Source organism: Neolamprologus multifasciatus, chromosome 5 (genome assembly GCF_963576455.1).
Source record: "Neolamprologus multifasciatus chromosome 5, fNeoMul1.2, whole genome shotgun sequence".
NCBI lineage: Eukaryota > Metazoa > Chordata > Actinopteri > Cichliformes > Cichlidae > Neolamprologus > Neolamprologus multifasciatus.
In genome coordinates, this window is record NC_140443.1 from 14790923 (window position 1) to 15073776 (window position 282854).

The window sequence follows — 282854 nt, forward strand, 5'->3', positions numbered from 1 at the left end:
GCAGAATAATAAATCTTCTTTTAGCTGCTCTTTTTAGGGGTTGCCACTGTGGATCATCTGCCTCCATCTGATCCTATCCTGGACATCTTCAACCTTCTGCAGGTCCTCCATAACTACATCCATGAATCTTCTCTGTGCTCCTTCTCCTTTCCTCCAGCCTGGCAGCTCTGTATTCAACATCCTTTGTCCAATATATCCACTGTCCCTCCGCTGCACATATCAAAACTCTCTCAGCCTTGCATCTCTAACTTTGTTTCCAAAACACTCTGAGTTGTCCCTCTCATACAATACTCATTCCTAAGCATGTTCATCCTGTTCACCCCCAATGAAAATCTTGACACCTGCAGGTCCTCCTCCTGTTTTTTTGTCAGTGCCACCATCTCCAAACCGTACATCATCGCAGGTCTTATTACCTTCAAACCATTCACTCTTGCTGCTATCCTTCTGCCACAAATCACCCCAGACACTTGTCTCCACCTACTCCATGCTTATCTTCTTCACCTCTCTTGTGCAGTCTCTGTACTTTGGACAGTTGACCCCAGATATTTAGACTTATCCAACTTCTGGTCCTTGTAGCCTCACTGTTAAACCTTTCTCCCTGTCATTCATACTCGTGTAGTCTGTCTTGTTTCTGCTGACTTTAATTTTTACAGCTCCACTGCCCCAGGCTCTCTTCCAACCTCTCCATACTCTCAGAATGACATCTGCAAACCTCATAGTCCAGGGAGACTCCTACCTACATCTTCTGTTGACCACTGTGATCACCATTGCAAACATCAGTGGCCTCAGAGCTAGACATCACGCTACCTCAGCAGTCATCTGGACCAATCTTTCCACTCTTCATTCTCTTCATAGCTCCTCACCTCCTCACTAATCCTCTGCACTTCCCGATCCACTAACTTTCATCCAACGCGTCCTCTCCTCCCTCTCGTTTTCTTCATTTGTCAGGTCCTCAGAGTACGCCTTCCATCTTCTCAACACACTCTCTTCACGTTAGTACATTTCCATTCTATTCTTGATTAATCCTTTCCAGCTTGATTTCACTGCCTAGCCAATCAATACAAGTTATTTCTCCTTCCTCAGTGTCCAGCCTCAGATTCCACTTACTATATACCTTTAGAGCAGGGGTGTCACCACTTGCGGCCCACGTCACCCCTATTTGCGGCCCATATATTGATGTGAAGAAATATACTGCAGTTTGGCCCTTGAAGTAACTCTTTTGTTAGGGAGGATTTGTTTTAGTGTTGAGTGGCATGTTAAAATAAGTTATTTAGAAAGCAAATAATTATTTAATATAAAGGCAATATGAGCAGAGAGTACAAACATGTTAAGGGATTGGCTGTGTTAGTTCAGTGAGAGAGTTAAACAATTTTAACTAGCAGCCAAAAACTAATTCGTACACTCATGTCTGGATTTTTATTTTGTTATATACAAACAAAATTATAGCAAAGAGGAAAGATAGTAGCAATTTGTTTATTTGGTAGTTCAATGAAAGGCTTCAGTTAGTTAAGAGCGAGGAAAAAAACATTTTGCTCATGTTTGTATTTTTGTCTTGTTATACAATATTTGAAATATAAAACAAACAAACAAAACACTACATTTTTGGAAATATTTGTGGGTATTTTCTTGTTTGTTTCTTTTGTACTAAAGTTGCCCTCCAATGAGATGACGGGGCCAGCATTGGCCCACAGCTTATTTAAGTTTGAGACCCCTGCTTGAGAGGTAGAGGTGTATTTGCTATGTCTCTTTTTGCTGTATAACCAGCCTCCCAGTAGTCCTGCCTAATTTCTTCAGCTCCCTCACTATCCCACTTTCTCTTTATATATACTGTATGTATGTATGTATACTTATCCATGATATATAAATCTGACCAAAATCGTACTATAATACAATACACATAAAACATAAAAATATAGAGATAAAGTAATAATAATGCAAAATATTTTTATTATTAATTAATTAAAATGCTACTATGATAACAGGCAAGCTGAAGTCAGAAGGTTCCACCTTCGTCATCCACATTGGGCAGCATTAGGGGACCACGAGGGAACAAATTCTCCGCCAAGCTGTAGAATCCATGTAGCACGCAGCAGCTCAGGCCACTGCGGGACTCCGCAAGGTCCGAGGTCCTGTACCACCAACCAGCCTCCCCATCGTAGCGCTCCACAGAACACGTAGGGTGAAAGCCATCATATCCTCCGACCACAAAGAGCTGGTCATTCACAACCTCAATTCCAAAGTGGCTGCGAGGGTGACGCATAAATGGCAGGACGCGCCATCTGTTGGTGATAGTGTTGTAGGCCTCAACAATACGCAGTGGAGTGTACCCATTAATGGTGCCACCAACCTGGGAGTGGGAGAGTGGCATGAGTTCATAGTTTCAGAAGAAAGAAGTACCACTGAATTAAAAAAACAACAACTATGAAATACAACTCTTTCGGACATTTTTTTTCCTCACTGCAATGCTGCTAGTGGCCACTAGGAAAGATTTGTTAGTAAGTCTGAATAACTTCTCTGTATTCACGTTCTAACCTTCAGCACTTTAAATGACATAACCCCAGTGACCAGAGTCTAAATGAAGCTCCTGAGAAAGGAACATGAAGTAAAGGAAGAAGAAGACATGCAACAGACAACAAAGCACCAGGATAGTTTTTAGATTTGACAACTACCGTGGGGGGACTGTGGATGATTTATGTCATGCAATCTATGCTCTATAATGCTAAAGTCGGATTCATGGTGGTAAGTTTCTTTCAGCTTGTGTAGGTGTTTGGCTATGCACAGTTCATGATTTTATGTATGCAATCTACATTAACTAAGCAATGAACTGGGAGCTGCGCCGAGGCTCAGTTTAACAGAAATAACAATTATTTTAAACTGTGAATCTTGCAAAGTTACTCTAGAGTACAATAAAATTACTGTGGTACACTTACTGCATATATCTGGTTTTTGTAAGCAATAACTCCTAGGCCTCTTCGGCTGCACATCATGGGAGCAATTGTGGTCCACAGGTTGGTGTCTGGATTGTAGCATTCAGCTGTAGAGAGGCTATAAGTTTGATAGAAACCCCCACAGATATAAACCTGTAGAAAGAATTAAGAGAAATTAACCTGCGGTAAAAGGAAGCAGCTGAAAGGGAAAGTAGCTAATTATCCATGAAGAGTTAGTCAGAGTTTGGTAGGCAGGTTCAGGAATAAAGATATATTATCTAATAGCGGAAAATGAAATGGAATATCAACAATTACTGCATTTTTACAGGACATACAGAGAGAGGTTACAAATTCAAGGAAAAATAATTGGAAAACAGTTTTAGGGCATATGTTATCTCTTTAATAGTGGCTTTGTTTGGGTCCACCTTGGAGAGAAGTGTCAAATCAATAGAATGGTGCTCTAAATGAAAGAAAAATCTCTATTCTGATGGGAGTGGTTGCTTCTAGGATGATATTACACCATTCACTGAGCCTGAAAAGTCATTAAATTGTTCCTATAGTCTAGCTTAAAGAAATATGTTGTCAGACTGAACAATGAAGTGAAAACAACATAGTTTGGTCACTGCTTTCAGTCATGTCTCCTTGCACCTACCTTTCCATGCAGAACTGCGGCACTGGCTGCAGCTCGCTGTGCATTCATTCTTGCCACGAAGGTCCACTGGTCAGTCTCAGGCTTGTAGCACTCAACACAACTCAGGGTAATTTCTCCGTTGAAGCCTCCCATGGCGTAAATGCATCCATTCAGCACAACAACGCTGACATAGCACCGGGCATTGTACATGGGTGTCACAAGTTGCCATGTAGAGCTGCTGAGATCAAGTCTTTGCACAGTTTTCAAGTTAGTTTCACGGTTGCAGCCACCAATTAAGTAGACAAAGCCGTCCAGGGTAACGGCTCCGTGGTGAGCACGATGAATGTCACAGGCCACAGTGGCCCAGCTGTTGGTTTGGTAATCATATGCCTCATAGCTGCATCGTGCAGTGGAGCGATTTTTGCCTCCAGTGACCAATAAGATGGAAGAAGGCAGACGTGGCCGGCTCAGCAAGCTACTGTAAATGAATTGTGGACGTCTGTTGAGACCACAAGCTTGAAACACCTCCAGTACTTCATTGATGATGGACATGCATTCAGCATTGTTCTTTATCATGGCATTGTTCATGATGCTGTTTTGGAAGTATTCAGAGGTCATCAAGGTGAGACGTACCTGGACAAACAAAGAATGAGGGTTTAAGGCAAAGGTGTCAGGCTAATTTATAACTAAGTCACATGCAGCTTAATGTGATCTCATAATGACCTCAATGAAAAAATGTCACTCCTCTTAATTTATTTTTTTTGCTTTAAGTGTAAAAAAAAACCAAGTGCGTTGCGGAATCACACTGATTTTCACACAAAATGATCCAATTACTGACTAAACAGATTGTAATTCAAATTAAACCACTAGTGGGGAGCAATTTAACATATGTGTTGATATGTTTTCAGATATAATATTCTGCTGTTATAACATTTGACATTTCTTTTTAACCGTAACCCCATTTTATGCTGACTTACTTTACGATCATGTGGTACAATCTGGTATTACATCAAGTCACCAGGGCAGTTATGGTGCCTGGACTACATGTTTTATTAAGCTGACTACAGCTACAGTTGATTTGTGGTTAAGTTACCTTGGGCAGCAGCACAGAGATACTTCCTTGTCTTTGGTCAGGCATATGGTCAATCCACAAGAGGATGACTTCAAATGCTCTGTTTTCACATTTCACGTTGAGGTGATCGCTCTCAAGTACAGCGGCTAGCTGCTGCTCAGAGAAATCAAGCAGCTCCTCTGTGATACCGATGATTTCTTCAAAGTGATGCAGGATGTAGAAGAAGACCTTTTTCCTCAGTTCAGGGCAGTAGTAGAAGTTCACCAACTTCCAGATGCCAATGCAGTTCTCTGGAGACAGCTGGTCCTCCAGAAAGAAGCAGCAGGCCTGAATTATCCCCGGGACCAAGAACTGGTCTGCAGCTGCTAAAATGGGCACCACGTTATCCTCTGTCAGAGGAACAGATTTGGTGTAGGCGTAATTGATGATGACGTCCATCATCTCAGATGACACGCCAGGAATGGTGTACATCCACTTCTCCGGAGTAGCCCAGGCTCCAGTGAAGAGAGTGCTGTGGGATTTAGAGGACATCAGGTTTTCAGGAAGTATATTTTATAATATTAGTTTAGTGCTAGATTATGCTTTAGTATTAAAAATAAAGCTTACATTTAAGTAAATAACATTTTCTCCAGCTGAAATATTAATGTACACATTAATGAATTAGTAACTACAATCTAATATAATGTCTTGATGCATGCATCATCCAAGTAAGGAAATCCCAAAAAAGTTGATTGTGTTCATCTGGACGTAGCGTTTTCAGTGGGAGAAATATTTCATCACTTCCAAGGGACTTTTTCAGTGTAATAATAAAATGTTTATGTTTGTGCAATATGAGAACCTTCACATTAGGTACCTTAAGTGTATCTGAACACAAAAACTTTTGTTTCTTTTCTTTACTCAGTGGAATTATCACTTACTTAAATATGTGAGGCTATCCTGTAGTCAGACTAACAGCAGATTTAGAAATGTGATGGAATTCAAGTGCCCACAGATATATTAATGGTCACTTATCGTTCTGACCAAACTCCATTTCTAGCTGGTTCTTCAATGATACACAGATTTGCAACCGTACCAACAGGAGAAGGTGCGAAAGGTCACGACAGGTCCTGACAGTTAAAAATGTACCAATCCTGGGAACTATTAAAGTATTGAACTCTGATGGATCTGCACACAATTAACCTCCAGTGAGTGTGTCGCCACTTCCAGGGTGGTTCTTCTTGTAGGTGTGGTTACATCAAAGTGCTGCACAAATAAAAAAGGTGGCTGCACAAAAGACTTTTTACACATACATGTGACTGTGGGTTTTTTTTTTTGTTTGTTTGTTTGTTTTTTTTATCTCAAAGGACCTCTAGATATTCACAAATGAAAACCCGAGTTTGTTTGGTTTTAGTTTGTTTTGGGGGTTAAAAGCAAATAAACAGGAAAAAGTGCTCTTTGGCTTTGCATGAGTAAAATTTCAGGTGCCCCTTGATACATATTCAAAAATATATAATTATATATATATGCTTTGGATAAATACTTTTTTCTTGATAAAATGAAAATTTAATTTGGTTAAAAATATCTTACAAGGACATTTAACACTTCTAGGACCATGCAAATTTTTGTAGAAGTTTTGCTGCAAGACAAAAGTTGTCTCCATCATGGTTTTAAGGTAGACTTTTTGCAGTGCTGACTTCAAGTTTCAACATCCCATACTGTATAATCTGTTGGACCAGGATTCTTTCCCATACCACACGTTGTAATACCACAACAAACACTCCCATTAATCGTAAGCCTTGAGGAACTTATGTTGTCACACATACCACAGTCGGTATAGTGAAGGCCAAACAACCAAGAAAGGCTGACCAAAGCTAAATCAGGGGTCTCAAACTCGTGGCCTGCGGACCACTTGCGGCCTACGTCACCCCTACTTGTGGGTCGTATATTGATGTGAAGAAATATAGTGCAGTTTGGCCCTTGAAGTTACTTTTTTTGTTAGGGAGGATTTGTTTGTTGTTGAGTGCAATGTTAAAATAACTTCTTTAAAAAGCAAATCATTATTTAATATGAAGGCAATATGAGCAAAGGTTAGATACATGTTGAGGCATTGGCTGTGTTAGTTCAGTGAGAGAGTTTTTGTAAAGAAAACAATCTTCACTAGCAGTTAAAAGCTAATGTGAATGCTTATGTCTGCATTTTTATTTTGTTAAACACAAACAAAACTATTGCAGAAGTCCTGCCACATGTCTGGCCAGAAAGAGAGTACCAATTTGTTTATTTGGTAGTTTAATGAAAGTTTAATTTAGTTAGTTAAGAGTGAGAGAAAAACATTTCAGTTCACGTTTTTAGGTGGGTTTTTTTTTTTTTGTTACACAATATTTCAAATGTAAAAAAACAAACAAAACACTACATTTTTGGAAATATTTGTTGGTTTTTTTCTTGTTTGTTTTTTTTGCACTACTTTTTGCACTACGAAAGCAGCCATCCAGTGAGGTGACCGTGCCCACAGCTCATTTAAGTTTGAGACCCCTCTTCTAAATAGAAAGAAGGACTTGAAAATTATGACTTAAACTGTATTTTGTATTAGTTTTCACAATCAGAGACATTATGTACCTTTGAATTTGGTTACTCACGGAGTTTCTTACTGATACTAACCTACTCACCAAAAGTATGAGCTGCAGCTACTGAGGATGATCTTGTGGGCGTCAAACATAACATTGTCCACTACGAGCACCACATCACACAGTTTTCCATCATGATGGAATTTGTTCAGGGCTCTGCATACCGAGTCACTCATCTTTTTCTCCATTTCTCTTCTGTGAAAATTTAAGTCTGTGCAAGTTTTTCCCTGTTCTGTCTTCTTCGACATGTCTATTGGTAACCAGGTCAGCTTAGTAAAGTAAATCTATGAGGAGGTTTTTTTTTCAGTTGGAAGTGTGAGTCTGTGAGTTTTAGAATGTTACAATATGAGATCACAGAAAATCATCAAAATGTGTTGCATCACTAACTAAGTTACATCCATTTAAAAAATAACAATTAAAAAAACCTAGAAGAATGATGAAGACTAACTGAAACAAAACAGTATACTTTTCAAACTAAACTACATTCCATTTAAAGTAAAGTTACTTCCCTTACTTTTAAGGGAAGTAAGGGGAAAAAAAACTTCAGAAAAAACATTTTGGTTTAGTACATTTTTACTGAGACTGAGGTGTCTGTGTTGCTAGTTTAATCCTGTCTGCAGTCTCCTACATTTGACACTTTTTGCCTGTCACATAGCCAATCTTTAAAAGTAATACCTATTCTGAACTTTGAAAATCTTTTCACTCACAAATACTGACCTTTTGTGATAATAAAACTAACAGAAACGTAAAAGAAAAATTATCTATTTTAAGTGTTAGACTAGTGCTGTTACTTCGTCTGGCCACAAGATGAAGCTGTGTCATACAATACAAGATACATATTGAGAGTCCAAGTAAGAACATACACAGCAGGGTACCACTTTTCTCTTTTTTATTTATTTGTTTTTCTTTTCTGGACTTCCTTGTCTTCTCTGCCGTCCATCCTCTTGCCTGTGGTGTCTCAGCTAGGACATAACAGGAGTGTACAGATATACACAGGCAGAAAGCCATTGTTCCCTGGATTTGGAATATTTGACTGTGAAGTGCGGACCCGTCTACATACCTTGCGAGTTTACTGTTGTCATGGTAACGGCCGTGTATGTACCACCCGACTCGGCCATGGAGGAGCTGCACAAGACAATAAGCAATCAGCAGAATTCCCATCCAAACGCAGTGCACATTATAGCTGGGGACTTCAACCATGCTGATTTAAGGTCAGTATTCCCCAGATTTGAACAGCATATTAAATGTACAACGAGGGGGGAAAACACACTGGATAAAGCATACAGCAACATCCAAAAAGGTTACAGAGCAACCCCTCTACTGGCCAGAAGGTGCATCACATCAGCTGCAGGACTGTTTTGAAAACACAGACTGGAGCGTGTTAGAACATCAGGACCTTGAAGAGCACACAACATCAGTGCTCTCATATATTAACTTCTGTGTCAACAGTGTCACTGTGGACAAACGTCTCCAGGTGTATTCCAACCAGAAACCCTGGATGACTAAAGAGGTCCAGGTCCTGCTGAAGCAACGTGACGCCGCTTTTAGATCCGGTGATGGTATGCATTACAGTGCAGCCAGATCTGAGTTGAAAAGAGGCATCAGAGAAGCCAAGGCAGCGTACATGAGAAGGATCGAAGACCACTTCAGCAACAACAACTCACGACAGGTATGGCAGGGAGTTCAGCACTTAACCAACTACAAACCTTGCAATACCACGTTGACTGAGGGTAACGCAGCGCTTGCGGAGGAGCTGAACCACTTCTTCGCACGCTTTGAGGTGAAGGGACCAGAGGCAGCAGCAGCAAAAACATCGCACATCAGCAGCAGCCCAAGCCTCATAGTGCAGGAATATGAAGTGAGGCGCACACTGAGGGCAGTGAACCCCAGGAAGGCCGCCGGACCAGATGGGGTAACCGCAAGGGTCCTTAAAGAGTGTGCAGACCAGCTGGCTGGGGTCTTCACTAAGATCTTCAACACTTCACTGTCCCAGTCCTGCATCCCGCCGTGCCTAAAGTCAGCCACAATTGTCCCACTGCCAAAGCGTACTAACATTAGCAGCCTCAACAACTACTGACCATTTGCTCTAACACCTGTTATAATGAAGTGCTTCGAGAAACTGGTCCGATGTCACATCATGTCCTGCCTGCCACCCAACCTCGACCCGCTCCAGTTTGCATACAGAGCTAACAGATCAACTGAAGATGCCATTGCTACAACGCTCCACACCACCATCTCTCACCTGGAAGTGCAGGGCCGTTACGCCAGGCTGCTCTTTGTTGACTTTAGCTCTGCTTTCAATACGATACTCCCGGACAGACTAATAGTTAAACTGCTGGATATTGGACTTCCTTCTACCACCTGCCACTGGATCAGAGACTTCCTCTCAGACCATGTACAGAGAGCTAGAGTGGGGCCTCATCTTTCCTCAGCCCTCAGCCTTAACACCGGCTCTCCACAAGGCTGTGTACTGAGTCCCCTACTGTACACTCTGTACACACATGACTGTGTTAGTTCCCACCCAGACAGTCATCAAGTTTGCAGATGATACCACCGTGGTGGGGCTCATCTCTGGGGGAGATGAGACAGCGTACAGAGCTGAAGTTCAGAGCAGTGTTGGGGAGTAACGGTATACATGTACCGCCGTTACGTATTTAAAATACAAAATATGAGTAACTGTATTCCGTTACAGTTACCGTTTAAAAAGGTGGTATTTAGAATACAGTTACTTTGTTGAAATAAATGGATTACACGGCGGTACTTCCCTGTTTCATATTGTGGCGGGTCAGGACTGTTTGGGTTTTGTTTGACAGCTACGTTCTGTTGTTCCAGGCGGCAGGTTACGGTTGCCATGGTTACAGGGTAACGCTCTCTCTCTGCGTGTTTCCTGGGTGAGAGAGGCCTTTTTGTTGTTGTTGTGCTAAGCTAACAGGCAGAATGCTACCGGTATAGCTCTAAAGAATGTAGCATCATGGGCAGTGTAGTCCGTGCTGCAGGGAGAATGGACTGCCATACACGTTATGTGTCTGTGAGCGGGGGAGGGAGAAAAAGGAAAAGTACGAGCTGTCATCGAGCAGAAACGGGAGCTGGAAGCATGTAAATATAATAATAACCACTGCAGCCAAGAAGAGCGCCTGACGAGCCCAGTTGTAAGTAAGCTATTAAGACTCGACTGTACACCGTGTTCGTGTTTTCCTCTGAAACAATAAGTTCTGTTGCAGCAGCCTTTCAACACCTCTCTCTGTCTCTGCTAGCAAAGTTGACCCAGACAACAAAGTAAAGCTAGTTTTCAGCTACGAGCCGACACAGAACCCACCATATTAGCCAGAGGTCCCTTTACTACGGTTCGGAGCCGCGGACCTTCAGTAACAGTAATAAATCACAGCAATAGTACATTCATGTAGTTGTAAACAGCATGATAATATATTAAGTAATCCAAAGTATTCAGAATACGTTACTCTCATTGAGTAACGTAACAGAATACGTTACAGAATACATTTTAGGGCATGTAATCTGTATTCTGTAATGAAATACATTTTAAAAGTAACCTTCCCAACACTGGTTCAGAGACTGTCAGATTGGTGTGTAGATAACAACCTGGACCTCAATACCACCAAGACAAAAGAACTGGTAGTTGATTTCAGAAGGAGGAAGTATGAGCTGCAGCCTGTCAGCATCGACGGAGAGTGTGTGGAAAGGGTCTCCAGTTTCAAGTTTCTGGGTGTGCACATAGACACAGACCTCCAATCGAGCTCTAACACCTCTGCGGTTTTAAAGAAGGCCCAACAGCGTCTCCACTTTCTGAGAATCCTCAGAAAAATGGACCTGAAGAAGGAGCTGCTGACCGTCTTCTACTGCTGCTCCATTGAAAGTGTGCTGACATATTGCATCGGTGTGTGGTTCTCCAGCTGCACCACAGGACAGAGAAAGGCACTCCAGAGGGTCATCAATATGGCCCAAAAAATCATTGGACATCCTCTTCCCTCCCTGAAGGACCTGTACAGCACTCGGTGTCTCAAGAGGGCACGCAGCATCCTACAGCACAGTATCTGGCAGGAGGTTCAGGCTGCTGAGGTCCCGAACAAATAGACTCAAGGACAGCTTTTACAACAGGGCAATAGCCCTAATCAATGCAAATAGCTGACCTGACTGGCTACCTACCTGGACTTTTTTTGGGGGGTTTAACAATGGTAAAAATAGTAATAATAATAATATTTATATTTATAACAAGGTGCAATAATAATTAATGTGCAATAATAACAGTGTGCAATACAAATACACTTATTCTTCTTTTTTATGTGTTGTGTTGTTTGTGTTGCGTTGTGATGTGTCGTGTTGTGTTACATGTAGTGCCGACGTAGGACAGTTTTCCAATTTCATTGTACTATTGTACTATGTATGACTGTGCAATGACAACAAAGAGTTATCTTATCTTATCTTATACTTTACAGAATCTTTAAGGTTCACTTGTTTTATTTACCCAGACTGTATGAAAGAGGTGTGGCACACACAGTTTTGAAGAAAGATGTGTACATATTTAAGTTGTCACACTGTCATAATAATCACACATCGCTGAACTAATGAAATGGACAGAAAGCAGTGTCAGTTAAATATGATTAGCGCCACTCTTCATATTTAATTCACACTGCTTTTAATTCGCTCCAAACCAAAGATCTCTCCTTCACCCTGTATTATTTCTGTTTGTACATCCTCGAATCCTCTTTTTACCTCCATTCCTCACATTCACCAGAGATTGAGGCAGAGGAGGCAAGACACACAAACACAGAGGAGCTGAGACAGCAGGCATTTAATGACACATCTTTGCTTTAATCCATCTTCTTACGCTTATCTTTATCAGGGTCACTGGAGCCTATCCCAACTACCACACGATGAGAGACAAGGTCACCAGTCTGACGCAGGGCTAACACAGAGCATTGTTCTATTAGAGCTCAACTACAGCTGTATTTTATAATCTCAGCCAGACAACCATTCACATCTATCGGCAATTTAGAAGTACCAGTTAACCATGTCTTTGTCAGCAATGTCTGCATGTCCAAAGACAATGTCAGAATGTCTTTGGACTATAGGAGGAAGCTGGAGTACCCGGGGAGAACCCACTCAAACACAGGTTAGAGTTAAGCATGTTCTCTCCATGTTAGGGGGGGAAAGCTCACACAGAAAGGCCCCAGCCACATGGTGGAATCGATCTCAAGATGTTTGCAATATCAGTTAAATATGATTTGGTACACTCGCGAACAAGACCCCGAGATACTTGAACTCCTCCACTTGGGGCAGGAACTCATCCCTGACCCGGAGTGGGCACTCCACCCTTTTCCGGCTGAGAACCATGGCCTCAGATTTGGAGGTACTGATCCTCATTCCCGCTGCTTCACACTCGGCTGCGAACCGCTCCAGTGCGAGCTGGAGGCCCTCACCCGATGAAGCCAACAGAACCACATCATCCGCAAAAATCAGAGATGAGATTCTGAGGCCACCAAAGCGAAAGCCCTCCGCCACTTGGCTGCACCTAGAAATCCTGTCCATAAAAATTATGAACAGAACCGGTGACAAAGGGCAGCCCTGGCGGAGCCCATCACCCACCGGGAACGAGTCCGACTTATTGCCGGCAATGCGAACCAAGCTCTTGCAACGGTTGTATAGGGATCGAATGGCCCGTAGCAATGGGCCAGACACCCCATACTCCCGCAACACCTCCCACAGGACACCCCGAGGGACACGGTCGAATGCCTTCTCCAAGTCCACAAAACACATGTAGACTGGTTGGGCAAACTCCCATGCACCCTCAAGTATCCTCGAGAGGATGAAGAGCTGGTCCAGTGTTCCGCGACCAGGACGAAAACCGCATTGTTCCTCCTGTATCCGAGGTTCGACTAGCGGACGAACTCTCCTTTCCAGCACCCTGGCATAGACTTTCCCGGGGAGGCTGAGGAGTGTGATCCCCCTGTAGTTGGAACACACCCTCCGGTCCCCCTTCTTAAAGATGGGGACCACCACCCCAGTCTGCCAGTCCACGGGTTCTGCCCCTGATCTCCACACAACATTGCAGAGGCGTGTCAACCAGGACAGCCCTACAACGTCCAGAGCCTTCAGGAACTCGGGGCGGACCTCATCAACACCAGGGGCTCTGCCACCAAGGAGTTGTTTAACTGCCTCAGTGACCTCGCCCCCGGAAATTGGCGGGTCATTCCCCTCATCCCCAGACTCTGCTTCCTCCTCGGAAGACGCGTCAGTGGGATTAAGGAGGTCCTCGAAGTATTCCTTCCACCGCCTGACAATTTTCTCAGTCGACGTCAGCAGCGCTCCGCCAGCACTATACACAGTGCAGGTAGAGCACCGCTTTCCCCTCCTGAGTAGCCTGACGGTTTGCCAGAACCTCTTCGAGGCAGTCCGAAAGTCTTTTTCCATGGCCTCTCCGAACTCCTCCCACACCCGAGTTTTTGCTTCAGCCACTGCCCGAGCCGCATTCCGCTTGGCCTGTCGATACCTGTCGGCTGCCTCCGGAGTCCCACAGGCTAACCAAGCCCGATAGGACTCCTTCTTCAGCCTGGTGGCTCCCTTCACCTCTGGTGTCCACCATTTGGTTCGGGGATTACCACCACGGCAGGCACCAACCACCTTGCGGCCGCAGCTCAATGCAGCAGCTTCGGCAATGGAGACGCTGAACATGGTCCATTCGGACTCAATGTCCCCCGCCTCCCTCGGAATGCTGTTGAAGCTCTGCCGGAGGTGTGCGTTGAAGATCTCACGGACTGGGGCCTCTGCTAGTCGTTCCCAGCACACCCTCACTATGCGTTTAGGTGCACCAGGTCTGTCCAGCGTCCTCCCCCGCCACCTGATCCAACTCACCACCAGGTGGTGATCAGTTGACAGCTCAGCCCCTCTCTTTACCCGAGTGTCCAGAACATATGGTCGCAGGTCTGGTGATACGATTACGAAATCGATCATCGACCTACGGCCTAGAGCGTCCTGGTGCCACGTGCACTTATGGACACTCTTATGTTCGAACAAGGTGTTCGTTATGGCCAAACTGTGATTAGCACAGAAGTCCAATAACAAAGCACCGCTCGGGTTCAGATCAGGGAGGCCGTTCCTCCCAATCACACCCCTCCAGGTCTCGCTGTCGTTACCCACGTGAGCATTGAAGTCCCCCAGCAGGACAACAGAGTCTCCAGGTGGAGCACCTTCCAGCACCCCCCCCCCCCCCCCCCCCCCAGGGACTCTAAGAAGGCTGGGATCTCCGGCTCCTGGGAAGGGAGCCGGAGATCGACAGACGGATTGGGGCTGCAGCTGCAGTAATGCAGACGCTGCACCGGTCCGTCGCGGTGAAGAGGGAGCTGAGTGTAAAAGCGAAGCTCTCAATTTATCGGTCGATCTACGTCCCTACCCTCACCTATGGCCACGAGCTGTGGGTAGTGACCGAAAGAACGAGATCGCGGATACAAGCGGCGGAAATGAGCTTCCTCCGAAGGGTGGCTGGCCTCTCCCTTAGAGATAGGGTGAGAAGTTCGGCCATCCGGGAGGGGCTCAGAGTAGAGCCGCTGCTGCTCCACATTGAAAGGAGCCAGCTGAGGTGGTTTGGGCATCTGACAAGGATGCCCCCTGGGCGCCTGCTGGGTGAGGTGTTCCAGGCATGTCCCACCGGGAGGAGGCCCCCGGATAAGCTGGAGGAGGTGGCTGGGGAGAGGGAGGTCTGGGCCTCTTTGTTTAGGCTGCTGCCCCCGCGACCCGGCCTCGGATAAAGCGGATGAAGATGGATGGATGGATGGATGATTTGGTACAGTTTCAGACTGCATTGTTCTGTTAAAGCTCAACTACTGTTGTATTTTATAATCTCCAGTGTAAAACTAACTCTAAACCATGACATTTCTTTTTCATACAAGGCAACTTTGAATGAAATTTACAACTAGCACAAAGTGACAAGATGATGCACCTTTCTCTGTCACATACATAAACCGTTTTGGATTGCACGGTTTATCATTTGCAATGAGTGAAGCAGCTTATGAATACATAGGAATAATTGTTTGTAGAGTCCTCCACCCTCCTTGGGTTGTATTTTCCAGCTGCATGCCACACCTCTTTTCTACACTGAAGTCAATTACACTTCCACAAAGGATACACCTGTGCATCCTCAGATATACCTTCTTCTGCAGCCACCTCACCCGTCTGTCTTCGACACGCATTTCAGAATTCGAGATATCCTTCAATATGTTGTAACAAGATTGATGTCTGGGTTGCAGGCAGAAACATGGAGGACACAGAACACAAAGATGGACAAATGAGGTAAATGAGAACTGCATATATGGTGGGAGGGTCTAAGGCACAAGCAGAAAAGAAAAGGGAAAGGAATTGAGGATGTAAAATCTGATGAAGGGGGAAGTGGGGAAAGTGCAGTGGCATGGTTGGTATTGCTTTCATTATGTGTGCATCATGGCAAGTGTGGTTCTGGAGACCCTTTGCTAAAGCAGGAACAACCACACTGGTGGTTCTGAGGTTTTTGACAGGGGTTTATGTGCCACAACTATGCAAGATTCAGTCACGAAGCTTAACAGGTGTGCAAATAAAGGCTCATTTTGAAGATGGGTGTGGTTCAACCAGCTGTTAAATGAAGCAAACAGCTGTTAAAGGAAGCATATGTAGTGTGCAGGTGGGATTTATATGAGAGTCTCCTCCTATAAATCATGTCTTTATCCAGTGTGTAAACAGATAATGTTCTTACCTGCAGAGGGCATTGTTTGAGTCTATGTGTCTGCGTGTGTGAGTGTCAGGATGCCAAAATGACTTCATGCAGACACCAACTGAAGCAAGAACTACCACAAAGGTTGCTTTGAGTGCTTTGGCAGGTGTTTTTCTGTGGTCATACAGTCAAAAACGGTGCAGGTGAGATCAAACTGAACTTTGAGTATAGGTGTGGTCTGAAAACTCATCTGTGATATGGCTGGTGTCATCTCATCCCAATCCCATCTCATGGATGGGTTTTCGTTTACTTTGTGTTTTGATTGATAGCCACCCCAGACACACATGTGAATTTCTGAAAGAACCAAGAAAAAGTAAGCAAATACCGCAACCTTCCACCCTATTCAAGTCATGCATCGCTCCAAGGTGTAGTTACATTCCTCAGGGCATGCATGCCAGGTTACATAGAAGGTTATGACACAGAGTTAAACTGGTGTAAGCTATGACCTAGCTCTGACGCAGAAATACAATTCACATGGTAGACCCCACCGCCCCAAAGGACAGAGTGGTTTGTTTGTAATTTGTCAAAAACTGTTTACAGCCTCTTCTTTTAAATCTGATTCCTAATATCAGATTTCACACTGCTGTGTGAAGGGGTGAGGACATCTTGAGCACCAGCCAAGATGTCCTCACCCCACAAATTATAATTCACACAATGCAAATTTGTCTTTTTAATTATTAATGGATTTCCCAGCCTTTTACCCGATCTAAATCTGATTGTAATCTGGACCCAAAATCCCATTCTGAACCCCTCAACAACCATCTAAAAATTGTCCTGAAAGTGAAAACTGGCCAAACAGCTTAACCCCCAAAAGTACAAAGCTCACAACGACATAAGACTAATTGTAACTCATGAATACCTGTTTATTTTCCAGTCTTTTAACTTAAATCTGAATCCTAAAACCAAGTTTGCAGTCTCGCACTGGCCTGTGAATGTATGTCTTAAAATGAGCACTGGCTAAGATGTCCTCAATCCCCAAAGTACTAATCACACAAACACGGATCAGTACTATTTCCCAGCCTTTTCGTCCTAATCCAAGGGTGGAACCTAAAAAACACAGGGGGGTGGGGGTGGGGGGATCCCTTTGAATATCACTTCAAGAAGGTGAGTACTGGCCAAACTGTCCCTGTAGGTCCCCCACAAAGATATGCGTGCGCAGTACACGCATGCACGCGCGCTCACCTCCTCCGTCCTCTCCTCCTCGCTCTCAGAGTTGTTCAGACTTGAGGGAGGAATGGCGGCCCCTCGGAGTTTCTTCATCTCTCTCTGCGGTTTATACCTGCTTTTATATTTCCCATATGGATCTACGACATTGGGCACCAGAAGAGCGAATCAGGATCGATGCGGGTTTAAGGTAAAGCACAGAATTAAACTTTGTCCCTGGTGTTCAGCGACTTTTCGTTAAAGCTGTCGCTGCGACGTCTCAAGTGTCCAAAAAGTTCCGTTTTCGGATACGGTCGTGTTTTTATGTCACTTCTGCAGTATATGCAGTCAGGTTCTTGATTAATAAACCGCCAGTTTAACACATTCACGTGTGAAGTTAGAGTTATGCTCGCTTTTTATTTAATTTGCTGTTTTTAATCTCAGGGTGCGTTACCTTTACCTGTCTGTCTGCGGGGTTCTAGCTGCAGGTCTTTTGCGTAAGGCTGCGAACCAAACTCCGTTGTAACAAGAATTAATATATCTTTTTCTCCTTTTATTGGAAATTTGCAGCCCCTCATAAGCAACTTCAGACATTTTCTGAATGAGTCTGATATCATGTTTAATTCGGCATATAATAAAATAAAAAATGATTTTAGTTGCTTGACACTATTATCCTTTACCTAATCTCTAGTCTGGTTGGTAGCGTAATTCAAAGAGATAGCAAGGGGGGGTGTTTAAAAGTTTATTTAAAAAAACAACTTATTGATGATATTTATGTGTCGTGTTTGCCGAGTTGAACGCGTCTTTTTCTGCTTTTAACCAAAACGCTTTAAACATATTGTCGATATAAGTTTTGTCGCTTTGGGGCAAGTCTTAATATCCTTAATTATTATTTATAAGTGTTTGGTGTTCCCTTGTCCTGTTCGGCATTTATGTAATGCTACAAAGTGCACATCACTCGGTTAAAACTCTAACCCCAACAGCCAAAGTCGAAGCGATATTTGCAGGCCCTGTAAATTATCGTAGGTCGTAAAGCTGATTTCCTGCCTTTTGTGTAATCTTTTGAAAGCAATTGATGTGGAAAACAGGAATATGTGAGCTGACCCACCGCCTCCAAACGCTTGTCCTGCTTTTGTACTTCACGGCAGCCTTGCTTTTGGCCATGAATGAACCAGTGTTTGGTCTGTGCCAGTTCAGAATAAGTCTCTAGATTCCGTAAAGGCCAGTGTGCATGAATTTCACTGCAATGTGAAAAGAACAAGTCTCAGAGATTTTTCATTTGTGGGAATTTCTATAGTTTCTATCCTCAGGCTTGTTTTCTCCTCCTCTCTGTAATGAATTTAAGCATCATAAATGTTAGTTTCTTTCAAAGGTCCCAATGACCTCATGTTTGTGTTAGGTTTTTCTTTATTACTGAAAAAGGTCGATTTTGTGGCCATTAGACTTAAGCTCCTGCAGTTGATAATTCAACATTGAACGTTTGTTGCCAAGTAAAATTGTATCATATGCTTATGCTGCACAATTAAATAATTAAACAACTAAATATAGAAAAATTGATAAAGGCAGGGAAGAGTTGTCAATAGTTATTTCTTTCAAATATATATATTTTTTTCTTTCTCTGAATCACACCAACAGGTCAGGGAGCACAGACTAAGCTAAGATTAACTGATAAGTTTCAATCATTGCCATCTGTAAACCCATCTCAATTATTCAGTCATTTATTTTAAATTTGGCTCATTAAAGTTGCCAAGAGTGCCAAATGTGACGTCTTCAGGTTTTTTAGTGTTGACTGTTATTTACACTGATCATATACTCTAGTTACTGTCATATATGACAAAAAAGATAAGCAACCTCTCACAATGGAGAAATTGAAGTTAGAATATTGTCATTTTATCTTCCATAAAATAATAACTCTATTATGAAGTGTTAAGAAACTGTTTTTTGTTTCCATGTTTTTTTTTTTTAAGTGAAATAAAAGTTTCTCTGGTTGCATGTGTGTCCACTCTGCAGGTTTTAATTTTCCTATGTTGATAGATGAGTCCTACATGCCTTTGATACGCTCACTCTGTGTGTGTGTGTGTGTTATCCTGGTTTCCTCTTCGGCTTTGAAGTGTTTTCTACAGGAAGCTTCACACTGTTTACTCTGCTGAAACATTCCTTCCTGCAATATCCCCCCACCCCACCCCTCCCCAGACACACACACACACACACACACACACACACACACACACACACACACACACACACACACACACAGTCTGCCACCTCCCCCTCTCTTCTTCTGCTTCCTCTCCTTTCACACACACTTCAAAGACTGCTGGATGGGGGTGTGAGGGCCTGCTATTCTACAGGTGTGAGGTTATTAGAGCTGCCAGTGTGTGTGTTTGACTGTGTGCTAGTTTTACGTGTCAGCATCATGCAGGAAAAGGCTCCTGATTCAGGATAGATATTAAGTGTCATTTTGAGTTTTAAACTCCATCTTCTTCCCACAGTCCAGTGACATGGATGATGTAAGGATGCGCTTATCCAACATTTTCCACTTCCAGTAGAATATTGACACCTTTGTGCTGTGCTAAGTTATTAAGCTATATGAGGAAGGGACTGGGAATCATTTCTTTGTTAGGGACGTGGCTGCTTTGACTGTCATGTGTCCAGGTACAGGCTGTGAATGCCAGACCTCACCTAGTGTCACTGAGCTGTATATCTATCCTTTGTTCAAGCTGTTGGTGCCTTGTAGAGTATTTTCATCAGACTAATATTCTGGCTTACTTAATGGTACAGAGCATGCAATAAGTCTGAGATTCAGTTTTTGTGAGTAAAACCTTAGTATTTCATTAATCTCTTAATTAACAGGTATCTTTGTGTCTGTTAATGGGTGCAGCTAGCTAACCCAACTTGCTAGTGCTAGCTGATGCATTAGGACTGAGGCTTTTTGATCAAATCTGGTAACTTCTGAAAGCAGAAAAGCACCAGAAAAACCCAAACTTTGAGGCGTCAAAACACAGTCTTAAGCCAATGGGTGATGTCACTATAGCTACCTAAATCTTTTATACCCAGTCTCTGGTCCTGAAACATTTGCAGATGGTACTCTTTTTTTTTTTAGGGTTATCAGACTCAGAGTCAGCATACTTTATTAATCCCTAAGGAAATTATGTGGGTTACAGTTGCACCATTATAAATACCAGTAACAGAAACAGACTATTTAACAATACAATATGTTAGAGATTTAAGAAATTTAGGAAATATGAACAATATATATACAAATTGCTCAATAATAAATATCACAGATTGACAGAGGTGATTATAAATCACTCGATACAGATATCCTGGAAAATACTCAATACCATTTTCAGTGGTATCAGTTGCTGCTTAAATAGTTGGGGTTTTTTTGTTTTGTTTTTTTTTTAAAAAAACAAAACAAAAAAATCATCATCCAGAAACCCGGTTACAGCAGAGAAAGCTAGAATGATAGATGATTTAAGTCAACGTAAAATCTCTTTTTGTAGTGAAACACATCTGCTGAAGCCATCACATCTGTCTCAGCGGAGGAAGGAACTCATTCGGCTTCCTCCTCTCTGTATTCCTCTCTGGATTCTTCATCCTCCCGTCTCTCTCACCCTGCCATCATTTTTCAAATAAGGTTTCCCCTGTGAAACCATGTCACATATCTAGGGCGTCGGTGTGGTTTTGGCATCAGGGAGCCTCAGAGGACATCATGGCTGGGTAGGCGTTGGATGGGAAACGTGTGTTTTCTGATTTCTGGCGGCTGAAACAGGCAGAAGGTGAAGCGTGAGTGCTGGAGCTCCACCTCTATCATAAAACAGCTTAGGGAAATATTTTTCATCGCTGTCCTCTGAGGCTTTCTGAGGAAAAACTGAGTTTTACAACTTGAACTTTACTTACGTATGCGCTGGAAATGTCCTAAACAGCCCTGAGCAGAAGTACGAGGTAATAAAAGGAAAGCGAGGATGCTTTAAAAACTTATCCAACGAACAGTTTTGATTTATTGAGTTAATATTTTGTTCTTAAACCTTTGGAAAACTTGCCACAGTTCTTCTGTGGATTCAGGCTGCCTCAGTGTGATTCCATCTCTTCATGTCTTCATGAGTGAATGATGTTAAGCTCTGAGTACATCATTCTCTTCCCATTCTGCTCCGGTCTGCATGCCAAAGTCTCCCTGGTACCTCCAGTTGATCTATGTTGCGTTTTTCAGAATGTGAAAGCACTTAGGTAAAGAAAAAAGTGCATGTGTGGATGGTGAGTGCTCCAGTACAGAAGAAAAGTGCTATATAACAACTAGTCCATTTAGGATTCTAAGTATCTGGTATTCTTCTGGGTGAAGATGGGTTTTTCTTTTAATAACCATTTCAACACATGTACTGCAAATCTTAATTTTTCTAGACACCTTAACAGAAATATAAATGATCTTTGGTGGATCTTCCAACTTCCATCGTCTAAAGTCTGTCGTGGTTTGACTAATCCTGTGAGAATGGAGCAGGTAATTGGTCAAATCACTGCAAGCTAATGGAGTCTCTACTTGGGAAGTAGTGTACTTTGAGAAGTGAGAACGTGTTTGGCGTGCACTTTCTCCTGCTGTGTGGCTACACGTGTGAAAGGGAAACATCAGACAATGTCCCGACCTGATTCCTCTGACATTGTCAGGAGCTCATGTGTAAAAATGGGCCACAGCTCTTCCTTCAGAGTCAGTTTTCTTGCAAAGAGATGACCCCCTGACGGTGTTGGTGGTGGAGAATTTAATTGTGTATTTTTATGTCCTTCAAACAAAGAAGAACTTTTTAGTGAAAGGAAGATGTTGGATGTTAAAATCCTAAATGAAATTAAAATGGAGTTTTCCCAGGTAACAAATGAGCGTCACATGACCTCGTTCTATAGATTTGGGCCGTCACTCACTACACATGTATAGTGTTGTCTAGGTCGTGTATTTTCAAAGGAAGTCAGGATTTGGCCTGCTCAGAGTCTCTTAAAGGACAAACCGTCACAGCGGGAGTGAAGGAGCTCCTCCTGGGTGAGGAGGAGGAGTCCTGATGAAGAGGGGTGGGAGGGGTTGGGGGACATTGAGGAGCAGTCATGCAGGAGGAGGAAGCCGCAGGTTTTGTTCTTGCGGTGGGAAATCTCTGGTTGGCTGCTCCTGAGCTCACACTCATACAGAGTTTGTATTGTTGGACCTCACTTTTGTTTCCAGCTTTTTCTTTCTGGATTTGGTGCTGAACCGAGATCATACATGATTTCATGTTCCTGTTCAGCAGTTTGTCATGTGCCAACAGATGCGTGCGTTCCTGCTCTCCGTGTTTAGCCATTAATAAAACATTTTGACTGGACTGCGCTCACTGATTGGCAATTCTAGAACCGTTGATGATGCACGGTTTAGGTAATTTCTAAAGATGATTCACCAAAGTCAGCCTGTTTATGAAATATTTTGTGTCTCCAATTTTCATCTAGCATGCCTGACCATCTTTATCAATAAGTACATGCTCCTCACTTTAGATGCGTCCTCTCCTCTATGTTCTTTCTCCGGATGGATGCACACTTCCTCACTTAATCTATGATCCCACTGGGTTTCCTATCAAACTGCGAGCCTGTTAACTTGAAAAAGGAGCAGGTCTGCTGTTAGTAAATTTTACTAAATTAAAAACTATAATAGAATGAGAAAATCAGGTGTGAATTAATGTGGCAACAACCCCATCTCTAGGACACGGGAACGACTGAGTGCATTTGTAATTAAGTGTTCTATTGGGTAAGCATTGGGGAGCAACTTGGGGTTAACTGTCTTGTCCAAGGATAGTTTGACATGCAGACAAGAGAAGCTGGGGATCAAACCACCAACCTTCTGATTAGTAGATGAGCAACTCTACCCCTGAGCTATAGCCGTCTTTCCTCAGTCTTAGGATTTTACTGTCTTGTATATTTAATAAGAAGCTGAATATTTTGCCGCTTTTTCATCTTTACTGGTTAACTTATACACTAAATGTGTGAAATGATTCAATTCAGTGCCATGTGGAGGCAACAATCAAGCTGCACTTTTAAGGTTTCATCCATCCTACTCACGCTGACTGAACAGAATCTATGAACAGATCTCAACATAACAGTTTTAACCGTGTTTTTACTGGCTGCCTTGTATTAAATATGCTTTAGTGGGGATTGAAATGTAACTATACTATGCAAGAATCAGTTTGAGTTATTAAAAAAAACACTCATAGTGTGTTGGGTTGGTGTGTTTTATGCATTGCATGTTGAATATCTGTTCCGTGTCTCAACAGTATCTGGTTCTTTCATCAGTATCACTCTCCCATGATTTATGAGGATGAAGTTAAACTATTTCTCAGTCCATGCTGAAACTCCCAAAGCCCTAAAAATAAATCCTTTAACTTTTCCTCTGATAGAAGAATAAAATCCAACATGACTCCATTACATGAGAAAGATTTGATCTCTACAGCATGATGCTCTGCTCTGCTTTGTCACTTCTTGCCACACAGTTCATGTGTCCTGACATGATTTTAAAAAACAAAGTTCACCAGGTGATCATAATAATTATAAAGTGCAGAATTTTCTCTTGTGTAAAATACCAGTTTACAGGGAAGGATAGAAGGAAAGTACATTATCAGTGTTGATTAAAGGTCTCTGTCCGCCTCAAAAACAGCCCTTTTCCCCTGTGATGATGATCACGATGATGATGCAGCGATTCGTCAGAACTGACAGTCTGCATCTGCTCCAAAACGGTATTTGACACAAAGTGAACAAGATCCTACAAGACCAGCACAGACTGAATCCAACTCCGACTCAGGCGCTTTGTTATCAGCGGCCTTGTTGTGCCATATGGAAGTGTTTGGAGGTGTGTGTTTGTCTGTAAAAGGCAGGAAGACATTAAGAGGGCTGAGTTTTTAGCCTCGAGGCTTTTGCATGAACAAGGACCTCATCAGCTTCACACGATCTCGCTGTTCTTTGTGTGCAATGAAATCCTCAGTGAAGTTTCAATGAAGATAAAAAGGTTCAGGTGGCTTTTTTGAAGTAGTTGCCATAAAGGAGCTTTTTTTTGGTGGGGTAGTCTCTGGAAGTTTGCAGAATTGCTAAAAAGTGGTTTGTATGGTGTCTTATCTCATCTGTGTGCAGAAAACAAGTTCTCTAGAAGCAAATACTCAGAGATGGACTCAAAAGGGGAGATGAGTAAAAATACATTAATTATAGCTTAATAATATTGACATGATTAACATGATAGGAGTAATCGAACTCAACTTTTCACTTAAAGAAAAGCAATCAGATGTCCCCGACCACATGTAAGCACACTTCATTTTTATCATAGCAGTCCCAATCATTCCTTGGGATCTATCTAAACAAATATTTATTGATTAGACTGAATGAACTGAAATAACAGCTGGAGCTCTCTGAATGTTGATTGATTGTGCCTAGCAGTTATGAAAGAAATAAAACAGGAGAACCAGCTCTAACTTCATCCCTCAGGTCCTTTCAGCTGGGCATGAATGTAGGATGGCTGGTTTAAGGTACAGCCTACTGGACCATCACACAAGCAGCTGTGATTACTGTGGCATATTAACATCCAGGCCTGGCAGTGGGCTGGTAGTCTCCGGGTGCTGCTCAGAGCTTTGGAGATCCACATCTGCATGTTGTAGTTACCTGAGGGCAGTGTCAAAGACATGTAGAAGCTTTTCACATTTCCTGTAAGCTACTCCTGTTTATGTTTGTGGTTTTGCTGCTCTCTTAGCATTGACTTAGAAGTTATAATAGATAAAGAACTTTATTTTATTTTCAGTGAAGTGAAACCAAGTGTTGAAGATAAATACAGCTTTAATGTGCTGAAGAGCTTAGTCTCATGTTTTATTTGTATTTATTTATTATTTATTATTATTAATTATTTATTTTTAATTACCACGAGCCTGGAAAAACTATTCGGCGATCAATCTCGGCCTCCTCAGCTTTTTATTAGCACTGTCCATGTGTAGCATATCTAATGTGTATATTAGCCTAACCATTAGTTAGCCCATCATTACATGTGAAGTTCAAAGTTACAGTTGTGCTGTATGATTTTTAGAAATACTTCGCTTAGTACATGGTAAATCAGCTTTTTATGGAGACTTCCTGCCTGCAATTCAGCTGAAAGCTTTACATCTTCTTTTTTCATTGATGGAAGGATGTTAAACTTTATTGTAGCACCTGGAAGAACAGCAACACTGAAAGAGTTTGGACTGTTTTTAACTCTGTGGTGATTGCTTTTGCCCAGTGTTTGTTTGCTTTTGGGAATTCAAGGACCATTTTAATACGGAAATACCCGATGACGGCAGAGTTAGCAAGCAGATAAAGATAAGATAACATAAATGACTCTATGAAGACTGGTTGCTAACCAGGTTTTAACCCCCCTTTTGTTGAGCGTGTTACACCCTAGTAAAGCATATGGACAAAACTGGAGGGAAGTCTGAACATTTGGACCTAAGCTGCCTGAACTGCAGCTTGATGGACATTTATGAATTCTGGAAGAAGTGGAAAAATGTTGTCTAAACCCAAGTAGCTGCACATGAGCTTAAATGGAACTGCGTTTTGAAATCTGTGATTTAAATCTGAAAATATCTGAGAAACAAGTGAGCAGCATCATAAGTGATGGTGCCTGACAGACGCTCTGCTCTGCAGGCACTTCAGCTCATCGTGCAGCTCTAATCTTCCACTAATCTTCCTCCCCTGAACGGAACTTTTGTTTATGCTCCAGCCCAGGAGGAGTATGTTGATTAGAGGTCAGCTGGGAGTTTGTCCCCACATCTGGAACTGGTCTGGCTGGCCCAAACAAAACGAAGCAGAGGAGAAGTCTGCTAAGTGAACCTTAAAAGCTGTAATTGAAGAAGTTCCTGTTTAATCAGATCCCTCCTTCTCTTCTTTCCTCCTTCCTTCCCTTTTTCCTTCCCTGCAGGCTCGGTCATTACTTCTCCCATCATCCTTTACTCCCCCATTCCTCTCCTGTGTCCTTAGGTCCTTTCCTCCCTTGTGTGCGCTGATTAATTACTGTTTCAACTAACTGAGCCTGCAATTAGCTGTCTGATTACCACAGGAACTGATTGTGTGTGTGTGTGTGTGTGTGTGTGTGTGTGTGTGTGTGTGTGTGTGTGTGTGTGTGTGTGTGTGTGTGTGTGTGTGTGTGTGTGCGTGTGTGTGTGTGTGTGTGTGTGTGTGTGAGAGAGAGAGAGAGAGAGAGATGTTTGGGGATTCCCAAGGGAAATTCAGTGTTTCTTCAAAAGTTTTTATGTTGTTTAAAGAGTTTTGTTCTTCTTGTCTGAAAAAGTGAATTTATTTTTAGGCTGGTTTGTTTATGTGTCTGCGGACAGGATGTCAAACAGCTGCTCATCCAGTCATTTATTGTGAGTGATAATGAACTACTTGTATTTTCAGTTGTTTACTGATGTGGATTCATGTCTGCTCGGGCCTCAGGGGGTGTGCGTATTTTTGTGTGTGTGTGGATATTTGCAGGGGAGAAGCATAATGATTATTACTAGTGAGAAACACCTGGCAACGGGAAAAAATAAAGCTTTTTGTGTGTGTGTCTGCTGTAAAGTATTAAAGTTTGACTCACAGCGGTGGGCGGTTTAACTGGTGGTGAAGAGGGGTAGAAATAGTTCGTTAATTCTGAATTATCTAAATATGCAAGTTAGTAAAAAGTCCAGGTGTTTTTACACAGCTGGTTAACTTTAGGATAGCTTAGAGTTGCCATTAGTTGGAGTGTGAAATGAACAAGACACCTTTTACTAAACGCTGAGATTTAGCCCCTTAGAATCAGGGCTGGGTGGGTAAAGCACTTAATGAATGTATGGTTAAATCTACCTTGTAGTCTCAAGTAAGTTGAGTCTTCAGTAAGACTAGAAAAGTGCTACACAAATACCAGTGAATTTCCAATTCTTGTTTTATAAATTAGGTGCACCCCTTTCCTTTACATCTGTGTGCCTTTGTCTCTTGCTGTTTTGTTCACCTTGACCCAAAATGGCTTAAAAAAAAAGAGCCTTTAGTCGACAGGATCTCAGTAAATGTCACAACATTTTTTTCTGTAGGTAAACCAGTCGATGCCTTTTCCCTTCAGGTCAACAGAGGTCTGCTAGCTGTTCAGCTTTTCATGGTACACAGTCGAGGTGTTGGTTGGATGCCTGCTTTGGCCCTTTGTTGCTCTTCTTGTAGCTAAACTTGTCACATGGGCCTCACTTTTCGTTTAGTGCCACTGCAGATTTTCTGCCCTTGCACAATGGCCAATATAGTCAGTCTGGGCCTGACCCCCAATTGGATGGCTTTTACTTATTTGTTAATTAATGAAGACACAATATTTATACTATGTTAAATGATCAACCTTAAATTTGCTTACCAAAATAACATTTGCTTTGGATTGGAAACAAATAAATTCATAATGGGCTGTCAGACAGTGAAGATCAGAGCCAAGTCAAGTGTTTCTGTCCTGTCAGTTTCTCGAGTGTTTGAAGAGATACAGGAAATGTTGTAATGCAAAACCCATAACAGAGTAGGAGCGGATCAAAAGTACTGTCTTAATTATAATTTATGTATTAAGACATCACTATTAAATAGTGATGTCTTAATACTATTACTTGGAAGAAAATAAAAAAAATTAGAATGACTAAAGTCTGATATCTTGAATAGTCAAGTTAAGTAAACATTGGCGACTTTAAGAAGTGCCAGCAGCGGCGTCACGGCACATTTATTTTTCCGCATTTTAGAATATTAAGTTTGTTTATTTGATTAAAAGAAGTATTTTTTCCCTTTTCTTAGACGACGTGTGATTCTCATGAGTTATTTTATTTAATCATAATAAAACCACTGATGCTTGTCAGTTTTTCCACTGCAGCACAGCAAAATAATAACTGTTGACAAGTGAATTCAGCAAACTTCAGTTTTCCAAATTGTAAACAAACACCGTGCACCGTGCATTGTAAACAAACACTGTGCACCGTGCATTCTAAACAAACACCATAAACAGTGCTTACTGCTACGGTGTGACACGGGAAACCAAACCTGTCAATCACAGAGGCTGTGGTGACACTGCTGTTAAAACTTGACAAACTTGTAACTTCTAACTGATTCGTACTAGAGTGAACAATCTAATTTGAGGAATTTAAATGTGTGTTCGCAATGAGTACTTGACCTGTGACGTGAAGTTATTTACTTGTTATTATGTTTTATCTCGTACAGTTTTAGCAAAAATGTAGTTCCATGCAAAGCCAGGTTTTTGTGGGTCAGTGCAAGAAACCAGGAAGTCTTTTTTTTTTTTCCTCCCCCTGTGCTGTTGGTGGAAAAAACGTCCCCCTTGATTTTTAATTAGCCTTTTAGTTCATGCTGCCAGCGGGACACGTGCACACACCAGAGCATATAAACTTGTAAAGGTCAAAGTTCACACAGCAGAGGCCAACTTAAAGCACAGCGTATGATTAATGTAAACATGATTAGATGAAACGTTGTGTGTGTCTGTGTGGACTTTTTTTAAATTTTTTTTTATCATTGTTGTGTTGCCTTTAGGTGTTTTGCGATCTGGACAATGAGGGACTTCACAAGTATGTCATTAAAAATGTGTGTGTGTCTTTTTGTATGGATGGGTTGTATTTGTAAGGTACAGTGGCTGCTAATAAACAGCACACCGTCAGTAACACTCACACACACTCAGCTGGGTGTCTCTTTGATTGGTTTCAGGTGTGTGAGACCAGTCTGACACCTCTGTAATAAGCCTGAGGGGTGTGTGTGTGCGTGTGTGTGTGTGTGTGTGTGTGTGTGTGTGTGTGTGTGTGTGTGTGTGTGTGTGTGTGTGTGTGAACATAAAAAAGGGTCAAAGCTGTAAAACTGCTGAAACAGTCGAGGCTGAAACATGCGTAAAGAAAGTCCTCATCTTTGTGTGGGAACATGGAGAATGGGCTTCTGGGTAATTGTAGCTCACAAGGGAGCTGATGTCTCCTCTTATCTTGCTGCTCATCATGTGTTACTTTATCTGCTGTTCTTTGTATTAAATAGACCTCATGGGTGAGGTTGCAAGGATAGCCCAGTCCCGTCTATTAAATTGAGATTTGGTGACCTTTCTCAGGCGCCAGCTTTTATCTTACAAAAATGGAATTATTGCTAAGATTTCCACTGCTAACACCATCTTAAGACCAAGTCATTGCTTTTACGTCTGCATGGCTAGAAAGCAAGTAGACTTAATGTCTGTTCACCGTTATTGTCATTTTGTTCAAAAGAAGTGAAACAGCCATGCTTTGACATGCTAGGTGACTGGTTTGCATAATTTTCTGCTAAAAGTTTAAGCTTTTTCACGCCTGTCATCAGGACTGGTTACTTTCATATGTCTCATATATCTCTGTTTTCTCCCTCAGGTGCCTTCAGGTGCAGATGGAGGCCGCAGGCTGGCCGTTACCTTCAGAGCCGACAGTGAGTTTCTCTTAAACATCGTAAATCTGCACAAAGTGGCTGACTAAATGTAGCAAAAATTGTAGCACACGTGGTACATTTCCTCTGGTTTGCACAATGCATTGTCTGCATCAGGTGTACTCTCTTAATTCTTTACCCATTAAAAGCATACTGGGAGTAAGTAAGCATTGAAGCTCTGCTGGTGTCCGTCATATTTCAGGCCTGCTTATAGAACAAAATAATTGGGTGTTCATCGGAAGTTTGCAAGAAGATGACCTGTAAACTATTCTAATGGTCATGAAACCACCTTTATTGATACATACTTAGGTGTCAAAACTTGTCACTATGGGTACAAGAGAGGTCATCAGATGTTGTCTGAAAGGGGGGGGGGGGGGGGGTTGAGGTAGACTCCATGTGTTGCTGTTCAATTATAATCCTTGTTTATCTTACATTGGGTCGTAGCAAGTCCATGTATAAAAGAAGCTGTTTCATCTCTTCACCCCTCAAAGTCAGCTTCTTTCTGATTGGCTTCCCCTTGTAAACATGAGCTTTGAACTTAATGAGCTGTGAGCCTGAGATGGCAAAAAACAGTCCAAAGTGTTAAGACCAGCTGAAAGCTAAGCTTTCAATTCACAGACCTCATTACTGGACTCTCTGGCCATGTCTAACATCAGCCACTAGAATATATAACAAAAAATAATCTAATCTAGTTCTGATTATGTTTGCTCTACCTAACTTGAATTTCAAGGTATTTATTAGTTAATCCAAATAAAATCACATTGTAATATCAAATTTGAAGCGTTACAGACTAGAAGAGAGCTTTCATGCAGGCATTTTATGGAGATCGTTTTGTATTTGACACTTAAAATCCTCCACACGTGTGACTCGTTCCTCACACGTGTGAGGAACGAGTCACACGTTCCTCACAGGGTAAACCTAAAATCTTTCACAAAGATCAATTTGATCATAAAATAGTTTATTTTCTGTCATATTTGATATGAAAATCTGCAAGCCCTCCTTACCCTCGCCTACATCATCTTCTCTGTCCTCCTCCTCCACCTTTTCCACCACCACCCTGCGCCCCCTCTTCTTCTTTTGTTCTTTTCTCTGTAAAAGTCAAGTTCCTGAACCGTGGCCGATCCCTCCCTCCCCGCTTTGTCTGTGACCATGAGCGAGGAAACGCTTTCAGATCCCTCAGAAAGTGTGTGTGTGTTGTCTGCAGTGTTATTGCAACCCCTGCAGCTAACAACTACATGTGGTTTAACTATTTTGTGGAGTTTGCTCGTGTTGATTGAGGAGTTTGAAAAAAAATTGTTATATTTGTGCGATAGGGAAAAATATTGTCACAAATACAGATTAAATTTAAATAAGAAAACCTGTATTTGGATCAAGGGACTTGATACATGGATGGAGTGGACAACAACTTCAACCTTGGTGGAGATTATTCCGTGTTTCATCTAATAAATGTAAAAAGTCCTCCTTCCTCCTTCTGTAAGGTCCAAGATGTTTTGTATATTTTCAAAGTTAGTTTAAAATTGTGTTTGAGGGAAAAGTGCAGCAGCAGATTTAATTTATTAACTGTTTGTAACTGCAGTTCCTGTGTTCAGTGATTCTGAGTTGATTCACAGGTTCAGTTTTTAAAAAATTAGAGTGAGTCTGATTTCTGAAAGATTTCCTCCCCTGTGTTTGGACACAGTCAGGTCACCTCTTTCCTTGTGTCTCCAGCACTTATGCTACGCTAACATTATGTAGGTTTGTATTTGCTGACATTTATCTGCATATTAAACCAAATCACCCCGTATTACCCAAAATGTCAAACTGCATTATTAACAGGATGTGATTCTTTTGTCTGAGGGTCGTCTTGTGAGTTTCTTCCATTTCTCTGATTTTCATTTAATCTAGTTTTAACACATATTATGTAAGCAATGACGTGTGGGTCAGAGGTCAGAAGATTATGTGAATTCTGAAGATCAGATGAAATGAAAACACGCTTGGAGCTAAAGTGAAGCGATCAAGTGTTTTAGCATGACAATCAAAGTGTGTGTGTGTGTGTGTGTGTGTGTCACACCTCAGTAGTTTGAGGATCAAGGAGAGCCAAAGGCTTCCTCTCTCACACTCTCTCTGTTGGAAGTGATGTCATGGGGATTATAAAGCAGGGTGACCTTTGACCTCCAGTAGGTTCCCTAGAAAGGATTGTAGGATCAGCGATACGTTGAGGATAGATTATTTATTTATTTATTTATTTATTTATTTATGTATTTGGTCATGCATTTATCATCTTTGCTGCAAACACACCATCCTGCTGTGGGAAATTCTCACCAGTGATCAAAATGTTTTTTTAATCCACACATTCAAACAAATGCACATTTAAAAACTGTGATGTCCAGGATTTTTAAAAACTCCTGGATATTTTGTCAAATTAAAACTGTACATTTGTAAGCTCTGTCCAGTGTCGTGTTTGGGATATTTTCTGTAGCTCTAACTTACAGACACACCATAAACTGCTCACGTCCCAGCCGTCATTAATCGTGAAAACATTTTTGCCACAATATTAGACCTCCTCTTTCAGATGATTTCAAACCTGACATCACACTTCCTTGTGTAACCGAGGCTGAAATATGAAGCTACGTGTACAAATCCATGTCTCCTCTGGTCATGATAAGTGTGACTGCATCGAAGTCCATCTTTCAGCTCCTTCGATAACCTTAGGAAACACTTTCTTGATGAGACGAAAGATTTAAGGTCTTTGTTGCTGGTTTCAGCACTTACTTAATACACCAGTTTCAGGGGGCCAAAACTGGAGCCTAGTTTTAAAAAGCAAAGCTAGTCAAAACATTTATTTGAGTTTTATTCTCCATGGATGATCTCAACACAGCTTTTTGCTCCAGCTGGGATAGGTTCCAGCCCTCCCTAGCTGACAAAGGTGTTCAGAAAATTAACTGAATGGTAACTAATTGTTGGCTTTGGTCTTCGTTTGCTGACAGTATGTCCAGGATTTGAGCATCCAGTCGGAGTGCCTCAAACCATGTCACATGCTCCAGAGGATTTAACCAAAACTAAAGATTATGCATTTTAGAAATCTGACAGCGCCTCACTGTCATTGAATAATTCTAATTTTTTTACTCAGACTGAAATCTGCTTCAGAAGAACGTCAGCTGAAGCTGATACTTGAACTTAGGTTCAAGTTGTCATAATTCTACTTTGAAGGATGAAGTGTTGAAAGAAGATGAGGATGCACAAATACATGGAGCAACTGTGATGGTCTCCTTCAGCCTCCTCTTCTTTCTGTGCTTTGTGTGAGCGCCTCCTCCTTATGCTTCTTAAATTGGAAAGCGAACAGGAAGAAAAAAGGGGACAGCTAAAGAAAACATTTGCAGTGAACTTTAGCCTTCTTTTCGTTCTTTTGTCTTTACACTGCTTTGTTTTATAAATGCTGAAACCAAAGATTAGGGAAGGAGGAAGAAGAGTAAAAAGAACTGCAGCCTTCCTCTCCTCCATACATCCTACGGAAGATGGAGGAAGAGGAGCAACCAGCTGTGACCTTCTCCTTTAGCCCTGAACATGACCCTGCTTTGAGGAGGATGAAGAGGCGAGAAGAAGAGGAGCAGTGACTCGTGTCCGCTGCTCTTCTAACGTTCTCTCATCCGTCTCCATCTTTTATAAGCTCTTCTCTCCCAGCTTCTTCCTCACTTCTGTCAATAGATGGTTAGCAGGAGGAAAGGGGAGCAGTCAGTCGTGTCTGAGTTCACGCCTCTTTTCTTTCTACATCCTAAATCCATCTTTTTTCCTCCGATCCCTCTCGGTTCATGGCTGGCTGCTCCTCCTCCTCCGCCCCTCCAACTTCGTGTCTCTCAAGATAAAACAAGAGAAATGTTGGAGACGAGAGGAGGTGAATGACAAACAACCCAGAGCGACTGAATTAATGAAGGTGCGGTTAATAAAATATGGATGACAGATCGGACAGCTGTGGAATCTGCTAATAATGCATTTCTTAATTTAACTCAAAGTATCTCCTTAGAGGGTCTAAAGATAATGACACACAAAAGATGTCAATCGTATGACTTTTAAAAAAGTAGACCTGTTATGTTCAGTCATTCTGGACTCTCATTAAAGTAGCTTTAAACAACTCACAGTTCAAATTAAGCCTTCTTTAACTTAGTTCAAACAAGCTGTTTTAGCTCCGCCCTTTAACTTTCTCCTGATTGGCTGCAGAAACTTTAACCAGGAGGTTTATGGAGCTGTTGAAATGAAAAGACGACATATGGACCTAAGAATAGAAATAAATGTCTGAGTTTAAGCCTGACCATTAAGGAAAGGTCAGTAGAGCAGAGCATCTCCCACCAGAGCTCTGGACCACAAACTTTCTTATATTTTAATGTCTCAAATTTCAAGTTATTCTCTCAATTTTGTGTTGTTTTCTCAGATGTTTTAGCTGCAAAGTTTAAATTTCAAGATACTTAATTTTAACTTATGGATGGTAACAAGCTGGAAACTATAATAAAAGAATCGGCAGAGTTGACAAAAGTCTATAACCTTCCTGCAAGAATCTGGAATTGAGCCTGAATGGTCCTTAAATGGCTGTGAAGATGTTAACTGCAGTCTTTAATCTTTACTCTGTCCATCAGGCCCAGATTTCTGTTTCAAGAACCATTAAATCTTTTGTTAAAGTGCGGCTCTCTGTGCTGTTGTTAATCTCTTCATATCTCTCTGTTTCTCTCTGCAGACTGCTCATTAAACTACCCACTGGGGAAGCACATGATCCGTGAGGTCACCAACGTCTCCTTCAGTCATCTAGCCTGCGACGATCAGGCCGCTGTGGTTGTCCACTGGTCTGCGAGCCCACTAGGTCTGTTTACCTTTCAGCCTGCCTGTTTGCACGATCATCTGGAGAGACTATTTTAGAGAGAGAACAGGGAAAGTTGAGGGAAGAGCAAGAAAGTTCAAAGTGCTCAAATCGTAAGATTACCCAGCTCTGTGCGTGTGTGTCCCTTTGATCGGGGCCGGAAAGAGAGGGAAAGAGGATCGCATCTCACACAACAATGCCGCGATTTGACCGTGAAGGAATGTGTGTGCGCACAGTGTAAGGTGAACCTCTGCTGCCTCTCCCTCTCTGTGACAAAACGGCCTGTTGTTTTCTCACACAGAGGGGGAGAGGCAGAAATCACCCTGAAATTCTCCATGTCATACTCACGTGTTGCCAGATTTCCTCTTTGAGATCTGCACAGCTTAAGATTTCTGCTGTAAGACAGCCAAGACTTTACCGACAAACCCAGAATTGATCTGAACCAGCACACCAGATGAGTAAAATTAGGGAGTTGGACAGGAAGGCTTTTTTCTTTTTTTGGTCACCCGAAATAAGGTCTGTGACTAATTGTTGTTAACTGCAGCGAGAGCTTGTTTTGCATTGCCAGCATTAAGTTGGACTCATTCTAGGTAGAAGTTGGTTCACGGATCCCATTCAGAACTTTTATGGACAGAATTCTTAAAGGGGTGGAGGTTGTCGGATTCAGGTCTCAGGATCTTGTGTGAGTCTGTCAGCTTCCTTGAGCCATGACCTCCACAGTGTGCTGAGTCACAAGTCTGAGGCCATGGTTCCTAGCCAGCAAAGAGTGAATTGCCCACTCTGTTTTGAGAACAAGCTGCTTCCCCTGGGTAGGAGTAGTAGGAGTCTTGCGGTCTTGGTCACAAGTGATTGGTGTGGTGTCTGCAGTGATGCTGTACAGGTTTGTTGTGGTGAAGAGAGAACTAAGCATGAAAGCTGTCAACTGGCCGATCTACGTTCCCACCCTCAGCTGTGGTCACGAGCTGTAGGAAGGGTGGCTGGACTCAGCCTTAGAGACCCTTGGGGTGAGCAGCTCGGTCACTGGGGGCAGGCCATGGACAATCTGGAGAGATTATCACTCTCTGGCTTGGGGACACTTCAGTGTCCATCCAGAAGAGCTGGAGGAGGGTCTGGGTATCTCTGCTTAAGCTTCTGCCCAAACGACACAGGATAAGTGGCAAATAACAGATGAATGGATAGCTGGTTAGATATTTCCACTGTGTTTTTCCCAGAGAAGGCAAAGCTTCTACATGTTACGTACCAGGGATAAATAAGACTAGTTGTTGGAGACATTTAGCATCATCACATTGAATTGAGCCTAGTCTTACTGTTTAACTTCTTGCAGCTGCATTTAATCTTCAAAAATAATGTCAGGGAACATGAGAGAGAGATGCACTAGAGCATCTACTGCTGATCACTCAAAGCAACTCAACTACAAGCTACTTTTACTCATACTTTCACTCTTTTTTTGTATAGATTTTATTCCCTTGCTCACATGCAGAGCCCATATAGAATCACAGATTAACTTTAACTTGTATTTGGGGGGTGGGAGGAAACCGGAGTATCTGTAGGAAATCCTCCCAGAAAGGCCCCGGGTGACGCAAGAAACTCTTTCCTGTGAGGCAACATAACCATTCATGCCACAATTCAGACTACTCGATTGACTTACAAAAAATACCGTCCACCACAAACAATAAACTCTTTACATGTGTCCGATCTTATAAAAGAGGTGAAAAGGGGTCATTTTAGATTTGTATTTGTGATGAACAGATACTCGGAGTTCTTGTTTGATTGCTATTGAGTTTGAATAAAGATTGTCCAAATTTATACTGAAGAGAAGGAGAGAAAGAAAAACAGACCAAATCTGACCTCAGGCTGCTTCTGCTGTTAAAATGCAAAACATCGATGACTCACAAAGAGGGAGCGAGAGAGAGGTGTTCAGAAATATGCCTCAGGACAGAAAAACCTGCTCTGCTGCATCTCTCTCTTGTGTTCCCCGTCTTTCTCTTGGAGAGCTAATATAAAAAACATGTCCGGTCGATGTATAGGTATAATTAAAAGACAGGTGTGCTTTCAAAGAGGAGTGACGGGGGTTTAAGGAGCGGAGGATTGTAGGAGAAGTGAAGAGGACTGAAAATAAGGAGGGTGGAGACGAGAGGAGATGCATGCAAATGAAGGAACAGAGTGGAGGGGGGAGAAAAATGAGGACTGGGGGATAGGCGGAGATATAAGGAGGCACAGGAAAGAAGGAAACAAGGGTAGGTTTGAGGCCTTGTTATCACTGTGTGAATTAGCTCTACACACTATTTGGTTTTTAATTGTAGCTATCTGCCGTGACTGGTTGCTGTTTAGCTGGGATGATTTCCAGCTACACTGACTGGTTACTATATGTAATGTAAAATAAGCTGTAGAAAAGTACCAGGTATCAAAACCAGTTAGACCTTTCATGGTCTGAAAAGAAGAGTTGAGGAAAGGGCACAAAAAAGATTAGCTGAAGGAAGCATCCCTGAAAGAGTTGGCAAGACTGTAAAGAAGAAAATTAGGCCATTAGCTGCTATGTGCCCATTTATATTCACTGATTAAGGTATCATCAGTCTTTGCCCTACTGCTTATTGGTGCTACTTTCCTTTCTCTACATCAAATATAATTTTTCATAACTAAATGCAAGATTTTATAGTACTGTTTAGAGTTAATGTTGACACTGCAAATCGCAAGATATTTAATGGTCTTTAATCTCCCAGCTCCTTAGTACAAAGTGAGAATACCACAAGTAATAGTCCACTGAGTTCACAGTAAGCAACGGTTGACCTGTGGCCTCGATTCAGGCAACACTTGCACCAATAACAACATGGAGTGTTTCTGGCCGTGAGAATACGTCTGCAGATGACTCATGCTTCTGAGTCTCTTGCTGTGTGTTACGTATCAGAAAGGATCACAGAAGAAAGTCCCCAAACTGTATTATCCCCATGATGTCCGGAGTTCATGCACAAAAGTGGCACAACACATCAGAGTCCCACCTTTTCAGTCTTATACCTTTTTCTGACAGTAAGTTTGTCGAGTAGCTGTGACAAGCACGCACTGACAAGGTATTACGTTAAACCTATTTCTCCTGTGTTTATATCAAGGTATGTTCATGCAACTCTACCATGACCACCTAAAAATCCCACCTCAAATCAAAGGGCTACTAATACAGTAGAAAAATGTACTTAACTGTGCAATAGAAATGAGTGCAGCAGAGAAAAGGGGAAAGATGGATGAAGAGGAGGGAACAAGGAAAGGCAGAAAGGAGAGTAAGAAGAAGGTAGGAATATAACTAGATCTGGTTAGGAGTGTAGTGTAGAGAGTGAATAAGGATATGGATGTGTTGGTAAAAGGCAAGGAGAAAAGACTGGTGATGACAGAGGAAGAGAAAAGATGGATGAAGACGTGGTGAGACTGAACTTGCTGTTGCGTCTCTGCAGGGATTGAACACATTAAAGGCTTCAGAGTTTACCTGGAGGACAAGAATCCAGAAGGGAAACAGTGTCAACACCTCATCCTCAAAGACCCACGACAGCTCAACTTCTCCTACAAGAACACGGTAGGGCCATTTCCACAAAAACACTTTGAACTGCTGGCTTTTTCACATTTCCCGCAGTAGCACATCGCTCAAAGGATAAGATGCTTCTTCCAAATATAAGCATGTTAGAGGCGGCTATCGAGGGTGCTGGAACTGGGGGACAAGGAGCCCTGAAGAAAATGTTGTTTTGAGGGATAAGCATGTTAATCCCTGCACACTTTTTGTAAAATGAAGCAGACATGCATAAACAGGCAGAACACTCCTAATTCTTTCTATTTTTCAAAATAGGGATTTGTAATTGACACCATTCTGGGTTTGCTTGGGAGTGGACAGAGAGCCTGGGTCTCCATAAGGCATACCTCTGGATCTGCATCTGCAGTTTCTTGGGTTGTTAATGCATATTAGGCTTAACATCAGCAGTTTGAGTCATTGTGCAGACCTCTCAGAATATAGTTTTGTGTATTTGTTTTACTTTATTCTTTTGTTTTTTGTTGCTTTTTGGCCCTCGATCGATATGAAATTACTTCAGCTCCCTTGGTGGTTTCAGTCAATCCTTTCCGCTGCAGGCTGGCTGTGTAATAATCTCCTCCTAAGCCGATGGTAATGTACTGTAAGAGATCAGGAACACAATCTGCAGTCTTCATTCTTCCAAAATATCGTCATTATAGGACACTGACAATGAACTCGCACATGACTGCCTGGACAAAGATAAACACTTGAATCCTTGAAACATCTGTGGCCCTGAAGCCTTGAAATAATTACCACACAGTGCAAGCTGGCTCACTGAGTCACTCTTCTGTTGAGATGTTGTATTTAATAAGTCCACATATACATGCTCATTAGAGTCTTTTTTACTGCTTTTAATCAATGCATGCCTGCAGCTCACAGATAAAAAATGTTGGCACAATGACCTCAATTAATGTGCACTGTTCCCGATGAATGGATGAAGCAAACATGTTTGTGCTTTATTAACTCGGATATTTACCATTGCTGCTAAACTGTATTATTTCAATTTACTTCATTTCCTCTGAAGACTGTCGCTCATCATTTCCTTCTAATTTCACTGTTGAACGTTTGTGTTTGTTAATGTTTTCGTGTACAGAAGCTGAGCAGTCAGCCGTTCAGCGGTTTGAACTTTGACACCGACTACATGGTTCGTGTGGTTCCCTTTCCATCTCAGATGAACGAGAGTTTCTTCCCTCCGTCTTTCCTCAAAACTAACTGTGAGTCCTACATGCCTCACAAATGTATGGGACTGAGCTTTTAGCCAATCAACTGATTCACTGATTGTTTAGAAAAGCCTTTTCAGGCGCCTCTTACATCATCTTACTGTTCCAAATCACAAAAAGCCACCTCGAGGCACTTTACACTTTAAGGTAAAGACTTAACAAGAGTCAGGGAGGGGCAGCCATCTGCCAGAACTGGTTAGAGGTGAGCATAGTTTTACGTTTTCTTTGTTATAATATAATTGTCCCATTTAGGCTTCGAAGGGACAGAGTATGATTTAGGGTGTGGCTACCTCAGGATGCACAAGCCTCTACCATGTGAGTGTTTATATATACAGCCGGTATGTAATACCCGTGACGACATATACAAAAACAAGATGCTTTGTTTTTATGTTTTTCTTTTTCTATTTAAATCAGTTCAATTCAGTTTTATTTATAAAGTTAAAGTATAAAGACTAAATCACAACAACAGTTGGCTTAAGGCATTTTATATTGTAAGGTGAAGACCCTACAATAATACAGATAAGCAATCAGATAAGCAAGCACTTTGCAACAGTCGGAAGGAAAAACTCCTTTTTAAAAGGAAGGAACCTCCGTCAGAACTGCTGTGATTGGTTGGGGCTGAGGGGAGGGAGACAGGATAAAAAAGGCCAGGAGATTAATAATAACTCATGATTAAATGCAGAGAGGTGTAAACATGCAGTGAGTGAAAATAGATGTGAAAAGAAACACTCAGTGGCTCATGGGAAGCCCCAGCAGTCTAGACCTATTGCAGCACAACTTAAGGGAGGATTCAAGGTCATCTGATCCAGCTAAAACTGTAAGCTTTATCAAAGAGGAATCTTTTAAGCTTGGTCTTAAAAGTAGAGAGGGTGCCTGTCTCCTGAATCCAAACTGGGAGCTGGTTCCACAGAGGGGCCTGGAGAGACTGCCTCCTATTCTACTTTTGAATACTCTAGGAACCACAAGTAAGCCTGCAGTCTGAGACCAAAGTGCTCTAATGGGGTGATATGGTACTATCAGGTCATTAAGATAACATGGGGACTGATTATCAAGGCCTTGTATATGAGAAGAATTTTAAGTTTGATCCTGGATTTAACAGGGAGCCAATGAAGAGACGTGACGTCAGTGTCCTCACCTCTTGAGACACCTAAAAATTACCGTTCTGAAGAAAACAGTGTTTACTTTCATGTGGAGTCAGATGGAGACGTGTTCATTAAATACTGGAAGCAGGATTAAAAACAAAAATGCTGCTAGACTGACAGATTTACTGCACTGCTCCGAGATGCATGCACCATCTTGGAAGCGAGTTTAAATGGATCACAAGACAGAACATGCATAAAGCTTTGGAGTTGCTGTGAGGTTGTGTGTTTCACTATGTGCCAAGCCAGACTAGTTTTCCCAAAACATCCCCTTTTTTTAATAAGCTGAGACAAAACTGAGGCTATACAATGAGAACAATAAAACAAACTTTGTAACAATCTCTCTGTGTGTTTTGTTTTTTTGTTGTTTCCCTACAGCGTGCGAAATGCTCCTCGGATCAGACAACCTGGTCTGCAAACCATGTAAGTTCCTCAGTGTCGTCGTCATAACCAGAGCCACATGTAGGTCGACTTAGTCGGGAGCTGGTTACACTGCCAAAGCTGGACCCAGCCCCGCCTCGCTCTTAGATCAGTTTATTGTGAATTAGTTTTTGCACAAACGATTCAAGTTTTCCTGTGTAGGTGAAATGGTGAGAAATAGGGGAGGCCACGGTGACCTTAAGCGGAAAAAGACAACAATGTGTTCCTACATTTCTGAAATGTTGCTGTATTTTTTGAAAGGTTCTTATTGTACTTGTTTTATTGCAATATCTAAGAGGTCGTGGGAGTTTAGAGTTCTTATTTCTTGTGTTTGCAGTCTGGACACCAAAGACGCTGAACGTGTCTCAGCTCGGATTGAGCCTTCATGTGGCCTTTGATCAGGCTCCGCCCTCCTTTGGTTTCCATTTCTACTACCTGTACTACAAACTGCGACCGGACGGACCCTCCAAACTGCAGCGCTGCAAACCGGTAAGATCAGCTGTGTTTAATACATTTTGACATTGATCGTCAGTTAAGTTCAGATTTATAAAAGTTTTCTAAAAACCCGCCATGGTCGAGCAGGTGTTTCAGTGACCTTTAATGTGACAAAACGTGACAGTTTTTGTAATAAATACTCTAATAAATCTCCGTAAACAGATTCAAATCCAAAGGACTGTGTAGGCGAATGAAAATGTACTGGGTAGCAGGAGATGACAGAACCTGAGGAACTGGTATCATATTTAACCCTTTGCAATCACCATTTGCATATCTAGACCAAATAAATTATATCAATAAGTCTTTCTGCATAAATATCACGAGATCAGCTGTCCCAGAGCGCTGTTTCCTTTGGTACTCTATCAATCTGACCAGCTGTTAACAACACTTGGAATATACATCATCACGTTGTCACCGTGAACTACCACGTGGTTTTCAGCAACAGCGGAGAAATGATGTCATTTTCCGAGCAGCTGTAGTATTTTTTTTTTTCTCCAAGGCCTATCACAGATCCACTGTGGCTGCTGAAAACTGTTTAACTTTATATAAGCTGAACACGTAGAACTTTGAGTGCACTACTGGAAATAGTTAATTTTGCTGTACATGCCATGTTTCTTCAAACTGCATATGCATTTTATTTTATTTTTAATACAGTTTATAAAAATGAGTGCATCACAAAAATTTATGAACACACTCAAGCTAAATTTCCTGTTTACAGTTTTGAGGGACACACCCATGACAACTCTGTATCTAGAAAAATGTGTAAAAAAAACCCCAATTATTTCACTTTTAGTAATGTATTTGGTTACTGTGGACTTATTACATACACGTTATTAAAATTTGGGCTCTATCAATGAACAGTAAGTTTTAAATTTTTCAAAAAAAAAAGTCAGTACAGCATGTAAAAATATGAAGATAAGCTTGGGTGGACTCTTTCTATGATAGTTAAACTGGAAGAGGTTATATTGGTGCCTATTGAGTACCTGTAGACCACCAGAGATTTTGTCATGAAAGCTCTTAAGTTTTGTTTGGAAAGAGGGTTTAATTGTTTGAGGGAAAAAGCTGAATTAAACTGTATGGAAAATTACCAAAGAATGTTTTTTCTTCTTTGTTTTGGGAAGCAGATCAGCTTGTGGGTAAAAAGTGAATGCTGTTGTTTCCAGAGATGTATTTATTTAGATTACAGAAGAGGGTTTACTCTGTCCTTTTTTTTTGTTTGCCACCACAAAAAGAACTGAAATGCTTTTGTTGGTCGCTGCTGAAACCCTGTAAAGACGTGTTTTTATTGAACTCTTTCCTTTCAATAAATACATTTGTTTGGACTTGCCTGAAAAGAACATTTGAGATTGCTGGCCATTGGAGTCCTATCTGAATCTAATAGACATAGGCATCATTGGACCTTATTTTGCTTCGCTTGGTGCTTTACAGTTGAGGGGTTCGTGGTAGAGTGTGTGATGCTCTAAAACTTGGGCTCTTGTGGCAGATTCACCCTGAAATAGCAAGTTAGCAGTCTGTTACAAACATGTGATTTCTCTGATTCTCCAAACTATTCTCATAGTTTCTTCTAGTATTTTCTGTGAAAATGTGTGTTGTCCCTCCCCCTTCCCAGCTCTATATAATGGTCATATTTTCACTTCGCCTTCACGTGTGGCCACTGTGGAGCAGCTGTAAACACATTTTATTTGCGATGAATTTGATGTGGAAGCCTATAATTCGCCCCTAAATCTCATCCAACCACATCCAGAGTTTCTACCTGATCATGTCCGGACTGGAAGGTGGCGTGAAAAGCTTTTGTTCCAGCCTCGTCCTAACTGCATCCTCCTTGATCTCGCTCCAGCAGCTCTTTTCTTTTGTCTGTCTTTGCAGTATCAACACCATCAGGAGATACACACACACACACACACACACACACACACACACACACACACAGTTTCTGTCCTTTAAGGGGTTGTGAGGACTGAAAGAAGCAGTTTTGTGAAGAATGAAAAAAGGCACACCTGTCCCGTCACTATATCAGGGTTGATATCAAGGCGGCACCAACTCCCCACTGATACCGACACCACTGTTTAATACTTGTACAATAAACTGATGAATATACTGTTTCTCATGTGCTTTGAAAACATTTTTAAAACTTCTTTGGCCTTCAGTTGTACCTCCTCTCCTCCTGAGCAGGCTTTTGTTAAAGTGTATGCGTTGTCAGGAGTTTGGGATTGAATCTGGAAGCTAAAATTTAATTGCAGATGTTAGTCTTTATTGAAAACTAAAGTGTTGTGTTTTACCGTTTCCAGGATGTGAATCAGCCCAGAACGACATGTATCCTCCAGGACGTCACTCCAGGGACCTACACTATAGAGGTACATGAATGTAGCACAGAGCTGAGCTCCATTTAGAGCATTCACAGCTGGTTAAACTGGTTTCTGCTGGAGCCTAGTCCTCACCGAAGATGATTTATAGACCAAAAATGATCAGTTTTAAACAGTACAATCTTCTCTTCTCTTCTCTTCCTCAGTTGAAAGATGACAGCAACACCACCAGGATGCACACTCAGCACCACGTCAGCCAGGGTGAGATGCGCACAACCACACAGTACGCTGTATATAAAAGACAGCCACAGACACCATTTCATCTTTAGTATTGTTGGGTCTTTAGTTTGATTTAAAAATACACCATTAAGTAAATATTCCTACAATGACTGCACTAAAAATAATTGAGCTGAATCCACTGTGAACAGCCCACCTGTGCAACACTGCTGTTCCTGATTTACTGACAGTCTTAATCTATTTTTTTAAAGCCACTGAGGGGCTGTCATAGTGAGACATTAATGACATGTTTTCAGTGAATGCTCTGGTCTGTCCATGACTCTGTATATCATCTTACCACATGCTGAGCACAAGGCATTGTCCACATTGAGGCAATAGACTACAATAAAATATAATGGCATGTTGGCAGCCAGAAAGGAGTTTGTCTCTTCACTAATTTGTCAGCTCATTAAGGATCTTTGACTTTTCTGATTTCTTTAACTTATAATAAAAAAAATTAGCACCACCTAGTGGCTGGAGGTGTAACTACAAACCAAAATAGATTCTACACAACAAAGGGGTCCAAGGTGAATTTTAGTAAAATAAAGTTCAGCATCCTGCTTCTCCCGCGAGTTGAAAAAAGTCTGTTGGACATTAGGATGCCTCCTGGTAGCCTCCCTGTAGAAGTTTCCTGGCACGCTCAACTAAGACGAAACCCCAACATAGATCCAGAACCCACTGGAGAGATTATGTATCCACTGGATCTAGAAACGAGTCAGGATTACTCCAGGAATCAGTTCTCATTGTGTGCACACAATGAAACATCAACTTCAGTTCAGACCTAGTTAGCTCAGTCGTTGACTCTGCCCTGCCCACTACTATCATTTTTTTGTGGGAAAGAAATACTGAAATAACAGTCTGATCTAATTGCCTCACAAATGGGTATGTTTGTTTCCATCCTCCAGTCCACTCCCCCTGGGCGGGACCTATCCGTGCCATGGCCATCACGGTGCCGCTGGTTGTCATGTCAGCATTTGCCACCCTCTTCACAGTCATGTGTCGCAAGAAGCAGCAAGGTGAGGGGAACCATGATTTATATTTTAAGGGGCTCAGTTTCTTCCCATTTTAACGTTGTTAGTAATGATTAGTGATAGTGATCATCTGCTGTGTAAATTACTTTCTTTCCTTTAGACAGCAACTGGCCCCAGATTTACTATCTTGAGAGGTGTACACAGTATAAAGCAATTACCCTTGTAAACCTTTGCATTACAAAAGGGTGAGAATATATAAGTGTTACTTCTTTCCACTCCTTTTCGAGCACTTGTTGTACTAGAAGACAGTATTAGCTGTATTCATGCTCGGAATAAATGATCAGTCAATCAATCAATGTGACTGCACGACATCCCCGTTATCTTAATGTTTTTGTCATTTGTCATTCAAATGCAGTTGCCGAATTTCTGTCACCATACTTTTATGGCTGCATTTTAAAACAATCCTCTCTTCCCTCCTTTAGAAAACATCTACAGTCAGCTGGATGAGGAGAGCAGCGAGTCGTCCAATCACAGCGCAGCACTGACCACTGAGCGGCCGTGGCCCCGCCCCAAAGTCTTCATCTGCTACTCGAACAGAGACTGTCCCAAACACACCAGTGTCATCCAGAGCTTCGCCTTCTTCCTGCAGGACTTCTGCTGCTGTGAGGTGAGACGATCATGAAGAAGAAACTGAGGACCACTAAAAGACTTGGAGGAAAAATATATAGAAAACATGAAAAAAATCAAACTGATTATTTTCACTCATGTTCAGGTTGTGTTGGACCTGTGGGAACACCTGGAGATGTGCAAAGAGGGTCAGATGTCATGGCTCAGCAGACAGCTGGATGAAGCAAACTTCATCATCACCGTCTGTTCCAAAGGCCTGCGGTACTCACCTTACCCTCCTGTTTCTATAGAAAAATAAGCAGACAATCACCTTTATTAGAATTTAGATTTCATTAGTTTGATTTGGTTTTATTTATTTTTTATGCTTAATTTTTATGAGTGTACAGTATAATTTTAATTAGTCTTTGTTTCTGACGTCTCATTCTTCTTTTTTAAATTTAGCCAGGGAGACTTCGCCTCCCTGGCTGAGAGTGAATGTTTTCTTCCTATTTAATTGTGTTTTTTTGTGAATATTACAGTTGAGGCGCTGAAATTTCCTTCAGCTGCAGTTCCTCAAATGGCCACTAGATGCCTCTAACACTTTTTATCAAAAGTAAACATCAGAATTTGAACTAACAAATAAGTCAGGGGTTCAGTAGTTACTTTATAGTAAAATCTTTTAAAATTGTTGAATTAAAACACAAAATGTGTTAAAGATGCTGATGCATATATGATTTAATTTATGGTAGGCTCACAGGTTTCTAAACCTAATTGACGAGTGTGTCACCCCTTTGTCCCACCTCTTTTTAGAGGTGTCATGTTTTCTTCATTGTGTGTTCACTTGTTTCCATCTTTCCTTTGGTCTCTCTTGTCTTCTTGCCATACCCATGTGCCTTTTCCTCTTCAAGAACATTGCAGGTTTCTAAAATACAAAAAATGTTAAGTAAGGAGTCAACTAAAAATGTACCTTTATTCTTTTCCTTACCATATTTTTTCAACTCCTTTTGTCATAACTGTTGTTTTTTTGCAGCTATTATGTGGAAAAGAAGAGCCGTCGAGGGAAGACGCCAGTGAGCCGCCGTAGTAATGGCAGCAGCTCTTCGATTACTGCGGTTGGTGGGGACCTGTTCATTGTGGCGGTTGCCATGATTGCTGAGAAGCTGCGGCAGGCAAAGCAAAGCGAAGACAGCGGGGCACAGGAGATGAACCGATACATGGCAGTTTACTTTGACTATTCTACAGAAAGCGACATCCCCACCATGCTGAGTCTGGCTACCAGGTAAAGACAGGAACCATGAAATACAAACTTTAATGACAATGATAAATACTTGCAGCCTGATAAATAATTTAATTTCCTGTTTAGGTTCAAGCTGATGGACCAGCTGCCTCAGCTCTTCAGTCGGTTCCATTCGAGTCATTCCAGTCTGACTGATCGTGAGCAGCAGCCTCTTAACATTTCCCGGAGGAACTATTTCAGAAGCAAGTCCGGGCGCTCGCTCTACGTTTCCATCTGCAATATGCACCAGCACATCAGCCAGAACCTCGACTGGTTCGAAAAGCAGCTCGTTCCTGCAGGAGCATCCTCTACCTCTCTTGATTCCTCCTCCAAACATCCGTCTCTCGCTGCTGTCCAGGCTCCGAGCCTTCCGCCCAAACCTTCCTGCTCCTTGTCATCTCAGGCTGAGCAGAGGTTTGACTCTGGCTTGGTGCTGAATGAGGTGGTGGTGCGAATGCCATCGCTGGAGAGTGGGGAGGGCATGATGGGGAGGAACGTACTCCAGCTGGCCCATGGTTCCAGCCCTGATCCCTACCTTGGCCCGAGTCCCAGTTCCACCCCTGACCCCTGTCCCAGTCCTGGTGTCTGTCCCAGTCCAGACCTACCACACTCTTCTCTGTTCATGCTAGATCCCAATTCAAGGTAAAGGAAAGTGTGTTACACCTCATTTTTGTTTTCTTTTAATTTCACTGATATAACAGCAGGTAACATAGAACTACTATTATTATTATTATTATTATTATTATTATTATTATTGTTGTTGTTGTTATTATTCTGACTGCAGATGCTTTTTATCTGTTACAGGTCTGCTTCTGGAATATCTGGACTGTTATCCGAAGACTCTTCCTCCTCCTTGTCCTCCTCTGGTCCTTCCATCCTCCAGGATGGCATTTCCCCTGGTCAGGGACAGGCTGATGAAGGCCGCCCCACTGTTCCAGAGGTCCCCCCTCCTCGTGATTCAGGCATCTATGATTCATCTGTTCCTTCGTCAGAGATTTCTATTCCCTTAATGGACGGACTGTCACATGACCAGGCAGACTCCTCCTCCCTGGCTGAGAGTGAATCATCTTTCTATGGTTTGAGTAAGGCCTCAACCTCAACAGATGTTTTATAAAATCGAACTTTGCTGTTTGTTCTGTAGAAAAAGCAACATTTTCAATAACATGCATGTGCCAAATTCCCCTGACTTATGTCCTCATGTGACTTTTGCACAAAGGTAAATGATTCTTAAAGACTGAAGGTAATCATGGTGCTCACACTTGGCTATATGTCTTTCAGGTGATGAAGAGGCACCCGGTGCCACATCGCTCAGCTGCAGCGCCGCCACGGTGTGCAAAGCTGAGCTGCACCACCATCATCACCTCGAGCAAAATGACGCTGTTCTCACACCTGTGGCATCGTTGTAGGGGTATGCCTTCAGCCAATAAAAGAAGGCTAGCCCGGTGATGTCATCTTGTAAATCAATGTGCCAACTTGGACCAAAAAGTTGCCTTTGTGAAGAAGGCGAAGCTGGAAGAACTGAGTGGGTGAACAAAAACTGAGTTCTGGAATACTGATCTGTCATAACTATGTTAACCACTGAGTTCTAGAACACTATTCCATGGTAACTATGGTAGCCACTATGTTGTAAAACACTTGACCATAGTGACCATGGTAACCTTTGAATTCTAGAATGTTGATAAATAGCTATGATAACTATGGAACCACTGAATTCTATAACAGTATTCTTTTGTAACTGTGGTACCACTGTGTTCTAGAACAGTAATGACTGTGATTGCTATAGTAGCCACTGTGTTCTAGAGCAGTATTTCCTGGTAATTGTGCTAATCACTGATTACAAGAAAACTTTGTTAATTGCAGGGGGTTTTTTTCGTTTTTTTTTGTCCACTGGAGGATTTTTGAAGGACTGGAACTCCAGATGTTGGCAGAGGTGACCATTTCAAACCAAAGATGGCCTCAGGCCACAGTGTCCTGATTGGCAGATAGAAATGTATGACTTGATGTCAGGTTCCAAAACGTGATGCTGTAACAAACCAGCTGTTCCAGTACTGTTTTGATGTGAAAATGCAAGATAAAGCAGAACCCGATGCCCAGGACTGTCAAAGCAGTTCTTACTTAAAGCTGCTGAATGTATAAACACCTTAAAGACATCAGTCAGCACTTTTGGATCAAACACTTCTGGGAAACTCCCTCAGAGTAACTGCTCCACAGAAGTGCATACCATCAAGGACACACTTTTTTTTCTTTTTCTGTTTGCATGCACACCTTCGGTAAAAATGCTAGCATGAAGTTTGACCCACCTGGCTGCTGTCATAGCAACAGCTATCACAATTACATAATGGAGAACACGGTGGTTGGAGCCGTATGTTTGTTGTGTGACTTTTTTCATAACAGCGATGGCATTAGAAAGGGGACAGATATAGACTTTCTAGGGGGAAGCACCAATTCTGGGCTTTTCCAGTTACCACAGCTGTTATTGCTGCAGATAACCAAACAAATCTTCCCTATTCTCTGACCAAACATGTTATCAAGTAAACCAAAACACCTAAGATCTGCTTTGGTTGTGGTGATTCTTGTAACTCAGTTTCAGTCTCTTTGTTTTCTCTCTGTTTTGCTTATCAGTGTATCAAGTCGAGAGGAAAATCTAGTAAAGATTTCACATTTCTTCTGCCACATACAAGCTGGACTTAACAGATGCTTTATTTGTCTACTGTCTTTCATTTTTAGTAATCTCTGGCTTACATAGGTAATGTTTACTATTCCTATTTTATCATGGCGATTGCATTACTCAAAAGGTTCCTCTTGTGCTTTACTTAGAGTGAAAAAAGGTCCTTTGCACTTTTAGTTCTTGCATTATGCAAAAATACAAAAAAGGGGGGACTGTTTTGATGTAATATTATTTTGTATTATCATGATTTGAGACCAAATACTGAAAAACTTATACTATAAGATAAAGAATCAGATGAAGCTTGTTTAAGAGGTGCCTTTTTTATTTAAATGTGCCCACTTGTTTCTTGAAAGACATTTGCATTATAAAGAGAAACCGTCTTTAAAAGCACATCTTGCTTTATAATTCTTCCAACATACTCATGCCTTATATTTGTTGACAAAGATTTATTGTTGGTGTAACAAAGTAACATGACCACTATTATCGGATCATAAAATCAAATATTTTGTTTAAAGAAGTGACATAAATGTTAGTACACCTGGCTAACGTGATATACAATGATGGAAGACTATCATTTACGTGAACAAAGTATTTTGCTTTTTGAGTTTTTCTTTTTAAAAATTGTTTTCTAGCTCAAGAGAGTGAGTTGCTGCTGAATGCGTGAGTGAGGATTTCTGGTTCATCTGCAGGTTTGAGTTGGCTGGAAGGGACGATGTAACATTTCCTACTTGTAAATATAACTTTTATTTTTCTCTGGAAATGTCTGATATGATTTTGTATAGTTAGACTTTTATTTTAGTAAGCTACTTGTTTTTAGAAATTGTACTGTTTTATAGTACCTTTTATATAGAAAATAAAAAATCCATATTAAAAAAAGTTATTTCTATTTCCTTTCTTTTCATGACTTCCTGCTGGGGATGATTTGGATATGAGCAAGCTTTTATTGTAGCAAAGTATAATTTGGATCAAAATATCCTTTATGGCTGATCGTACTCTGTGACATGCTTCAAGCTGACTAACAGGTTTTAGTTTCTTGTGGTGAAACGAACACTCTTCCCTGATATAAAGCCCACTGGACAGCTCTATAGTTTGTGAGCTGTGAGGCATCAAGGCTTAAATAAACAGAAGCTACTAAAACTCAGATGTTCTACAAACAGCCTGATTTTATTTTCAGAATAAAAGCTTAAACCCTGGCAATTAAAAAAATATTTGACAATTCAGTAGGCTACATACTGAAAGCTTGGAGGAAACAAAAGTATCAATTCTATTGCACTAATATCAGTCTGATAACAATACCAACTTTGCTATCGATAATATAAACATTTAGATTATTCTGCCCACGTTTAGTTTGAACTTTTGGATATGTATGAGGTCATAGAGAGCAGATATAATATGGTCATCTTTGTGGATGAGTGAGTATCATCCAGTCAGGAGAAAATTGTTGTAAAGGTGGAGGAACTAATACAGCTTGTTTGAGAGGATTTGTGGTGCTGCAACCAAGGAGCAGAGCCTTTTTTGACTGAATCATGCAAAGCTATTGTAGAATAAAAATAAGCCCGATCTGGAAATGCATAATACAACCCTATGTTAAACTATTTGTTCTTGATAGTCTCTGTTTTTTAATTTTTCCTCAATGCATTCTAAAACACATTTAATATGTTAATGTACTCATTGTTGTAATATCTCATTTTATCTTCAAAGTCAACCCATGCTTTTATTGTGAAGGCGAGGTTCGAAGGAAGGCGCTGCTCAGACTCGGCTGTACAGAAAAAGGAAGGATTTATCGCTCTCAGGTTGTTTTCCGGCACAAATCTTCGCACTGAAGCTGGACTTTCATTTATTTTAAGAAGAAACTTTTGTTTTCACTCACTGGAAGAGCAAAACTCACTGAAGCAGCTGATCCGACTGCTGTTTTTGTTTGTTCTTTTGTTTGTTTTTTTAAAAAGAGGGTTTGTTTTCGGCTCGTTGGGAGGAGCTGCAGTCCGATGCAGGCAGGTGATGGATGTCAGCGGGGTTCGAGGTGAGGGGAAGCTCCTCTGAAGCTTGGGACGTTTTTTCTGAAGTTTTTTGGTAAAGAAAATGTATTAAAAGTTTCGGGGAAAGACATGCAATTCTATGATTAACCCTATAATTCTATTCTATTCTATTCTATTCTATCACTCCCGGTGTGTGTTTAATTATAATGTGTTATTATACATGTGGAAGATTTAAAGTCAAGAGACTCTGAAGAGGCAGTCAGTCTACCAAAGAGAGAAAAAACTGAAAGAAAGAGGTTTTTATTGCTGCTTCATGAGTCACAAGTTTGCATGAGAGGGTGACTTATAGCTTGTGCAAACACACACACACACACACACACACACACACAAGGCTCCAAGTCTATCTCTGTGAGGACCCCGAGCTTTACCCCTGAACTTAACCTGGACCTCATTCACCTCATTCTGAGCCATAAAAGAAAGCTTTCAAGCACCAAAAGACAGGATCTCTCTTTTTCCAAGCTGTAAAACTCAAGCTAGTGCTTGCAAAAAGGAATACACACACACACACACACTGGGTAGTTCTGTACTTGTGAGGCCCTTGCTATGATTTTAACCTGTACCACACAGTACATTTCAGATAAACAGCCTTCTGCAGACAGTTTGACTCTCTGACAGTTTGGTGTGAGCTGATGTTTGTTTGCTGTTTAAGTCACAGTTTTCTGATACTGTTGAATTAGCAACTGAAGCTCTGGAGTGATGTGATGTTATGCTAGTTCGTGTTAGTTTTGGTTACTTAAATGCAAAAAAGCATTTGTTGAAGCTGGTGTTTACCCACGCTGCTCCAGGGTGATCTCATGAAAAACTTCCTCGGTCTTCATAAATGTTCAGTGAGGTTGAGATCATGTGATTGCAGGAAAATTCATGTTTGCTGGGACGCCTACTTTGGTTTTTTAGGTAGTTCTTCAAGGCTTTGATGTGTGTTTGGGGCTCATTATCCCGCTGCTGTGCGACTCCCACTCCACAAATATCAAACCAGAAGGTGGAGCGAGTCTCTGAAGGATGGAGAGCTGCTTCTCTTCGGATACAGTGTGGCAGTGTGGATTCATAGTCCTTCTAGAAGCAAGCCTCTCTATTTGGACAGTTAGTTCAGCTGATACTTATAAAAAAATAACTTCTAATTTAGCTGTTCATTGGGAGCTCAAATCAGAAGTTGCTCTAAAACAAGTTTTTAAAAAAAATCTTCTGCTCACAAAATTATACTTCCATAACCATATTTAGTGCAGGTGTCCTACTCTGTGAGGCAGGCAGTAAATACAGCGTAGAAGTCAGCGTCTGAGTTTTAACCTCATTTGCCGTCCTGTGCCTTCATACAGTGGAAGTATTTACGTCATTTATGTAAAGTACAGACATTATATATAAATTAAAATTACTGAGTATGAGGATCGTAGCATAATCACTGATTAAAAAATGTCACTTTATTGCTGCAGTGAGAGATTATTTGAATATCCTGGATGCTACTTCATCCATATAAATACAGGATAATTTATCACCTTTCAGTAACTTCAAAATTATAACTAGCTAAAGGTTTTAGATAAAAGTTATAGAGTACAAACTAAAATATTAGTGTAGCGTAGAAATATTTAAATAAACAAAAAGTACTTCAGATATGTTCCACCACAGTCATTTCCATGCTCTCATCCATTGGGAATTTTAAAATTAAGACAGTATAGCATTGAAAAATTTTACCCACTGGTGATCTCTAGCTGGCATTCATCATAGATTGTAGTTTTTCTTCTCCTTTTGGGTGCTCCCTTTATAGGTAGTCACAGCAGATCGTCTACCTTTGTCCCACCTTATCCCTAGCATCCCCTTCTTCACTACATCCATGAGTCTTCTCTTGGTCTTCCTCTTCTTCCTCTGACTGGTAGCTCTGTCTTCAACATTGCTTGAGTAGTATATCCACTATCCCTCCTCTGCACATGTAGAAAACTCATTTGACTCACTCGGTTAACCCTGAGTGGTGCCTCTGATGTTCTCATTTCTAACCTTGTCCAATCTAGTCACTGCCAGTGAAAATCTTAACATCTTCAGCTCGGCATCCCATCTTTTGGTCATTGTCACTGTGTCCAAACCATATGTCATAGCAGGCCTCGCTCACTTGTCTTGAAAACCTTCCCTTTCTTGCTGCCATCATTCTGTCACAGCTGCTCCACACTGCCTCCACTCTCTTCTACATCTCTCTTGTGCTCTGTCCATTGCTTTGGATGGTTGATCTCAGGTGTTTATTCCTCACAGCTTCACTGTTACTTCACTGTTTCATCTGCCTCCCACTCATTTGTACACATGTATTATGCTTTATTTCTGCTGAATTTCAGTCCCTCTCTTATTTCCAGAGCAAGCCTCTGTCCAGAGGATACATCAGATACCTTTCTGGAAGTTTCTCTCAGCACTACAGCTGTACTTTCACACTCTTCTTGTAACCCTTAACTACCACTTAAAGCCTGTGTCAACTCCCCCCAAACTCTGTGCAGCCATTTTCCTTCTTCCTTCTTCAGCCTCTGTCTTCACTCACTTCCTCTTTTTGATTTCCAAAGTAATCCTACAGACTGTTATCCAGTGCTGTTTTGCTACATTCTCCCCTGACACCATCTCACAGTCTCCTGTGTCTTTAAATGGTACCTTCTGCATAAGCTGCTGTCCACCTGCCCGCACCTTCCTCCATTCTTTTATGTCACTCAGTGTTCCTCCCTCTTCTTGAAGCGGATATTTGCTACAGCCATTTCCATCCTTTTTCAAAATCCACCACCATTTGTGCTTTTCTGCCTTTCTCTATTTGACACCATACCTAACCTACCTTCTCATAACCTCCTCATCACCTCCTCATCACCTATGGTCCCTTTGCTTTTATGTCAATTGAAGTCTACTTTAATCAACAGTCTTTCTCTGCTGACATCCATGACATCATATTCACTGACAGCATTCAACATCCCCCCTTCTATTAAAAGGGAGTTTTCCCTTCCCACTGTCGCCAAAGTGCTTGCTCATAGGGGGTCATATGATTGTTGGGTTTTTCTCTGTATGTGTTATTGTAGGGTTTACCTTACAATATAAAGTGCCTTGAGGAGACTGGTGTTGTGATTTGTATAAATAAAATTGAATTGAAAGGGAACTGAATATTTCAAGCTTCACACTTGTGATCCTGTCTGGCATTCTCTTCACCCCCACAGCACCGTCATATACATTTCCTTCAAGATTGCCCCTGCTCCACCATAATAGAACAGCTTAAATCTGCCTTTAGTGCTCCTGACCTTGCTTCCCTTCCACCTAGTCTCCTGTACACACAACATATCCATATATATCAGCCTACTCTCATCTCCACACTCATTCCTTTACTTCTCTCTCACTGTCTCCTAACATGCCTTCCCCCTCTCCTGTTGCTTTGTCTTCAGCCATCAGTACCACAGTTTCCACAAGCTCCTTGTTGGCGAACAGCACCAGAGGCAGTCATTGTTAACCTGACTAATCCAATATGGAAATGCCATTTTTTTTTTATGAGCCACATGTTCAATTTGGCAAAGATTTTGGGCCGGATGCCTTTCCTGATGCAACCAATTTATCTGAGCTTGGGACCGGCAGTAGAAGTACACAGGCTTGTGGCCCCCTCGTGGCTGGGTTCATCATATACTGTATTTAAAAGATGGATGTAGCTACCATGATCATTTGTAAATAACGGCATAAACAATATTTGCCGTGTTACAAACATCACACCTGGAAGTCTCGTCCTGCTTAATAAAAAGACACTGAAAGACTTTCCATACACAAGTTTTTAGATGTAACGCCACCTCCACACACAACGTTTTAGTAACAAAGCATGCAGTAAATACAACCTGCATTTCTTCTGTGGGATAGGCAAATCTTTCTTGTATGCAGGAATTCTGCCTTTGGGGCTTCAGTAATATTATGAATCATACGCAAATGTGTTCTGTAGTTACTTGTACGTGTAGTAACTCAAGTTTCTCCACATTTCAGGGATCCATAAAAGGCTGACTGTCAAATGATTAACTGCTGCTTTGATACTTGTTTTCACCACATTGGTGATTGGCATGTGATAATAGTCACAGTTCTCCTGTGTGGTTTGAATACCACTAACTTCTACTGCTCGCGTGGAACTTTCAATGATTTCTCCGAAGCTCATACAGACCGAAAAACTTTCTGTCCGTATACAAAGACACATGCAATGCCGCTGCATTTGTATGGCGAAAGCTGAACTTTTAGACAATGACTGATTACTCCCATTAAACTGCTAATTATGCAGCTCATGGGATGTACCTCTGCTGATGTAATTTAGAAATAAATTCTGTAGATAGAATTAACATTTAATAATGATACAACGGGCACTTGGGCACCCGTGAGAGCCTTCCCATTCCAGAAGTTGGACTCGCAAATCAAAAGAGATGTTAAAGAGAATGTGTAGATGTGGCTTATGTGACTTTTCAGTTTGCATTTTTTCTTTTTAGTGCTTGATATTCTGATAATTTTTCATCTTTTCTTTAAAACATTTTTTCCTAGCTTTTCCTTGTAATGGTCTATTTGTTCATTTCTGTATTCATGGTTCCCATACAGTAAGATTGTACTTGTAGGTAGGTAAAAGCTAAATTTGGTCAACTTTTTAAAATTCATTTAATCATTTATTTATTTAAGATTGTTTGTACTTTTTCTAAGTAATGAAAAAGGGATGAATGATATGAACTCAGTACAGTCCTATTTGTGCAGTACTTTCAGCTCTGGTTCAGTCCAACAGAAAGAAATTTCTCACTCGTTATATAGAAATATAGAAAAGTTTGGCAGATTGGTGTTAGCAGGTACTTTACAATGAGTTTATCAGCTGTCTAACTAAAACAGGCTGACACTGTGTAATGTATTTTAACCACTTTTGCTATGTCTGAAATTCTTCTCAAGAGTCATAAAACAGATGATGAACTGGGTGTGGGGAGTTAATCTCTGTAGGAATGTGGTTCTGCTGCTTTCAAGGGACAATGCAAGATGCTGTTCAGGTGACATTTTTTGTCTGTCATTTAGACATAATTATTCCTACCCACTCTGCTGGTTTCATGAGACGTTTTTGTGCCTGAGCTGTGTGTTGTGATTATAGTGCTGACGGAAGTGGAAGCAGCACAAAGAATGAAAGATTTCCTTAATGGTTTGACATTTGAGATTGATACCACTTCATGGACCTCTCCTAAATAGTCCACTGATTTGCAGATAGTTTCATATCTGCTGTTGTTGTTTATTACTGTTTATTAATGATGACATCAACAGAACAGAACAATGTAAAACTCCAAAATGACTCCCACAGTTAGTCTCACCACAGCTAGCCTCTCCTTGAGCATAGTGCCCTGTTTTAGTCTGAAAACTGAATGTTTGCTGAGAAAGAGATATTAAAAACAGATGAGGGGATAAAATATTTACCAGGAGAACAGGCAGGGAAAGACTGGAGGAGCGTGTAGCCAAACACACCTCTGATCTCCTCTGCAGGAGAGTTCAACCACGTCACCTCCCTCTTGGGAAAAAAATTGAGTTTAAAACATTTTAAGGTTTAAGGTTAGAGTAAGGGTTATAGTACATGTATTCAAGTCGGCATAATGTCCTCTGAAGTGATGGAAACAGAACTCTGTGTGCAAGTGTGCGTGCGTGTGTGTGAGTTCATCCAGGGTGGGATGGTTTGCACTATTGGAAAAAGCCCTGCAACTCCCAGGAATGAATGAGTCACACACATAAAAGCAAACACACACACACACAGAGACACACACACTTTAGAGCCATGATGAGACAGAAATTGTTTTTGGTCTATTGATTAAAAAAACAAAACAAATACTGATGCCTGGTAGCATCTGTAACTTCAGAGCCATCCATGTCATTGTTAGAAAATTGTCGTAAAACACAATGAAGAAGCAACAGAAAGCTGAGAAAAACCAGCAATCCCTGAACCATCTCCCACCATGCACTGTGTATAAACACATTCGCATCTTATTGTTTTACAGCTGCTCACTGTTTTCCAATTCAGACTTGTTTCATCCTCTAAAACACCATCCAATCACCATCTAAAACGGTGAATGAGGTTTTAATTTATGATATCAATATTTTGTAGGCTTTGTTGCAGATGCCAGATGGTGGGAATTATTACAGAGTTACACATCAAAGTCCCTGTTAGAGAAGGGGATCACTTCTGAGGTGGGGGAATGATCACTTTTTTTCTGTGAATCAAATCACAATGAACCACCAGCACAAATGGTCTACCATCTAAAGAAAAAAGGGGAAAAAACTGCGCATCCCTCAGCCCGAGTGCGTCATCTGTTGGGAGAAGTTGGCACTGGGTTATGGCATAATGAGACAAAGATGTCATTCCCAGCTAGTCATTGTTCAACACAAAGGGTTACTGGTGAGTGGGATGTATTTAAACCCAAACAAGGATCTTCTCCTAACAGTTTTAGTACTTAAATCTAGACAGCGAGTGAAAATCAAAGTAGAAAAAGCAGGTCAAACCAAGTGCAAAAACATTAATGTCCAAGCAGGCTCATAAACCTGATATTTACGCCACCAGCACCCTCCAAAACTTCCTAATGTGGACATTGTGTGAGACACGGTCAGCATCTGACAAGACAGGATTATATGAGACACCCCGATGAAGTTATTTTTCAACAATAAAGTGGACCTATTATGCTTTTTAGTTTTTCTTTAGGAGTTTCACAGTGATGGATGTTCATACATAAATACATGCCCAAAGTTTCTAATAGTGAGGTCAGCATAACCGAAGTAATTTTTGCGTTTACAAAGTTAGTTTACAGCAGCTTATTTCAGATAAAAGCCTTTTAGGAATGATTATTGTACTGATCTGTGAGTCATACAAAGCTGATCTTGTTTTATCAAACCAGTCTGTATTTTTTAGAGTGAAACAAGAACTTCTGGAGCAACTTTGTTTGGATGTAACTTCATTTATTGTCATAGTTGTTTATCAGTGAGCCACACATGCCTTACATAAGCCTCATTCTTAAGGTAGAACTGACTAAAAGTGAGTTCTACCTTAAGTAAGAAACATCCAATCAGAGAACTCCTCAGCAGTTACCGTGCCACTGACAGCAGAGGGAAGGTAGATACTGAAGTCACAGACACAGTTAGGAGCTTCCTGGGGTGAGAGGCCAGGAAACAGAGCAGGACTGCTGTCACTCTCTGTGTCACACAGACAGAAGAGGGAGAGGCTCTAATGATGTAACATGTTTGTCTCTGGCTGTCTGTGTCCTCTCTGTCTGCTCGTTCTTCTGCAGCTTCACCAGCGTTCATAAGCCTTTTGTTCAGATTAGAAATTATGAATGTGCTATTAACAGTAAATAAAAGTGGATGGCTCTGGGAGATGCTGGAGTTGGCCTTTGCTACAATTTCTGTTACTTTGTTGAATCTCTATTGTGTCTAATTTTTGCACAGTCAGTTGCAGGACTTGCAGAAGCTCAGGTTGGAGGGAAGCTGTCAGGTTATAAGGACAGGAAACACACTTGCAGTTTCACACCAGTTATTTCCACATACATATGCCAATATACACCATATTTCACTTTGTCAGTTTAGCAGAGCTGCTTTTATAGTTTAGTCTACAAACTAAATGTGACACAAAGAGTTTGTGTGGGTTACAGTTGTTACTGTTGCTGAAAGTCTGACTACTTAAACAAATAATCTGCTTACCTTAAAAGTTTGATATCCATTATAAAAACAAATGAAGTACAAATATCCCGTATTTTCTTTAAAAGTAGTGGAATAAATGGAAGCCAAGCTTTGTTAACTCTGATGGAGGCTAAGCCATGCCAGAGCGCCTTCATTCCCTCATCTGTTCAAAATTCATAAGATTTAAAGGTTAGTAAAAAATTTAACCAAACTTACGCAAAATTATCACCTAAAAGATCTTCACACAAATTTTGCACTGGGTAAAAGGTCGTGGGTGTAGTGACCTTGAGAAACCACCTGGTGGAGCTCTGCCCACTTCATATTTTACACACCTCTGAAGGCTTGCCTCCTTTACTCATCGTGACAATCTGCATAGTTAAAAAGCCAAACCTTAAAAAAAATTAACTTAATTTTTCATCAAGTATGAAGATTAGTTTGCACTTAAATCTTCTGTTGCTAACTGTGCAATGAAATAACTCAGCTTTCAATACTGCTCACATTTTAATTTCTGTATTTTTTTAACTTTTTAAATCCTAGTGAAGTTATTTAAAAAATAAAATAAATAAAACAGTAATTGAAAAGCAAATTGAAAATCTTTTTTTTCTTCTTTTCGTTATTGTTTGAGGTAACAGCATGCTATCATGTTCCTTTCATCCTTTATTGCTTCTCTTCTCTCCTCTCCTCATCGGTCTCTCTTCCTTCCTCCTTTTCTTCCTTCAGGTCGAAGCGGCAGAGGAAAACATCCTCCTTCTCTCTCCTCTCTCCTGATGGCTGGACCCTCAGAGGGGTAAGAACAATTCCCACACATGAACTTAGTCATGTTATTCCCTGCGTTACAGTAACTGTGCTGTGACTCCATTATTATATAACACAGGATGTGCCAAAGTCCATAATAAAAACAAACAAACAAATGCAGCAAAAAAAAAAGAAAAAGAAAAAAAAAGCAGCAAGCTGTGTCTCACCTAAGTTATGTGATTTTACCTTTTCTTTATTTGATTTTTATGTTTTGAGGTTTGGAGATAAGGACATTATTTTAAACATCACACAAAAGTCCCGTTTTGAAGTGCCACATTTGCACATTTAGGCTATTTGGTTCAGTTCAGCTTAATTCAGTAATTTGTTATTGTCCCTACTGGGAAACCTGGTAAACAATACACAAGAACCACAATCCTCTAGTAATAATTACTAAATTAATTTAAATAAAACACAAAAACAAGCCACTTTGCCTTGGGAGACACGACCAGCTTCAGATTCATTGTGTGTGTCTGGGTTTAGCTTTGGACATTTCGTCACATTAAGGTTACTGAGGCATCTGACCCAGATGGCTCCTGGAGGCCTTCCCTGGAGGGAAAGAAGTTTCAAGCATGTCCAACTGGTAGGACACCCACGAGAAGACGCAGGACAGGCTGTACAGTTTCTGTCTCTCAGCTGGATCAGAAATGCCTCATTTTGTCTTCCTAGACGAGGTGGAGGAGGTCTGGCCCTCTCTGCCTAGACTGCCGACTCCTGCAAAGAGGCAGAAAATAGATAGGTGATTATGTTTTTAATGTTAAAGGAGACCTATTATGGTCATTTCCAGCTTTATATTTTTGCTCTCTGGCTCTACTAGAGTGGCTTTGCATGACTCACAGTTCAAGCTGGTCTGCAGAAGTGTTTGTGTGTTAGTGCCAGCAACATGAATGCCAGGACCCAGGGTTTCCCAGCAGAACACAATGCACTGTAATGCGATGATTAATTTGATTGACTTAAAGCCATCAGGGGTTTATTGGTAATATTGTAGCTGAATTCTCATTAAAAATATGTTGTAATAAACACAAGAACTGTGCAGAATGTGTAACCAGTGAAATTAGAGCTGTTTCACCTTTAATAATTAGGCAAAACATTGCTGATCGGCACAGCTGGAAGCGAATTTCTCTCTGTCAGTTCATCAGTTAATAGTTTTAGCCCCACTCTGCTTAATTTTTTTGTGATTCACACTTTTTAAGTCGTTTACTCAAAATTATATGCTTTAAGAAAAAAAAAATATCTGTCTTGCAAAATGAAGAATTTCCTTTAACATAATTTGATGAAAAGGCAAGAAAGAAAGAAAATTCATAATTACTTTTTAATTTTTTTGTGTGAAAATAATGTGTGATAGATGTAAGTGATCAGTCTTTGTAAGTGTTTGTCCTGCTGCTGTCACCGTGCTCCTTCAGCTCCTAATTATAGACGTCTTGTTTCCCCCCCAACATCCGTCATTTCCTGTTTGTCCTGTGGGAACCAAGGGGACAGACAAACACACACATATATACACACAACACACACACATACATTGTAAAGGGTTCCTGTTCCTGAGGGTCTGTAGATCCACTCAGGAAGGTGGTGAGGCTGAGGAGGCTCAGACTGTGGCTGAGGTGGTGAAGCAGGAGTACGCAGGCGGAGAGAAGCAGCGGGCAAAAGAAGGTTAGAAAAGAGAAGAGGAGGTGCAGAAGAAGAGGCTTTTGGATCAAGAACCTGGAGAACTTTAACAGAACTAAAAGAGGTGAAATAAAATGTGACTGTGAAGGAGGTGATTCACAGGAGGTGGGACGAACAAAGGAGAAATTATTTTGAGTGCTGTCCAGCATGTAAAGAGGAGGGCGAATGTGACTTTGGGGTTAAAAGAAAGGGACCTGGAGGAAGAGGAGAGGAAGAAAGAGGAGGATAAGGAGCTGCAGAGTTGATTACAAGTGTGTTTGAGGAGCTGATCCTGATGATGGGCTGCTGTTTGTTTGTTTACTATCGGGTGAGTGTGAAGAATCAGAACCACTTTGATAAAAACCTGCAGTACTGACGTCGTCCTGAAGGGGAACATGTTTCTGGATTTGTTTTTTGTGTGCATGTTTCTATATTTATTAAGTACAAGCTTGAGATATGTTTATTTCACTGGGCTTGTTCCCTTTCTACATCCAGCACTTTTGGGAAAAATAAGTGGGGGCTCGCTGTCAGAATGGGTGGAGCTGGACCTGGCCTCCACCTAGTCCAGCTGATAGGAGCCTGTAGTAGACTGTATATAGAAGATGGTATCAGGTTTTAGGCCTAAAAATTGAAGCCCGTGCAGAAGTGCCTGCATTTCTAATTACTTTACAAAGTCAAAGGCTACATTCACACTGCAGGTCTTAATGTTCAATTCAGATTTTTTGATCAAATCCGATTTTTTGTCTGCTTGTTCACACTACAAATAAAATGTGACAGCAAATGCGCTCTAGTGTGAACCCTAAAAGCGGCCTGCATGCACAAAAGAAGACGTCACACACAACACGCTCTGTTTAGACACAGACCAAACAATATTGTTTGACTGATGGCTCTTAATATAAAGACTTGTTTCGGACTTTACGTTTCCCAATTTTGCTTTAAGTTGTAAAGTTATTTTGTTATTTAGATATGGCCTAATAATTATCCTTATTGCTGTTTTAGAGAGGAGCGGTGCTTCAAAGGATAATTGCAGATTTCTGTCACAATCTGCAGATTATACAGTAGAAATAAAATGTTCACGTTTCTCCAACGTTGTCTTCCCAACAGTTTCATTAATATCTACACTGGATGGCCAGGAAGCGTTCGCAATGTCTTCTCGGGCGCTTCTCCGGCGCTAATTGGAGTCTGTCTTGTGTCAGTGACGTAAAAGATGGATTTAATGCGACATGACCATTCAAACAGCAGTTGCTTTCTAAAACATCAGATTTGTGTTGGATTCAGTACCACATACGAAAGTGACCCAGATCGGATTTGTGCTGTTCACACTGTCATACCATGATCGGATATGGGTCGTTTAGGGTCAAAAAAGTCGGATTTTATGCGCTTTTGCCTGCAGTGTGAACGTAGCCTAAGAGGTCAAAAGTGCTTATCTCGAGATGTTACTGGACCTTACAAGCCATTGGTAGACCACGTCCATCTTTGTAGGCCTCTTTCATGACACACATTAAGCCTTCCTGTCCCACTTTTTAAGGAGTCTAACTCCATCTGGAATCATTTTTCCATCACCTGGAAAATCTATGAATTTACTGGACATGCTCTCCTTTCTCCAACAGAAGCAGGAACTCCCAATCAGGATCCACAGAGATTTGAGTTAAGATTGTGTCCATTGTTTAATGGAAAAAGCATATATTCCATTTAAATCTCATTCAGACTAAACTACTCTCAAAGGAAAGGAAACAAGGGACTTCTTGTTGTATTGTTCACCTCTTAACACCACTTAAACTGCTTAGCTTTGAAATTAGAGCACAGTTCCCTCCTCTTGTCTGGTGACCCCCCCATGACTGAGCCTTAACCTGTACAAATGCAGAAAAAAAGATATAACACAATATTTTGTTAAGGGTTGAAATGTTTTTGCATGTTATTTTCATTCATTATAATCTGGGTAAATTAAACTCAGAGTTTATCTGATGGGTAACAACTTACTGAAATGTTGATATCTGAGTGGACTTGAGCAGAGAAATTTCTTATTATTATTATTCTTTCTCATTTGCTGTAAGTTTTTCCTCTCAGGATACTTACAGGTTACTGTTCGACTCTGTGTTGAGTTAGAGGTTAGCCAGAGAAGTTCTTCAGACACTATTTAATGATGAAAAATGCTAAAATCTCCTCTCCAGATTGATCGAAACAAGACAAAAACAATTTGAACAATTAAACTGAACAGATTTTTTTTGCCTGCTTGCTTTTTTGTATTAAAATATTTTAATTTATAGTAATTTATTGAAAAATAAGTCACAAATAATTGCAAGCTGAAACCAGAACAGTGAGCTAAAAAGTTGCGGTTGGGATCCATCACAAAAACTCGACTTTCACATTTCTGAAAGCAATCTGATTTAATAAAAATAAAAACAAATTTAAAGCGCACTTCTTAAAATCAACACCTGCTCTCTCTCGCTGATGTGTTTTATTCTGTTTATTGTGTTTTGCAGAAGAAGAGGAAACAGGCCAACAGAGATGCCGACTCCCTCAGTCTCTGCAGTCTGGAAATCAATGTGAGTTCAGCTCCCCTTCAAGTGTGTGTCAATCTCTACTCTCGTTTAAACATGATGATGTGTTTGTGAAAAGCTCTGCCTTCCTCACTGTGTGGGCAGCGTTTTCACACATTTAAAATATGACCTAAAAAAAAAAACCTTAAGATAACAAAATGATGATGTCCTACCACTCAGGAAGTGTTCAGCTGTATTTGTCTCCATTATCCTCTTATGCAGAACACAAAGGAGGCGGTTCATGTGACCTTCTAATCAGGAAGCTGTTGCATGGCCTGTATATGAAAGACCTAACTTTCGTCATTTGATTTAAAATGCCAACTGATTTCAGTTTCTAACTTGAGGACAGAAAACTTAACACAAGGCATTTTAATGGTTTTATCCACAGAATCAGACAAAAAATGTCCATATTTTCTACAATTGTCAGATTTTTCTCTGATGTTAAACTGATTTCTTTGCTTTTATGCCGTCATGCACTTGTGCACAATCAAAAACGGAGACATTGTTCTTCCTTCAGGGCTGAACCTTAATTAACAAAAGACTAGCTGTAGTGAAACTGTGACAAGTGTGACACAGACCAGAAACTGGGAATGTTTGCCTTCAAAGTATAAGCTGTGCCTTTTGAAATTCGTTGACTGCAGAGATTACGTTTTTTGAGTTTCACTGCCACTTGGCCTGGAGTTTGCTCGCGTTTGTAGAAAACATCAGCATCTTCCATGAAAACTATATAACAGCAGCAATCTGCTAGCGATTGAAGTATTCACAAGAAAGTTTTTGATGCAGCACCATCTTTGTAGCTGATTTTAGTGGCTGCCAGAAACCACTAGCCACCGGTTGGTGAGTAGTTTCTGGCAGTCACTGAAATCAGCCGCAGTCTCTGAGACAAAGAGTATCTCATACATTTAATCTCACATTCTACCAGAGTAGCTTGGCTTGTTTACGGTTTGAAAATAATCCTCATTTATCTTATATTGGGCTCAATTCATTAACTGTCTGCAACAGTGACAGTTTAGCTCCTCCTCTTTACACCAACTTTCTTCTTATTGGTCACCCCTTGTAAGCTGATTACTTAATTAAAATAGAACGTTTAATGCCTCTGTAAAATTATAGGAGTTCTATGACATGCATCCCTATATAAGAGAAATAAAGAATACAGCTGGAAATCTGTATCTGTTAATATTATACCACAAAACCTTCAGTACACACTGTGGGAAAGTAATTATATCTATAAAAAAGTAATATTGAATTAAGTTTCTTAAAAATATTTGACCAAATCACAACAGCAGTCACCTCAACGACCTTAAGATTGTAAGTTAGAGACCCAACAATTATATAGAGAAAACTCAAACAATCAAATGACCACCTTTGAGCACGCACTTGGCGACAGTGGGAAGGAAAAACTCCCTTTTAATAGGACAAAACCTCAGGCTCAGGCTTTCTTCCACAACCAGTCGGAGATGATATGGTGATACAGTGTTTATTCCAGAGATCACAGAAAAACAGAAATTAAAAGTATTTGCCTGCTTTCAACAGATATTTTTCTCATCAGAAATTTTATTGCACTTGTCTAAACTCTGAAAAGAGAAATGTTCCTCTTAGAGCCTCCCCTCTGTCCAATTCAGGTTTGCTGGGGGGTTGATAGGTAACCTAAAAACTAAATTCATTTAGAGAGGAGAAGACAAATTAACGGCCCCCGGCCCTTATGTTGGGCCCCTCCTCCTGTATTTTTAGCCTTCTGCCAGGAGCCTGTTCCTTCCTAGGCGTTTCCTCCTCTGCTTGGTCTAACACAGGATGTCCAGCCTGTTCAGCACACTCCAGCGGCTCCAGGGGAACAAACAGACCCAAACACACCATCAGTCTTACTTTGTTCAAGCCGGCGCTGGCAGATACTGAAGCTGGAATGAATTACACTCTATTGTTTCTGTGCTGTCGCTCAGTGAATCACACACACTTGTATTGTTTTCTTACTCAAACTCCAGGACCCAGAGACCACTTTATCTGATTTAAAAGACACGTGTAAGGACCACCGGGAAACGTGCTTTACATCAATAATTTAACCCTCCTGTGCAACTGTCTGTTTTCAGAGTGGAGATCAGTAAAGATTCATTCACTGGGAATTATTATATTTTATCGGTTCATCCGTATAGGAAACATTTACTGCAGATCAATAAGTTTATAACATCTATTTATTTTAGGACAGTTTTCAAATATTTTTACCTGAAATGATTGGCACAGCCCACATACTCACGAATGCATTTAAAACTTTTAAGATTTAATAAAATGTGACTACTTCTGACTGCATAATTACAAAATAAAATAAAAACAATATGCAGACCTTTTTTTTTAATACAAAAGGTAAGTACTGTGAAAAATTCACAAAAAGTAAAAAATATTTTTTTAAAAACCCCAAACAGGATTAAAAGCACTGAAGTGTAATCAATCAAACAGACATTAAAGTAAATATTTATTCCTTTATTAATAAATTAATGTGGCACTATATTTTGATTAACAATAATAATATTAATAATAAAAATAATAATGATAAATAACAATTTAACCATGACTAATCAGATTTTCCCTCTCAGAGACATTGAATATCTTTGTTCAAACCTAAAACATTCAACTGGAATTATTTGCTATTGCCATTAATTTTATTTTATTTGTGAAACACGCTGCTCTAGATGTAAATTAGTTGTTAAAGGGGTGATGCTGTCATTTATAATTATAATACATTTACTGTGGAAGTTTCTGTTTGGCATTGGATTTTTTTTTTTACTTGTTAATTAAAACAGGCATTCACTATTGAGCCGTTATTGATGTGGTTTAGTAACCGTGGATTAAAGATGTGAATAACATTCTCTTCCACCAGTGGGCAGTACGATTACCTGCTCTAATTAAATGGGTTGCCAACTGCCAGTAAAACAGAAGAAGACAAAGAAAACAAATACATAATAGTCATGCTGTGAGACGACGCAGTGCGTAATAGCAATAGATAAATGTTTGAAAAGAAAAAGTAGGGTCCTGGAGAACATTCTGACCTAGATGAAGGCCCTAGCATGAGTAGTGCTAGTAGTGCATGGGTAGTGGTCAGAAGAAAGCAAAAAAGGTATACTAGGGAGATGTTAATAATTGATTGATGTTTTCAAATCTGTATCATTCAAAAAGAGTGTGTGTTTCCATCTGTAAATTTACCACATCCCTGTAAGGTTTAAAGACGCAGTCGATGTGTCACAATACAGATCGAACGAGGCTGATTTGAGTTCCTCTCTAGGCGTCTACGAACGAAGCCTCCCAATAACAGACAATAGAGCTTAGTCACAGGGAGCAGCTTCTGTTAGCAGACTGTGAGGTGTCGGAGGCCAACGCTGATGCTCTGACTCTGATTTGTAACATCAAGTGAAGCAGTACAATTAAAAGAGACTTTTTCATAAAAGTGAGAGTGGATTAGAGGAGGAGATGGACCGATGTGTTGACCCCAGTGCAGTGTCTTCATCAGCAGTGATGAAGACACTGCACTGATCTGTTGTGGTGACGAAAGAGCTGATTGTGAAGGTTAAGCTGTTGATTTACTGGATGTATGGTATGGTGATGAGATGTAGGTAGAGACTAAAATAATAATGTCACAGACTCAAGCATCAGAAAGAATAAGCTTCCTCTGAACAGAGTTCAGCCTTAGAGACAGGAGGAGGTAGCTCTTTGTTTTAGGAGGGGCTCAGAGTAGAGCTGCTACTCCTCCACATTAAAAAGAGCCAGATATGGTGGTTTGAGAATCAGATGGATTCTTTCAGGATACCTCCTCAGTGAGTTGTTTTAGGCATGTCCACACAGGACACTCTGGAGAGATTATGTCTCTGCTCAGTACCCATCTGAAAGAGCTGGAGTAGATGGCTGGGGAGGAGGTGGTCTGGGTGCCTGTGCTTAGACTGGACATGGATACGTGGCAGAAGAAAAGATGGATGGATGTCCCTGAAAGTCTTCTCATTACTCATTATGTGGTTTCAATATGGCACAGCAAATTATATTATTTGTAAAACACAGTAATCTTGTGGTGAATGGATGGACGGGCCTCACCTGTCCCCTCTGTGTCCATTTAAAAAGGCCTCACCTTTTTAAATGGACACATTTAAAAAGGTTGGAAGGACAAATTGATTTGAGTTACTGATTTAAAATAAAATTCAGTAATAAATAAAAATAAATAAAAAAATGTCTGGCATAAAACATTTTGAGGGAATGACACATTTTAAATACACACAAGAAAAACAATATACATTTTCTTAAGTGCATTTACAAAATGTCTTATCTGTAGGATTCATATTATGTTTTCATATTTTTAAATCTTCTACCAGCTCTTTTAACTTTATTTCTGATTGCCTAATGTGTCAGTGGCACTGAGACAATTGGTTCAATATCCGAATATCTAGAGTTTAATTTTTAAGGAGAAAATGGGGTATTAGTTTGGGTTTTCTTTAAATAACTGTGTACAAATGTGGCTTATTAATTTGTTTTAGTTTCTGGGCCACAGTAGAGCTCTATGACACAAAGGAATCAGATATATCAGGGTGTGGATGCACACAGTACTTATGAGGATGACTTCATCATTGTTGTTGTTGGTCATTTCTTGGGATTTGTTGACAATGGAAACTGTATACACACACACATATATATATATATATATATATATATATATATATATATATATATATATATATATATATATATATATATAACAGTACAGGAAAGGGACAGGCAGAGAAATGAAAAAGTACAGAATAAAGAAAGGAAGGAAGTAAAGTTTTAAGTGACTGGGTGAGAGCGCCACTGAGTAAGTGAGCCAGTGACAGAGAGAGAAAGAGAGAGAGCATTAGCTGCAGAGAGAGTGCGAAGGCGGACGAGTGAACAGCTACCGCTGAGAGGATTACACAATTCAGAGCTCTACACGGTCTAAACTGCAGACTAAACTTTTCCTGTATGATTTTCTGGGAACAGAACTAAATCCAGCCTCTTTTTGAACTCTTTTGTTTGGGGTCTGATGGTTCGGCTCTCAACCTCAAGCCCTCCCGGTGCGGTGTGTTTAAAAGCTCTGGTCAAAGCCAACTTGTCTTTATGAACACTGCCAGCACCGAGTCTGACTGGATATGTTGCCTCTGGCAGTACTCTTGTGGCACCAGGCCTTTTTAGAGCTGTTACGTCAACTCTTTGAGGCTACTTTACAGCTATTAGGCTTTTAGTTGAACGGCTACCATTACCAGGGGTTTTAAGGGGACTATCCTCTTTCTGTACCTGTGCCAACACCAGAATTGTGCTTGGAACTCCACTGATAGCACTTTCTTTCTGGTTTCCCAGCTTGTATCAGTCATCGCTTCAGTGCTAGAACAGCGAGCTGAATTGTTCCTGGACTTTGTGTCTATACTAGAAAACAGTACCAAACTCTCTTTAGTGTCACTCTGGACCCTCTGCTGTTTTCAGTCTCTCTCTGGACATTAGACTTTCATACTCCCTTCCTCTCTGCGTTTTCTACCAGTCTGAAAATATTTATGGACGCTCTCTTGGTACTGGGAATAGTTCAGATTGTGTGCTTGGCTTTGGGGTAAGCAGTATGGTGGCGGGGCAGGGACCCCTCAGCCTGCTGGTACAGCGGTTTAACTCTGGATGCTCAGTGGCAAACAGCAGCATGGGAAAAGAGGTTGAGGTAAGATGAAACATTTACTCTTCTGTTCAGCCTAGTTGGATTCCGTTGTGTTAATTTTGTGAGATAAATTGGATTCTTTTGTTTGTGTGTTTTCATCAGTCAAATGTATTCATTTTTTGTTGATTTGGTAGCATTTAGCATTTGTAATTTTCACAAATGAAAAAAATCTGAGCAATGAAGCTGGTGACAAAACTGCAGTTCTTCTATTGGCCACTTGAGGCTGACTTCAAACTGAGTTAATCCCCATAAACTGTCATATTAGAGTCCCAACGTTACAGCAGAAATAAACATAAAGAAAATAAGCCCAGCATAAAAGACATTTTACGTCATTTCCACCTTCATGCACTGCACAGGGGGTTAATTTTTTAAACTAGACCATTTATGTTTTTCTAATGGTATTAAGTTACCATAGCTCGCTGCTAGGCCTCATCTCCTCTAACCGAAGTCAATGAACTGGGCTCTTTAACCTTGTTTGAGCTGTTGCTTATTTGAGTGCTTTGAATATCTGATGGTACAATAATGATAAAATAATAGGGCTTGATGTGGAGTTGATTGCATTAACACAGTGTTTTATTCATGTGTTACTTTGCGGTAGTTACCAGGTGTCTGTGTTTTTGAAACACCGTCACTTTCATACTAACCAGTCTAATTTATTACGAGACATGCTCACATATAGTCCCCCCCCCCCCAACCCAATAGGTGACATCAGTTTTCTTATCAACACAGTATATGTTAAATATGATGTATTTATCACTTTATTTTTATATATATATATATATATATATATATATATATATATAAAGACCTCATATTTATGTACTTATCTGTACAGTAATTAATTAGAAATATGCAGAATCTGATCCGATCTAGTAACTTGTATTCTGGTTTTATATGATATAATCTGATTGGGCCTACACTACTCTATTACACGACTGATGTGAATCAATCAAATGTGATCTAATCTGATGTTATATGGTCTAATTCAACAAACTAATATCAAAACCAGCACTAGTTACATTTAATGTCATTTACTTTAAACTAGGGCAGCACGGTGGCACAGGGGCAGCACGGTGGCACAGGGGCAGCACGGTGGCACAGTGGTTAGCACTGTTGCCGCACAGCAAGAAGGTCCTGAGTTCAATTCCAACATCAGGCCGGGGTCTTTCTGTGTGGAGTTTGCATGTTCTCTCCGTGTTTGCGTGGGTTCCCTCCGGGTACTCCGGCTTCCTCCCACCGTCCAAAGACATGCAGCTTGTGGGGATAGGTTAATTGGATAATCCAAATTGTCACTAGGTGTGAATGTGCGAATGAATGTGAGTGTGAATGGTTGTCTGTCCCTATGTGTTAGCCCTGCGACAGACTGGCGACCTGTCCAGGGTGTACCCCGCCTCTCGCCCTATGACAGCTGGGATAGGCTCCAGCGCCCCCCGCGACCCTGAAAAAAGGATAAGCGGAAGCGAATGGATGGATGGATGGATTACTTTAAACTAAAAAGACTGAACAAGAAAGGAGAAGTGAAACTATGATGACCAACACCTCAAAAATGTTCTTTATAGTAATTTTCATTTCCTGAAAGTCTGGGGTCATGCTAGGTATCACTAAAGACCTATAAAAATGCAGTTTGAATCCCTGAACTGCAACGTTTGTTCAGTTGTTTAATTTACAATGAACTTTATATCAAATGACTGAACAAACGTTGCAGTTCAATGACTCAAACTGCAGACCAGAGTCAACCTGCTGTGAACTTGCTGTAATTAAATAACCAGCCAGCTGCTGACGAGCTGTATTGAATTGATTGCTGTCAGTTCGAATCAAACAAGCACCATCATCCACAGAAAACCCATTACAGTTTGTCCAATGGAAAGTTCTTGAGCATGAAGCAAACAAGCGGATAGTTTATGATCCAAACTGAACCTGAAATCTGTAACAAAACAAAACAAAACAAAACAAAAAAAACAAAACAAAACAAAAAAAAAAAACACCAAACAGCTGCAATGCATCTAAGCTCATAACTTTCACCAGGAAATGACACTGACTTTATTTCCATGTGATTCATGAGTATTTTAGAGACTCATCACTGACTCATCATTTTTTGAGAAGTTGCTGAAAACTGTGGAAATTCTATTTCCAGATTTGGGGGGTGAACTTAAATCGAAAGGTGAAGGAAAAAAGAAATTTATCTCAGAGGTTGATTTATTTTTAGGCAGCTGGTTCCTGACTGTGAGAGCTGATGGTTCCTGTGTTCCAGTAGGTCAGCTGACAGTGAGCTGCCGGGCAGAGCTGCACACACACAGACACACAAACACGCTGATTTACTGTAAGTCTCCATTCAGTGCAGATAACCCAGAGGCAGTTTCACACTAAGAGATGTACCCTTTCCACTGCAGAAACTCCAGGTGCACACCAGGTGTCCCTATTGTTTACAAGATGCCGTCCTAATCAGGGCTTTGAGTCTGTCTGTTTACAGAATCACTACTACGACTACAAATAACCAACTGAAATAGTACCTAGTCTTTAACAAGCCTTTCTAGGCTTAAATGTGTTTTTAATTAAACAATCAGCTACCACTTGCAACATATTCAATCTTATTTTCGAGATCCAGCTTGGGTCAAGCTGCTGCTTCTGATAAAAACTGAAAATGGAGCGGTTGCATCTCAATGCATTTGCCATAGAAAAATATTTTTGGGAGATTTAACATGTTGAAATACCTTAAATCTGATATTTTCCACACTTAAAACATTAAGCATAAAGTATGAATGCTGGGGTGACATCCCTATGTAGATAACTTTACTTATTATTATTAACTGTGTGCATTGTTATTAAACGAGCTGTGATGCTGATTCTGCTTTACACTCAACCTTCGGCAGTTTGTTGTAACAAAATACAGCCACGAAGATGTCTTTTTCCAGTTAATTTGCAGTAAATATAAACATTAAGTAACCATTATGTTCATCAAAACTTAAAATTGAGCAAAAACATTTTGACCGTAAAGTTTATTCTGAGCATATAAAACACTGTTTGCGATGAATGAGACTAAAAACTCTCCAACAATTGAAGGATTCGACATGGTTGTTGTTTGTTTTGTGTCCCTGTATCACAGATATTGCATTGCTGATTTGGATTGGTGTTTTTTTTGTCAGCATCTAGCCCTCTCCAGCAGGTTTCCAATGTATTTAAGTACCTGTAGGAGTACAGCCAATAAAGAGAACAAATGCAGTTGAATTTTAAATAATTTCACTCCCCGCGGTGTCGATTTTATTTTAAACCATTCTAATTACATTTTTTACCACCTTGAAAGAGGTTGAGTTGGGTTTTGAAGAGAAAGGGAAGAGATGGATAAAGGGAAAAAGATAATGATAACATTTAAACACAAGGGGAGTCAAAAGAGGAAGGTAGAGGAGAAAAGGTCAGTGAATCATGGGAACTTCCCCAGAAATCTGAGCCAATAACCTAATAAAGGGATGGTTATAATGCGGTTTTTGGTAGTCCTGCATAGGGCTGTGCGATATGACCAAAATCTCATATCCCGATATGAGACATCTATTGTCCGATAACGATATAAATCACAAAAATTTAACATTTTCTGTAAATTCTGTGAATTTCAACTTGCATGAAGTGTTTCCAGCTGAGCGTCATGTAGCTGGAGTCGAGTGTTTTAACCGATGCATGAAACAATATATTTTTAGACATAAGTTGTAACTTAACGTTCGAGTCTAAGGTTTATTTTTTAGCACCTGACGCCTCTTTTTTGCTTCTTATCCGTAAATATTTTGCATACTCTTTCACATGATTTGGTTTATTTTGAAAAGTCTCAACAGGATCTTGAGCTTTATTGTGAAAGGTTTATGTGGAAAATAAACAAGCGGACACGCAATGGTTTTATCGTTGTTGTTGCTAAAGACAACGCATAAAAAACAGGCGCTTGTCCGTCTATAGTGTGGTTATATCAAATATAAGAGGAAGAGAGAACTTTAAGAAATTAATATAACCACTACAGTGACCATCAAAACGATGAAAAAATATTGCCGTAAACGTTTATTTTGCGACACCACGAAACAAACGATAGCATAAAATGAAACGATAGACGTTATTATATCGTCATCCGATATATATTGTTATATTGAACAGCCCTAGTCCTGCAGCGCCTTTTCACTTCGCTCACATATGAAAATACATACATGTTTGTTCATTTATCATTATGAAATGATCATTTTACTCTTATCTTCATTATGTCACTGCATATAAAAAGATGGCAAAAACGGCTGTTTATCAACACCAAATAATTGAATAATAAATACATATATTCTTCGTCTTTGCAAGCTGTATATTCGTTGATTCAGACAAAGTAATCAATAACAGGCACTATTAGTGTCATTCTTTGATGAAAATGTATTTAAAGATATGTATGAAAACTTATTCCATTGACTCCAAAGTGTCACTGCACTAAAAATTGTTTTTTTTTATTTACAAACAACAATCTACATGTAATCTCAATAATATAGAACTAACATGGATGTCCACATTTGCTTTGAGATCAGCTGCTACACGTAATACATGAATTTGTAGGGATTTCAGTGTTATAAATATAACTGGCTAAAGCAAAATCCATGTTAAATTTAAGTTTTACATGAAACCACAACAGCCTCTTGTCTCCATGATCATCCAGTCTCACACAGTGACCATAACAACCGTCCTGTTTAGTGTGTGCGTGACATAAGTTAGTGAAACATGACTGCGTGTCTGATAAAGTCTGGTACTGAGGGAAAGACTTTTGAGTCATGCTATTGTTTAATATGTCAACAAACCAGAGTCGGCTTTCCCACAATCAACTAGAACATTTGCACACACAGAAACCTCTGACTGGCTGATATAAAACAAGAAAAATGTCTACTGGTATTGATGTTTGGTTGATTAATTGATGTCCTTGTTAACCCTTTGAGTCGTTTGTATCCCAGGTGTGTTGATTTTGTGAGATAATGTAACCATGTGGCTCTGCTCACCCCTTCCAGGAGCCCAGCACCAAGCGTAGTAAGCCTGTATCCCGGGTAGCGTCTCTGGCCAGCCTGCTGCCCCCCGTCAAGACAACGCCGCTGAAGAGAATTGGCCAGACACTGCAGGTAACCCAACAATCACATGTCTTCAGTTTTTTTAGTAGTAGGTTATTTAAGATGGGAAATGAGAGTGGCTCTTATCCCGCTTCCCATTTTAAGTATTAGGTTTGATGAAATTAGATCAGAGATCTCGTGCAGGGGCAGCTATGAATACTACAGTTTAGAGTAGAAAATAGCAGTGAAGTGAGTGTGGAAGTGCCTTAAAACTGCATTCTTTCTAATGGCAAAAAGACGACTGGTTACACAGAAATCTCTGAAGATAATGCCGCCTTATGAATGTGCAGCCAGATCCTGTCCGATTTCAAAACACAAAAATGGCAACACCCAAAACACTCAGCTTGACTTCAATAGCAGGTGACATTGCAGTATACTGGCACCTATGCTGAGGGAGTGGAGGGAGGTCATAATTCAAAAAACTGTTTTATAGTCAAATAATATTATTTAATAATATAATTTATGGGGAAAATTGATGATTGATGAGTTTTTACTTCCAGAATCAGGGATGGCAACAAAAGTTTTAGGCTACAGAATAGTACAATTTAACAAACAGAAATAAGTTCTAATATATATTTAAACCATCTTCTGTTTCTGTAGCGCACCATCAGCCTTCGTAATGAGGGCCGTGCAGAGGGAGCTGCTCCTCCTCCTCCTCCCTCCTCGACAACAAAGACACGTGTTATCTCAGCGACACTCTCGAACCCTTCGTCCTCCATGACTGCCCCAAGGGTTTCAACCGCAGCTGCTCCGGCCTCCAAGCGTCGGGACAGCAAGCTGTGGAGCGAGACATTTGACGTCCGACTGGGAGCGGCACAACCTCTGAGCCCCAAAGAGATAAAACGACAAGAGGTGAAAATCAGTGAATTTTTATCAGTTTATTTCATATTTCAAATTGTTCAGGTACATTATTTCATTTCATTATTATAATTTAAATACTAGAATATAGTCTCAAGAATGATCAGTAGAATAGAATAGCTCTTTTTTGTCACTGTACATGTACAACGAAATTTTGGAAACACTGCCAAACAACAATGATGAATGAACTTTTTGGCCTGAATCATAGACTGTATGTATAAAAAAATGGAAGTAGCCAATGTTGCCACCCATTTGTTTTTGGACTCCACATTTAATCACCCCCTGACACAGAGAGCTGCTAATTAGTGATAAAACTAGAAAAAGAAAAAAGAGAACATCACCCATCAAAATGAAGCACAGCGTCGTGGACCAGCTGTACAGGCACCAACACCAGAAATGAGTCCAGTCCAGTTAAAGGGCCTCATACCTAACTTCACCATAGAGCTGTTATAAAGGGGGAAATATCCATAGATTCTAAAGCTGTTTATATACCACACTGTAAACATGTTTGTTTCTGCTGTAAAGTTGGGCATTTTAACATGGGAGTCAATGGGGCTGACTCACTTTCTAAGTCAGCCTCAAGTGGCCACTCCAGATACTGCATGTTCATTTTTCAGCCACTGAACCAAACTAACACTAAAGTCAATCTGTAGCACTGAGTTCTCAAAGTAATTGTTCTTCCTTTGCAGGCTATATTTGAGCTGGCTCAGGGCGAGCAGGATTTGGTGGAGGATCTGAAGTTGGCCAAGAAGGTGAAGTAACTTGTTTATTTATATTTCAATGAAGAACTTGCCTTCAGTGTCAGTATAGTCACCTGTGTTTCTTTATGCGTGTGCTGTAGGCCTACCACGACCCAATGCTCAAGCTATCCATCATGACCGAGCAAGAACTGAACCAGATCTTTGGTACTCTGGAATCACTTATACCTCTGCATGAAGGTAGGAAAATATTTTAATTACCACCATTTACATTATCTTTTCACAGGAATCTTTAGTCATTTGCATGATCTTTATGTAGACATACAGATGAATGACATATGTAACAACCTTAATGCTCTGTGTATAAAAACAATTTGTAATGGATGTTTGATAATTCATTGCTTTCTTAACTAAAATTAAACAGACCCTCATTAGCATTCAGGTGGAGGAGTCATGGCAGTTAAAGTAAAACAATTAGTAATTTAGGCTGGCCACTTTTTTTTTTTTTTTTAATTTTTGGTTGATACATTTTTATATACACTTACATATTATCATGCTAGGCTGTGTGCAGGCAGGCAGGAAAAAGGACCCAAAATGCAGGACTCTCAAAGACGGGACTGGAACTCAAAACACAGCTTTATTGCTTTAAAAAAAAAAACTCTTAATAAATTAAACTCACCAAAACACAAAACTCTGAACGGTGAAACTAAGGACTGACACGGACCAGGCGCTTGAGACAAAACACACAGCCTACAGGGCTTAAATACACAGTGGAGTAATCAGGAAATGAAAAACAGGAGAAAGACACAGCTGGGAGAAATTAAGGCTAACGAGACAGGGGGAAGTAAAAGTGAATACACTGACATAGGATGGGGACTATCAAAATAAAACAGGAAAAAAGAAACAATTTACAAAGACGCGGACTTGAGACAGACTGAAAGAATATAACCCTTAATACAAACCAAAACATAACTCAAAGAGCTGGGTCAAAATGAACCAGAACCGTGACACATATTTACACTTCTATTGTATAAAATATTAGAGTTTAAGTCTAAATTTCATTTTGTGGAGTTTTCCTTTCTCTGTATTACTTGATGCCCTTAGTGCATCCATTATTCTCACTCTGACGTCTCTTTTCATAAATTGTAACTTTTCTGTCTTACCTCAGATTTGCTGAGTCGCCTCCGAGATGCCAGAAAACCTGACGGGTCCACAGAACATGTAGGACATATTTTAACTGACTGGGTGAGCGTTTTTCTAATCAACAGACAGCAGAATCCAGATATTAGCTCTTCACCAAGTATTTATCAGAGTGTTTGTCTTTGTGTCGCTGTAGCTGCCCTGCCTCTCTGCCTACACGCCGTACTGCAGTAACCAGGTCAAAGCCAAGGCTTTGTTGGACCAGAAGAAGCAAGATCGGCGAGTCCAGGACTTCTTGCAGCGTTGTCTCCAGTCACCTTTTAGCAGGAAGCTGGACCTGTGGAACTTCCTGGACATCCCCCGCAGCCGGCTGGTGAAATACCCACTGCTGCTCAGAGAGATCCTCAAGCACACAGCCAACGACCACCTGGATCGACAGCACCTGGACGAAGCGGTGGGGAAAACTAAGATCGCAATACTTCATCAGTTTGGGTCACCAGATAAAGCCTTTAAAAAGACTAATACTCATGACTGTTACATAAACTTGCTTAGTGCAGACATGTCTCAAGATGCACCTTCATCCCAAAGACAGTCGAGGGACAGTAAGGCAATAGACAAAGATGCAGACAGAGAAACTCCTGGCTGCCTCTTCAGTGTTGGCAGAAGATTGAGAGCTGTAGAAGTCCATGACTGTCCAACCATCCATCAACTCAGCTGACCACAAATGTCAGATGAGATAATAGTGTGTTTGTGTGTCTGCCCCACAGATGCTGATGGTTCAAAGCGTGGTGGCGGACATCAACAGGCAGACAGGAGAGTCGGAGTGTCAATACTACAAGGATCGTCTGGTGTACACAGAGGACGGACAAAGGGACGAACTCATCGACCGCTCCAAGACCCTCAGTTGCCATGGAGAGCTGAAGAACAACAGAGGACTCGTCAGTACAATTCTACAACTTTATCGTCCTCCCTTCCCTATTTATCCATTCATTAATTTATCCAAAGGTCAAAATGGACCTCAAAGTTTTAGATATTTAAATCGTTGTATGTAAAAGTAATCCTTGTGAATGGGAAGCTCGGGCTTCAGGCTGCTCTGCTGTTTAATTGCACCTGATGAGGTGTTGATGAAGACATGCCTGAAGCCTATTGTAGTCCCACTGCAAGGTATACAGCAGGGGGGTTCAGAGGGGCGTAACATAGTTTCAGATGGGTTTTTTAGTCTTGGATCTTTATGATGTCATAGAGAGGATTGTTGCCATGGCTAAAATATTTACAACAACACTGATTAAATGCTATACAGAAATGCTTCTAATACATTACCATTTTATGACCAAAATCACTCATAAATATCATCCATATATTTTATTGGTATCTCTAGAGGAAGAAATTAAAACCTGTACTCTGTCTGATTCTCTCTTTCTAGAAGCTCCACGTGTTCCTTTTCCAGGACGTCCTGGTCATCACCAGATCCATGTCGTCAAACGACCAGCCAGTCGGCTATCAGCTCTGCCGCCAGCCAATCCCCATTCGTCAGCTGGACCTGGAAGACCTATCAGATGGCGAGATAAGAGTGGGCGGATCCATCAGAGGGGCCTTCAGCAACAATGAACGAAGTCAGTACTGGACACAGCTATTTAAATCAGTGTCAGGTGTGCTGCATGCTGAGGATGTCTTTGTGACCAAAGTTAAGGTTACAAAAGTGTTTTTGTAGTTCTGCGTGGTAGAAACTAAATGTGTCATATTCAGCACTCACCACATGAACTAGTATGCTGATTGTAAGCAAGTATTTAACGTTGGACCTCAATGATCTTGTCCTGAACGCAGTGGACGTCCATGTAGCCAAAAGATTGAATGTCTAGTGTCTGTGACTGAAACCAGAGGAGCCTGTTGTAGGATTTTTAAAACTGCCCATTCTGGGAAGGTGTGATCCAGGTTGTTTTTTGTAGCTACACTTTATGGGTGTCCCTGAATGTGCCACATGCCAACAATCGTGAAGTTACGATTTTGATAAGAGGTGCGTCATTTGCCAAATGACTCCAGAGACAGAAAAATGCATTAAATTATATTAAAACATGCTGGTAGAGCTGTCCATGTGATAATCAGTGGGTGTATAAAATCAGAGTGATTCAATTTTGTATTATGTTGGATTTTTTGACCTGCGTTATCTTTTTGCCTGCCTTTAAAGGGTTGTTTTAAGGGTTAAATCCAATTTTTAGGTTTGCAGTTATTGTTAGGGTTCTGAACTTAGTAGTGACAATAAAAATGATAGATGTATTGACGTACCATCAAACCATGATGTTCAGGTTGTGATCTAGTGAAATGGTATATCAAGGAAAACTAAGAGACTTTGTGCTGTGCTATAAAAGTTGTGCACAGCTCACTTTTGATTTAGTAAATATACACCTTTATTGGTCATTTGTTTGTTTTTGTTTTTGTTTCTGATAATAATTTAGCAACAATGTGTACATATCATTTTATTCTGTTTATTATCTATTTATTATCTGTTTATCTGTTTATTATAGGATTTTTATCAAATTCCAGCTTATGTTCACCACCTCTGTCTCCTGTTTCTTCTTCCTCATTTTCTCCTCCACACAGCAAAGAACTTCTTCCGGGTTTCATACCGTACTGGAGGCCAACTGCAGAGCCACTGCTTTCAGGCTAGTGACGCCTTCAACAAACAACAGTGGATCAACTGCATTAGACAAGCCAAAGAAGCTGCAGCACTGACTGGAGACCAGCTGCCACAGACGGGACATTGTCCAGAGACGGGGGTCAATGAACAACCAGGGCCACCTGTTGAAACAGTGGGGCTGTGGGGTGTGAAAGGACAGGGCTTGGAGGGAGAGGCAGGTCTGCATGGACAGCAAGAGCTTGGACTGAGGGATGGAGATGGGCTGGGTTTAACTCAAGAGACAATGACGGGGAAGGAGATGGAGGCAGATTTTGGTTTGCATGGTAAATCAGAGATGGACGGAGCACTACAGCTTGTGATCAGTGAAGCAAAGACAGGTGTGGAGATGGAGGGAAATCAGGGTGTTGGTGTGGAGATGGGAGCTGAACCAGGAGCCACTGCAGACTTTAAGGTGGCTGAAGCGGGGCAGACTCTCAGCAGATATGAAGATGCAGTCTCCATCATTTCCCTCCTCTCCTCTTCAATTCCCAAACAAGTGGAGGATGAGGTGATGGAGGAGGAGCAGAGCAGTGCTGCAGAAGAAAGAGAGGATGGTATGGACACTGGCGAGATGGACTCACTGCAGTGCCACAGGTGCTGATAGGATGGCACGAATCAGGACTGGAACTAAACTCAACCAACTGTGGTATTTAGTAATGATGTAACTAACAAAAAGCCAAATGAAACGTATATGAACAAACTTCTTGGGAGAAGTCACGAGACCAACCGGTGCTCACTGCTCACAGACATACTGCTCAGAATTAAGCTGAAGGTGGTAAATGCTTATACTGTGATATGTATGTAAGATGTTAAGTCCAGGAGATATGGTGAGGTAACAAAAATGTGCTCCAGGTGAAATAAAGACTCAGAAAAGGCCAAATTCAAACAACATTAGATAAAAAACATTAAATAAAGAAGACAACTGGCCACTGTATCTGATGAGAACAGAGGTAAGATGACAGCAAACATTACACATTTAGAAATAAGTATATCTCAAAGAGATGAGTCAGGAGAATACACACTTGTTCTCCACATCGGAGTAAACAGTCACTCCCTAGCAATGTAAAAACATTGTTAAGCAGGCAGTGAGACACTCCTCTCCCTTAGGTTAAATACTCCCAGGACAGTCTCACTGCTGCACCCACTCTGGTTGACCCACGTATGCAAAAATAAAATCCCCTTGGTGAATTTAGAGTTTTGACTGTTTAAGGAGAATTGAAAAAGTGAAATAGAGGAAATGATGTTAGCAGTTGCTAAATGGTGTATGCACAGGTTGGTCATAAGACTGAGGAATGGAAGTATCTATTGCTGCTATCTGCTGTGTTCTAACTGCAGTTAGCCATGGATGTTGTTAAGAGGACTGGATACCACACCCTGTGGAAGTTGCTCACCAGGCACACACTGTTGAAAGACTGCTCAAAGGCCCTCCCTCACAGGTTTCCTTTCCAGCTCCCCCCTGGCTCCATCATAGCTAACATTAACTCACATTTTGTACTGGACCCGCCTTTGAAGAAATAAATCCTGTTCCAACCACCCCTTACCAGCAGCAGAGCTCAACAGTCTTTATAGTGGTGGCCAGGCTGAGAACACTACTTTCACCGAATGATAACAAAACCTATGTCTCCATTTACTGTAGAAATCATCAGTTATTTGGTTACTCTTATGTTTGGGGTTATGAACACAGAAGTATGGGGGTTGCTCCTGGACAGGCTTCTCCTGTATAGGCTACTGCTCACCTCACTGGTCCTGTGAGGTGAGCAGTAGTGGAAAACAGAAAACTGGGAAATGTGAAAACACTCTTAATTGTGCCATCATCTCATGTATTTTTGCTCATTGGTATATTTTACATACCAATTCTGTTGTATAGATTGGTGGAGACACAGACCGTATGTAAAACGTGGACTCTTCTGGTTGGAAAAATAAGTCTGCAGAATGCCATAATTTCAGTCTCCAAAACTAAAGAAGAGATGTGTTGCACGGTTTGTACCAAACAGGAAATTACAGTATTCTTAGATAATTCCTTCAAAAGCAAAGCAACAAATCCCCTACTTTGAGCCCAAAAGCCCCCCCCCCCCCCCCCCCCCCCGTTCAGTTGTTATGGAGGGCAAGAAACTATTCAATGAAGCCAAAACATTAATTGTACCAGGCTGTAAATATGTGGCTGTTGGGCATTTTTGCATGGGGAGACTATGGGGATTGATTTCCTTTTGGAGCTAGCCCTAAGCGGCCATCAGAGGAACTGCAGTTATTGGCATTTGTACATTGGCTTCATTTTTCAGCTCTGGCGGATGTCACTTGGTTTTCATCTCCTGTTTTAGTTTTCTTGTCAGATATGGGATCGCTTCCTCCTCTGCTGCTGTGTTTCAAAAACTTTTTAAAGCATGTCTGAAAACACTGGAGAGAACTCAGCTGTACATTCACTTTTAATAAGTTAGCAGATTTTATTTATCTTCTGTGTTCTGTAGATTTACAGTTTTTATCATGTATCCCAACAATATTTTGTTAAACTGAAGTAGCCTGCAGCAGCTGAAGCTGCTGCTAAGTGAAATGCTCTGTGTTCAACTCTGCATTAAAGAAGGAGCCTGTTGTACATGTACTGTATGTATATAAAGAATGTATATGAAGTATTTGTGTAATATGAATGAAGGGGAAAAAAACAAGCGCTACTGTTTGTTATATACGTGCTTACATATTACACACAGAATGATTGCTGTCAGCTCCGTCAATGTTAGCAAGGCTGAAGATGCTAATAATGACATTTACACTTAATTAAGGCTGCCATTTTTTAAAATGAATTACAGTACTGTGTAAAAGCTTTGAACCACCCTTCATTTTTCTATATATCTTGCTAGGGCAATGGGAAATAGGTGCAGCACTTTATTCAAACATGTAGAAGCGTACATGGAAATAGTGTTTATAGGGCAAAAAAAAAACAAAAACCTGGAAAGTCAATATTTGGTATGAACACCTTTTCTTAGGCAAGTTTTCTAATAATTTCTTTATGCAGTCTTCAGGAATAGTTTTCCATTCCTATTGAATGAAATTCCAAGCTCTTCTTTGGATGTTGGCTGCTTTTTGCTCAATTCTCATATTTTTTTTAGATTAAGCCAAAAGAAATGGGACCAAATGGTGTATTTCTGCTTACTTGTTATATGTAGACAACACTGGTACATCCATTGAGTTAGATGCCTTTTTAGTGCTTGAATGTTTCATAGGTCAATGCGAAGTGGTTAAATAAACAGAGAAAAACATTCTTCTGAAAATGTTCAGGTACAAGGACTGGACTGAAAATTAGCGAAATAGCAGCAATTGTCCAAAAAGACTAATTTTTCATTTATTTGGAGCACAATGTAAAGAAATGAGAGGTGGCTCAAAACTTTTGCAAAGTCCTTATAAGAGGCGATTTGGACATCTCTGCTCAGAGAACACTAACTATTGTGCAAAACCGAACAAGGTGATTATAAGTTGAAGTATTATTGTCTGGAACAAAGCATTAATAAATTGTTTTAATAGAAAACCTTTCATTGGATGGATGGTTACTGTTAGTTTAAAAAAATTCCCTATCGCCTTGCACACACAGAAATGCAATCACTCAGATGAACAAAAGCTACAGTTACAACAAGCTATTCTGATTGCCTTCAAATCTTCCAAACCAGGGGTAAGTCAAAAAAAAAAAAAAAAAAAAGACAGATCACGACAGATGTCATTTTCATGGCATTGTTGTGCACCAACAGGAACCACTGCACACGCTGGTGCATTTCATCTTAATACCTAACGGCAGTCAAAATACAAGTGAGCTCCACCTGTACAACCATTCCTGTTTTGGAGGTTGTCTCGTTGTTGCACTTCTATTGCACCTATTGGTAATTTCATTAACACCAAAGCAGCTGAAACTGATGAACAACCCCTCTGCTACTTAAATTATCAGATCACTGCCCAAGACGTTATATTGACTTGTCACTATACTATGAATAAAAAGTGTTTCTGTCATGTTTTTGAACAGTGTACATCAAGGAACCCAAACAAGTTCCTCATCAGGTCAAGGCTCCACAGTCTATTTACACCTACAGTCCGCTAACCACCCTTTCAATGATGAGAATGTGCACATCCTGGACAGAGAGGACCGCCGGAGTAAAGAAAGCCATCGATGTAAAAAGTAAAAACCCATCTCTGAACCAGTGAGGGGGGGTTGTACATCTTCCACCACAATGCTGTAATTGCAGCCATTTCCCGGCTTTCTGTGAATGACTGCTCATGGACATTGATCGATGGTCATGTAAATTTGCATATTAACGATCATGAAAGTGAGCTCACAGCCTATTGTTAGTCAATGGCCATTATGCAAAAGTACTTTTCAGAGGTATAGGAAAGCTACAGTCAGCTGAGACTGAAAAAGTCACTCACTGGGAAATATTTCTCTCACAGATGTTAGAACATTGTGTGATTTCCTTACAGAGCACGCATTAAGACACTCCAGCTTAGTCCACTACTGCGAACTAATGTTAACCGTGCAGTGCTCATTACAACCTCAGAATAGCATGACATCATTTTCGTTCACTTGCTGTAAAAAAATATTCTCTGTATGAAATAATCAGATCATGTACAGATAAACTGACTGCTCAAATAACAATGACGCATTGGAAATATTTCAAAACGAATCTCACGTTTTTCCTCTCAGTTCTTTTTCACTATAAAATACGTTTATTATAAATATACATTTATTTCCAACTGGAAAATACAGAAACTGTATCTTTAGAAAGCAAGAGACACCGTATGCTAAACTACATTTGATGTGTCTGTTTGTATTACTTGAACCAGCCAAACCAGAAACAGTAGTCCCGTTTACGCTCGCCCCCTGCTGCAGAGCTGCCTTGATGGCTGGAGTACTTGACTGTCTGTCCATATCAAAGCATGAACAAGCAGGATGTGCAGGAATAAAGGGTAGCCTACATTGTGTGCAGGCGGGATCTCACTGCGGGACGATTGGACATTGTGAATGAAGGCGGTCAAGGCATTATCTACCTGCACATAGATAAATCCCCTTTCCCTTGACTCTCCATCAGGGTAACTGATGTACAGCTTGATGTTGAATCCAGTACAGCCCTTAGTAAAATCAGAATTCCAGGAAATTACAGCAGGCTGTCTTTTAAAGCAGGACTATGTCCCTATGTGCGGCTGATATGCAGGGACCGTTTACAAAGTGCAACACTGAACAAATATTCGACACACAAAATAATGACTTTAATGTCACGCGGAGCACTGCTCCCAAAATCACTTCATACTTTAATCACTGTACTAACATGCTGCCGTATAATTTAGTGTATTTTTTTTAAATATCCAGAACTATTCCAGTAACACAGTAAACAGTTACGTAAAATCCCCCTTTAGTCTGTCCACAATTTGCAACATCGGGGGTGGAGGTGGGGGTGGATTAATCGCAATAGATGGCTGAATCATTTTCTGTGAATTTCTTTCCAACCTAACACTGAAAAGAGAAGAAATTGTTTTAATACATTTTTAATTTTTCCTGTGAAGTTGTCATCTTTACCATAAATTGGCAACTTTTTCGTAAACATTTTCCCTTAGTATGAAACACCGTTGCTTCATACTAGGGTCTGTGTTCGAGAAGTCTGCGTCGTGGAGCTGTGAGTCCTACAGCTTCCTTTCACAGTACAAAGAAATGCAATGTTGGGCTAAATGGTGATTCTATATCGTTCATAGGTGTGAATGGCTGTCTCTATGTTTGTCTGCCCTGCGATTGACTGACTTGCATGCACTCCTTATGGCAGCCCCCCCCCCCCCCCCCCCCCCCCAGCCTGACTTAGATCCGTCAGGGTCGATTAAATTATACACGTTTTTCCTCATAAATATGCCAGTTTATTTAAGTTTTTTTTGTCTTTTCTTTCCTTTTTTGTGTAAAAGTTCCATTTTTGTATATTTGTTTCTTATAAATGTTTTTATTTATTGCAATGTATTTATTTATTGCAGATGTATGACTTTATTCACTCTCCTCTCTGCTCGGCTTCTTATTTTCCCTTTTAGTGGCCCTTTATACCACCATTTTGTGCTACACCGTGGAAAAACATCGTGGGAACTGTCGCAATTTTAGGCTCAAGGCTTTGTCCTCTCTGAACCCTGACATGCTTTATTTTGCCGTTTATTTACCCATCGCTGTTCTGCGTCCACTGAAACCCTAATGAAACTGTGGGGATGGGGTTCATTTTCCAGAAGATGGCAGCATTGAGATAACCAGGTGCAGCTAAATCTCGGTGAAGAAGATCTGCGCCCACAGGAAGCATGGTACGGGTTGAGTGTTGCTCCGACTCCCTCCGCTGCGGGATTAGGAGGTAACAGCGGTGTCATCGCGGGACTGTAGCCGAGACGAGGTGCCGGAGTGACGGTTGAGGAGAGACTATTCCGTTACGTCCAAAATACATACAATGGACGACAGCAGCCTGCCCCGGAGGGAAGCAGGTCGTCCGAGGAGGGTGTCTGCTGCTGCGGAGCTTGGAGCTAATGTTAGCCTGCAAGATGGCGAGGTGATCGACCTAACCCCTTCCAGAGAAAGTCAGCCTGGAGCGGACAGACCGGGCGCTGCTGGCGGGAGGATGGAGAGGAGGAACTCGGCACCTCACATAGTCCATAAGAGGCATATGCCCAAGGAGCCCTACAAGTTCCACATACCGAAGAAAACTGAGGAAAAGAAAGGTGGGCCATTGTGTCTGTATATTAGTAAAATTACACCATAGCATTCAGGACTTCTTTGTGCTAATTTGTTTAGATTTGTTTTTTACACCTGAAACACTGCCCTGAACCGGAGTTAGCAACAGGGAAGTTCCATTATCGGACGTGCGAGTATCAATTCGAAAACGTTTTCTCTTCTTACATCGCACAACATGACGGTTGCGTCCACAAATGTGTATTTCATATGTCCAGCCCTACTGTCACCATCAGTTTTACGTGTATCAAACTCAGTACAAGCTCCAGTGTGTTTGAGTACACGGTTAGGCTTATTGAGGGATGCTAGGAGTTAGCGTCACCAGCCAGTCAACATTAATTACATGCTTGTAAGTGCAACAGGTGTTTATTTTTGACTTTATATATGATTTTAGGCTGTTTGTGAGTGAAAGTAAATATCCACGCGTTCATGTACGAAATCTTAAGCTGCATTTCACCTTTATGTTGACATTAGCTTCTGCTAATGAGGGTTAGCTAAAGCGAGGTAACCGCCTCCTTGTTTACATTTCAGTTATAAGTGTCCAAGTGCTCACATGTACTTTGCGCTTTCTGCTCTTGTGTTTATGGCAATTGTTATCGTGTCGACCCTAAAATGGGATCTTGAGGACATTTTTGGCGCTTTTTTACAGAGTCTACTATAAGATTAAGGCTAAAAGTTAAATGAGCTTTGAGATAAGGTTTGGTGTTGTGCTTTTTAGGGATTGTGGTAGGTCAGAAAGATGTAAGCCTGAGGCCATGGTGATTTTATTTTTGCCATGATTAGCACCAAACAACACAATCATTTTGGCCCGGGAGCCAGTTTTAAAGGATGTCATTGCATATATAGGGAGTTGCATGGAGTACATGGGGGATCCATGTACTCCATGCAACTCCCTATCCTATCCTATCCTGTCGTACTCAATCTGTTGTTCCTTGGTACCTTCCAAGCAGTCGTTCCAAGCCTAATAGACCACTCCTACTGAAAAAGCCTCCTTTAGTTCAAGAGAAATCTTAGTTATTTTCTTTTTCCCCCTTTGCATGCATCATTTAACAAACATAGTTAATAACCACCATGCTGATGATTATAGGTTTTTTTTGAAGCAGTAAATTCAAAGATAGCCAGGCTATGCTGACATCTTCTTTATGTATTATAGCTGTAGAGACCACAATTTGAAACTACCACAGCATCTTTTTGGCTTGTATTTGAATATTTTGTCTCAACCCCGGTGTTGTAGCTGTGGAGCGCACAAATATGTTGTGGGTTACTGGGGTCATTAGCTCTTTTTGTTAAATCACACATTAGTGTTTGATGCTCCAGCTGAGCCCTCTCTACTCCGAGGGAGGCAGCTGCTACAGGTTTTTCCTGTTCTCCTGAGAATCTGGCTAAAAAAAGAAAAAAAAAACCCAGCACCTGTCCTGTTGTAATTAAGCCAGTCTGTCAAATATTTCTGTGGGCCTCCTTATGAGGAGCCTTGGTGCTGAAAGCAGCATAAAGGGTGGGGCATATTGGTGGCTTTATTTCAAATTTTACAATTTTGTCTGATATACGTGAACAGCAGGGTTACTGACAAGAGCAGTAATATTCTGTACAAGCTCAAGTTAAAGTCCTGTTATTTGACTTGAGTTTATGGTCCTTCTAGAGGCAAGTGTGTTAAAGTCAGTGATGACCAGGACTGACCAGGGAACCTGAAGATAAGGTTGAAAGAGCTCCCCCTCAGCTCGTTATATGCCTGTTACACATACACAAAGCAAGGCATCAAGTTCAGTTACCTGCAAACTAGGGGTGTCATGATATCAGCTTTTCATGGAATTAATATTGTGGCCCATTGCTTACTAAATCTGGCCCCTGATCTCTTCCTCTGTGGACACCCCATAAGAAGTTACATCATCAACTACTTGTCTAGTGGAAGAAAATGTTATGTTGAACAGAGAACACTGCAACCAGCCAAACACACCTGTTTCTTGCTACGAAATAATGAAGACAGTGTAAAGGTATATATGTAAAGTATAAAGGTAAAATGGATTCATCATTCTGAGGGATTATTTGTGAAAGTGGTTTTTATTGGCTCTAATCTCTCCTGTCTTTCTTGCAGCTCTGTTTCAGTATGTCTCCACTGAGTCCAGGGAGTATGAAGACATGATGACTATCCTGACCTCCAGCTACATCGACACTAACTCTGCTGGATGCTTTACGTACTCCATACCTCGGCTTGTCTACAGTGAGCTACTGGAGAAAGAGGTGAGAGATAAACAAGTCAGAGTCGTGAATTCATTAAACAACTAAATGGGAGGGAGGGGGAAATCAAGATCACCGTGTGTTACTTGCAGGGACTACTTTACTTGCAGGTTGTGACCACACGTCTTTGCTGGGATGGTCTGGTCAAGTGGTTTTGTAACAGTTTACTTTGTGGGCAACACAGATGATAATACTAAAAACATAGAAAAACATCGTCTCACTTTTCTTTCCATATAAAGAAGTTTAACTACGCATTTAATCCTTGATATATCTTAAGACAAATAACTGCAATGTAAATCTTACTTTTATAATGCAGAAAAACTGTGTTGTGATGCAGCTGTAGTATTAAAAAAAATGCCTGATGCCACAGCTCTTTGCTCTTATAATTTAAGAAATGAATGTGTTAAAAGTACTTGCGGCTCACTGCCTGGAATATAAAATAAAAACCAGAAATCTTTTTAGTCAAAGAAAATGTCTTTTTTAATGCAAACCCGCCTCTTAAAAAATCAAATTCTGTAGTAAATATTGAAAAAAAAGGAATTTGTATGTTATTTTAAGGAATGCTGACAGTAGACAGCAGCTCATTTTATGCCCTTTAATGGTTCATCATTTACTTACAGGCTGTAGTTGATGTCTTTGTCAGTAAGAACATTATAAAACGAACACAAGTTTTAACATTCTCAAAAGCTGTGCTGTGGGTTGGATTGGACGATTTGGTGTGCTGATTTTGGTTTCAGGGCCTTATGTTGAAACCGCTGGTGTACTCTGACTTTATATTTTCTAGATCAAAGTATCACAAAACCACTCTGCTGTCTTTTTTTTTTTAACACCTTGCTTGGGTAGATAACTTCCTTTTCATGAGAGAGTAAAGAGCAGTCATAAGCAAGCCTCAGCTGGTAGTTGGTGACGTAACTTCTTATGGGGCGTCCACAGGGGAAGAGAACAAGGGCCAGATTTAGTAAGCAATGCAAATTAATGTGATGCCACAAAAAATATGCCAGTATTACTTAGCTGTAGGTCCTGTTAACACATCTGTCAGTTAGGGAGGTGAATGAACAGACATTGTCACAGTACAGTAAGCAGTATAACTGATTCAATTTTAGGAAGGAAAAAAAAGTAATTTTAATCCTAAACTCTGAAATCATATATTTCAATATTAAAGGAAGTAAAAGGAGATGTTAAAGGAGATTTAACCTCGACAAGCTAAGTTAAGTTAAGTTAAGCTAAGCCAAGTTAGCTTAGTTAAAACAGAATCAGTTCTTATTTTGTGTATTCTGCTCTGTGTATTTGTCTTGCACGATCACGCAAAATAGATTGTTCATCTTTTTAAAAAAAAATTCCTGGTTAAATAAATAAAACAAATTAAATAGAAATATCTCAGGTTTATCGCTAATCGGGATTGGGGTACCATGGACATGTGCAAGTGTCAGTGCAGTGCTCAAGAAATGAACAAATCAGTATTTCATTCAATAAAAACTACTGTTTATTTACACTGAAATGAGCTGAACACATGTGAATGTATTGCCTGTGCATGGTAGAGCAGCTATTTCAGAGGCCATGTTTGTGTTGTGAGAAAATTTAGGTCTTGGAGTAAGAATTATGAATTGGATAGGTTTGTCATTAGGAAAAGCTGTTTTGAGAGATGATATTGTTTGTTTAGTGATCATTGTACTGATCGTTTTTGTGTGTGTTTGTGTTTATGATTGATCACATTATTTGTGTGTGCGTGTGTTTTTAAGTTTGTGGAAAAAAGGAAGGAGATGAAGGCAGAGGGGAGGACCGATAAAGAGCTGGAGGAGTGCTACTGTTTCCTGTTGACAGACACTCAAAAGGTAGGAGTGACACCGAGCTATTGGTTTGGTTAACAGTGGTCTTGTTTGTTTTGGCCTTTATCCAGAGACATAGTCAATTTTCATAGTTGATTTACTTTAGGGTAGTATGTATTTCTTAGAAGATTTCTTCTTAAGAAATGAGTTTACAGGGAAAAGACACTGCTTGTAGTTGTTCTTAGAAAACTGAATGACTGTGTTTTCTCTGTAAAATAACTGGTGTCACGCCAATAAACCATGTCCTTTAAGACTCAGCTTTCATTATATCTGTGATCTAACTTGTGTTTTGTTTATTGTTTTAGCTTCCCCTGCTCTGTGAGAAGGGACTGTTTGTGGGTCAAAGCTGGATCACAGTGTTGGGAAACCCCAGTAAAGGTAATAGTGCACAAATGATCTACATATTGACTTATTGTATGCTATCCAATAAATATACAGTTGTGCCTTGACTTATGAGTTTAATTCGTTCTGTGACGGAGCTTATAACTCAAACTACTCGTATGCCAAATCACTTTTCTCCATTGAGATAAATGAAATGCCATTAATCCGTTCCAGGCCGCCTCCGGATGGTTGGAAAAGCAAAGTTTTGCAAAATAAATGCAAGAACAACACTGATAACCGCATAAGGTGAACGAGCAAAACACAACATGCTCGGCAGATGTTGCTCTAAATTTCAGCTCTAAACTCAAAATTGTACAAGAGACTGGGCGTATCTCAAAAAACTTGTTAGTTGGGGCACTCTTAAGTCAAGGTACCACTTTAAAAATAATTCTATAAGTAGTAATTTTATTACTTTGTGTGTGTGTGTGACATATGTGTCTGCATATGTTCTTAGGAGTGTATCTGTCAAGGTACTCAGACCTGCTACAGATGAGTTCCTTAACACCAGGAACTACGGGGGAGATTGTCATCTTCAAAGTGTTGAAGGTAAGTTACAGGGTTCATATGTGCGTGGAAAAGCTGAGAATGGTCAAGGAATTTTATAAACCTCTAAAAATGTTGGAAAGTTCAATAAATCCACAAAGTCTTGGAAAAGTCATGGACTTATGTTTCACAAGTACTTCTGTAATAGAGTATTTGTGATTCAGGAAAAAAAATCTGTATTGGTCAAATAATTATATTTTATGGAAAATCTATCACTTTACTCAGCTCCATGTTATTCTCTGTTTAGACCCCAGCACGAGCTGAAGCCTGCACTTTGAGGACAATTGCACAAATACTAAAATAATGCTTCATTAATGTCTTGCTGCATTTATAAAAGCACAAAGTAAGAGCAGAGAAAAGCAAGGACATGAGACATGCAAATTGTTGATTTTGTAGAAAGGATAGTCATCGTTTGAATATTCAAAATATTTAAAAAAAAAACCTCAAGCAATTCTAGCTGCTATTTTTAAAGTACATAGTTTTTCTTTCATTGACCAACACCTAGTAGGATATAATAGAAAACTGCAGTATTGAATCACTGATGTAAGTCAAGAACAGAGTTTGGGAGGCAAGCTTTCTTGTAATTATCGATTTGATTACTTATTTTATGTTTCTTTGTGTTTTATTGATTGCTGAGTTGTTGTGACTGTGGATATGTCATTTGTTAGATGGCTCACTCTGTAGATATTTAAATTGTATATAGGTTAAACATCACAAAACTATTTTGACAACCACCAAACAGCTAAAACAGCAAATGAAAGCAGGTAAACAGAATCCGCAAAAAGACGTAAACACAAAGCGCAGATCCGACGCATTAGAATCTGTGAGCCCTGATGGCGTGTACGTGTCGTCGGGTGAGAAAGCCGGCAGCACACTGATTCTGATAAATCTTTGTTGTTAAACTCAATGCGTAGCGGTAGAAATGATTGTAATCTGCAGTGGAATTCTTTGTTTGGCGTTTTAGGGAAAAGTCAAGAGCATCTACGAAAACATGAAAAACCTTCTAGATCCAACGCCTCGCTTTGACAGCCATATCTCCAAGAACGCCAGCAAAGTCACCTCGCTGAACTCATACCGCGCGTTTGAACTCACACAGGTAAATACACTCAAACACAGAGGAAAAAAAAACTGAGAAATGGACAACTTACTCTGGGACAAACGTAATGTTGATGCACTTACACACATTTTATCTGTTTTATAGTCAACATGAGTCTTTCAGTTGGTTCTGGCGGTGTTATTGGGGTCCGGTTTGTGTTTGGCAGGAATTGAATGTCTGAATTTAACTTTAAAAACAATATTCAGAGAGGATTGTGTGGAAATGACTCAGCTGTTGAAAAAGCAGACATAAAATTACACGTCTGTCAACATATATATATTTTTTGTTTTAAATTGAACAAAATCACATGAAAAATATCTTTCAGGTTCAGATGGTTTATTCGCTAAAACAGATTTTCTGGTTAAAATGTTTTTGTTTGATGTTCAAAGTTTTAGTTTCTATATTTGTACTAGAACTGACCTGAAAAATAAATTTTCCATGGTTGGGTTAGGGCTCATATTTAATGTGTGTTTGAATTTCATTTCATGGGTCAGTGTTGTCTGAAATGGAACATGTCAGGCTGTACACTCACAGAAATGATAGTTGCAGCATTTGACTCTGATTGTTGTGATTGCCACCTCATTTTGTCAAAGACTTGTTGTTCCATCCATGCACCCATCCATCTGTTTTGGGTGGATCATTGCCAACATGTCTGCACTACCTCTGGATACCTAAGGCCTTTGCACACTGATATAAATGTGCTACCAAAATCTCACTCAAGATGCTGGAGCCACCTCATCTTGCTCCTTTCAACATGGAGAAGCAGCCACAGTATGCTGAGCAGCTACCAAAGGAGCATAGAGAGGTGCTCCGTTTGGAGAAAGAGGCTCATCTGGTGTGTCCGTGATCCCATTTTGGCCCTCTTTCGAATTTTGTCTTTCTTTGTCTTTGCCTGGAAAATAAAAATCAGGTCTATCTGCTGATGAGGATATGTTGTCAGCGCTAATGGTGACATCGTGATCAGTGCATATGACTTATCCTACTTTTATTAGCTGGAATTAATTTGACAGCACCTCTTTTTCTACTCTGAGCCAAGATGGTGACCACTAATCATTATCATTCAAATTATTTTTCAGGTGTTTGTAGTGAGATTCATTTAGTTTGTCCATACTTATTGTGAATCTACTTGTAGGCAGTGCAAGTATAGACACAGCATGTGTAAATGTGAAAAAGTACTGACATATGCAATTAATGTCTGGTTATTAAAGAGGAAAATAAGCATTTGGGAACCTTGTGAGTCTTTTAAAGAAGCAATGACTGCTTTAAACAAAACCGTTTTCTTGATTATTCCAGCAATACTTCTACGAGTATTCATTCGACGAGCTGCGACAGCGACCTCGCCAGGTGTGCCCGTACGCTGTGGTCTCCTTCCAGCTTAAAGGAAAAGACTCTCCTCTTCCCAGTGCACCTGTAGCACCCATCAGGTATGTGACACATGTAAATTGATGCTATTCTAGCGAGATGACACCTAAAGAGAGTGTTCGCAGGTTTCCAGGAAAAAGCAGCCAGAGCAGCTTCAGTAATTAACTTTAGAAATGGAGTCTTTTAATGAATGTGCTCTTGTTTTGTTTTTTTATATTTTATTCCATAAAAGTCTGACGGACATTTTAGACATGTAGGAATCAACAATGGTTCTGAGTTTTAACCTTTATCTCTGTGCCAAAACTGACATGAAGTTTGCAATTTGTGTGGGCAGGTCGAACAGTCAGTCAGCAGAGGGGAGTAAAGGTGAGCACTGGTCCCTGTTTTTTGTCGATGTAATCACACCTGAATGTGAAAGGTCACCTACACCGCTTGGATATAAAATAAAATAGGAAGCTCTGTGTTTTTTTTTTTTTCCAGTCTTGCTCTGGTGCTGATGAGGTTTTATTTTTCTCCCACAGAGCATGCTCAGTTCACAGTGTGGACTGGAGACCTGGTGAAAGGCGACCGAGTGCTCTTTCAGATCTCGCTCTGTTCCCTGTCTCCTCCCTTCGTACCCCACAAACTGTGAGTACTGAGCTGACCTTTTAGGCTGTTTAAAGCAGTGGTTCTCAAACTGCGGGTTATGGAGTTCCTGTAGGTGGGGTGTGGATGACCAGAAAAGACATTAGTTTGCTGACTTACTGATCAATATTTGTGACTCCTTTTTATCTTTAAAGATGGATCAAAATCTAAAGTGGGTTTTAGATAGACTTGAATGATATAATCAGCTACTTCTGATGTGAGTCTGCCATCTTGCACGTGAACTCCACCATCTTGGACCACAGTTAGCGAGAGTTGAGTTTGGTCTATTGAAACATAAAATGTTAGCGTGGCTATGCTGCAGATAGGCAAGATAGATAAGAGTATATTTGATTCCATAGATCCTCTCTATCTAAGCTGAATGAGAACCACCACATCGGCAACCCTGGCTTACAAGCCCGGAGGTAGGGCAAAACAAAAAAGGAAGGGCTGGGAATAGCCGGTTAGTTGTTACTGAATTTTAAAAATACAACTGGGGATATTGGCCACTGCTAAAGTGCTTATGACGTTTTTCTCTCAGACAGATGGAAAAGATAAAAAGCGAGTCACTGAAAAATAATTAGTATATCTCAGCAGTCTGACTGGGTAAAGTGTAAGCATGGGAAACACTGGATGGGGATGTTTCTTAGAGTGGGGGAAAAATAAAAAATTTTGAGAAAAGGTTTCAACTAAAATGAAAACGCACACAGACATATTCATCAACACCTCGAAAGCTTACCTGGCTTAGCTGACTGAATTCCATTGTTGGTGTCCATGTTTTCTGTGATGCATTGCGCTCAACTCTTTAGCTTAGCCTTACTAAAATAGCTTACCAGCCTGCCTTTAATGATCTGTAATCCCTCGCAGTATCATTTTTACTTTTACTTACTTCAAAAAAACTGCATGCACATTTAAACAGATGCATCCTTACCATTTTAAAATAATTCACTCTGTGTCCGTCTCACCATGATCCTCCCTCAGACCAGAGAAGCTGGAAATTGGTCATTTGATGAGGCTCGACCAGGTGACCAACCTCCTCCCTGCCAGCCTGTTCTCCTATAACCTCTACAACAGCAGCCAGGAGGGTAAGATCACATTAATCCTCTTAGTGATGCCACGTTACACACCAGAACTACAGTAACTTTAATGTTACATAAGATTCTAGTAATCACCCTTTCTGTAACAGCACCCTCAGATATTGCCAAAAATCCTTTCTTAGTTATATTTTCAAAATGCATGTGCAGTGAGCTTAAAAGAGGAAGTGGATGGGACTTATTTTATATTTTCTTTTTGGTAGTTGTGAAGAACGGTTATTACTGCAGTCTTCTGGAAGTGATGGACAGAAATCGGTCTAAAACCAGCGTGACGAGACTGCTGCATGAGCTGGAGATAAAGCGAGTGGTGGGTTCTGCTTACTTTAATATCACAGAGGACTAGCAGATTCTCATGTACAGTACCTGGAAACTATATATGGAAACTATATATCTGCCAGAGTCTTTATTTACCTACTGAGAAAAGCAGGTTGCCTTTATTTGAAACAGCCTCACATCAAAGGCAGCTATTTCACTTTGATATTGCAGATGAATAGATTGTGAAGTTCTGAGCCATGATCAGCTGAAACTCTGTCCTGATACAGTGATTTTTACTCTATTTTTGAACTTTTAGTCATTGTAAAATGTATGTTAGACAGCAGTTGAATATTCTTGAGTTATCTTGTTATGCTGGTAGGGCAATGTTTACTCTACGTCAATTCTAATTAAGTGTCCCAGTAACTCATTTTTAACTTTCATTGTGATAAAACTACAAAAAGATTATAAGCAGTGCAAAATGATAGGTGGATTTGTGGAAACATTATTTTATCTTAAGGGTTAGGGTTAAGTTGTTTGTTGTTTTTGTTTTTTTTAGTTGTTTGGAGAATTATTTTCATGCTTTGCATCACTATTGGAGTCTCAGAGATACTAAAAATTGTAAATATGTCCCACAGACAGCAGCAGTTTGAACTAAGTGTTGCAAGGAAGACAAAAATAAAATGTGAAGAATGACAGGAAGTGTTGAGTACAAGTTGTCTGCTCTCTTTACAGGTTATAGTGACTCCGCTTATAGATAAAGGCTTTCTGTTCCTGTTGTCCAGTGTTCAGATGGCCACGCCCACAGGTAAGGCGTGGGACTGTGAGTTATACTGGTAAATTGTATGCAGGATAATATTTGGATAAAAATCAAGAGTAAAAATAAATAAATACGCATTTCTCACTATTCAGCATTATCTTCTCATTCAAATCCAGGCTGGTGGTATTTTTCCTGTCAGATCACTTCTCTGTCAGTCCCGTATTGACCCATTTCATGTTTGATTCTATAAATTGTTTTCTTTGCTAATTTCAAACTTGGGCAGATATCAGTTTTTATGTAAGACTGTTCCAGTCTTCATGTTTAGAGTCATTGCCAGCATGGGGTTTGAAGCACAAGTAGAAACATGCTCATTAATGTGTTTGATCCATCCCTCAGGCTGAGCATTCAACTTACTGTAACATCCTCTGACGGGGAGTGTGAATGAAATGTGTCTTGAGGCCATCTCACCTCTTCTAAATTGATAGTAAAATACTGGATAATAATTTTGAAGGGGAGGGTGACCAAATATAAATCCTCTTTATGGGTGCTTTCAGCCCATTTCAGTGCCTTAAAGGCAGATTTGGCACAATCCAACCCATAGTAATTTTATTCTTGTTTGAAGTAGTTAACCTTAATTTTATCACTGCTGTGAGTTTTCTCTGCAAAGAAAATATTGGTAGATGTCAGTGAAATGTTCATGTACTATGTTTTTGCTGGTTGTATAATTAATTATGAATTTACTATAATGAAATGAGTAATGGAGTGAGCTAATGTGTTTTCAGAGAGAGGAGAGAACTGGAAGAGGTGTCTTCAGGCATTGTTTGTTTTCCCAGAGACCAGAGATGTGTCCAAAACTGGTGAGTATCGCCGTAAATCAGGGGCATTCATTTATTTAAAAGAAAATAACAGGAGCATTAATGGTGTCCCTGAAAACTCATTTTTGATGAGCTAAATTAAACAGAGTCATAATACAAGCATTTTTAGTGTAACCACAGTTCACAGGACACTGAGCCTAAGTGTTAATACTGATCATTGACTCTGCTGACAGGGCTAAACAGCTGAATCAACATTATTTTCAACCTAATGATGTTTTCCTTGTTTCTTTTTCTTTTTTTCCTTGTAGCACCGCACTCTGGCTTCTCTTCCCATGATGCCTCTGAGTCTCAGACATCCGGTGCTGCAGTAATGTCACGGCTAAGTCAGTTTATCCCAGCAATGCATCACGCCCTGCTCAAAGTTCGTGCCAACCCCCCTCCTGAGCTGTCTGCTGGTGTGGAGCGCCAGGCACGGGAATACCTCATTGGCCTGAAAGACGGCAAGGTACGACCCAAATCTCTTGAAGCTGGCTCCTTCAAATATCCACTTCCCCTGGGGACTGCAACGTTTCTGTGTTTGCTCCCAAGGTTCGACAGTACCCAATGGGTGAGTACGATTCCCAGATGGATGACAAGGAAAAGTCTGTTGCTGCTCCCATACACCATCGGGTGAACTTGGAGGGCTACCTGCGCTCCTACCTGTACAGCCCCGCCTTCTACCTTCTATCAGCAGCTCGGGCCAGGCTGTTATTAGAGGCGCACTGTGGAATTGAGCAGCCGCAGCAGGAAGCAAGAGCCAGGAAGAGAGACGCAACAGAGAAGGAAGCGACAGGAAATACTAGGCACGGGCAGACCAACACACAAAAGGTGAACAGCCACACAAAAAAACATAACACATCTTAGTAAGTCCACTTGTACTGGTCATGTCCATAAGTATGTGGACAGTGATACAGCTCTGTGCACCAATATTATTTATCTGAAAATTAAAGACTCAAGATGTTATTTTAATGGTATTGAAATTATTATATTGTAATTCAAGATGTTATTGAATTACGGACTTTCAGCCTTAATTCAAGGGGTTTAATAGAAATATTATTCAATTTGCTTAAAAGTAAGTCAGTTGTTTTTTGGGTTAAATGGCTACATTTGGTAGCAGTTTATGGGTGCTCTCAATATCAGGCCAGAAAGCTCTGGGGAGAACTCTGGGTTAGATCAGTGTTGGAGACCTTCAGCAAGAACAACTTAAATTATCACAGTCTCAACTTGGTGGATTCAGATTTAAGGCAGTTAAGTTGAAAGTCTGGTCAACACATTATTCGCAACTTGATGTCACATTTTCAGTTTCACAGTTCCATCTGAAATAAGAGCGAGAGACCCACAGTGGGTGGTTTACTGAGGTAAAGTGACGGAAATTGTTTTTGTCCTATGGGGTTGATGAACTCATACCAGTGATGCTTGTTGCTCAGATGCAGCAGCTGATCGACCTTGTTTTGACCTGCAAGAGGAATGCAGAAAATGAGGTGAAGAGGGAGGAAGGAGGGGGTCTCCAGGCTCCAGGCAGGAAGAGGAAGATGGAGCAGCAGGCGGCAGAGAGGGCTCTTAAATACCTGAAAGCATCCCAGGAACCCAGAAGGCACAGCAAGATCCCAGGTGAGGAGATGGGAAAAGCATGTCTGCTTTTTTTGATATGACCTGATCCCAGGCTTCATGAAAATCAACTTTCAGGTCCTCAAATGTAACCTCTAAAGTCATGAATGAACTTAGGTTTGATAGCAAATCCTCATGAGTGAGTCATATTTGTATATTCGTGCAACATCAGGGGAAGCTCTTTTACTTTTGATGATTCTTTTTTGTCAAATTTCCCTCTAAATCTTCTTAAGAACACCAAAGATTGTTTGCTTTTTTCATTTTGTTAACAAGCTCACAATCATTGACTGATGACATGTTTTCTCTTTGGATTTGCCTTCTAAGTTGAAGGAAACCAAGTGTCCTTGTCTCCTGTCTCCTTCACGTCTGTGATTGGCTCATTGGGTTTGAAGGATACTGATTTGAGAGAAGACGGATCTGAACTTGCCGCCAAACTTCTGAGCCTGCTAACAAGTGAGCGGATACTTGGACAACATGCTGAAACTTTCCATTCTTCCTGCTCTTCTTTTGGCTCCTTTTTTTAACCAGAATCTTTTAACTCTGTTTCCTTATGTTAAGGAGCAGCTTGCTGCTTACACCTTATTTCAGTTGATTTTTCTGCTCATTTCCAGGCCTCGACCGGGCTGCCAGAGGAACGGCTAATCAGAGCCTTTATGAGGCACAAGAAGATGGGCTGAGGGGGTCGTATCCGTTTGATAAGCTGGCTACAAAACTAGGCCTGCCCACCAACTGTGACATTGATCTGAGAAAGCAGGATGAGCTGGAGGTATTTGATGTTTATGGTGTCTGTTCACAAAATTACTGTCTAGATCAGCGATGTCAAACATGCAGTCAGGCAGCCAGAACCTGTCTGCTGAAGGGTTCAATTCAGCCTACTGGACTACTTTGCAAAGTGCAATTCTCATTAAAGTGCACTTGTTAGTGTGTGGGTACCAGTGTTACACACATTTTTTACCTTCTGTTTCCTGGTAATTTTTTAGAGATGCATTGCAAGGGTTTTCTTTTATATGTGATTTGTTGTTTTTTTTAATTTATAGTGAATAAAGCGAATACTGCAGAACAAAAAGCCTATTAAAACTTGAAGCATATCACAGCCGTGATACTGTTGTGGTTTCCTGTCAAGAGCTTTTAAGGGTCGTTTATAACATGATCTTAGAGTTTTCTTAGCATCTTAAGACCAACAAAAGATAAGGAAGTTGATACCAGTGCAATCACATAGGTTGTTATGTATTATTTCAATGTATTAGTCATCTTCTTGCCTGCTTTCTACCGGGTGTCCTTCAGAACAGCTTAATTCTTTATGGAATCGATTCAACAGGGTGCTGGAACCATTCTTTAGCGATTTTGTTCACATTGACATCCACAAAGTGAATTTCCTATTCCAACACTTTACAAAAATGGTCCATTGATTCTGGTGACTATGGAGGCCATTTGAATAGAGATGTCATGTTCAGGAAAGGAGTTTTAGATGATTTGAGCTTTATGACATGGTGTGTTATCCTGCTTGAACCAGCCATCGGCAGATTTGTTGTCTGATGTCATACAGGGATGGACATGGTCAGCAGCAATACTCAGGAAGTCGGTTACCAACGTTTAAACAATGCTCAGTCACTCCTGAGAGTCACAAAGTGTGCCAAGAACTATCCTCCATGCAGTTACACCAGTGATCCTTTCATGTTGTTTACACCAAATGTTGCAGCAGAAATCAAGAATTACTGGTTGGAAAATTGTTGTTATAAGGCTTCTCATCAGCAGCTCCCAACACTGATCTGTTGTTTTTGGCACCCAGGTGGAAAAAGTCTGACTCACCAAACCTAACAGACGGCTTTATCAAAGTTATTTAATGTTTACACTTAAATAATGAAAGTAAGCAGCTGGAAATTAGCATTACCTATCCCTCTTATGAATATTAGTATAATTATCTTTTAATATTTTATCCCCAAACCAATGTTGTATTATTGTCTTATAAATATATAAGTACTTGCATATTTACCTGCTACAAAACTGCTTCTATTTGTATTACTTCTAAATAAAGCTCCCACTCTGGATAAGCTTCTTCTGAAAAATGTCATAAAACATAACCATTTGAAATCGAGCAGGTGAGATTACAAAGTGTGTTTTCCTGTGTTTGTAGGAGCAGACGGCAGGTAGTGTCAGTAGTTTGGAGGGATTCAGTCCCAGCTCGCACAGCGGGGAGATGAATCACCACGGAGCAGCAGCTCGAGGAGGAAGAAGAGAGCTGGGGAAAAAAATGGAGTTTGATGAAGATGACGATGAGGAATATGAGATCCCGTGGGTCCTCATCCCCATAACAGGTGTGTCTGTCTGCTCAGTCAGACATCTGTACTCTAAAACAGACCGTGTGCATTTTACAATAATAATAAAACAACAACAACCAATCAGCAGTCATACCGCACATTTAAATACTGTAGATTTTAATATGAAGAGTAAATTAAAGTCAGAATAAAACTCAAAAAACTAAAAAATGTATGAACAATAAAAAGATAAGGGGCCACGTTGTTTACTAACATCCATCATAGGAATAAAGGTTTTTGTGCTAAAACCGTGTCCAGGTAAAGTTAGGATGAATACAGCAGCCTGTCGTTTAGATCGCAGATCACAGAGTTGGAGAACTAATCAGACTGAAAACTAAATGTTGGTGTTTTCCGTCTGCAGGTCTGAGTTCAGAGAGGTACGCCCTGGGAGACAGGAACATCCCTCACGATCCTCGTTTCCTGCAAGTCACCATGGCTACAAGCATCACCACAACAACCAACCCTCCCAGGCAGAGCCCCACCTTGTCTCCTGAGCCCAGATCTCCTCCCTCCCCCTCCCTGTGCCCATCCCCTGAGGCCAGCCTGCCTCCATCCCCCTCCCAGTGCCCCTCACCTGACCCCAGTCCTCCTCCTTCACCCTCGCAATGTCCTTCTCCAGATCCCAGTCCCCCACCTTCCCCGTCTCAGTGCCCATCTCCAGAGCCCAGCCCTCCCCCATCTCCCACACAGTGCCCATCTCCTCAGCCCAGTTCCCCACCTTCTCCTTCCCTGGAGGCCAGCCCTCCGCCCCACACATTCTCCCAGCCTAATGAGCTCAGCCTACTTAATAAGCACCACAAAAGTGCTAACGAGGAGTTGTTAACCTCCATGGCCTCCAGGGAGTTTGCAGGTAACATCACGCAACCTGAGAGCATCTTGCTTAATGTATCAGTGAATTCTGGACTTTAATGCCACCTGCAGTTTTGATCGCCAACTGCAAATTTAAAAATTAATACAAGTTTATTTTTCCATTTTATGTTGCACCTTTAAACTCTGGGTTATCGGTTGTGTAAATCATTCTGACGGATTTATTTATTTATTTAACAGCTTTAATATATTTGAGGAAGCTATGAAAAATTTACTATTTTTGCAGTATGAAGTACCATTTTATTTTTACCCGTTTTCTGAGCACTTTTGACATTTAAAATTCCAGATCTGAACAGGAACCTGAGCATTTCAGGTGTGTTAAAGGCTTCAGATACCTACTGCAAAATCTAAAGACAAAGTCCCTCTCACCCTCTGCGATCCATACCGTTCATTTAAAATATGACTATTATAGGCTACTGATGAGCCTGCTCTCAAAAGGTATTAAGACAGAAAAAAGGATATTGTATATAGAAAAGTGTGTAATTACATCTTCCATCAAACTGATGCATTCTTAACTTTAAACTTATATTTAATATATCAGAAATACATAGGAGCGGGCGCCAGTTTGTGGAAGCTGCCATGTTCCCCTGCCCCTGAACTTATGGCTAACTGCGTTTTACATATGTGGCTAAGTGTGCAGGAGATGAGCCTTGTTAGTAGTGACATATTCCATGTATTTATTTATTTTCATTTATTAATTCAAATATTGATATTTAGTGTTCCTGTATTGATTTTAACGACTTGTAACTCAGAAAAATTTCATAGTATGAAGATCACAGTTTGTTAGTGTAAGGTGAGACTTTATTATATTTTACGTCAGCAGTCGACTGATGTATAGTGCCAGTGCAATCACACGATACTCATTGGTTCTACTCCTGTAATCCTTCCCTCTTGTAATATATGCTTGTTTTTAAGCTTCGTGTACAGTTAATAGAATTTGTCTCCAGTCTAACACTGTCTTCTCCTGCAGCAGCATCCAGTGACAAAGGGGAGAAACCTCAGGGTAAAGAAAAGAAGACTGAAGAGCCATGTGTTTCTGCAGCCATCCGTCCATCTATTCCTCCATCTCCAGAAAGAAGGATCTCGTCACGATCCACTGAGCGAGTGAAGGAAGCAACAGAGAGAGGAATGGTTAAAGTGAAAGAAGAAGCGGTAGAAGCTTTGGTGAAGGAAAAAGAAAGTCAGGCAGGTGAAAAGGTGCCAAAACGAGAGATAAAAGCGACTGATGATCATGAACAAAATTTGGAGAAGGTGATCCAAGAGATGGATTGTAAAAAGGGAAACGTGAAGGAGCTGGTAGGTGGTTCTACCTCCTCAGCCTCTGTTTGCACAGATATTAACAGCATTGTGGACAGACATCTTGGTGACTTCTCCTCTGAGATTCAGCTGCTCCTGCAGGAGGAGAGCACCCACTATAACTTACCTCAGTACCCTCACTCGACTTTAATCACAGCAACACCTACACCTCAACACACAATGTCCTACGCCTCCGTGTCTCAGTTTTCACAGTATGTGTCCTTCTACAACTCCTGCCCTTCCGTGCAGGACTACGTGGACTCACTAAAGGACGGCATTAACAGCATGATAACAGAGTTTGATGATGGCTGGCGAGAGCGCAAGCCCGAACTCAGTGGGACTAACGCTGACTCCACTTTAGCGAATACAGTCAGTGCTTTTGTGGCCAGCGTTCGAGCAGCTAATACTACAGGCAGAGATGACGAGGGGTCTGCTTCCTGTGATGAGCGGACAGCTGCTGACTCCTGCACCACAGTCAGTCAAAGCCTAGCGCTCTCCAGAGGAAATGAAGTGTGGCTGCCAGACAGCACAACCTACAGGAATCCCACAAGTTCTCATGTTTCTTCATCAATTCCTACCCCCTCATCTGGTTTGATCTATGAGCCTGCAAACACTTCTGTCCTCTGCCCTCCACCTAGCACATCACCACATTCCCAGTGGACACCACAGCAGAATGAAACTGTAGAAATCAGCAGGATAATCACACAAGATGTCAGCCAAACACAGGAAAACAGCACCACGAGGACTGTGCTATGTACTGCTGCTGCTGACAGTGGGGATGTTCTTCCAGCTAAAAACATTGTTGTGACTCTGCCGGGGCTAGGCGGTACTTCTGACCCTTTGGGAGAAGCTTCCCATCCCTCTAAACCGGCATCCAGCCCGAGCTCTGTACCTGTCCCCAAGCCCAGTGTGGGGACCGCACCCCCTGCCACAGACCTGAGCTCCCTGATCAGCCAGTTGCAGCCAGATGTGTTCAACAGCCTGGTGGAGATCATTAAAGAAGTCAAGAAAAACTCCCTGCAGTTCTACATCCACTGCACTGAACCAGGAGACAAGGTCACCAAAGATATAAAGGTAGCCTCATGGGCAGCTCAGTTCACACTACACGAAGAGCCAAAGGAAAGTCTCCAGAATGTTTTTTTTTTTTTAACTGTTTTTTAAATTTGGGTTTCCTTTACTTATTTATAAATAAACAGCTTGACTACTTTGACAAGATGATCTCAAGAAAATCGCAAATAGAGACTGTTTAACATGTCAAATATGAAAGAGGTAGTGCCAGTTATTAATGCTAAAGGCGCTAAACACATAGCTGCTGCTGTGTACGCAGAGTTGAGGAATTTTTTTGTTGGTATAAATGTGTATAATCTCTGGTTAAAGTGAAGAGTTATTTTATTTGTGTTTATATCCTGTGTGTGACGTTATGTTGTAGGAACTCCTGCTGAAGCAGGGTAACGTGGAGCAGAATCCGATCACCTTTCTGAGCCAAGAAGACCCTGACAACAGGCTCCTGGTCATCATTAAGAACAAGGACATAGCTGGATATGTACACAAGGTAGTTAACAGCTGTAAAGTCTTGACGGACTCTGCTTTAATCCACACGTTTTATCTGATGATGACTGCTCCGGTTGTGGTTAAGTGAAGCTGCCTGTACTGTAGATGTCAGCTGTTTTCACTCAAGCTCTCCAGGCCTCATTTTTTTTAAGACACCAGGCATTGCTGCATGTGAGTGAACCTGCAGCTTCTTAGTACAGTGCAAATAAAGGGTCTAGTAGTCCTGTGCAGTAAGAAGTCTCATGTGTCCTACCTCCTACGCAGAATATTTCCAGCAGTGTCAACATGTTTGAAGCGCAAGTGGTTTGGGCTTCTTTCTAAATGTACTTTAAGAAGTTTGTAGTGCAGTAAGGGTAACATGACACGACGCAAACATTAAAAAAATGGTATGGATTTGTAAATAATTGGACATGAGTAACTTAAGCTTATTATATAATATTATACTACTGTATATTTCAAATGACCTCAGCAGCTCTTTTTCTTTCTCTAAAGATGTAATGCATTCTGGGGTCAGCTTAAAAGAAAGGCATATGTGAAATGTAAACCTGAGGTCAGAGTTCAAATGTGATCTTTGGATGCAAACTATAATCTCAGTTTTAAAAAATAAGTTTGATGTTATTTGACCTTGAAGAGGTCAGAGGTCAAACGTAATGTTGTTGCTCACTAGCTGTATAAATGTTTCTGTGAGATTTGTCCATTTGTGTAGCTCTTCATTATTAACATTTATTTAACCAGGAGTTAACAGACCTGTACAAGCACCCCTTTGATCACACAGAACCAGAATTTTTATTGAGCAGGTATGTGCACACATAGAAGGTAGTAGGGCTCCGATTATTTCTTTGCTGTTTGCACAATACTGACAACGTGACATCAACGTGACACAATAACGACATGTATACCAGATTTATGGTGCAAAAGTGTCGATAGTGCCGATATATATGTGTGTGTATATGTATGTATGTGTGTAGCTAGCTAGCAAGCATGTTTTTATACTGCAAAGTAGAAGGGTAAAACCAATGCAGAGGCTCGTGTGATCACGCTGGCATTATGCATCAATCAGGTGCTGACTTAAAAGGTGGCCTGGACAGGAAAGACCAGCGCACTTAGAGCTTAAATGCTCTAACACAACACTTGTGTGCATTTTTAAATGTAACACTGCAAACAGACAATGTCTGTTGTGATTTCTGCCTTCTTTGTGGCAGGCGCTAACTATAGCACAAACATTAGTACAAATACCAATAACAGGTTTTCCACATATTTTTGATTTTAATATGTATGTGCAGTATGCTGCAGAGGTTCCTGCAGTACTTAGCTGTCAGCGGCTGCACTTTTTATGTGCCATTGCTGTTTTTCATGCTTGGCTGATGTTTTGCTGTAGATATTGAGTCATGAGAAGCCCACACTGAAAACACACATACAGCAGCTGTGTTTATGTGTTTGTGTTGCTGTCAGATCCCAGGGCTGGTGTCTCTGAAGCGACACTCCGCTGTGGTGTTTGTGGGAATCGATACGCTGGATGACATCAGGAACAACAGCTACAATGAGCTCTTTGTAGCCGGAGGCTGCATCGTATCAGACGAGCTGGTCCTCAGTCCAGACTGCATCACTCATGGTAGGCCAGAGAATCAGAAAGCAGCCATGTAAATGTATGTGTGTATGTATGTAAATGTAGTGGAAAAAAAATCACATCTACATATGGAGAAAATTTTGTTTTTCACAAAGATAAAAACAGATTTTATCTTTTCTGTCAATCAAAACAAATGCATTACTTATATAACTGGAGTGTTAATTAATGAAATGCTTTTCTACAGAACGACTGGCGGCACTGCTGATGTTCCTGGAACAGCACAGTTCTCTAGAGAGTGTTTGGAGGTGGAAGATTCACTGCAAAACGCACAAAAAATTAAAAGAACAAGCCAGGTAGTAGATCTGCTTCTCACTGTGTAATGAACAGCCTTTAGCCATTTTAGAAACTATAGGTGTTTTTCAAAACAAGTTTCTTTTAAATTAGTGTAGGCTTTACAGATTAACTGCTATATAATTATAGCAGGATATATAAACTTTTACTTTAAAAACTTTAAAGGAATTAAAAGAATACATGTGAAACTAACCTTAACTGTAAACAGGTCATTGGTGACCTTGTGGATAAAATGTCACAGTATTCAGTATTCCAAGCTGGAATACATTCTGACTGGAGAGGTGTGGTTGAATGGTAACAAAGAGAGGGATGGTAGTCAGAACTGAGGGGATTGTCCCATCAAAAGGAAGCATTACAGATTGAAGGTGCATCTACAAAGAGTCATTTGAACTGTAAGTATGTATGAAATGTCCCCTTGTGGGACTAATAAAGGTATATCAATCAATCAATCAAGAACAAGATCTGGGCTATCAACATCTACGCCCTGCCCGTGATCGGGTACCCTGCTGGGATAATAAGCTAGCCTGAAAGAGATACTTCCAGATACAGACAGACAAAATGGTGGTAGCTAGCCAACACATAGTAGTGTTGGACAAGGAATGAAGATGGTCAAAGTGATAAACATAGCGATTCCAAATGACAGCAACATCAGGAAGCAGGAACACAAGAAGCTGAAGAAATACCAAGGGCTCAGAGAAGAGCTCAAGAAGATGTGGAGGGTGAAGGTAGCAGTGGTCCCTGTGGTAATCGGAGCACTCAGTGAAGTGACCCCCCCCCCCCAAGCTATGCGAGTGGCTCCAGCAGATCCCAGGAATTGAATTGAATTTGAATTGAATTGAGAGCCTTTATTGTGATTATACATAGTATAACGAGATTAAAACAGCTTTATAAAAGTGCACATGTGCTTTAGCACATTATAAGAACTATACAATAATTTAACTATACACTTAATTTAAATATATAAATATAAATACACAGTACAGTACTGGTACAGTATAGTACAGAGACAATTTCAATTCAATTTTATTTATATAGCGCCAAATCACAACAAAAGTCGCCTCAAGGCACTTCATAGATACAGAGAAAAACCCAACAATCATATGACCCCCTATGAGCAAGCACTTTGGCGACAGTGGGAAGGAAAAACTCCCTTTTAACAGGAAGAAACCTCCGGCAGAACCAGGCTCAGGGAGGGGCGGCCATCTGCTGCGACCGGCAGGCAGAGAATTGATGAGTTGAGTATGGTGATAGCTTTGGAGAAGAAGCTATCCCTGAGTCTCTTTGTTTTGGCCTGTATGGATCTGAAGCGCCTGCCAGAGGACAGTAGGTTGAAAAGATGGTAGCCGGGGTGGGTAGTGTCCTTCAAGATGTTTCTGGCCCTGCTGAGACAATGGGAGTGTTAGATGGCAGACAAGGAGGGCAGGGGACAGCCGATGATTTTTTTGTGCTGTGTTTACCACCCTCTGCAGTCCCTTCTTGTCTTCCTCCGTGCAGCTGGTGTGCCACACTGTCACTGCATAGGTCAGCACGCTGTCGATGGTGGATCTGTAGAAGGTCACCAGCAGCAGGGCGTTTAGTTGCTGCTTCCTGAGCACCCTTAGGAAGTGTAGCTGCCGCTGGGTATTCTTGATTAGGGGCATGGTGTTAGCTGACCAGGAGAGGTCTGCAGAGTTTTGGACGTCAAGGAATTTGAAGGACTCCACTCGCTCTACACGTTCTCCGTTTATGTGCAGGGGGGCAGCTCTGTTCCGCCTGAAGTCCAGAATGAGTTCCTTGGTCTTGGGGATGTTAAGTGCCAGGTTGTTTGATGCACACCATTCTCCCAGTTTCAGGACCTCATCTCTGTAAGCCGCCTCATTTCCCCCTCAGCCCCACCACCGTTGTGTCATCAGCAAATTTGACAATGATATTCTCTGGATCGGCGGGACTGCAGTCAGATGTGTAGAGGGAGTAGAGTAGTGGGCTTAGTACACAGCCCTGGGGAGAGCCGGTGCTGAGAGTGCGAGGGGAAGAGAGGTGATGATCCAGTTTCACCCGCTGGGGTCTGTTGACCAAGAACAATAACATCCGAGGTCTCTGTCCCTCAAACCCCCAGGCCTCTGGTAGTTCACCTGAGCTTGAAGGAGAAAGACTGCCGGCAAGGGGGAGAGGGGAGGGTATTTTATTTTTTTAAATTCTGTACTGCACTTCTGCCTCCCTTCAATTAAAGAGTAAGATGTTTGAAGAAGCATCTACATCCTCCTGCTGGCTGAACATGGATGATTTGTGTATGTTTGATCATCAGATTCAGGAGAGAAGCAGCCAACCTGCTGGATTTGCTGTCAGCTTATCAGAAGCGGCAGATCGTGGAGTTCCTCCCTTATCATCACTGCGACATGATGAACCGTCAGTCGCCTGACCTGGACTGTCTAATCGAACTGCAGGGACGATACACACAGTACCGACACACGATCTTCCTCACAGGTACGTATATGTGAGCAGGAGTGACTCTCCAGGCACCTGATTAATACTGGTGACTGGTTACCTGATTGCAAACTAAACCCAACTGAACTGCCTAAGCTTTTACTTTTTGCCTTTCCTATTTCACTTGACTTAAAACCATAGAAGCGGTGTGCCTGAAGTGCATTTATAGGATAATAAATTCCACCAATAAACATTTGATCATTTGATTGGTCGGGTGGTTAATCAAATTTTTATGTTGTTCATGATGTTGGCTTCAATTAGTTATGAATGACAAATCTTCATGTTCTGTGCACAGTATGACTGCATGTACAGCGACTCAGCTGACTGTTAAGCTAATATGTCATGTGATTAACATGAGAAAATAATGTCATTATTCAAAGTGTTTTTCTTTTTTTTTTAATTCAGAGCATCATAATGAGAAGTTCACGGCCTACTCCAGCGGGGGCATCATTGTTGCCAATATCGATGAAATTCTGCACAACTTCTCCCAAATAGTTGGTTGTCATGACATCAAGGCAAAGCAGCCAATCATAGATGACATGTTGTCTCCCAAAGGTGCCAAAGGTTTGAAATGTCTGCTCTACCATCTCTCCTTCTTTTCTGTTTCTCCTACTTTACTCCTATACTGACAATCCTTCTCTCCTTCCGTCTCCTTCTCTTCAGAGTCATGTTTTAGAGATAACATCCAGCTTTATTTAAATTCAAGCATTCATTTAAATTTAAATGCAGCCCTGTCATCCATTCTGATGGGAGTACTCCTCTCTCCTCAGGTGTCGGGGGTCAGCTGAGTCATAGTGACTGTGTCTCGGGTCCTGAATGCTCCCTGTCCATCTTTCCAGAGCACAACCACTCGCTCTCCTCTATCACCCAACCACAGCAGCTTCCACAGCCCAGCTCCGGCTTCCCAACCTCTGTTCCTCACCCCTCTGACCAGCTCGTCCCTGACGCCTCCTGTAAGGACGGGGTCCCTCGCCACTCGGACGCTGACTGTGAGGTTCTTCGACAGGCCATCTTACAGCTGCGGGCAGAGCGTCAGGCGCAGCTGCAACAGCTCCAGCAGCAGCAGCAGCAGTTGGAGTCCCAGGCAGAGTTGAGCATCAACCCTGTGAAAGGCTTCCTACACAGTCCCTCCTCTCCTTTGGGTCAGGGAGGTCCTCCTGACTCAGTACAGCTCACTCCAGGCAGGAAAGCCGTGGCAGCCACACTGGACTCGATTCACTCGGTACTGCAGCCAGAGCTGAGCAGCAGGAGAGAGGACAAGGTGGAGCCTGGTACAGAGGGATGGAGGAGAGGAGGAAGTGCAGGGAGAGAGGCTGAAGATCAGAGAGGCAGCACTCCACTGCGAGTGGTGGGCTCACAGGCAGGAAACCAGGCTACTGGCAATAATGGCACGCCAGCCTTTCCGAGCAATCAGAACGCAGCTGTAGTGACAGCGCTGAGCAATCAGACACATGGTGAAGTAGATCAACACGGAGAGCCTGTGTTTTCCAAAGCAGACGAAAGTAGTGCACCGCCCTGCACCACCTGTCCAGCAGAGGGCGAGGACAGAACAAGGTAACATAGCACGCTGGTTTGAGTCCTGCTCTTTTTTTACAGGTCAGTTTGTAATATGACTGCAATATTAACACTGTTCGAGTATTCATATAAAATACAAAAAGAATAATTCGACTTACCTTTAGAGCTGCAAGTGGCCCTTAGTGCAACTGCACTTTCTGTCACTTCTGTGTACACTTCATTTTGTGGCCCAGAGGTTTCCATGTGATGCTGACATGCATCCATAAAAGCTTGTCAGCATCACATGGAAACCTCTGGGATTCCATGTGATGCTGACATGGAAACCCATGTCAGCATGGGTTTCCATGTCAGCTGATTTTTCAACCTCTGACAGGTTGAAAAATCAGTTTTCAACCTGTCAGAGGTTGAAAACTGATTTCAGTTTTCAACCTCTGACAGTCCTGTTCCTGCTCAGTCTCTTCTTCTGCTTCTCTTTCTGTAGTGAAACAAAAGCCAGCTATGAACAGCCAATAACAGAAGAGGCAGCACCACCAGGCAACAGTGAGGTACCTGGAAACATCACCTCGGTCACAAACCACGAGAGTGTCTCACATCCTGCTCTGCCCCAACTACAAATCCAGCACCCTCAGCAACATGTGAGCGAGCAGCAGCAGGGTGCTACACACCTGCAGTACCAACCGCCCAGCCAGCGGGGCATTGGTCTCCTTCACCCCCACCTACCTCGAGTCCACGGACAGCCTTTTCACCGGGCCCCCATGCTGGGGCCCCTGAATGCCCTGGGAGGAATCAGGGGCCTCCTGGGGCAGCCACCCCTGTGGCCTGGAGGTTTAGGCCCTGCAGGTGCTGTCCCCCTGGTCTGGGGTTTCCAGCAGGCAGCTATGGACTTCACGGGTCCTTCACTGCTGGGAGGGTACCACAGCCCTGCAGGCCCGGGTGGCTTCAGATACAGAGGGGGGCAGCGAGGAGGCTTTAATGGGATGTAGACAACCAGCAGATTAAACTATGACCCCAGAAAACTAACAGCCAGGAGTCTGAACAGGCCAAACTCTGACAGGTGTCCACACTCTGTTTCCAACAACAAAACAAAAAAGATCATAGTTTTAGCCAGGTTATTGCACCACAAAAAAATTCATGTTGTTTGTGGTTCAAAAGTGGGTAAAACTAGTCGGTCTTAAATTATGCAAGCTTCAGATGGTTTGTATAGTCTGCTTCTGATCCTGAATCATCCCAGGAGGTCAAAGAATCTGCATGTTTCTGTCAGTCAGGGCTCATCACCTCTTATTATGTGCAAGACCGTGTCTTGAAAATGCCGCACACTAATTTTATATCAGTGCTGCTGGTCTTTGTACAGTATTCAAACTTAAAAACACAAACTTATTCAACCTGTACTCCTGCAGGACTGTTCTTAAACCCCAGGAGATATGTGAATGTGTGAATCAGCAATAAGTTGTTTTCTTTTAAATTTAAAGCTTCTAATGTTTTTCATTTAAAACATCAAAAATGTGAAAATGTTATTTCTCACATAAAAATATTGACTGTCAAGCCCTTCTGTAGTTGTTTTATGCACCTAAGAGTGACTGAAATGCCTGAAACATTTGTCTCTGATGGCTGGCAGTCTGAGATCAGATCAAAAAATGTTGTCCTCAACTACTTTCTGTCTCTTACTGAAGTTCTGCAGCCTACAAAAACCTCAAAAAGCACCAAATATATGTCTGTCTGTTTGAAAAACACTGAAAGATGAAGCCCTTTCTCAGTTTTTGGACATGATTAAGAGATAAAAACAAGCACAGCAGTTGGTGTACCTCAGTCACAGAAGAATTCAGTACTGATGTGGATACAGGACAGTTTCTGACTGAATGAAGGGTCTTATTTAAATCAGTATCATCTGGACCTTAAGTGTGACTCTTATTACTCTGAGTGGTAGTCCCGTTTTCCCAGATTCCCTGAACGCACCAGTTTCACACTCTGGGAACGTTTAATAAGTAAAGTTTTTGTTTTGTTGTGAAGATGTTTTGTCTTTGTGGAAAATGGCACTGCAGAGTAACCTGTACAGGAGGCTGACAAACAGACTGCCTCATACCTGTGGACGATGTTTATATCCTGTAAAAAAGTTTAGTTTGTACAGAGTGTTTTGGTTGTTACACTCTGAGCTGTTTGTGTTAAATTTTATGTAGGGAGAGACTCTGGAGTGGACCGGTTTTAACTTAAAGCATTTTTTATGTTTTCTTTTTTTATATCAGATTTTTTTTGTATTAAAATAATAAATGTTATATAAAACTTTGTTCTCTGAATGCAGTTCTAACAGTCGGCATTAATGTTGAGGTTTTTCAAAGTTTCTGACTGATATCTTTTCCCCTTTCCTCTTGCACGGTGCTGCTGTGGCGCTCTTTCTGCCTGCGAAAATCACGCAGTAGCTCCACCAGTCACTGGTGTCAGTAATTCCAAACATAGTGTAACAGGTGGATCATGAAGACATCAAGCTGCCAAAGTCCTGAATGCTTCATGTGTTTACACACTGTTTAAATACGTTAACCCAGACTCACAGACAACTCTTCTGGCGCAGTGTCAGTTAGTTTGGATTCAACTCGAAGAAGGGCTGTGTGTTGGAGATGACCCATATTATTAGAGATATCCCCTCACTGTTACTGCCTGAAACTCTTCACAGTACTCTCCAGCCTGAGCTTCTGGCTCACAGGGATTACTGTACATACACTTACCTCATTATGTGAAACTGTCTCAGAACCAGGGACCCAAACCAGAACAAAAATGAATCTGACCAGAATGAACTGGTGTCAGCACGTTTTAACTAACTATGCATAAAAGAAATAAAAGTCAGTATAAACCACAGGTCTCCAAACATTTATTACATTTAAAATAAATTAAAAAATACATCAGCACAATGAAAATCACACAGAAACACAGAGCTTCTTAGGCAGCAGAAAATAAAGAAACATTTGTTCCTCACTTCTCTGCAGGAAAAAAATGGAAAAACTCAACAGTTGTCAGATACCGTGTCGTTCTTATAAAAAAAGTGCATTTAAAAACATTCAAATACGTTCCTCATGTAAAGCAATTCACCAAGAAACTCAGCCAGTGAGCAGCAGGAGAAAGACTTCCCGTTTGGAGGAGGCGTTTCAGTTTCAGTGCTGTCTGTTTGAATTAACTTTTGCGTCTCTTAGAGAAAACCTCATATTTGAAGTTTTAGCCACTAAAATTTGATAAATTTTCCCATCAGGCTGTGAAATCTAACAGCCTCCCTCAGAGAAAAGGGACAGATTTTTTACTTTAACTCATGGACTTGCGAGGAACGAACAAAAAACACAGCAAAAATAAACTGAGGCCACAGGATGATATAAGTCACCTCATTCTGCCGTCTTGTTCCAAAATCAGCTCCCAACGTAACCCACAATGAAACTCAACCACCAACCTCAGCAGGGATGAGTTGTATGTAAAAGATGGACATCCAGGTCTGAGAGGTGAAACCAACACAGTTGATCAGTACAGAAGCTGGCATTGCTACAGTTCGGGTTTCGATTATTGCAGATAACAGGCTCTGTGGGAAAGACGAGTAAAATTCACTAATTTTACTGTTAAACTCAAAACAGACTACACTACAGTTACATGACTTTAGGGGCGTGGCCACTGAGCTCCTGTGTTTGGCTTGATTAGACTTAATGTTCCCTGACAGCTTCTGTTGTCTTGTTAGCAACCTGTTAATAAAGAATCTTCTTTAGGGCAAGTAAAAGTTTCAAGTATTTTAAGTAGAACTAACTGTAAAAATGTCTAAAAGTCATGTTGAGCACCAACCTTAAGTAATTAAAAACATAACTGAAACTGAAGACTGCATGTTTATGGTCACCAGAGTCAAAAAAAAAAAGGATAAACTTTTTTAAGGCGGGTGTGACATGTCACTATCCTACGAGCATTTTAGTTACACCCACACCTCATCTGCAATGCCTAGTTTCAAAAGCATCAGCTAACAAATGGGTGATGTCACAGTGGCTATGTCCATCTTTTATATACAGTCTAAGGCCACCCCTTGTTGGTGGTCTGTAGGTGGGGCCTCAATACTACAGAGGATTTCATCTTTAGCTATGATTCTAAGCTGAACAGAGAGATAAACGATTATCATCAGGCTTTCATATCTGCTCAGTGCCCACGTCCACATCACTGGTTCACTGTCGCATTCAAGTACACCTGCAGAGCGCTGGACGTTGCGTTCAAGTACACCTGCAGAGCGCTGGACGGTCAGTTTCCTGTCAGAGTCTTTAGCTCTGAGCTTCAGCCACCGCGGCATCCGACTCGTGGACCACTCCCCTCTGCAGCTCTGAGGGATGAGTTTACTCTGACATATTCACACCAGTTCAGCTTTTATGCAGCATGAACATTTTTCTTAACTCTGTTTTATTACTATTGTGCTTTTTTTTTTTTTGAATAAAACATGACACCTGTAGTTCAGTACTCCATCTCCTGGCTTCTTTTTTTTTTTTAAAGGCATTTTTTAAGGACTATTATAAACCAGGAAAAAAAATCCCTGGTTTAGAATGACCCCCAAGAAAAGGGCAAAATTTGTATGCCTATCCAACCAGAACATTTTCAAGAATCCTGCTAGTAGACAAGCAACATTGCAATTACAGCTTTCAGCTTTAACAGAATTTAAAACATCGCTGTGTCCCCAATGTTAAATAAATTTAATATTAAGAAAAATAATGATTTAATTTGGGTTTTTCTATAATCGAGCAGCTGATGAGAGCTACAACCATCTCTGGAATATTTACTCTTCCTTTTTGTGCAGTGGGAAGAAGAGTTTATGGAGAATTACACTGAGTGACTCATTCAGGGGTTAATCTGCTTGAACTCATTGTTAGATTGTTACTGTTTCACTGTTAAACTAAACTGTGTATCTCCTGGTCATAGGTGCAGGGGAGTCAACTGCTGATTTGTGACATTTTAGTACGCTGATCATCTGTCCCCTCAAGGGTTGGACCTCCTGAGGTCATCAAGTCTGAAGGACTCTGTAGTATCAAAATAAATGCACTCACATGAGAGTGCTGAGGTTTTATTTGACACAGGTCAGAGGTCACGTGCGGTGTGATGTTGAGGGAATCCGGTGCTCGTCGTGATGCTTCCGGGAAGGATTCAGATCTGACTCTAGCTCCCGCTGCTTCAGTAACAAACCCTGAGAGCACACAAACACAGTTTGTACAGGTGAGGATGCTCATCACTCATCGTCGTCTTCATGTGGATCAACTCAGGCGTGACGGGGAAACTATTCTGCTCATTTTTAGGCAACTGAATTTACTGAGGAGAGCGGCAGACGGCTGGGTTTGTAATACACTGGCGGAAACTCCGTAACAGACTCTGTAACAAGACTTCAGGAGAATCAGCAGATAAAGACAGCAGACTTTATCTGCTAACCCTGGTTTCAGGGTAATCATACATTATTAGTAAGTAATAATGAATGATGACCCTGACATAACTAAGTCGGAGAATGATTACTTCCTGGCTCTCTTTCACAGTGTGTCTTTTGTCCCGTCTCCCTCCCCCAACCAGCAGATGGCTGCCCCCCCAGAGCTTGGTTCTTTAGGTTTATTCCTGCTAAAAGGGAGTTTTTACTTCCCATTGTTGCCAAGCGCTTGCTCACAGCAGGTTGTTTGATTGTTGGGGTTTTCTCTGTAAGGACACATTGTGTGTGGGTTGTTTTGCAAGTGTTACCTGGCGGAGCTGAGCCAGGCCTCTGAGGATCTCCTGCTGTCGGTGTGTGTGGGTGTTACGAAGCAGCTCTGGGTGGAGGAGGGGGTCTCGATGTGATGGAGGAGGCGCTCCTATAACAGGAGAGAACATTTATTTAGATGCAAACTGATGCACAGTAACATGCTCAGAGGTTTTTCTCTGCATTTATGTGCCGCTGTTTCCAAGTTTGCTACCTAAAAAAAGGTTTTAAGTTACTCCCAGAGGTGACCAAATGGATTGTTTTATCCAACTAAAGATCAGGCAGTTATATGATTGTCTAACAAAAAGAAATAAAGATTTCTGTTTCTGTGCAAAGACTTTCAAAGTGACATTAGATGAAAAATAAAACTGATGCATGTACTCTGACTATTCATAGTAAAGCGTGTAGGTACATGAACATCTCTGGGAGAAAGAAACTGGAAAAATGGGAGTCGTTCAGGAGGTGCTTTAAATTTTGGGAAAAAACAGATAAAACAGGAGTGCTGGAAGTTATGAGAATACAAAATGGACCCAGCTTCCAGGGTCAGAATAATCCTGAATATTTTTTTTTAATGGCCACCAGAGGTGATACCTTTGGTTATATAAAGATTATGTAGAAGTCTGTGGCGAAATGATCCTCAGCTATGACCTCAGTAAACACTTTCCTGATGTGTTCACGAGCTCATTCACTATTTTCAGGTCACACTGATAGAAACATTGAGCCTATTTTGTAAATTCTGGCGATTCTAAGAGTGAGAAAGGAGAATTATGCAAAATATTTCTTCTGTCAGGCAATTAATTGATTGGTTTTCAACGTTTTGGGGACTTGTGGGATAAAACTCTGAACAAGCAGATACAATTATGTTACTCCATCGTGTAACAATACTGTACTTACATGAAGGCTTAAACTTGAATAAGCATCTAGTTTTTGTTGTGACTATTCAAACCCAAATCATTTCCTCTACTGTATCGTAGAATTTGTGTCAATGGTGAGGCTGGAACTTGAAAATTTTGGGGATCATTACATCTAGTTTGGTGTGTCTAACCTGAGTGTGTGAGGGGTGGAGGAGTGTCCGCGGGCTCCAGAGGGTCCAGGTTGAAGACTTCATCAGTCCTGACATAAGGAATGAACTCCGAGACAAGAGGAAGAGTATTGGAGGCATGCTGACTCTGTGTTCTGTGTTTGACTGCAGGGACAGGAGAAGAGCGCCCTCTGGAGGACAAAAAAACCCAAAACAAAACATGAAAAAGCCCTTTACATTTCTTATTTTTTTAGTCTAGAATAAAATGCACAACCAAACTACCTGAAAACTGGCTGAAAATACAATCTTATAACGATTTTAATTGTGGGCTGACCAAATTTAATACAGTTTTCCATTTGTTCTATTAGTTTATTCAATTTAGTTAGTCTTATTTTTCAGTTTATGTTAGTTTAAAGAGTGAGTTTGCAGGTAAGTTTTTATCATTTTGTGTATTAAAATACACAGAACACTGACATCCAAGTCTCAATAAACATCTACAACTTTCACCACACAGACTAAAACTAAGCACATAGTTGCAGTGGCCACACAGTTTTGAAGAGGGAGTCCCAACCCTGCCATGCAGCTGCTGCACTAATTAATAAAAATTAGGCTTTCTGGTTACAAACTGCACAAACTTTTTTTTTTCTGAAATTTTTCATTCTCCTAAAAAAATAAAAAACTTTCAGAATCTGTGTGAATATTAAAACCTTCTGATTGGTGTCTACTGTCCGCTGCTCACCTTTCAGCGTTTAAGCCTGTGGAGATGATGTGCCCTCTGGAGTTGGTTTCCACCTGAAACAGCAGCAGTCATCAACACACACATCCACCTGCAGCTGGGAGGGTTACAAATGACCTCCAGCCAGCAGAGAAAACTAGAAGTAACAAAAGTTTCATTTTTAAGAAGTTGGTAAAGGGGGGGGGGGGGGGGGGGGGGGCTACCTTCCTGGTGGGACTGGTTCTGGTTTGCATGATGTCGGGGCACAGGCGAAGCTCCTGGGGTGGAGGAGGAAGAGGAGGGTCAGTCCTCGGCAGACAGGTCCTCTCCTGCAGAGCGAGGAGCTCAGCTTGCCTCTTTAGTCGACTCTCCTGTCTGTTCCTCTGCAGAGCAGCTGGGTAACGCTCTGAGGCTGGAACGAATTGACGGTTTGGCCTGAAGCAGAGCATGTGCAGGGAGAGATTTTTAAAATAATATCAATACAATCCCTGTTTCAGATGTACTAGAGAGTGTGATGGTCTAGGAGTTTCTACCTCTGAGTGTTCCACTCAGGTCTCCTCTTGTCCCTCCTGCTCTTCTCTGTCCTGGCAAACGGCTCATATGGGTCTCGTCCTGCTGGCAGACAAATGTTCTCCTTCCCTGTTCTCAACGCTCTGCTCCTGCTGTCTGGAGGAGGAGCAGCAGTGGGCAGAGATGGAGGAGGCTGCGCGGAGACATCTGGAGTCTGAGCTCTGAGCGGCAGAGAAGGAGCAGCTTCTGCACAGAGAGAGGGATAAACAAAAACCATACAGATGTGAGGCCTTTCAGCAAATATTAAATAAGGCTGAACAAAAAATGATTTGTACTGTACAGGAAATAATGAGCAGCTTTCTAGAAATATTGCTCCTTCACACAATGAAAGCAAAAACAAAGGGAAAAAAATTGAGAATCATTTAAACAAATTTTGAGTCTGCCTGTTCAAGTTTGTAGGACCTAAGAGGTAAAGATGACACCGCTACAACTTTATCAATATATTAACAGAGAGCCTCTTTACTAGAGGTGGGAATCACCATACAACTCACGATACGATATTATCACAATACTTAACGCACGATACGATATTATTGCAATTTTTAAAAATATTTTGCGATATTCAGATTCTGTACATAAAGGTAAACTTTATCAATATTCATTTTATCTAACATCAAAGTCTCACACTCAGTCTTTCTCTCATTTCAGTCAGTTTTATAAACTGAACGGTTTGTATTACAGTCTAGTCCAACTTAACTGAATGCAACCATCTGGTACAATTATAGCTATTCTGAACTATTCAATTTATGAAAACTATGCAGCCCATTCAGCAACTGAAGAATTTGAAAGTAAATTAAAACAAAATATAATTTTACATTAAATAAAAAAGTTTTAAACTTAATTAAAATAAAACATGTCTTAAATTAAAATAAGTAAACTGTCATGTTTATTGCTGCCAAAAACAAGTTAAACACATTTGGACAGTGAAGGAATGTCAGGATTCTTGCTCAGAAAAAGGATCAACATGCTCTGAAGTCAGAGCATGTTCCAGTCCACGAAAAAATTGTTTGTAACAAAATATTGATTTCTGCTGTCCCTGTACCGATACATTATTAGCAAACAAAATATCACGATACTACACAGTATCGATTTTTTCCCCCACCCCTACTCTTTACTCATTTATCTTGTAGAAAAACAGAAAACATAAAATACTGCAAAGGTATTAGATACCCATAGAAAGAGAGGGCAAAAGAGCGAGAGAGACAATAGTGGATATTCATATTAAACATGGACACATTTTTCAACAATGACATCACCTCGAGCAGAATTCAGACAGTTCTGTTTTCCTACACTTAGATATGAATGACGTCAGAGTGGATGTCCCTAATACGGTCATATCAGACACACAGCTCCGACTGTGACCACAGAAGCGAAATTTGCTTGCTGTTCAAACCTTTTGGCAATGGGAAGCCTAAAGGTCTTAAAAAGGAGATGAGCTAAAACATTCTGTTTTAGACAGAGGATTGACCTCAGGAGCTGCACCAAGGCTCAGTAAAGGATAAAAAGGAACTTAGTAAGTAAACTGGTAGTTACAGTGCATTTTCTGCTCTAATTGAGGACTCAAAGCTCTTTTTACTCCACCTTGATGCTGCACTGAAACATTTCAATCTCACAAACATGGAAACAGATTTTTTTAGTGGCTCAGTGCAGATAGACTTGAGAGACGCAGACATACTGTCTCCCACAGCAGCAGTGTAAGTGGGTGTAGTAGCATTAGATGGGTTACCTGTCTGTACAGCAGCGTCTTTGTAAGAGGAAACCGAAGTGCTGGTGTCCTCCAAATCTTCAGCCTGCCTGGTAACTGCTGAAAACATAAACAGACACACACACAGAGCTGATTATTTACATGTTTACTTCAACATCTTCTGCACGTCAATTTATTTTAATCAGCTGTCACCAGTGCTACACAGGAGGGGGGCAAATCCTGAAGCAGGTGTGTTTAATAAACAGTTTGGGAGTGAAACGCTCTCTTCTGTCAGAAACCAGAAAACATTAAACATAAATGAGCACACTGAGTTGGTTCCTTGGTAGGGTACTAAAGAGACTAATTCCTGTGGGTGGAAATCACTTTCATTGCTGTTTATCAGTCTCTCAGCAACAGTTTTGGTTCATGGCAGAAGTGGATTACATTTCAAGTTTTTAGAAAATGACTCCCTCCATAATCCTCACAGTGGTTTTGACCTACTGTTTGGCATTGATTTACTCTACAAACTATTTCCGAGGCCACGTTCTGTACTTCTGCCACTCAGTAGAATAAAAGATATGTATGTTTGGACCCAGACTCTATATTTTTAGCAGCATTACCATGTGGTTGAATCCTGTGCTTCAAAGCATTGATTCATTACTGAGCAGGCAGAGTAAAATATACTTTTGGTGCATATTTTCAGATCTAAAGTGCAAAGACACTGCAGAAGTCTTACTGACCGTTGGACTCTAGTTCCTGATGCAATCTGCCATTATGGCTGCTTTTTTTTAGCTGCTCCTCCTGATTGATCGATTGCTCCTAAAGATGAAGAACACAATGAAACAGTTTCAGATAAGTACAGTTAGCTTCATCCTCATCAGAAAATGTTTAACAGAAAATATGAGAAATAAAGGAGTGCAGAGAGTTTACGTAAATGTTTCTGTATAATAGTCTGTCTCGGACCTTTTCCCTCTCCTTCAGTGTGTCCATCTCATACTGTCTCTGCAGCATTTCCCTTTCCAGCACCACCCTCCTCTCTTCTTCCTCCTCCTCCTGTCTCCTCTTCGCCTCCTCTCGTTCCCTTTGCAGACGACGCTCCTCCACTTGGGCTTCAATAGCTCGCTGGTAGGAAAAGATAAAGTTTAGGGAATCTTGGTGAGAAAAACATTCACTGATCTCTTCTCTGTGCCTCCTCCTACCTGCTGTTCAAGCTGTTTTAGCCTCCTCCGCTCTCTCTCCTCTATCTGGGCAGGATCCAACAGGGAGGTCATGGTCCTCAGATAGCTGTACGTACCACATGAAAACAAAAAAACGAAATATATACACTTATACATCTGCAGCTCATCTCAAATAAGTCACCATGGATCGTGTACAAAGAGTCTTTTAAATATTTGACAAGACGTTCCTTCCCACCTGGCCCTGGTTGGGTACCCACGGGTTGTATCCACACTGTTTCCTGCGACACTGTCTGCCCCACAGCTGCTCGTAGCATCCCAGATGAGGGAAAGGCTTGACAAGGGCTCCCACTCTCCCCGTTCAGAGCTGCTGAACTGAGCCGGTGGCAGCGCTGATGAAACTGCAGGCTGGACAGGCGGCCTCCTCTGCAGCGAGTCAAAATGTGTAGCCCAGAGCTCGTGGTCCTCCACCTGCAGACACAACAACACCAGACTCAGGGGGACAACTTTGACCTCTCAAACCTGCCTGGTCTGTGCCGTGTCCACGCTGTACCTGACTCTGCAGCACTTTCTCTCGTCTCCTGCGCTCAGTCATCTCCTCTCTCTGACGGTCCAGCTCCTCCAACCAGCACCTCCTCAGCTCTTCTCTCCTCTCCACACTTAGCATCTCCTCCTCCATCGGAGTGACCTCCTACACAGATGCAAGGATTTAATTTTAATTCATATTTTTTGTTGCCTAAACACATCCTTAAGATCACAGTTAAGTTTTGTTGTGAGTAAATCTTAAACACACACAGACACATACACACAAAAAAATATGCTCGTCAGCTCGTCAATTCAGTCAGCAGCAGTTCTGAAATGAATAACCCTGAACTGTATAGATAAACAACACTTGAGAGAAATCTCAGATTCAATAAATCTTTTCTCGTTTCACTCTCCCAGTGTCATATAAAAAAAAAAAACTGCAATGAAAGCGACATTTTTTTTGTACTAAAAGTTAGAGAGGGATTAAAAGGCAAATGACAACAAGTTAGGGAAAGTTAATTTACTGAAAATCTTCTAAAAATCTTCAACTGCACTTTACTCTTTTACTTTACTCTTAAAGAGTAAAGTATAAGAGAAAAAAAGCAGATAAATGCTTCGTCTGATTTAATTAGTATTTAAGGTGAGATGAACATGTTTGGTCTATCCCAAAAGTTCTTGTTCCGGCGTTCAAAACAGGAAACAACCAGTAATGAAATAAAACAGCTATTGTTGAAGCAAAATGACAAAAAAAAAAAAAAAAAAAAATGAAGAAGAGCTGAACTAAATACAATAAAATAAGAACCAAAATCTGTGTAATACACATTCAATTACTGAGTAATAAAAAAAACTAAATATACAATTAAAAGACTTCAGTAAAATAAACCAACAGAATATATATATTTTTTTTTCATTTTTAGTGTTTTTTGTAATTGTTTAGTCACCAGGGTTTGATTTAGACTGCGGGTAATCGTATTCATGTTTTAACCTGTAATGGACAAGTACCAGCATAATTACCCGTGTGGTTGTATTCTGGTGTTTTACATCACATTAATATCATCTCTAGAGATAAGATATCTAACTATAAACCACCACATGCAACAAGTACTAAAACACATTTTGTAAGATGCATAGGATGATAAGACAAAGAATCCAATAAGAGCAATCCACCCAATCTAATATAAATAAAAAATTACTGATAATTGATTAAATATACTTTCTCTGTTAGTTACAAATTTAACTGATGTTTAGTCTTGCTGAGGACAGAATGGAAAGTTGGTGTTCTTACTAGAGATGGACCGATCCGATATTACGTATCGGTATCGGTCCGATACTGACATAAATTACTGGATCGGATATCGGAGAGAAATAAAAAATGTAATCCGATCCATTAAATATCAAAAAAGCACCTCACAAAACTTGGCGACGTGGCGAGCCGGAGCAGTGTGGTCACGTGATAGAGCGGCTGTGTGTATTTGTAGCCTGCTAGCAAACATTTCATCTCCGAGGAAGTTATCTCAGAGAGAAGTAAAGCAAGTGTGTAAGTTCATCTCTGAATGTTTGTAAAGCATTCCCGCGTTAAGCTTAACAACCGATATATAGAGCAACTGCCTCTCTCTCTCTCTCTTCTTGCTGCTACTTCAATCGTGAAACTGCTTAATGATCAGCTGATCGGCTTTTCTGTCGCGAGTCCGTCTCTCTTCTTTGTTTTTGGCCCACTTCTCACCAGAAAGAGGAAACCAGCGGCTGAACAACAGCAGCACTATTAAGCTTGATAAGCTGTTGTTAGAATTTATTTAATATTACTTTCTACACCAGGATCTTTTTCTATGCAGCTGACGGCTGGTAACTGTGCAGGGGCGGATCTAGCAAAGTTTAGCCAGGGGGGCCGATAGGGCATGAACAGGCAAAAGGGGGCACAAAGACATACTTTTCTTTCTTATTCTCATTTAAAATATCTAGCTTTTAATTATTTAATAATTATCTGAATCTTACACCCAAAGTTTTAATCTGATGTAAAATGTATAGAAGTCCATTACTGTATATAGTAACTGTTAAGTCTAATATACCCTAGTACTTTTTAGTAGTAGTACTTTTTCCTTTGGGAAGGTACCATCTGTGCAGTCTGCAATTCTGTTGAAGAAAGATGTTGAATCTATTTAATTATTCTTGAAAAAGAATTTATTTCTGTGAATTTTTTTCACCCTGTATCAAATTAAAGTTGATTACATTGATTAAGCATCATGAGGAAGAGGGTGGTTCCCTTTTTTCTTTTGCTGGGAGTTTGCAACCCTATTAGTTAGGTTGCTTAATATTTCTGCTAAGTACTCTTTAAAATACCAGAATAGGGAGGATGGGGTAGGTTTAACTTTATTAGATTGATCAGTGTTGCTGATCTATAAAATATTTTGGGTGCAGTGTGTTTTGTTTTTTGTTTTTTGTTTTTTGTTTTTTTACATACAGGTATAACAGAATAGCTTTAGTGTTGTTGTTGTTTTTTTAACTTGAGTATGAACTTATACAAAAAGCAGCAAGATATTAAAAAAACAGTTTTACTGATTAAAAAACACACTATATCGGATTCATATCGGTATCGGCAGATATCCAAATTTATGATATCGGTATCGGTATCGGACATAAAAAAGTGGTATCGTGCCATCTCTAGTTCTTACATCAGGAAAAGTGTGATGGTGTGAAAAAATGAAAAAAAAAAGCATGGCTGCTCCAACCTCAGTGTTGATTTTATCTGTGAATTAAAAGTACTTTTATTACCCCGAGTCTGAGGCTGGATCTGATGGCTGGCGGCTGCTGTTTGTGGCTGATCGAGCTCTGCACTGATAACACACTCTGTGTGTCCTCCTCAGCCTGAAAAACACACACATAGACATACACAAAAGGCTTTTACACATGATAAAATAAAATACAAATAAAATTAAATAAAATATATCAACCCAGAGTCCAATCACATGTCCTGCATAAGCCTGTATTCTTCTTAACTGACAGTAGAGGGCGACAGCTTCATACTGAATAAAGTATGATGCAAATAAGTCAATTTTGCACATTTTGGCTATTCTAAGAGTCGAGCCCACTTTCCTAAATCAATTCATCCATCCCAACTAATTCTTGAGCATTACTTAACACAATTCAGCTTGTAGTTCTAGTTGTAAAAGTTCTAGTTTTAATATTTTTGGAACAGTTGGTGAAATTTTAAATCAGCAGTTTAATTATTCAAAAAAAAAAAAAAAGAAAAGAAGAGAATTAAAAAACAAAATGAGCACAGGAACTCAGAGGTGAAATATGCACTGTACCTGCAGTCTGCTGGGTGCTGAATGTTGCTGCTGCTTTAGGGCCACCTGTTTGTCTAACACACACACACACACACACACACACACACACACACACAAAGACAGTATTACTTTGATTAAACACTCACTGTCTAATGAAACCAGTTTGACTCTTTGATAACAGGAGTCATTGCCAGTGTTGACCTATCAGTATGTCATTTCAGGTTACCTATAAATTAAAATAAACGTTGATTTTGGAAAACAAAACAAAACCAAAAAAAACCTGTTTTTCAAAAGTGTTGAAAAGTAGTACTCAGTCTCTTAAGTCAAAATCTTACTTAAATAACACTACAAAGGTTTTAACATCGAGTACTCATTATGCACACTCTGGTGTAATTGTGCTCTTGGAGCCATTAAATTGTGACCATATAAAGAAATAGTCATCAACAACAGTCAGAGAGCCTGTGGTGTTCACATCATGAGCAGCTGGCATTAATGGACTCAAAGTGTGCCAAGGAAACATTCCCCTGAACATTACACCACCAGCAGAAGCTAGGACTGTTGACACAAGGCAAGTTAGGCTCCATGGAGTCAGGTTGTTGTTTCTGACTGAGCATCTGCAGACTTGGTACTACAAACATTTTGCACTTTGGTTTGTGGTACCAGTAGGTTGGAGCAGATTCTCTGTTCAGCAAAAAAGGGACTGAGTAAATGAAATCTATCCTGTCTAGCTTCTGACCTCTCGCTGGATGTTTTCCCCTCATACTTCAGCGTAAATCTAAACATTTGTGCTGAAAATCCAGATGGTCTAACTAATAAGTAAAAATCATACATTAGTGAGGTGTGTAAACACTAAATTTACATTTTTTTTCAGGCTATGAAAGTGGCTTTCTTTTTGCCTGATAAGACAAGAGTCTTACAAGATCCATGTAAATGGATCAAGTTTAAAGTCTCAGAGCTCTAATGTGCACACAAGAAGTACACGTAATGATTTTCTGCAGCATTGTTCACTTGCCTTACATGCAGCACCTGTCTCATTATTTTACATTCCTTATGTTTGTCTATTGCCCATTCCTCTGATTAGGATTCTTAAGTAAGCAGAACGATCAATTACGTGCAGAAGAAAAGTGAAATGACAAGCAAAACACCCCCATTAATGTGCAGCAGAAAGTGATAACCATCATCATATTAATGGTCATCTCTTAACTTTGGTTTTAAGCTTTGTCAAAACCAGCATTGCAAAGTCACTGACATTTTTCCTCATTCTGATTTTTTAACATCAACTGAGGCTTGATTCCAGGCTGAGGTGAGTAAAGACAATATAAGATAAAAGAATAATTAAACTCTTACTGTGTTTGCTCTTTGCTGTTCACCAACTGTCACCATTCTTAATATACATGAGGATTACTGGTTTAAAATGCCTGCGTGTGTGTGAGTAACTTAAGACTCATTTATTTAGATTGGCTTTTAATTAGATTTGTACTGTGTGTTTTATTATTAATGTATTTTATGTATTTCTGTTTTATATTACTGTGAAGCACTTTGTGGTTTTTATCCTGTGAAAAGTGCTATATAAATAAATTGATTTGATTTGATTTTAACTGTACGTACCAAGTTCTTTCTTCCACTGAGCCTTCTTCGCTTCGATGGCTGCCTTGCTGTCTGACTGTCGCTCTTCCAGCCAGCTGAACAAACCTCCAGACAACCTGAAGAACAACAGCATCATCACAACATCTTAAAAACTTTTTTTTGTGATCTGCTGTAACAGCGATGTGACATTCGTGTTGTCTAATTATATTCATGCTTGAATTAAAGAGTCATCTAAATTTCCAGAGTCCTATACACTGACTGCCATCTACATCAGGTATGCATCAAGAGGAATTTGATTTTGCTACAAGAACTGTGACAAGCTCCTCACTTGTTGCCTTTCTGTTGTGAGGTTCCCATTGAATCGGTTCCTTCTCCATCTCCTTTCTTTACTCCCTCCCCTTCTCCTCCATCTTCCTCCCTCATATCGCCTCCTCCTCCTCCTCCATTCTGTGAGTAGCCAGATTTTGAGGTTGTTTGATTTCCTGAAAGGGTGAAAAAAAATGAACTTTTTAAATTACTCTTCACTCTGTGCTTCAATCCTTCTCAGTGCACCACTCTACCATTGCTTCCTTGAGTCTTGTCATCCTCTGGTGGGTGCTGCACGTTGTTGGAGGTCTGGACAGTGCTGAGGATGTGCTGCAGCTGCTCACTGGTCAGACACACCATGCTGTCCTTCAGTGCTGCATCCCTACTGGCTGCTGGGTCTTTAAATCCTGCCTTTCCAGCTCCTCGAGTCCTAGTGTTTCCCGTTTGTCCCGTTTTCTCACTGGCTCTCAGGGGCCCAAGAGTAATACTGTGTTTCTGCCTGTCTGACTTCACCTTCAGCAGAAAGACAGAAAATCAATGGTTGAGGGGAGACAGTTACAGAGTTATTTTAAATTTAAGGCAACTTACAATACCCTATTTTATAAATAGTGCACAGTATGGACAGCCTGTTGTGGTGAGGAGAAAGCCAAGTGTTAAGTAGGTAGGTCTTTTGACGATGACCTACAGATAGTGCCTGAATGAAAAAGATCGCAGATACAAGCAGTACAAATTAATTTTTGCACAAATGTGTCTATGTTCAGTCATTCAGGAAGACCTCAGAGTAGACCTGCTTCTCTTTCACATCAAAAGAACCCATGGTTAAGGCATATAACGGGAACAACACTTGCAACTGGTGTTTTAGGGATTTTCTACTAAGAGATGACCCCACAACATGCTGGGGAGATCGTGACCCTCAGCAGGCTTAGAAGGGCCTTTGTTTCCCCACCCAGAGGAGCTGGATGAAGTAGGTAGGAGACGAATATCTAGGAATTTCTGCTTAGGCTGCTTCCCCCATTGCCTGCATCCAAATAAGTGATAGAATTCAAAGAACCCCAAAATATTTGAACTAGACAGTAATAACTCTAAACCAGTAGTGCATCAACAGAACAAAAATACAAAACATACTTCTTATATACATATGCACATGAGTATTTATAAGAAATAAGTCCCATTTTCTCTGCTATAATGCATCTCCTCCAGTATGTCAAAGCAATGATCCTTGAAATTTATTTTAATTTTTTTATGACGTAAACAAAGTCACAGGAAAATATATCTGGAAAGTGAGACAGTTGGTGAGCAAATATTGTGTTGGTGTGGCAAAAACCCCTCCCAAAACTGCTGTGTTTTTAATGTGCTGTGTGCCAGCATATGATGGCACCACAGTTCAAACCCTTTCAACCAAATGCTGTCTGTCAGATGCCTCAGGACATCTGACAGAGCATTCAGCGGAAATCTCTGTTGACAATCTCACCCTAGGAGACAAATTCAGTGAATCATGAGAAAAAAAAAATGTAATGAGCATGGTCCTAGTCTTGCTTTTCACTCGATGGGCTGCCTTCTGGCTTGGAAACTGTGGAGTCTTGTCACCAGCAATGATCCCTCACACGAAATTTGTGCCAGGTTGAAACAGAAGTTGATGTTTGCTCTCTGTGCATGTTTGAGGTCTATGATTAAAGTATAGAAGAAAATTGGCACAAGTGGTCATAACTGGTCTTCCAGAGAGTTCTGAAAGTTGTCTTTAGATGCACAAGAAGAAAAGAAGGTCGATCACATTTAGATCACAAAAAAGAAGAAAATTATCTTCAAAACAACTGAAGTGAAAAAAGTAAAGCAAGAAATTACAATATTAACAAAAACAAAGACAAAGGAAAATGTAGTAGGAGACTGAATAAAAAAAGCAATACAAATTGGGAAAAATGTCTATAAATAGAACAGCCAGTTAAGAAAAACAGTAAAAAAAAAAAAAAAAAAAGTGAACAAAAACCATTGAAGAACTTCAGATTCAACAGAAAGCAAGTGAGACTAACAATATCCTGCTCACTCACCTTTGGATTTTATGTGTGAGTGGGACCAAGTCGGAGAGGAACAAATAAAAAATTTATGTTATCATTTTATTATTTCATAGAAGCTTTTTTGAAACTGTGTCCAAACGTTTACAGGTATGTTAAACCAGATCCTTACCTTGGCCACAGCTTTGACGATGCCAACTTTGTGATGATCATGTGTTTTTATTGAAGTCAAGCTGGCACTCTTCCCTTCAGTATTGGAGGTGACAGATGCACCTGCTCCTCCTGCCTTACTCCTGGCCCCTCTGTGCCTCATTGCCAGCTGTCGGGGTGGACGCTCCTCCCCCTGTACATCTGACACACAGGAGGTCTGCCGGCAGCTGAGGATGTTTGCTGCTCCAGGCCTGAAGGACAGCTGTGAGGAAACACACCAGATCAGACAAAACTATAACAGTCATAAAGCCGACAGACCATCATGCAATCGTTACTGATTATTAGAAACATAAACAATATGTCACCAAAGGTATTTGGATAAACACACTTTCATGAGAATATAATAGCCCAACTTTAAATTGGAGTCCTACCTTTGCTGGATTTTTATCAACACCTGCAGTGGAACAGGCATGGGAGTAGTAAGTATAATTTCAAAAATAGGAATTTTGTAATCTTCACAGTGTCAAAACACAGCTTTACCAGGAAGGTTAACTGACAATTAACTGTGCGTTTGTTAACAGGATTACTCAAAGAGCTATGGATAGATTTGGATGGAAAACATTATTTTTCTGCACATCCAAAATGAAGATTAAAATGTAGATTATAAAAGCTTAAAGGTCTCACCATGACTTAGCAAAATCAACTTGGGTTTTCCATTTTCAAGTTCAAAAAGCAGGCCGTCCCTGTTCACAAACACAACATCGATTAGGGCACAGAAAAACACAATAAACACCAAAAATTATACTGTAGCTGTACTACACCTACAGAACCAACTGTTTCTACTTCCATTTTTCAAAGTGTGTTTTGTCCAAGTCCAAATATGGGGTCAGGATCACTGAAACAGCACTCAAATAACAACCGTCCTACCACAGGAGGGTCATGGTTTTTCTTCGCTTACATGTCCCATTTATGAAACGTCACACAATCACATCTTATGAGTCAGTACAGGGCAAAGATCGATACTGTATTTAAGTCTCATTATCTAGTCTAAGTGGTTGGTGTATGCTCAATTTCCACTCCATATTTTTTATTATTGTACTACAGAAGCTTTACATATTCACAGTTCAAAATAATCCTTATTTATCTTATAGTGATGATGTGAGAGCTGACAGAAGTAGTAGGATTAATTGTGAAGTGTACCAAGCTTTACTCTGCTGATTCAGACAAATGCTGCAGAACTGATCACACTGTGCTCCACAGTACAAATTAATAATGACCCAAAGCATACCAAAAAAAAAAGCAATCCAAGAGTTTATCAAGGAAAAGAAATAGGATATTCTACAATGACCAAGTCAGTCACCTGATCTCACCCAAATAGAGCAAGCTTTTCAGCTACTGAAGACCAGACTGAAGGCTTAGAAATCCACAAACTAGCAGAAACTGAAAGTGGCTGCAGTAAGTCTGCAGAGCATCTCAAGTGGCGAAAAGGATTGTCATCAAAGTATTTAAAATTGTGTTAGTTTGCCAAATTTATTTTGCGCACATAAAAATGTGTCTAAAAACGGCTGCAATTGCCAAACAGTTAATGCAAAACCTGGAAAACTCAATTAAACGCTGAAAACTGATGTACAGAACCAAACTTCTAATTGTTCGACTATACTTACGGCTCCAAACCCTCTGCCCGTAAATCAATACATTAAGATGTTTTGGTGCACACCAGTCTCACGGTGAAATTTTCTGAGTTGTTTGTAAGGGCTGTAGTCAGGTTCATGGGGACCTTTGGGGGTTGACCTCCCCTCTTTTATTGCTACAATGTAGTGTTTTTAAAATCTGTCATGTTATGTACTGATTCTCTTCGGTTTTAAGCTAAAATAATCCCCTTCATTTCACTGCGACACATTCGCCCCCGTGTTAGCCTAAGCTAACTCCCGTTACCGTTATAAGGAAGACTCACCCGAGATTCATGCCGACAGAAGACGGCTACGCGTCTACCTAGGGCCGTATAAAACCAGATGTGGAAACTCAGCACATGACGTACAGCTTTATAAAATCGCTTTTGTCAGGCTCTGACTGGCCAAACTGCTAGTTCCTCTATGTACAAACAGTGTACGTTCGTTGCTGGCGACGACCAAGAAAAGTGTCACTGATTGGCTAATTCTTGATCATGTTTAAAATTAACAGCCAATCACATGTCTTCATTAGAAAGATTTAAACAATGTTGCATTTAAAGTAACTCGGAATTAGGCAAACGATTAAGCCTTTTCCCATCAGCTTGCTACCTCTATGCTAGTAGGTATTTTAAATGGTCCACCACCTACCAGGAGGCAGTATAAATGTTGTGTGAATGAGGGTCACAGTGATCACCGTGATCGACTTGATTTTTTTTTTTTACTTTTCAAAGGGGTTCTGAAGGTAGCCTCCAATTATTAATGCGTTGTTTACAGTGAGACGAATTTATGTAGTCATCCTTTTAAGTCACTCATATTTATGTATATTGTGGTTTGTTCTTTATATTGGGACAGCTTTTTTGTTTGCTTTTTTATGTCCCCACCTCGCTTACAGTATCTATAACTACTGAACATAACTACTGTAACAAAAATAATTTCCCAAATATGGGATAATTCATCACATTAAAGAATAATCATCTCATCATAACCACCCCATATCATGATTTTTTTTTTTAAATCTTAGCTTCTTTTATCCACTTTAATTGCAGTTTTATCAACACTGTTAGTATGGCATCTGCAGTCAGTTAGTTCTTTAAGTGTTTATGTTTAAATAATATCAGTATTTATGACCTTAATTAATCATTAATGAATTTAAGTCATATTGTATTATTGTACTGTTATTGTTATTGTTGCTTTTGTTGTTGTTGCCAGAGGCGTTCGAGAGGTTCAGACAACAGTTTACATAACTGTAAAGCAGTCATGTAAACGTCCCAATTTAATAAAAAATGTCTACTCATTATTTTTTGTTTTGGAAACTGAAACCAATTGAGATCAAAACTAAAGACATTTCAAGGTTTTTGTAAGAACTCGCTATTCGTATTTCTTTTTTTCCCCTTTTTTAAAAGTTTAAGTTATTTCTTGAATGAGATTTCTTGATTAATATGTGTTTTTTACAAGTTGTCTTTAACCTTGTGTATACCAAATATATTCAAATAACAGTTACATAACACATAAATGTAAAGTACAAAAAACAGGAAACAAAGATAATTTGTCATGATTCTCAAGATCATCCCAGTAAAACCCCAAATATTAAAATATAAATGTACTTATGATTAAATAATATAATGCATATGATTTGCATATTAAGTAAGTAAGGTAAAAACGCGAATGCAACTTAAACAGGTTCCACATCAATTATCTGCACTGGATTTATTTCTGAATAACTATTCATATATGCCCCCCTAACCCACCTCCTGTATGCCACTCCATTTGAAAATTCATGTAACCTCAGACTAGTGGTGACGTTTGGCTTGCAGCAATTATAAAAGGATTATTCCTCATGTTTCTTCCCCAGATAAAGCTTTAAGTTTATTTTTGGTTAACAATCCTGGTAAACGAAAAAAAAAAGGCTGCAGCTTGCGAGTAGGGTCGTAAGAAACTGTAATTCCTGTTGTGACCTGAAGATGGCACTAAGCCGCCATTATCACGCAGATGAACCGTAGAATCCAAACAGGCTGACGTTAACCTCCTCCTGGATGTTTTTCTTCGTCGTTAAAGAGTTTGGCTACAGTAGAGCGACATTAATCAACCTCTCCAGTCTCTGAAGCACCTCCAGCGACACCTCTGCGGAGTCTGCTCCCCGTCCACTCGATGCTCCTGAAGGTGAGTAGCTATCGTGACAGCTCGGTGCCTCTCTAACCGGAGAGACTGCGTAATGTTAGCCGCTAGTGTTAGCATGCACCGCTGCTCAAACGGCAGAGTCAGACCAGTGTTTACCGTCAGAGTCCGACACTCGGAGCATTAGTTGAAGAAGAGAGGTTTACCACTGACATGAAAATGAAACAACAGGAAGATTTATTTTAACTCTAAGCCGTTTGAAAACGAGTCTGGCTGACTTGGCTAGCTAGCATGTTGTCAGGCTAAGGTCAAGAAGCTGTCCAATCTGACAGCTAACGCTAACTAACATGGTACCGATTCTACAAACGGGATATGTAGGAGACAGTCACGCCAATAGCAGGTAACATCAGCACCGGTTCTGACCGCTGGAAACGGGGCTGTGTCGCTCACAAGATTTCCAACAATAGGTGGGTTCCTGAAAGTTTGACTGGGGTAAATATGGTTTTAAGGGAGGCTGATGGAGTCAGATGGGCTGCCCAGTATAGCATACTGGGATGGGTTGGTGGTGGTATTGCTACCTGGCATTTTATGAAGGTTTGCCCGGGTTTAATCGTAGCTTTTCTGGGTGTGATGCTGCTGCTCCACAAATGGCGACAGTGTTAGTAAATAAACCGACTCATCCGCTTTACTTCTGCTCTGTGGCGTTTCTGCAGAGGATGCGGTGGTTTCTGTGGCTCCTATGTATTTCTACATAACCAGCAGCTAACAGCCTCTTCTCAGGCATCAGTCAGCTAAGCTCAGTGATGACTGACGAGGTTTCCAGGTCTTAATATAATTTTCTGATCATTATATTTCTGGTATGTAACAGTGCTGTGCAAAAGGTTTGAATGTGTCCTCATTTCTTTATATTTTGGCTTCCAAGGAGCCAGACTTTCTTGTAAATTTTTTGAAGTGATCTTGAGCAATAATAGTTCTGCTTGCTTTCTGGATTTTTTTCCCCACTCGTTTTCAGTCCTTGTACCTGATCATTTTCAGAATATTTTTTTGTTTCTTCAGCAACTTAAGATTGACCTATGAATCATTCAAGCATAAAAAGGCTTCTAACTCAAAGGATGAATCAGTGTTGTGTCTACGCAAAACTGTCAGCTTGGTAAAGAACCAGCAACCAAGTATATCCTTAGACGCTTGGTTAGTGGCAGCCTGTTGCATAACACATAATTTGCTCCCATTCATTTAGTCAAATCTGTGAAAATATCTAAAGATAACACCGTTTGATAGACATAAAATTGTATTTTTGCACCAACAAGGTGATTCTCGAAGAGCTATTGGCCCAAAACTATAAGACTAGGTTGTGTGAGTTTGAGTGTGTGGGTAAGCTAGAAAAATGCCCTTTTTGGAATTATTAAAGTTTCCCAATCAGAATCTGAAAAAATAACTATATCTTGGCGTGGAGAAAAATATCCTACAAAGACCTGACACAAGACCTGAGAGTTCCATCTGGCGCTTCAGTTGATTCAGCTACTGTTCAGTGAAGCCATGTCAGAAATGGTTTTAGTGGAAGGGTGGCTGTCTAAAGTATCTTAAAGCATTTTGGAGATCTTGTCAAAACTGGTATAACTGTAAATGCAGGAAAGTACCATGACAATTTTAAACACCATGGAGCACCAACATTTGATTGGGAACAGTTTCATTTTTTAATTTTTTTTTTAGCATAACAATGATCTCAAACACACACACCATTGCAGTAAAAGCATACCTGGATAGAAAAACACACAAAGGAACACTATCAATCATGGACTGGTCTCCACTGAGCCCAGACCTCAATGTTATTGAGGTAGTGTGACAGAGAACAGAACAAAAGGCAGCCACCATCCAAAGAAGAGCTTTGAATTTCCTTCAAGATGCCTGGAGGACTATTCCTGAAGACTACTTAAAGAAATAACAAGGAATCTTGCCTAAGTTCAGGCTGTGATAAAGAATAAAGGTGGACATACCAAATATTGACTTTCAAGCTTGTTAGAAATGTGCAAACTTTGTTTTAGCCTTATATGCTGTATTTTTGTGTATGTCTGAGCACGAATCATTGCACATGTTCCCCATCCTTGTAGCAAAATATAAAGAAATGATGATGGCTGAGAAAGTGCAGACACACAAATGTCAGTGATTTATAAGCAGTGTTTTTATTTTTCAATGTTTTATTTATTTGATGTTTTCTCCTCTTTTTGTGTGAGTTTTACCATTTACAGTATTTGTCATATATATATTTTGTTGCTATGCTGTAAATCTCTTGTCAGACTAAAACTAACTTTTTGTTAATAATTTTCCAGTAGTGGGTAGTATAGTAATGGGTGGACAGTCAGTGTACACATTCCAAGTGTTTGTCTCAATGTTTACATTTTTCAATGCTGGCCAGTAGCAGTTTATCTTTTCTGAACAATCAAAAACAGAAACAGATTCTGAGCCAGATTCTGATGCTGGACAGTATGATGATGATGATATTATTATTATTTATTTATTTATTTATTTATTTATTTATTTATTATTTTTTTAAATATAGATTTAAAGGACCAGGAATTCATAAAATCTTAAGGTATTTAAATTTAAGAAATAATGCATAAAGTATGACAATGCAAAAAAAAGAACAACTCAAAATAAATCTACACTTTGACACAGGGAGTTAGTCCTCAACAGGACGCTTATGTTATGTTTCAGTTTGATTTAATGTAGCAGTGAGTGTTAAAATGATAATTGCCAAAAATAACTTTCTGCAACAAAAAATGTTCAATATTAATTTGATAGAACTTATTCCATCAATAGCTTGATAGACAGCAAAGAAAGTCTAATTATGATGAGAGTACCGCTAAGTTGAACCATTCATATGACTGGAAGAGAGTTAAAATTACAGCATGTTAGGTTGACACACCCACAGCACTTAATCTATGGGTCTCTGCAGCCATACAAACTGAAAGACTGATCGATGGTCTGTATGGCTTATGTAGTCAGTCATAAACACAGAACAGTGGCAGTACAGATGAAATGTTTTACAGTTGTTTAGAACTAAACTATTGTCATCTTGGGTTGTTAAGTAAGGATAAGTGATTTGTTGGAGGTTGTCAAAGTAGCTCCTTTTCTAAATCCATGCACTGCTCTCGCTCTCTGACATGCCCTCTTTTGTCATCATTGTGCACTAGGGAATGTAAAAGCAACCTGTTGCCTTAGCAATGATATCACAATATTAAACATCTAAATCACAAAAACAATTATACAGGTGTTATTGCTAATTCTATGCTATTGCACACCCTAGTTACTAACTCCATGGCCTTAAACATTTCTATTAGACCGCACTTCCCCAGCTGTGTGTAGAAGTCTTACTTCACTGTTACATCAAGTGTGGTCAAATTGGGCATCTGATCCAAATCTGAAATGGTCAGAATTAAGGTTTTAGTTTATAATAGATGCTTATGTTACTTCATTGAAATACACGTCGTACATGTGTCATGTTCAGTTTCTGACAGAAAAGAAATAATAAACAAACCAAAATTAACCATTGTATGTTCACATCTCACTTTTAACCTTTAACAGAAGTACTGATTTGGTTTATATCGTGATGAATATCAATATCAACTGATGGCATAATAATTAATTGTGGCACCAAACAGATTTGGTGTACCACCAGTCACTATCCAGGCTCATTAGGTTTTCTTGAGATGTTTAAATTTAATCAAACATCAATGCCAGATGCAGACCTTTCATATAATGTACAGTCCAAATTAAGATCATTACAAAAGACCAGTCAACAAAGAGTCAAGAAAAAGACTTCATTGACTTCAGGATGTCAGCTCAATATGTGCAGAAAGTTTCATAATGAGAGAGTGACAGATCTTTGATCTTGTGGTACAGCTGTAACATATAACCCAGCCTTCTGCCATAAAATTCACAACACATCAAAATGAAACTTCTTTTTACAGCCTTCTGAGATTTGTCTTAGAAACATAATTTGCTGTAGCTGACTGTCTTTTTAGTTCAATGACTTTCTGAACCCTTAGTTCTCTGTGACTACTGATTTGTGGAATAAAATTAAAAATGATAATGGAAATTATTCTCTGTGAAAACAAAAATTGTCTCATGTTGAATTAGAGCTGTTTGATATGACCAAAATCTCATATCCCGATATAAGAATTATATCGTCCCGATAACGATATAATTCACAAAAATGTAACATTTTCTGTAAATTATGTGAATCTCGGGCAGCTCGACTTGCGAGAAGTGTTTCCAGCTGCACGTCATGTAGCTGGAGTCGAGTGTTTTAACCGATGCATGAAACGATACATTTTTAGACATAAGTTGTAAAGGCCGCCGTTTTCTTTGTGAGTATTTATTACACGGCGTGCTGCGGGGAAAAGCCTGTTCTAACGTTTGAGTCTAAGGTTTATTTTTTTAGCACCTGGCGGCTCTTTTTTACTTCTCATCCGTAAATAATCTGCTCTTTCACGTGATTCAGTTTATTTTGAAAAGTCTCAACAGGATCTTGAGCTTTATTGTGAAAGGTTTATGTGGAACATAAACAAGCGGACATGCGATGGTGTTACCGTCGTTGTTGCTAACCACAACGCATAAAAACAGGCGCTTGTCCGTCTGTAGTGTGGTTATATAAAATATAAGAGAAAGAGAGAACTTTAAGAAATTAATATAGCCACTACAGTGACCATCAAAACGATGAAAAAATATTGCCGTAAACAGTTTATTTTGCGACACCACGAAACAAACGATAGTGTAAAATGAAACGATAGATGTTTTTATATCGTCATCCGATATATATCGTTATATCAAACAGCCCTATGTTGAATGGAGTCCCAGGTGTCTCTTAATAGGCAGTAAAGAAGCATTCATTCTCTGACCTCAGTTGTCTGCCTTCAGTATCAATTTTGTTTTGTCTGCATCCAGTTAAACTGTGCGGGCCTAAATTTAATTTAAATAAAAATACTAAATAACTTAAGAAATTTGAGCGCTGCATTAAAATACTGAATATAAAAGCTCCAGAGTAGAAACTTAGTTCAACAAAAGTGATTACTGACACACTAATTAGATAACTAAGGATAATTGGAACAAAATGGACTACACCTGTGATTTCTGATGAGCCTAATTGCGTGCATATGGATATGAAATTACTCGTGAACAAGGACAGCATCCAAGAAAATAAACCATTCCTTGTCAAAGGAGCTTGCAAAGAAAAGCTTCTGGACTTCTTTAAGTTACTTGAAGACGTTTCACCTCTCATCCGAGAAACTTCTTCAGTTCTAATGTCAAATGGTGGGGAGTCCCAGATTTAGAGAGACCAAACAGCCACTTCACAAGCGCATGGCACAACACAGAAGAGCCACCTCCACAGGACAAGACTCAGCAGTCCATCTGCATCTTAAGGATAAAGGACACTCTTTCGAGGATGCCAATGTTCACATTTTAGACAGAGAAGACAGATGGTTTGAAAGAGGAGTGAAAGAAGCCATCTATGTCCACTGTGAGCGACCATCTTTGAACAGAGGCGGTGGTTTACGACACCAACTCTCTGCCATCTATAATCCAGTTTTGAGTTCCCTCCCTAGACGCCCACTCACATCCTGGGCCATCTGACCTCAGGAATTCGCATGATATGGTGGGGCTAGGTTTCACAATGAGCTCACCCGAAACTCTGGCTGATTGGGACCCACACCCAGTTTCACACCTTGGCTCAGGCGATTAGAGAATCATCAGGGGGTCCTTTTGTCCCTCTGTGGGGAGATGCTCCCACTAGGTTTAAATCTGGGACTCCCCACCATTTGACCTTAGAACTGAAGAAGCTTCTCGGATGAGAGGTGAAACGTCTTCAAGTAACTTAAAGAAGTCCAGACGCTTTTCTTTGCAAGCTCCTTTGATTATGATGACCTGGGTGACTGAGAACCTTCACAGACATAAACCATTCCTTCTTTTTCAGCGTGAATAAACTTTGGTAACAAACATGAAAAGATGCCTGATGAGTACTAGGGGCACATCTTTAGTCTGATGAGACCAGAATACAATAGTTTGGTTCTAACCTTACCAGGACCACCTTGGTGAAGTGCAAAGTAAAGAATGGAGGAGGAACTATAATGATATCGAGCTGCAAAAGGTGATGGGGAGATGACATTTCTAAATGGCACCATGAATATTTCTGGACCAAAATACAAGCTGACAAGGTGGCTTCCAGTCACCTGATGCCCTGTAGAAGATGCCAGAGAGAAGAGTCAAAGCAACACTGCCAAAAGAATCTGAAAGAATAAATGAATTTTTGCAACTCTGTAAGCATCTAAGAGGAGATTATCAGGGGAAAAAGTAAATAAAGGTGAAAATAAGAAGAGGGAGGAGGCAAATGGATGCAGAAAGATTCAAATCTTTGTAATAAAAGATGTACTATTTGTTTGTTGCATTGAATTCCAACTATAGAGTCTGTATTCTTAATGAAAATAAATTCTGATAATTTTAATACATTCTTTTGTGAACTTTTTATAAAGATAGTTTTAATAACTCAATAATAAAAATAAACATTTTTAATAGATTTTTAATGCCATCATAATTGTTTGACAGGCAAATAATTTTAACTAACTCTGCATTCACACAGGAAGTGACTAGAATTGATCATAGAAGGTCAATGACATTTAGCAACTTTATGCAAAAACAAGTGAGAAGCGTCCGCCAATAACTGTAAAGAAGAAGTCATTTGACATTTCAGGTGGGGTGGGTAGGCAACTGGAGCCTGGAATGTTCATTAGTGACCAATCACTGATGAGTGAAATGCTTCATATGAGGATAAAATTAAACTCTATGAGTTAAACCTATGAGTTTAACTAAAGAGTTAAACCTTTAGTACAAATCATGTGAATTATACCCTGGATTTTTGAAACACTTTTACCTTTGAACTTGATACTGTCTTTGGCTCTTCCAAAGATAATTTAGATGCACTCCCTCCAAACCCCCCCAAACAAAAACAAAAACAAAAAACCTTTAGGTATTTATACTTAAGATATGTCTAGCTACCCTTAAAAGATTGTCCAGATAAACAGAATCAACTTTTGTGGGATACCCTTAAAAGCCTTTAAACATTGTTCAACACTAATACCTGTTGACTGTCTGCACCTGGCTCACAGAATTTTCCAGGAATGGTGACGCCATTTTTCAGAGAATCACTTGGTGATGATTTTGCACAATTTGATCTTTAATCTCAAACACAACCTGTTCCAGAGCATTTTGGACATGCAAAATAAGTTATTGTTGTGGTGCTAAGAAGTAACCCTGAAAAGTTAAAAGTAACTTCGCAAATCCTGCTAATCCTGCTTCATAAATTTCAGTCCTCTGCTCTATGTTTTACATAGAACTAGTTCACAAACATCAGAGTATGAGAAACCAATTTTTACCAATGCCACAAGTTTAACCATGAACTTGACATGAGACAGGCGTTTCAGCTGACAGACTGACATGTTGAGTATTGGTTGCCATGTTGACACTACCATCTTGAGTTTGTGGTGAAAAAGGAGCCCATATGGTAGACGTGTGTGGTCTTGGTGGTTGTTTTGACCGATGCAAGCTGACATTTCTCTGACGTCATACCCAGCCCATTTTCTGTGTGTATGTGTTTCTCAGCAGCTGTTTGGTTGTGTTAGGGGACCCTGGCAGCAGCTGTGTGTGCATTTGTGTTTCTTCCATGTTGTAGTTTGTGATTTTTGACAATGACAGATGTGTTTTGGTTTTTTTTGGGGGGTGTGTGTGTGTGTGTGGGGGGGGGGGGGGGGGGGGGGGTTCTTCCCATGGGACTGCATGATACTGCAAAACAGCTGGATCTACTTCCTCTGTTCTTTCCGAGCCTCCTCGTGGCATCATTATTATATCATGAACCGTTGTTCATCCTTGCCTTCTCCTTTTTTCTGGGATTGCTATTGAGAACACAGTTATGTATATGGATTGTTTAATTATCTGTTACACTTAAACTGGCGTCTCTCTTTTAGAAACCTGAACACTACTGGAAACCTTTTCCTGTTTGTGTCTCAGCAGTACCAGCCTCCAGCCCTTATTTAGCATCGTTTAACCTAGTCATGCTACACTGCACTGATACAACCATTCAGCAGTGAAACACAAGCTGCTGACATATGCTGAGGATGTTGATGGTGTCTTTTGGGGATTTTTCTAGAATGTTTCTCCTCATGGAACTGCACTAAAGAGGTAAAGGGTGAGAGATGGGATCCTGACAGTTGTAAATGGTATAGTTAATTGTTTGTGGTGGTAAAAAAGACAACAAAATGTTTTTATGGTTTTATATTATTCAGTATGATGTTATCAAATGTCTTTCTGGAACACACAACTAATGATGACATACGGGGGGAGATCTCCCTGTCATCTCCCTGTGTGAAACTGCCTGATTTAGTTTAAGCGTTGTTTTCAATAGATTGCATAGTAAAAAAAACTCACTCCCATTTCTTCTTGTTGCATGTTGAAGCTCTACTTGGAACCTTGTTAAGATCCAACCATGCAAAATCTAATTTTTTTTTTGCCGTTTTTCAAGTGGTCTTAAACTTTTGCTTGGGACTGTATAATATCAAAAAAGTTATTTCCAAGTCATTTCCAGTATTGTGGAAATGACAGTTCACTAGTGTGGTTAGTTACAAAGCTTTCTTCGTGAGCATACATGTTTTTATTGAATATTTGAAGAACCAGCAAAAAAAACCAAACTCTTGTAGAGTACATAAAGTCAGAGATGGAAACAACAAGGAGTAGGTGCATCTAGTACAGGTAGAGCTGCTGCAAAAACCCACAGAGCTCAGCAGCCAGCGCAACAAATTCTGGATCCTTGGCTTTTAGTTAGCATTAGCAGCATATGCTGCATCCGATGTGAAAGGACCTTTATGCTGCGCACTGTGACTCACAGCCATGGTCCCGGGTCAGCCCTGACTTTGTGTTAAACTAATCCTAAAGTAATAATGGTATTTCTAACCACTGATATACCACAACTTTATCTGTTCAACAGCTACTGAAAGTTAGGGGACCTAGCTTCTATAATTTACATAGAGATCCTCCAGCTTCAAACTGTATTACCCTTCAAGGACCTGCAGTTCAAAAAAGCGCCCCTCCGACAGCCAAACCCATCTGTTCTCTGATTGGATAATTAAATTTGTGATTGACATGACATTGGCCAATCAGATGAAAGGAAGAAAAACAGGGTCAAAATTTGTACTTGTAACTTGAAACTTGAGTGCAGAGTTTCACATGTATTTTTTGGGTAAGTCCACACACAAATCTGTTTTACACACACACAAATTCTTTTTACACATACAAATACTGATTTACAAGTACAAAACTGATTTACAAGTACAAAATATTTATGACCACAATTTTAGCCCTTACAGTGTTTTAATCAAAGACTAATTGGTGATTTTGTTGCATAAAGCTACCTCAAAGAGGCAGCTACTACTCTGCCTGCATCATGGGAAGCTTACTTGTTTAAACGAGGGCAAAGAGAGGCGTGCGCTGCCACAAACTGGACCAAAGAAAGGAGCCAGGAGGCAGCTATAGGCAATTCACTGCCATTTAACGTATGATTTTATTGTCAAATTATGTTATTATTATTATTTTTTTAGAAATTTGTTAAATGTCTCTTAAGCATTTATTTTAGTTTTCAATTTTGGGGTGGAGGTTAGCCTTTATTGTGATTGGACTGTGGAGAGAAGACAGGAAGGATGGAAGAGATACACCTTGGTGAAGAAACACAGCATAGGGCCCGGTGGATTCAAACTTAGGCCCTATAATAGTCTTACAGCATATGGGTCACCTGCTCAAACCAGTGAGTTATATTGGCGACCTAGTTTTCAAGTTTGACTGTTGCTTGAGTGGTCTCATTTTCAATTCCTGCCGTTTAATAATTGGACCAATAATTGAGTTGCCAACAACATGCCTAGTACATGCTACAGGACATACTGTGTGGAAATAGCTGCGTGACCTGTGTGGATAGTGTGTAGCAGGGAGCATCCATCTTTCTAGTTGTAAAAACAGTCTGCACATTGGCACAGTCTTTAGATAGAAGGTCCTTCCTGTATTGTGTCAGAAGTGTGCATTCTCATAGCCCTGTCCGTTGGATAAAAGGTAGAAAGTTCAGAGATGCAGCACGTGTGTCCTTACAGCTAAACAGTAAGAAGTCCACTGACAGGAAACACTTGTTGGTTTTCTCCTCTTGGTTGGCCATTAATCTGTTTTTTGTTGTGAGGTGATTGCTTTGTAGTGGGTTATGAATTGTGAATAATTGTTTTTCTCACATTTTATTTATTAAAATTGTGGAATGATATTTCTTTAATGATATATTATTTTTATTATCAATGGGAAAGTGGGCAAAAATGTCAGTTGGCATGTTTTGGCCTTCTTTGAAACAGAAAGGGTATATAAGGCTTTGCTTGAAACTTTGATTCCCACTTGTGTTTGTGCAAATGAGTCATTAAAAGCAGTTAATTTTACTAATAAAAAAGCAGATAGTAGTCAAATAGGTTTTAAAAAAAGATCTCTTTCGATTTAGGTTCGACTAAAGCCACAGATTTGCATACATACTGGTAAGCCATCAGCACTGGCAAAGGAATGAGATTTTTTCATGCATGGTTAATTCTGTATTTTCCACAGTGACTTTTACTTTTTCAATTTGGAGTATAGCTAGGGGGCCTTGTGGCTGTTTTGTTTTTTGTTTTTTTTGTTTTTTTTCATTGAAGGTGTGTGTGTGTGTGTGTGTTGTTTTTTTTGTTTTTTAATGAATATAATGGTTAAATCATGTAGTGGATCAGACAAAATCAACCTCCTGATAAAGGAAATGATGAGTACATCTGAAGAGCTGACTTTCTGTTCTGACATTTTGACTTTGTTGGTTTCCTTCTTCAGCGTCAGAGAAGCTGCAGCAGTGATCGGTAGGTGTACTTAGTGTTTGTCATGTCAGCTGTACAAATATGTTGAGTTAAAGAGCCAATTTAGCAGCAGCGTCTACATCTACATTTACATTTGTCAGTGTTCTTGGCTGTTTGTCTGTCGCCATTAGCCTCGTTCCAGATGAATGGCGTCTTGCCTGGAACGCAGACAAGTGCAGGCAGCAGCTGTAATCAAGATGTACAGTTTGAAAGGAAGTCGAAGAAATTTACTTCTGGTTCTGCTCCAGATTTAAATGAAGTTATCGGCTTGGTCGTTTCAGCTTGTATTCAGCCTCCAGTAGCGCCATACTTTAGTAAAATGGCATACAGGCTGTGTTCATGGTTAGACATCCCCATTACTCAGCTATTTCAAATTAGATTTGCCAGAACTAATATAAGGCAGCCCCATATGGAACAGAAATATATATATATATATATATATAGAGAGAGAGAGAGGAAATCTATTATAGCCTGCAGTGTCATGCTAAGACTTACTGCTGAAAGTAGCCACTTTTTTCAGTGTTCTTACTATATATCTAACATTTGGAATTAAAAGACAGACCTCACATTTCTTTTAGGTTAGATGGTCATCAGTTTGTTGCTGTCCTTCTCAAATCATAAAGTTTTAAAGTAATTGAAAAATCTACCAGTACAGTGTAGAACAGGGGTGGGCAATCTCAGTCCACGAGGGCCGGTGTCCCTGCAGGTTTTAGATGTGTCCTCGAACAAACACAGCAGATTTAAATGGCTAAATTAGCTCCTCAACATGTCCTGAAGTTCTCCAGAGGCCTGGTAACGAACTAATCATGTGATTCAGGTGTGTTGACCCAAGGTGAGATCTAAAACCTGCAGGGACACCGGCCCTCGTGGACTGAGATTGCCCACCCCTGGTGTAGAATCTCTAAAATTAAATTAGTACTAAAGAGCTTCTCTTAACTCTTATTATGCTGCGATCTAACTGAACTATCTAAACCAATCAGGTCCTCATTTACATTAGAGGCCAGGCATTTCTCATCATGCACTTGGTAAAGAACAAGTAGCAACATCTGCAATTTCTCTAGAAGCCACTTGAGGTTGTTTCCAAAAATGAGTCATAGACCCCCATGTTAAAATGCCCAAATTTAGAGCATCAAAAATTTGTTTACAGCCTGTTTAAAAACAGTGTTTTAGGTCTTCAAAATGTGGTGTCCAGAATATTTGACTGAATGATAAAATGTTTGTCAGCAACAGAAATGACAAATATGCCAGTAAACTGTTGGTTGCAAGATGTTAAGCCACCCACCACAAACCGGCACTGCATTGCTTACAGGCGGCATGGTCTCTTCATCTCTATCTGTGATGTCAACAAACAAGGCAGAGAGAAGTTAAATGCCGCATGCTCCAAATACTCCAGGTGGCTTGATCTCCTTTAAGTTGTTGTTTTGTGTAAGTTTGAATGACATCAGACATGCGTCTAACTAAAATAACCTTTTTGTCATGTGACCACTATTAATCCCACCTGTAAAGCTCTGACTGGCTAGCTTCCTAGAACATGGTTGTGAATATGTGGTTGAATTTCCAATATGTGGTGGCGATGATAGATTAATGACTCCCTGACCTTTGCTCGTCTTGGGAATGTTTCCACCAGTATGATTATAATCTGATTACCTCAGGCAGTTTAATGCAGGTGCAATAGATATCTTTGCTTTCTAAACTTTTTCAGTCAACTCTGCTGAAATACAGGGTTTTATAAGGTGAGAGAGACCTTGGAAAACCTGAATAGGACTAAAGCTAGTTGTGGAATTGACTACATTTATTTAGGTGGGTATTGATTAATCTTCCCAATAAGGATTAGCTGGTTACTGCTTGTCTCTCTTCTTTCTGGTGCTTTTTGAATCAGCAAATGCAGTTTCAGGAGATAACATGTTTTAAACGTCTCCGAGTAGATTAGATCAAGAAGTGCCTTCGTTATGTAATTTGCGTCTCAGACAGTTTAGCTGTGTCTCCTGTTATTCTTTCTGGGTGTTTTTACAGCACCGTGCCAAACGTTTCTGTGTCCAGTCTGAAGACGGGTCCAGGAAAAATAATTCTTCCCTTTAACCCTGCTGGATGTGCTGTGTGTCCAAACCACAGCAAGCACCCGCGGCTCTTTGCTGAACCACGTCACAGCATTAAACTGACTAAAATAGAGGACGGCAGCAGTTTTAAGAACTGATCTATGTTCAAGAAAAGATTGGTTAAAGAAATCTCTTTAAATAATCTCTTCTTTCCATGTTATAATCATAGATCCTTTGGTTATAACCTGGAAGATGCAGATGCAAGATGCAGATCCTAAGTTGATGCTAAAAGGCTTGTTTAATAAGCTGCATCTATAAATTATTTTGGACAAACCTGCAAATTAGTGCTACATAACAAATTAATTAAATCCTTATACTTCAATAACCAAAACAGAAGCATCAAAATCTTTTGGAGGTTTTTACCACAAGGCAGGCCATATTATTTCAGATAATTGTATGAAAAATGATTCAGAAGCAACCAGCGGCACAGAAGGGGTCTAGTCCAACAGATGTCCCATTCAGATTGATGGAAGTGAAGCATATCAGACACCTTCCAGCTCAAACAAAGCTACTCTCCTAACTCCAGTATCCATATTTTCAAAGAATAGAAAAATAAATAATGAAATCCCCTGTGCAGTTGTTATGAAGGGTGAAACTATCCACAGAATTCTAAACTGTTTTTTGTACCACTCTATAAAAATGTTTACTTCAGTTATTTTAACATGGCAGTCTGTAGAGAATCATTCTCTTTTGAAGCCAGCCTCAAATGGTCATTATAGGAATTGCACTTTTTGGTTACCCAGTGGTAACCAGTAACACACCTGTGTAGACCAGAGCTCATCTTTTTAAACAAACTTACACCTATTATGTAAAAAATAACACAGCTAGACTTGAAAGACGATTAAGTAGAAATATCAGCGCGTCAAGTTCTGATCACAAATTTTGGTGGTTTAGCTCATTTACTATTATTGATTAGTGCTAGAAACTCTTTTAACTCTTTGTTTAAGCTTGAGTTAAATTAATTGTTGATCTAAATTTAAAAAAAGTTCATTCATGATGTGCTCAGCCTTTTATTGGATCACCAGTGTTTGTATTTATTTATATAACTAGAATAATTCACTTAAAAAGACAAAACCTTCTAATCTATGCATAAAAACAGACAAAAAAAGAACTAAAAATGTAAACAGCAAAGTTGTTGTTGTTGTTTTCTTTTTTTCTTTTTAAAATTGGTTTTGATTCTGCATGTGCAGTTTTATGTCAAGGTAAATGGCTAAATAAAGTTCATTTAGATAAATTTTCAAAACTAACTGCCCAAATATGTGCTGAGTTTGGTACAGCTGTCTTTTCACTGGACTTGCACAACCGTTAAAATCCAACAACAAGGTGCCGAGTTGTGTCCATCTACTCTTAGGTATTCCTGGAAGTCCTTAATTGGCTCTCTCATCTCTAACTTCATGAAGGACATGAGGATTCCCACACACACAAACACACCGTCACTCAGTCAGAAATAGCAGTTTAATCAGCGTTCGAAATAGCAGCTTAACCAATCAACGTTGCTGAGCCGTAGTGAGCCTGCAGCGTTGTCACATTAATGGCTGGTGATGTAGGCTATACTCACAGAGATCCTCTAAGCTGATTGGCTGTCTGCTGGAGTTATTCACCACACCAGGCATGACACAGGGGGCTGATTAGAGATGGAGTTATTTGTTTGGACTGTGGAAAAAATTCAGCACCTCCTCCTGGAGTTTGCTGCAGTGACAGATGCAGAGCACCAACGACACACAGCAGACAATTATTTCTGAAAATCCTGCAGACTGTCACATATTTTTCTGTCTAATCAGAGCCACATGTAGAAAGTATACATAGATACACAAAACCATATGAAAACAACACACAGCCTTGATACGTCCATCAGAGCATTCGCCCTCTTTCCTCCTGTCTTGGATTCCCACCCAACCTCCCTCCCTCCAAGCTAACATCCCTCCCTCCCTGACTTTCTACCCACACCTCTTCCTTCCCAATCTCCTTCATTCCTTTGTGCATTCCCTCCTACCGTTGCACCCTTCCTTTTCACAGAATGACACAGCACATCACCAATCCAAGTTGTACTAAAGCTGTAGAAACTTCTGCATTATATTTTACTGTGCAGATCTCAGACAGATGGGGGCTGAAATAGGGAAGGAGACAAAAATGGGGTATTTGAAGGGAAGGAGGATGATAAGAAAGAGGAGCGGGAGTTGACCTTGATTTTGTCCCCCACCCAGCTCAAACTGCTTACAAGACACTGCTCGGTGGACGTACACCTGTTGTTTTTCTGCTGGGGATTCACCTTGGATGCATCTGCACTAACAGAGAGCAGACCACCAACCAGAAGGGTCAACAAACAAGGGGTATAGCGACACTGTCTTTCATTGTTGATATAACAGTCTCCTTTTAATCAATTCAAGAGTTTAAATTACATGATAAGACATTTGTTAGAGGTGTGTTTGCAGCTGTATTTTGAATAGATCCATCTGTTTCAGCGTATTCATCACTCTCAGGGCTCGCAAAATCGCTAGCCCGACGTCCCGGGGCTAGCGATTTTTCCAGCCGGGCTACCAAAATCTAACTCAGCCCTGCCCGTCGAGCTATCATAGGAAGGAAAATATATGTCTATGCTTTTGCATTCTTTCGCCAATGTAGCTGAGTAATTATGTCATTGGCATCGATGAGCCACTGTCAATATGTGACATATTGAAATCGCGTTTGAATTTGCGCTTGTTTTTTTTGCTTTCACTTTAATTTTGCGATCGCGCGAACGGTGTGTAGAGAGCAGCAGCACTGATTGGTGAGTGACGATTAATTGCGCACCAATTCCTCTGACTTCGTCTTATCACTCATTAGCTTACTATTCAAACATGACAAGTGAAATCTCTCGCAGCAAGCTTAAACATGTGAGAGGTTGAGTGCGCAAAGAATCGCTGACCATTATGTAAGTACGTGTGTAAAAGCAGCAGGATTTACGCTGGTATTTTAGTTCTGCTGAGCCAAATAAGACAGGTCAGGGTGAAGAAGGGGCAGCCAAAGAAAAGCCTACGACAAAACGGAAAAGTTATGACAAATCAGACAATGAGGCAAAAAGAAAGCGCAGCTTTTTTGGTTTCATGGACAAAATAATTTCTGTGGCTGGAATATGACGAGCTAAATATCATGATGTTCTGACAGGTGTGTTGTGAGTTTCATTTGATTTCTGAGTCGACAAGCGCCTTTGTTACTGGGACCAGTAATTTTAAGAAAGACCCCGTCAGAACCCATGACAAATGCAAGAAATGCATTATTGCCCAGTCTGCAGTATCTTTCCCAGAACAAACAGCAATTGCAAAAAACATACTAAAAATAAACCAAGCACAACAAGAACTCCTGAAAAATCTGTTTAGAACAGTGTGCTATGTTGCAAAGAGTGAACTACCATTGGCAAAATTTAGCAGTCTTTGCTAACTTCAAAAAGCAAATGGCCTAGATCTTGATTCCACTTGCCTCTTACCCGTGACTTCAGTGGAAGTTTCAGATTCAGGATCTGACACAGACTGATTCATGTTCTACACAGTTCTTACAAGTTCATAGAAATTTCTGTTCAATTTTAACCAAGTATTTGAGTTGATGATTGTAATTTTTATACAGTTGTTGTAATTTTTACTTTAACATTTTTTTTGATTAATTTTTGTTTCCATTACAATATTATACTTTAATGTATAATATTGTAATGGAAACAAAACATAAAAAAAATTGCTTTATTTTTTATTCGGGCTACTTAAATTTATTTTGGGCTACCAAAAACTGAAGAATGCCTGCCCGAAGGGCTACCAGAGATTTTGAAATTTTGCGAGCCTTGACTCTAAAGTACAAAGATGCACACTTGAAATGGTGTAAAGCTATTTCTGGTTCAAAGGGATAGGTTTTAACAGTAATTAACATTCAGGATGTACGTTACTTTTGCACGCTGAAGTAATGTAGCAATTTAGTTATGCTATTAAAAAAGTAGTCACATTTTTTGGACCAAATAAATCTAAAGCATCTTGAATGACAACTTTGGAAAATTCAAAGTTAGGATTATTTGATGTTTTCTTTTCAAACTGTTGGATTGTAGCAGTGGAAAGTTAGATTTGAATCATCAGGACAAGTTCACCAATCCCAGGACAGAACAGATGTGGCCTGATGTTTGTGTTTTGCTTCTAATGTTAGAATTCATTGCTCATGGGAAACACTGTTTACACTCTGTGTGTGTAAGGCTTTGTGTGAGGGTTTCTGTGTGTGTGGCTGTGCACTCCAGCCTGTATCTGAAGCTCACGCTTGGTCGAGGTTGGATCGTGACTTGAGAACAGGCTGTCCCATCGTGGTTAAATTTGTGCGCTGTGTGGTGAGCGGTCGTGATCCACTCCTGTGATGTGGGCCCAATGCGACTGTGTTTTAAGCTGAAGGTATTTCTTACCTTGATGACATGTTAGATGTTTGAGTTTTTCAGGATTTTTGGTAATCGCCGGGTGTCTGTAGCTTTTTACTCAAACATCTCGTTTGTAGCTTTTCCCTCTTCTGTTTTGTTAAATGAAGTTATGATAAAGTCACAATAAATGCCTCTCAGACTGACGCTGGATCCTGAACAGTAGTTTAACCTCTGACATGTTTATGAACAGTACTTTTATCGTGGTGGTTAAAAACAAAGTCTGGTTTTGTACTGTTAAAGCTGTGTTTATGCTGTAATTGCATATATCCAAACTGGTGTTTATCGTTACTGGCAGCATCCACGTTTCTCTCACAGGCTCTCATGTATTGAGCTGAATGTCTGCACAGGGCTGCAAGCGGCAGTTTTATTTTTTATTTTTTAATTGATTATTCTGCTGATTTTATTATAGACACCATCATTATGTGCAATGATTATACACCACCTTTTCAGTCTCCTGGTGCTATAGAACATGTGGTATAGTGCAAAAAAGGTCTGAGGGGCAGAACTGGCCTGCAGATCATCCCAATCTTGCCTCTAACATCCTAAGAATAAAATTAAACCGTATCAGCATTAATCATTTAAATCTGAAACAAAAGTTCCCCCTGATTCTGCTACCCCCAGAATCAACTGGGTTGTTTTGTTTTTTGTTTTGTTTTAAATGGCCTTAACAGGAAAATGTATTGATCTCTGTTAAAACTAGATAACACAGACTATTTTACTGTAATTTTTTTGAGCCAGAACAGACGTTAGGTTTTCTTTTTGTTTGTTTGTTTTTTTGTTTTGTTTTTGTTTTGTGGTCTTTTTGCTTTGCTTCACATAACAGTAAAAAAAAAGATGAGAGCTACATTTTAAAGTACTAACGGTCACATCTTGTCACGTCATGGATTTAAAAGTCTTTGTTTAGAAAAATAAGCCTTTGATTTTATTTTATTCTACTGAACAATGTTTTTGTGAATGAGAAAATAATCCTCAATCATAATGTACATAATGTATTAGTGTGGAGCACTTAAGGATCAGTACGGTATTTAAACAGAGATGTTCTTTTTGGGGATGATCCTTCAGTAAATGGACTTTATCGTGTCAATACTTAAACCTCCGGACAGAAAAGGTTCAGAAGTGAAGAAATAATTATGGAAAATGCCACAGGAGATGCCCATTATATATTTGTATTTATTATACTTAAAAAAAAAAATCCATGTCTCACTCAGATTAAAAATCTGTTTTTCAAGAGAAATCTGGCCAAGAGGGCAGCAGAAACGACAACAAATAAAAAACATAACAATGTAATAAGTCAAGAAACAAATAAAACTGATATTCGGTACAGATAAGTGAACGCAAGTCTGTGAATCATATTCAGTAACAGATCATTATGAGAGAGACATCAAAGCATTCACACTGACCAAAAGAGCTAGTCTCTTGCTCTCCTGTAAAATTGACTTAATCTCCCCCCATCATAACCAATTCTGATAATTTCATCTGCTTTTGTAGATTATTTTAGGATTATTCCGTTGTGACTCTGGAGACAAACATTCATATAATAATGTGAGAGTGTAGGCTATACTAGTTGTTGTGGTGTTTACACATATAGAAACAGATAAGAAATAACCCAGCTAAGCAGAGATTTATAGATTAAAAACAACAAAAAACAACTGACTGGAAGGTCTGCAGATATATGAGATGACCACTTAGCAGTATGATGTACATGGTTTCTATAGCCAGTAATAAAACTTAAAGTACAATGTTATTAACAGGATTTTTCTTATCCTACTCATTGAGACATAAAACGCGTGCGTGCGTGCGTGCGTGCGTCGTGTGTGTGACAGTTTGGTGGAAGCTGATGTGCTGAAGCATTTGATGTCAACTGTTTGTGGCAGCTTGTCCAGGAAATGCTGTTTTATAAGGCGAGTTCAGATTCACTTGATTGGAGTTGTTGAAAATGAGAACATTGGGGTTTTTATTTCCTCAAGAACAATCTAATACATTGTTTATGGGATTTTTTTTTCTTTTTTCGTCTTCCTAGAAGGATACTCCCAGTCCTCCACTTCCAATGAACTCCACGTTTAAAGATATAAAAGCTATTCATAGGGTGTGACAAAAGCTGATGAGCCGGGGCCAGTGAAAAAGTATATTGTGCAAGTTGACAGCCCAGCTTCTGACCCATTAGAGCTGATGTCATGTTTTTATCAGTCACAGAAATGATGTGAAGAAGTGAAATATTTGAAGAGAACTGTCGCTAACAGTTTTGAGTCATCACATTAAAGAAAGCCAATTCTCCCCACACAAAATAACACTGTACACCTTAAATGAATGCTAAACTATTACATCTGACATTGTGTCATTTCCTGTCTTTTCAGGAAGTGGTGACCCTGCCTAACTGACACCCTGCTTTCCCTGTCGTCCCCCCATCTCTGCCCCCCAGCCCCGTGTCCTGATTGGATCTCCGTGGTGCCGGCAGTGGATTGGAGCACTCTGATTGGAGGCTTTGCGAGGTGGTTTTTCGGTCTGGCGCCGCCTCCCCCCGGGGCCGGCGTGCGTTCCCAGCAGCCTGTGGTGCCCTGCGCCCCCCCGTCCCCGCACACCCGAGCCCATGCCCAGGGTACAATCAAAGGATGAGTTTTTAGCATTCACACCTGTAGTTCAGTTTCCTCTCTGTGCACCAAAGCAGACATCTCATCAAAACCACTTCCTTGTTTTTGCCTCTATTAGCCTGAGAGTTGTGAAGATGAATTCACCAGTGTAGACTGAAAAATTCACAACAAAGAAAATGTGAACCATTTAAAAATAAAAATCACAAACGTATACCACAGTAGAAATGACTAAAACGTTTTAGCCCATTCAGACGGTTTCAGTATAAATGTGGCCCCTGATGTTCATGTAAACAGCAAGGACAAGAGGTGGGTGTCTCTCTTGGCTATTTGCCACGGCTGTCTGAGTTAATGAAGGTTTATTAAACCTTTTTTCCAGTGTTATGGTTCACTGTGTTACCCTAGCAACCAGTTAAACCACACCAATGTAATCACCGAAGGATCTAATTACTGAATTATCCGCCTATTACTCGGCTCTCTCTGCAAAAACCCCTTCTATTAGGAGCCCATCAGTCTCAAAGTTTGATATCAGAGCCGATGTATTACCCAACATTTTAACCAAACCTGCTGCTTTTATGGTGTTATGTTCTTAACATTTTATATTAAACTTTGTTACATGTTTATAATAAATTTATGGAGACTGGGTCCTTCTCTAAATTGATTTGAGGTAGCTGTTGCTCAGACAGTCCTCTTGGCAAAGTTAATGGAGTTGATACTATATATATATATATATATATATATATATATCTATATATATATATATATATATATATATATCTATATATCTATATATATATATATATATATATATATCTCAATCATCAAGTGCAGGATCTACCAAGGAGATGCTCTGTCCCCACTGTTGTTCTGCATAGGCCTAAACCCCCTCAGTGAGATCATTGACAAGACTGGCTACGGATATCGACTACAGAACGGAGCAGTTGTCAGCCACCTCCTGTACATGGATGACATCAAGCTGTATGCCAAGAGTGAATGAGACATCGATTCACTGATCCACACTACCAGGATATACAGCAATGACATCGGGATGTCATTCGGGCTGGAGAAGTGTAGTCGGATGATAACAAAGAGAGGGAAGGTAGTCAGAACTGAGGGGATCGAGCTACCAGAAGGCAACATTGCAGACATAGAGGACTGTTACAAGTACCTGGGGATCCCGCAGGCGAATGGGAACCCTGAAGAGGCAGCTAGGAAAGCTACAACCACCAAGTACCTGCAGAGGGTCAGGCAAGTCCTGAGGAGTCAGCTGAACGGTAAGAACAAGATCCGGGCCATCAACACCTACGCCCTGCCCGTGATCAGATACCCTGCTGGGGTAATAAGTTGGCCAAAGGAGGAGATAGAAGCCACTGACATCAAGACAAGAAAGCTCCTTACCATGCATGGAGGGTTTCACCCCAAGTCCAGCACCCTGAGGCTGTACGCTAAGCGGAAGGAAGGGGGCCGGGGACTGGTGAGTGTCAGCACCACAGTCCAGGATGAGACAACGAACATCCAAGAATACATTGGGAAGATGGCCCCAACTGACCGAGTGCTCAGTGAATACCTCAGGCAGCAGAAACCCAAGAAAGAGGAGGGAGACGAGGAACCATCATGGAAGGACAGGCCCCTGCACGGTATGTACCACCGGCAGATAGAGGAGGTGGCTGATATCCAGAAATCCTACCAGTGGCTGGACAAAGCTGGACTGAAAGACAGCACAGAGGCACTAATCATGGCAGCACAAGAACAAGCTCTGAGTAAAAGATCCATAGAGGCTGGGGTCTATCACACCAGGCAAGACCCCAGGTGCAGGCTGTGTAAAGATGCCCCTGAGACAATCCAGCACATAACAGCAGGGTGCAAGATGCTAGCAGGCAGGGCATACATGGAACGCCATAACCAAGTGGCCAATACCATAGGTCCATCTACTACAAATCTCGGACATTCAAATCTCAGAGACCTTGGCCTCAAGGTCAAAGGAAACGAGGAAGGTGTTCTTAAAATCTTGTGACTGCAATAACTGGAGGATTTTCAAATTGATACCATAGGTGTATCTACTAGAACGCTGAGGGGTAGCACTGGCAAAGATGCAAAGGAATGTGAATTTGTTGCTTATCTTTATTTGAGTATTGGAGTTATGGGCTCTTCCCAATAAATCTTAAGACTAGGGATGGGTACCGGTATCCGGTGCCATGATGGCACCGGTTCTGACATAAACGGTAGTAACCAGACCGAAAAGCAGCGCACATTTCGGTGCTTTATTTCGGTGCTTTTTTTTTCCTGAGATGTCATACACTTTAGATTCTAGCCAATCATTTTACGTTTCCGAGGATAGTAGGCGGGCCCAGGTACGTACGTTCTTTTAGAGCAGAGCTACAGATTAAAAATGCCCAAGGCGAAGCGGTCAAAAGTCTGGCTGTACTTCACAGCAAAAGATGCAAACTCAGCAGCCTGCAACAAGTGCTTTAAGGTGATACTGTGCAAAGGAGGTAACACCTCAAATCTGATGAAACACCTGGCGACGCATAGCGGTTTTTTTAAAAGCCGAGAAATGCGCCGTATTTGATAGCTTGCTGCAAGACCTCACACCGTGCACATCTACTGCGGGTGTGGTGCCTGTTATCGGACCCGGAGTTAGCAACATCCCCCAAAAACCCAAAGAGTAGAGTCCTGGCCTCTAGCCCTGCCAGTGTAGCAGAAATGATGACGGATGATGATGGCAGCAGCAGCCGTTCTTCTCTGCGTGAGTAGCTTAATGTTGTTCGTGTGTAATTTATGTCGAGTAGGCTAACCATGTTATTAAATTAACGCATGTAAGGTGAACTAGCAAACATCATCATAGCTACATGCGTCTGTCTTCTTGTTTGATGGCAGATACTCCCTTCACCCTGGCCAAAAAGGCTAAAATGACCAAAGAAAAAGTGGAAAACAGTTAAACATGAGAGGTTTTTGGACAAAGTTTGTGTTTTTTTTTCATTGTTTAAGCACTGCTTCCAGCCAAGAATTATACCATATATTCCCCATGGCTGCAGAAAAGGCTAACATTGTTATCTTTTTACAAAAAAACAGCTGAACATGAGAGGTTTTTGGAAAAAGTTTGTGTTCTCCATTCTTTAAGCACCGGTTTGAGCACCGTTTAAGCACTGGCACCGTTTCAAAAGTACCGGTTTGGCACCGGTATCGGATAAAACCTAAACGATACCCATCCCTACTTAACACTTTTAAACAATAACTGCAGCACAAGCCCAACTCCAACTCTAGTCAGTCCTCTCCACACTTTTCCTAACTGCTGAAGAAAAATACAGCAGCAAGCTTTGGGATATCCTCATCTTTCTCCAACTCGTCAGCGTGTGTAGCTATTTTTGTTTATAAATGGTGTAAGATGGACGTATTATTCATTCAGGTCATTACAATGACATTTCTAAACTCCTCCCACCTGTCTTAAATCTGGTCTTGTTTCTTGTTCTTTGCCCTTTATTATCAGTTCTTTAATATTTATGGGCTGTTTTTACATTTTGGCACCCTTCAAATCAATTTAAATACTACTACTACTACTACTTCTGCTGCTGCTACTGATGATGATGATGATGATGATAATTTAACCTCCCCCCCCTCCCCTCAAGAAAAAAAAAAAAAACTTCAGCCACTCCACAGATGTTTTCTAGCTTCTAGCAGTCAGCTCTCCTCCCATCCACAGCCAGTATGTTTTGCACAGGTGCTGGATCAGCTGCAGTGTTCTGGTATTTGCTAGATTTAACTTTTATTCTGATTACAATTTTTTTTTGTTCTTTTTTACTTGTAGTTTTAATGCATAGTTGTCAACATTCTCTTGTGTGTTGCACATCTTTATATTTCAGGATCAGTGCTGGTCCATATCATGCACACTTTAATTTCCAATAACAGTCTCCCCATAACAATGAGGAAACTGTTTTGTGTTTAGTTTATGAGTGGTATGCAGCAAACATTAAATAGGTTTGTGTCTGTCCTGCTTTATGCCCTCTATTCAATGGTGTTTTTATGCAGCCAAATTGACAATAAATCTAAAGTAAATCAGTCTTTACCTTCAAGTCATTTTCTAACTTGCCTTTCTTTCCTGCCAAACCTTTGATTTTATAACAAAGAGGTTGTGTGACTGAAATTTCCTGTCACTTCAAGTCTTGGCTATATTCACGTATAAACTCACAGCCCAGAGACAGCTGAGGCTAAAGCGTGTTGTTCAGAGTTAAACTAATGGTTCATAGTCAGCTCTTTAGAGGTTTGTGCTTGTTATGTAATTAACTAATGTTACCTCACTTTCGATCTGTCAGCTTTCTGAGAGGGGAGACAGGCTTCCCACAGAGGGTGAAAGGACATGCTGTAACAATGCACACTATAAGAGAATGTTTTTTTGTTGTTGTTGTTCTGGTCACCCCACAAAATAAAATTAATAAGCTCATAAACGGCCAGTTTGCCAGATGCCAGATATTAAAAGGCTTGTCCAGGTGAGAAAATTGTGAAAGGTTTTGGCTGACAAGAATGACTCTAAAACTTAACTTTGTAATTTTAAATGCAACTATGCAGATGTGTATTTTTACCCTATAACTTGTGTAAAATACTGGTAGTGAAACATCTTCTCTGCCAAAGAAAACTACATGAGTTTTATCATGTAGAATGTTTGTTTTGTGAGTTACCAATTACAAAGCTTCTGTCAAATAACACAGTTGCATTTACTGTTATGTGGAGTCACCTCTGAAGGCTAATTCTGAGTCAGGAATTCCTCGGTATAACAAAAGCAGTAGACTTAATGAAACATGTACAAACTGTACAAACTGATGGACATGAAGTACAGATTTTCCACAAAGCAGTTTCATTTTAGGTTTTACTGAGACAGTCCTGAAAAAATCACAAGGAACTCATTTTTATATGCAAAACATGACTTTTTTTTAAAATGTGGAGTTCAGTATTCAATATAGTGCAATATTAAACTTTATTACTCCAAAGATAAATTAATTCGCTTTATCAGTATTGAAACTACAGCAGGAGTTCAGGACTTTTCGGCTGTTTCCTTGTGGTTAAATCTCCCTCTTATCTACAGGAGGAGGCGCGGTGCGTCCGCCAGGAGCCATGTGCCTCCCTCACACCAACAACATGGACAGCAAGCTACAGGGGGCGGGCACAGGGGGAGGGGCTTCACTACGACCACGAGCAGGAGGCGTTCCACTGGAGCCTTTTATACACCAGGTGAGTGCTAACAGTGGGTGACAGTGAAAAGTCTTCATCTAAAAAAGGAACGTTTGCATTAGGAAAACTGCCAAACATTCAGAAACATAAATATTAAGAGGTTGTTCATACTACATGTAAATTTAAAGCACTTACTGGTATAATTGTGGTATAATAATAATTTTTTTAATATTCTTGTAAAGAGGCAACAGTTGTAAATATTGTCTCTTTGTTAAGACATTTAGCTTTTTGTTTTGCCTTTTAGCTCTTTTTATGTATGTGTTCTGCATGTGTTTGTGTTTTCAGGTGGGCGGTCACACCAGTATGATGCGTTATGATGACCACACGGTGTGTAAGCCTCTCATCAGCAGAGAGCAGCGCTTCTACGAGTCCCTGCCTCCTGAGATGAAAGAGTTCACTCCAGAGTATAAAGGTCGGTGACTGCTCACTGATGTCAGGTACCAGAGCAGCAGGCGGGAGATAGCTGGAGTTGTTGGTTTATAGTCAGATGTACTTCTAGAGCTCCATTATGGGATGTGCTTAAATGCAGGCAGTAACTGACATAAACAATGGCCAGTTTAAAAAAAAAATTAAAATAAAACAAGTAAATTAATTGTCTGGCTGTTTGCCTATTCAGCGAGCAATCAGTTTTGTTAAGCAAACTGACTCAAGAGAGTGCTTATGTGCAAATAACTGGTTGATAACATAGCAGCTGTCGTATCTCGTTTCTCTTTGGGAGTTAGTCCTCTCCTGTCGGAGATGGCGAGGACTTTATGATATCAGACAGTGTGCGTGACATGTTTATATTTAGGGCCACGTTTAATTAAATTCTTAACAATTTCCAATGTAACACGATAATAAACCTCACACAGAAACAGTGAAGGGCAGATCATCTGTGCATTTTCAATTTTTTTTGTTCCTCCAGCCGGCCTCCCCTGCTTTTAGGAATTAGGACATCCGTCATCATGGTGTATTGAGTTCTGGTTGTAGGCTGCAGGTTGGGGCACATGAGGAGGAACAATTTACAGAAATGAGAAAAGCCTGTAGTTTATGGGAATGGTGGAGCCTCTTTTCTCTGACACACCCAGCAAATTCAAGGCTGCTACCTCACGACCCAGGGTAGAAAACAGGAGCAACAATAACAGTGCTTGCTGCTGTAAATGTTATTATCTCTTTACCTCTTGACAGTAATGAAGAGTAACCTTTGAACCTCTTTTATGAAGTGGGAGGTTTTTGTCATATTTCAGGCCTGCTTATAAAACAAAATGACTGGGTGTGCATCAAACGTTAGTGAGGTTCGTCTGTGCCTATGTACCTACCTTTGGAAAAACCCAGAAACTGTTCCCATGGTCGGCACATCTTTATTGATATATACTGATGTGTCAAAACTCATCATTAAAGGTAAAGTGATGTTGTCGTTGTCATGGAAGAAAGAGTTAAAACTTAAAGGATTAAAAGCCGGTTAGAGGCCTTTCTCCAGTAACCTGATCAGCAAGTATAAATATAAAAAAATCCCTAATTTTCCAGCTGCTCTGATCCACAGCAACAAAGCTATAAAGAAAAAACTTAAACTAGTTGTATTCAGTTAAACTGCTCTCTCTTGCTCTCTCTGTCATAGTGATACCTGCACAACACAAAAGCAAATTTAAAAGGGGGACTTATAGTGTTCTCCACTACATTTATTTTACAGCTTTAGTTTCGACTAATTTAAATTAGTTTGCCTATCTTTTGTGGGCCAATAAAATTCTAATCTTGAAAACATCTTAGAACTTTATTAGGTTGTTTTTAGCTGTTCAGCACTTTGGCCTACATACATTTTTTTTTTTTTGTCATATCTATAAACGAATCATGGAAAACCTGCCTGATACTCGATCCCAAAGGCAAGCAGGCGTAGCCACATCCCATCGAATGCTAATTGTACAGGATCCAAATTACAGTGGACCTGAACAGACCCTAATAAAGAGAGAAGCGAACAATGACAGCAGCATGAGGGTATCAGTTAATGAGATCAGTTAACAAGCTGCTGTGGTGAAAGAAAATGAAAAGACTGTATTATTAAATGGAGTGAATGTAAAGTCACATTAACTATGGCAGATTGTTTATAGGTTTCAAAGACAAGCATGTAGAAACACAAAATCTCATTGAAAGTTCCCGCACCACTACACCACTAGCTGTAAGGTTTTGGTTAAGGCACTGCTGTTTGTAGTTGGGAAATCTAAAATAAGTCCCTGTATTAGCAGTCGGTACCCTGCAAATCTGAAAAGGTCTTTTAATGTCTTTGTGACATTTCCCAAACCTCCTGTTAGCCTGAATAAGCCAGTAGTAAAAGACAGTTGAATTTTATTGATTTCACAGCAGTGAGGTCTCTTTTAAGGGAGCTAAACCCTCAATGGTTCAGCATCAAACACTCATGCTCTATATTCCTTATTTTCTAATGTTTGGTGGTGAATGGAGAGGCAGACTCACAAGAAAGAAGGAAGGAAGTACGGATGTTTAATGGAAGAGAAGAGCTTTAGCTGCTCTGCTCATCGTCACCAGGCATAGAGTCTGACTGTTTCTACTTGATTTTGCTGCAGTAACAGACCCAAGCAAATGTCAAAGACCACTAAAACGCAAATGAAACGCAGGCTTCATTATGAAGCATTAGTTTCATTTCTGTGATATCAAAATGTCTGCCAAAAGGAAGGCAGACGAGACTAAACAGCAGCGTCTCAGTTGAGCACTGCTTACTGACTCTTAGCAGGTTTGAGCTCATAGTCAGGTCAGATTATATACTATTCTTTTATTAATTGAGACATCATCCAAGCATTTCCTGCTTTGGAAAAGGTGTTCTTATAAAACTGCAGTGATTTGTCTTTTTTTGTTTTAACAGACATAAGCCCCTAAAACTATTAAGTCGCATCTGTAGCCTTTGTTTTTTTGTGTGTTTTGTTTTTTTGTGTGTTTTGTGTTTTTTGGCACTAGTTGCGTGCAGTTTTTAGAAACTTTTTAGACTGCAGGCCATGCACTCACACTCTCTTAGACACCAAATATTTGAATGGCTTAGAAAAGACTCTCAGGCCAACACTAAGGCACCAACATTATAAAGAGAATGTTCCACTTTTCACTCCTGTGGCATTTAATCTGTTTAAATTGAGCTCAGGTTTGTTCTCCCTCTTGATGTGGTCTGCTTGTGCAGGTGTGAACATGGTCGTCGGACTCATGTGCAGACCAGAACGGGCCTTTGGAGAAGGTGGTCACTGTCCAGTGTCAAACAATCTTCATAGACATTTGTTTATGGTGTGAACGTAATCTGGTCAGTTGGCTTGTGACTTGTGATTGACTACTCATTAGCCACTGAGCATGTAGTTTCACATTCAGACTCGCCCCTCACTTGTCACATCTGGTTTGAAAACACTAAAACGGCATCAGTGAAAATGCTTATCTCAATGCTTGAAAATGAGATTTACCAAACCAGTGTGTGATTTCATGATTGCTCTGACGGTGTTTGTCTCTGGCCATCATGGACTGAACACATTCCTGCTTCATCTGCTGCTGATTGGCTCTGTGGGCGGAGTGGCAGGACAACCATGCCACAGATTTCTGCAAATTGTTCTTGTTGCGGTTATCCACGTCTTTGGCACACTTGGCTCCTTTACAAGAGATACGATGGACGTATTCCAAGGGTTCTGTACTGCAGTTGATCGGAGGCTTGTACTCCCACTAGTCCATCCTGCTGGTGTTCTGGCTCCCAGTGCCATGACAAGTGTGCTCCATAAGGAGTCTAAATTTATCTCTGGATGTCTGCCCACTACCCATTGTCCTGCTGATGAAATAACAGCAGACAGACTGACAGACGGACAGCTGCCCAGGCACGACTTTCTGTATCTGTCAAGGTTGTTTCATCTGCTGCAGCTTGGCACCGTCAAATCAAATTACTTCTTATGATGCGGGTAAGAAGGAGGTGAAGTGTTCTGAGGATGGAGAACTCGCTCTGTGCTGTTGAGGGAAGTTTGAAATTCATATTTGGGGTTGGCTTCTCCACTGATGAGCAAACTGACAGCTAAATTAAATTAGGACTAAGATGGATGATATTGAGTGTCTGGCTTGGCAGGGATGACATGCTTGGGTCTGTTTATAAAGCTAAATATAACAATGTTCAAACGAACATCTGTTATACAAAAACACACTGTCTGCTTATTTTATCCATAAATCATTGTTTAATCAAATTTTAGAAGCACTCTGCACATCTTGATGCATATGTTTTTTTTTGATAGATGGATAGATAGATATTGACATTAAACTTGACCAATGTTTCAAATACTGACATTAGTGTATGTACAATAAATTCCTGTGAGCCAAAAGTTCAGGTTTTAGACTCCTCTAAATGCTCCTGAGGACATTTTCTACTCTTGGGTTTTTATGACATCATGGAGAGGGTATACCTCTGACAGATTAATAAAAATAAAAACAAAATAATAAAACTGGATCTGTTTTGGACTCAGCCTGACTCTTCTGTGGGTCGCTGGTACAAAAAATACTGACCTTTAAAAATGCAATGTTTCTCCTTTGGCATTTCAGAGTATTTCAATAGTCTGTTTTTTCTCTTCTGCTCTGAAATGTTTTTAATAATTCCCAATATCCTTTCTGTGTTTGGCTCTGTCCTGTCAGGTGTGGTGCTGGTGTGCTTTGAAGGTGACTCCGACGGTTACATCAACCTGGTGGCCTACCCCTACGTGGAGAGCAACACTGAGGGAGGAGCTGGCGAGCATGAGGAGCGTGACCCCCCAGAGAGGGAGCAGCCGAGGAGGAAACACTCCCGCCGCAGCCTGCATCGCTCCTCATCCACCTCTGAACACAAGGAGGAGCGGCCCGATCGGAGGGAGGCGCACGACACAGAGGCCTCGGATAAGTAAGATATACTCGAAGAGACAATGAACTCGTGGACTGATTTCACTTGATGTAGGACCGTTCGTGTGAAAATATTTTATTGATCTATGTCATAAATTTGACGACAAAGGAGAGAAGCTGAAGGCAGATAACAAGAGAACTTGTAGTTTATATTCATATTGGGTCATTTGGCATCAAACAGTCCAGTGCTCACATTTATAACATAACCTTCAAACCCACAGTAGATGCAGCAGTCAGAGCAGAGGGTCACCTGCATTGCTTTTAACGATCCCCTCTCCTCCTCTTTCTCCTCTCTGCAGTCTGGCAGAGCTGAAGAGCCCGAGACTCGACCCAAAGGTCCTCTCAGATGTTCCCTTCCAGATGCTGGACTGGAACAGCGGTTTGACGTCAGAGAAGATCAGCCACAATCCCTGGAGCCTTCGCTGCCACAAACAGCAGCTCAGCCGCATGAGATCTGAGTCCAAGGACCGAAAGCTCTTCAGTATCCTTCCCCAAAAATGTTGACGTCCATTTACCTCATGTAACCAAGGGTCCTGCTGTTTATCCTGCTGATCTGTGTATTAAGACAATATATTACATTTTAATTGGCCCTAGTTTTCAAAGATGATCATAGGAAATAGTAATAAACTAGTGCACAAAAATTACAAAAAATTATATTAAGATAAAATACCGTATGTTAGTTTTTCATATGATCGATGCCTGCATAGTTTATTTTTAAGTTGGGTGTATGAAACGTCTCATTCTACATCTCATCATTACTAACTCAAACATACTCTTTGGGTATGATAGCTTTTGCAGTTTTATCAGTTATTTGTGATCCACAATAGGTTTTATTGAAGCAGAGGTCAGGTATGAAAACTGAAAACTGATGTTCATGTTCATTCAACTTCATTCAAGTTTCATTTCATGTCGTATTTTCTCCCAGTGACCCAAAATACTTCTAGTATTGTTTTTTTCTGGCCATCCAGGGTGGTCAAACCAACAGGTGGGAAGCACTACTTGACATTTAAGTGGTGATAAAAAAAAGCTAATGAATGTACCTTAAGGTACATTTAACCAATCACAGCATATTAAAAACATTGATTGGTGAAGTGAATAACATTGTCACATTTTAAAGGCACCTTTCTCATGATTTAGAGGTCTGCCAGAGGAAGTACTTCCTAGTATCCCTGAAAATTACCCAGATGGGTCTTGATGCTGATTGGTTAAACATGGAGAACATGACCTATTCATTCTACACAAATACCTTTTTTGCCTGTTACCTATTGTTTTGTTTTTATTTTTAAAATGCTGATTTACTTTTGTTTTTTTACATCTTCATGTATCAGAGACATTGTAGAAAAGAAGAAAAGGGGCAATGACACACAACAAATGACCAGCTGTGGGCCATCAGATAATGGGAAGTGTCGAATGTAAATGTGAGAGAGTCTGTGCAGACCAGAGTGGGAATAAAGAGGAGGGCTGGAGGTTATCAGGTTAGAGGTCATGTTTTGATCTGCAGCTTCAAAGAGAGCAGCCTGCAGCTGTCTGGATATTAGAGCTGAGGGGAGTGAATGAGCAGCACACACTTTGTCCTCAACAAGCTCCATCTGTCTTCTGTCAAAGCAGATTCAGCACGCTGCTGTCACCTCAGAGGTTCTCCATATTTACTGTACAGACACAAACAGCACTCACATAACCAAAATGATCAGCGCCCAGGCCTGTCATCTTTGAGTGTGACAGGCTTTTCTTTTGTTAAGAGTGAGGTTTTCAGAAGGCCTTTGTTTTAGTTTTAATCATTAAAGGCACTGTTGGGGAGAAGAAAAATCAAGATTGAAAGGAGAGGAAATCTCTCCCTTCCTGGGTGGGTTCTTAATGTCAGTCATATCCCACTGACTTTAACTTTCAGTTGAGTTTGTGCACAGTATTTTGTTTGCATACATCTAGGTTTTTTAGATTTAGTAGTTGTCTGATCTTTTTGCACAAGAGATCAAACATAAAAAAGGGTGGAGGTCAAGGACAGTTGGCTCCTTAACTGCAGCTTTTTAACCAGAGTTCCTGTTGTTAGAGAACGTGGTGCACCACTTCTCTTACCCCTGCATCCTGGACCTGAAGATGGGCACACGGCAGCATGGCGACGACGCCTCGGAGGAGAAGGCAGCCAGGCAGATAAGGAAATGCGAACAAAGCACCTCAGCGACGCTGGGAGTCAGAGTGTGTGGCATGCAGGTACAAAGGACGACTCGCACCGCTGAACACATGAGAACAGTGGTCCATCAGGAGCCTGAACAAAAAGATAAACACACACTAGTTTATTGTTTGATCCTGCAACAAACCGAATACTGCAGGAGAAGCGGGTGCAATATCATCACAATCTGCTATCACCTCTGCAAGATAAGCTCACGTGTCTGCTGTTATTAGGACAACAAAGAACACTAGTTCTAATTGTCCTACTAATAATAATCATAATATTAACAATTTCACGAATTAGTGGAAATATTTAGAGGGAAAGGAATAAATATGTAAATAAACATTATAAATGGTTGTATGCATATTTTTCCAGCTATAATGATGAAATTGAATCAAAGGGAACATCTGTTAATATCTAATCCAGACTTACGTTGTACTGAGCTGTTGCCCACCTGTCCCTGCAGGTGTACCAGCTGAACACCGGTCACTACCTGTGCAGGAACAAGTACTATGGCCGCGGCCTGTCGATTGAAGGCTTCCGCCAGGCCCTCTACCAGTACCTGCACAACGGAAAGGGCCTGAGGCGGGACCTCTTTGAGCCAATCCTGGATAAGCTTCGCACCCTGAAAGCGGTGCTGGAGAGGCAGGCATCCTATCGCTTCTACTCTTCCTCGCTGCTCATCATCTATGAGGGAAAGGTGCGCCTGATGTTGAAATAACTATTTTTATACTTCAAAATTTTTTTGATTTTGGAAGTGTTCTCATTCCAACTGATTCACTTTGTTTGACCTGATTTTTTTTTTTTCGTCTGTAGGAACCTGAGAGCCCCTCTGTCTGGCAACCGAAGACCTCCATGTCACCCGCAGAGTCCCACTGTGGCCCGGCCTCCGATGCACCCTGTGAAACAGACATGAGCCAGAAGCCAGACACAGGATCCCTGCCCTCTCAGGGGTCTGGACTGATGGCTCCGGCCTCCCCATCACCTTCCCCTCATCCTCCCACACAAGCCCCGCCCCCTAAGTCAGACTGCCACTCCTTCCTCCCACGCCCCCCATCGCCTCACCCTCATCCAGACTCCACCTCGTCGGCTCCCAGTTTAGGATCCTTCCCCTCTCCCGCTCCCCTGCCCCAGCAGCCCCCCTTGGTGGACGTTCGCATGATCGACTTCGCCCACTCCACCTTCAAGGGTTTCCGCGGTGACACAGCCGTACATGATGGGCCAGACAGGGGCTACATGTTTGGACTGGAGAGCCTTGTCCAGATCCTGGAAAGCCTGCGGGACGACAACCTGTAGCTCCATCACTCACTTCTGTATCTTTGTGAGGACCTGAGAAGGTTTGTCTCACAGTGCGGACCAGCCTCACACCCAAAGTATAACTGGTCCTCACAAAGATAAACACACACACATACATAGACAGACAGACACACACACATATACGCACACACACAGCTGGTTGTGAGATAGTTCAGGTTGTGCTGTCAGTGCAGTTTGTCTAGCCGTGTTTCCAGCAACAATCGGCTGTAAATATGGAACATGATTCTCCAGGACATTGCCGTGCAACTGCAGGGAAGTGGGACATTGGAGCCAAAATGGCTGCCAAATAAAGATGATACGGAGAACCAACAGATACACTCACAGCTTGTGCTTCTATTCTTGTGAGGACCTTTGACATAATGCATTCCCTGAACGTAACCACAGCTAAATGACAACCCTGTAGTCGCCATGCGCATCTTTAAAGTAACTTTTGTCTTTCTGGGCGCCATTTTAATCATTTTGAAATTACAGGATGTGGTGGAGCACCTCCTGAGCTTTCTCCTGATGGAGAGATTTAAGACTGTCAGCAGGAACATGTCTGTCTCATTTCAGTCATTCAGGAGGCTAAAAATAGTTAAAAGGAATGAAGTTGTGGATGAGATCCACTTTAAAATACAGGAACGTCTTTCTGGGAAAGATTCAAATTACAGAACAGTCCAGTCTGAATAGAGCTTTGTTTATTTTACCATCACTTTCAGAATGATGAGTGTGCATAGTTGGAAGAGGACGGTTTCTCTGTGTTTGCCTAAAATCTGTAAGTGAACTAGTTTGAAAAACAAAAAAAGGGGCAACAGGTAAAACCAGATCATAGCAGAGTACTTAATGTCCTTTGGTACAAATCTGGAAACTAGAGCAGGGGCGTCAAACTCATTTTAGTTCGCACAACCCAGTTTGATCTCACATTTTTCAAACCGTGCATTTACAGCTAAACAATAAGTGCAATTTAAACAGTGTGTATCGGTTTTTCGTCCTTCTTGACATTACATTTGCATTACAGTTTAACAGTATTTTTTTTTATACACAATATTCATATGTAGAGGATTTTGGAGCTAAACAGCAGTCCATACTCTGTGCGGAACAGATGTTTGACACCCCTGAACATGAGAAACGTTCCTCTTTCCTCCTTTCAGTTTTGAAACTGCCTTCTCACACGTTCTGCACAGTGAAATAATAAACCAAAGTTGCTCTTTAACCATAACAAAATGTGAAGGATGTCCTCACAAAGATAGAGGGACACACACGCTCACAGACACACATCCTGGGAACAGTTGTCTTTGGAGCTGTTTGACAGCATCCCAGGACACAGCGTCCTCTCTGATTGGTCAATCAGCTGAATCCCACAGACCTCCCACTGAACACATTTTTTCCCCTCACTCCCTGACCTCCCATCACCTCCTTGTCCTCACTCTTTCTCTACAGAAACCAAATCTAGACAGGTGAACAGACCTCATGCTCAGAAAAACACCCAAGAATCTGTGAAAGCAATAGATGGCAAACTCTCTCCCCCCCCCCCCAAATAAAAGAGACATAGAAGTAGGCTTCAGGGAGAGAGCATAGATGCATTTCAAAATGTTGTATGGCCATTTTTTTGTTTTTCTTTTAATTTTTGTTTTGTTTTTGTATTATTTTTTTTGTTTCGTTTTTTTTTTTTGGGAGATTGAATCAGGAAAAACACGAGTAGTCGGTGTCCTGTGAAATCATCCTCGGGGTTATTGGAAGCATAAGTGTCACTTTTCCAAATCTGGTGTTGGTAATGCTTGAGCCCCTTTCAGACACGTGTCGCTTTAACATGAGTGTTCCTCACGGTTTCTTTACAACACTCCCACTAGAATGATGACGAGAGCTAAAAGTACAACACAATGTTTACTGCATCATAGAAAAACTCAGTATTGTGAGCAGTGTAATCGCACTCTGAACTAAGAAAGTCACATACAAGACTTTCGCTCCGTCTGTGAGTGTCTGAAAGGGTGCTTCAGATCTGTATTCTTAATTTATTATTGTCAACAAATGTCATGAAAAAAATACCCAAAACACTGAGACACACCTTCCTTATCCTGTTGATACTCGCAACAGCAGGTGTGTCAAACTCATTTTAGTTCATGGGTCACATAATGCCCAGTTTGATCTCAACCGGGGCCAGACTGACTGTAGACCATACATCTAAGACACTTCTGCAGCCCCCCCCCCCCTCTTTTTTTTTTAAGTGCAAAAGAAGTCAATTCTGACAACAGATGAGATGATTTAAGCAAAATAAGTGATTTTTGGTTTTACTTCTTTACACAAAGTTTTAGAGATTTTTAATTTTAATTTTTTTTGTAAACAACAACAAAATATTTTTCACTTTCCAGACATCATGTCATCAGATCTCCAGGAGTAGATGATTTATTTATCGTTTCAATGGAAAAGCAGTAAAATTGGTGTAGATTGCGCCTTCTGGTGGGCTTGTTCTGGCCTCTGGGCTGCATGTTTGACACCCTTGCAGCTACAGCTAGAAATGAGTCGTCCCCAGCAACAGCGCTGTTTACACCAGTTACAATAATAACATTTAGAAAAAACTCAAGTGTCTGCACGCCTCCCCTTAAAAACATAGTAAATTTGGGAGTAGTAGTAGTTTAGTGGCTATTCTTGAGCTTCCTCAGATGATGGGGTTGCTGATTTCTTATTTTAAGAACTTTTCATTGATGTTTTAAATACAAACCTACGACCTTTTGATTGCCTAAAATGATGTCCCCACAGGGACAAGTCTTGTGTGTAAGGGGTCAAGACTTGAACTTTTACTCATAACACATAACACTTAAGATGGCCTGAACATGCTAAAGCAAAAAAAAACAACTAATGCTCATGGCTTGGTTGCTCTAAAAAGAGAAACTTCACAAATCTCGCTAATTTGTTGACAATAATGAAAAATAAAGAATGACAACAGCCTAATTCTTTAAGTTGGGGCTGGGTGATGTGGCTGAATAACCATATTCAGCATATATTATACACAGATGAGTGACAGATAAAAGGAAAAATATGCACACCTACAAGATCTGGTGAGTGAGATTTGGTGAGGTTGTCCTTTAATTTGTCACCCTTCTGTATTTCATAACACAGAAAACAAGCAAAATCACACAGAAGTATTAAATTCATGTTCATTGAGCTCTTAGTTTGTTCAACTTTTATTTTTGAAGCTTTTATTCTATAAAAAATATTTTTATAGATGAAAACACTGAATTATCACCCAGCTCTGCCTCAAAAATAATATTAAAAAAAAATATATATATATATTTATTCCCTCTGATTGGGCTACCGATAGCCAATCGTATTTGTCCATTTATGTTTCTCCAACTGGTACCTGAGGCTGGGCTTCATGCAGCACCGCCCCCTGCTGGACAGCCACAGGAACTTAACCCCAGGAGCTGGAAAGAGAGAGAGAGCAAATATGAATATTGTATTTTTGGTTTATGATGGTGATAATTTATTTTTTTATCCTGCCTTTACCTAAAATCTGTGGGTACATGTTCTTGTCTTTTACATGGCTCCCCCACCCCCTCTCAATGTATAAAAGTTTAAAGACATTTAGTGACTCTGAGATGTGTGTGTGTGTGTCTTTGTGTGTGTGTGTGTGTGTGTGTGTGTGTGTGTGTGTGTGTGTGTGTGTGTGTGTGTGTGAGAGAGAGACGTTGGGAGCATCGTTAACAGTGTTTTTGGAGCCAGCTGAAGTCTGATTTATTTACCAGATTTCAGACTTGAGTCGGCTCGCTGAGCTCCTGAGCTGTTTGTGGGACGCTCAGCTGTGTGTGTGTGTGTGTGTGTGTGTGTGTGTGTGTGTGTGTGTGTGTGTGTGTGTGTGTGTGTGTGTGTGTGTGTGTGTGTGTGTGTGTGTGTGTGTGTGTGTGTGTGTGTGTGTGTGTGTGTGTGTGTGTGTGTGTGTGTGTGTGTGTGAGAGAGCGTTAGAGCCATCTTCGGTTTGTTTCACTTCATGTTAAGGGAGCTGGTGAAGAACTGCATGCACATTAATGCCCTCCTGTTTGAGTCTGTTTTCACCACCACATCAGACCGCCCTCGTTGCAGTCGTCTCTGAGTCTCAAGCGGCGATGGGTCCACGCATCCTCTAAGATCATGAGATTTCATCATGGATATTAGCCTCAGTGATTGATCGGACTTGTTTAGCAGCATTCTCTGCCTCTGCCATCGTCCTGACTGTTTGTTTAGAACAGTGAAAATAAGTGAGATTAAATCTTTCCAGAAGCTTTTGGGCTTGTGTTGTGATTCCTGAAAGCACGGGGGGGGGGGGGGGGGGGGGGGTGTCAGAATTAAAAGACTCAGTACAGTAAAGACTCACGTCATCCAGTGTCTGAGTTCAGAGTGAACAATCACGGAAAAAATTCACCTCTGGGCATTTGGGACCAGGATCACAAACACACTTTAATGCCCTCCAGTCACAGTTTATCCACAATTCATCCTCTCAAATCTTATTTCCTCCGCCTGGACTTGAAAGCAGGGGAGGAAGAGTAAAAAGAAAACAGGAGTTGAGGCAACAGGCGCTTTAAATAAATGAGACCCAAAAAAGAAAAACAATCAAAAGTGGGGATTTAATGAAAAGCTTTAGTGGTTGTGTTGAGTCTGTTGATAGTCATGGAAAATAGAGAACTGGGCAGGCTGACGTGGCTGAAAAGCAATATTCTGTCTGTTTTACACACAAAAATGACAAATTAAAGGAAAAATCTCCACAACTACAGTAAGGCCTAACACCTTGCTTCAACACTTGGAGTTTTGAAGCGAATTCCTTACTTTGAAGCTCTTTTTTTGAAAATTATGTCAAATAATGGTGTTTAGTGCAGGCCAACTACAGTGTTTGAGTGCAACAATGTTCCTATATAACTCTTATATTTAGCCCTGCTTTTAATTAAATTTGTAAGTAGAATAAAATGCAGGGTAAGAGTCCTCCTTTCATCATGCTTTGTACATTCCAACTGTGCCACTGCTCTTGTAAACATGGAGGGTAAAAACACTCCAGCAAAAGATGCACCTGTGCGTCTTCTCTTCTATTGGTGCATTTTAGAAGCTAAAACTTGCTTTAAAATCATGTACTTGAGATCGATTTTCAGGTCACAGGCAGAAGGGCAGAGCGGGTAAGAAGGCATGAAATGGAGAAACGAGAGAAACCTTCAAATTGTCTGCAAACATCAGAGAACCGCTCCCCCCAAAAATAAATGTACCACAACTGAAAGCAAGATTTCTCCATTTACATACTTAATTAGGTACACCTGTTTAGCCGCTAACCAGTCAGAGGCATGTAGACATGCTCCAGACTACCCACTGAAGGTAAAATCTGCACAAAAGGTGATGTAAATGATTTTGAACATGGTATAGTTATTGATGCTAGACAGTATTTCAGAAACTTCTGATCTGCAGGGTTTACAGAGAATGGGCCAAAAAAGAGAAAATATCCAGTGAGCGACAGTCCTCTGGGAGAATATGTCTTCTTGATGAAAGGAAAACCGAGAATTGTGGCGCTGCTAGCAAAGCAAAATTAACTCAAACAATCACTCATTTCAACCAAGGTATGCAGAAGAGCATCTCTGAGTGCAAATGTTGTCAGATTAAAGTAGTCTCTAATATTGTTGGATATGAATAAAACACCCTGAGGTGACCGTTTTGAGCTTTAACTTAAAAAATAAAATGTAATCAAATAGTGGCACTCAGAAAAATTAAATTTCACATATTTGCAGCTTAATATTTAGAAATATTTTCTTTTTTAATTTGATATTATATTCGATTGCATTTATATAAGCTGTATTTGAAAGCTGGACATAGCCATTGTGATGCGACACATGTAATTTCATACATAACCCTTAAAATATATTTTCATGCACTGTTCCTATTCAAAACACTAAAATTGCTTACAGCCAGCAATAATACAAGGAAAAAATATATAGAGATATGTAATTCACCCATAAGCATGTCATCAGGTCTGTTATGCTCGAGATAGCCACACCCTGAAGCTTGGACTTTACACATCCACAAGTACGCAAAGGCCCTCTTGACCTGCATGATTTAAATTTTGTCATCAGATTGTGGGTGTGAGGATTGATGATTTACATAACAGGGCACCAACTGTGTGTGCGCCTCAGCCGGAAATCTCCAGGGGTGTCTGCAACCGGTCTGCAGTTAAGGCTTAAAGATTATCCCGCTTTAAGGCAATATTACTCTGGATGATACCATTATTTACAATAAACATCATTTTGTGTTAATCAAGTTTTAAACTTGAAACTTACACTGATTGCTGGGAAGTCTGCTGGCCATTAAACATAATACAGCTTTAGTTTTAGGGTACTAGAAGTCTTCACTTCTCAGGTCCAGAAGCTGTGCAGCCAAACTTTTACAGTTAAACCTGTGTTGATGCTTCAAACTCAGCAGCAGTCTTTAGATGAGACTTTTTTTCCCCCTGGTGTGACATAGACTTTCCAAAAAAAGCGGGAAAATCTCTTAACTGAAGTGAGAGACTTTTCTCATCAAAGCACCTCAGCAGGGGTTATCCCAGGTGCTGGTCTCTGTGACCTCTGAGACATCCTGTCACCTCTACTCCACATGTGCTGTTACATAAGGTCCTTCAACCGACCTCAGACCGCTTATGGAAAGTTTTTATCAAGTCTTTTCTCAAACCTTTCAAAATATAATCTCTGACTTCAGTCTGACTCAGTTTATTTCACCAGATTTTCAAATTACAGCATTATTATGTTTATTTTTGCTGTCGTTGTCATAAATCACCACGTTGAATACTGACATCAATTTTATGTTGTTACATCACATTTTATACATTTACACTTAGCAATTTAAAGCAATATGTGTATAAAACATGTAATGTTATATTGACGGGCTATTAGCAGGCTATTATAACGTAAATATCCAGGACATGTGGTAATGTGTTTGTATAGTCCCGCACATTATTTGGATATTCAAAAATATTAAAACTAATTAAAAACACTGTGGAAACTGCTGTTTTATCAATACAATAGCCTACAGATCTCTAACCTTACTGTACACCTGTGTAAATGGTAAATGGCCTGTATTTGTATAGCGCTTTTTACTAGTTCCCCCTAGGGACCCCAAAGCGCTTTACACACCCAGTCATCCACCCATTCACACACACACATTCACACACTGGTGGAGGCAAGCTACAGTTGTAGCCACAGCTGCCCTGGGGCAGACTGACAGGGCATCAGTAAAGACATCAGTAAAGACAATGGGGACCCGCATCACACCTTTCTTTAGCAGATACCACATTTTCCAAAATAAATAACCTTACAAAAACAAGATGGTGCTTGATTTTTTTCTAACGTAAACTTAAATACAATGATTATAAAATGACTTAATAATACATTATAGTTTCTTTGATGTAGAAAACATTTGTTTTTTTATTATTTGTATTTATAACCCTCTCAGGCTCAAATTAAGTTTTAGTTGCTAATGCACAACCAAGTCCTGCAGTGGTACTTCTGAATAAAAAAAACTCATTAAATATGTATGTGGGGTAATCAGGTTGTTAGTTTTTAACTGTTGCATATCGGCAACAGTTTATTTAAAAGAAATATGCATGTGTACAATAACATATTCGCACAGTTGGACACGTTGGACACGCACACGTCATATTTAGAATACACCAGCATCATTTCCTAATTGTTGCCTTTGACCTTCACATCAATCTATCTTTTCGAGCTGTCGTGTTTACGAACTCTACCAAAAAACACATGTTTTGCATGCTCCTTAATTTCCCCCATTTTCTTTGTGAAATAAAAATATGCACATTTGTATGTCAGCCTAACACGCTCCTCTTTTAGCCTCTAAATTATCATCCCGGATTGCCGCCCCACCGGCCCCGCAGCAGGTTGTACTCCCGGTACAGGATGTAGTCCTTCAGCCGCTCCGGCAGCGGCACGTAGCTCATGAAGACCTGGGACCGGAGACGGAGGCGGCCGAGGCTCCGGCGGATTCGCAGGCGGCAGAGATGCTGCAGGCAGCGGGTGTTTTCTGAGAGAGCAGCGGAGGAAGTGAAGGCCATCGGTGAGTTCAGGATTTTCCCTCTGAGCTAAGAGACAACATCTAATTTCAGTCACCTTGCAGTCTGCAGATGTCCGGCCACTGCTTCTGCTCCATCAGAACCGCCTTCAGTTTGGAACACATGGTCACGTGATCCACGTAATCCAGCAGGACACGAACCACGTGGCCCGACAGGTGTTTCAGCCAGGAAACTGTGATCACCTCGCAGAACTGCGCTGACAGACAAACGAAAGAGCTTTTATTTTATCACTGAAAACAAACAGAGAAGGTTTGCCTTCTGAGTCTGAGTCATGATTACCTTAAACCCGTGATCTGGAGAAAGGAAAAATTGGCTTTTTGTGGAAAGTACCATGTTCCTGATCGTTTTATGTGTCCTTGGAGAACAATTAAACAAACAAAAAAATCTACATATAGACCTAGTAGTTGCTTGGGGTTGGGGTTTTCACTGATGATAAAGAGGCTGAAGTTCCAGCAGCTTGTAGTATAAAGAACAACTTTATTGATTGACATGCGTTTTAGCCTATTGCCTTAGGTCATCAGCAATATATTGCAGACAGCACTCAAAAACGACATGTGTGGGGTATACTTTAAAATATACCTTAAAATGTCTGTCCTTTTAGAGAAAAGTGTCACGTCTATTTTATTTATAGTCTAGAGCTCATTGAACAAAACTTGACCAAAGTGGCTTAAAGACAGGCACATTTACATTCCAGGTATCTAAAAAAACAGTTTTAAAACACATGAAAAGCTCAAAGACTTGTTTTATTGTGTTAACTAACTACTGTAGATTGTAAAAATCATGGTCATTTAAATAGTCATCATTAAATGTGTTCATGATTTTCAAATTGATGATTCATCTCATAAGTCATGGTACACTGCTCTCCCCTACGCAAGCTGCCCACCTGGGCTCAAGACTGCCATGAACTGAAAACTGCTAGAACATTAGCGTGAATGTCCACAGGGAAGTGAGTTTTAAATAATTATGGGCTGACAGGTTGTCAACCAAGAAAGAAACCCCTGCGCCAAAATTGACACTTTCAAGCTCAACTGAAATTTGTATCTACCCACATGGACAAGCTAAATACCTTGTGGAGAAAAGTTTTATGGTTTGGGACTGTTGGATAGATTAATAAAGAGGGAAAAATACTTTCACACTCTTCAATACAGAGCTAGATGGTTGAAACTTGGACATAATTGAGTCTTCCAAAAGGACAATAATCCCAAACACACATCAGAACTGGTTTTGGGATGGATGAAGTGGGTTAACATGAAGCTTCAAATCTGTATGTGTACTTCGACCCTGTGTGGATAAGAGAAAATCCAAAATGAATTCAAACTTGTGCACCTAATTCAGTTTTTTTAAGTCATTAAAGACTTATGCCGTACAATCATTCCACCCTGGAAAAACAACAGTTCAAAGAAATCATGAAAAGCTTGAAATTACCATGGCATTCATTCCCATGATGTATGTATAAACTTCTCACAACTAGTAGGTGAAGTTGTGTCAGAAACCTTTATCTCATTTAAAACTGGTGATGACTTTGACTGATCATAGCACTATTTTGGTGGTGAGACTTTTAAATATCTTGGGTCACCTAGAGAAACATGCAGGTTTTACTTCCATCTTTTATGTACAGCCTACATGTCACCTTTTATATTACCATAGTGTCTTTGATCACGCTGTCGCTCCATCCCTCATAGTCTTCAGGGATGTGGGGTTTGTTTCCATAGGGACAGTCAAAGCAGCGCTCCACATTGTAACCATAGTTACAGAGCATCCTGAGAATCACCTGACACACATGACATGAAAACACAATAAAATGAGTGAAGCTGTTGAATCTGCAGTAGAGATGTACTGAATAAAGACTGTGGCTCACCTCGTCTTTGAAAGCGTACTGCAGCGCTGACGGGAAGTGAGTCGTGTTTATCCTGGCGTAATAGTTGACGTTGGCTCCGAACCGCAGCAACAGGTCCATCAACTCATAGTTGCCCATGCGCAGTGCAACCTTAAAAAACAGAATACTGAATCATAAACAGTGGTATTATTTTTTTTCCTGATGAACAGACCCAGATTCAACCACCCAGCTCAGGACATTGTACCAAACCTTTAAGGAAACACAAATTGAGGTTTTGCTTGCATATTAGGGAAGAACATTAGGTGAGATATCTGGGTGTCAACCCAGGAGGAAATTTTAATCCTCAGATAGTCAGTGTCATAAATTTCTGGCAAATGTGTTCATTTTCTGCATAAATTTATAATGGAAATGCCTTTTCTAATGTAAAGAACCCACATGATAAACACACACTGGTATTCTGCTGCTTCTTTGATGTTTTAATTTGTGAAAAAATGCATGTGGAGGGCACATGCCCGCCACCCCACCCCTGAGATCAGCACCTGTGCTCACATTTGTACCTGCAGACATTTGACCGGGTCCTGGTTGGTCATGGCTCCGGCCTCCAGCAGCAATTTTGCTGATGGCATATCATTATTAGAGACGGCAAAGAAAAGAGCTGACTTCCTCTCATCATCGTAGCTGCGGCGAACCCAGGGGTGGAGCATGTAGTTGGGGTCGTATCCTGCATCCAGCAATACCTGATAGGAGTTTGAAGATGAGGGAACATCTAAACTGGGAACTTTTGCATGAGTAATAAAAAGAAGTCATTCTAACGTGATGATTTAGCCCCAACAGACCCAGACATTTCACACTATGAAATGAAGTTGCTTTGTTATATTGTCACCAACAATCCCTCATTTAGGAGAAATCTCTCTATTTAAATGGTAGAGCAACAAACACATGCTGCTTACACCTACTTTTATTGATTATAGAAACACCCATAAACACACACACACACACACACACACCTTGATGCAGTTTGTGTGTCCTCCCGCAGCAGCTGAGTGAAGGGGACTCATCCCACTGTCATTTATGTCCCCCATAGAGGTGACAGGAAGCAGTAGTTGCAGAGCTCTGACAGCAAACACACAAAGATACACATTTTTCATGCTTGTTGATTTATTCGCCAAGTTCAAATTAAAGTGACATTCAGTAGTGTGCAAAAGACTTGAGCCACCACTCACTTCTTTACCATAACCTGCTAAAATGAGAAACAGGTGCAGCGATTTACTGAAACATGTCTAAACACACATGCAAATATGGTAAAAACTCTGTTCGTACAACTCCAATGATGCCTTTTGTTCTGTTCTCTGACCGTTGCTGATAACTGCATTAACCTTCAGTCTGAGTAAAATAAGTTTTGGGGATGTTTATGGATTGTCTTGTTTTGTATTTTTCATAATCATGTATTTTGGTTCTGTATCCTGTGTTATTTAGTCTTCTGTTTATGGTGTTCCGTTTACATTCCTGGGGTTTGTGTTGATCCCGTTTCTGTTCCTTTAGTTGCCTGATTGCTTCAGTTGATAATACGTTTTTAATAACCCCATTAGGTGTTCCCATTCTGTCCCTCCAGTCTTGTCTTTGTGTTATTTCCTGTCTTATTTTGATAGTCTTTTGTCTCATGTGAGTTTGGTTCTACTTTCCTGTGTTTCTTGTTTTTGTTTTTCTGTGAATTAATAAATTATTTTAGTTTTTTCAATAATGAGACAATGAGGTGCCAGTACTTTTTCTATAGTTTTAAGGATTTATATCTTAGGTGTGGTTTCTATGATAATTTATAGCAGCATTTCTTTGTAATGTGGAAACCCTGAGATGGTTTTTGCTTACATAATCAGAAATGCATGCTTTATTAAATGTTTTCAGAAGAAGTTTGAACACTTACTCCAGGTGTCCTCGGTGAGCGACACGGTGGATTGGCATGTGTCCCGTGTGTTTGGCAACGTTGGCATCGGCACCATATTCCAGCAGGAGGCTGATGACGGCTGGATTACCAGACGCTGATGCTTCATACATGATAGATGCCTCGTCCTGTGCCTGAGAGAAGACGTCAGCACCTGCAGGACAAGCAACATGCTTTTAAAGCCGTGGTGTGTTTTCTTCTCTTTAACCCAAGATTAGTTTCTTTCTCAGCTGAATCTAACTCTGACCGAGACTTTCTAGCATCTAATGGACCATTATCTAGTTGAAGCTTCTATCACCTTTCTTCAGCAGAATCTGCACCACCTCTAGGTGACCTTCCTGAGCTGCTAGAGCCAGTGGCGTGAGGCCATAGTGGCTGCGGGGGTCGGGCCTCGCTCCGGCCTCCAGCAGTACCTTTACCATCTCCGTTCTGCCGAACCGTGAGGCCTCGTGGAGGGGCCGACGGCCGTGGCAACCCTCCTGGTGCACGTTGGAGCCACGCAGGAGCAGGAGCTTCACCAAGTCCAGGCGGTCTAAGCGTATCGCTGCAGACAGGCAGAATCGGACAACAACAAACATCACAGAAAAAGCTGTGAGTTAGAGTCTGAATCAGTGTTAGCTCTTGGTATTGAAGTCTGGAAATGCCATGCATCTTACCCACAAATAGCGGTAAGTCCTGGTTGTCATCCTGGATGTCTGGGCTGGCTCCATGTTTGAGGAGGAAGGAGGCATTTTCTATAAGACCATGTTCTACTGCGAGGAAGAGTGGAGTCTGACCTCGCAGCGTGCAACACTTCACTGAGTCTGGGCCTGAAGCTGGAAAACAGGTGCCAGATTAGTTTACATAAAGGCCATCATCACTTACCACACATCTGCACAGAAACACTGAAGCTGACACAAACCTTTGTACGTGAGCTCCAGGATGCTCTGGTTGCTCTGAGATGCTGCTTCGTGGAGAGGCGTCCAGCGTCTGCTGTCTGCCAGTGAAAAGCTCTCTTTCTGTCTGACACACAGATCCTTCAGGAGCTTCTCATTACCTGCAAGGATGGACATTTGTACAGAATCTCAGTCTGCAGCATGTAAACATCAGAACCACTTTTTGTTGTTTTATGTGAAGCATACAGTGGTTCAACAAATATATGTCCTCATAGAAAGAAAAATGAAGAAGAAGAACAAAACAACAATGCTGGTGCCTTTAAAGCACTCAAAGTCATCTGCAGCACCAAATTAACAACAAGGACAGTATTAAAACAGGTTTAAAATACAGGGAAAATGATTAAAAACAGATGGTAAGTGGTAATAAGTAATAAGTGGTAATAAGTTCTAAAGACGATGTGCAGAAGGTTGTGTTGGGTCTGAAGCAAGAAGGAGGAGTCAGGAGAAGAGCTGAAGCTGAGCGTAGGAAACAGAAAGGAGTTTATGGATGAAGATATGCAGGAGCCAAATCACTGAAAGGTGGATACTTGGTATGTTGGGGAATGGGGAGTCCATGAAGCCAGATAGGATGGATAGGTGTAAAATGATCAGCAGACAAGATGATTCAGAGACTTTTAACATTATGGGAAATATGGAACTGACAACAATCCATACAGACAACAAAAGGGTGTATGTTGGAAAGTGAGACCTCAAAGCTAATGAGAATAACTTGACTTTTATTGCGACTGGGCTGATTGAGCGTCATCCAAGTGGTGATGGCCTGTAGGCAGGAGGTGAGGAGAGGATGTGGCACATGTTTTTTTATGTGCCAGGGAAGAAGATGCAAATTCTTAGCATAAGAACTAAGCTCACTGATGTTGTTCAAGCAGTCACATGCTAGACTGCATTATGTCAAAGTCTTTTTCTTATTTCATTTCTGAAAAAGAAAACAAAGCTTTAGCTTATTTTTATTATTTAACAATAAAACCAGAAGTGTTCATCTTGTCTCACCTTGTCTAATAGCAGTGAAGATCTTGCTGATGTCTGCAGATTCTGAGCTGCTGGAAAGAAAAAACAGAACGAAACAAAACAAAACCCCCACCACACTCAGTTTCCATCTGTTTTCCATCTTTTACTGGCGCTATGTGATGTCAAAGAGAGCAGATCTTGAATATGGTCACATATCAATCACAAGAAAGCTGCTTAAACAAATTTGTTTCAAACAGAAAGCAAACTGAGGGGCTGCACAATGGTTCAGTATTATTTTAAAGAGTGAATCATGCATATAAAGGATTCCAAAAATAAAAAACTGAAGCTGAATATGAGCACAACAAGTTCCTTAAAACGTGGCAAACATCTGATTTTTCCAGGTATCTGCTGGACTGACCTCCTGTCCTCCTGCGTTGTGGCGCTTTTGTGCATCTCCTTCTGCTTGTTGCTCTCCAGCAGACTCTGTTCAATCATGTACTGAGTGGCTGCATCGTCGTCATCATCCTCATCGTGAATGCCGAACCGATCAAGCTCCATGATGCCAGAATAAATGATCGCGGTCAGACCAGGTGAAACCTGCGTATTTAAATCGGGTCAGCGTTTAATCAATCTCTACTTTCTGATGTTGAAACCGGGCTGCTGAGTTAAAGAGGTCATATGTTCATGTTAATGGAAAGAAACCTACACAGGTCATTCCAGACACCAAAGACGAGCCAGTGGCCACGGCTCTAAGGAGACCTTGGATCTAGCTGACTTTTCTGAGAACTTAATCAGATTACTTAATCTGTGAAACCAGTGCAAGAAATTTAGAAGCAAACACTTTGCTCTTTGATTTTGTAAAATAATCCAAAAAAATAAAAATCATCATTTACATTTAAAACATGCAAGATTCGACTCAAGCTGTGGACCTTTTATTGAAGGTCATCCATCTGTCTACTGTCAAATTAAAGCTTTTTCACAGTGTTAACCTTTCACATACACTCACCTTTCTGTTTATTAGCAACAGCTGTATGCTTGCTTATTCATGCAGCATGTGGCTGCACAAGGAGAAACTGATAAATCTCAGTGATTTTATGGTACGACTGCTGTGGCTGATCTGGAGTTTTTCTCCACAAAAAGTTATTTTAACTCAGTTTTCCCTTACATTTTTCTTGTTTTGTTTGGCCTCAACGTTCAGTTTAATTATTGATTTTGTCTTCTGAGAATCCTGCTTTTGTCTGTCTGTGAGCTAAATGGAATTTATGGTATTTATATAGTACCTTTCTACTCAGCGGAGCACTCAATGTACTTTTTACTGGAGCGCTCATTCATCCGATCATACAGCACTTTTATCTATGTCTGAGTGCTTTCTAATTGTCTGATTAATGCATCAGGGCAACTTAGGGTTCAGCATCTTGCCCAGGGACACTTTGGTACACAGCTGGAGGAACCACTGAACCACTGACCTTCCAATTGGTAGATGACCCACGCTACCACCTGAGGCACAGCTAAATGTCTTATATTTTATTATTGTCTTCACCCTGTGTTAGTCCCAGTTTTTTGTTTTTTGTTTGTAAAAGGCAAAAATATGCCTGAGCCCAGGAGCACTGAGATTCAATGATGTGATACAATGGAACTTTTTGGAGGTTATTGCAGGTAAAAGAAAATAATATTGGAGCTGTGGAGGCTAATATTCCAAGAAAAAATATTCAGAGTTTCAGTGACTAAATTGTTACAATATGGGAGAAAAAACATTATAGTCATAAAGCTACAAGGTGGGACCACTGATGTGGTCTAAAATTAAAGGTTCTTATCTAAGAAAAATACTCAGAACAAAAAGCAGCAGGAAGTGCTGTGGAGTGATTGTTCCAGGTCTGTGTTTTTATTCCTGGAAGTTCTTGAAAGTTCAAAATAATCCTCTGTGTCCTCAGGAACACAGATTTCCTTCCTTTTTATTTGTTTGTTTCTGAGTCACATGAGAGCTGAAAATTGGTGCTACTCAACACATGCTCCTTTTCAGACACATTGTTATTTCTGGACTCTACTCACAGATCAAAATAATCTTTGTTTAGCCTTTTCTGGGCCTCAGTGCATCCACTCCAGTCATCACCTGACCGAAACAAGTTATTTTAGCTCTTCCCACTTTTAAGCCAAGTTTCTACTGATTGGCTGCTCCTCATTAATGTTACGTTTAAAAGCCACAGCATGTGAACGAGGGCTGAAGTGTCTGCGATGAGCATATTAGGGATGCCCGCTCTTTGTGACATCATAGAGAGCCAAGAGTTGAAACAACAGCCTGGAACTGAATGTGTACTACAGTGTGAAGCAAGCGTTCTTGGCTCACAGTGATTGCTTTTACATTACTTGGACCTTATTAGTTGAAATCAGATGGTGACAGATCAGATGTCACCTGTTTCCTTTACCTTGTGGTTTGGTGTTGGGTTGGCTGAGTCCCTGCAGATTCAAAGTTGTTGTTGCTGAAAGCTGGCAGAAGGAGAAGGAGGAGGTCTGTGAAACCAGATCTTTATGTCCACACGGGTTCTCTCGATAAAGCTCCACAGCTTCTGTGTCCTTCAACAATATGTTCATATAGCATGACTCCAAATACACACATGCGATTTACTCACCAGATTAACACATCTGCATCAGAGACGTTTCACATGTGTGACAATCCTGCAAAGCTCAGGCTCAGGGCCTGTCATGTTTCCTCTGTGCAGCTACAACACTCTGGCTGAGAGGACGGGGATCTGACACCAGTTACTATATTTACCTGCTGTAGACAGACAGCGTGACACTGCAGGGTGGTTAGAGTTGTTTACCCGGACACACCTCCACCCTCCAGTCTGTTTGGTGTCTGCTTCTCATTGTCAGCTCGTCTGCCTGATTTTGTTGACAATTTAGAATTAAAAAAAGAAACTGTTGACACAATCGGCGTCTGTTGACACAATCATCAGAGTTTGCCTGAATTTTGTTATCAAATTATCCCAGTTTAAAAAAGCCCCACACACCTCAGATTTGCCTTTTTTAGGGTTTTTTTTAAAATTTTTTAAAGAAAACATTCTAAGCTGTGTTCTTCAAATTGTTTAGGGCAAATATCTGGTACTGTGGCAGGACTCCAGCTGTGGACCTGCCTGGCGAGCTTCACGACGCTGAGCTGTGAGCACAGACCTCACTAAAGGTTGTCAGCTGGAGGTCAGTTTGTAGGGCTCTGGCAGTGCTCCTGCTTTCGGACCTGGCACAAAGGAGCAGATACCCATCCCACTGCTGGGCTGATGACCTTCTATGGCCCTGTCCGGCTCTCCTTGTAACTCCTCCACACTCTTAAAACTCAGCTGGAAGACAGAGTAAACCTTCTGATGGCACTGAAGGAGCTGGACTAGCCTGCAGGCACCACCTCACACTATTAGTGCCAAGGACGCAAGCATAAAGCAAAACTAGACAGATGAGTCAGGAAGGACAAGGAGAGAGCGGTGGTCATGGGTTCAAAATGGTTTCTGGATCCAACTTGTTATCCATGAAGTTTAAACGACTTGGTGTCATGATGTGACTTTTATTTATTTTAATCAGTGCAGAATGTAATTCAAACTTTTCCCACCAGAGGGCAGCGTTTTACCGTGTTTACTGAGACGTTACCAGCTGTTACTGTTAGGCATTTCTTTCTTTTATTTGTTTTAGCTTGAAGCTAGTTTTCTCAAGAGGTATTTCATTTCTCCAGGGCACCACCATCAATGAACGTGTTTTTAATGAGCTCCTTAAATAAAAATTACAGACTCACTGCAGCATCTGCTGTTACAAAGTGGTATCAGACTAAAACCACAGACAGCACAGATACAGCTTTAGTTTATCTCCTTGGAAATTAAGTCAGAAGCATGAAGTTTTTATAACATTTTTAAAAGAATAAGGACCTTTAAGTGTAGTTTTTATTTTTATTTCACTTCTTAAAATATTTGTGATTTGTTTGTATTAATCGTGTAACACTTGTAGTACCAAAGTAACTGGAAAACTTTTTTTTAAAACTTAAAAATAATAACAACACAGGTTGGGCCACAAAATGCCATCATTTTGTGACACCGGACCACAACCAGGTCAGCAGCACTTTTAGATTTTTTCTTCTTCTGCTGAACTCAAAAGCTCCTTTTGGGGGATAAACCACCAGAGGACTTTGCTCGGTATAACCCAAAAATGTGTTCTTTTTACATTAAGGGGAGGTCTGTATGTCTTCACTTATTTTTGATCCACAGTATTATGACCCAGCTTTTACGTCACATGAAAGGGTGAGTGCAAAATGACCAAACCGCAAAAATATGTTCATGAGAAACTTGTTTTTGCTACTGTTCACATTAATGAGATCTTACAAAATTACTTGAAGTCCTTATTTTGAGGATATATACAGAAAAGATTGACATAATTGGCCTGAATTAAATGTTAAACGTAAGCCAGTTTCTGGTATATTGATGTAGTTTAACCTGAAATTCAAGCAAAAACAGTTTGCATGATTCACTGCTTAACAGTGCAAAAACATCAGTTTAACTCACTGTGCCTTAAAAACACAGTGAAATGAAAACACAAAGCAAACAGGCTGTAATTGAAAATGTGTTTATTTTATTTTATTTTATTCGTTGACTGTTTATGATCTTGGTCTCTCCTTCTTGCCTTTGTAGAGTGCCAGCAGAGACACGTTGGCCACTTTGACCACCTTGAAACGAACTCCGGGAATGTCACCGACGGCGTGACCCTTACGTCCGAAACCTGCCACCAGAACCTCGTCGTTCTCCTGCAGGTCAAGTAATAGAAGCAAAAGAGGTTAGAAGAGCAAAAATTGAGAACAGAGCTAAATTATACATTTAAGGGCCCAAAAGAAAATTACAATGAGATCTGTAGATACATGTACAGATCAAAAACTGGAGCAAGTTAAAATCTGTAGTTTACTGCCACTTAGACATTTCATAGACACAGACACTCAACTCCACATAAACGGGACTATTGAGGACACACTGGCTCGATGTTTCTGTTGTAGAATCTACATAAACAATCCTCTAAAGAATAAACTCGCCACTGCCGTTTACCTCGATGAAGTTGAGGCAACCGTCATTGGGGACGAAGGCGGTGATCTTCTTGCCGTTCTTGATGAGCTGAACTCTCACACACTTCCTAATGGCAGAGTTGGGCTGCTTGGCCTCCACACCACTACAGAGAAGAAAAGTACAAAGCTCTTTAAGTTAAACCCAAACACCCTTGATCATGGATTTAATAAAGAGGAACTCAAAAGACCAAAAACTGCTTTATATCTTCCTAAATTACAAGTGTTAGCCGCTGTTGTGATACTTACACTTTCTCAAGTACGATCCCCTTGGCATGAGAGGCTCCTCCGAAGGGGTTAGCCTTCAGGGCAGTGCCCAGGTGGGCCTTCTTGTACTGTTTGTCGTGCCATTTCTGCTCACGCCGGTGATTGCGGAGCTTTCTGGCAGTACGCAGACCACGACACTTTCCTGAAAGAGGGCAAAAAAAGAAGAAAAAAGCCAAAGTCAGCACAATCAGGTACGACCATTAAGATGGTACTTCAGACCTTCCCGAGTCATGCTTAACTCTTTCTCCCTTGGACACCTACTAGGGGTAACTTAAGAATATCCCCATTTGTGCATCAGTTAATGAGGATGAACCTATACAGCAGGCATGTCTAAAGTCTGGCCCAGGGACAGATTGCAGCCAAAGTCTGGACACCCCTCCATTACAACTTACTAGGGCCACCGTTGTAAACCCAGAAAGCTGTTCTAATAAACATCAAACCACCTCTTTAATATACAACAAGTGTCTTTGTGGGGAAAAAGAGATGAACATCAAACACAGTGATGCTGTAGATCAATTAAACGGACTCCTTAACGAGAAAGACAAAAAGGAACACAGATGCTTCTCTTCGGTGGGTACATAAAAAACTGTTCAGCCCGCTGTTCGCAGGGCAGAAACATTTCACTATCAGTCCCTATTCAACAGAAATCTGATTTGTCAGGCATCCTTCCCATGAGACCCACCTCGTGGTATGAGGACAGGGCTTCAGTTAAGTTTTACTTAACAGAATTTTGCCAACATATCAAAATTAACGGGAGCTGGATAAGCGCTGGGCTAAAACTGCAGAGAACGGCTAAAGCTCAGTACTCTCACAAAGACAACCTCCGGCTTTCAAAATGACACTTAACTCCCACCAGGTGTCACTTTAACGGCATTTGCAAATCTTCTATTTAAGTACAAAACAAAAATAAGGGACAGGTAGCTTAAACTGTAACGGGAACCTTTGGTGTGCTGAGCTAATGCCGCTAACACTCCGCTAGCAGCTCAGACATGTTATGGCCGCTCCACGTTGCGGTTTCAAAGAAGCATAAAAACGGATTTTTTTTAATAATCTGCAGAGTTTTACCGACACAAACAAGTTTAAATCTGTTCGTAAGACCTTTATACGCGGCACTGTTGTGAAACCCCCCCACAGAAATCACATTTTTGGGGTATTTGAGATGAACTTTCAGACGTACCCATGATTGCTGAGCGAGCCTGGGATGGAAAGGAAGGAACCAGGATGCACCGCGGCGATGTCTACACCGAGGCCCCCGGGTGGGCGTTGCCACGATATATGCCTGATTAAAATTGTGCCATTTCACGCCAATGTTTTCATATTTAATTGTTTCAAAACAAATTTGGACTCATTTTAGAATTTGGTAATTATACATACAACCAGTGTAGTTTTATTATTGAGAGCCGCTAATTTCCTTCTCTTATTTTTGTCTTCACTTTTTTATCTCCCTTTCAGTCAGTCGCACTATTATTATTCCTCATATTTCACTCCCAACCCTCCCGTTTTCTCAGTTTTTGAGTAATTTACTGTATTGTTTTTATTTAAAAACTGAAATTAGAGCGAAACCAAATAATTGGATATCTAAATCTGCAATTAACGGCAAATGGATGTCTTGTTAGTGCCCTCTTGCGGACAGAGTATGTAGTTCACAAATGTGACAAATTAAAGGAAAACCTTGAATCTAGGTAGTAACAAATTAAGCAAATGGCTCCTTCACAATTCATGAATTCCATGAATCTTCACTGTGGTCTTCCTTTTCCCACTTTTGTCCAATATACCCACTACCCTCCTCTACATGTCCAGAGTATCTGAGGTATCCCTCTGATAAACTTATTTCTAATCCGGATTATTCAAGTAACTTGCAGCAAAAATCTTAGCACCTTCACCTTCAAAGCATACATAATATCAGGCCTCTTATCATCCTATAAACCTCCCCTTTCAATCTTTCTGTCGCACTCTCTTCTTCCACTCTTCTCTGCACAGTTCATTGCTTTGGATGGTTGACACCAGGTATTTAAACTCTTCTACTGTCACTACCTCTGATCCTTGCATCTCTGGTGCACTGATGACAAGACCTTCACTCACAATGTCTGCTCAGCAGCAAAATGTAGCTCTATGTGCACAGTTAGGACAATGATGTTTCTGTATTACTGAGATAAGCAGGTGACTGAGAAGGTCAGTGCAGGACATGATCAGGCTGTTGATTAAAACCAAGAATGCTGTGTGAGAGCTTTACCAGGAAAAGCTGGAAATGTCCTTAGAGAGGTCAGTCTGATTTAAAAAACGATGCATGAAGATAATCACCAGGCAATAACACAAAAGTATGAACATCTTTACCTTGTTAGTCCCATTTGGGGGATTATATGCCGTTATCTGACAAATAAAATCACTTGCTGTGAGGTAAAGATTTTGGTGAGTGAAATTCTAGCATTTTATTAGCACCAATTCACAGATATCTGAGTTTTTCTGATTCACCCATAGAATGTGTGAATATTCTTGTATCAGCTACCCCATTTAGTCATCACCACCACACATCGTCTTCCTGCATCTCATCCTATCTCTTGCATCCTCTTCTGCCACACAAACCCTGTGCATGTGCCTGCCTAAATCCTAAACACTAGACCACCAGTGAAACTCATCCACTTATTATTAATACTGTATAAACTGTAGACACAGATATACTGTAGATACTTTGGTAAATAGAGTAGTGAAGTAAAGACAGAATTAAGTTTAAGCTTCTATGCTTTCAATACATAAATAATGTTGAATCTTAAAAATACAGATAAAATGCATCTGCAACAAATGAGTCGAACACAAAACCTATTTTTTGTTTATTTATAAGAGGCTTAAACTTCATTCTGTCTTTACTTTACTACACTGTTTACTAAAGTACTGTTGATATAAAACTAAATCTGGTACATACAGCAACAAATCCAATAAAATCAGAAAGGCCAGATGTGATCCACAAGCCACTGTTTCCCTGCCGGTAATGCATTGTTATTGTAACTGTATTGTGTACATTTCATTCACTGGTATCCCTGTAACAGTGCATCTGAACACCTTTCATACACAAACATATTTACAGACGGACAGCTGACCAGTGCTTTGTTTTATGTAATCATCATTTTGCTGCCTTTAATCTCCAGACATTAAATATATTTAGACTGAGCTGACCTGAAAATGATAAACTGAGGGAACAACAGTGTGTTTGACCTGTGGGCGGGGCTCCTGTCACTGCTTGCCACTGCTGTGTCCTGTGATTGGCTAATTCTGCCATCTGTCAGGGGGGTTTAAAGGCATGGGGCAGATTAAAGTAGATTAGGATGGGCAGGGAGGGAGAGAGAGCGCATGCTGGCATCAGACTCTGGTCACCACGGCGATGGCTTCACCAGGGAAACATTGCTGCATCCTCCTCCTCTTCCTCCATCTGCAGGCGTCTGCCTGCCTCCACCGACAACCTGCAGACAGGTATGTGGACAAACACAAACAGAGCAGGTGTAGTAGCTTTTTGTTTGTTTTTGACCTCTCCTAACTGTCTAATCTTTGATTTGTGCTATGCTCACCCACATCTTTCTACTCACTACACCTCATGTGGTGCTATGGTACAGCATTCATTTATTTATTTTTAATTTGAGCTCAGAGGAACAAGCTCGGCAACTTTTCCTGTAAACAGATACCTACTTTCACATCTAGCACACACAGAGTAACATTATCATCCTTTTGTACTAATGTGTGTGTGTGTGTGTGTGTGTGTCCATGTGATTAAACTAAGCCCCTTTGGTGGAGCCCCTTTTAGCTCCACCAAAGCCTGAGAATGAGATACCTGCTTAATCTGGAGACAATGAGCCTTGAGCAAAGAGTTAGCATGCCATTATCAAACCAAAATCAGGACCTAAAACAGGCTAGAATGCTTTGGTGATGTGCAGAGCTTGCAAGAGTTCTTTGTGGCCAAACAAAGTCCCCAATTACTTCAATAAAGCATGATGACACTGTCTAATGACATATAATGTTTCTTTGAGATGCCATCAGCAGTAAGACAGGAGTCATTTTCAGCAGAATCATTTTATTCACACTTAAAAGCCCCTAGTTTCTTTCTTCATTAATTAAAATACACAGATTTTTAAATGATAATAAGTATGGAAGTTGTTTAAGTACTGATCTAGCAAAAATAATGCTGATTGAATGGACCCCATTTAATCCTGGCGCTCTCTCTGTTACTTGAATTTCCAAACCGATGGTCATGCTTTGTTTATTTTCAGTTTCTATTACTCTTTTACTTTGCCGTTGATGGTAACAGACTCTTTTTTTTACTGCATCAAATACAAGTGGTAAAAATGAAGGCAATGCACAAGTGCAAAAACTGAGCATTTGGAGCATTTTTAATGAAATTATATGACAAATAATACAGTGCCACTGTGTCACAAATGTATAGTTTTATTGATGCCTGTCTCTAAATAAACCTGTTAACACTGATGTCATGCTGGTCACTTCTGGCTACCAAAATAAAGCATGGTGACAACCAAAACCAAAGTGGTTTCTAGAGCCAATGAGTGACATCACGGTGTGTGACATCACGGTGTGCATGTCCATCATTTCTATACAGTCTGTGGTCACATAGAGTGAAAAGAATACATTTTCACCAGTTATTTAATTTTTTTTCAGTATGTTATACGTGTCTATTTTCTGGTTTTTAAACTGTAATCTGTCCTTTCGTTCAGATTTAGCAAACAGAATCATGGTCTGAATGCTTTGTTGTGACAAACATAAGAGGAGCACTGCAGACTCTCTGTAGGCTCCTCTTGTTCATCATTTTTGTTTTATTTACTTACTTTATTGTATTATTTAGATTATTATCAGAGTGGGTATTATGTCGGGTGAACAGGGCTTGAAGCTCATGTTATACATATTTGTTCAATCTTCCTTCCTGCACATCCTAAATATTTAATTATTTATATCCTGATTTTATTTCGGCTTATTTAACCTTTCATCCCTTTCAGTCTATACCATAGACTGTATATGAAAGATGGCCACAGTCACTGTTACCCTTTTTTGTTTTGCTGCCAGTCTGCTCACTGATGGGACCAGTAATGTAAAAAATTAACATCATGTTGTATCAAGTGACTTGAATCAAGTGACTGGGACAAAAAATTAATCTGGAACATGATCACAGGATAATAAATTAAATTGAGCAGAAGGTCTGCTTTTCCCTTCATACCCTTTTGCAGCCAGAGTCGACCATTAGAAAGAACAAAATGTTTAAGACACCTCCACTAATGCTTTAATTCAAGTCTATCAGTCGATGGTCAGCAGTCACCCACCTCACTCGCTTCCAGTGACCTCACAACACCTCTTAATACAAACCAGCAATCATGCCTTTGTTTTCTACCTCTTGCTCACAGAGATTTTATCCTGACTCTTGTTTGTTTAATCCTCTTTGTTCCTTCTACCTGCCAGCTTACTTATTATATCTCTGACACGCTAACGAGCTCCAGCTCATCCAGCAGAAGTCTGTTAGTAATTCCTAGTTAAGGCTAAAAGCTGGAGGAGACTCAGGCACCTCCGTTTCATCTAGATTGTCAGATTGTTTCTTTGTTTTTAATCTGTGTTTTAGTACAACTAATGTGTAGAATCACGCCAGCCGTATGTGGTGATTTAACTGTTATTTTCTCTCCAGTAAGCCATTAAACATATGGCAGATGTTTACAAAATCATTCAGTGTCTGCTTTCGTCTGGCGATACTTGCCTTAAACTCGACCCCAATAGGATGATTACGTTGCCCCGTGTCTTTTGAGTGTGTGCATCAGCAGCTGTTTATTGCGTTTCACAGTGTGCAGCTGTTGATGGTAAAGGATTGAGAAGCTGTAAAGTCTTCTCTGGCTGCAAGCCACCCCATCCTTCATCCTCGGGGTCTGTGTGCTTGTGATTGTATGATTATGCAAACAGTGCAATCCCACAATCCACAGCCCAGTGCCCTGACCCAGCACAAGAGAGCAGCTAAACCTTGTTTTTGGCTGAAGAGGCTCTTTGAGTGAAGGGGATTTGATCGCTCTATTGTCTGATTCTCTGACCTGATGTACATTTAAAATACATTCAGTATGTGCTGCGTTTTATTTTCCATTCTCTGAGAGGATTTTGATCTTGAGAGTGCCCACACAGAGATCCACCGTGCTCTTGGCTCATTTAGATTAGATTATCCATAGCTGGACAATTTTAGCAGATTATTCAGAAATCAGGCTGCAGCTTTAAAGAAACAAAGTCACTGCCCAGAGTAAATGCATGCTTGTATTGTAAATACCGACTGTTAAATAATGTAAAATGACTACTAAACATACACATATTTTTACTAAAAGAGAAACTAAAATTACAAAATCATTGAGCAGAAAATTTGTGCAGATTTATTAGCCTGTGTACAGTGATGGCAAACAGACCGAAAAGTTAAACATACTCATGGGTAGAAGCACTTATGTATGTATTTTACTTAAGTACTGGTACCACACTAATATACTAGAATTTTTTAGCAGAAGTCCTGACTGTAGGACACTTAAGAGCACTTAATGTAGAGCAGCAATGTTCTATCCTCTTGTGCATGAAAAATCTCATCAGTACCTGTAATAGTCAAACAAATCATGTTAAGCAGTACAAGCCTGTGAAACTGTAAATCTACAGAAAATGTAAAGAATCTAAATGCAACTTCAAAACTTTAATTTGTTGGTAGCTGTCTTGTACTTTCTGCTCATATATTCTGACCACTGCTTTACAGCATCAGTAAAGAATAAGATTTAAAGATTAAAGGCTCGTGGCTGAGCTGTAAAACCTTAATCTGAGAGCTTTTGACCATTAATCATTAATCTTCAAATATATATATTCTTACATATTGCATATTTAGACGTGTTATTTAAATGGTAAATGACCTGTATTTGTATAGCGCTTTACTAGTCCCTAAGGACCCCAAAGCGCTTTACACATCCAGTCATCCACCCATTCACACACACATTCACACTCTTGATGGCAAGCTATGTTGTAGCCACAGCCACCCTGGGGCGCACTGACAGAGGCGAGGCTGCCGGACACTGGTGCCACCGGGCCCTCTGACCACCACCAGTAGGCAACGGGTGAAGTGTCTTGCCCAAGGACACAACGACCGAGACTGTCCAACTGTTAAAACTAATCAATAAATCATGGAAGGTCTACATAGATAACAGCTATTGATCGGCTAACTAAAATAGTTAGCATTAAGCAAGACTGATTAACCTGGTATTTTCCTTTTTAAAATCATGAATGAGGAAGCAACTACACTCACCAGGCACTTTATTAGGTATACCTGTTCTGCTGCTCCTTAAAGCAAATATCTAATTAGCCAATCACATGGTAGCAACTCAACACAACGAGGCATCACAGTGAAAAAGAAATGTGCTTTGCATGACTTTGAACCTGGAATGGCAACCATATCTCGAGTTTACGGAGAATGATCTGAAAAAGAGAAAATATTCAGTGGGAAATAGTTTTCTATGCTTTGCTGATGTTAGAAGGGAATGAATGGACTGCTTCGTTCTGATAGGAAGCCAACAGCAACTCAAATAACCATTTATTACAACCGAGGCATGCAGCAGCGCATCTGTGACTGAAGAACACATCAAACCTTAAAGCAGATGGGCCATCAGAGGAAAAGCACACTGGGTGCCACTCCTCTCAGAAAAGAAAAGAAAACTGAGGCTAGAATTCACAAAAGCTGGAGAACGGCAGCCTGGAACAACATTGTTTGAGTCACCGAGTCCCAATTTCTGTGGCAACATTTAGATGGTAGGGTCAAAATCTGGTGTAAACAACATGGAAGTATGGATCCATCCTCCCTTGTATCAACTGTTCAGCTTCCTAGTAGTCTAATGGTATATAGGATATTTTCTTGGCACACATTTGGCCCCTTAGTACCAATTGAGCACTGTTTAGATGCCATGGCCAAACATGTCCATCCCTGTATGACCACAGTGTACTCGATTGTTGTTATACATGTGTCAGCAACAATACTACTACTAGCAGTAATAATATATTAATGGGAAAAATCTAAATGTGATGGAATTGTTTCTTTGGTTGAATCCCAAAGTAAGTTGCTTAACTTTGACCAAATATGGTCAAAGTGCAAAGCAGTAAATTGATATAGAAAAGTTCAATCTGGGCCTTTTTTTTGGCCTCATGTGTTTTCTAATTATTCATCAAAATGTAAAACAGTTTTTCTAAAATGGTTTCTTTGTTATTTTTTTTCCACCTGTGCACCTTTCACCGTTTAAAACAGGCTGTGGTCAGCCTGCACAGGGTCACACCTCTCTGCTGCTCTTAACAGCATCTCAGGATTTCTTTATACAGGTGGAGTTGCTCAGTTGTCCTTTGACAGGTGGCACAGCAGGTGGTTGTATATGTGGTTCAAGACAATGTTTTGACATCTCTCCCGCTGTCCACTAAACCCTGGCTGATGACCTTTGTGTAGTTTTCTCAGTGGTCATTATTAGGCAGCAAATGAATCATTAACATCAATCAGATTGGTTCCACTCTGTCTTTATTATTTTAAGTTTTTATTGTAACGATACATATTTTCTGTAATTCCAGATTAAAAAGAGGATGAGCTGTAGCTTTAACATTGTTATTGTTTCCTGATCCAGCACATCGATCTGAACCAGCTCTGGAGTCATCATATAAAACCTTCAATTTTTACAAAGAAAACCGTCAATCAGACCTGATGCGAATTTGATTCTAGCATTAGATCTCAGTCCATTATGTTTCTGCTACAAGACTCTGTGTGTAATCTGGGTCAGAGTGTATCCTCTCAACAACTACCCACCTCTGTGCCAGACTGATCACCGTTATCTTAACTAATCCAGCAGGTCAGCAGCCGGGTCACTCAGGTGTACTCTGAGCACTTACACTCTCACAGGTTCCTCCCTTCTTTAGCTTGGATTTCTATTGGGTGATTTGGAATGATGTCATTCTTGCATTATGCACAAATCAGCATCTGAGAAATGAAGGTGAATAACACCAATCATCAGTTTGCTTTTAAAGTTGATGTTATACAAGAAGGAGCAAGAGCCGTCTGATAAGTCCCTCCACACACTCTGCGTGAATAGAGTCAGATGCAAAACAATCGGCAGCTAGATCAGTTTGTGAAATCAAGACTATTTTATCTTGAATGTGTCTGATGTGTATTTGTGACTTCTTTCAACCTTTCTGAATCAACTGCAAAATGTAAGCACACCTAAGCTGGAGCCGAACCGGTTTTGCCAGGGTGCCTTTTGAGAACCAGGCCACATTTTGACGGGCCTGAAAATGTATTATGATGCAATGTTCCCAGCAGAAGTCTGAGAAACTCAAACAGAATTCACTGGTTACATCTATCGGTCACTGATGAATTTAATGAGGTAGCCCAACAGTTTTCTAGTGTCACACTGGTGCAAATCTTTAAAACTGGTTTTCGATTGGGCACTGGCATCATATCAGCAAAAAGGGGCAAAAAGGTGCCTGCAGGTGTTAGGCTACCAAAGTGGGCAGAGAAGGACAGCTGGTGGTTTAGATGTGGCTGATGGTCCACATTACACACATTAATTAAGCTTTTATGACGGTCCAGTACCTTTGTGAGCACAAACTAGTTTAATGTCAATGTCATGTGTATATTTGATTTGGTGTATAATTGTTAAAAGGTTAAAAGGATTCAAAGTTGTAAAAGTTGCTAATGGTTGCTTAAGTATCTCAACCAGTTAAATATGAGTGAATCAGACTCTTTTAAACATACTTTCAGTTTCTTTGATTTTTTCCCCATAAGATGAATAATTTATTTCATGTATTTCATAACTTAAAAATGAAGTTACAGAAGAAAAATAACTAGTGGAAAAAAAAAACTGTGCTGATGACAAATATGAAGAAATGACAACGATAAATATTTTACTGATTCTCCTTTCAATTCTTTTTGCAGTGCTGCTGTTTCTCTGGAATACGGTGAGATCTATTTATCAATCTCCTAAGACTTCCTTTACTTCTTCCTCCTTATTTCAGTTATAACAATATATGTAATAATGATGATGCCTAATGGGGGCGGAAACAGGGGTGTAAACTATTTCCTACACCTCTGTGTACGAAGTGGTCATTGTGAAAAGTGGTGTAGGAAGATCTGAAAAGCTAGCCTCTAGGGCAGCATTGTGTTTGGAAGTCTGTTTTGATTTGTTTATATTTATCATATTTTAGTATAAAAGTTTAAAGGTATAACATGTATATTCTTATGGCTTACTTTGTTAAACAAATCCTGTTGTCTCTGCAGACATTGGGAGCAATGAGAGGGTGAAGGCAGAGCAATATTTGATACCAGCAGAGAGAGGACTTGGACAACTGCAGGTAAAATATGAGTGGGGAGGGAAAAACGTAACGCCACAACTTTCAATTAAAGTTTTAGTGATTTTTAACCATTTAGGTGCTGAGAATGTCAATAAATGGAAGACGTGTCACAATTTAATCCTAATCTAAAAATGTGCAGCCACAATGTCACATATGTCAACTGTACCATCTTGAAACATGACTTAAATTTTTGTGTTAGGTTCATAGTGTATATCGGCAGATTAACTTTCTTTTCCAACAAATAAAAAAAAAAAATAAATCTTTGTTTAAATTTAACAAACCTCCCAGTTTTTTGGAAACAAGGTTGTAAAAGTGGGAGAAAAATCATGTCCTCTCTGAGAAAATGATGATTCCTGTTTTCAGAAGCATACCAGGAAAATGCTGGAATTTATGAAGCACAAAATTCTCATTAAAACACATTTTATTAAAACAAACAAACAAACAAACAAACAAACAAACAAACAAACAAACAAACAAACAAACAAACACAAAACTGCAAAAACAGTTAATGCCTTTACATAAAAATTGAAAGTTTGGCTTTAAGAAGCTGTTTCATGGAAGTTTGCTTCTTCCTACCTCCAGTCTTCAGATGCATCACGCAGGAAATTACTTCAGACACCAGGAGCTGCAGTTCCCCTCCCTCCTCTAAAGGTTCAGTGAGCATGAGTAACATTTTCTCCAACACAATCAGTTGGAGGAAATATATATTATAATAAATAATATATTATACTGTATATTCAATTTCAAAAGAAGGTTTTTAAATTTACTGCTTTCTAACCAGTTGTACCTGCCCACCAGGTGTTGTCCGATGGGCAGCCGTGTCTCTTGTTCCAGGCCAGGAAACTGTCTCTCCGCTATGACAAGCAGAAACACCTGGACCTCACAGAGCGAGCCTTTTCCGCTCAGAAACCTGTCGACACCAGTCAGTCTGTCTGTCGCAAGGACAAAGCCACGTACGTGCACCTCCTACTTGTCTGTCTACTTGTATGAGAAATGTCAGAGGGTCTAACACGAAGATTTTAATCCCAATTAAAAGACAAGAACAATGCAGTGTGTCCTGTAAGGAAAGGTCCAGTTGTGCTGTACATCTGAGAGTCTTTCTTGTCTCTTTGTTCCTCTGTAGGCTGGTTATGAGGTTTGGAGATGTGGAGGATTTGAAAGGCCTGTCCATCAGGTTAGCTATGCCACCAAATATGATCACACTAAGCAGTTTGTACACAATACATGAACATTTGCCCTGACTGTCTCCTCTTGCCTCTCTTTCATCAGACTGCAGCTGTCCAACACCTTTTATGAGTCTTCGGGGCAGTGGTGGTTCTCGGTGGACAGCGTCTCGCTGCTCTACAACATTTCTGAAGAGGCTGCGTTCAATGCCAGCGAGGTGTACGCTCCAGCTTCCTCCTCCTACCGCTGCATCCACGTCAGCAGCCTGGAGCGATACAGTGCCCTGCTGCTACCTGGCACTGACCAAGCCCGCCGCTGGTCCATCACCTTTACAGACTTCCAGGTACCCGTCTCTTAAGGGTCATTTTCTCTCTAGTTCAATACTTTGTTAACACATGTTGAACTTAAATGTCGAAATGAGCAAACACAAAGCTGGGAAAACAGCGGTATACTGTCAGCTCACAGACCCAGAGACTGGCAGAGTACAAGATTTACACAGGTGAGCGGGTAGAGGACACAATACAGTTTAAAAATAACCAATTTCTAATTGGACAAATACAAAAATAGAAACAAACAAAATTTAATGAAAAATGCAAGTTTTAAAGGGTTTTGAAACGGTTTTCCAATATTTAAATCACCACAGTGAAAAAAACAATCACCCCCTCCTGAGGTTATAGCTAGTTGTATCACGTTAATGAGTTAATAATAAATTATAGCTCTGGGTTTTTATTCTCAGACTACTTGGGCTACTAGAATAGCTTTGCATGATTCACAGTTCAGAAAAGTGCAGTGCAGCCCCTCAGCTCCTCTCGGTTTAAGGCAAATTTTGTGCCCCTCATAAAGATAAAGTTAGACCAGCAGGAGGTTCTGAGATGACTGTATTAAGGGTACCTGCTCTCTGTGATGTGATATAAAGCCAGAAGCATATTGAGAATATTACCTGTTTGTTTGTTTTTATAATGTTTTTATGCTCTCCTCAGATTCAGGCCTTCAGCGTCACCTCAGGAAAGTTTTCTCCTGCGAGCGACTGTACCACCTTCTTGACGCCAGCCATCCTGATGGGCCTCGTCACCTCCCTCATCCTGCTGCTGGTGCTGGCCTATGCCCTGCACATGCTCATCCACTTGAAACACATTGAGCATGACGAGGAGCTCAAAGCCGACGTCTACTTCCCAAAAAGCCCTGAACACCTGGAACAGTACTGCGTGGAAAACCTCACTGAGAAAAATGTTATGTAAGTTAGGCAGTGGCGTGATGGACAGACTTTTAACAGTTACAGTTTTGAAAAAGTGAAATGCAGCTGATCTGATAGCTGGCACCAAACCTGGTGTGACATACTCTCAGCCCAGGATGATTTTTTTTTAAACTGACATTTCTAAACTTTTGTAATTTACCCATGAGAGGATTTCTGTTTTTGTCTTAATAAAAATATAAAATAAAAACTCTGGTTTCTTTTATATTTGTAGTGTTTGATTTTTTTTTTGCTTTTGAAGACATAGCATAATAATTGTTTATAAAGCTAGGTGTATGTCAGCTATATGTACTAGTCTCTTCAGTGAAATACAAAAAGAAAATAAAAATTTGGTTAGAGGATTTAAATCCTGAAGGAGCAGACCGAGACTTAAAAGAACAATGAAGACAGCTAAAAACAACTGAAATTATTTAATAAGCTAGCAACCGTCCTTGCCACGTGTAGGGAAAATACAAATATACATATGCAAGATCATTATAGTACAATGTTGCCAGTAAATATAGACTTTGGCATTTAAACTAACATGAAAATAAAGTATTAAAATATTAGAAGAATTAAAGTATTTAGATTTGTTTATAATTCAGTGGTATATATGCACAATTATAAAGTGCTCTGAACTAAAAACAGGAATGTAGACCTAATTAATTATTAACTGCAATTATATGTATATTTTAATAACTAAATAGCTACATATATTTGGTTAAAGGCTGAAATTCTCTTCTGTAGCTTTAACATTTTTTTTGAGGAAATCCCATTAGTTTTTGCATTTGTTACTTTGGTAAAATTTGGCTTTCATGGACATGACACAAGACTTTGTCAAAAAAATTAGTTTTCATTGTAAGGCCTTTACTGATTTTCCTAAATCTTTCCTCTGTCATATCCCCTAAATAATATTCAATTCAATTTTATTTATATAGCGCCAAATCACAACAAAAGTCGCCTCAAGGCGCTTCATAGATACAGAGAAAAACCCAACGATCATATGACCCCCTATGAGCAAGCACTTCGGCGACAGTGGGAAGGAAAAACTCCCTTTTAACAGGAAGAAAACCTCCAACAGAACCAGGCTCAGGGAGGGGCGGCCATCTGCTGTGACCGGTTGGGGTAAGAGAAGGAAAACAGGATAAAAGACATGCTGTGGAAGAGAGACAGAGGTTAATAACAGATATGATTCAATGCAGAGAGGTCTGTTAATACATAGTGAGCGAGAAAGGTGACTGGAAAGGAAAAACTCAATGCATCATGGGAATCCCCCGGCAGCCTACGTCTATTGCAGCATAACTAAGGGAGGATTCAGGGTCACCTGGTCCAGCCCTAACTATATGCTTTAGCAAAAAGGAAAGTTTTAAGCCTAATCTTGAAAGTAGAGATAGTGTCTGTCTCCAAATCCAAGCTGGAAGCTGGTTCCACAGTAGAGGGGCCTGAAAACTGAAGGCTGAAGGCTCTCCCTCCCATTCTACTTTAAATACTCTAGGAACAACAAGTAGGCCTGCAGAGCGAGAGCGAAGTGCTCTAATAGGGTGATATGGTACTACAAGGTCCTTAAGATAAGATGGGGCCTGATTATTTAAGACCTTGTATGTGTGGAGCAGGATTTTGAATTCAATTCTGGATTTAACAGAAAGCCAATGAAGGGAAGCCAAAACAGGAGAAATCTGCTCTCTCTTTCTAGTCCCTGTCAGGACTCTTGCTGCAGCATTTTGGATTAACTGAAGGCTTTTCAGGGAGTTTTTAGGACTTCCTGATAATAATGAATTACAGTAGTCCAGCCTGGAAGTTATAAATGCATTAACTACTTTTTCAGCATCACTCTGAGACAGGATATTTCTAATTTTAGAGATGTTGCACAAATGGAAGGAAGCAGTCTTACATATTTGTTTAATATGTGCGTTGAAGGACATGTCTTGGTCAAAAATGACTCCAAGGTTCCTCACAGTGTTACTGGAGGCTAAGGTAATGCCATCCAGAGTAAGAATCTGGTTAGATACCATATTTCTAAGATTTTCAGGGCTGAGTAAAATAACCTCAGTTTTATCTGAATTAAGAAGCAGAAAGTTAGTTATAAAGTTATATTGCCTTAAAAATATGTAGCTTATGTTTCTTATAGGTGTAGCAGAAGTATCACAATTACAGTAAACGAGTCTCTGCACTGAAGTGTAACTGATGTAATTCTAATTCTGTCCATTGGGGGCGCTCTGAAGCCTGTGAGACGAAACATCCAGCCAAAGAAGAAGAATCTCACGCTGAGATGAGGAAAGTACTGCCTGTCACTGAACTTACAGATGAATTGTAAATATTGTAACTCGTATCTGAACCAGCAGCTTTATCTAAAAACCACGTGTCATGTTTAGTTTTAATCCACAGAGCCGGACCTGAATAAACACGTAATTTTAACGGTTTCCTGTTGGGGTTGGCTTCCAGCTGATTAGCATCGGGCTAACCGGTGGTAGTTACTGACAGCTCTACCTGCTGGTATCCGTTAACGTTACCTGTCCAGGTACTCTCCCGTTCAGCCCTGCTCTCCTGTTCTTGCCGACGGGGCCTTCATGTTGAACCACCTCTCCACTGCTCTAACGCTCTTCACCCGCCGACTACCCGCTTCCTCCCCACGGACTTTCTTCGGAGCCCTCCGCCGCCTCTGCAGGATGGAAGCGGCCGTGGTGAGGTGCCTCCCCGGGGAGCCCAAGCTGACCATCTCCTTCTGTCTGCAGGGCAGCCACAAGCACATGCTCCGGGACCAGGACGAGGCGCTGGGCAAGGTCCTGGCCCGCATCTCCAACGGGATAGCCAAGAACCAATCAAAAGCAAAGAAATACAAGAAGAACCGGGCTAAGGAGCAGCCGGATGAAGCTGCGGAGCCCACCGTGGTGAAACTGTTCTACGACGGGGAAGAGGTGCCGGAGACGGTGCTGAACGCGGAGGCTTGGCAGGACGGCTCCGTGCTGCAGGTGGGAGATGTTAAATATTCAGTGCAGAGGAACGCGCCCACCTTCACCACCGCGGAGCTACCGGTGTCCTTGTTGGCCGGCTTCCCCGTCTGCCCCAAACTGGAGGTGGAGTTTGGGAACGTCCAGGACTGCGAGTTCACCTGGTTCAGAGAAAACTGCCCACACACGAGGTAAATACCCAGAAAAGACGGTGTAAATGTGAAGCAGAGATTGTGTGGTGCAATCCAGCTGTTTCAAGAAATGCATGCCTTACACGGTCTTATCAGGCGAGTGTTGGGTCTGAGGAAGGTCTGCTCATCTCTACCAAGCTGTTTTATCGACACAAAAGATAAGTTTGCCAAAGGGTAAACAAACCTTTACACTGAAGTGTTTTTAACACCCTGGATGTAGAACTGTACAGCTGCCTTTTCTGATTTTGTTATAAATCAGGTGATTGTTTGGGCACATTAATAATCAAATTGATTTGACATCCTGCAATCTTCTTCTCTTTGCTCTTGTTCCAGGTCTGAAGCTCCTGGTGAAGCTTCAGATCAGGACAGTGGTTGGACTCAGGTTGGATGTGAGAGAGTTTACATCCCATCCAATCAGGACATCAGCTTCAGGCTCAAACTGAGCTGCACACCCAAAGATGGAAGCCGTAGTGGCCTGGCCAAGGAGCTGGTTTCTGTGGGAGCTGTGGAGGCTGGACCAGGCGTGTGCTTGTTTGACAACCGTCATGCTTTCACAGCCAAAGTCACGGACTGGCCGACTGTGAGAGTGGTGTCGTACAACATCCTCGCTGACATCTACGCCCAAACGGACCTTTCCAAGACGGTGCTGTATCCGTACTGCGCCCCCTACGCCCTGCAGCTGGACTACAGACAGAACCTGATCAAAAAGGAGCTTGCTGGGTACAACTGCGACATTATCTGTCTGCAGGAGGTTGATAAAGGTAATCACTAATAAAAATGCAAAAATACTGATGATTTTTAAAAAATAAATCCTTGACATTAGTTGTGCTCGCTGACCTCTGCAGGAGTGTATGTGGACAGTCTGACTCCAGCGCTGGATGCCTTTGGTCTGAACGGTGTTTTCAAGGTCAAAGAGAAGCAGCATGAAGGACTTGCTACCTTCTACCGCAGGTTAGGCCAATCACCAGCCAGAAGCTGGATTAACCTTAACTTGTTTGATAACTTTATCACTGGCAAAATAATATGCAGAGCCACATCTGTGTTTGTTTAGTTGAAGTTAATAATTAGTGGACGTTAGATAGTGTTGCTCACTATTGATGCTTTGAGCAGAAGACAGAGGCATTAATGCACTTAGAAGCGAACATAAGCAGCACATTTTTTAGATTTTTGAGTAAAAAGCCAAACCCAGCTTCACTCCACAGATTGTTAAAGGTAATGAAGAGAGTTGGATAAAGTCTCAGTTTTTTAAGATACATTACAGTCTGTAAACAGGCCAGAAATAAAAAGTTTTTAGTACATGAAATAAATTTTGTTTAATGCACTTTAGTATATTGTGTGTCTTACATGACAGTCAGTGTTGATAGAGTAGCAAGCACCTACAAATAAGTGATTGTGAAGAAAGTATTGAATATCTGAAGTATAACAGAAAGGCCTGTTTATTTATGTGCAGCCCTAATGGCAATATCACAAATTTACTTTTAATTCTATAATGATTATGAGCCCTGCAACTGGTCAACAGTCCAAACGATTATGAGCCCTGCAACTGGTCAACAGTCCAAACTTTACCCCGCCTCTAGTCCTATGACATCTGGAATAGGCTTCAGCCCCATGTGACCCTGAATTGGATAAGCGGAAAAAGTGGATGGATGACGATTATGATATTGAAGTGAATCCTGTTGTGCTGTAGGTCAAAGTTTCGACTCTTGAGCAGTCATGACATCATGCTGAGTGAGGCGTTGTCCTCTGACCCCATGCACGCTGAGCTTCTGGAGAAGGTTTCTTCTAACGGTGCCCTGAAGAATAAGATCCTGCAGAGGTCCACCTCGCTGCAGGTACTGCTGCTCACTATCAAGGCTGATTAACTGTTATATTTTAGCTTTGGGAAGGAGTGATGCGACATTTTGCTATTGCTCCCATCCACATATCGGGTCAGCAGTCTGCAGGTCTTTCAGACCTACTACACTCACAACGTTTTGACTTTCTTGTAATTTTTAAGTAGTTTTAAGACATTTCAAGCATGAAAAATGCGTCAAAGAAATACATTAAAATAGCTCATTTTTGTTACCAGCAGACACACCCACTGTCACAAAAAATTAATTTCTTCACAGTTCTTTAGTCAGTAAAATTTGTGACAATAACACTGTTTGACAGACAAAAAAATACTATTTTTGCATGAACAAGGTGATTCTGAAAGTGTCCATTAGCTCAAAACTTGGCATGTCTCCATGTGGTGTGCAGCATGTGGTTCATAAAATCTGAGGAAACTGGACAAGTGGAGTAAAGAAGAAATCTGTTTACAGTAACTGAAAGTCACGTATTTAAGAAATGAAAAAATGTGTGGAGGTGTTCAGCAGAGAGATACAACACAGTATCTACAGCCATTTGTAAAATATGATGGAGACATTTCAGTGTTGGGGATTTTGTAAAAATTCATGGAAACATGCGCACAGAAAAGTACTATCGGATATGATCCAGCATTCAATACTGTCTGGAAAGCATTCAATTGCTAACAGTTAAATTTTTCAGTTTAATAATGATCCCAAACACACTGCTAGTGCAGTAAAAGTACCTTGATAGAAAAATTCCCATTGGAGCATTGTCGCTCATGGATTGGCATCCTCAGATCCTAGACCTCAACATTATTGAAGCAGTGTCGGATCATCTTGACAGAGAACACTAGAAAAGACAGCCAACATCCAAAGAAGCCCTTTGAATGTCCTTCAAGAAGTCTGGAGAGCTATTCCTAAAGAAATTACAGGAATACTTGTTCAGGCTGTTTTGAAGAATACAGGTGGCCATACCAAACGCAGACTTTCAAGATTGTTAAAACTGTACAAACGTTTTTTAAAATTAACGGTATTTCCATGTATCAATACATCACTGTACCTATTTGTCATTTTCCTAGCAAAATATAAAAAATTAAGGAGGTTCAGGACTTCTGCACAATACTATGTTTGCAGACTTTAAAAAACATTTTAGCACAAACACCGGCTCGTTATGTTCAGTGTAATATTTCTTGGAAAAATTTAATTACACTTAGGGTAACATCACATATTGTCATCAACATTTTACCTTACCTGTCTTGTGTATGTGTGTGAAGGTGTACTCAAATCGGCTATATTTACATGTAAAATGATAATTCAGGGAGAGTTACAGACAACAGGAGATCATCTCTGCTCTCAGTCACTCTTGAAGTCGCTGTTTGCTCACACAGCAAACGGAGAGAAAGGAAAGAGAGAGTGCAGCTGCTGCAGATGAATCAGAATTTGCTGTCCGTGGATGTTTTGCTGAAGTTTGATTGTTGGTTGTTGTCTGTTTGAGATTTGTCCTGGAATTTGATTCTTAAATATGTGAAAGAAATGCCCACTACAGTTAAAAATCAGCAATTTATTCAGTCATGAAAAGAAATGTTTGTCTAATCACTGAATTGTTTGTTTCCCTGCAGGTCACTTTCCTCGAGGACCTGAATAAACCTGGCAGGAAGGTCTGTGTGGCCAACACTCACCTGTACTGGCACCCGAAAGGTAAAATGTCCTGTTTACTTCCAGGAACACCTGAGTTGCTCATTTTAACCAGCAGAGATTGTCGATACAGACTTCTGAGAATTGAATTCATTTCCTTTGAAGGGGGGAATGTTCGCTTAGTCCAGATGGGCGTGGCTTTGAAACACCTGAGTCATGTGATCAGCGAGGTCGCACCTGGAGCCCCGCTGGTGTTTTGTGGAGACTTTAACTCCACCCCAAATGCAGGTAACTCCAGAATAGTACCTACAGCTGAATCTGAGACTGTTTACAAAAACATAATGACCCTCAGGTCAAAGTTCATCTTCACCATGTTTGGAGTCTTTTTTTAAACACAGTCTTTATCCAGGTTGGTTTGTTTCTTGATCTCGTCCCCTCTCAGGTGTGTTTCAGCTGCTCAGTGAGGCTGTGGTTCCTCCGCAGCATGCAGACTGGAGCAGCTCGGGGCCGGAGGAGTCCTGCAGCATGGAGCTGCTCTCTGACATCCCCCCTCTGCTGAGCGCCTGCGGATTGCCGGCCTACACCAACTATGTGAGAGGGTTTCAAGGCTGCCTGGATTACATCTTTATACAGCCGGACTGCATGCAGGTACTGATGGCAGAGGATATAGGAGAGACACATTTTTGTTTTACAAGCTTTCTTATGGGAATGTTAGTGAATTACTATTTATTTATTTTAAACAATTTTTTATTTAACTGTCTTATTTTGTCTTTTTGTTGGCTGTTATGTTATTTAATTTTCATATTTATTTCACTCTCTTTTGTGCACAGGTTTGTGACTGTCTACAAAAAGCCCTTAATAAATCAGCTTTACTTACTTACTTTACTTAGAACATCTTTTAGCCAAACTATGAGTACCACTCAACCAAATGAAATCATTCTTTTTAATTATTGAGATCTTGAGCGAGCCACCTGCTAAGTTTGAAGTAAATCAGAAAAGAGTTTGTAAAACAGGTGAAGAACGACAGATTTTCACTAAGTCAAAGATGAGGAACAGAAAACAAACTCAATGGAGATTGGTTATTTTAAAAAAAAATGACGATAAGGTAAAAATGGAGTCAGGTGTTCTTTGTGTGAATAACTGATGTAACACATATATTGTTTGTGTGCAGGTGGAGCAGGTGATCCCTCTGCCCAGCCTCGAGGAGGTCACCACCTACGAGGCTCTGCCCAGCGTGGCTCACCCCTCCGACCACATCGCTCTGGTTTGTGACCTCCGGTGGAACCCCTGACCTCCAACCATGATGGACAGAGATGCTTAAAAACACGAGTGTGAGATTTAAACTGTGTCCCTGCAGGTTTACCAAGAAGAACCAAAGTCAACAGAAGTTTAGAGGATCAGACAGAAGAACTTAAACCACAAAACCACAACACAGTGAAAGTTGATTTTAAATTATTCACAGTCCTTATTAGACAATAAATTATTTTCATCACTTATATTCAGTGTTGGAATGAAAAAAGTAAGTAATTGCAGATTTTGAGAAGGGATTTAAGAAGGGGATTGATTAAATACTCAAAAAACAAACTCAGTACTGCATCATAACAGTTTGATGATTAATGATCACTCTGAGGTTATTCACTTTATTTCTGGGTTAATAGATAAATATTGACTTTTAAGACAGCCGTCTTGCAGAAGATTGACTTTTTATTTATTATCATTGTTGCCAAATGTACTGCTCAGTGGGCCTTTCAGTTGTTAAATAAAGTCTACACTGATTCTCACTTGTTGGCTTATTGTCATATACTTACAGACATCATTAAAAGGAGGTGAACATCATGTCGTGCTTAAATGCTTTGCTCACTATTGTGACAATATCCTCGAAATATAAATTTTATTTAATTTAGTCCAACTTTTACCTTCTTAATTTAATTTACAGCTTTATTTACAAAAACGGGTAGAAATGTGACAATCTTAACAAATTATATTTAGTATCCAATGAACAATATCTATCACATATTCACAGTTCAGATGAGTAAAGTAACACATATTTAGTTTTGTTTTTTTTAGAAGAGCAGAAAAATGATTCTTTTTATATTTCTCTAGGAAGCAGTTTTGAGTTGCCTGGTTTTGGGATGTTCATGCACTTAAAGGCAGCGCTCCATGGAAACAGTAACAAACAATACAAGTCAGCTTTTTGAATTTTTGTTATTTTATTTTAAAATAATCATAGAAGGTGTTACACCTGAATGTAGGTAAAAAGGACAATAACAAATGTTTCTGGCTGAGTTCACCGAACAATGTGATTTCATTTTATTTTAAATTATTTCCACTGTTGTTTTCTGTATTGTCCTCAGCCTCTCTCTGCGCACCTCCACTGCCACTTGATCCAGTTCATTAACTGTCATTATGTCTCATGGATTTAAAAAAAACCCCACTTTTTGTCAAAAACAATAAATCTTATACAGAAGCAGAATTATCTCAAGCAGACAGAACAAAAATCTACAGTTTTAACCATAGTCCCGCACAGGACGTCATCAGGAATATTAAAACCATGAAATGATATTTTAGTCCAAAACAAAACACTCTGATAAAAACAATGATAAAAACTGTAATTATATCTGATTATTTTCATTTCACCAAGGTGACAAATGTGAACGGTATAATTTGCATAAACAAATACAGAGCAAAACCACAATATGTACAGCAGCTTCATGTACACTAATCATCTGAGTTTCAGAGAAGTCGCAGCAATGTTGGTTTTAAAATTCACAGCTCAGTTTTCTTCTTTGTGAGTACTTTCCCAGTACTTTCCCTGTCTTTATGGAAGACGGCTCCATCAGGCTGCTCTCTCCACTTCACAGTGATTCCATTCACTCCTTTCTCCTTCAGTCTGTCCTGGAGCTGAGAGATCCACACATTACACACATGTTTAAACAGAGACTAAAAACAAACAAAAGCCTGTTTTAGAAAAACAAAACATCAATAAATGAAATGAAAACCAGTTTATTTTCTGACATTAATTCATACCTTTGCATTTGAATTGGGCCAATTAATGTATACAGTAAAATCATATATTAAAATCATACAGTAAAATTCATAAACGTTTCAGAGAAAAGTATGGAAATTATTTTTGTCATTTATAAAAGTTGTTTTTTTTTCATTTTTAGATGTCATAATTTTATGAACATTTCTCAACATTCAAAAATTCAAATTTACAGCCTTAATTTTCACGCAGCAGCTCATAGATGCTGTGAAGAAGAGATGAGGACAGGCAATCACATAAAATTAAAGAGCTGGGTGAAACTCACAGCACCTACACTAAAGTGCAAAGGTGATGAGGTGAAGTTTTAAGGCAGTATTGTGGAGACTTGCCTCTTTCAGGAGTGTTGCTTTGGCAGCGGTGTCATTCAGATTCACAGAGGAGTCCTCCAGCTTCAACCTGATTTTTATTACTGAGACAGAGAGGACAAAAGGTGTCATGGTGAGTTTTCAGTTATTATATTTTTGTGATTTCAAAACTGTAACTTTATACCTTTTCTGTAAACAATTTCTTTTTTGGGAGCTTCTGTGGTTTCAGGTTGAGGAGCTGGCAGGTTGTCATAGCAGACAAATGGTCGTTGTGTATAATAGGGCAGTAACCTCCATTTTCCTGATCTCTGCATATCTGCAACACCACACATGTCATTTGAAATGCCAAATATTTTTCCTGATTCATCCCAGTATCTGAATGAGGAGTCTCTGCCATCGATCCAGTAAATGTGAGGATGTGCAATGCGGCCTATCCATATTTCAGTCCCATATGACACCAGCCTCTGCACATCACTGGCAGAAAGCGGATCGCCAGCCAGGTCTGTGAAGTTCTCCCTGCAGTACCGGAGAGCTCTGAACCAGTCCATGTTTTTATTCACAAAAACAAATTCAGGACTCTGGTAAGTTCCTGCAATTAGAAATTGTGGTTAAATAAACAAATAAGTCATGTTGGTTTTTCTGTGAATGAAAATAATCAAATCAAAACAATCTTAATGAGAAAAGAAAATGCTTTGGTATTTTCTTACCATTGTAACAGATGAATGGGTATTCCAGTGAGCAGTTGATATCATACCAAGACCAGTGCCAGTATGGTGAATTCACTAAAGCTTTTGTACAAAAATAGTAAACTGAGAAGGGTTCATTTTTAGTTTGGTTTTCCCACTTCCAGAAATCATCATTGATCTGAGATGCATATCTCCAATAAAAACTTAGGTAAGCACCAATCCAGACCTCAGAGTTGTAACCAGCAGATGAAACTGTTTTGTTAAATTGTTTCGTTTCTGTAGCGTTTTCGAAGTTGGCCAGGTCTATGTAGTTCACTCTACAGTAACGCCGAGCCTCATCCCAATCTAAGGACTGATTAACAAAGTAGTACTGACGGCATCTGGAGAAGATGAGACACCCTGTGAGGAAATATGATTGATCAACATCTCTGAACATGCAACCTGGATGTAACATATCAGAGTGATAAGCACTGCCAAAAATGACTGACCTGAGAGACAGAAGACACCCAGCAGGATCTTTAGAGTCATGATGCTGCTCTGTGAACTGTGAAAGAAAACTCTGCCTTTATAATAATAAAAATGCAGGGAAATCCCACTCCTGCTCCCTGTTCCTGTTTCTGAGAAATGTTATGGGTGTGTTTATCAGTTTATGCAAAATGTGTTACAGAGGCTCCTTTATGGAAACAACATCAACCGGGTTTGTTTAAAACTGCTAAAAATTCAAATTTCAGGCTTAAAGTAATAGAAATTATTTTAAATGAGAGTGTTTTATCTTGTGTTTATTTACATTTATTTCCAACTGCAGTATTTTTTTCTTAAAATTTCAAGAAATTTTATTCATTTCAGTCATTGTTTTTAATGATACTGCACAAGAGTGAAGCTAATCTGCTTGATTTGAGAAAAATATGCCACTAAATCATGTCACTGAATTACCGAAGTTATATATTTTTTATTTTCATTATTTGATTGAACCAAAGAATGACCTAAAACAAAAGATATGACTGATGAATCAGTTAAAGGAAACATTTAAAAGGCATTAGAAAGATGAAGTTAAATGTTTTATGACACATTTTACCATCAGACGCTTCACTGTGTGCATCCTGACCGTCTTATAGAGCAGTTGTGGCTCAGCTGATAGAGCAGGTCATCTGCCAGTTAGGAGGTGCGAGGTTCAGTCCTTGACTTCTGTGAATCTGTCAAAGTATCCTTGGGAAAGAGCCTTAACCTCAAATTACTTGTGATGTATCCACCGTAGCATAAAATAATGTGATTTGTAGTATTTCCAGAACATATTTTGTTTTCACACCAGTGATGAATTCCTCAGTAAAACTCAAACATGTTTCGGTAAGATCTGGGCTAATGTTGAAAACCTTCTGCACAAATATCACTTATCTACAGTATTTCAAGATAAGTTTCAGTAATCAGCTAAAGTTTGTTCTGGATGCTAAATTCCCCTAAACAATGCCTCTAAACACAGGCATTGTTTGTTTAGTGACCAAACCTGTTCTTTGTCTTTTTGAACAAATAAATAAAAGTCCTAATATTGGAGCTCCTTCTTTTCCCCCCATTTGTTTTATCCTTGACAAGAAACCTGTGCCACTGCTGATCACAAAACTGGTTTTTGAAGATCAAATTTCATAAATCAGTCACTTTTGAATTCAGTCATTTTCAGAGGCTCAAAAGTAATTGGACAATTTAAGATTAAAATCATGGCCCAGAGAGGCCTGTTCACTCATTCAATCTCTCGGGGAAGTAGGTATAATTGTCTTCATACAGAAAGTTTACAAGAAGATATAAACGAAAAAACAGGAATGCCAGATTAAACTTTGCCAGGAAATATCTAAAAGAGCCCCCAAAAAATTCCTCAGATCTTGCACCGATGAAACCAAGAATAATTTGTAACACGATGATGGAAACCAAAATGTGTGGAGATGATGTCACTGTTGATAGACATAGTAAGATATTCTGTCCTTACATGTTAAAGAGCATCTTACCTTTCCATAGATAAAGGCATTGCAATGGATGCAGAAATTATAGAAATTAATGCAAAATTCACTAAATGAGATGATGAGATGAGATAGCCTTTATTTGTCAGTTGCAGGTCTTTTGCCCACAACCGAGATGACAGACCTTGCCAACCGTACATAAAATACACAAACATAACATTGGGGAGACAGGTCAGGCTAGGTAGCGATGAAAAAAAAAACATTGAAATGTGTAACACAAAAGAATAATGCAGGAATGCACAGATATCAACGCACCATAGCACAATAAACACAGACAAGCAACATGGGAAAGAGTTCCAGTGTGTACATCTGATCTGGGACCGCTGCAATCTTTCGACTGTGCCTCCAACTGACCCGATGTCCACATCAGAGGGGAGGTAAGCGTTGGAGGTGGCGTTGGGAGGGTGATGCGTCAGTGAGTGCTTATCAGTATCAGTATATGTATGTGTGTGCGTGTCCATAGTTCAGCTGAGACAGTGTCCTTCGCCCTGCCAGGCTAAGTAAACAGTCTTCCAGCCAACCCAGGTGGCTTTGCATGGAATGGGAAGGAACAGACTAAACACAGTCGTTATCAGGGTGTTTTGTTCAGCTCCGGCCTTGTAGCTGGCGCCGAGAGGGTATTTGCATAAGTGATGTTATTTTTTACTTTAGTGCGAACAGCTCATATGAATTTCAAAGCAGTTCTACAGTCCAACACTGGTCTCAATGTCCCGTTGGAGAGCCACGAGCTTCGCCATACTTGCGTTCTGTGATGTTGTCATTTCTTGTGCTCAAGGAGCTGATTTCTGAGAACTCACGGCAGTGTGCCTCCCCGAGATGTCATCCAATTTTGCGCCCAGAGATGTTATTCCGAGCTAGCCCTTCCGAGATGTATCCAGTCTGCAGTCAGAGATCTTATTCTGAGTATTCACAGCAGCCGTAGCCTCTCGAAGATCTTATCCGTGCTGACTCAATGAGCCCATTTTGAGAAACTCACGCCTCGTCCCATCGTTTCAATCCCAGCGGGCAGCCTTGTGGGGGTTTGAACAGCCGGTTCCACTTTCTTAATTCTTCGATAAGTCAGGGCCAAGCCAGCTCCGATCCGCCAGAACTCTGTTACCATGGTTCCGAATAGGTAGATATCTTCAGCACTCAGGCTCACCCAAGCCCAAACTTCTCGTTGAGAAAGGGGTGTCAAAATCCAATCCATAATTCCTCTTTTAGGTTTTAGAGAACAGACTGTGAGAGATGTTGTTTATGAAGTGTCTGAAGCTCGGAACTGCACGGAGGAGTCCCACTCCCACTCTTCTTCCCACATTCACTTAAAGCATACGAGCTTAACGACAGACTGATTTAGGACAAGTGGCCACATTAACTTTATAATAAAGATGTGTTCTTAGATTGATTTACCAATAATACCTCTATGAACCTCTATGGTGGATTGAATCTAAACTATTTAAACAATCTAAACAAGTGAAATCCCAAGTCTGACACCAAGACGAGACACAAATCCCTTTTGGGTTGCGTCGGGAAGTACAAGTTAAATCTGCTAAAGAAAATGTGTGGAGCTATCTGCTGTGGCAAACAGATGTGAAACAGGAGCAGTTCAAAGTACCTTTATCTGAATCTAAACTGCAGTCCCGTGTGTCGGGTTATCAAGAATATGCAATCTTTCTTTCTAACAAAGCGCCAAAGAAATTTTTTATTGGAAATTTGTTTTTCAGGAACTATTCGCAGCATCGTTTGCATGAACAGAAAGTTGAAGCAGAGCCAGACTGCACTAAACAGCAGCTTCATTTACACAAAACATCAAACCAAAGTGTTTTTATGAACAGAAGCAAAGCTGGCTTTAAATTTAACAGGCCAGTTTTATTTCTGTCATCATTCCCCCCTTTATGGAAGACTTTTCCATCCGACTGCTCTCCACTTCAGAGTGACTCCACTCACAGCTTTCTCTTTCACATTGTGAAAGCTGCTGAGTGATACAAAAAGCAGGTTAGGGCGGTAGGTGTGAGGTCAAAGTTACTGACATCTCATGTGAGATTTTCAATAGATACACAGTATTAATTCTAGGTGAGATCCCAGCAAACAAGGGAGCGTTCAGGGATTGTTCACTACCCCACTTTAGCTAACGTTTTCTAAACGTTGTGTGTAGAAAGTTTTCCTGATGTTAGGGGAAAGTTCACTTTAGATTAAAAAAAAATGGTTTGGAGGATGTTTTAAAAACATTCCCCAGATTGTCAAAACCAACAATAACATTGTAAACACAATAACTCGACAAAGTCTATATAGTCTAAATCTATAACCTCGACCTTCACTTTCAGGTTGAGAATAGAATAGAATAGAATAGAATTCAACTTTATTGTCATTTCACATGCACAGGCACAGGGCAACGAAATGCAGTTTGCATCCATCCAGAAGTGCTTTAGTGATATAGATATATTCCAATATATATTAGCAATAATATAGATATGTAAGTGTATTACAGAAATGGGTCTATTATGGTATGTTATAATGTACACGGTATGAAGCATGTTATGAATATTCTATAAGTATGTACAGGCTGTAGTGAGTACAAGCTATGTACAGGCTATGAACAGGATATAAATATGAAATAAAAAACTATACAGAAATCTGAGATATACAGTTATACAGAAATGTGAACTATGCAAGTTATAAACAGTTGTAGGATTAAAAATTATCGTATGTACAGAATGATTATTTACACAGAACTATACAGTAGTGCAGTTAAGATAAGTGAGATATGTGGATAATTTCTACAGAGGCTATACAAAATGCTAGTGGTTGTGAGTGGTGGTTCAGTCCATGTTATTATTGTGTGTGTGTGTGTGTGTGTGTGTGTGTAGGTGGTTGTGGGTGTGTGTATGTCCAGTCCATGAGTTTAATGTGCGTCAGATGTCAGGAGGCAGAGTTCAGGAGTCTGACAGCTGTGGGGAAGAAGCTGTTCCGGTACCTGGTGGTCTTAGTCCGGAGGCTCCTGTAGCGCCTCCTAGAGGGCAGGAGGGTGAAGAGTCTATGTGATGGGTGACTGGGGTCTTTGATGATTTTCCCAGCCCTTTTCAGACACCGCTTCCTGTAGATGTCTTTTATGGCAGGAAGTGGTGCTCCGGTGATGCGCTGGGTAGTTTTCACGACCCTCTGCAACGCCTTCCGGTCCGAGGTAGAGCAGTTCCCGTACCAGACTGTTATACAGTTGGTCAGGATGCTCTCGATGGTGTAGCGATAGAAGTTCACCAGGATGTCTGAGGACAGGTGGTTCTTCCTCAGAGTCCTCAAGAAGAAGAGGCGCTGGTGAGCCTTCTTGACCAGCTTAGGACAGGACGACTGGTTGCAATCAAGGGAAAGATGAATGTGGCCAAGTACAGGGATATCCTGAACAAAAACCTTCTCCCGAGTACTTGGGTCCTCAGACTGGGTGAAGGTTTACCTTCCAACAAGACAATGACTCTAAGCACTTCTACTAAATACTGAGCGAAGGGTCTGAATACTTAGGACCATGTGATATTTCAGTTTTTCTTTTTTAATAAATCTGCAAAAATGTCAACAATTCTGTGTTTTTTCTGTCAATATGGAGTGCTGTGTGTACATTATTGAGGAAAAAATGAACTTAAATAATTTTAGCAAATGGCTGCTTTATAACAAAGAGTGTAAAAATGAAGGGGGTCTGAATACTTTCCGTACCCACTGTATGTGATAATTATTATGGGTAAATTCTTCATTCATAAATGTCGATTTCTGAATATAAAGCCGTCCTTTTTCACCTTTCACAAAGAACTGTGCCTCTTCCTCTCATCTGTAAATTTTATGGACAAAAAACAAACGGTGGATCTGCATCATATGGTTAATGAACTAAAGATTTTAGAAAACCCCAAGGTTATAATTTTATTTTATGACTTTTAATTTAAATTTTTATTAATTTTATTAATTTCTTTAGTTGCTTATGTTTATTTTATTTTCATTATCTGTCTTTTATATTTTGTAAAACAGCCTGTCGTGGTATTATCTGAAGTTGGAAAAAGTCTTTGACAATATTGCCATATTTGTTATACTTGTTTATGGAAGCCAGTTTCCGCCACTAAAAAAAACAAAACAAAAACAAGTATCCATAACTCGAAATTTCGAGAAACACAACTTGAAATTTCGAGAAACATAGCGAGTTAGTGATCCTCTTCTTTTTTTTTTTGTGGCGGAAGTATGAAAGTATGGGCTTCCATACTTGTTACATTTGTTTAATTAATAAAAAAAAACAAACATTGCTCTTGTTTTTTGTCCAGTAAAATTAAACTGGGTTTAACCAGTTTTTCTTGAACTAGCCCATTAGTTGCATACAAGTTTTCACGGGATTTATCGATTTTCACTTTATTTATTTATTTGTATTCCACTATTCTCATTTAACTTTAAGACCAAGAAACCTTGTCCAAATATTAGTCTGTGGATTGAAATGCTGCCCGTTTTTAAAATGACTCTTATTCTGAAACGCTTCACCGGATAAGCTATGTCACGTCGAACGAGTTGATTGGCTGTCTCCTGCACCGGAAGCCAAACAAGGATTCGGCGTTTTTGCGATCTTACGTGTCATTTCCAGAGTGTCAGTGATTCAGACCTGCTGTAGACTATTAATGAAAAAAATCCAGGTGAGTTTTCATCGTTTTCATTTACTCTCACGCTGTTCGCAGACTTTAAAACCTGAACACTAACCAGCTACCTGTCGATTTGCGTTCATTGTAGATAAATAAAGTCAGCTCTGTCAGCTGACGTTAGCTATTTAGAGGCACTGTAAGTTCACTACAAACCAAAACATGATCATAGTCACATTTTATCTCACTGTTTCCCTTAAAAGTTAATTCATTTAAGATAAAGTGCTGATGTAATCTGTATAATACGCAATATCCTTAACAGATTGTTTTAGTAGTACCTGTCTTAATCTGTGTTTATTCTCATGTGTATCCTCGTTTTTATCACCTGTTTGTGTTGGTTGGTTCTTTGGTTTGTTTTTCGACACTTTTCAGGGACGTAAATATCACACTATCACGTGTTCCAGACCGCCTGGTAGAATGAATGAATGAATGAAATCTGTTGATCTGAGGCGACATCATAACCTCTTCTTGTTCTTCCTCTTCTTTTTCTTCCGGACGCCACAGCGTTTGCCACAGCGATCTGCTGTCACACCAGCCATCGACATGTCATCACTACAGCTTTAAATGTTCTCTGTGCTCTTGCTCTGTTCCATCTGCCCAAAAGCTCGATATTTAACATCCTTTGTCCAGTTTATCCACTATCCCGCCTCTTGCATCTCTAATTTTGTCTCCAAACCACTTCTGCCTGAGCTCTCCCTCTGATACTCCCTCCCAATGGAAGTCTGAGCATCTTGATTTTTATCACCTCCATGTCATTGGCTAATAATTAAGTTGAATTTAATGCAGCCAAAAAGGTAGCAAATACCTGAATTACTGCATCCAAAAGAGTAAATGCAGTAAAAACACTAACAAAATCACCATCACTGTGATTTTTTTTGTATTATTTACTCAAGTGTACAACTTTGTAAAAAAGCCATTTACTTTTATTCAAGGCCAGTAGATATCAGGAAAATGCACAAACGTCTGTAACACAGATTCTTTGCTTTAACTGTAAGTGGACCATATATGTTTACATATATAGTTACTCTAAAAAGGGCCATTTTGAATCAGGAAGACCCTGACCTAAGTTAAACACGTTAAAATAACAGTACAGAAGTTTAGTAAGTAAGAATATAAATAAAACAAAGTGGAATTTAATCATCCATTTTCATTTCTATTCACCTTTCCACCCTGAATAGAAGTGAGTGTAGTAAAATGGCTCAATAAAAATGTGACAAACCAAAGTAAACAACACAGTGGATCAGGAAATACTCTCTGATCTGCTTATTTGTGTTTCTGTCCTCGATACCAACGTTTCCACTCTCATATGTACATAAATTTTATACTTTAGGAGGGCAAAGAAGTTCACATTTAGAGGTCAGAGAGGGAGAGAATAATTTTCTTCAAAGTAAAAAAGTGACTGTATTTGAAAGTCACTTTTAATTTTAAATCCAACACAGAAACAAGCATGACTGATTTTTTTCTGTCCTTCCTTTAGAAAATGTCTGATTTTAATGATGAATGTGAATCTGGTCTTTTCAGGGCATCAGCATCTGGCTATTGATGAACTTGGGTAACTGTTGGTAACGGCAGAAAAATGAAGGCTTTGATCCTGGTGGGGGGGTACGGGACCCGACTGCGACCGCTCACCCTGAGCGTCCCAAAACCCCTCGTGGAGTTCTGCAACAAACCCATCCTGCTGCACCAGGTGGAGGCACTGGTGAAAGTAAGGCAAAGATATCAATGAGGATTTAATGATGCTACTGAGAGGTTATTTTGTGTTGTAGTCATGAGTCACTGATTCTGTGTGTTTTCAGGCTGGGGTGGACCATGTGGTTCTGGCAGTGAGCTACATGTCAGAGCTGCTGGAGAGAGAGATGAGAGTGCAGGAGCAGAGAGTACGTATGACAACCTGCACTGTTACAGCAAAAACCACCAGGTTTCTCCTGCATGGAGGATATATGATGGATTTATTAATCAGGATATCATTTACTGAGGTGTAAAAGTGCACAACAGTCACTGTTGAGTATGTTTGGTTCCCTTTTCAAGAAACTTTCAGCGTCTCTGGTTCTTATTTTTCTTGTTCTAGTGTATCCAGGATATTCAGAAAGTCGGTAACAGGTTTTAGGTTTAAGATTTCCAATCAATTGGTCTGAATTTAGAAGCTAAGTCATCCTCAAAGGATAGCTAATTATTCTGAGATTGTGTTTGATGCAGTGTGAGCCTGCAGTTTTAATTTTTCTATGGACTGTTTACCTGTGTGGAGAAATTTGATCATATGTGATTGGTCAGTATAATCTCGGGACTATAAGTGGAATAAAACAGAAACAAAAAAATCTTTAGATAGATTTATAGTGATTAGTTGCGTGTCTCATCTGTGGTTTGTAGTTTGAAGGAAACATCTTTGTGGCGGAGATGTGGTCCCTGGCTCAGCTGCAGCTGGAGTGGTGGTGCAGTGAGCTCAAGGGGGCGGTACCGGGAGGCAGATGAGCCATTGACTGGCGATTGACTGATGACAGTGTCTCTTTCCGTTTCTCTATATAGTGAAGGCAGAGTCGAGCAGGGAGAGAGAGAGTTGGACTGGAACGGACTGTTTCCCTTGAATGCAGAATTGTCAATAAATCACAACACTCACGAGCACAGTCACTGTGTGTGTCGTGTACTTTACAATCTTTAATCAGCGTGACTTCCATGTTGTGCTTGAACAGGACCTCAAAGACTCGGTTGTTGGACTTGTTGGATTTCTGTATCTCTGGTCACACGTTAGGAAATAGATTCAGGAGACATTCATTTGGATTCGTGTATGATGTGGTGTGATTCCTAACTGAGCCCAAACATTAAAGTTGAACCTGACTATTGTTTGTTTTCTTCTCAGCTCGGGATTCGTATCTCTCTGTCTCATGAGAAGGAGCCTCTGGGAACAGGTGAGTTTGTCTTTACTACAGACAGCTTCAGATAAGCGTAAATGGCTCTCTGCAAGTATCCAGTAATTCAACATTGATTAACTCGTCTTTTAAAAACCATAGTAAATTATTGTGAACCATATAAAACTGTATGTTTGTGCACAGCGGGTCCCCTGGCGTTGGCTCGAGACTTGCTGAATGATGACAGTGAGCCGTTCTTCGTTCTCAACTCAGACGTCATCTGTGATTTTCCGTTCAAAGATCTGTTGCAGTTCCACCGCAACCACGGAAAGGAGGGAACCATTGTGGTGAGAGAGACTGTCCAAGTATTTCCTATGCTTAGCTGCTGCATATTGACAGGTTTTTATTAGTTTTAGGTGGTTTAGGGGAAGCTTACTACTGTGGGGTCATACTCTGTGTGTGTGCGTGCATGAAGGTAACACGGGTGGAAGAGCCCTCTAAGTACGGTGTGGTGGTGTATGAGGCGGACAGCGGGAGGATCCATCGCTTTGTGGAGAAACCACAGGTCTTTGTCTCCAACAAAATTAATGCCGGCATGTACATCTTCAATCCCAGCATGCTCAGCAGGATCCAGGTGAGGAGGCTCTCACACTCACTCATAGTGTCGATGTTAGTGTGTTATTTAGTAACAGACTCAGTGTTTCCCACAGATGGACTTTACCTTGGTGGGCCAGCCTGTTAGTATCTGGTATTATTGAAGACTGAAAGCTGAAAGGGAGCTCCCTTTCAGCTTTCAGTCTTCAATAATACCACCAGTGCTTTCAGCCTTAGTTTGGATCAGAATGCATCTGGGTCACTGTTCAGCCTGTCATTGTGGCAGTCACTGATATCATTCAGCTTCTTGATCAGAGCTCATCCTAGATTCAGATGTACTCAGACTTCACTATCTTGGACTGTAGCTACTAGTGATTGCAGTCCTCCTGCTCTGAATATCTCCTGCGAGACCCTGGGTCACTCTAACCCGAGCCTACAACAGGTTTGTGTGTCTGAGGATGAAGAGCAGACTACAAGAACTACAGCCACCAGCTCCTCTTCAACATGGTGGAGTTTAAATCTACCAGCAGGATGAGACTCTCTGGAGAGGCACCTGATTATGTGGGAATCTGTGGGAAACACTGAGTCTGAAGACACTATAGTTTTGTTTATTTTTTGGACCATGTTCATGACTTTTTTATGCATTCTTTTTGCAGCTGAGACCAACATCCATTGAAAAAGAAATATTTCCTGTCATGGCAGGGGAGGGACAGCTGTATGCCATGGAGCTGCAAGGTAACTAATACTAATATTAAGACTGCAGTACTACAGCACATGACTCTTCTCCTCCAGTGGCATAGTGGTCAAAAAGTCACTGGTTTGATTGCAGCTGGAGACACAAATCCGCTTTGGGGTTGTGTTATAAAGGGCATCCTGTGTTTAAAGAAAATCTGCCAAATCAGACATGTAGAGCTGCCCACTGTGGCGACCACTGGTGGCAGGGAAGCAGCCGAAAGTAGCTTCTACTACAGCACAGGACTGTAAAGCTGCATGTGAGATCTGAACATTCAGCTTTTACCCAAAATAGGGGCCCGTGGAGAAGATCGTATTAATCAAAATGATGCAAGTCAGTTCATAAAAGTATACAGTGGTGACCTGACCTTTTTCTTAACACAGCAGTAGGATCAGTAGGATGGAAATGTATGGTTTGAAGCTGACCTGTGTGCTTGATCTGGTCTCTGCAGCTCACAGCTCCACCAGACGTAAGTGTTTGGGCTTTTCGTGCAGGTCTGGAGAGGAAACGTTTGCAGAAAAGCACCACTAACCTTTATGCTCAGACCTAAAGGTTCTCTAGAGTTCTGATACAGATGTTTTAAAAAAAAACAAAAAAACCCAACAAAAAACATAAGAGCTCACCAGCAGGACGAATCACTTGTTGGTGCTTCTCTACATCCTCATTCCTCTCTGAGATCCTTTGGCTTTGCTGAAACAGTGGAACCATGTAGTGAAACCTCCAACCCATCCTGACCTGTAGTCCAGGCAGGCTTACTGGTCCCAGTCAGTAGTGGATTTCCCTTTAGAAGATGATGTGATTCATCATGTTTAAGTAGTAACAGAAGGTCCTCGAGATTAGCAGCAAAGCATTTACAAAACTTAAGAATCACAGGATAAATAAAAAAAGAGCTTGATTTGTTCTTTAAGTTTTCTTGGAGGAGTAGGAATTTGTACAAGTGACCTAAATTCTGTTTTGTCTTTGTAATAAATATGGACAAACCTATGTAGGCCTAAAAGGCTAAATAAATCCATTACATTTTAATAACTGATCTTTGGCTAGTTTATGCTTGAATAAAATTAGATAAATTCAGGTTAAATCTGTATGTTAATCAGAAACCAGAAACCCTGATGTTTTTTTATGATGCTGGTGCTCGTAAAAACCCTGATTAATGTTGTTTGTACCAGTCGTGCTTTCCTGTGTGTTTTTATTCAGGAGTTTGGATTAATCTTTTTTTCAGGATTGGTATTTATTGAATTATGAATTGATGGTGATTTTTCTCCCTCTTTTTTTTTTTTATTTTTTATTTTTAAACAGAGATCTGTAGAAAATCCATTGATCTTTCCAGTGAAAATGTGGCTTTTTTAACCCACTGAACTGCATTTTCAGTTTTTAGTTTAAATCTGTATCTCTGCTTGTCCTGGTTTCCACTTTTGCCCCGACAGCCTAACCCACTGTAAGGGGGTGACACCATGTTGCAGTGGTTAGCATTGTTAGGCGCTGGGTTCGAACCTTCTGGTTGATTTCTGTGTGTTTGTTTGCTCCTAAAATTCCTAGACTGCGGTCATACTTGTTAGGTTATAACTGGTGATTTTGGTGGCCGTAGGATTAGATGTGAGGGTGCCTGTTTGCCCCGGTGTACTCTGCCTCTTCTTTCTTGATCCTGTCCCCTCACAACACTTATCTGGATATTTGGTTGAGGTAGATGAATGATTTGTGCAGCTATTAGAACAAATGCTAAAAACTCTGCTGGCAGTTATGTAAAATTTATGGCAGAGTTTGCAGTCAGCAGATTAATGTCTGCCTCTTACTGTGACCTCATTATTCAGTGAGTCACCTGTTAAAGATCACTAGGAGCTGCCTGGTTGTTTTCAGGCTTTCACCTTCCACCCTCTGTCCGTCTGTCTGCAGGTTTCTGGATGGACATTGGCCAGCCTAAAGACTTCCTGACAGGGATGTGTATGTACCTCCAGTCAGTACGACAACACGCACCTGAGAGATTACGCACAGGCCCCGGTTTCCTCGGCAACGTCTTGGTGGTGAGTGCACTTTGTTGATGTGACATCAAAATAAGGGCTTGTACTTCATGATAATAATCATCCCCTTTTCTTCTTCTCTGAAGGATCCCACGGCACAAATCGGGGAGAACTGCACCATCGGCCCGAATGTCACCATCGGCGCCGGCGTTGTCGTGGAGGATGGCGTGAGGATAAAGAGGTGCACGGTGCTGAAAGGGTCAAGGGTTCGATCGCACTCGTGGCTGGAGAGCTGCATCGTGGGGTGGAGCTCGTCAGTCGGCCAGTGGGTGAGTGGGAAAGATGTGTGGATGTTCTTGATTCATTCATTTGTTGTGAGACGCAGCTAACTGTGTCTCTGTCTGTTTAACAGCAGATCTCACTTGTGGTGATATTTGTACTCTATAACTTAGCCTAGTTATTTTATTTGTTTCTTTTTAGACCTTGTTGTATCTCCTTACGCACTCATGGATATAATTTATTGGAATTGCTCAAACTTGTCTGTTTTTTGTTTGTTTTGTTTTTTTGTCTTAAAGTAATAACCAAATGGGACTTTTGGCCAACTTCACAGTTCATTATTATATCTGTCCTTTTCACATAACTTATAATAGCTAACGCCAGAGAAGCAGTAGGAGAACAGAAGGAGTACTGAAGGCTGTGGCAGCCGTACTCTTTCTGCTGTCTAGTTAAATCCTCTGTTTCATCTCGTACAGCACATGCACAAAGATTTGTCACGTGCGATGGTAGATGACTTGTGTCATAATGTGCGTTCTCAGGTGCGTATGGAGAATGTGACGGTGCTGGGGGAGGACGTGATCGTCAATGACGAGCTTTACCTGAACGGTGCCAACGTCCTGCCTCACAAATCCATCAACGAGTCAGTCCCGGAGCCGCGAATCATCATGTAGCGTCAGGTGGAGGAAAAATCCCAGCGCATTTTTATATGAAGACTATGAGGAAGACCCAAACTGTGCCAGAGAAGAGGGAGGGACATTCAGGCAGTTGAATGGAAGCAGGAGGAGGAAGAACAAAAGGCTTCTTTGTCTTTCTTTTTATACATTAATTTGGACTTGTTTTAGCCCTGCTTGGCTGCATTTGTCAGAAAAGGTGACGTGTGTCAAGGAAGGTTTCTTAAAGTACTGACAGGTCAAACTCTCATGTTGGCAAATATGAGAAAAGTCGAGAGAGGGGGCTTCTTGGTGGAGTAAAGATCAGTATACCGAGAGGGAAGGGGGGAGTGGGTGTGTGAATATATGAACACTGTTGGTTAGTTTTACTATGCATTTACACTTCCTGAAAAGAACAATCAAACCACAGCTACAGGTTGATGTCATGACTGATGCTCAGATTCTGATCTGACTTATTGTGAAACATAATGCAGTATTGGTCACAGTTAAAGGTCCAGTGTGTAGGATTTCTGATGCTCCATTAACATAAATGTAATCCAGGATTTATAACTAGTGTTTCTACTGAAGACCAAAAAGGACAAACAGCAGTGGCTATAAGTAAATGGAACTGAAGGTGCTCTTACATTGTTGTAAACAATAGACTGTATATCAAAGATGGACAATGCCGCCACTGTTTGCTTGTGGAGGCTGTCACGTTTTTGTTTTTGTTTTGTTTTGTTTTTTGGAAGTAGAATATTTACTTACACAAAAGTGTGAAGTTGTGAGCTGGGTCCAGCAGAGGTGAAGACTAGGAAAGAGATGAGACCAGTGTCAGCACAGTGTATAATCCATGCCACACCCCAATTTTAAGCCTTGGCAAAATCTTAATGGTTGAATTATATTTAAATATATAAAAATCACTGTCCGTACAGTTGTTACCGACCTATAAATGTGTTTATTTCTGCTGCTTGTTGGAAACAAAGGGCGATTCAGTATCTTGCAATCTACAACTTCACCACTAGATGTCACTGATTCCTACACATTGGTCCTTTAAAGCCATAGCAGTTTATTATTGAGGGCAGCAGAGCAAGCTGTAAGCAACTTCATGGAAATGTGAATGTTTTGAGTTGGAAGTCATGTTTGCATCCACCTGAATGTAATTGACATCAAATAACACTCAATAATTTGATTTGTTTTTATACGGAAATACCAATGACTGCAGCTTTAATCATGGGAAATGTTGGTTATGTCTTGTGTTCTTGATGAGCTTTCCAGGTTTCTCTGTTCTTTGAAACGGTTTGTTTCAATGTCAGACGAGTTAATGATTATCAATATGTGCTCCAATACTGTAGTGGGCGAGCTGACAACTTTATAATGTGGACAACTTTAGTCTTTAAGATTAATTGTACATTATAAATAAATATACAGTGCTGTCTAAAAGTTCCTACTCCACATGAAGTAAGCAGAAATGTGTTTTGGTTTTGTCACAAATTAGGCAATGGCCATCAGATGCAATAATCCTCTTAAAGGTGAGAAAAGCAGATAAGGAAAAGTTTTCAATATACTAAAAAAAAACTTCAAAGGAACAGGAGTATAAGTCACCGCTTCCTGTCAGGGTTTTCAGAGTAAAAATGCTTAGATTGTAAATTAGCTTTCAGCCTCGAGGAGAAGACGCAGCCTAATTTAGGACCAGTTTCTTGCATTGTCGCCAAAAATAATAGTCCTGAGGCCCAAAAGATGGAAAGAGCATGGCACCATGAAATTACTGGACCTTAAGTTGGAACCACTGACATCAGAATCAGAATCAGAATTTATTTGTCACATGCAGGTTGCCCCGCAGTAAAATGAGACACACACCCCCGACCTTACACACATAACACAGACATTACATGGGGGTTACAAGTCGGAGATCGGCAGAGTTACGGAAAAAAAACACTGAAATGTGCACACAATGGGAAGGTACAAGAGGGAAAAAAAGAGACCTCTACTCATGCTGTGCTTCCATGGTAGGACAGCACGAGAACAGGAAACAAAAAAACTCCTCTGCACAAAAAAAGCACATGAATGTTCACAGCACAACATTGTGAAGACATAACAAGCCACAGGGTTGGGTAGGGGGATGAGGAGTAATCCTAGGCAACACAGCAGCCATCCTGCCACTGCGCCGACTCGCCAGCGCGGGCCCAGACCCGCCTCGTGTTCCCAGGAGGTAACAAGCATCGAAGGCGTTGGAAAGGGAAGAGGAGATGAGTGAGTGCTTATCAGTGTAAGTGTGTGTGTATGCGTGTCCATAGTTCAGCTGAGACAGTGTCCTTCGCCCTATCAGGCTAAGTAAACAGTCCTCCAGCCAATCCAGCCACTGAGTCACTGAAGTCCACCAATGACTGACAGATTTCTTTCCAACTAAAAGCAGGGGCGTGACTCCAAAAGATCATCATATAATCTCATAACCAGACTGCCCAAAACTAAACAAAATGTATCCGACCATCAGTAAACTTTATAAACTTCATGAATTTGACATTGCATCAGTAAATCATAACATTTTCAGTACCACTAATGTTGACACTCTCATTCTGTGTTCGGTATTTAATTTGTACAATAATCTGTGTATATAATTAAAAAGACAACTTTCAAACAAATCTAATGCTAACATTTTAGCCACGTGTCATTTCCTGCTACTAGCATAAAAATAAAGAAACGTAAAGAACTGTTAATCAGCCCTGTGCTAAGACTGGAAAAGTTGTTGGTGTTTTCACATAGCAGTTTCTCCTTAACTGCTGATAAGACAGACATCTCTCCCCTGAGACAGTTTGTAAAAACAAAGCGTTTTAGCTTGAAATAATTACACACCTGAAAATCTTTTAAGGGTATCTGTTCTGCTTTTCTGTTTTTTTGTTTTTTATGTTACTGGGTCAGATTTTCATATTATATGTAAACAAAATACACATTGAAGGTTCAGGGTGTTTTTGGATTTCTTTACATACTAAATGGGGACAGTACAGTTCACAAGCAGTGGGTAAAACCCCTCTGTAGGCTTCCAAGTGCCAGCCAGTCAGCAGATGAGGGGTTTAAAGTTTGAACTAGGGGCTGCATAAGGGACTGGAATAAGAAAAATAAGGATTGTTTTTAAACTTGGAATCATTCTGTGATACTAGAGTGGAGTCAAAAAGCATAGATCAGGAAATTAACAATATAAATGCAACAGGTCGCCTTTAAATAAATGCTTTCCTGTGGGAGGTTACTAAAACTGGTCAGTAGGTTAGTCCTGTGTTAGTCCTGGTGTATCGATGTAAAGCAGTGATTCTGCTGTTTGTGGTGAGCACTATTAAGACCTTAATGTGCAAAAGACATTGAGTGAAGGAAGTTGGTCTTTGTTAAAAAAAAATTTAATTTCTGAAAGGAAAAATATAATCTACTGACCACTGCAACACGTCTGATCTCGTATTATTGGATGTTTAACAGGTGACGGTCACAGTAAATCTCATGTCAGTGATAAAAATTGTCACCACAGTTAGATTCACCTGTCTGGTCTCTCTGCTTTACCCATGAAATGTAAAAGGCATGAACATTTTTTTCTTAAAACGTCACAAGCCTTTGTTAATGTTCTAATTTTAATTTAGAGATATAAAAACTTTATAGAGTCAAAGGTTGTTTATAATTTTTACCTGATGTATATAACATCTGAAATAATTTTTTACATTTAAATCCAAATCTGTTGGTTTTACAGACACTTTTGAGCTTTGTTAGATTACTTCACTAGACTACCATACAAATTGAAATGTATACACAATTACATTTTGTTTTTGCATTTAAAGTATATTTGCATCTAAATAATACCAATTTAAACATTAAATTGCACTAAAAAAGTCATAGCTTTTTATTATTACGTTTAGTAAAAAAAACAACTCTTGCACAGTTGACGTTTGGACGGATCAGGGTGTGTACCACACTCAAAAAGTCCCTGTTATTGGTCTAAAAAACGAAAAAATATTGATGACACACAGAAATGTAAAACTACATTTTCACAGATACAATTATTAAAGCTCATAAGATTGACTATTACCAGATAAGCCAAGTTAGTTTATTTGTAGAGCCCATTATCCCGCCTGAAAGGCTTTATAGACACATGACACAGACAAACATATTAAAACAAGAAAGAAAATATACAAATAATAAAATATAAAAGGCTTTCAGTGTCTTTTAACATTAAAAGAAAAACCCTAATAAGCTATTGAAATGTTAAAATTCTTAAATAAAACTCATCAAAACTCAGAGATTTCTAAGTGGAAATAAGAGCTAGCTAAACCAAAATCCTGTAGATAAAGAGGGCGTGTGCTGTTCCACTCTCACAGTCACAGGTAAAATATTCATTGGTACTTTATTGTGCGTGCCAATGTAAGGAAACAGCTTCTCAGTGAAACTGAGTTTGAAGGTGTGTATGTGTGTGCTGGTGTCAGGATCGAAGAATGAGAGCTTCCCTCTGTCACAGTCCAGCTGAACTTTGACCCTCTGCAGCTTCTTCACTGAGAGAAGTTTATCAGGAAGTGGTGGAGCGGCTGCTGTGTATTGTCCATCCTGGAGACATATTTCCCAGAATCCGGTCTGTAATTCTTCTTTTCTCTTAACAGACTCTATTAGCACACCGAGGCACCTGATCCCATCCTTTCTAACCTCAACATGCCAGCTGTGAGTCCCTGAGTCGAAGCCCTCGGAGCCAAGAACAATTGGATGGTGGTCAAACCTCTCTGGATTGTTGGGAAGCTGCTGTCTCTCACCGAGACTCACACTGGTCAGGTCTTCTGAGAGGATGAGTTGATGAGCTGTGTTTGGATCCAGAATCACTGGAGTGCAGGAGACCATATCCTTCATGTTCTTCCAGATGTTGAAGGTTAGGTTGCCCAGGTGTTTGGCCACATCTATCAGAGCTCCTGAGACCACATGTGGTTCCTCCAGCAGGGTGCGCTGCTGGACTCTGTTCACTGCAGGCTTGATGTTTTGCAGAAATGAGACATCTTCCGCTCTCAGGTTCTCCTCTGTGGCTCTGATTGCGTCTAAAAGAGCTGCTATTTTTCTGCTCAGAGCCTCCGTCTTTTCCTTGATCATCTGATTGTTCTGCTCCTCTTCTGCCCTCAGAGCAGTGATTCTTGCTTTTTCTTCTTCTTGTAGAGACTGGTGCATTTTTGCAAACTTCTCCTTGATCTTCCTCTCTGTGTGTAGGGCCTGGACTATAATATGTTCTCTGGTTTGATCAAAGTCTCCTTTAACTATTTTAAAGTGCTTCAGTTTCTCTTTTAAGCACTTTTCTGTGATCCTCCGCAGCTTCTTCGATGGTTCTGAATTTGTGTTTGTTGTGTATTTTTGAATCCCTACAAACAAGATACACTGGCAGCTGATGGTCCAGACAGAAGAGTTTGAGTTTCTCAGAGTGCAGACTGCAGTGAGCCTCTGACTCTAAAGAAGCTTTTTGATCTCTCTCCAGTAAGAAAGCTTCACACAGGTTCTTTAACACCAAGTTACAGGGTGGGTCATCTGACAAATGCAAATTCTTACAAAGTGGGCATTTACGTACTGGTTTCTCCTTCCACCACATTTGCAGGCAGTCTTTACAAAAGCTGTGGCTGCATGACAGCATGATGGGGTCTCTGAAGATGTCATAGCAGATCGAACAAGAGAGATTCATTTCTGACTGAGAGGACATTTTGCCTCTGAGTGAAAAAAATGCAGCTAGGGTAATTAGAGACTGAAGATGTATCTTGAAACTTACTTTTCTTCCAGCTGTGGCTTCTTTAAAAGTCCTGCTCGTTATATAAAATCAGCAGCAGGTAGAAGTGGCAGTATCCCCGATAGTTAGAAGTCCTCTTTGCTCCGATAGTGAATCTCAAACACACTGCTCACAAAGTGAAACTGTGACATATAACTGATGCCTGGTTTGATTCCAATTAATGTTTCTGTTGCAACTCTGTTGTGGCACTTATGCTACCTTTGCCTACAAAGCCTCTTATCTGCATGTACAGTTCTTTTGTCTGTTACAGCCAACCAAAAATGGTGGAGAAGCAGAACGTTAGATCATATCTCAGCAACTGGGAGAAGTTTGCCTTCAGGGATTTCTGCCTGGCAGCTCTCTAACACCTGTCAGAGATGTATTGTAGCCCAGCATATGGAGAGGACTATGTATAGGTGACTGATTGCTCGTGACAAACAGTGGAAAGTAGGCAAATAAAGTGCAGGCGACAACAATCAGAGAAACAGGAGAGAAGATGGGAAGCACAAAACAAAATAAGATACAAGAAAACTAATTCTTTTTTTTTTTTTTCATTTTTAATGCTAATCCTTACCTTAGAGATAAAAAGAGACTAGCGTATAGAAAATAACCAGAGTACCAATCAGAACAAAAAGGTAGCAAAACTCAGCGATATCACCAAAAAGTAAAATTATTGTGACAGTGTTATTGTTACATCTTGAAAAAAGCATATTCGTGGATCCTTTTGATATTGTGGAAGATGAGTAATACTGTAAGATGTTTTCACAGAATCGAAATATTCTGGGACGTCTTGAGTGATCAGTGGTTCAGGAGTCAATGTGAACTTCAAAAAAATGTTTACTGATTATACGACACATGACTGTGAAACCAGAGCATATGGTTGAAGTGTGACTGTGTTTAAGAGGAAATGTGTTTTGCAGTGTGTGCATGCATTTCTGTTACTGGTAGTGCCCCTCAGAATGGGGAGTCATCGCTGCTTTAAACCACAGTACTTCCTTCCTTGAGTCAAAAAGAAACTTTTTGTCCATTATTTGAAGATATTTTCTCTGCAGGAATGGCGGACATTGGTGTGGAACTGGACAGACTTGTTGCTGCAGTGCCCCAGAATCCAGATGAGCAACAAAAAGACGACAAATTGGCACAAACGCTGCTGTTTGTCCTGCTGACTGTAGTGCTGTATGGCATTGCTGCAGAGGCTTTTTTTATTAACCTCCTTTACCACCGTGAATTGGTGAGTATCAGCTCAGTGTACTCTAGTTTTTAAATCTAAATATTTATTGCCTGCTTTTTATCCTCTCTTATTGTGACTTTAGAGGTATAAAAATGAATTAATTAACTGTAACAATTAAGCAATTGTTGTGATATATCAGCTGATAAGATTAGATACTACTGTAGCACATATCTAATTGCAAAAGCTTCTATTACTTTAGGCACATGTTTGTTTATATTTTACCTAATTTTCCTGTACTTTAAAAAAAAATTTTTTTCTTTTTTAAAAATTCTTCTCTGTACAAGTAAACGTTGTACTCTATCATCAAATATGACGCATTGACAATTTCTTTCAAACTAATTTGTAACTTCCATTGCAGGCTGTCTCAAGACTGAACAACAGATCAGGTACACAAGTCTCTTATTACATTTAACCTTAATTCAACCAAGAACTAAAATCTCGAGACTAAGAATATCTTTTGTGAGCATATCTAAAAAACAAAACATAAAACCCCCCACATTTTTGATTTTTGATTTCATTGCAGAACAAGATGAACCCATCCGTGGTTTTGCACAACTGACAGGTTGGATAACTTTTTTCTTTTTCTTTTTTTTTTGTAAATAACACAAGTGTATACCATCCATAAATAAAATAACCGTCGTCATGATTTTCTGATTTGCATGATTTTTGCATTTGTTTCTCTAATTAATGGTCAAACTGTATAGAAAAGGCTTCATTTCCCATTGTCAGTGATAAATATTTTGTCTTGCGTGCTGTATTTATATATCAGATGTAAGGCAGCAGAGTTATATGCTGAGTATAAACGGTGAGTTTGTTTTGAAACTCAAACTGTCAATGAAGCTGCAATAAACACACCAAGATTTGATTTCAGAGAAAAAAGAAGCTAAGAAGAATATTTTTAATTTTATTCATTTGTTGGCACATTATTACGGAGCCCCGCAGGGGACATGGGAGGTGAATATTATCACAAAACTAAAGTCCTGCATTATCAACTGTGTGCTATCAGGGGCATTTAGATCTTTTTTAAATGGGGTGGCACAAGACAGATGAAGAACAAGGCAAGGTGACTACAGGAAATTCAAATTTTTATGACAGCGTACAAAAAAATCTGATTAATAAAACGCTGGGTATAGTTTAGAAGCAAATGTGCGGGTGTCTTCTGTCCCTTCTGTCAGATCAACTCTGCAGTCCCTATTTCCTTTTGAACAATTCAGGGAAACTAGCAGTTTCACAAAACAGATCATAACTGGCCCAAAACAGGAGCTGAACTTTACATAAATTGGTTTAAATGTTTGCTGTGTCTGACTGAAAATACACAACTTTAAATTGCTACATCCATCTTGTCTTTTATCCCTGCAGGCGGGTCGGTTCAAGAAAACGAGGTGATGCTTTGGCATATAAATAATGTGACTGTTCTCAGTGGCATGGCCTACAAAGACGGTAGGCTTGAAGTTCAGGAGGAGGGATTTTACTATGTGTATTCCAAAGTTTGCTTTAGTGACAGTGGGCTCTGGAACCAGTCACCTGATTTTTTTCACCACTTTGTTATGAAATCTGCTCACCTACATGGAAATCATTATACCCTCATGCAGTCACAGAAAGAGTTACGGGTGAACTCAAGCGACTTAAACGACAGCTTTCTGGGTGGACTTTTTCATTTGCATAAAGGTGACGGAATTTTTGTGAGGATAAGGACGAATTTAAACGTTTTGCAATATAATGTTTCTGAACATTTCTTTGGTGCATTCATGATGTAGCTTTACACAGCAGGAAATATCAGAAAATCATCCGGTCTTTACCAGGCTCTCACATGATTTAAGTCTAAGTATAAAACAACATGACATATTACACCCAATGACTGTAGAAAACAATCATTGATCTCACTGTTTTATTATGCATTTTGCAAAAGTGTAATCAAAATGATTCAGTAGTTTGCAGACCCACCTTCAACAATATTTAGTCAATAAGTCACTACTGAGCCCAACATATAAAACATTAGAAACTGAACTAAGAAAGTGTTATCAGTGGGTTGTGGCTGTGAAAGCATTGACATGATTGGCTGTCCTCAGGTCTTCAGGAAGGCTGTTCCACAGATGTGCAGCATAGTAACAGAAAGCTTTCGCACTGTGGGTTTTACTTCTGACTTTAGGGACAACTTCAAAAACCTAAAAACTAGATAAAGAATCTGTTCTGAGGCTGACAGTGGAGATACTTAAAAGCTGCTGGTGTTGTCCATACTCTCTTCTGGCCTTGGTCACAACCTGTGTACCTAAGTTCTGGAGTGTAGTAGGGGGCTAGTTTATTTTTAGGGAGGCAGGAAAGTAGATCATTACAGTATTCATTGTGTTGTTTTGTACTTTTTTAGCTTTATTTTGCTGTTTCACTATTTCATTCATGTATGATGTACAACACCGTGTGTCCACTGCGGCTGTTTTAAAGAGCTTTAAAAAAAAAAAAAAAAAAACTTTGCAAGATATTGTATTACTTAGTTTTTGTAGTTACTGTTCTTACTGTTTATGTGACCACATAATTTCCTCTGGGATTAATAAAGTAATCTGTTTCTGATTCAGTCTTTTACATCTTTGTGGAACAATCTTGGCCCACTCTTATTTACAGCGTCACTTCAGTTCATTAAAGTTTGTTCTGTTTGTTTATGCACAGCTCTTTGAGGTCCCACCACACCATTTCAGTCAGGTTGAGGTTTGCACTTTGACTTGGCCATTGCTACCAACTTGTTTCTTTTCTTTGTCAGTTATTTTGTATTGTCTGAGTTTATGCAAGCTTTAGTTGTTGGTGTTGTGATTGGTCCAAATGCAGCTTTGCAAACCCAAACATTGCTGCCATGTTCTTTTTAGAGTGAAGAGGCTTTCTCAGTCTCGGTCTCAGTCTTTTCTAGTCGTACTATCATGAAATTTAACATTTAACATGATAACTGAGGCCAGTAGAGACCAAGATGTAACTCTTGGGCTTTTGCAGATTCTATGAGCACTGCACGGTTTGATCTTGATGTCAGTTTGTTGAGACATCCACTCTGGGAACATGGCATGGTATGTTTTCCACATGCAAATAATCTTTCTCAGTGTAGTATGATGGACTTGGAATTGTTTGAAAATAACCTTTTAGTAACAGTTGCTTCTCTAAGATCATTGCTGATATGTTTCCTTTGTAGTGACACACACCTGAATGCTCCAGACCAGCAAACTGCTGAAACCGTGATCTTTATACTTTGATGATCAATTAATTAAGTGGATCTGATTAGCAGCTCCTGGGTGCTACTTACCCTCTTAAATTCCTTTAAAACAGCAAGGATCTTAGTTTTTCACACACTTTTTCTGCAGTCAGCTTTTGTTTTTCAAGTTTTTGGTAACAATATAAGGTAGCTATGTAATATTGTGTCATGTGTGTTTGCTTATCTGAGGTTCTACAAGTAATCTAGTAAGATTAAGGTGATTTGTTTTCATTATTTCCTGATATGTAAAAACTAATAACTTAAAGAGGGTGTATTTTCTTTTTCATGTGCACTGGTATATGGATATTAATGGATATCACTGGATATTAATTTGCCTCTAGGTAATTTACTTATAAATGCTGTGCAGTTTAATGTCAACGAGAGCAACAGATAAACATATAACTCATGTATCTCTATACACATGGGATTGTTGTACCAATTCAAATTTTGTTCAGCTGTGCATAGAATGTGAAGTTGTATTTTTGATTTGATTTTTACTGTTTTAATAAACTCCTAATACCTTGCAGCAGTAAAATATATTGTTTTTGACTGGCAGCTGATATTTTCTTCTTTTAACTTTTATCTGAAATGTTTTTCTATTCTACATTTCTGATTAAAAGTTCCATTTTATATTCTTTTTGTAATTTGCTCTACAGTACGCACCTTATTTTTGGTCTTCAGTGTATAACACCATCAAAATTAATCTGGTAGCATACTGTGTTTGCTGTGTTTTCTCTGCTTTTCCTTGCACAGCTTTTGTGGTAAAAAAGCTGTTTTGAGTTTTCAAGAATAAGAAGATGAAATCTTTGCTTCTTCAAACAGTAATTAGCACTGTTGCCTCACGGCAAAAGGTCCTGGGTTCAATTCCACCATCTGGCCGGGGCCTTGTGTGACGTTTGCATGGGTTCTCTCCAGGTACACCAGCTTCCTCACTGGATCATTAGCTATGTGCTTCTTAAGCTGCTGCAGGTGCCTCTGACTGTAGCAAATAACTCTCAGACCACAGCACACACGTTATAGAGTAGGTGTGTGCTGCTGCATGTTTGGCAGCACGGCAACACTTCCTGTTAATAGTTTGTTGTGTGGTTTGCATGTTCAGATCAACAGCTGCACTGAGTACTTTGTACCACAGATATTTTGACTGCTCACATCATCAACAGCAAAGGTGGAATAATAACAATGATTATACCTTCGTTTGATACATGGCCTAGTAATCTGTTTACTAATGTTTTTGATCTCTCTTAGTTGATTAAATTCTAAGTCAGGGAATGTCATTTAGTTATTTATATAGCACCTTTCATACAAAAGCAATTCAATGTGGTTCACAAAGACAACGAAGAGGAAAGAATTAGGATAAAAACAAAAAAAACAATAATACAATAAAATTAATATTTCAAAACTAAAACTAATTTTAGTTTTGTTTTAAGACTAAAACATGTTTGCTCTACAGTAGACACCATAGTTAGGATTATACACTTGAATTAGGAGGAAGAAAACAGAATTCAATTGACTGCAATATACTGACATCTGGTGGATCGATTTTATACGCCGTTATCACCAAAAGCTATATCCACAATGGATTTTATTCCAATCGCCACTAAATAGGTGAATATGTGAAATATGAATAATGTTTGCCACTTTGTGAAACCAAATGATGTGGTTACATTGTAACAGACTCCCCTCTACTCCTCCACTCACCTCTGCTGCTGAGGATAAATTCAGCCGAGTCACCAGCATCAGAAATCACAAGTTAACACCACCTCAGATTAGAGTCCAGATAAATGGCAGACAGAGTTCCAGTAGCAGACACATCTCTACATCAACTGTTCAGATGAGACAAATCAGGCCTTTATGGTCAAATAGCTGCTAAGAAACCACAACTAAGGAAAAGCAACAAGCAGAAGAGATTTGCCTGGGACAAGAAACACAAGAACTGGACCAGTGGAAAACTGTGCTTTGGTCTGATGAGTCCCAATTTGAGATCTTTGGTTCCCCCCTTTGGTTTGTCTTTGTGCGACGCAAAAAAGGTGAACGGATGGTCTCTACATGCATGGTTCACATCGTTAAGCATGGAGGAGGAGTTGTGAAGGTGTGGACGTGCTCTTCTGGTGACATTGCTGGGGATTTAAAGTGTGAAATAACTCAAAAAGCATGTTTTGAGTTATTTTACACTTTTTTGTTTACTACATATGTGTTCATTCATAGTTTTTATGCATTCAGTGAGACTCTACAATGTAAATAGTCATGAAAATAAAGAAAAAACATTAAATGAGGTTTGGTAGTGTACATTAAAATGTATTATCTTTGAAGTGAACATGTGCCGACCACTGGAAAGGATCACCTTGAACAAGGGTTCAAGGTGATCCTTTGATGTCTCACCTGTCTGCAAAATTACAATTTATACTAAACAAATCATTTTACCAGCTTTAAAGGTGAAAGCATACAAATGATACACACTTAAACAAACTACAATGTCATTCTGTCATCAGTGCAGCCTCATGGAGAGGCTCTTTAGACTTTCTTTGCTTACCATAATGACAGAAGAAAAACTGAAACTTATTAATTCTTAACATAACAAACAAAGTTAAGTTAAAGGCACACAACAAAGAAGTTCTGCATCCCCCCCAAAATCAGCAGTGTTAAAAATAAATCTGAAAAAAGAGGTAATTATAGTACAACATATGTAGTACAGAGATAACTGCAGTGCTGGGCATTATAACAGGTTCTTTGTGTGACATTTTTCTGAGAGAATGTCATAAGATAAAATCAGTATGACAATAAATTCTTGCATTTACTGTCATGCTTAAATGCAGTTTTTGTGTCTTTGAAAAACACAAAGATTACACATCACTCATCATTTTTAGTTCAGATGGCATCTAAATTTAGTAAAAAGTAAAAAAAAACCCAACATTTTAACATTCTATTGAGTTTTTTTGTGAACATGATGATAAAAAGTGATGGTTTGCAGACATAACAAGTATGTGTGTGAAGAGTGGAACAACTGAAGCACAGAGGTTGCGTTGTTCTTGTTGGTGGGTCCATTAAAATATGCTGCACACATCTTGAATGCAAAACTCCAATATATCTGTTGGAAAGGAAAGCAAACAGACCCATTAGTGACAGTTTAATTGTGCAACAATCGGCCACTCTGTCGGGCTGCTGTCGTACCAGAGTGCGTGCAGTTGAAGACCGTGTCTGCGTGGGTGTAGAACTCCCCTCCGAGGATGGAGCGGTAGTCCATGTGACTTGTGTGGGCAAAGCATTGCGTTGCATCTTTAAACAGCAAATCACTTTCTCCATATTGATGAGACTCAAAGAGCTTGAACTCTGTGTTTGAGTTGACTGCCAGAGCTTCCTATATGGTCAAAAAACAAGTAATAAATACATTTAGAGGTATAATTATCCACCTGTGTCCTCGACTCAACTTTGGGCTGCATATTGGTGCAAAATTGATGCTATGCCATTAAAACATAGCGCTTCACTGAGCAAATATAAAAGCAGGAAGATAAAAAGCATTCTGCAAAACTTTTATAATAAAGAAATAGAGCTGAGGTAAGTCAAAGCAAATGATTATAAAAAACACACAGAGTAGTAAAGTAATGTACTGGCAGTAGTTTGCTGCTGGGGAGATTTTAAAAACAGATTGTTTAAAAAAAAAAACCTAAACAGACCTGTGACTTCATAAGGAAGTTGTACACTCGTGCTGTGAGCACGGGCCGTGTCATGACGGTGTTTGGTGGGATGACTCCCAGATTACAAGTCTCCCAGTCTGACAATGGGGCCCGGCGACCGTCAGCACACAGCAACTCAAAGTCTGACGATGACCACCCCTCTGCCCAGCCAGTGGTGTTCAGACCTGCAGGATGTACGAGATGTAGACATTTGTCAAGTGAAGTTAGAGTCTGTTAGTGTGAGTGATCGCATCACCGGTTTGATTTTGAATATCTCACCGAGGATGTTTGTGTGAAGGCTGTGTTGCTCAAGAAAGGCCACGTCACCGTAGCTTTTCCCATTGCGATCTCCAACTAAGCACCTGAGCAATGAGTAATGGGTTGAAGGGTCAGTTTAGTAAAATGATTTAACTCTGTTTCCACCACTAATTTCTTTTATCACCTTTACTGAATTTGGAAACAAACTTCAAAAAGAGAAAAAAATTGCCATCTAAAAATTTTGACTTACTGACTCAAACTGGCATTTTTTCATATAGTGGAAACAAGCTTCTATATGCAGTAGAGGTTATAGACTGCATATAAAAGATGGATACAGCCACAGTGACTTTACCTACTGTTTTGCTGACTACCTTTTTGAAGCCTTCAGTTCATCATTATAGCCATCACCACTTTAATTTAAGTTAAGTTAAACAAACTGCAACACAGATTTCTGGGATATTGTTTTCTACAACTAAACTCACTGGAAGCCTTCTTATTTTTCAGCAATTTACATTAAAATGCTCCAGAAGACTCCAACACCACAAACACGACCAAACGTTACGACAACTAACAGACTGACACACCTGTCAATCAAAGCGGCAGTGTTCCTCACTTTAAGTCTTAATGTGAATTAAATGTTTGAGTTCTAAAAAAACCCCATTTACAACTATATTATTTTGGCTTAATGTCATCATTTTCAACAGTGTCATGGCCTAAAACCTTCTCTGTATAGGAAAATATTAGAGACCCTAAAATATTAGAGGAAACCCGAAGAATCTGACTTCGAACAATCACTTGGTGACAGTGGGAAGGAAAAACTCTCTTTTAACAGTAAGAAACCTCTGGGAGAACCAGGCTCAGGGAGAGGCAACCATCTGCTGAGGCGGTTTGGCGATGAGGAGAAAGAGAAAAAAGCAGAGGGGCTTTATATTCTTCACTTGTCTCACACTGATGTTATGTTTTCTAGTGTTGTGCCATGGTCATGTGGAAATTCTGTTATAATATTTTTGGACGGAAGAATGATAATAAAACCCATTTGAACCACTTGATTTCCAAAAATGCTTTGTTTTTAAAAAAAAAAAAATCCCTGTCAACTTTAGTATGTGTCTACAGATGACCAATAGAGACGAACGAAATTAGTTTATTCAGATTTACGTGCATTATGATGACGGAAGATACTCAAAAAGAGGACAATAGAACTTAGAAAGACTAGATTTAATAATATTTGACGCAGGACATAGACTTTACAACATGACTTAACACTTTACTACACATACCTTAAAGCTCCCATATTTCCATAGTAACGCTCATTGTGGTTTTCGGTGCAGCGTTTGGTTGCAGTCTCCCCTGTGCCTCCAATGCATACCTTGCAAAGATTACCCTCAGATCCAGGAAGACAGCTTTTCCAAAACACCTCATTGTACACTAGGAAAACACAAAGTGGCAGACTGCAGTCACGTGAGGGTCGAAGCAGCGTTGGATTAATTTAAAAGGATAAGGATCCACCAGCGTGGAGTGCAAAGGTCCAGAAAACATGAACAAGATATTTCTAAGAAGTGGACTTGAATGAACACCGATTAGTGGTGAATAAGTTTAGTAAATCAGGATTTCCCATGAATTTTTCTGAAAACACTACCTTTGTCAGGATCACAGGGGGAGCTGCTGTTGTTCGCCAGGCTTAAGCTGTGTCTGTATGGCAGGAGCCAGCCTGCAGGGCTGTAGGTGTTGCTGTGGCAGGAGCGACGGCCTCCGAGATTCCCGATGAATATGTTCCTGCTGGAGCGCTTTGCGACTGCTAAACCCACAACTGAGGGAAAGACTGAACAGAGCAGCAGACGTGGTTTCTATGTAGAAATAAGATCATTGTAGACTGATTTTGCAGCTGTTTTTTGTCTTTATCTCACCATCTGTCTCCAAGTGAGTGGATCCTTCAGCAGGCACGCAGTTTTTTCCTGTGAAAACCCAACAACACAAGAGTGACACAGAAAAGCACATGCTTTATTGATTAATCCGATGAGACTTTTTGTTTTGTTTTTTTACAAGGGAAAAATGCTATGCAATCCTAAGTGGCCCTGTGTGAAAAAGTAATTGCCTAAACCTATGAACTGTTTGCGCCATTCTTGGCAGCAAGAACTGCAATCAGACATCTGCGATAACTGGCAATGAGTCTTTCACCTCACTGTGGGGGACTTTTGGCCCATACTTCTCTGCAGAATTGTTTTAATTCAGCTACACTAGAGGATGTTTGAGCATAAACGTCATGTTTGAGGCCATGCCAAAGTACCCAGACTTTGGTTAGGCCAATCTAAACCTTCATTTCTGTTATTTTGAGCCATTCAGAGGTCCTAGTGTGTTTGCTTGAGCTTCAGGGCATGAGCTGATAGTCGGACATTCTCCTTCGGGATTTTCTGGTACAGAACAGAATTCATGGTTCCATCAATTATGGTAAGTCATCCAAGTCCTGAAGCAGCAAAGCGGCCCCAGACCATCACATTGTGGGTATTATGTTCTTTTTATGTAAACCTGTTAGTTTTATACCAGATGTAACTGGACTTCTTAAACTTTCTTAAAAGGTCAACTTTTCCCTCGTCAGTTGAAAGAATATTTTCTCAAAAGTTTTTCCAGAAGTCTTGAGAATCATCAATATATTTTTATTAGCAAAAATGAGTCAAGCCTTTTTGTTCTCTTTGGTCAACAGTGGGTTTCACCTTGGATCTTCCGTGGATTCCATTTTTGCCCCATCTCTTTCTTATTGTTGAATCATGAACATTTACTTTAACAAATGCAAGTGAGGCCTGCAGTTCTTTAAATGTTGTTCTGGATTCTTTCCCTTGTATTTACTCAAGTTATCTTTATCTAATATTAACATTTGTTTGATCGTGGGAAAATGTAAGTGTGGCAAATATGCAAAAAACAAAGAAAATCACAAAGGGGACAAATACTTTTTCACAAACTGTAAAAGTTGGGCTGAGCTCATCTCTGGTAAAATGCTCTCGCAAATCCACCCATTCCACACAGGCCTAGAGACCCCCGGTAACCACTTAGCACAAGAAAAATTTCCATTTCAGTCCTTGGAAGCTGCAGGGATTTTGGGTTGCCAGTGGGTCACTAACCGGTGTCTAGGACTTTGTGACTGCGGCTTAAGAAACCCTTCATAATTACATTACATTATTATATTCTGCAACAGTCCTACCATAATATTCCGTCACAACGGGGACAAGACCACACTTCCCTGCGATGAACGAATGCGTTGCATCCAGCGAGACAGCGTCCACCTCATCCCTCTGCGGTAAAGGCACACGTCATTTTAGCTTGTATAGTGTCATAGAGAGTTTGATAAACATCTCAATAATCTGCAGTCTAGATGGCTTACCTTAATTTTCTCGATACAGTCACGCATTGAGACAGCTCTGACACACACCAGTGGGTCAGACTTTATACTGAACGCCCACTGCTCACACTTCTTCTGCTCTGCGTAGCTGATGCAGCACCATCTAATGACACTGTCCTCCAGTGAGCTTCCTGCAAACACAAAGACACCGTAAAACCCAAGCCTGTGCGTTCTGAGTTTAAAAATGTACAACCGTACATATACAAGAACAAGCACCTTCATGCCCAAGTCCTTTGAGCAGCGCCACATAATCCAGCCCCAGCACCTGACTGACATCTATGTCGTCTTGCAGGACAACGAGTTTCTCAGTCACATCTCTGAAGAGAAGATCGTTTTCTCCAAAAGATGAGGAGCTGAAGAGTTGGAAGCGCTGCCTCGCTCTTCCTTGCCGACCAAACAGCGTCTAACAAATTTAATAAAAAATGCTTGAACAATCAGTTAGTGGGTACAGTAACAGCTATGACCCTTAGGCACAGAGATGGAAATTGAACAAACTATTTACCTGCACAGTTGCTAGAAATTTGCGAACAACCTTGCGAAAATTGACTCTGGTGACCATGCCCCCTCCTGGACCACGACCCAGATTACAGCTTCTGTACTGGCTGAGGGGAGCTTGTGTGCCATCAGTACACAGTAACCTGAACTCGTCACGCTCACTCTCTGACAAAAGAGACAAATAAAAAACTGAAAGGTAAACAAGTCTTAAGGGTCAGTGCAACTTTCTGCAGTTTGGTGGTTGAACTGATTTAAAGAGGATATTTACAGCGATCAGGCATAACATTATACCCCCTGCAGGTGAAGTGAATAACGCTGACTGTTTCTTTACCTTGGCACCTATTAATATGTGGGATATATTTAGGTGCCAAGAGAACATTTTGTCCTGAACGTTGACGGATTAGAAGCAGGAAAACTGGGCAAGCATAAGGATTTGAGTGAGCTTGAAGAGGACCAGATTTTGTTGGCTATCAGATCAGAGCATCCCCAAAACTTGCTCAGTGACAGCTGGATTAGGCTCCAGCCTTTCAGCGACCCTGAATAATAAGCAGTTAAGAAAATAAATTGAAGGACATTTTGATGAACAACATATTATATTCTATATTTTGGTTTTCTGTGCAATCATTATCTTTTAAAACCTGTTAGTCCTGATGACTATGTGTAAAATAAAGGAACAAACCCCTCTCAGTTTATGGTGAAAGCAGTTTGTAGCACAAAGATCAGAAAAGTTTATTTATGGCTGAAACATAGCAGCAATACAAAGTAATACAGAAGTTTGATCATGAAAATCAAAACAAAAATTTGATAATTGGCTCAGTCCCAAGGTTGTGTGCAGCTTAGCACCTTTCTTTTAAGCACGTTATCTCACATGCATTAGCTGATTAGGCTCAGCAGTTACCCTAGCATGAATATGGACCATTGAAGGAAGCCGGGGTACCAGAGGAAACACACACAGGCTGTGAGGTGCTATTGTGGTTAGCACTGAACAACTATATCACCCACTGTCATCAGAAAGACTCTGTTCAGTCAGACTGTAATGCCATCTTTAGTTTTATTGTTTAATAACAACCAAAAGTCAGTTTGCCATGTTTTTAGGAACTTAACATTTTTTTTATAAATATGATATTAATAGACCCCTTTATGTAAATGCCATTTTCAAAACATTTTCGCTGGTTTTGGGATATCCCCATATATATTTTTATTTCAATACAATATAAAAAAATGCTTACCTTCAATAGTTTCAAGTGCTAAATGGTCCACAAATGCAACATCCCCTATCCCCCTCCTGAGACATCTGTAACAGAGCAAAACAGGAAGTAAAAACAGTTTCCTGATGTTTTAACTGGTTGACCTTTTGTAAAGCCTGACCTGAGAGCTCCCTGGTTGTTGTAGAAGGGCTCGCTGTGGGATGTTTCGCAGTGGTAATTCTTCTGGCGTATGTAAGACTTCTGGCCCTGGCACAAAATGCACAGAGGAAGTGCCATCGCACCAGCCCCAGGAATACAGCTGGCACTGAAAAAAGTGCTGACATCTGTCAGAGGAGGAGAAAAAACAAGTCAGGGAGGGGGACTGAAAACCCAGATCAGAAATGAAAACACATTTATGGAAAAAAGCACCTGACAGTTGATTACAGTCCAATTACCCTGACTAAGCGGATGCTCCTTTGCCCAGCTCAGGTAGTTTCGGGACAGCAGGAAGCCGAGTGGGAGACTCCATCCAGCTGTCCATCGAACTCCGCTGTGGCAGCTCCTGTGGCCCTGCAGGGATCGTATGTCCAAACTGCTGTTTCTCACCACAGCCACAGACAGAATACAGCCTCCTGTAGATAAATATGTAAACAGACATGTGGGTCTTTTCATATCAGTATCAACCAAATCTAAAAATTTTGCCACCTGACTTATTGAAGCTATACAAAAAGATTCCTTTTTTAAGAGTCAAGACTGGGTGCTTTTTAACAGGTTCTAGTTTTTCTTGTTTTTTTTTTTTTTTTGAAGTTCAGAATGTCCACTCCAGGTGTCACAATCTAAAACTGAAATCTCAAGATGCAGCTCCTTTAGCATTAGCAAGATCTTAACTCCTTCAGTAAACATAATTTCATATTTAACTGGCAATTTGGAAAGTGTTAAATATATAAACTATGCTAGAAAATGATTATATGCATGAGGAAATATGGCTAGAAGATTAGTCAAAATTTAGGTAAAAAGGCGACCTTTCAGATGCTACAGCATGTTGTAACTAGTCACTCTTCCTGCACAGCCATGAAAGATTGACAAGTTTTCTCTTGTGAATTATTATTCATTATTTACCTTCATTTTTTCCATGAAGCTAGCTCTTGCATTGCTCAAAAATATGAAAAAAAGGTTATTAAAAAGCGCCAAATTTAAAACCACTCCTGTACTCTGAGGGTGTTAAAGTCAGAACAGTGTGATGGTACTATTTTGCATGGTTATGCTCATTCTAAGCTCCAAGCTCATTCTGAATGGGGTTAAGTTAGAGAAACGTATTTTTCAATAACCCCCTTTTTAGATCAGTGCTGAAGATACATCTCAGAAAAGTGAGCTTAAACCTACCATCACTGTAGATCTCCTTAGCAATGACTACAAGGTCAAACTGCTTGACAGCCGAGTAAATTTCTCCTGCATCTAAAGTCACAATGTCAGCACGATTAGCCTGAAACAAACAATTCAGAAAAAGAGTTTTAAATAGTTAATTTTACATCTCAGCAAATTCAATCAATACAATGCTAATACACGGTTATCCCAAAAAGAAGGGATGTGCAATGTACTGTTTATAAGATTGGGGAAACCTGCTGTCAGCTGAGACTAAAAAAGTCACTTGGATGAGTGACGAAACGTTTCTCCCACTGAAAACGCTACGTCCAGATGAACAGAATCAACTTTTGGGTAATGTACTTGCGCTTTACTGTGTCCTTCATGTTATGGTGCTTTCTAATTTTACTCCACTACAGTCTGGATGTAGTCATTGCATTTTGTAATCCATTTATTTTACAGCTTAATTTCATTAGTGTAGTTCTCCTTGCAACTTCACTATTACACTTCTCTCTCTCTTATAGTCCTGCACACATATTCTGTCTTGCTTCTCATGACTTTCATTTGCATTTGGTAAATTCTCATTTACCTCATTTTCATGTGCCTGTCTTACCACCAGTGCAAACAGGGGGCTAAAAGTCAAACCCAACCCCACCATGAACACAGGAGTCACTCCAATCACATATCTCACCACTGTCCTCATACATGTCGTCCACCATCCACACATAGTTCTCTGGCACTTCCTCGTGCAGTATCGCAGTTCTTCTCTTGGCGCCTTATCATATGTTATCTCCATAAAGACAAGTGCAACTCCTTCCATCTTTCCATACTTTTCCATCAACACTCTTAAAGCACACATGACATCTGTTGTGCTATTTCTCAACATTGAAGCCATACTGCTGCTCACTAATCATCACCTCGGTTCTTATCCTAGCTTTAACAGCTCTTTTTCATATCTTCATGGTAAGGTGAATCAGCTTTACTACAGCTCTGCACATCGCCCTTGTTACTGATATGCAAGCAACTTTAAATAATTTGCTCCAAGCTGGATTAAAACACCTTTTTATTGTGTATTGCATTGTAGACTTGCTCACCTTGATCCTATTGATGCAGTCAGTTGTGCTAGATGCTCGTATGCATGAAAGTCTGGCAAAAGCTGCCAGAGTGGCTGGTGACACCACTGCTGCCAGAGCTTTAGCTAGTTCTGCACACTTCCTCTGTTCAGGATCTGACACTGTGCACCATCGCATCTTCTTAGCTGCCATGAAGTAAGCAGTTCAAATGGTTAAAGAAAAAAATAACAGCCATAAGAATGCATACGGTCCTTCCAACTTTCAGTAAATTCAAAAGACTCTACAATATTCATATTATAAAACTCAGTTTTATTAATGTCCTGAAAAGCAAATGCTCCAAACAGATGGTAACAGGAACCAGAAACACTTCAACAATACGAGGCTGAAGAACATAAAATATTTCAAGAAACAATAATAATCACCTAGTTCAGTAACAACACTTACCACTTACAGAGCACACAAAGATGGAAAAGAGTAAAATGGGATAAAATCCTTGCATTTTGACTTGCTCTTGATCAAAGATATAATAACTCTACAAACGGACCGCTGTCCTCTCTGTTAAACTAAAATCTGTGATTTTAGTTCAGTGATTTTCCAAAGTACTAGAAGCACTGCTACAAACAGGGTAATTACAGACCTATTGCGTAAGGCCACCTCCTCCGAAAACAGTAAAATCACTCTTTGCACACATATGGAAAATATTTTGCACCATCTGCAACAAGGACGACCCCTATCCAATGTTTTGCTGGATTTACAGCTATAGAGCTGAGTGTGCCTTTAAGGCACTTGACGTTTATGTTTTGGGAATGCCGAAGACATTTTACACGATAATTAATAAGAACCATTCAAATTGGTCCCCACCAGCTGAGGGCAGCAAAGACATAAGCACAGAGTAGTTAAATATGCATATGCATATGCGTCAGTTCTAAGATCAGACTATTTTTAAAAAATGTGATGCTGGCAAGTGAACAACAGTTCAAACAATCAGCAAGTGAACCCGTCACGCTCTCCATTATTCCTGTCACGTTGGCAATGCAGAGTTTTGAGTTTCTGACTCTTCTGTTTTTTGATGAGGAGCATGAAGTCCTAAACTCCGGAGGATAGTCTGCAAATGCTGGATTCTCTCTGCGTGCAGCAACATCACCGGTTTCTGTTTTTCTAGCTTAGTAGACAGCCTGTCGATGAGCTCCTCCAACTGTCAAATGAAAAATCACCAGGAGTGACACAGTCAGTACCATGAACAATAATTTAATAATTTAATTGAATGCACCACCCTCTAAGCTCAGTTTCTTTTCCTCCACAGACAGAGATTTATAGGTCAAATGACGCTGTAGAAGAATGCATGGAAAATCTGAGCCATCAGGAAGAGATACTTCAGGAGTTGCTTCGGGTAACTAGCATCATGATTAAGACTGCACATGCACACATTGCAAAGTCCCTTCTTCCTTTCCATAAGGAAAGAAATGTGAACCCTTAGATTTATAAAAGATAGTTAAAAAATGAAAAGGTAATGTATGTCATATCTGAATCTGTTTTCCTACCTTATCATGCTTACTTGTTGCGTAAGATATCTGTTGTTATAAGTGCTTATACACTTTGTAGATTCAATAATTGCATAATATCTGAAATGTCAGGAATTTAAAATATCTTACTTTAGAACTGGTCGAGGAATTACCTAACAAAAATGCTTTTTTCAACAAAAGGCAGTTCACTTCATTAATAATCTCTAAAGCTTCACTCACACAGACGTAGAGACGGCTTGGCAACTCCAAAACAGGTTGGTGAGTGGTTCCTGGCTCAACTAGTTGAGGAATATGCACTTTTGGTGGTTCCCTAGCAACCACCGTTCGCTAGGGAACGCAAGTGTAAAATTAGTCTTTACACTTGTGTGACTGGGGTACTAAGCTTAATATTTATGTGAACCTAAATGTGAAAGGCACCAAATTTTGGGCTGTGATGATTAAATCAAGATAGCGTAACAGCAAACAATGTAAGTTTATGTTCAACATAAACAGTGACAAAAGTATCTTGTGTCCTTACGTCCTTCAACTCTTGACAGATAGCATTTTTTTCCATCACTTCATCCTTTCCACTGGTCTGCAGCCAACTCTGTAACACCCCTTTCAGCTTTCGCCATGCCCTGGGTGAATAAAACACCGGTGCTATTTTCACATCACATATTGCAAAGAAAAGAAAAATGGAAAAACAGATTTCTACCGGAGCTGCTTTCTGTCCAGCTGGAAACTCTTCATGTCCTGTTGAATCCTAAGAAGCTCGCTCATCAGAGCTGACGTTGAATCACTTGTTGCATTTTCAGCATTAGGAACCTCAGTTTCTCCACCAGATGCACTCAGACGTGTTTCTTGAAAAAGCAGCAAAACAGTTGTTTTGGGTTTGGTGATTTAATAAGTTTTTTTTTTTATTTTTTTATAAATATTGAAAACATACTCTAGAAAAAAGAGCAGGGTCTATACCTGGATATGCAGATGAGTTGGGATCTAAAGAAGTGACAAACTGGGGAAAAGGCTCAACTGAAGTGTCTCCAAGACTTGATTTGAACTTAAAAAGAAAAAAAAAGTTTAACCCAAATTGAGTTACCTAATACAGCAACAAATAGTTGCTGATATGTCAAACAGGTGTATCTTATCTTACTTTATTCTGTGTCCCAGTAGTCATGAAAGCAGAAGGAGGTAAAAGAGGTTCTTGGTTTTGGGGGTGCTGAAAAAAGTCCATGTTGGACATTAGAGATTCAGAAGGTGGCACAGTTGACATGACACTGCACTGATGTGGAGAGGCAACAAACACTTCATCAGCATGGCGGCAGTTTGACGCTGGATGGTTTTTCTGTGTGGGACGACTGGACTCAGATGAGTTTGGAGCGGCTTTAATGTTGGTGACGGCAGATTGTGGCTGGGTACTTGAGTAAACAGAAAAGAAAAAGGTTTAATCAGTGATTCCTACACTGACTTCTAACACAATGCTTCAATTTAAGTAAGCATATTATAGTTCAAACGATATTCAGATGCTTGTCTTCTGTTTTTATTTTCATGTATTACCACATACAGCATTGGAAAACGATTTTACCATCGAAAAACATGAAGCAATGTTTCTTTTACTGATAACTTCTCTTCCCTTTATGGGGCTAAAGGCTGCGATGTTTGGGTACGCAGCCTAAAAAAAAGTCAAACTGCATGTGTGGAACAGTTTCACGGCTTGTCAGAGTGAAGTACACACTCACAGCTTGCTATGCAATCCATCTGCAGCTTCCTGCTTTGTTGAGTCAGAAGATGAAACACTGCTCAGACAGAAGCTCACACTCTTTTTTGCTGGCTGCCCTCTCGTCTCTTGCTCTCTTTGGGGTTTGCACAGTGCCCGCTGCTTCCACCGTGCAGCACAACGTTTAACAACTCTCTGGAGGTGTTGTGATCTCTGCAGGACACAAGCAGAGAGGTGAGGCACTGAAATCTTAGGTCTAGAAATCACAAGTAATGCACAATAACCTACTTGTAGTTGACTGTGTTGTGTTAGGTTTGTTGTGAGATCATTCATGTGAGCGGCATATGTGAGGATGCATGTCACCCCCTCCCTCAGCAGCTGGTCTCTGTAGACCAGTGCAGCTCTGGCTGCATGTTCTTGCTTTCTCCGCTGCTCTGTGACCCAAATCCTCCACCCATACAACACCTGCATCAGGTCCAGAAAGTATCAAGAGGGCTTGTTAGACCCTGTGAGCACCATTTCTGCAATGCATTTGGTGGTGTAGAGAGAAAAGAATGTGGAGGCAGGTTATTTACCTTGGCCTGAAGTGTGAGGGACCAGTGCCAGAGTGCTCTCTCCGTTTGCTTCGCCTCTCGCTGTCTGTGCTGCAGCTGTTAGCAGAAAGAAAAACCAAAGCCTGTTTAACTGCTCTCAATCAAAACCAATCAATACTCATTCATTAGAAATGCCACATTTGCAGCATGACGACAATAAACACACAGACAGATCTCAAAATCGCACAGTCAGAATACACAGAGACAGCCTAAATCCATAGAAGAAAGGTCTTCAGATGGCCAAAAATAAACCAACCTTCAAAGTGCCATAAAAACCTGGGAGCAAATGAAGTAAGGGGAACTGATGCCATTTTAAAAGTAAAGACTGTTCACACCAAATATTGATTTGAATCAAATCTACTGATTTAAAGTCTGACTTTGCTGTTTTCCCATAACTCCTTTTCCTAACAGAAATGATTAGCAGTAAAAGCAAAATAGAAACAAATGGTAGATATTCGCTTCTTTTGATCAATCAGTCTGTTCAGACCACAAAAAAAGGAAAATCAACAAACCTTTGTTTTCCACTGCTCAAAGTACATCTGGTACATTTTTAATCTCAGCAATAACAGTCCCTGTCGTTTCATCACCTACAAAATCACAGTTTTAAACAAGTTAGATTACAGCTTGATGTCAGTATAGATGTATATGCATTCAGGGATAAAAGAAGTTAGAACCTTATTCTTCTGGTGCTGGTAGTGATGCTCTTTCCAAGCTTTCAGCGCATTAGAAAGGAGTTTGGTCTTATGGTGTCTCCTGGCTTTTTCCATGATTATCCTCTCCCTCCGAGCCTCCCTGGTCCGATTCCTCCATCGTCTGAAAAATTGCAGCAACCGCACTAAACACAGAAATCATTAAAAAGTTTACAACAATATGGATACACCTGGTAACCAGACAACACAGTTCTGATGCAACAGTTACTTAACAGGTGCAAAATCTTTGACAACTGCTAAGGTAACTGCTGCATTTGTCTAGGCGGTATCTTTCCATGACAGCCAAACAACTCTAAGACTAAGAAAGACATGCTGGAATATCAAAATTATTCTTTACTTACCACTGCTCTTAATGGTTACAGGTAGGTGGCAATCACAAGGCAATCATTACCTTCATTTATAGACTGCTGAGCCCTGCTTAGTGCTTCCCTCTGCTGGAAGCGCTTTGACACCGCAAGTGTTGTTGCTTCTCTCCACGCATGAAACACCTTGAAAGATTTAGTGAAAAGAAAGCAATCGGTGTTGAAAATATGAAGACGCCTGATGATTTTGAACATGTATGCATCAGATCGCTTTGTAACCTTAAGCTGAAGGGAGTGATCGAAGTGATTCTGTGCTTGTTGCTCTGCGAGCCGGATCACTGCTCGCTGCTCTGCATTTTCCCTCCACTCAGTAAGTGCCACTCTGGAGAGACATGACTGAAACTTAAGATCCTAACAAACACTTAGGATTTTATAAACAGAAGAAATGAAATTCTGATTTTAGAATGAAACACAGTATTTGTCTTTATTACCTGAGAAAACACTGAGTGTGCTGCTTGTGAAGCTCCTCTGCATGGTCATAGATCTGAGACATCTGCAGGTGGTGTTTCTGTGAATACACCAGGCCACAATGCATAGACTTCAACATTGTTTTCATGACCCTAAACAAATAAAATTATGTGGTTTTAACTGATATAAGATGTGTACCTCCCAGGCCACAAAGGAGTGTTTTAGAAGTTTAACTTCATGCCAACTCTGAACCTCCTCCAGCCTGCTTTTCTTTGCTCTCTGGACCTGAACAAACTGACACACACAGAGAAAAAAGGAAACGGATACATTACACATGATTATAATAAAAATCAAAGCAGGAAAGAAAAAACTATCAGCTTTTATAATTGCACTCCAAAGCTTTGGTCTCATTTAGGCAGTCTCATGCTGTCAGAGATGCTGAGCAGAATTTATAAGATACACATTTCCACATCAAAAAGCAAATTCTTTCAGTCTTTTTCAAATCTTAAGCCAAAGGCACTGATTCCTTACTGCACAATGACTAAAGTAACAGATGGAGTGCAGACTAGACTCAACAAAAATGTAAAATAATCACCTTTTTCCATTTTTCTACAGCCTTTCTTAAGCAGCGCAAATCACCCTGATGGCAGGCCTGCTGCTCTCTGTTTCTCCTGAAGTAAAACAAATAAACGATTCTATTAGCCGACAGCACATTTAGCTCAAGCCCAAATGATTCAACAACTTCACCAAAACGTCTTCTTGAGCTTCACCTGTCTCGTAGCTCAGTGCTGTTTTCCTTCCACTGCATCATCATCCTGTGTAGAAGTGTGCGACGATACAGACTACGCGAAGCCTCCTGTTTCTCCACCTCTTTGATCCGCTCTTGTGTGCGCTGCCTCCATCGCGTCCAGGCTCTCTGCTTCTGGCATCTCTTGTCATGAAGAACTGCCTGGAAAAACGTAAATGTTATTTATCACCAGTGCGGTGCACCACAACAAAGTTTTCATCTGCAGTTGACGTACCATCCGCTCAGAAAGCATCTCTTCCTTGAGCTTCTCCGACTTCCCCCACCAGGTGTAAAACACCCAGGCGCACTGGCGCCGCCTGACAACACAGTGGACAGACAGATCATTTGGACATATTCATCCACCTGCTAAGGTTGAGAACTACAAAGCCTACACACAAACCAGTACAAACCAAAGTCTAGATAGTGCAAACTGAATGTTCTCCCTCAGATGCCTAAATAAAGTCAATCTGATACTCTGACTGTCTGGGAAATGACTCCTGATTGTGGTGCCTCAGGGCTTGGATACCACAGACAGTTCCATAAAAAAACTACCTTTTTGTCCTTGAGTTACAGCCAGAGACCAGCTCCCATGAGCAAAAATGATCCTCAATAAAATTGGGGTCAATTTGGCACAGAAGATGATGTCTGCTTTCTGTTTAAAGACTGTGGTGAATCTGTATGCGTGCATCCCACCACTCAGAATGGGACCAGTGATCTAAAAATAGAGGGTCTAAAAACAGCATCCACACTGAAAGTGGCCCAGAGAAGCCAAAAAAAAAAGAACCTTAAAGGGGAAAGCAGCCAAATTTAAAAAGGTATATTGTTATTTTATTTTCATGGGAAGAGTTGCATAACTGAAGAGGAGAAAGGTGATGACTCACTGATTATAAGCTTCAGCTTTGAGTCTTCTCTGTTGAAGCATTCTGCTGTGGAGCGTAAACTCAACCCAAGACAGGAAACACTGAGGTAGCATACGGTCTACAAACCAAAAGTCTGCACGACGCTCCAGTTCCTGTAAAAAAATAAACAAAAAACCAAAACATAACAAGTTGATTGTGTTGTAATGTAAAAGCATCTGTATCTCTGCTGTCTTGAGTTGTATTTGAAAATACCTGCATGTATCTCTGCTCAGCAAGTTTCTCTCTCCAGTGGTGAAAATGTCTTCTAAGCAGTGAAGTGCTGCAACGAGAACCAAATTCCATTTGTAGCACGGGTATTACAACAAAAGAACTGTGAATATAACCCTGTGGATTGGGAAATGTATGTAAGAGCACCTGTAGTTACTCAGGGCCATCTCTATGAGGGGTTTAAAACTCCGGTTTTCAGCTTCCTCCACACGATCCTGCCATAGTTTCCAGTACTTACGATTCATCTACAAAAAAAAAAAAAGAAAGAAAAGAAAGCATTTCAGATGCTTTGAAACCTTCAATGAGAGTAACGCTGACTATCTGCAGTGTGAAGATCAGTTACCATTTGCTGACAATGTTGGATAGCCATACGGTTGTTCAGTCGATATGTTTTGTTCAACACAACATTAAGAGACAACCCTCGCAATCCAGCACGCTGCAATGAGAATGCGCTGAGATGAATACATGAATTGATCGTGCCGATCTTTGCTTATGTGTGGGTCCTTTATTTTATTTATTTATTACCATTAAATGATGTTGGTAGTGTTGATTTGCTGCATTCTTTCTTTCAGTCTCTTCTCTGCACAATGCCACATCTACTGAAGAGCTCAAGAATCAAACAACAGTGCTAATAACTTAAAACTGATTTAGAAAGACTGATTAGAAAAACTAGTTTATCCAAGTTTTATCCATTCTACAGGTGGATCAGGATACAAGCTCTCCAACGCACCAGTGCTCTGCACTGGATGCTCTGCGTGGCCAAACTGGCTGCTGCTTGCAAACGGGTCTCTTCACTGTGTTTGCGATCGAGAGCATTTCTCCATTTACTCCAACACTTCCTCACCAGGAGGCGAGAGCAGGCACGCTGAGCCAAAGCTGAAGGCGAAACAAACAAATAAAAATGTGTTAAGAGATAGCAAAATAATGATGCTTCAAGAAAGCTGCGTGGGTATTTTATAATGACCTTGTGTTTCTTTCTTGGTGTGGCGATACGACACATATCTTATCCACTGATGCAAAGCTCTTCTTTTCAATCTGGAGATAAAATGAAATGCAGCTCTGGATTCTTTCTCTTTCTGGCAAGAAGCAGCCGTGTGCATCTCTTTCCACTGAAGCCAAGCCTTCAATACAAAATATATCAGGTGACTCATCACCAGAGAGAACACACAGGAGTAATGTACCTCAAGGTTCACTACTCTTTGGTTTTCTTTATACATTTTAACCTGGGAGCATGTCGTCCATGGGCATAATGTAAGTTGACAACCACCTCAGCTTAGATAAGCATTTCAATTCAGTCGTATTTTATGCTGCTTAGGACTTAGACTCAGTAAGAGTTAGTTTTCACAGGATTATAGTATAACTGAGCTATTTTCCCATTCCTGATTTATTTTTGCACATTTATCTCACTTAAATGTTTCAGATCAAATGTTAATATTAGATAAAAATAACTGAGGTTCATATGAAATGCAGTTTTAAGTAATGATATCATTTATCAAGGATAAAAATAATCCAAACCTACAAGGCCCTGTGCGATAAAGCAATTGCCCCCTAAACCTAATGACTGTTTGTGCCACCCCTGACAACGAGAACTAAAATCAGGTGTTTGCAATAACTTATAATGAGTCTTTCACATCCCTGTAGAGGAATCTTGGCCAACTCTTCTTTGCAGAATTATTTTAATTCAGTCGCACTGGTGTGATTGGATCATTGTTCTGCTGCATAGCCCAAGTGCGTCTGAATTTCAGAGCACGAACTGATGGCTGGACATTCTCATTCAGGATTTTCTGGTAGAGAGCAGAATTCATGGTCCATCACAGAGTCACCACCATGTTTGACTGCTGGTGTAATGTTTCTTTTATGAAATACTGTGTGAGTTTTATGCCAGATGTAACGGGACTCAAACCTTCCAAAGAGAGATGGCGGTATGACGTGAATCTACTTGACCTCATCTGACAGGTTCCATTTCCATTATTTCTTGATTCAACAGGTCTGGCTTGAATCAGGCCGAGGTGTGGCTGTTAAAATTGAACTCAGCTTTCTAAAGAATGTGATTAATCACAGTTAATTTAAAATTCAATAATAACAGATGAAATTATCAATATATTATTGTTATTATTTTTTGTATTTCCTTGGGTCATCTTTATCTAATTAGTTTGACAGATTGGAACAGCCTAACTGAGTAGATCAGACTGCCGAGCTTACTATCATCTATCGTCACCATAAATCTCTCTTAAAGACATACTTTGATGAGCAAGTTTTTACTGTGCCTCTGCTTTGAAGTGAATGTTGTCCTTCATCATTTTTTCTTGGTGATAATTTTTTATTTATTTAAATTTTTCATAATTGCTTTTAATTTACATGTTTATAATTTAATTGTCTTTATCTTTATAAAGATAAGATTTGTCTTTATCTACTGCCTTTGAACTTCTTCTACTGTCAGTGTTCCTACAATTTATGTTGTTTCACTTTTAATTCTTCTTAAACATTTTGTAGTTTGTCACTTTGTTTTGAAAGGTGCAGTATTGAAAAAAAGATATTGTTATTTTTATTATTACTATTGATAATAATATTAACATGTGATTCACAGAGGTGTTCGATCATGCCCTTACCCTTGTCTTTAAGGTTAGCGCCCTCTGTTTCTGTGCTTGATCCTCCAAAATGTGAAGGTCTCGACGGTGCTGTAATCTAGTTTGCCACAAGCTCCACACTGAGCTGCAAAACAAAAACAAAGGTAAAACCAATATTATGGTAAAAATCATAATGCTAGAAGTTTTCGTTTGATAACACAAAAATCTTACTGCATAGCTGAGAGCCTGTACTGCTCAAGAGCTGATTCCAGCATTCTGCTCTTCAGTCTTCTCATCTCTGTGAAAACCTCCCATCTGTCCAACACCAGACGCATCCGCTGCTTGTCAGCTGATGATAGAAACAAAGTGGGTGATGACACGTCAGTGAATTATGAAATCTGACAAAAAAAAAAAAATTCCCCAAACCAACATTACGCTTGAATGGTAAAAGTCACACCAAATGACTGAGCCTTTTGCTGTTGCATCTTCTTTTCTCTCTGCAAACACACAAACATTCGCCAGCTGTGGAGAGTCCAGTTGCACAGGTAATACCTGAAATAAAAGCAGCATGAATACATGAACAGACTTTGGTTATTCAACTATAAAAGTCCTTCATAATGTCCTATAATGTACTGTAATGACCTGTAGTGACAGTCTGCTCGCATGTTCAGACTCCACTCCCTCCTGGATGACCACCACTCATCTCTCCATCCTTCAAAGGTTCTTCTCAGTACCATTCTGTTATAATGCAACCTGGAAAACATTGGAATTAGTGAGCAGGTAGGAAAACGAAGGCAACCAGGTGGTAAACTTGAAAATGCTTTCAATTTCCAAAATAAATGAAACACGTCACTTTGCTTCATGAGGAAGAACTCGGCCAAAGGTGTTCTGTATCCATATCTTCAGAAACTTTCTTGCAAGGTGCCTGCAGAAGTTAAAAGAATGGAGACTTAATTTTCAGGAAGACAGTAACATTATAACAATGGGTCAAGGAATAGTCTCAGCACCTTATTCTCAGTTCCTTGAGTCTTCCACCTTTGTTCCAGCTGTATCCAACTCTGTAAGCGACCTTTCTGATGTGAACTTTGCGCACTTGTTTTGCTTCACCACGAGATCTGACATAGTTTAAACGGGGTCTTACTGGATCCGAGTTTCCGCCGCTACTTTGCATTTTTCAAGCGGCTATTATACAGAGCACTGAATCGCATCACTTCTCATATACAAGCATCCTCATTTTACACTTTGAAGGCTGTCGTAGCTTACATGACAAAATTACCTTCATTTATCCTCACGTTAAAACTCTTTACAAAGTGCCGCGCGTTTGTTTTTCCTTATCACGTGACCACTTGGCGTCTTCGATACACAGTTGTCAACAGCAACAAACTCCGCTGCCGCTCCACACTAAACTGGTTGTGGTAGTTGTAATTAATAAACTTCTCAATATGGGGTGGTGTTTTTCATACACCTCCCTCTACAACAGTTTAAATTCTGAAATGTTTACTTCACACTGGAAGAACGTACTTAAGGTCCCCTCAGTTTAACGACGATGACACGAAATGTCAGTCGTGGACTGCCCGCGAGGACGGGGTCTTTATTTTCATACGGACCACCAGGAGACCGCCGGTGGAGAATCACAAATCGAGCGAATCCTGAGACAAAATATGGCCGTCTCTAATAATGCCTGTCAAGTGCCTTTTACCGTAGTATAAAAATCACTACAAAGCAATTTACATTTTCAATATTTTATATACATACGTATGAACCAATATATTGGGAAATTAATTTTCATATATTGATTTAGATTTTAAAATAACTATCGCCAACGCGCACCTGCCCATTTTAATTTTTACAAAGGCGCGTTGGTCACGGCGTAATCTTTGCCAGGACCTTCTTAAAGCGGTGATCAGAGGAAAATTTCTGCTACGACTTAGAAAACAGAGAAAGAGAAGACTATTATTTGAGATTTCACCGGTTCCGTGTGATTTAATTTGTTGTTTTGGACCAGTCTTATTGTGTTAGGTTACCCCTCTATAGTGTGTGCTCCCTTAAATCACAGCGACAACTCTACCGGCTCACGATTTGGTGCTCGCTGGGTGGGCATTTATCCCCAGTCCCCCAGCTAGTTAGCTAGCTCAAAGTGCTAGGCTAGGCTAGCCAGCTAACTAACGTGATCAGCTCGGCCGTTAGCGACCGGCATTCCCTACAGCATTCAAACTGAGTAAGTCCGTCTTTAGCCAAAATTTGACTTGCAAGTCGGTTGTCTACACAACTTTTGTGCCACGAATTCGCCTTATGGTTAACTGTGTGGGACGCTACCATCGTTTGGCTAACCCTGTATCAATCTCTTGGCTAACTAGTAGCGTTTATTTCCTAAAGCTGAAAAGATGGGGAATGTTTTGTATTAAAATGTTTACATGTATTTAACTCGCTGGATCTTTTCATTGCAAAACGGCTTCGTTTACAACTCAAATGCGATAGCCAATTAGTAAATTGACGTAAATGCTTTGTAATATAATGACATGTCAGTTCTCAGCTGCTGTCAATTAAATTGCTAATTAGCCAGCAACAACCTGAGACTCTAGGGTTGTTCTTTAACTGCCCGGTGCAGGTAAGTTCCATGAGAGTTTTTCTTCACGGCAACTTTTCTATAATTTTGTTTTCTCGTGCTGCCTAGTTTAAGATGGCAATACATCTGATATATTTTGCAGCAACAGAAGGAAGCCGTGTGTTTTTTGTTTGGTTTTTTTAAATCTTCGGAACATGCGTCCTTTCATTTGAAGTAATTGGCCTTTAAGACTGTATTTAGTGGCCGTGGTCGAGGATAATTGACTTGTAAATGTTAACTTGTCATCCACAGGTGTAGAGTCATTGGTGGCTGAGACACTGTCTGCTCTGACTGAAATCCATCATGGAGAAAGATGCCTGTGTAGAGCCTAAGAATGGTGAAGCTGCTGTCGACCAGCCTAAGCCGGCAGCCACAGCTCCTTACAGATACACTAAGGTGACAAAATGCCAGCTGTGTCATTGTCTATCAAGTTTAGATGTTGCTGTGAATTAAACTAGACTATCAATTTATTTGCAGGAGGAGCTTTTGGAAATCAAAGAGCTGCCAATCTCCAATGAAAGGCCTGAATGTCTCTCTGAAAAATATGACAGGTATGAATTTGTAAAAGTCACACTGGGTAATACTGGAGAGGAGATTATGCTTCTCAAATGAGAAAGCATGGGTTAATTCTAGTAAGGAAAAGTACTAGTATTCCTCTATGCTGTGAAATACTGATTTTTGGCACAGATAACAGTTCTTCAAATGTATGTTTTGCTGGAACTGAAGTGTATGTGATCAAAAGTTAATTTGATTAAACGAGGTTAAGCAGAGGAGTTTCTACACAAATATGTTCACGGCCTTGAAACTAAAATTTGCATAACGTTTGTAATAATCATTGACATGGTTTAACTGTCAAGAAGACTTGCTCCTGCTTTTTGGAAGTCACATGTACTTTCAGCTTGTCTCTTGCTCAGAGCTCATTTAAATTCCTTGGGGTAATTCTTAAACAACAGTCAAAGATTTGTTCAGATGTCTGCTTGAGAAGCTAAACAAACGCTTGCGCTAGAAGACTTGTATCTTTGTCCCATAGCTGTTAGAGCCAGGAACAGTGGCTATGGCTATATGAGAAGTGGGCTCATTAAAGGGTGGGTCAAGCTGTTTTTTGGGGTTTTATTTTTAATCATTAAAAAAGAGACCTCTTTACCCCTTCAAAGCCTACTATGAGTTGCCCTCAAATATCTTTTCTGAACTGAGCAGTTGGTCATTATTTTTTTTTAGATCTGCTTATGTTTGCATCCGCTAGTGTGGTGAGGTGTGAGGGTGGTCTCTGCCTAGGCAGCTACCCTTCAGTTTTAGTTGTCATCTAATCACATCTTTATTGGTGGATACTGAGGTGTCAGAACTCGTCATTAAGTGTAATGTCTTTATGGGAGAGTTCATGAATGACTTCAGATTAAATTTGATTTGTCTCAACTGTTGGAAAAATTGTTTATAGTAGTCTGTCATCAGAGTTAAACACTGCTAGTGCAACAGTATCAATTGGTTTATTATTTTGAAGATCTGATTTTCTTGCACCCTCCTTTTGGGTTGTATTCTGTGCTCACAGCATAAAGGTTGAAATGGATGGCCTCACCTGTGTATTGTAGTTTTGCCCATGCCTATTTTTCATTGTTGCTCTTTATTTATTTTTTCCTAAACAGGATCCCAGGTGAGGCTGTAGTTGTCTGTCTTCATTTGAAATTTGACTTAAAGTATGGACTTAAGTCTTATCTCTGGCTATTTCTTTCTTTTTCTTTTTTTTTAAAATAGTGATGGTGTCTGGGACCCTGAGAAATGGCATGCCTCATTATATCCCACTTCAGAGCGAAGCTCACCTGTGGAAGGTTTTAAGAAGGACTACATGGATGACAGAGTTCCATTAAAACGAAGAATCCCAGGTAAATGGAGATCGACAGACCATGTGACTATCGCGCATTGCGTTGTAGGTACGAGTGGCAGCAAAATCAAAACACTACATCAAGTGCTAGCATTTCCAGTAATCATTAATTCTGTGGTTTTAATCCCTAGTTATGTACAAAACGAAGCAGAACAAGGCAGGTCCGTACAAAGACCGACTTGACGAAAAGGCAAAAAAGAGACCATACGAGCATACAGAGTGGACTAAAAATGTTAGCACGCTGCCCAACTTTCATCACGCACATATTTATAATTATGTCTTAAGTGTGAGTGCATACACTCACGCAGTGTTTTGTAACTTCAGATTCCTGCAACAAGCCCAGGTCCAGTTTACTTTGGTGTATCTATTTTCTGATTTGGACTATTTCATTTTACAGCTGTCATTAAAAGATTTTCTGCATCTCGTTTACAGGCCAACACAACATACACAACATTTTCAGATCCAATAGAAATAAAATAAGTGTTTCATAATTAATTCAATTTATTGTCTTTATTTATAAATGGTACTATTGTTTCATTTTATTATAGAATCTTACAAGAAAGAGGCAAAATTGTATTCCATTGTACTTTATTAGCTGCTTCGGTGAAAAACAAATCAACACGGCAAAAAAACCCCATTGTAAAACAACATACTGGAAAACAGTTATTCATCACTTGATTGCTTCAATACAAGACTTGGGCACATATATGCAGGACTTTTTGTGGCTGTTTTGATGTTGCTCCCTCTCTCTCAACCGATCAAATCTCGCTTGCTGTTATCCTTTCATCTTTGCGTTTTGTAATAACAATGTTGTCTAGAAACTTAACTGTGCTCTGATCAATGAATGTTTAGGATTTTAAGTTCCAGCCTTGCACAAGATTTCCAAACTGCTGCAGTGGAATTGTTCATGTAGTCTATGTACTCCATAAAACTTTTTTTTTTCCCCTCCCCCCCCCATCTGTTTTTTTTAGATCCCCGTGAGCGGTTAAAGGAAGATGACCTGGATGTAGTACTGAGCCCACAGCGACGTAGCTTCGGAGGTGGATGTCAGGGCAATGCTGCCCCTCATATCCGTCGCCCAATCAGCCCCTTGGAAAACAAAGAAAATGATACTCTACGTATGGGAGGGTCACGCAGAATTGGCAGTGGACGCATAATTGCTGCCCGTGCCTTTGAGAGAGAAGCTCGTGCAGAGAAGGAAAAGGAGCGCGAGAGAGACTTGAAGGATAAAAGATTTAGGGTTGGTGTTTGTTGCTTTCAGTCGATGCAAATGACCTTGCATTTAGTTCTAATGTGATATTGAATGCACTTAAATTTTTTGGAACTTTATTTTACACGATACATTTTTTAGTTTTTTTTTTTTTTTTTTTTTAACTGTCTAAAAACACAATTCTCTTAAGACTTGAACTAAATCTATAAAAGTGTTTCTGTGCAGTTACTCTTTAATTGTCCCATCCTATATTTCTAAATTGATATTGTTTGTCCCGTGTAATCATTTGCAGAGAGATTTTGGTGACAAGCGTGTGTTTAGCGAAAGGAGGAGGAATGACTCGTATGCAGAAGAGGAGCCAGAGTGGTTCTCGGGGGGTCCCACCAGCCAGTCGGAGACAATTGAGCTTATTGGATTTGATGACAAAATCCTGGAAGATGATAAACGCAAATCTAAGCGTTCAAGGAAGCGGACAGAATCTTTGAAAGAAGGCATGTCAAGACATTGTTAGAAATACTGCCAACATTTTTAGGGACTATTGCATTTCTAGTAGTATTTGGAAAGTCAGTTCAGTAAGACTTCTCATGTTAAAATTGTGACTTGTATTTAATTTTATTGTCACACATCTTGTATGCAGTAGTGGAATGTAATGGCGGACAGCCCGAGGATCAAGATGTGGGTTTGCAGCCGACAGCTGATCAGGAAGTTCCCCACACTGATGTTCTTCCAGAGCCTTCAGCTGGTGACTTCGACTTCAATGAATTCTTCAATCTAGAGAAGACCATGCCAGGACTGGCCTCTGTAAGTACTGGGGTGCACTATGGTTTTGTTTTGCTTAGTGGTGTGAAGCTCACAGATGGGGTGTCATTAGTAACTTCTAAAATATCAGTGTGATTTTAATTTTTCCAGATAAGCTTAACAGTAGAGGTTTTCATGTTTGCTCACCCCTGAACCAGACATAACTGTCAACTTAAAAACAAATGATACAATTAAGACTCTTACAAGTCTGATATTTGTGGCTTTTTTTTAAAAAATGAATAAATCTGAATTTCACAAATTGTGCATTTAGTCATATAAAACTAAGTATTGATACTTTGTATCAGTGCAAGATTACCTCTGCTGCACTAGCTTGACCTCACTGAATTTGGTCTTTAGTTGGTGAGTCATGTCACTGAATGGTGCACTATCAATGTTCTGTTCTCTGGGCTTTTGCATGGGGTTAATGAGATGTTTAAAAGGCATCAACAATCCAAATTTATGCCCATCATTGTAGCTTGGATGCAGTTTCTAGTTTGAACTAGAAAAGCCCAACTGCAAACTACTTTTAGCACTTTTAGATTCAATACTTGCTGGTAAATGAGAACAAGGTCAAAAAGCAGTGCATTCAGTGACACTGCCCTCAGTCTTCTAGCACCTTTTTAGTGCTAAATCGATGGAAAGCACTACAAACGTAAGTGGCACATTTGTTCTTGCATCCTTCAATATGCAGATTTTTGTATCCTAGTCTGTCTCACAGGCCCCTATTTCTGTCTTACAGATGATAGAGGATGTTTTGGGAGAGGGCCCTGTGTCAGCTAGCCGCTTCAGCCAGTGGTTCTCTAGTAACCAGAGTCCATGCAGCCGGTCCAGCAGCTTGAGGTCAACTCCTCATGAAGAGCTGGAGAAACTTGCTGGTAAGTGATTTGATTTCTTGACCACTGAGTCAAATCTATTTTCTGTAAAAGCAGTTGTAGGGCACACGCTTGTCACCTCTGTGATAAGACAAGTCTTTACATGATATCTGACGTTAATACAGTAAAACAAGGGCATGAAGGTATGCAAGGAGAAGGTGCTAACAGGTGGGGATGTGAAACCCTTGTGTTAAACAAATGACTCGCTGGAGCGTTCACTAGTTGCACTCTGTATGTCTCTGTATGACAGGAAGCACGAACGGTGGTTGGAAACTACTAATGTGGCTACGTGATGGAAAAAGCTGAACTTAAAGCAGCTGATTTAAAAACTTATTACCGATGTTACAACAGCCTGGGTTTAAAAAGAAAAAAAGAAAAGAAAATAAATCAATTTTGTGTGATACTATTTACAGATTCCTGAAGCGCTAGAAGGCTGTTCAGTTAATGTTAAGTCATGATTAAAATTTCTAGGAAAAAAAACATGACCTAAGCTGCTTTTGTGCTTGCATTTCACTTATGCTGTGTCTTTTGTATATTTTGCTTTGTCACTAGATATATCTACTCTTATTAATCCTAAACTGGGGAAATTGACTAGTTACAGTAGCACAAGGGCGAAAGAAAAGCTAAATTGTTTATATTAGAAAATTATTAAAAAGAAAAATGAATAACAACAAAAGATAAAAGTAGAAGTTGAATAACTATAAGAGTAATTTGTATGCACAAATGGTATTATATAAAACTAAAAGACACCAGTTTTTATATATTCAAAGTGCAGCAAGAATGATAAAATGTTGTTTTTTTTTGTTTTTAAAGCATGTGTTTATTCTTGTGCATATTGCACAGTCTGTCAAATTGAAGGACCTACGATAGCACTTGGATAGGATAGAAATTGCCCTTCATTTTGTTTGTACTAATAAATGCTGCTGTCTGCAAGCTGGAGGCATTGATTAAACATTAAGTATTCTTCTCCCAGTATCAGATATGAAAGATTTCCTTGAAATATCATTTTGAGGCTGTATTGTCTGCCTCAAGCAGTTATTTAATCATCAAGATAGCTTGCACGATTTAAAGAAATCTTAGAAATGTACCCTTGACATTTGCACAACACTTTTGGGATATATTATCAAAATCCTGACCTGCTACTATTGCATCATATGTGATGCTATTTGAGTACAAACAAAGATTACGCTCCCGAAATGATCTGGATTGCTGTTAAATATCCTAAATCTTATTCCCCTTCTGATTCTCTGAAGGGCTCGAGCCACGTTGCACGTCCCCCAGCCGAGGCAATGCCTCATATTTTGCACCTATTCAGTCTTCTGAATGCAAGGAGAAGGTGGACATCCTGGAGCTGCTGCATAAGGCCAAAGTAGACCTGAAACCTCTGCTTTCTACGCTCTCTGCCAATAAGGCTCGGCTTCGGGACAGCAGTGAGTGTCTGTTTACTAAACCATTTCCACAGCTGAGCTCTACTCAGTGTCATGTGGATTAAAAGTCTACCTTTTCTGTTCCTAACCACACACATCCTATTACCAACTTTTTTTTTTTCTATTCATGGAGTGACAGAGTCACAGTTCAGCAGGCTCATGCGTTTGTCTTTGAGTAGGTATGGCACAAGAATGCCAAAAACAAACAAGTGCTGAATGCCATGGTGCACACGTCGATGATCCTTGACAATAGCTAGATGAACTCGGGAGATTTCAGCAGTTAGCTATCATGTTTTTCAAAAATGGGTATATGTAGAGAGAAGCTGAATTTCAGGCTTTTAAATTTTAACATTCAGCTGCACCTCTGTCTGCAGTAACACACTGAAAGCTGTTGCAGGATACTGTGGAGTTTAATTTAATTTAACACAATTTATAATTTAATAAATCCATTCAATGAAATGGTAATTTGCTTTTTAACACTGAGCTCTGATACATGAAGGTTGAATTTTGTTGTATAATCTGTTCACAGCTAATTCTGGAGTTGTACTCTCATTGGAGGAGGTGGAGGGAGAAATGAAGGGAATGAGGCTAGACTCGGAACCACAGAGGCGAAAGGTGCCACCTGCCGAGAGAGGAAATGGAACGCCCTTCATGGCTGAACATTTAGAAGAGGCTTTAACTGGCGGGTTGAGTGCCCTGTCCGCGCTCACGTGACACAGACATGTCAGCCTTTAATAAACTGGTCAGCAGCATGAAGGCAAGTGGAACTCTGCCACCTCACCCCAAAACCAACACAAACACTGTAAGTATTTCTACATATTTATAATTTTCTTTGCTCCAAGTCGACACTTGATATGTGTCAACTTGGAGCATTGTGCATGTTGCAGTAAAACAGGTGAACTCGGGCCCTGTTCAATGCATCCTGCAAGCTTAAGAAACCCCCCCCCCCCCTTATTTTGTTTTTAATTTTTTTAAAATTAGGATAGAAAATGATGGGCATAAATTTGCTTAACTGTTGAGGTTGTAGCTTGTATACCTTGTTTTTTGCAGTGTCGTCTTGTAAACTGTCCTTTGTGCAAGTCAGTGAAAAAACCAAAAGTACTAGCTTCTTGAATTGGGCAAAAGAATTGTCAGAATAATATAACGGAACATGAATCTAACAGCGTTACTCACTTGCAGAATGGACGCTTTGACGTGGAATTGCACGCACACGTCTATCTCGTTCAGTTGACTTCTGCCTCCCTGGCGGTGACTTGACTAAGGCCAATTTGTTTGCAGTTCAGAATGTAGAGTAGCAGACTAATTACTTTGTTCTACTTTGATTTACCCCAATTTTCCTCCCTCCTGTACAAAGCAGCAAACTGCAGATCAAGCTGTAGTGACACTGCCTGATGCCCAAGTACCTGCACAGCCACAAAAAAATATATTCCAGGTGGGTATGGTTACTGTCCTGAGGATAATGAAGTGTTCCTACAATCAGTCAGGGCTAGCTGTTGACTATTCACAATAAATCTACAAAATCATAAAGTAAATGAGAAGTTATTTGAAAATGTTTTCTCTCTAAAGGAGCTCTTGGGAGTTCGTAGTGGCTCCCCAACGCAGTTTGGCAATCTGCTGAGCAGCGCCGAGGCCCCAGTAACTTCTGCACCTCTACGTGGCCTACTACACAAGGGCCCTTCACTCCCTCTCTTTCCACAGAGGGCACCCTCACCTGAATACTTCAATAGTCGGTTGCAACCTCCTGCAGGTAAGCTTACTGAGGAGTGCCATGGAACTAGGAAGAATGATGGCATGCAGTTCTTTAAATTGGATTAGCCCTTAAATTGGTCAATAAACAGTTCTTCATCCTCTCCTACCTCAAGGATTTCCTGTTGGTCCTCAGCCCATGCTACCAGAACAGTTTGCTGATATACACAGGTCAATCAGTCCTGGATCTGCTGCACAGCAACAGGTTACTGAGATGAGATTTCATGCGGTTTGTTTGGTTTATATGTAAATAGTTAAATATGCTTTCAGTAAACTACTGTTTAAGTATTATAATGTATATGTTGTGATACATGTTGCTTGTAACAGTCATATTGATAGTAGTAGCATCATGGAGTAAAAATTACATTTATAGGCCTTTGAGCTAAAACTTTGACTTTTGATGAGTTGGGTTGGGTCTACCTTGTCTTTCCAGATGAGGGCGCTCTCTATTCCTATTAACCAAGCAGACTTGGAAGCACTGGCATTCCAGCAGGATCTTGCTCTCCATGCCCACCACCAATTCCAATCTGGCTACAAACAACCACAAGACAAGTCTTTCCGAAATAGGTTTGTTTTTGCTTTAATCGTGTTTAAATATCACCTAGTATAGAGACTTTAAATAGTTATGATATCAGTCAATTTTAGCAAATTGAGTGACATGCACTTTAATGTCTTATTGAAGTCCTATTGACTGCTTTTTACAAAACAAATACTTTCTTTATAAACAAAGCTAAAGAATATATTGCCACATATTAAGCCAGTATAATGTATGCGTCCAAGGATAAAAAATAATGTTGGTTAGAATTTGTATGCTGAGTGTTTGTTTTGTTTGTTTTTTTTTGTTTTTTGTCCAGACCGCAGCGTCTTAATCGTTCCCCTGGACCAGGCTCTCAGCCTGCTGGAAGAAACTCTCCAGGAAATACTGTCACCAGTATGGTAAGCATAAACGTAACTCTGCAAACTTTTTTTTCTTCCCAGTGTTGTTTTTAAAGTTGTTTTGACTTATTTCTAATTCATGCACCTGTTGTTATTGCTAGTATTAACTTCTTTCTTTTCTTCCTCCCCTGCCTATGTCAGTTGTCCCCTTCATTTACACCCACATCTGTGATCCGCAAAATGTATGCAACAAAAGAGAAGAGCAAAGATGAACCTTCAAATCGCTCAGAGACCAAGGACGACTCGGCAGCACATTCTCACGATGGTGCAGTATTAATTTACCGTATTTTCCGGACTAGAAGGCACACTTAAAATCCTTCAATTTTCTCAAAAATCGACATATAATCCAGTGCACCTTATGCATGAATGCTGGTTGTGCTTACTTACCTCGAACCAATTTTATGTGGTATACGGCGCACAAAAATCTGTCAAATGTTTTAGTACAACTTTGGTAAGCTACGAAGCCGCACCGCTTGATGGATTGTCAGAGCATTACAGCTACCATAGTCAGGAGCCTCACGGAGTAATCTGGGCCCAAAACTCAGTCCTCTTTAGGTCCAAAACACTGCGGCATCACTGAGAGTTAAAAACTGTTCTTTCACCTTTTTATAAAATGGTCAGTGTTGCTGCTTCACCAGGTGTAACAATTAAGTTTAACATCCAGGCATCCATGAAAACAGAATTTTTATTAAATTTAATAGAGTTAGAAGTTAGCAGGAAGTTAGCTCGCTAGTTTCCACCTAAATGTGATATACCATGTTCTGACTGAGGGAAGACTGAAATGAAGACTGAAAACTAAACAGCAGTAACGTTTGTAGGGTTACTGAAGTTGGGCTAGCTGGTATATGATGTGCTACGTGATCGCTAGCGACATAGCTATGTTAGCATAACATAAGCACAGTGAAGGTGGAGGATGAATGCTAACTTTTTTCCACTCAATAAAAGTTAACATGAGGGTTCCTGATGGTTGGGGACAAATGCAATTGTATGGCAGGATGCTGTAAATTTCTGTCAGGAGAACAACTGAGATAATCCATCCACATTATGAGGTTAGTCATTAATATACTGCAACAACATGGGAATGGAGTAGCTGCGAGAGAATTTAATATTAATGAATCAATGGTACGGAAGTGGAGGAAGCAAGAAGAATGAGTTGAGTATAATTTGACTTATCTGACTGTTTTGTTTTGCTTAGTGTGCCTTATAATCCGGTGCGCCTTATGGTCCGAAAAATACGGTACCCACAACTAGTTTGATTTTTAACTTTCAATTTCATACCTGTGAGTTAACACATACCCTGTAACACTGAGATCTCGGTTGTATGATTACAGGCAGCAGCTCCCCAAATCTATACCTGGAAGCAGTGGATGGTAATGTAGCTCAGTCAGGGGGAGTAAAGACCAGCTCACAGACGTTGTCTAGCAAAGAACAAGAGCGCCTCAGGCCTGGCTCTATTGGACACCATCCACCCGCCATGGTACCTCCAGGACCATCCTCATCTTTCCCTCGTCCTGTCTACCCAGTACCGCTGCTATCCCACGTACCTATGGTGCGCCCTCCTCCCCAGCTCCACCCTGTGGTGCAACGTATGCTGGCGCAGGGTATCCAGCCCCAGCAGTTAGGACCTGCTCTTGTGCAAGCAGGTTGCTGGCTTTTTTTTTTTTTTTTTTTTTTCTCTCTCAAATCCTTTTGCTTTATAAAAACACTAAAAACTGTATTAGTCTTTTTGTAACTAACTGAATATTAAACCTAATTGTTTCTGATCTTTAATTGTACTCTCAAGGTATATTTCCGCCACATGACCTTGCACAACTTCAAGGCTTGCCTCCTGCCCTGCTTGGACAACCACTGTACCCACTAAGTGCAACTGGGCATCCACTTCTACCTCCCAGAGCCAGTACTCAAATGCAGTTAGCAGCAATGCAACAGCAACTTCAACAACAGCAACGACCAAGTGAGTGGAGGAAAATTTCAAATATTCAAATTCAGTGGAACTATGTGGCTATGGCAGAATTATCCTCACAAATGTTATTAAAATGTGGTGTATTTAATTATCTTGTTTGAAGACTTGCCGATTGAATACTTTTGTCTTGTCTTGCAGTACATCCCAGTGTCCCTGGCACTCAGTCACAGAGCCAAGGCCCCCACCGGACGAATGGTTCCCAGCGACACGGCGGCAGCCCCCCTCTAGGCCTCGCCAAGTGGTTTGGATCAGATGTACTAGAGCAGCCACTCCCCTCTATGCCAGCCAAGGTCATAAGTGTAGATGAATTAGAGTTCCGGCCATAAGAAAATAAACACTGTGCTGGAATTTTCTCCCCCCCCCCCCCCCCCCCCCCTCTTTGTCCATCTCCACTTGTTTACTGTGAAAATGTGAACTTTAATTTGAAAGACAGTGCACAGAACAGGATGATGTAACTAAACCATGCTTTAACTTCAGTATTGAAGTTACTGCTTTTGAAGAGGCAAGTGATGGAGATCCGTTTTGCCAGCTGAGTGAATATATATTTTTTTGTACGAGACTGCACCGTAAATAATGTATAGGCCCAATTGTACAGACCATGGGAAAAAATTCTTATTCTCAGTGTATATAGATAAGGTGTTTTTTGTTTTGTTACCCCCCCCCCTTTTCTTAGTAAAGGGGAGCTGTACCAATCTTGCAGTTCGACTGAAAACTGCGACAAAGTCAGCAAAAGCTAGTAGCATTCCTTTGTCGCGTCGCAGCCACCCAATCTCGCATCACCTGAATCGTACTGAGAGGGTCACACGGTGAAAAATGTTGGCATAATTTTAGCGCATACATCTTCCCTTTCATGGCATAGATAGTGGCCCTTTCCTATAGAAGTGGAGCATTAAAGATGCCTCTGAGGGATGCAGCAAGCTGTTTGTGCCTTTGTGGTTTTTTTTGTTTTGTTTTTTTTTTTTCTTTTTTGAACTGTATCCTCTCCAATCCTACTGGTCACTAATGGGGGCAACACTGCTCGCAGTCATTTTTTTTGAGGGTGGTTGGGATTCAGTTTGTGTGCTATTAAGTTATAAAAAGCACAAATAGAATTAATAAATAAAATCTTGATTAAACATTTTTTGTATTTCCTCTTTAATGCAATTAAATGTTTACGTGGTTGAATGCTTACACCTGCTACTAAGAGTTCAGTTGTAAAACTTTCCACACTAACAAGACATATGGTTGCAGTAACTTGTACTTTTGTGAAACAGAAAATAATTGTTTTGAGTCTAATTCAGAAGCAGTACTTCACACTGGTCTGAGATGTTTGTTTTTGTTCACCTTAACATGGTCAAGGGTCACAAACTCGTAATTCAAACATAATCTCAGTACAAACTGTTAGTTTAGAAATTACTAAAATGGTCAAAGTTTAAACTTTTTAAAGGTAAACTTTAGATTGCAAAAGATTGTATTTACAAGATCTCCTTAAATGTTCATTGTAAATCTGATCTTTAATTATGAGAAACTAATGAGGTTGCTTTTTAAATTTTATCTTGAGTACTTGTGAAATATTTAAGGTGGTGGCGTGTGGATTGATCGTTGCACTCAATCTTTGTGGGTATATACACTTAAACATTTTATTAGGTACATTTATTCAGCTGCTGTCTGATTAGATACTGGTTTCAATCACATGGCAACACCCTAATTTGGACATGTAGATGTAATCAAGAATATCACCTGAAGTTTAAATGGAGCATCAGATTGGGGTTGAACTTTGAACATGTCATGCTAAATGGGCTGCACTGAACATTTCAGAAACTGTTGATCTACTTGGGTCTTCTTACACAAGTATTCTTTCTGATGATGTCCATCCCTTTATAGACCACTGTGTGCCAGTGCTCTGATGGCCGCTTCCAGCAGGATGATATACAAAGCTCATTCTCAAACTTTACACCAGAATCACTGCCATGTTACTCTAATAAGATAAGATGACCTTTATTAGTCCCACAGGTGGGAAATTTGTTTTGTTACAGCCAAAGTGCAAAGTTATGTAGCAGAAATTAGAAAACACTGGAATGCAATAAAATACTATATACAATAGAATAAAATATAATATATAAAATAGAAATACAAATGCTATATACAACTGAGTAAGAAAATACAAAAGTACAACTTCGTCAGAAGAAGAATTGTACAAGAATTGCACAATTGCAATTAATGGACTCCAGTCACCAGCTCCAACATCATGGATGTCCATCTGCAGCAACTACGTGGTGCATGATGACCCAACATCTGTTTCCTGCACCTTGTTGAGTCTGTTATGAATAATTATGGCTATTCTACATGTAAAAGGGGTCCAATCTGGTTCTTGCAAAGTGTAACTATTGAAGTCGCCCAGTGAGTTGTGGTAAATAGAAATGTCATTTCAGAGGGGAATAGCATGAAATCAATTCTAAAATGTGAAAATTCCTTCACGGTAGAGGTGAGAGGTTCAAGATTTTCCTAATATGTCATCAGTTTTATCAGAGTTTCGGCTCTACCTCCAAAATCAAATGTAGATTGGGTTCCGCTGCCATAAACAAGCTGGGAAAACCTAAGCCTGCAGTGTTCGGTGTCAGCAGATGAGTGGACAACCTCGGTAATTTAGTGATTTTTCCACTTGAGGAATAATAATAACTGAACCCCCCCCCCCCCCCCCCCCCGCATTTCTAAAACTGGTAAACAGCCAAATTATTGCTACAGTTCATCAGTGGAGATGTATATTTAATGTATATTTTAATAAGTACAGTTGTATTGCCTTGTGCAGCTCGACCCTTACCTGAAGTGACTGGTGCATTGTGCTCTGCATGTGTTTTGAATAGGCTCACAGACAGCGCTCATAAAGAGTGACGGAAGGAGGGGGGGGGTTGTGGTTGGCTGGTTGGGGGAGGGGTTTTCACAGACAGCAGGCAGGAAGAGACCTGCGTACAAACACAAGGCATGAAGAAATGAAAGACCCCTGCAGTGCCGGAGTACTGCTGCAGCGCCGATCCCACCGGAGAAAAATAAAAAAAAATACACATTCACTGTCAAAGCACTGATATCGATATATATTTTTTATTATTACAAGGCGAGCGACCCCCACCCTGAAGAAAGCAGGGTCAAAGTTCACAGGAAGCTGGGGGGCTGCCATTTTTCCCTGCTGCTGCTACTGCTAGCCTTTAACGTTAGATGCTAAAACGACGGGAGGGGCGGCTGGTTTTGGATTTTGTAGCTAGCTGCTTTCGGTTGATCGAAATCCTCACGCATAATCTGCCATTTCTCCGACCTTTGTCGCCAACAACCATTGTTATTGGATGAATTCGGCATGGAGAAAGTAGCAGAGCCGTCTTGGACTTCTTCGTACACCTACCAGGTGAGCAAGCACAGTGCGGAGATGCTACACAACCTCAACATTCAGAGGAAAGATGGAGGCAGGTTCTGCGATGTGATCCTGCGTGTCGGCGAGGAAAGCTTTCCTGCCCATAAAGCAGTATTAGCCGCCTGCAGCGAGTACTTCGAGTCGGTCTTCAGCCGTCAGACTGAGGGCGACGGCGACGCCAAGGAGCTGGAGATGCATACGATCAGCCCGAAAGTTTTTAAAGACATCCTGGACTTCGCGTACACGTCTAGGATCGTGGTCCGACTGGAGTGTTTCCCGGAGTTGATGACAGCTGCCAAATTTCTTTTGATGCGCTCGGTTATTGAGATATGTCAGGAGGTTATCAAACAGTCCAACGTACAAATCCTCGTCCCGACCTCTCGGGGAGGAGATGCCAGTCTGTTCCAGGCCACGGGGGCCACGGAGCTCGGTTTCCCGGTGGCTCACCAGGGTCTGGTAAACGGAACGGGAATGCTGGTGAACGGTCAGAGCTTTGCTAACAGCATGCAGATGCATGTGGACGGAGGTGAAGACGCGGCCGCGATTCTGGAGGACGGCGGCGAGTCGTCGGTGCCGATGTTGGAGCCCGTCGAGGGACTGCCAGTCTCCCCATCCGCGGAAATAACGGGGAGCGCGTTTCCTCACGACGCTGGCTCCCCGGGGTCGAAACGGTGCAGGGGGCGACCAAAGAAAGCTGGCGGAGCCGTGGAGGCTGTTCACTTTAACAACAGCCCCCAGAAAGACAACGGACTGTTTCCCTGTGGGACCTGTGGCAAAGCTTTCACCGAGGCTTCCCGCTTGAAGAACCACGAAGCGCAGCACGGAGCCTCCAGCGGGGCTGTAAACAACCTCAGCGACAGCCTGTCAGCCCCGGCCGGGATTTCTCTTCTATCTCAGCCCGGGCTGCTGGAAAACGGCGTGCAGTTACACGGAGGCCTCGCCTTGGACAACGGCCGCAAGAGAGAGAGGACCAGGCGGCACGTCGGCTGTGACATTTGCGGGAAAGTTTTCCGCGACGTGTACCACCTGAACCGACACAAGCTCTCCCACTCCGGGGAGAAGCCATACGCCTGCCATGTGTGCGGGCTCCGGTTCAAACGCAAGGACAGGATGTCGTACCATGTGCGTTCCCACGACGGCTCAGTTGGCAAACCCTATGTGTGCCAAAGCTGCGGTAAAGGGTTTTCAAGGTGAGTTGAATGAGATGTATAAATAATGATGATAATAATAATAATAACTGGTCAGAAAACAAAAAACACACACAGTGCTGTTACTGGGTCTTAATGCCCTAAATTTCCAGATCATCCCAGACAGAAGTGTGCTTTGTTGTTCCTTAATTTAATTAAAGGTACATGTGTGAATCAGCACATGTAATTTAGTCCATTATGTGACGGTATCAAGTGAGTGCTTCTATATTTAACAGTCAAAGCAGCTTTTAGAGATGCACAGACGCCACCATCATTCCAACAGCTAAGGATCTTGTCCATGGTTTCTAACTACTGCCGTGCAGCCATGCATGCACCTTTCATATAACATTTTCACTACTTTACCTCCCACTATGAGTCCTGCCACAGCTGTCAAATTCAGGATAACCAGTGTAAGTAATCGTTAAAGTATCACCACTATGTTTTGTTTTCAGATACACAAACCAGTTGAAGGTTGGGTTTTAGCTCACTGCCTCCACCTACTGCTTTGGAGGTTAATGTTTCTGACATGATGAAGAAAGCAGCAGTTTTTTTTTCTCCACAAATTTTCCAGAAATCTTGTGTGTCTCAGCACAGGTATGACTGAAGAGTTCTTACTGGCCGCCTTTGTGAAGACATACTTTTATGTTTTCTCTTAAGCTACTTTGGCTTCAGGATGGTGAGCATACAGGGTCACCAGTCTGGCTTCCTAGAGCCCCTCAATAGAACAGTGACACTGTTAATGTTATTAGTAAACCCTCTGTTGAGGAAAATGCTACTTTATCTTCAGCCTTGATTTGATTATTTTGTTTTTAAAACAAAGGAGCCTCTTAAGGACTCCTTTGTTATATTAATGTCGTACAGCTCACCTGTAGCTCGTTGCCAGCTTGCACACTGTGGGAGGACAGCTCTCTGAGACATGAATGAATGAATGTAATTAATTTGAGTAGCTTCCTTCTCGTGACTGATTCTCATGCAAGTGAGAAAGCAATATAATACTAATATACAGAGTTCCACACAGGTTAACAGGGAGTTCTGATTTCAGGCATATCAGTTCATGATGCACAGACTTTAATTTGCACTGTTTTCTTTCAGACCAGACCACCTGAATGGACATATCAAACAAGTACACACAACAGAGAGACCCCACAAGTGCCAGGTAGGATCAATATGTCTGTCTTACTTAGTGAATAGCCACATCTAATGAGTTTCTTTTTTTTTCTTCTGTGAGAGGCATTAGCGCAGTGATTTCTGTCTTTCAGATTTGTAATGCCTCTTTTGCCACAAGAGATCGTCTCCGCTCTCACCTTGCATGCCACGAAGACAAAATCCCCTGCAAAGTTTGCGGCAAGTTCCTGCGAGCTGCCTACATGACAGACCATCTCAAGAAACACAGTGAAGGAACTCATAACTACTGTGGCATTTGCAACAAAGGTAATTCCTTCAAAAAACAAAACAGCATTGTACTCAGGTTCGAAATCTGAAACCTCTCTACCCCCTATCTTGATCAATATCCAGAGGGTGCTGACGTCCTGGATGTTCACAATATACAGACTGATATTATTTGATATATTGGTAAATGTGCTTTTAGGAAAAATAAGACACGAGTCTAGAGTTATGGTTGACGTACTGCCTTGTGATCTTGTGATATTTAAAAGTAAGATTTTGATTATATAAGATAGATTTTAGTTGTCTTTTTTAGTTGGTTGCTCTTGTAGCTTGTGGGTTGAAGTTGAATAACATAATCTGGCAGTGAATCTATTTGTGAAGATTAACTTCACTACATGGATGTAAAATTACATCTCAAATTTGTCTCTGTTGATTATCCATAAAATCTGCTGTGATCTTCATCTGAATCACAGTCATAGACAGATCAGTCTGATTTACAAACAAGCCTGACCAATTTATTGGTGGTCCAATATTATCAGCCAGTATCAGCATTTATAATGGTGAATAAATGGGAATAAGAAGACAAGTGGGGAAAAACATCCATCAGTTGTTCCTCCATTACTCTGAATGTTCCCTGATAACAACAGCAGAAACTATAACTGCTGGGCAAAATCCGTTTGTCTAAAAAAAGAAGGAATATCAGCCAGCATATTGGAATATCAGATTTTTAAATTGCCAAATATCTCTCTGTCCTAAAAATCCTATATTGGGGAGGCTTCAGCAATCACTCACAGCCCAGAGGTGCGTACTGTAATTCCAGTTAAGTAAGCGAGTTTTTCTTATTATTAGCTTGACTGAAAAACCTAAAACTTGATCTCAGACTTGGGGGTTTCAGAACAGTGCTGACCAACTTTCTGCTCCAGGCTGTGCGTTCGTATAAGAGGGTGTTTGATGCGTCATTTCATATCAGTCGAAGACACTGTCAGATAAATGGGTGATAAAGAATATAAAAAAGTTTGGAAGTCCACTCTGCTGCAAATGAGGGAATTTGGCAATGCTGCCAAAAAATGTGTGATCTGTTTGATCTTATTTAAGCGGTCCGTGCGCTCCCAGCGATGCAGTTCATTTCTAATGCGACAGCAGCACAGAACTGGTGTGAAACTAAGCTCGACGCACTTAAATATTAAAGACTACTCTGTGCATTCACGCCTCATACTTTTTCACAGCCTGATGTGAGATGTGGCCAGATCAAAACAAAGTGGATTTTATCACTCGATTATTCCTGGTTATTACGAGCCTGTGACTAAATTAGTGAACTGGTAGGTCTGTTTTATTAGCTGCGGTTCCAGTATTGTAAAACTGACTTGGCAGCTGGTTGGGGACCAAACATAAAGGGCATGTTTTCACATTTTCGACATCTCCAACTGAATGCATGCAAAGTCCTGCAACAATGGTGACGCATACAGTTTGGGATGCTGTAACTTCACGGCTTCCTTTAGTGTTATTAGTCATGTGCAGCTCAACATGTTGCATGTATGAAACGCAGTTCTTCAGCAGATGGTGTGCGTGTGTCACACTTGGAGCATATTTGTTTAAATAAAAGAAATGACAAAAAAATCACTCTTGCAGTCGATTTTAAATTAAAACTCTGAACATAACCTTGTCCTGACCAGGTGTTCAGCAAAAGTTGGTGCTTTCATATGGTGCTTACAGTCTCAGTCATACATGTTGAAGGTTTCTTCACGTGTCTGGGTTTTGCATCTTTAGGCCTTTACAGAGAGTGGGACTCAGTAGAGTCTCTAACAGGCCCGTAGTGATCATGCAGGTTGGACTCCTCTGGCTGACCTGATTATTTACTGTTCTGACGTGTGTCTTCAGTACTGTTGAAAATTTATTGGAGAAATCTAATTATATTTAGACTGATTTCAGTGTGTTTTAAAAGGAGTCATTCCATCTGTAATAACTGTGATCGATGGGAAAAGCCCTTTCTCCTCCCAGGGGCTTAGTTTTACTGTAGTATTATTTTGTCTTTATTTTTACAAGTCCAGACAATACAAAAAAACAGTTTGAAGCTCTGTTGTTTGACATTGTGGAGCAGTACAATTCTCAGTTCACCACACATCCAGAAATGAATCATGGAGTGGGAGCAAACTCGAACAGCACACCTTTGTTTCAGGACACCTCTCTCACAGGCGGGGATGTCAGTGTGTCAAGCAACTTCCTTCTTCTTTGTTCCTTTGGTCCCAGGTTTCTCCACCGCATCCTACCTTAAGGTGCATATAAAGACACACCACGGTTCTCCACTGCCCCCCTCTGCCACAATGCACACCTTCCCTGAGCCAAGGGGGGAACTGCAGATGCACAACGGCAACCCTTACCACATGGGACGCCAGTGCTCAGTGGAAGGCAAGCAGCCGCCCGCCCCATCCCAAACTTTCATGTTTCTGGCTTTCATTTGTTCTGCGGCCGTTTATTTATTTATTTTCTTTGGGGGGGGGAGAAACATGCTGCTGCATCTCTGTATATGTTAACACACGCATACATCAGCTCCTGCTTCCAAGCTTTTTGCTGAAACATTTACTATTGCACCTTCATTTGTCAAGTATTGCACGTCTCTGTGACGACAGTTGCTGTAATTATTCTCTAACTGTGGCACCAATTTTATTTTATTTATTTTTTATTAATGATATCCGGGTTAATTAGGCATGCGGTCAGTGTTACATAAAAAGCTGGAAATGCCAGTGAGATCAGGCCAGCTTCGTGACTCATGCCTCAAGGTCGGGGTGGTAGGGCTGCGGCAATGTCACACCTTAGAGCGTTAAATCTGTTTGGTAGTTGGAGAACTAATTTATCTTTTAACATCCTGGACTCATCTCAAACTTTAGACTTTATTTCTAATGTGATGTGTACGTACAACTATTCTTTTAAACCCTGTTTTGTTTTGAAAACTGCCTACATATTCCTGTTGCCACTTGGAATAACTGAAGATCTATCCTTTTTTTTTTTTTTTTTTTGGTAATTCTTAAGCTGACCATTTTTTTTACTCTCAACCATGTTAGCAGGTCGCATACGAATTCATATTTCTTTTATTTGTACACGTGTGTCTGTCCAGCATGGCCATGGCTGTATGGTTAACAGTGTCTGTATCTGCTTGGCTGGTTCATCAACTGTTGCTGGGCTACGCACAGTGTTGCATGATCGTCCTAACGTGTGCTCCATTTGCCCTGGATTCATTGAAATTTTCGTAGTTGTGCCATTTCTGTTGGAGAAACTGTGAGCCGAACCCACAAGTGGTTAAATGTAATATCAAAGAAAATGCTGTCTTCTGTTGATTTACAATTTAATGACTTGGGCTTTTAAAATAATGGATTACATTAACAACTACACATAATATGTCAGTGGAAACATCAACAGGGTTCTAAAATTCACACCTCTTACCTGTCACAGGTGCAAATTAAGCATGAGAATCCCAAGAACCCCTGCAGGATGCTTCGAAATTATATGTGGCATTTGTAAAATTAAGTGCAGCAGTCACAATTTATAATAGCAACTTAAAACCATCTTTTCAGAAAATGCATACCTTTTTGTCAAAGAGCTATTAGAAAGCACTATTACTACACTATATATTAAGCTCTGATACTAAAAAGGGAAAATGATGTTCTTACTTAAAAAAAATTAATTTTTTTCCATTAATATATGTCACAAACTTGCAGCACTACATTTACTATATTTCATTAAAATAAGCTATATACATATTGAGATAGATAGATAGAGATATATAGATAAGAAAAGTTGTCCACCGTTACTGATTATATATCTGTGATTGGACAATATTAACTGATAATATTGGTCAGGATCTAGTTTGGGGGATAGCTGGTCTTCTTTCTTTTTTTAAACTTCTAAACCTTATAAAGGAAAGTGAGCTTCTGTTGAAATGACACAAAAAAAGCATTTTTATACCAGATAAGTTAAACTTGTTTTACCTCATGGGCCACATACAGCCAATTTGATCTTTAAGTGTACTGGACCTGCGAAACTCTCCTTTCTGTCAGTGTAAAGACATTTAAACATTTAAGCAATTAGATATTAACATATAATATGGAGAAGTGCAGTTTCAACTGTAGGTCTCAGTTTTTCTACTTGCTAAATGTGTAAAATTAAAGAACAAGTTCTATTAGGTGTTTGCCCAGACTGTCCCTTATTTATAAACAAGGTTTTTTTGTTTGTTTGTTTGTTTGTTTGTTTGTTTTTGTTTTAAACAAAAAAAACCCTAGAAATTTCGATAATACAGAGTAGGAAAACATAAACTTTTCAATTTCTCTAGTTCTTCACAACTTCAGTATAGAATGAATGCGGGAGGTTTTCATCAGCAGAAAAGGCTGTAAAACTTAAATACAGGGAAATACAGTTACACACAGGGGTGCACATAAGTGGTCCGCTGGTGCGCATTCGCTGTCAAAATAAAAGACGTGCTGCGCACCAGATAAGAAGTTGCAATGCGCGTTCGCGTACTTATAAAAGGCACTGTTTTTGTCCGCTAGAGTGGGATTTTCACGGCATATTCTGCACCACATCTGTTTGTTCATCATTTGTTTAAAGCCAGCTCACCTCCTGCAACCACTTTTCCGAGAATACGCGCTTCTTTTGCGGTTCGGACTCCTTCTGACATTTCTTTGGAGGTGGAGGAAAACCAAAGTAATTGCTTAAAGGAGCTTGCTTCTTCGACATTTTTAAGTTAACTTTAACTTCTTATCTGGTGTGCCTCTTTTATTTTGACAGCGAATGCCCGCCTGCGGACCACTTATGTGCGCTCCTGGTTATACAGACATTTACGGACACCACTGACAAACACACGTCCCTTTTTTGTTTTTTCTACTTCTTTTTTGTTCTTTTACCTGTAACCTTCACTTCGTGTCACAGGACTAGTGAGACGTGTGAACGTTACACTTCTCTCCCTGGGGGGGCATTGTGACAAGATACAGCTGGATTCGCAGGTGCATCTGATGACATTAATTGCTGGCTCCGTTCTTTAGCTGTTTTAGTGAGCCAGCGTGTGCAATCAAAAGATCCCGTGTAGTTTTTTAATTGCACCTTTAACAAATCAAGTTTCAGCAAGGATTATAATGAAATGGCACAGTTTGATTAAAGTAGTCAGGCAGCCAGGGATTTATTGTTTGTTGACTGTGAGCTGAGGAAAAGGTTAATTCATTCATCACTGACAGCTTTAGTGAAGGGACGCACTCAGCATGGGCTTATTTGCAGTACTGCACATGTCTAGTATACTGTGTACAAACAGCATTAACACTAGTGATGAAGTAAAGGTATTTTTGTCCATATGGTTTCCACCGGCCTGTTATATCTGTCCCTCCCCCTTCCTTTCTCCCTGGCTGGGTGCTGTGTAGACCTGTGCGCCAGTCGCCAGCTGCTTCTCACCTCGTCTGAGGCAGAGGGGCGCTTTCATGGGCTCTCTGGACACCCAGTTCTTCCCCAGCCTGGCCATTCAACCCTCTGCTTGCAGCCTGAGCTGCTCATGGGGAAGCCAGGTGGGGCTCCATATTTCTGGGAGTGTCGCTCTGGCGGGGTGCCTGGCTTCCCCGTCCATGGGCCTGTCACAGGTCAGTACAGTCCAGCAGGAGGGTGGGTGGGGGCATGGTGCTAGCATGGCCTATTGGTTGGATGAGCACAGCAGAACTCTCAGTGGACACTGGGCAAATGGACTGAGCTAGATGACTGTGTAGTTAAATGCTGTAGCCACATTTTGGAAAGAACTGTATTTAATTATTGATGTCTTTCAGTCATCGTAACTGGTTCTGCCCGTGCTTGGTGCTTTCTCATGTGACCCCCGAAGTTTACATTTTATTTCTTTTCAGGTGCCAGCCAACAAATGGATTAAAGATGTTTTTTGAGAAAGCCTAAAGCCTAATTCATGCCTCTCTTTTTCTCCCATTTGTTTTTTTCCCCCCCCTCTTTTGCCTCACCTCCCTCTTCATGTCCATGCTGTATCTACCTCAGACGGGCAGGAAAACGCTGGTAAATGTCCTCACCTGGAATCGGAAGAATCAGATCCTTCATTCGGGGATTTGTCCAACAGCGAAGAGCTTAAATCTCCACACAAAACCGACGGACCAGAACTCGAGATGCCCTCTTTGCCCTGCAATGGCGCCTCTGCGGGGGCTTTGGTCTCTCCAGAGGCATCTAAAGCCAAGACAGACCCTGAGAAGAAATTTATCTGCGGGATCTGTGGTCAGGCTTTCCGCACCAAGTCCTACCTCAACAAGCACCAGCACAGAGTTCACAAAGCCCAGAAGGTCCAGGGCGTTTCAGGGTCCAGCTTGAGTGATATAGCCCCTTCCCTGACGTCTCCCTTCTCCCCTCAACAAAACATGTCTCTGCTCGAGTCCTTTGGCTTTCAGATAGTTCAATCAGCTTTTGCCTCTTCACTGGTGGACGCTGATGTGGGTCAAAGTGGAATTGACTTTGGAGGAAAGTGACCTTTTTTGCTTGAGGCTTTACAAGTTGCAGGAAAGCCACTTTTTCTTAGGACAAAGCTGGGTTGCCCACAGAAGATACTCTGTATTTGGGAATATCTTTGCCTCAAGACTACTTTTTTTTTTCTTTTTTGTCATGTTGCTTAATGTGTATCCAATATTTTTGTGAAAGACTGCCATATAATTCCTACCTTTTCTACTTTTCCAGATTATGTATGTGTCTGGCATTTTGCATTTTGCTTTATAAAGAAATTACTGTCTGTAAGGCTTTATTTCCTTTAACCGCTAGGGATGTGTCGAAGTTCTGTTTTCTTTAAAGCCCTTTTCAGACCCTGATTATATTTATCAGTTTGTTAAAGTGATGGCAATCAGACAATTCAGACATGGGTCACTTTAACATTAATGTTCCTATGACAGAGAGCCATTTGGTGTAAAGACTCAGCCCACTGTTTCCCGTAAGTAGATTTTTGTGCTTGTAGCAATAAGTATTGCTGTTATTGACTAATTAACCACACTTCTTATTAGAAGCAAGGTCTCTCTTGTGGAATTCATGATGGATAAACGCTTGTAGGTCTGACCTAACGAGTTTGGTAATTGTTAAAGAAGAGTGACCAAGACATTCAGTCAAAGGAGCGCACGTCTGAAAAGGGCTTTCAGCTTTTATGTGTGATTTACCAATCACAGTTAAATCCCCATGTTTGAGATGAATTCTGTACTGCATCGTTAAAACGTAAAGTAATCTTTGTCCTTTTGCTCACTTCACCTACTCTGGAGTACTTGGTTAATAGACCCATGGCCATCACAGTGAATTTTTAATGCTTTATATCTTTATGCTCCCCTGAAGTCTTTAAACAGATGTCTTTACCTCAGAGCAACAAGAGGGCTAAATTCTGTATTTATTACCTTATTTACTACCTTTAAGAGAGGACTTTTTTTTCTTAAGTAAAGAGATTTAATTTGGCTTAAAGTTTGCTAGCAGGCCTTTTTTATCTGTTAAATGCTAAAAAAATAAATATTAATAACAGGCTTGATGTGCATTTCATGCTGTTTCTTTTTCTTTTCTTTTGCTTCCAGTGTGTCAAGTGTCAGTTCTTACGCCAGTGAGTAGGACTGGTAGGTTTTAGGAAGCACTTAAAAAGCCCTTTGTTATGTGTTGGATTGAATTATTTGTGAAATGTTCATTTAAGGAGAGGGAAGCCATTTATTGTTGTGACCTTCACAGTGTACGTGAATGCTTTTCCAATGAGATTTTTTTTTCTTTTTCTTTTTAACATATTTGGATGCAAAATCTGTCTTGAACCGTCATGAGCTTGTTAGCGTTGAGCTTTGTTTTCCTGCTACATGGACAGCGTTTCCCAGTCTTGTTTTTTTTTTTTTTTTTTTTTTTTTTTTAAGGTGTTAAATCAGTTGTGTAAATGAAACAGGGACCAAGGTCAGGTATATTTTCGGTATATATTTTGAGAAATGTAGATTATATTTTATTAACTTATTAATGCCCTTGATTTTGTGTAGTTCTTCTTTTTTTTCCCCCCCTTTCATTGTGTGAAAACAAAAATCTTGTGATTTGTTCAGTTTGATTATTTTCACTCTAAATTATATGAAATATAGATGCGTGTTTGTTGTTTGTGTGTGTTGTGCAACAGACATCGAGAGGGTTCGAGGAAAGATTTGCAATGTGATCCACCAACCTGTGAGTCAGCAGAACATATTTCTTTCTTTAATGTGTCATTGTTTCGTGTCCTGTTACTCTTCTCCCTCCTCTTGGATTGCTATTGCTGTGTTGTTGCCGCCGCGTGCTGCGCTTGCCGTAATGGTCACAGAGTACCTGTCTGGGTGTCTCACT

General features: G+C 40.4%; 17 protein-coding genes, 1 long non-coding RNA gene and 1 pseudogene across 42 annotated transcripts in view; 10 read left to right on the forward strand and 9 right to left on the reverse strand.

Moving 5' to 3' along the window:
- Nucleotides 1-1945: 1945 nt before the first annotated feature.
- On the reverse strand, nt 1946-8526 carry LOC146518227 (kelch-like protein 10). Of its 2 annotated transcripts, none has more exons than XM_085159796.1 (5): nt 8291-8526; nt 4652-5141; nt 3580-4191; nt 2931-3080; nt 1946-2347 (listed from the first exon to the last, which is right to left on the reverse strand). In XM_085159796.1, the coding sequence occupies exons 1-5, from the start codon at nt 8428-8430 to the stop codon at nt 1994-1996; spliced, it is 1746 nt and encodes a 581-aa protein (XP_085015922.1). In that variant the 5' UTR covers nt 8431-8526; the 3' UTR covers nt 1946-1993. The 2 variants fall into 2 exon arrangements, with proteins under 2 accessions (XP_085015922.1, XP_085015921.1); XM_085159795.1 differs by lacking the exon at nt 8291-8526 and adding an exon at nt 7273-7611.
- An 8579-nt stretch (nt 8527-17105) lies between these two features.
- il17rd (interleukin 17 receptor D) lies at nt 17106-50508 on the forward strand. The gene is made up of 16 exons (XM_085158641.1): nt 17106-17339; nt 29500-29554; nt 34257-34379; nt 37817-37935; nt 39017-39137; nt 40661-40705; nt 41040-41191; nt 43486-43551; nt 43707-43761; nt 44682-44792; nt 45230-45414; nt 45520-45635; nt 46384-46632; nt 46717-47271; nt 47434-47711; nt 47908-50508. Exons 1-16 carry the CDS (start codon nt 17133-17135, stop codon nt 48033-48035), a joined length of 2565 nt encoding a protein of 854 aa, XP_085014767.1. The 5' UTR covers nt 17106-17132; the 3' UTR covers nt 48036-50508.
- A 432-nt stretch (nt 50509-50940) lies between these two features.
- arhgef3 (Rho guanine nucleotide exchange factor (GEF) 3) lies at nt 50941-82201 on the forward strand. 5 transcript variants are annotated; one of them, XM_085158644.1, is made up of 12 exons: nt 50941-51317; nt 59704-59770; nt 63906-63965; nt 74658-74765; nt 75354-75605; nt 76301-76363; nt 76453-76549; nt 77478-77554; nt 77646-77903; nt 78217-78387; nt 78873-79062; nt 80048-82201. In XM_085158644.1, the coding sequence occupies exons 1-12, from the start codon at nt 51283-51285 to the stop codon at nt 80722-80724; spliced, it is 2055 nt and encodes a 684-aa protein (XP_085014770.1). In that variant the 5' UTR covers nt 50941-51282; the 3' UTR covers nt 80725-82201. The 5 variants fall into 5 exon arrangements, with proteins under 5 accessions (XP_085014770.1, XP_085014769.1, XP_085014771.1 ...); XM_085158643.1 differs by having other exon boundaries at nt 50943-51317; nt 63903-63965; XM_085158645.1 differs by lacking the exons at nt 50941-51317; nt 59704-59770 and adding an exon at nt 60473-61747 and having other exon boundaries at nt 63903-63965.
- Nucleotides 59703-77482, reverse strand: LOC146518230 (uncharacterized). Of its 3 annotated transcripts, none has more exons than XR_014873969.1 (4): nt 76855-77482; nt 76426-76539; nt 74649-75575; nt 59703-60489 (listed from the first exon to the last, which is right to left on the reverse strand). It is a non-coding gene; the product is annotated as an uncharacterized LOC146518230 (long non-coding RNA). The 3 variants fall into 3 exon arrangements; XR_014873971.1 differs by lacking the exon at nt 76855-77482 and having other exon boundaries at nt 74649-74759; nt 75359-75575; nt 76426-76822; XR_014873970.1 differs by lacking the exon at nt 59703-60489 and having other exon boundaries at nt 72841-74759; nt 75359-75575.
- A 4019-nt stretch (nt 82202-86220) lies between the features above and the next one.
- Nucleotides 86221-113182, forward strand: tasora (transcription activation suppressor a). 5 transcript variants are annotated; one of them, XM_085158633.1, is made up of 28 exons: nt 86221-86831; nt 88934-89079; nt 90816-90908; nt 91208-91280; nt 91738-91829; nt 92791-92922; nt 94216-94346; nt 94619-94650; nt 94806-94911; nt 95887-95990; nt 96203-96306; nt 96987-97059; nt 97794-97868; nt 98135-98331; nt 98415-98693; nt 99293-99476; nt 99798-99926; nt 100085-100239; nt 101608-101788; nt 102150-102638; nt 103629-105025; nt 105381-105503; nt 106955-107114; nt 107314-107422; nt 109705-109883; nt 110289-110447; nt 110654-111437; nt 111880-113182. In XM_085158633.1, exons 1-28 carry the CDS (start codon nt 86564-86566, stop codon nt 112379-112381), a joined length of 6456 nt encoding a protein of 2151 aa, XP_085014759.1. In that variant the 5' UTR covers nt 86221-86563; the 3' UTR covers nt 112382-113182. The 5 variants fall into 5 exon arrangements, with proteins under 5 accessions (XP_085014759.1, XP_085014758.1, XP_085014760.1 ...); XM_085158632.1 differs by having other exon boundaries at nt 86222-86831; nt 103626-105025; XM_085158634.1 differs by having other exon boundaries at nt 86222-86831; nt 103626-105025; nt 110289-110438.
- A 1054-nt stretch (nt 113183-114236) lies between these two features.
- On the reverse strand, nt 114237-132742 carry ccdc66 (coiled-coil domain containing 66). Of its 4 annotated transcripts, XM_085158638.1 has the most exons (22): nt 132092-132739; nt 130822-130880; nt 130569-130591; nt 130160-130399; nt 128233-128491; nt 128001-128154; nt 127694-127788; nt 126107-126159; nt 125571-125663; nt 122830-122967; nt 122515-122747; nt 122301-122385; nt 122065-122223; nt 121842-121920; nt 121144-121221; nt 119381-119603; nt 119072-119282; nt 118872-118924; nt 118157-118323; nt 117114-117223; nt 116441-116577; nt 114237-114951 (listed from the first exon to the last, which is right to left on the reverse strand). In XM_085158638.1, the coding sequence occupies exons 1-21, from the start codon at nt 132100-132102 to the stop codon at nt 116479-116481; spliced, it is 2622 nt and encodes an 873-aa protein (XP_085014764.1). In that variant the 5' UTR covers nt 132103-132739; the 3' UTR covers nt 114237-114951; nt 116441-116478. The 4 variants fall into 4 exon arrangements, with proteins under 4 accessions (XP_085014764.1, XP_085014765.1, XP_085014763.1 ...); XM_085158639.1 differs by lacking the exon at nt 114237-114951 and having other exon boundaries at nt 115874-116577; nt 121144-121218; nt 132092-132742; XM_085158637.1 differs by lacking the exon at nt 114237-114951 and having other exon boundaries at nt 115874-116577.
- Nucleotides 132743-133763: 1021 nt separating this feature from the next.
- ip6k1 (inositol hexakisphosphate kinase 1) lies at nt 133764-171780 on the forward strand. Of its 2 annotated transcripts, XM_085158652.1 has the most exons (9): nt 133764-133967; nt 153801-153977; nt 159044-159189; nt 159475-159601; nt 163819-164059; nt 164358-164539; nt 166091-166266; nt 166692-166925; nt 167042-171780. In XM_085158652.1, exons 3-9 carry the CDS (start codon nt 159073-159075, stop codon nt 167519-167521), a joined length of 1557 nt encoding a protein of 518 aa, XP_085014778.1. In that variant the 5' UTR covers nt 133764-133967; nt 153801-153977; nt 159044-159072; the 3' UTR covers nt 167522-171780. The 2 variants fall into 2 exon arrangements, with proteins under 2 accessions (XP_085014778.1, XP_085014779.1); XM_085158653.1 differs by lacking the exon at nt 133764-133967 and having other exon boundaries at nt 153748-153977.
- A 2435-nt stretch (nt 171781-174215) lies between these two features.
- Nucleotides 174216-185726, reverse strand: asb14a (ankyrin repeat and SOCS box containing 14a). Of its 3 annotated transcripts, none has more exons than XM_085158649.1 (14): nt 183894-185726; nt 183690-183750; nt 181685-181863; nt 181309-181355; nt 180285-180419; nt 180040-180198; nt 179682-179927; nt 179366-179537; nt 178452-178557; nt 178002-178181; nt 177466-177594; nt 177250-177378; nt 175645-175798; nt 174216-175558 (listed from the first exon to the last, which is right to left on the reverse strand). In XM_085158649.1, exons 3-14 carry the CDS (start codon nt 181822-181824, stop codon nt 175380-175382), a joined length of 1776 nt encoding a protein of 591 aa, XP_085014775.1. In that variant the 5' UTR covers nt 181825-181863; nt 183690-183750; nt 183894-185726; the 3' UTR covers nt 174216-175379. The 3 variants fall into 3 exon arrangements, with proteins under 3 accessions (XP_085014775.1, XP_085014774.1, XP_085014776.1); XM_085158648.1 differs by having other exon boundaries at nt 181309-181358; XM_085158650.1 differs by lacking the exon at nt 174216-175558 and having other exon boundaries at nt 175645-175803; nt 181309-181358.
- A 120-nt stretch (nt 185727-185846) lies between these two features.
- On the reverse strand, nt 185847-187920 carry rps23 (ribosomal protein S23). Its single transcript, XM_085158654.1, has 4 exons — nt 187791-187920; nt 186596-186755; nt 186333-186453; nt 185847-186040 (listed from the first exon to the last, which is right to left on the reverse strand). The coding sequence occupies exons 1-4, from the start codon at nt 187792-187794 to the stop codon at nt 185894-185896; spliced, it is 432 nt and encodes a 143-aa protein (XP_085014780.1). The 5' UTR covers nt 187795-187920; the 3' UTR covers nt 185847-185893.
- A 2001-nt stretch (nt 187921-189921) lies between these two features.
- Nucleotides 189922-199590, forward strand: atp6ap1la (ATPase H+ transporting accessory protein 1 like a). The gene is made up of 8 exons (XM_085160220.1): nt 189922-190078; nt 196569-196591; nt 196911-196984; nt 197567-197635; nt 197783-197937; nt 198108-198158; nt 198254-198491; nt 199129-199590. Exons 1-8 carry the CDS (start codon nt 189990-189992, stop codon nt 199384-199386), a joined length of 957 nt encoding a protein of 318 aa, XP_085016346.1. The 5' UTR covers nt 189922-189989; the 3' UTR covers nt 199387-199590.
- A 1968-nt stretch (nt 199591-201558) lies between these two features.
- Nucleotides 201559-207760, forward strand: pde12 (phosphodiesterase 12). The gene is made up of 8 exons (XM_085160216.1): nt 201559-202518; nt 202852-203279; nt 203364-203469; nt 204206-204350; nt 205964-206042; nt 206145-206267; nt 206422-206627; nt 207151-207760. Exons 1-8 carry the CDS (start codon nt 201947-201949, stop codon nt 207268-207270), a joined length of 1779 nt encoding a protein of 592 aa, XP_085016342.1. The 5' UTR covers nt 201559-201946; the 3' UTR covers nt 207271-207760.
- Nucleotides 207761-209137: 1377 nt separating this feature from the next.
- LOC146518238 (secretory phospholipase A2 receptor-like) lies at nt 209138-210780 on the reverse strand. 2 transcript variants are annotated; one of them, XM_085160218.1, is made up of 4 exons: nt 210502-210780; nt 210035-210412; nt 209512-209916; nt 209138-209431 (listed from the first exon to the last, which is right to left on the reverse strand). In XM_085160218.1, the coding sequence occupies exons 1-4, from the start codon at nt 210539-210541 to the stop codon at nt 209298-209300; spliced, it is 957 nt and encodes a 318-aa protein (XP_085016344.1). In that variant the 5' UTR covers nt 210542-210780; the 3' UTR covers nt 209138-209297. The 2 variants fall into 2 exon arrangements, with proteins under 2 accessions (XP_085016344.1, XP_085016343.1); XM_085160217.1 differs by having other exon boundaries at nt 210035-210780.
- Nucleotides 210781-216527: 5747 nt separating this feature from the next.
- On the forward strand, nt 216528-227135 carry gmppb (GDP-mannose pyrophosphorylase B). 2 transcript variants are annotated; one of them, XM_085161194.1, is made up of 11 exons: nt 216528-216653; nt 218178-218361; nt 218453-218533; nt 219511-219559; nt 219704-219846; nt 219975-220133; nt 220750-220828; nt 221278-221295; nt 222717-222844; nt 222928-223110; nt 223597-227135. In XM_085161194.1, the coding sequence occupies exons 2-11, from the start codon at nt 218233-218235 to the stop codon at nt 223726-223728; spliced, it is 1101 nt and encodes a 366-aa protein (XP_085017320.1). In that variant the 5' UTR covers nt 216528-216653; nt 218178-218232; the 3' UTR covers nt 223729-227135. The 2 variants fall into 2 exon arrangements, with proteins under 2 accessions (XP_085017320.1, XP_085017321.1); XM_085161195.1 differs by lacking the exon at nt 221278-221295 and having other exon boundaries at nt 216529-216653.
- An 868-nt stretch (nt 227136-228003) lies between these two features.
- Nucleotides 228004-229405, reverse strand: LOC146518240 (E3 ubiquitin-protein ligase TRIM35-like; annotated as a pseudogene).
- Nucleotides 229406-230500: 1095 nt separating this feature from the next.
- Nucleotides 230501-234495, forward strand: LOC146518241 (tumor necrosis factor ligand superfamily member 14-like). Its single transcript, XM_085161206.1, has 4 exons — nt 230501-230699; nt 231058-231085; nt 231223-231261; nt 232059-234495. Exons 1-4 carry the CDS (start codon nt 230523-230525, stop codon nt 232454-232456), a joined length of 642 nt encoding a protein of 213 aa, XP_085017332.1. The 5' UTR covers nt 230501-230522; the 3' UTR covers nt 232457-234495.
- Nucleotides 234496-236325: 1830 nt separating this feature from the next.
- sxph (saxiphilin) lies at nt 236326-245924 on the reverse strand. The gene is made up of 17 exons (XM_085161186.1): nt 245810-245924; nt 245387-245550; nt 244314-244413; nt 243386-243562; nt 243112-243274; nt 242973-243037; nt 241751-241908; nt 241465-241651; nt 241231-241379; nt 241051-241141; nt 239762-239809; nt 239494-239676; nt 239135-239282; nt 237879-237961; nt 237600-237784; nt 237097-237283; nt 236326-237013 (listed from the first exon to the last, which is right to left on the reverse strand). Exons 1-17 carry the CDS (start codon nt 245862-245864, stop codon nt 236970-236972), a joined length of 2187 nt encoding a protein of 728 aa, XP_085017312.1. The 5' UTR covers nt 245865-245924; the 3' UTR covers nt 236326-236969.
- Nucleotides 245658-256746, reverse strand: sfi1 (SFI1 centrin binding protein). 3 transcript variants are annotated; one of them, XM_085161178.1, is made up of 31 exons: nt 256143-256746; nt 255989-256060; nt 255778-255888; nt 255593-255687; nt 255367-255484; nt 255178-255280; nt 253533-253689; nt 253283-253444; nt 253094-253164; nt 252912-253004; nt 252716-252813; nt 252554-252620; nt 252323-252453; nt 251677-251758; nt 251425-251603; nt 251250-251325; nt 250853-250948; nt 250678-250754; nt 250466-250568; nt 250276-250372; nt 249849-250009; nt 249687-249761; nt 249157-249231; nt 248870-249046; nt 248604-248794; nt 248018-248282; nt 247840-247924; nt 247583-247727; nt 247406-247505; nt 247108-247215; nt 245658-246560 (listed from the first exon to the last, which is right to left on the reverse strand). In XM_085161178.1, the coding sequence occupies exons 1-31, from the start codon at nt 256304-256306 to the stop codon at nt 246387-246389; spliced, it is 3708 nt and encodes a 1235-aa protein (XP_085017304.1). In that variant the 5' UTR covers nt 256307-256746; the 3' UTR covers nt 245658-246386. The 3 variants fall into 3 exon arrangements, with proteins under 3 accessions (XP_085017304.1, XP_085017305.1, XP_085017306.1); XM_085161180.1 differs by lacking the exon at nt 245658-246560 and adding an exon at nt 246575-246987; XM_085161179.1 differs by lacking the exon at nt 247108-247215 and having other exon boundaries at nt 256143-256743.
- A 251-nt stretch (nt 256747-256997) lies between these two features.
- eif4enif1 (eukaryotic translation initiation factor 4E nuclear import factor 1) lies at nt 256998-270663 on the forward strand. The gene is given in 20 exon segments (XM_085161181.1): nt 256998-257353; nt 257993-258136; nt 258218-258291; nt 259490-259617; nt 260588-260856; nt 261119-261317; nt 261464-261627; nt 262364-262499; nt 263750-263926; nt 264453-264619; nt 264621-264725; nt 265278-265355; nt 265490-265670; nt 265786-265874; nt 266103-266236; nt 266524-266605; nt 266747-266870; nt 267937-268248; nt 268389-268559; nt 268707-270663. Coding segments are annotated over 19 exon segments (2871 nt in total). The 5' UTR covers nt 256998-257353; nt 257993-258043; the 3' UTR covers nt 268895-270663.
- Nucleotides 270664-271464: 801 nt separating this feature from the next.
- The window catches only part of patz1 (POZ/BTB and AT hook containing zinc finger 1), a 13600-nt gene continuing 2210 nt past the window's right edge, over nt 271465-282854 (forward strand). The window contains exons 1-6 of one of the 4 annotated variants that reach the window (XM_085161182.1): nt 271465-273140; nt 274230-274293; nt 274397-274568; nt 276771-276929; nt 279926-280138; nt 280536-282854. The exon at nt 280536-282854 is cut by the window's right edge and continues 2210 nt beyond it. In XM_085161182.1, coding sequence (XP_085017308.1) covers nt 271897-273140; nt 274230-274293; nt 274397-274568; nt 276771-276929; nt 279926-280138; nt 280536-281014 — 2331 coding nt within the window. In that variant the 5' untranslated portion in view covers nt 271465-271896 and the 3' untranslated portion in view covers nt 281015-282854. The remainder of the gene's footprint in view (nt 273141-274229; nt 274294-274396; nt 274569-276770; nt 276930-279925; nt 280139-280535) is intronic. The other 3 variants (XM_085161183.1, XM_085161184.1, XM_085161185.1) reach the window with 3 other exon arrangements.

What these genes read in the sequence shown, in the direction of transcription:
- LOC146518227 (XM_085159795.1), bottom strand. Translation starts at nt 7,478, where the DNA reads ATGTCGAAGAAGACAGAACAGGGAAAAACTTGCACAGACTTAAATTTT. An exon ending in TCTCTGTGCTGCTGCCCAAG is followed by an intron (nt 4,192 to 4,651) that starts GTAACTTAACCA and finishes TTGTTTGTCCAG; the next exon opens with GTACGTCTCACCTTGATGAC. An exon ending in CCGCAGTTCTGCATGGAAAG is followed by an intron (nt 3,081 to 3,579) that starts GTAGGTGCAAGG and finishes TTCTTTCTACAG; the next exon opens with GTTTATATCTGTGGGGGTTT.
- LOC146518238 (XM_085160217.1), bottom strand. Translation starts at nt 210,467, where the DNA reads ATGTTACATCCAGGTTGCATGTTCAGAGATGTTGATCAATCATATTTC. An exon ending in CCCATTCATCTGTTACAATG is followed by an intron (nt 209,917 to 210,034) that starts GTAAGAAAATAC and finishes TTCTAATTGCAG; the next exon opens with GAACTTACCAGAGTCCTGAA. An exon ending in AGAAATTGTTTACAGAAAAG is followed by an intron (nt 209,432 to 209,511) that starts GTATAAAGTTAC and finishes TCTCTGTCTCAG; the next exon opens with TAATAAAAATCAGGTTGAAG.
- asb14a (XM_085158648.1), bottom strand. Translation starts at nt 181,824, where the DNA reads ATGGAGCTTGATCGGTTCGGCATTCACGATGAGGATGATGACGACGAT. An exon ending in ACAACGCAGGAGGACAGGAG is followed by an intron (nt 181,359 to 181,684) that starts GTCAGTCCAGCA and finishes TTTTCTTTCCAG; the next exon opens with CAGCTCAGAATCTGCAGACA. An exon ending in GGACTTACCGCTATTTGTGG is followed by an intron (nt 179,928 to 180,039) that starts GTAAGATGCATG and finishes GCCTGTCTGCAG; the next exon opens with CGATACGCTTAGACCGCCTG.
- atp6ap1la (XM_085160220.1), top strand. Translation starts at nt 189,990, where the DNA reads ATGGCTTCACCAGGGAAACATTGCTGCATCCTCCTCCTCTTCCTCCAT. An exon ending in CACCGACAACCTGCAGACAG is followed by an intron (nt 190,079 to 196,568) that starts GTATGTGGACAA and finishes TTCTTTTTGCAG; the next exon opens with TGCTGCTGTTTCTCTGGAAT. An exon ending in TCACCTTTACAGACTTCCAG is followed by an intron (nt 198,492 to 199,128) that starts GTACCCGTCTCT and finishes TGCTCTCCTCAG; the next exon opens with ATTCAGGCCTTCAGCGTCAC.
- arhgef3 (XM_085158643.1), top strand. Translation starts at nt 51,283, where the DNA reads ATGCAGGCAGGTGATGGATGTCAGCGGGGTTCGAG. An exon ending in GAATTGGCCAGACACTGCAG is followed by an intron (nt 74,766 to 75,353) that starts GTAACCCAACAA and finishes CTGTTTCTGTAG; the next exon opens with CGCACCATCAGCCTTCGTAA. An exon ending in GACAGCACCTGGACGAAGCG is followed by an intron (nt 77,904 to 78,216) that starts GTGGGGAAAACT and finishes TCTGCCCCACAG; the next exon opens with ATGCTGATGGTTCAAAGCGT.
- tasora (XM_085158632.1), top strand. Translation starts at nt 86,564, where the DNA reads ATGGACGACAGCAGCCTGCCCCGGAGGGAAGCAGGTCGTCCGAGGAGG. An exon ending in CAGAGATGTGTCCAAAACTG is followed by an intron (nt 97,869 to 98,134) that starts GTGAGTATCGCC and finishes TTTTCCTTGTAG; the next exon opens with CACCGCACTCTGGCTTCTCT. An exon ending in GGCAGACCAACACACAAAAG is followed by an intron (nt 98,694 to 99,292) that starts GTGAACAGCCAC and finishes CTTGTTGCTCAG; the next exon opens with ATGCAGCAGCTGATCGACCT.
- sxph (XM_085161186.1), bottom strand. Translation starts at nt 245,864, where the DNA reads ATGCAAGGATTTTATCCCATTTTACTCTTTTCCATCTTTGTGTGCTCT. An exon ending in CGTTGTGACGGAATATTATG is followed by an intron (nt 239,810 to 241,050) that starts GTAGGACTGTTG and finishes GGGTTTTCACAG; the next exon opens with GAAAAAACTGCGTGCCTGCT. An exon ending in GGAAATATGGGAGCTTTAAG is followed by an intron (nt 237,962 to 239,134) that starts GTATGTGTAGTA and finishes CTCATTGCTCAG; the next exon opens with GTGCTTAGTTGGAGATCGCA.
- ip6k1 (XM_085158652.1), top strand. Translation starts at nt 159,073, where the DNA reads ATGTGCCTCCCTCACACCAACAACATGGACAGCAAGCTACAGGGGGCG. An exon ending in TGGAGCCTTTTATACACCAG is followed by an intron (nt 159,190 to 159,474) that starts GTGAGTGCTAAC and finishes TTGTGTTTTCAG; the next exon opens with GTGGGCGGTCACACCAGTAT. An exon ending in TCATCATCTATGAGGGAAAG is followed by an intron (nt 166,926 to 167,041) that starts GTGCGCCTGATG and finishes TTTCGTCTGTAG; the next exon opens with GAACCTGAGAGCCCCTCTGT.
- sfi1 (XM_085161178.1), bottom strand. Translation starts at nt 256,306, where the DNA reads ATGCAAAGTAGCGGCGGAAACTCGGATCCAGTAAGACCCCGTTTAAAC. An exon ending in ATCACTCCCTTCAGCTTAAG is followed by an intron (nt 250,373 to 250,465) that starts GTTACAAAGCGA and finishes AAATCTTTCAAG; the next exon opens with GTGTTTCATGCGTGGAGAGA. An exon ending in CTACTGGGACACAGAATAAA is followed by an intron (nt 247,925 to 248,017) that starts GTAAGATAAGAT and finishes TTTCTTTTTAAG; the next exon opens with TTCAAATCAAGTCTTGGAGA.
- gmppb (XM_085161194.1), top strand. Translation starts at nt 218,233, where the DNA reads ATGAAGGCTTTGATCCTGGTGGGGGGGTACGGGACCCGACTGCGACCG. An exon ending in AGGTGGAGGCACTGGTGAAA is followed by an intron (nt 218,362 to 218,452) that starts GTAAGGCAAAGA and finishes GTGTGTTTTCAG; the next exon opens with GCTGGGGTGGACCATGTGGT. An exon ending in GCTCGTCAGTCGGCCAGTGG is followed by an intron (nt 223,111 to 223,596) that starts GTGAGTGGGAAA and finishes GTGCGTTCTCAG; the next exon opens with GTGCGTATGGAGAATGTGAC.
- LOC146518241 (XM_085161206.1), top strand. Translation starts at nt 230,523, where the DNA reads ATGGCGGACATTGGTGTGGAACTGGACAGACTTGTTGCTGCAGTGCCC. An exon ending in TCCTTTACCACCGTGAATTG is followed by an intron (nt 230,700 to 231,057) that starts GTGAGTATCAGC and finishes CTTCCATTGCAG; the next exon opens with GCTGTCTCAAGACTGAACAA. An exon ending in AAGACTGAACAACAGATCAG is followed by an intron (nt 231,086 to 231,222) that starts GTACACAAGTCT and finishes ATTTCATTGCAG; the next exon opens with AACAAGATGAACCCATCCGT.
- rps23 (XM_085158654.1), bottom strand. An exon ending in GGGATCGTACTTGAGAAAGT is followed by an intron (nt 186,454 to 186,595) that starts GTAAGTATCACA and finishes TCTTCTCTGTAG; the next exon opens with TGGTGTGGAGGCCAAGCAGC. An exon ending in GTTGCCTCAACTTCATCGAG is followed by an intron (nt 186,041 to 186,332) that starts GTAAACGGCAGT and finishes CTTGACCTGCAG; the next exon opens with GAGAACGACGAGGTTCTGGT.
- il17rd (XM_085158641.1), top strand. Translation starts at nt 17,133, where the DNA reads ATGCGTGCGCAGTACACGCATGCACGCGCGCTCACCTCCTCCGTCCTC. An exon ending in AGGATCGATGCGGGTTTAAG is followed by an intron (nt 17,340 to 29,499) that starts GTAAAGCACAGA and finishes TTTCTCCCTCAG; the next exon opens with GTGCCTTCAGGTGCAGATGG. An exon ending in ATGCTAGATCCCAATTCAAG is followed by an intron (nt 47,272 to 47,433) that starts GTAAAGGAAAGT and finishes TATCTGTTACAG; the next exon opens with GTCTGCTTCTGGAATATCTG.
- pde12 (XM_085160216.1), top strand. Translation starts at nt 201,947, where the DNA reads ATGTTGAACCACCTCTCCACTGCTCTAACGCTCTTCACCCGCCGACTA. An exon ending in CCTGTACTGGCACCCGAAAG is followed by an intron (nt 206,043 to 206,144) that starts GTAAAATGTCCT and finishes TTTCCTTTGAAG; the next exon opens with GGGGGAATGTTCGCTTAGTC. An exon ending in TACAGCCGGACTGCATGCAG is followed by an intron (nt 206,628 to 207,150) that starts GTACTGATGGCA and finishes GTTTGTGTGCAG; the next exon opens with GTGGAGCAGGTGATCCCTCT.
- ccdc66 (XM_085158638.1), bottom strand. An exon ending in TCGTCAAAGCTGTGGCCAAG is followed by an intron (nt 128,492 to 130,159) that starts GTAAGGATCTGG and finishes TTTCTGCTGAAG; the next exon opens with GTGAAGTCAGACAGGCAGAA. An exon ending in GGGTACCCAACCAGGGCCAG is followed by an intron (nt 122,386 to 122,514) that starts GTGGGAAGGAAC and finishes TGGTACGTACAG; the next exon opens with CTATCTGAGGACCATGACCT.